General features: G+C 41.0%; 1 protein-coding gene and 2 long non-coding RNA genes across 3 annotated transcripts; 1 reads left to right on the top strand and 2 right to left on the bottom strand.

Annotated features, from left to right (window-relative positions):
- Nucleotides 1-94,465: 94,465 nt before the first annotated feature.
- Nucleotides 94,466-122,501, bottom strand: LOC142759688 (uncharacterized). Its single transcript, XR_012883178.1, has 3 exons — nucleotides 122,370-122,501; nucleotides 121,929-122,076; nucleotides 94,466-94,664 (listed from the first exon to the last, which is right to left on the bottom strand). It is a non-coding gene; the product is annotated as an uncharacterized LOC142759688 (long non-coding RNA).
- On the top strand, nucleotides 116,975-226,166 carry CNR1 (cannabinoid receptor 1). Its single transcript, XM_075862137.1, has 3 exons — nucleotides 116,975-118,009; nucleotides 170,349-170,428; nucleotides 223,006-226,166. The coding sequence occupies exon 3, from the start codon at nucleotides 223,064-223,066 to the stop codon at nucleotides 224,450-224,452; it is 1,389 nt and encodes a 462-aa protein (XP_075718252.1). The 5' UTR covers nucleotides 116,975-118,009; nucleotides 170,349-170,428; nucleotides 223,006-223,063; the 3' UTR covers nucleotides 224,453-226,166.
- Nucleotides 221,301-235,216, bottom strand: LOC142759687 (uncharacterized). Its single transcript, XR_012883177.1, has 5 exons — nucleotides 235,096-235,216; nucleotides 233,640-233,798; nucleotides 223,473-223,667; nucleotides 222,982-223,215; nucleotides 221,301-221,841 (listed from the first exon to the last, which is right to left on the bottom strand). It is a non-coding gene; the product is annotated as an uncharacterized LOC142759687 (long non-coding RNA).
- Between the last annotated feature and the right edge of the window lie 53,142 nt (nucleotides 235,217-288,358).

Here is a 288,358-nt window from a genome sequence, read left to right as displayed (position 1 = left end):
TCCAGTGGAACCTGCAAAACAAAAATTAGCAGTATGAAAAATAAAAATAAAGATGGCTGCCCCCACAGAAGTACAAACATATGAATAAATAGTTACTTTAGGCAACATATTAAAATAATTTGAAAAATAGGCTCATAAAGTAAAACATATCGAAGTACACACAGAAGTACAAACATATGAATACATAGTTACTTTAGGCAACATATTAAAATAATTAGAAAAAATAGGCCCATAAAGTAAAACGTATCGAATAAAAAAAAAATGAACAAATTATAACAACTTTCCTTTAAAGGGAACATTTCACCTGCCCATACATGTGCAGCTGAGTGCAGCATGTAATGGGAAGGGCTGCACAAACTTTGGGGCACTTTAAAAAAATGTCCTAGCCTCCTTTGTTATTTAGATATCAGTACCGTAATATTTGGTCCCCGATATTTAAACTACCCCTTGAACTGTCAATGGGGCGGTAATGGGCAAGGGGAGTGTAACATCGCTGTGGCACTGTCCAATCAGCTACAAAAACAGTGTCACAGCAAGAGCTGGAGAGAGGAGAGAGGGTGCAAGTATACAGGATACAATGCAGCTGTATCTCAAAAAGTAAAAATAATTTTTAATAAAAAGTAATTAGAAAGTTGCACCAATCACAATGAAACACCCCCACTTGCAGCATAATAACTACTGAGGGCGCTATGGGGGGGATTATACTGCAAGGGGGTAATGACTGACTGCTGTGGGGGGAAGCTATACTGCGCTCAGCTTCCTGCTCCTTCTAATATAAGTGATGGGGGGGGGGGAGGGGTTGTCTGAGCATCTTACTGACAGCCGAGGGCTCTATGTGATCGTGAATGTTGGGGGATCTTTTCGAGCACATCATAATAGGGCATGAAAACGCCTCTATCTGAGGGTAAGCAGTTTGTAGCGCCGGCCAGTATTTACGAATGATTTGTTGTAGTTTAGGAACTATGAGATGATATGTGTGGACAAATGGTAACCTGGCTTGGATAGATTTATTAGGTATAGTGTTGTCCCTTCTCATTGTAAAAGTCTTCTCAAGTTCTTGTGTCAAAAGTGTTATTGGATAACCTCTCTGCTGAAATTTCTTAGACATTTGTTGCAGCCTAACCCTTTTGGTATCATCGTTGGACACAATCCTAGAGATTCGCGTGGATTGTGATTTTGGTAATGAACATTTAGTGTTAGTGGCGTGACTGCTGTTCAGAAAAGAGATGGAAAATTTGTAGGGGAGGGCAATAAGCCACAGGCCAAATGGTAGGGTGATATGGCATTGACCAGTAACAGAAGAACCAAATTTTATTATTTGATACTGAGCCTTAGGCCTCATGCCCACTTCAGTTTTTTCCTTCAGGGTGTGATCCTTTTTTGTCACTGATAGCACCCTGAACCAATTCATTTCAATGGGCCCATGCACACTTCTGTTATTTTGACTGATCCGTTGTTCCATTCTGACAAAAGTAGAGCATGTCCTACTTTGGTCAGTGATTCCGTGACCGTGGGGCCCATAGAAGTCGACGGGTCCATCAAAAAAACAGACGGCACATGGAAGGCTTCCGTGTGCCCTCATTTTTGACGGATCCATTGCCCTAGCAACGGCAGGGCATGCCAAAGTTCAGAGACTGGGAAATGTGACAAGTTCAAATAAAGTTAAATACCTTCCGTTTTCTTAATGGAAACACGGAAGCGAAACGGAAGCACAACGTCCGTTTAAAACGGAAACACGGAACGGACACTGAGTACACACGGAAACCACATGGATACCAAAACGGACCCACGGATCTGTCAAAAACGGCAGAGAAAACGGTGAAGAAAGTGTGCATGGGGCCTTACTGCACTTTTAGATATCTGTTTTTTTTTTTCAAGGGAATTGAAGGAATTCAGAAATTTGTGCTCTCCCAATACCTCCAGAATTCTATGTCTTCAGTTTGCATCTCGAGATTATTCCTTTGCTAACTTTTTATCTATTGTATGGCTTGTGATCTTCATCCTTCTTTCTCTTAAGGAGGAACTCTACCTACAATTTTAAAATTTCCATATGTATTCAAAACATCACTAAAAAATGTGTTATATTTTTAACTTACAGTTAAGATATTGGTATTTTTCAACTAGGAGTGCTAAAATATTGGTTGTCCAAAAGCTGGGATCCTACTAAATGCTGGAAACTAAACTAAATCTTAAGAAAAACCTTAGTCCTCATTTAGTAGTTTCACTAGTTTTCTTTTCGTCTCCGTAGCAAATAGTCCGACACTAAAGGGCCTTGTGCCAAAAATTAACTCCTATTAGAAGAGTTAGAAAAATCACCGCTATTAGAAAAGTTGGAACCACGTTTTCCTCTACTTCTTCCTTTGATATTTCCATTGGGGTATCGAGGTCTACCCTGATTCCCCCCTCTGTTATTGACACGATGAGTATTATCGCTGTCATAGTCAGAGGAGGACATTCAGTGTCTAGGTCATGATAACCTTGATCTTTTCTATTAAATTCAAAAATTCTACCCTCTTTGAAGTCTATCAAGTCTCTACGATATTGAAAATGCTTTCTCTCTTTAACATGGGCTGTGAATTTTTCCACAGCCTGCTGCAACACCAATTCCTTTCTCTCAAAGTCAACATGGCTCTCAAACTTTTTAACCATTTCTATGTTATCTCTGAGTGACTGTGCATTGCTGGCAACCAGAATCTTTTCTTCCTCCAATAGAATATTCATAAATCTCAAAGAGGATGCAATTGATTCCTTCTCCCATTTCGCCAGCAATGCTGTAGTTTTAACCCTTGCAGCAGGTTGTAGGCTAATCCTCAAACCTCTAGGCACTATATTGTTTTTCAAATATGTCTCCAATGTTTGTTCCTCCCACCAAGAACGTATATGATCTTTATAAACACGTGTAAGCTTACGGAATGCAGGTGTAATACTCTTTATTTGTATTATTTATACATCTTACTGGCTTATATATAGTTTTGTTTTTATTTTTTCGCTGTTCGAATCAATTGTCTCTTTATGACCTCTCATCGATATCACTACAAATTGCTTCTCCTATACATACGCCATTATTAGGAATTATAGCCGCTTGGTGCTGTTAGCAGAAAAGCTCTAGTAGACACAGGGCGGAAAGACAATACTGCACAAAAAACTGATGTGCTAATCTGCCCTGTTTCAGTACATATGCCTCTGAAGAAATGTTCTATACAAAATAAGGACTTGGAAATGCGTTAGGCATTCAATCTTTGTTTAGTGTGAATGCACACTCTTATTACCAAGTGGACAATATTTATTAGATGTGAATGCACACTACTACTATAGGTGTTACACTGCTACCGAGGAGTGTGAATGCACACTACCAGAATGTGCGGATGCTCATCTCAGCGACAAAGTACTCTGTGTTGTAGATATTGCTGACTAGTGTGAATGCACACTTAATATATTATATTTGTCTAGTGTGAATGCACACTTAATATATTATATTTGTCTAGTGTGAATGCACACTTAATATATTATATTCGTCTAGTGTGAATGCACACTTAATATATTATATTCGTCTAGTGTGAATGCACACTTAATATATTATATTCGTCTAGTGTGAATGCACACTTTTGTTTAAATATACAGTCCCTTGTAAGTGTGAATGCAAAATACTGCTTGAGGTGCTGCACTGTTTGTTATGGGTGTTAATGCACAAGAAATTTAGGTGGCTCATTTCAGTGTCAATGCACACTGTGTCGCAGGGTCTGCGTTTTTATGCGTTCACACACACGTTGCTGCTAGGTATCAGATCTTTACTCGGTGTGAATGCACACTTTGCTATTTAACCCCTTAAGGACGCAGCCTAGTTTGGGCCTTAAGGCTCAGAGCCCATTTTTGAAATCTGACATATTTCACTTTATGTGGTAATAACGTCGGAATGCTTAAACCTACCCAAGCGATTCTGAGATTGTTTTCTCGTGACACATTGGGCTTCATGTTCGTGGTAAAATTTGGTCGATATATTCAGTGTTTATTGGTGAAAAATTGCAAAATGTAGAGAAAATTTTGAAAAAAAAGCATTTTTCAGAATTTAAATGTATCTGCTTGTATAACAGACGGTTATACCACCCAAAATAGTTACTAGTTCACATTTCCCATATGTCTACTTTAGATTGGCATTATTTTTTTGAACATTTATTTTATTTTTCTTGGACGTTACAAGGCTTAGAACATAAACAGCAATTTCTCATATTTTTAAGAAAATTTCAAAAGCCTTTTTTTTAAGGTACATGTTCAGTTCTGAAGTGGCTTTGAGGGGCCTATGTATTAGAAACCCTGATAAAACACCCCATTTTAAAAACTAGACCCCTCAAAGTATTCAAAACAGCATTAAGAAAGTTTTTTTAACCCTTCAGGCATTTCACAAGCATTGAAGCAAAGTGGAGGTGAAATTTGCAAATTTCATTTTTCTTGCTGAATTTCAATTTTATTAAAAAAAAATTCTGTAACACAGAACGTTTTACCAGAGAAAAACTACTAAATATGTTTTGTCCAGATTCTGCAGTTTTTATAAATGTCCCACATGTGGCTCTACTGTGCTCGTGGACTAAAACACAAGCCCCAGAAGCAAAGAAGCACCTAGTGCATTTTGAGGCCTCTTTTTTATTAGAATATATTTTAGGCAGCATGCCAGGTTTGAAGAGGTGTTGACACTGGCGTAGCTATAGGGGTCGCAGCGGTCGCAATTGCCCACGGCCCCCCACACCACATCAATAAAAAGTTACTATAGTAACTCGGGCCGCAGGCCCCTGTTACTATAGTAACATACTTTACTTACCTTCCTGGTTCCGGATCGCAGCGGAGGTCCTGACGTCAAGCGCTGTGCGCAGCGCATGACGTCACAGAGCTATGCGCCGCGCACAGCATCGAGACGACAGAACTCCCGCCGCGGCCGAAGAGGAAGGTAAGCTTAGCCCTGACTGGCGGCGTCCGACTCCCGGGACCCGCCAATCAGCTGTTTTGAAGGGGCCGCAGCACTCGTACGAGAGCTGCTCCCCTTCATTCCTGTCACTACATTCCGGTCACACTGTGAATCCGTGTCGGCGATTCACAGTGTGGGCGAGTAGTGAAATGAAGGGGAAGCAGCTCTCATACGAGTGCTGCGGCCCCTTCAAAACAGCTGATTTGCGGGTCCCGAGAGACACATCAGCTATTGATGGCCTATCCTGAGGATAGGCCATCAATGTTTAGGGACTGTACAACCCCTAAGCCTACGATGTAGCAGGCTTAGGGGGCCCATGAGACAGGATCACAGATTGTGTGATCCTGTCTGCTGGGCCCTGTATCTAAGCCAATCACATGGTAGGCTTAGATACATGGCCCATGCGTGATCCTGTCTGCTGGGCCCTGTATCTAAGCCAATCACATGGTAGGCTTAGATACATGGCCCATGTGTGATCCTGTCTGCTGGTCCCTGTATCTAAGCCAATCACATGGTAGGCTTAGATACATGGCCCATGCGTGATCCTGTCTGCTGGGCCCTGTCTCTAAGCCAATCACATGGTAGGCTTAGATACATGGCCCATTTGTGATCCTGTCTGATGGGCCCTGTATATAAGCCAATCACATGGTAGGCTTAGATACATGGCCCATGTGTGATCCTGTCTGATGGGCCCTGTATCTAAGCCAATCATATGGTAGGCTTAGATACATGGCCCATGTGTGATCCTGTCTGATGGGCCCTGTATATAAGCCAATCACATGGTAGGCTTAGATACATCGCCCATGTGTGATCCTGTCTGCTGGTCCCTGTATCTAAGCCAATCACATGGTAGGCTTAGATACATGGCCCATGCGTGATCCTTTCTGCTGGGCCCTGTATCTAAGCCAATCACATGGTAGGCTTAGATACATGGCCCATGTGTGATCCTGTCTCATGGGCCCTGTATATAAGCCAATCACATGGTAGGCTTAGATACATGGCCCATGTGTGATCCTGTCTGATGGGCCCTGTATCTAAGCCAATCACATGGTAGGCTTAGATACATGGCCCATGTGTGATCCTGTCTGATGGGCCCTGTATATAAGCCTACCACACTGTAGGTTTAGATACAGGGCCCCAGCACACAGTAATCTTATACTGTATAAGATTACTGTCTGCTGGACCCTGTATCTAAGCCTACGTTGTGGTAGGCTTAGATACAGGGTCCCACAGACAGTATCACACATGGGCCCTGTATCTAAGCCTAACACACGTGTTACTAATCACTTTTTGTGTGTTTTCTTACAGGTTCGGTCGTTGGACTACGTCGGATTCCAGGACTACTTCGATGACAGCTTTTTTTTTATTATCAATAAAATGGTTAATGAGGGCTGTGTGTTTTTTTTTTTATTTCAATAAAATATTTTTTCTATGTCTTTGTGTTTTTTTTTAAACTATATTACTACCGCCTTAGTAATGGCCGCCGGCTGATTGACAGCATCCATTGCTAAGGCGGGGCTTAGTGTTAGCCGATGCAGAGGCTAACACTAACCCCCTTTATTACCCCGGTACCCACCGCCACCAGGGGTGCTGGGAAGAGCCGGGTACGATCCAGTACCTGACCATCTGTAGTGATGGTCGGCCACTGGGGTGGCCGCAGGCTGGTATTATCAGGAGGGGAAAGGCCAAAAACAGTGGCCCTTCCTACCCTGGTGATGCTAGGCTGCTGCTTTATTGTTTCTGGCTGGTTATGAAAAATGGGGGGAACCCCCACGTCATTTAAAAAAATAAAAAATAATTGGAAAGAACGATGTGGGCCCCCCCCCCCAATTTTCATAACCAGCCAGATACAACACAGCAGCAGCAGGCAGCATTACAAGGGTGGGAAGGGCCACTGTTTTTGGCCTTCCCCAGCCTAATACTACCAGCCTGCGGCCACCCCGGTGCCTGCCCGTCACTACAGATGGTCGGGTACTGGTTCGTACCCGGCTCTTCCCAGTACTCCTGGTGGCGGTGGGTACCGGGGTAATAATGGGGGTTAGTGTAGCCTCTGCACCGGCTAACATTAAGCCTCGCCTTAGCAATGGAGGTTGTCAATCAGCCAGCGGCCATTACTAAGGCGGTGATAATAAAGTTCAAAAAGATACAAGCACATAGAAAAAATATTTTATTGAAATAAAAAAACACAACCCTCATTAACCATTTTATTGAGAATAAAAAAAAACGCCGTTATTGAAGTCCTCGAATCCGAAGTCCAACAACCGAACCTGTAAAAAAACACAAACACACAAAAATAATCAGTAACACATAAAGAAGCAAAATTATTATTCTTACCTATCCTGGGTCCAGCGCTGGAGACGCAATGTCAGCGAGCTGGGCCCTGTATCTAATCCAATCATGTGTGATCCTGTCTGCTGAGCTGTGTATCTAATCCAATCATGTGTGATACTGTCTGCTGGGCCCTGTATCTAATCCTATCATGTGTGGCACTGTCTGCTGAGCCACTGTATCTAATCCTATCATGTGTGTTACTGTCTACTGGGCCACTGTATCTAATCCTATCATGTGTGATACTGTCTGCTGGGCCACTGTATCTAATCCTATCATGTGTGATACTGTCTGCTTTGCCACTGTATCTAATCCTATCATGTGTGATACTGTCTGCTGAGCCACTGTATCTAATCCTATCATGTGTGATACTGCCTTCTGAGCCACTGTATCTAATCCTATCATGTGTGATACTGTCTGCTGAGCCCTATATCTAATCCTATCATGTGTGATACTGTCTGCTGGGCCACTGTATCTAATCCTATCATGTGTGATACTGTCTGCTGAGCCACTGTGTCTAATCCTATCATGTGTGATACTGTCTGCTGAGCCACTGTATCTAATCCTATCCATAGTTTATAGGGTCGTAGTGCTATAGATATGCTATGCTGTCTCATATACACACTTTTTTTTGGGCGGACACATATGTATTGGGGCTATTTCCCTGACATTTTAAGCCCTGAGGGTATGTTCACACGGCAGCGTCTGTTACGGCTGAAATTATGGTGCTGTTTTCAGGAGAAAACAGCACCGTAATTTCAGCCCGTAATGGCATGTGCAGGCGTCTTTCGCTGCGTACATTACGGACGTAATTGGAGCTGTTTTTCTATGGAGTCCGTGGAAAACGGCTCCATTTACGTCTGAAGAAGTGACAGGTACTTCTTTGACGCGGGCGTCTTTTTTACGCGCCGCCTTTTGACAGTGGCGCGGAAAAAAAAATGACCGTCGGCACAGAACATCGTAAGACCCATTCAAATGAATGGGCAGATGTTTGCCAACGCTTTTGAGCCGCATTTTCGGACGTAATTCAATGCTAAACCGCCCGAATTACGTCCGTAAATAGTGTGTGTGAACTCAGCCTTAGTGACGCCCCCGGCTGCTAGTGCTGCATTGTTGGGTCACTTAGGAGACCCAGCGATGCAGCTGAAAGCTGCGGACCGTCGGCCATGAGAAGATTGCGGGGGGGGGCCCAGTAAGAATTTTTGCATCGGGGCCCATGAGCCTTTAGCTACGCCCCTGGGTGTTGAGGTGCCAAAACAGTAGCAATCCCCGAATATTGACCCCATTTTGGAAACTACACCCCTCAAGGAATTCATTTTTGGTTGTTGTTACCATTTTGACCGCACAGTTTTTTCACAGCACCTATTTGAATTGGGCTGTGAAATTAAAAAAATGACATTTTTTCCAATAAGATGTCATTTGTGATCAAAATTTCAGATTTTCACAGGGAACAAAATACCCATTTTGTTGCCCAATTTGTCCTTAGTGCGGCAATACCCCATTTGTGGTGATAAACTGCCGTTTGGGCCCATGGGAGGGCTCAGAATGAAAGGAGCGCTATGTGTTTGTTGGAGTCCAGATTTTGCTGGATTGGTTTTCGGGTGCCATGTCGCATTTGCAGAGCCCCAGAGGTATCAAAGCAATGGAAACCCACTAGAAGTGACCCCATTTTGGAAACTACACCCCTCAAGGAATTCAAATATGGTTGTTGTTACAATTTTTACCGCACAGTTTTTTCACAGCACCTATTTGAATTGGGCTGTGAAATGAAAAAATTTCATTTTTTTCCAATAAGATGTCATTTTTTATCAAAATTTCTTATTTTCACAGGGAACAAAATACCCCATTTTGTTGCCCAATTTCTCCTGAGTGCAGCAATACCCCATTTGTGGCGATAAACTGCCGTTTGGGCCCATGGGAGGCCTCAGAAGTGAAGGAGCGCTGTGTGTTCTTTACAGTGCAGATTTTGCTGGTTTGGTTTTCGGGTGCCATGTCGCATTTGCAGAGCCCCAGAGGTATCAAAGCAATGGAAACCCACCAGAAGTGACCCCATTTTGGAAACTAAACCCCTCATGGAATTCATTTATGGGTAATGTGACCATTTAGACACCATAGTTTCTTCACAGAACTTATTTGAATTGGGCTGGGAATTTAATTTTTTTTTATTTTTTCCACTAATATGTCGTTTTAGCTCAAAAATTCTTATTTTCACAAGAAATAAAATACTACATTTTGTTGCCCAATTTGTCCTGAGTGCGGCAATACCCCATTTGTGGTGATAAACTGCCGTTTGGGCCCATGGGAGGGCTCAGAAGGAAAGGAGCGCTATTTGTTCTTTGGAGTCCAGATTTTGCTGGATTGGTTTTCGAGTGCCATGTCGCATTTGCAGAGCCCCAGAGGTATCAAAGCAATGAAAACCCACCAGAAGTGACCCCATTTTGGAAACTACACCCCTCAAGGAATTCATTTATGGGTGTTGTGACCATTTTGACCACATAGTTTTTTCACAGAACTTATTTGAATTGGGCTGGGAATTAAAACAAAATTAATTTTTTCCAATAATATGTAGTTTTGGCTGAAAATTTCTTATTTTCACAAGAAATAAAATACCTCATTCTGTTGCGCAATTTGTCCTGAGTGCAGCAATACCCCATTTGTGGTGATAAACTGCCGTTTGGGCCCATGGGAGGGCTCAGAAGGAAAGGACCACCATTTGGCCTACTGGGGATTTTCTGGTGCGAAGTCATGTATGCAGAAGCCCCTGAGGTACCAGTACAGTTGAAACCCGCAAGAAGTGACCCCGTTTTAACAGGTTCCCGACCGCTGGCCGTAAATATACGGCCAGCGGTCAGGGTCTCTAAAGTCCGCCGTATAGACTATTTACGGCGGCACTTCAGAGACTGTGCACGCGCGATCGCGTGCACACAGCTCTGTGCCCTGGCTGTTGCTAACAGCCATGGGCACTGGGCAGAATGTCAGGGGTCAATCTTTTGGCCCCTGAACATGTGATCGCTGTGACAACCAATCACAGCGATCACATGCATTTCTGCATAGAAAACAGTGTGCACGCGATCGCGTGCACACAGCTCTGTGCCCACGCTGTTACCAACAGCTCTAGGCACTGGGCAGAGTATCAGGGACCAATCTGATGGTCCCTGAACATGTGGTCGCTGTGAAAACCTATCACAGCGACCACATTTGTTTTATTTTGACTTTTCTGGCAGTAAATCTCCTGCCTCTTTTCTTCTCCTCAAACATTGTTTCAGTTTGAGGAGAAGAAGAGACTCGGGAGAATTGCTGCCAGAAGATTACAGTGAAAAAAAATACAGTTACACTCTAAAACCTATCTATCTATCCATCTATCTTTTTTTCTATATATCTACCTTTCTATCTTTTATTCTATTAGAATAGGCAGGTAGGGAGTATATAATTATATATATATCCACATATATATAATATATATAGCAATAGCGGTTTATTTTTTTGTTAGCGGTAGTGTAGATATATATAGCAGTTAGTTTGTGTGTTTTATATATAAAAAAAAAAAAAAAAAAAAAAAATTTGTTTAGTTAGTGTTAGTTACGTTATGGCGAGGAAGTTGTTTAGCTCCGAGGAGGCATACGCCATGCTGTGGTCTGAGTCGGAGACTGCATCAGAGATGGCATCCGAGATGGAACCTGTTTTAGGTAGTGACGATGACAGCGTCACTTCAGGTTCATCTTCAGGGGACGTTGTCCCTGATGCAGTTGAAACTGCAGAACTTGAAAGCGCAGGGCCAAGTAGCGCTGTAGCACGGGACAGCCTGGTCCCTTCAGTCCAGGCTCTTGTATGGGCACCTGCCCCATCTTTTGGGCCTAGAATCCACGGATTTACTGCCACTCCTGGCATAACCGTGGACAATACAAATTTTGTCCAAATGGATTACTTACATTTATTTATAACGGACGACATCCTAAATCAGATTGTCCATGAAACAAATTTATATGCCACTCAATATATAAGGCAGAAACCTTCATCCACCCATGCCAGAGATTGGACGCCCACCAATTTGCTGGAATTAAAAAATTTTTGGGGGCTCACCCTAAATATGGGTATTGTCAAAAAGCCCTCCATTAGGTCTTACTGGTCAACAAGACCCGCCCAAGCCACCCCAGTATATTCTGCAGTAATGCCCAGGTCTCGTTATGAGACAATAATGAGGTTCCTCCACTTCAATGACAACGCACAGGCCCCCCCAAGTACCGATGCAAACCGGGATCGGTTGTTCAAAATAAGACCGCTAATAAATTCCCTGAATAATTTATTTCTGCAACTCTACACCCCTGAGCAGAATGTAAGTGTGGACGAATCCCTCCTCAACTTTCATGGCAGACTTAGCTTTCGCCAATATCTACCTTCAAAAAGGGCAAGATATGGCGTTAAGCTCTACAAATTGTGTGAAAGCGGGTCAGGATATACCACCGCCTTCAGAATTTATGAAGGGCGGGACCGCACAATAAATGTTCCTGGATGCCCCCCTGATCTTTCCACCAGCAGTAAGATCGTGTGGGAGATAATGCAGCCTCTGCTTCACAAGGGGTACCACCTGTACTGTGATAATTTTTATTCCAGTGTGCCCCTGTTTAGGCATTTGCATGCTGCAAGGACTGGGGCATGTGGTACCATGCGCAAAAACAGAATTGGTTTTCCACAGCAATTAGTGGGGAAGCGCATGGTAAAGGGGGACTCCTGTGCTTATGCATCTGAGGAATTGCTGGCGGTCAAGTTCAGGGATCGCAAAGATGTGTATGTGCTAAGCACGATTCATACCGCAGGAACAGTGGCAGTGAGGGAAAGGGGGGCAACATCGGACAAGCACAAACCAGTGAGCGTGTCCGAATATAACAAGTACATGGGGGGGGTGGATTTAAGCGACCAGGTTTTACAGCCCTATTTAGTAAAACGCAAAACTAAAACCTGGTACAAAAAAGTGGCCATTTATTTGTTACAGGTGGCCATCCACAACTCATTTGTGCTCTACAAAAAAAACAGAGGCAGAGACACATACCTGGATTTCCAGGAATAAATTATTGAAGGCCTCATTTTTGATGTTCAGGACACCCGAGAATGCCCCCAGTCTGAGGATGTCACGCGACTGACTGAAAGACACTTCATCAGTCGGATTCCCCCAACACCAACCAGAAGCAACCCTCAGAAAAAGTGCCGCGTCTGCAGAAAAGACGGGCACCGCAAAGATTCCCGATATTTCTGTCCCTCATAACCAGGCCTGTGCATTGAGCCATGTTTTAAAAAATAACACACTGTTCGGAATTATTAGATTTTAGTTAATTCGTTGAAAATATATTTGCCCTACATTACGTTTTTATTTTTCCCCTGATTTTACTCCAAGGGTGAGGGAGGGAATGGGTGGGTGGGGGGTGGATGTCATGTTTGCATATTCTCTAAAGTTCATCTGCTGGAGAGCTCCATTTGCATAAACCTGCAATTTCTTATTTTAGAAAACCCCAAAAAATAAATTCCCATTATACCCCTAGATGAACATTTTGGGATTTCTGCTTCAAGAGCAGATATTTTGGAAGTGTTATAGAAACTCTGTTGAGTTTTGTAAAACCAGCTTTGAAAAAAAGCGATTTGTGAAATAAGCTTCTTCTATCGTCCGCCCTCCTACTTCTCTATGTGATAAATAAGACACACATATTTGGTATCCCCATGCTCAGGAGAAGTGGCAGAATGTGAAAGGAGATGAATTTTGGCCGTGGTCTATGCCGTGTGTGAAAAATGCTGGTATAAACTGACGCATTTGCTAAAAAATTGCTAATTTTATTTTGATCCATCTTATTCAAGAAACTTTCAGAAGAAAACTGGACTGTCTAAAAATATGATAAACCCCTTGAAGAAAACCTTGTGGGGTCTACTTGCGTGAATGAAGTAATTTATGGGGTGATTCTAATCTTTCAGCAGTATTAGGCCCCCCCCCCAGAAAACAGTATGCAGCTATAAAATCAAGTGCAGAATTCCTGGACCGAAAAGGCCAAAAAGCCTCCTTTTATGCCAAGCCCTGGCACATGCCCGTGAATAAAGCACACATATTTGGTATCCCCATGCACAGGAGAAGTGGAAGAATGTGAAATGCGATGAATTTTGTCCGTGGTCCATTTTGTGTGTGAAAAAGCTAGCATAAACTGACGCATTTGTTAAAAAAAAAGGTAATTTTATTTTGTTCCATCTTATTCAAGAAACTTTCAGAAGAAAACTGGACTGTCTAAAAATATGATAAACCCCTTGAAGGAAACCTTGTGGGGTCTACTTGTGTGAATGAAGTCATTTATGGGGTAATTCTAATGTTTCAGCAGCATTACGCCCCCCAGAAAACAGTATGCTGCTATAAAATCAAATTCTAAATTCCTGGACCGAAAAGGCCGAAAAGCCTCCTTTTATGCCAAGCCCTGGCACATGCCCGCACAGTGAATAAGGCACACATATTTGGTATCCCCATGCACGGGAGAAGTGAAAGAATGTGAAAGGAGATGAATTTTGTCCGTGGTCTATGCCGTATGTGAAAAATACTAGCCTAAACTGACGCATTTGCTAAAAAATAGCTGATTTTTTTTTGTTCCATCTTATTCAAGAAACTTTCAGAAGAAAACTGGACTTGCTAAAAATATGATAAACCCCTTGAAGGAAACCTTGTGGGGTCTACTTGTGTGAATGAAGTAATTTATGGGGTGTTTCTAATGTTTCAGCAGCATTACGCCCCCCAGAAAACAGTATGCGGCTATAAAATCAAATTCAAAATTCCTGGACCGAAAAGGCCGAAAAGCCTCCTTTTATGCCAAGCCCTGGCACATGCCCGCACAGTGAATAAGGCACACATATTTGGTATCCCCATGCATGGGAGAAGTGGAAGAATGTGAAAGGAGATGAATTTTGTCCGTGGTCTATACCGTGTGTGAAAAATGCTAGCATAAACTGGCGCAATTGCTAAATTCTTGCATTTTTTTCCAATTTTGCTCACTTTAGAGAAAAAAATAAAAATGATATATACTGACAAATGCCACTAAAATAAAGCCCTATCTGTCCTTTAAAAAGAGTGTAAAATTCAAAGATGAACTTTATTCACCTGCTGAGTTATAGTCATCTAAAGAAGCGCATAGCAAAATTGTGAAATTTGCTCTGGTCATTTAGCTGTAAAACAGCCTAGTCCTTAACCGGTTAAAAACTACACCCTTAAAGAGGCTCTGTCACCAGATTTTGCAGCCCCTATCTGCTATTGCAGCAGATAGGCGCTGCAATGTAGATTACAGTAACATTTCTATTTTTAAAAAACGAGCATTTTTGGCCAAGTTATGACCATTTTTGTAGTTATGCAAATGAGGCTTGCAAAAGTCCAAGTGGGTGTGTTTAAAAGTAAAAGTCCAAGTGGGCGTGTATTATGTGCGTACATCGGGGCGTTTTTAATACTTTTACTAGCTGGACACTCTGACGAAAAGTATCATCCACTTCTCTTCAGAACGCCCAGCTTCTGGCAGTGCAGATCTGTGACGTCACTCACAGGTCCTGCATCATGTCGGACACATCAGCACCAGAGGCTTCAGTTGATTCTGCAGCAGCATCGGCGTTAGCAGGTAAGTCGATGTAGCTACTTACCTGCAAACGCCGATGCTGCTGCAGAATCATCTGTAGCCTCTGGTGCCGATGTGTCCCCGCTCGTCTGACACGATGCAGGACCTGTGAGTGACGACACAGCGTGATCTCTCGAGAACACGCTGTGTCTGCACTGCCAGAAGCTGGGCGTTCTGAAGAGAAGTGGATGATACTTCTCGTCAGAGCGCCCAGCTAGTAAAAGTATTAAAAACGCCCCGATGTACGCACATAATACACGCCCACTTGGACTTTTACTTTTAAACACACCCACTTGGACTTTTGCAAGCCTCATTTGCATAACTACAAAAATGGTCATAACTTGGCCAAAAATGCTCGTTTTTAAAAAATAAAAACGTTACTGTAATCTACATTGCAGCGCCTATCTGCTGCAATAGCAGACAGGGGCTGCAAAATCTGGTGACAGAGCCTCTTTAAGGCATTCATCTAGAGGTATAGTGAGCATTTTGACCGGAGACATACACCCCATAAACTGTAATGTGGGTTCTCACGGGTATGGCAATACCCTCAATGTGGCTGTTAACAGCTGCCTGGGCACACAGCAGGGCTCAGAAGGGAAAGATAAGGGGGGATAAGCTGTGCGGAGTACATCAGGGTAAGTAAAATTGGGGTAAATTATAAACCAAGGGTTGTATGATAAATTTTAAAACACTTTCATACAGAGCTCTGGTTTTTCGGGACACGTGTCACATTGATATATTGTGTCCTCCCTTATCCCCCTCTTATTGCAGACTTTGCACCTCTTTTGACTTTTTCCCTTCTTGCCAGTTTGGGGAACTTCTCCCGGAAAGTTTTGCCCTTGTATGATGCGTGTGGCCTCGCTTCCAGAAGTACTGGGTGCCCCCCCCCTTCCTGGTCCCTAAAGATTAGGTTCTTGATAACCACCTCTTGAAATTCCAGGAAAGTTCCCCTCTGGCCTGTACATCGACGTAGCACGTACACATTGTACAATGCCATCTGTATGATGTGCACGGCCAGCTTCTTATACCACACCGCATGGCGCTGTAGGGCTTCAGGACTTGATCTGACAAGTCCACCCCTCCCATGTACCTATTGTAGTCCAGGATGCAGTCTGGTTTGGGGGTCTCTGTACTGGTACCTCGTACAGGTACATGGGTACTGGTGTGACAGCTCTCTTGTCTTGTACTTGACACACAATATGTTGCTGCTAGATTGTGCCCTGCTCTCACCCCTTCTTGTTTGCCCTGCAGAGACTTAGGGAGGCCTCTCAGGTTTCTTCTAGCAGTGTCGCATGCCACAGGACTGGAAGCGAGGCAGTTGAAGAGTGGGACGCTGGTATAAAAATTATCCAGGTAGAGGTGGTAACCCTGGTCCAGCAGTGGGTGCACCAAATCCCAAACAATTTTTGCATTAACTCCCAGTAAGGGGGGGGGGCATTATGGGGGTTGAATACTGGTGTCCTTCCCTTTATATATCCTAAATTTGTAGGTATACCCTGATATACTCTCGCACAGCTTATACATCTTCACACCATACCTTGCCTTCTTACCCGGCAGGTACTGGCGGAATTTAACCCTCCCTTTAAAATCTACCACGGACTCATCAATAGAAATACACTTCTCGGGGGTGAATGCTTGGGAAAACCGGGCACTGAAACGGTCTAATAGGGGTCTCCGTTTATACAAACGGTCAAAGCTGGGGTCATCTCGGGGTGGGCACGGCTCATTATCAGTATAATGTAAAAAGCAATGTATTGCCTAATTTATTTATTTTTTTAGGTTCTAGTTCAGTTCTGAAGTTGCTTTGAGGGGCCCATATATTAGAAACCCCTATGAAACACCCCATTTTAGAAACTAGACCCCTCAAAGTATTCACAACAGCATTTAGAAAGTTTATGAACCCTTTAGGTGTTTCACAGGAATTTAGAGCAAAGTAGAGGTGAAATGTACATATTTTAATTTTTGTCAGAAAATCCTCTTTTTACCATTTTTTTTATAACACAAAAGGTTTTAGCAGAGAAACGCAACTTAATACTTATTGCCCAGATTCTGCAGTTTTGAGAAATATCCCACATGTGGCCCTAGTGCGGTAATGGGCTGAAGCACCGGCCTCCGAAGCAAAGGAGCACCTAGTGGATTTTGAGGCCTCCTTTTTGATAGGCACCATGTCCGGTTTGAAGAGGTCTTGTGGTGCCAAAACAGTGGAAAACTCCCAAAAGTGACCCCATTTAGGAAACTAGACACCTTGAGGAATCCATTGTAGTTTTCTTGGGGTGCATGCGGCTTTTTGATCAGTTTTTATTCTATTTTTAAGTGGCGTGGTGACTAAAAAACAGCAATTCTACTATTATTTTTTTTACAGCGTGCATCGTGCGCTATAAATTACATATTTAATTTATTCTGCGGGGCGATACAATTACGGAGATACCAGATGTTATAGTTTTTTTTATGTCTTATGGCGTTTGCACAATAAAATACGTTTTGTAAAAAAGTATTCACTTTTTTGTGTTATCATATTCTAAGAGCCATAACGTTTTTATTTTTCCATCAAGAAAGCCATGCGAGGACTTATTTTTTGCGTAACGAACTGCAGTTTCGATCAGTATTTTTAGGTACAGGCAACTTTTTGATCTCTTTTTATTCCATTTTTTGGGAGGTGAAGTGACCAAACAATTGTGATTCTGGTACGGTTTATTATTATTTTCTTTTACGGCGTTCACCACGCGGGATAAATAATGAAATAATTTTGTAGATCAGGCCGTTACGGACGCGGCGATACCAATTATGTATAGTTTATTTGTTTGCTTATATATTTTAATTAATAATAAAGGACTGATAAGGGAAAAGGGGGGATTTTTACTTTTATTACTTTTAAAACTTTTATCTTCTTATTTTTACACATCTTTTTTTAACTTTTTTGTAACTTTATTACTTTGTCCCACTAGGGGACATGAGGGCAGGAGGCCCTGATCGCTAATCTAATACACTGCACTACATACGTAGTGAAGTGTATTAGAGCTGTCAGCTACTCACTGACAGCAAGCATAGTGGGTCCTGACTTCGTCAGGACCCACTAGGCTTCCGTCGATGGCAGAGCCGGACGCCATTGTTTGGTGTCCGGTTGCCATAGTCACCATCGCCAGCCGATATCGCGTAGCAGGCTGGCGATTGCAGCTTAACCCCTAAAAAGCCGTGATCACTATTGAACACGGCTTTTCAGGGGTTAATCAACGGGGATACAGCGATCGGTCCCCGCTGTAGGAGCTGCAGCAGCTGCTGTACGAAATAGCAGCTGTCACAGCTCCTGTATGTGTCGGGAGGACGGCCTTAATGGCCGTTACTCCCGCGACGTACTATTCCGTCGCTGAGTGCGAACGTATTGGTTAGCTCGGCGGAATAGTACGTCGCTGAGCGCGAAGAGGTTAAACCATACACAAAAGAACTAGAGCATGTAGCCAAAAGTATATAAGAATATGAAAATTGCATTACACAAATAAGACAGACAATATATTAAAAAACATATAAGGACAAGACTCTAGAAAAGTTTATGGAGCGAAACATGGAAATTGCTGGATAACATGTAAAAATAGGCTGGATTAGATAACTGAAGCATCTATTCCAAACCCAAAAGGGTTCCATACTGATTATCTCTAATCCCTGTAAACATAGTCGACTAGTAGAAGGGGGAACAAGAGAAAGTGTCAGTGCATGCAAATAACGCTTAGAAGATAGCCTTACCCATAGCAGCAAAAAGATTCTATAGATCGATGTTCGCTCTACCACAGAAACCTCCACTTTGCTATTTAGTCCAGGTAGGGACAGAATTTATATGTTTTAACTGGATATTTGGAGTAGCTCTATAATTATTTAAATCAATATATTGGCACCCTTATCTAGTCTTAACTATCGGGTTAGCCTGGTATCTATAGAAATTATTGGCTTGAGTAGCCCATTTTGAAGATTTAAAAAAAATACAAATATTTTTTATTCGTTGTCCAGGCGATACCTTCTATTTTGAGTTACGTGAACACAAAAATTTCAAAAACTATATTTCTTTATCCTTAGGATAGACTAGGAATGTTTGTTAATTGGGGGCCAACTTTGGGGGCCTCTGTCGATAATCATAACTATGGGGCCGTGTGTTATGAATGGGACGAGCTGTAATACCAAACAAGACTGCCAGACAGGAATGCCATGTCCCATCATGGTTGTTCAGCAGGGACCCATCAATTATGTCCCAGAGAACCCCTAAACTTTTATATAAAAAAGTTTCATAAAGATCCACCTTAAACAGCAGGCAGTAATATTGAGATAGACATTGTTACATGTGTAGATCTTTTGTATGTCATTATTATTATTACCAGTTTGTTTTGTACTGCCACTGCAGATCCTTTGTTGCTATCAATGTATCCAAGTGCTCTTCATCATCAACTCTAAGCTAACTTGCAGCACTATTGGAAAATTATATCACTATAGATGAGTGAACCTTTAAAAATTGTATTCTCAGTTTATTCTTGAAAATGTGGATCACTCTGATTTGCTGCAAATCTCAAACCTGAAGATTTGTATCACCTCTACCTATCTCTTTAGCTAGTCTATATCTAAATTGTTTGATTGTTTAGTTTCTGTCATGACTGAGACTCGTTGTCTACTAAGATGTTTCTTAAAAAAACAATGAGATGCTAAAAAGCATCCATATTCTTGAAGATGATTTTGATTTACTATAGTAATGAAGCTTAAAGGGATTTTCCCACAAGCACATGTATCCCCTATCAAGAGATAGGGGATACATGTGTGATCGCTGGGGGTCCAATTTATGTGAAAATTTACCCATACATGTGGATACATCTGCCATTGACTATGATTAGCTTAAAAAAAAAAAAAAAAAAAAACATATTTCTTATCCCCTTCCCGACATCCGACGTATATATATGGCGCTGTCAGGCAGGGCTTCCCGCAAAGGGCAGTATAATTAAGTTGCGGTGAGGAGCTGAGCCCACACCATCACCGCCGGGTGCCAGCTGTATGCTACAGCTGGCACCCTGATGTAATGAACAGGACCAGAGTTAGCCTCCGATCCGGCCGATTAACCCCTCAGATGCTGCGTTCAATAGAGATCGCAGCATGTGAGGGGTTTTTAGCGTGATCGCTCGGTTGCCGATGGCTGCAATGGCAATCAGAGGCCTAATACAGGCCTCCCATTCTGCCAGCAATGGAAGCCTCCTATGCCCCGATCAGCAAGATGGCGCCGACTCAGCTTCCGGCTCAGAAGCTGAGCTGGCGTCATCAGCAGTGTGTCTCTGCGGTATGTTACAGCTGACACCCCGCTAAAATGGCAGGAACCGGAGCTAGCTTCGATTCCTGCCATTAACCCCTTAGATGCAGCGATCAAAAGTGATCGCTGCAACTTAGTGGTTTGTAGCAAACCGGCAGCCGTGCCATGTGATGGCAAGGCTGCCGACTGCTACTATGTTATGGCAGCCGATTAGGCCCCGCCTGGAGGCGGAGCCTGATTGTCTTGCTGTCAGTGAGCAACTGACAGTTCTAATAGTCTGCACTACATAGGTAGTGCAATGTATTAGAACATCAATTAAACAGTTGGACCTTCAAGTCCCCTAGTGGGACTAAAGAAAAGCGTCAAATAAGTGTCAAAAAAAGTAAAAATAAAAGCTGTAAAAAATAAAATAAAAGTTTCAAATAATAAAATAAAACACAATCGCCCTTTTTCTCTTATCAAGTAATTTATTATTGGAAAAAAGAAATAAAACCATACGTATTTGGTATCACTGCATCAGTAATGACTTGAACGATAAAAACATTACGTTATTTGTCCCGCGCAGTGAACACCGTAAAAAAAAAAAACTCTTCCAAAAATTGAAATAAAAAGTGATCAAAAAGTCGCATGTATCCAAAAATGTTACCTATAGCTTGTCTCGCAAAAAACAAGCCCTCACACAGCTCCGTCGACGAAAAATGTAAAAACTTATGACTCACAACTTGGCGACAGAAAAAAATACATTTTTTTTGCAAAAGTAATTTTATTGTGCAAAAAGTTGTAAAACATAAAAAAGTGCTATAAATTTGCTATCGCCGGAATCGTACTGACCTGCAGAATAACGTTAACATGTAATTTATGACGCGTGGTGAACTCTATATAAAAAAAACTAAAAAGTATTGCTGTTTTTTGGTCACCTTGACTCGCAAAAAAAGGATAAAAAGTGATCAAAAATTTGCATTTACCCCAAAATGGTACCAATAATAACTACAGCTCGTCCTGCAAAAATAACAGCCCTTATGCCACTACGTCTATGAAATAATAAAATAAGTTATGGCTCCAATAAGTCAGGAAAGTAAATATGCAGATGTGCGGGCCTGAGGGTACTATTTCTTCTGTTTCAAGAGGCGATTTATCAAGGCACTAAAATTAGGGAACCCGGATGGGGAGGGCCCAAACATATCTACTGGAAGTGAGGGTGCCCGTATTATACCAGGACAACAATTCCCCAAACTGCAAAGGTGTAGAGTGTGTACCAAAAGGGGATGAGAAATGACACCATTTATCAGTGCGACACTGGCATGTGCATAAGGGATTGCTTCACAGTGTAACACACATCTATGGATTATTTTTCCCCATTATTATACCATCTGACTGTGCCCCTGATGTACTCTGCCCGGTTTACATATGTCCTCACATTATAAACTAAAATACCAGTAAAATTCCAAACAAAACTACTACCAAGCAAAATCCGCGTTCCAAAAGCCAAATGGTGCTCCCTCCCTTCTGAGCCCTACAGTGTGCGCAAACAGCAGTTTACTTCCACATATATGGCATCGCCAAACCAGGGAGAACCCTTTTAACAATTTTTGGGGGGTGTGTCCCCAGTGGCACAAGCTGAGCACAACATATTTGCCACTGAAATGGCATATTTGGTAAAAATTGCTATTTTTACTTTGCACCATCCGCAGCGCAATGATTTATGGAAAAGGCCTGTGGGTGAAAATGCTCACTACACTTCTTAATAAATGCCTTGAGGGGTACAGTTTCCAAAATGGGGTCACTTCTCAGGGGTTTATTTTATTATTTCACATCAGAGCCTCTGCAATTGTGAACCAATTCTTTGTAAGTCGCCAAATTAGGCCTCAATTTTGCATGGTATTCTTTCTCTCCTGAGCCCTGTTGATCGTCCAGGCAAAAGATTAGGGTGTTTCTAAAACCGGGAAACACAGCATAATAATTAGAAAGTTGTCTTTTCATGGTGGCACAAGCTGGGCACCACATATTGGTATACTTATGGAAAAATTCCCATTTTCACTCTGCAATATCTAGTGCACACTAATTTCTGGAAAACACCTGCGGGGTTAACATGCTCACTACACCCCTAGATGAATACCTTGAGGAGTGTAATTTCCAAAATGGGGTCACTTGTGGGGGGTTTCCACTGTTTTGTTCCTACAGGGGTTTTGCAAATGCGACATAGCACCCAGAAACCATTCCAGCAAAATCTGCCCTCGAAATGCCAAATCGCGCTTCTTACCCTCTGAGCCCTACTGTGCGCTCAAACAGTCGTTGAGCTAATGTTTTGTCTTATTGGGGAAATTTTTATTGTTTATTTTCACTGCTCAATTCTAATAAAATCTATGAAACACCTGTGGGGTCAAAATGTTCACATGGGGCCAAGAAACCAATCCAGCAAAATCTGTGCTCCAAAAGCCAAATGTTGCTCCTTCCCTCCTAAGCATTGCCATGTGCCCAAACAGCAGTTTATGACCAGATATGTGGTATTTCCGTACTCTGGAGAATTTGCTTTACAAATGTTGGGGGGCTTTTTCTTCTTTATTTCTTGTGGAAATAGTTTTTTTTTTTTTTAGCTAAAATGACATCTTATTGGATAAATGTAAAAGAATAATATTTTCACGTTCAAATTCTAATAAAATATCTGAAATACCTGTGGGTTCAAAATGCTCACTAAACCCCTAGATGAATTCCTTGTGGGGTGTACTTTCCAAAACTGGGTGTTTTTTGGGTGGTTTCCTTTGTTTTGGCATCAGAAGACCTCTTCAAACCTTTTTATCTAATAAAAAGAAGGCCCCAAAATCCACTAGGTGCTCCTTTGCTTCTGAGGCCAGTGTTTCAGTCCATTTGCACACAAGGGCCACATGTGGGATATTTCTAAAAACTGCAGAATCTGGGCAATAAATATTGAGTTGCGTTTCTCTGGTAAAACCTTATGTGATACAGAAAAAAAAATGAATTAAAAATGAATTTCTGCAAAATTGCTTTAATTCTTGTGAACCGCCTAAAATGTTAAGAAACTTTCTAAATGCTGTTTTGAATACTTTGAGGGGTGCCGTTTTTAAAATGGGGTGACTTATTGGGGGTTTCTAATATATAGGCCCCTCAAACCACTTCAGAACTGAACTGGTCCATGAAAAAATTGCCTTTTGAAATTTTCTTGAAAATGTGAGAAATTGCTGCTAAAGTTCTAAGCCTTGTTACGTCCCAGAAAAATAAAAGGACGTTTAAAAAATGATGCAAAGATAAAGTAGACATGTGGGAAATGTTAACTAGTAACTATTTTGTGTGGTATTACTATCAATTTGTATTAACTATAAAAATATATTTTATGCTAAATAATGACTTTTTTTGTGGACATTTCATTATTAATTTTGTTTGTTGCATTTTTTTTTTATCCCATGAAGGGATAACTTTTTAACAACTTTAATTTATACTTATAATGTATAAGCATACTCCTGCTAGTAGGGCAATACATAGTGTCCTAACATCAGGCTCACAGAACACATAGTCGTCGGTCCTTTCTTAATCTCCAGGGCTGACTGTAGGGGGTTCCACCAGTCTCTGTTTGCATCATCGTAAGTGTCCCCTTTGATCATGCCGTGGTCACAGACTGCGGCGATCAAAGGGTTAAATCGCTGGGATCGGATTTGCCTCCGATCCCAGTAACGGCTCCTGCTTAGAAGATGAGTGCACACTGAAGCGATCGTAAGCCTTTTCTACAGCGACGCCAAAATACCAAAAGACTATAGACCTGCACCGTCCACCATCAAAAAACAGCGGTCTGTCGGTAAGGGGTTTCAAAATTTCCAGAAGCAATATGAAACAATAATATAATAACAGTGCAATATGTAGAAGGTTCACAACATATAGAAAGATACACATACAGTGTTTTTTTTTTAATATTGTACTCACTGAGCAAAATGTCATCCATCCACACTGAATAACAAAGCCTTTCACACTGATTCTTTGATGCACGTGTGATTCTACCTTCTGGCTTGATAGCCTGAAAGCACATTTCAGGGACTTTGATCTGAGTTGCAGTCTCCAGTAGAGAGAAATGAATGTTATCACTGCTCTTAGTCAAACAATTTTAGTATTTTAGTGGCATTGTGAGAAATAATGCCATTTTACCAAGCAGAAAAAAACCAGACATTTGTTTTGCAACTCTTTTATATATTAAGGAAAGTGAGATTTCTTTTGTCTTGCAAGTATGGTTACAATTATTGATGTCTCAGGAATCACTGTGCGTTTCTGACAGGATATGTAGTAACATTAAGACCAACAGAATCAATCTTGATGATACGGTCTATGTCTTTACCGATAATAAAACTGCAGAGACATCTTGTTCTACAGGAGCTCAATGAGTCATCATCAGAAGTGTAGGGCCAGATTGAAATTCTTTACCCATGTTCTTTCCTCTTTCTACGAACTGTGACAGTTTTATGTTGTATATAGAGAACACGAGTAATTGATTAAATACAACAATGTGATGTAAATGTCATGTACCCACTGTACTGGAGTCATACGAATAGAGCCTATACACATAACTCTAGACTACGGAGCTGTTGGCTCGCTGTGTGCCCCTTAATGGTGTCTCAGCACAATATTATGGGGGTATACTCCCCTAGAAGTAATGTCTCTTGTTCAGAATAGTTCCATCATATGAAATCAGAGGCACACAGAAGTACAGTCAGGCCACTTACATTTTAATGGGTGCCATTTTACTGCTCTGAGAAACTCATAAATTGTACGGAGCTGTAATAGGGTTGAGTGCATGATTTCTTCTAGCATTTATAATATATATGTAATAGACTGAAAATGGTAGACAAACAGGCGACTAAGAATGGTTAAATCATAAGACACTAATGAAAATTTCACAAAAAATAAAATAAAAATGTTATTATAGTAATCAGCTATTTGTATGACAACTTTTTCAGGCCTGGAAATGGGGTCAGTTGCATGTTATACAGTGCAACTTGTAAAAACACTATTTCACTTGTTTGTACTGTATTTTGTAAATGTTCTAATGTGTTTCCCCAGTTTTGTGCTATGTAAAGAGTTATGGAAGTTGATGGCACTATATAAAAAAAAAATAATAATATGAATAATTAATATTTATCTAACCGTACAGTTGGCGTTATACTCTTAAATGGGCTGTTGAGTTTTTATTTCTTTATTTCGTTTTATACAGTTTTCTAATATGCATGTATTAGAAATTCTGCTCACATACCTTTCTTATAATGCATGAGGCACCTGTCGCAGTTGAATGGTACAGCCCACGGATTAGTCCTGAGTAATGCATCCACAGGCCACCTGAATATGACTATGGTTTCGTTCACATCTGCGTCAGGGCTCCGTTCCAATGTTCCTTCTGAGCTTTCCGTCAGAACGGAGCCCTGACTGACACAAACGGAAACTATAGGTTTCCGTTTCCATCACCATTGATTTCAATGGTGACGAATCCAGTGCCAATGGTTTTCGTTTGTCTCCGTTGTGCAAGGGTTCCGTAGTTTTGGCGGAATCAGGGGTGGGATCCGGCCGGTTCACCCCGGTTCTCCCGAACCGGTTGTTAAAATTACAACCGGTTTTTCAGAACCGGGTGAAGCGGGAAGCCCAAACTGGTCTACTGCACTCAAGTACCCACGTCCTTAGGGAACAGTAACTACAGGGGACAATACATAGGTAACAGTAACTACAGGGGACAATACATAGGTAACAGTAACTACAGGGGACTATATAGGGAACAGTAACTACAAGGGACTATATAAGGAACAGTAACTACAGGGGACTATATAGGGAACAGTAACTACAAGGGACTATATAGGGAACAGTAACTACAGGGGAGTATATAGGGAACAGTAACTACAGGGGACTATATAGGGAACTAACTAAAGAGGACTGTAGGGAACAGTAAAAACTGGGGACTATATAGGGAACAGTAACTACAGGGGACTATAAAGGAAAGAGTAACTACAGGGGACAATAGGGAACTAACGACAGGGGACTATATAGGGAAGACTAACTACAGGGGACTATATAGGGGTGAAAAAAAGAAAAAAAGAAAAAGTTTCAGAAATATAACTAAGCACTCTTGGGCTCAATAAAAGTAAATAATTATTTTATTTTTTGAATCCAGATAATACCGGAAAAGATAAATTTATACATACACCAAAATACAATTTAAAAAGAGAATTCTCCTGGCCAGGAAAAGGAACGTACGAATAATCTTCAAAACATTGGTAATATTACCTGATGGTTATATAGTATAGTATATGTGTACCACACAATTATACAAAAAGATTTCCAAATGGAGAGCCGCTGGACTGTGTTCACATCTGCGGTTTCCAAACATTTGTATAATTTGTATCACATATTGCTAAAGGACCTGTTTGGAGTAGCTGTAAATAATATAAGAGTTTTCCAAATGGAAAACCGCTGAACTGTGTTCACACCTGCGTTTTCCAAGCATATATATAATATATATCATAATATTACCATAGGACCTGTTTGAGGTAGCTGTTAATAATATAACATACAATAAACCTTCAAAGGCGTAAGTGATATTGCCAGATGGATATATAGCATGATGTATATGTATTAAACGATTTTACAACAAGATTTCCAAATCTAAAACCGCTGGACTGTGTTCACACCTGCGGTCTCCAAACATACATGTAATTTGTATCACAATATTACCCAAAAAAAAAAGACTACTATAGGTAGCTGTAGATAATTGTAATTTGTATAACCATATTACCAGAGGACCTATTTGGGGTAACTGTTAATAATATAACATACAATAAACCTTCAAAAGGTAAATAATTTTGTCAGATGGATATATAGCATGAATTACATCATGCTATATATCCATCTGACAAAATTATTTACCTTTTGAAGGTTTATTGTATGTTATATTATTAACAGTTACCCCAAATAGGTCCTCTGGTAATATGGTTATACAAATTACAATTATCTACAGCTACCTATAGTAGTCTTTTTTTTTTGGGTAATATTGTGATACAAATTACATGTATGTTTGGAGACCGCAGGTGTGAACACAGTCCAGCGGTTTTAGATTTGGAAATCTTGTTGTAAAATCGTTTAATACATATACATCATGCTATATATCCATCTGGCAATATCACTTACGCCTTTGAAGGTTTATTGTATGTTATATTATTAACAGCTACCTCAAACAGGTCCTATGGTAATATTATGATATATATTATATATATGCTTGGAAAACGCAGGTGTGAACACAGTTCAGCGGTTTTCCATTTGGAAAACTCTTATATTATTTACAGCTACTCCAAACAGGTCCTTTAGCAATATGTGATACAAATTATACAAATGTTTGGAAACCGCAGATGTGAACACAGTCCAGCGGCTCTCCATTTGGAAATCTTTTTGTATAATTGTGTGGTACACATATACTATACTATATAACCATCAGGTAATATTACCAATGTTTTGAAGATTATTCGTACGTTCCTTTTCCTGGCCAGGAGAATTCTCTTTTTAAATTGTATTTTGGTGTATGTATAAATTTATCTTTTCCGGTATTATCTGGATTCAAAAAATAAAATAATTATTTACTTTTATTGAGCCCAAGAGTGCTTAGTTATATTTCTGAAACTTTTTCTTTTTTTCTTTTTTTCATTAACTTATATCAGGAATGGCACCGTGCTATATTATATTGCATTTTTGGGTTCTTTAGGTATGGTTTGTAATAACCACATCTGTTTTTCTTTAAGACTATATAGGGGTCCTTATCTACAGGGAACGCCTCGGGGGGCCCTTATCTACAGGGAACGCCACAGGAGGCTCTACCTACAGGGAATGCCACAGGGGGCCCTAACTACAGGGAGCGCGACATGGGGCTATATCTACGGGGACCTCCACAGGGGGCTCTATCTACAGGGAATGCCACAAGGGGCCCTATCTACAGGGGGCACTATACAGGGAATGCTACATGGGGCACTATAAGGAAACGCTACAGTGAATGCCACATGGGGCTGTATCTACAGGGAACGCTACAGCGGGCCCTGTCTGCAGGGAACGGTACAGGGGGCACTATCTACAGGGAACGCTACTAACTACAGGAGGCTCTACTGGGGGCACTACTTACAGAGGGCTCTATGGGGAGAACTATCTATACAGGGCTCTAGTAGAAGCACTAGCTACAGGGGGCACTGTGTGTGGTGCATTACTTTACAGTGTTTGACAATTTTATTCAGGGACAAAGTGCATGGTACTATTATATTCAGGGGCACAGTGTATGGTACTATTATATTCAGGGGCACAATGTATGGTACTATTATATTCAGGGGCACAGTGTATGGTAATATTATATGCAGGGGCACAGTGTATGGTACTATTATATTCAGGGGCACAGTGTATGGTACTATTATATTCAGGGGCACAGTGTATGGTACTATTATATTCAGGGGCACAGTGTGTAGCGCTATTATATTCGGGGACACAGTGTATGGTTCTATTATATTTGGGGGCATAGAGTGTGGTACCATAAGAATTTGCTCTTCATTTATAGGTGCAGAAATGTTGGAAAAAGTAGGTTCCGAAGACATCTGAGCAGCAAATTGACCCATTACCGCAGGAATGGGTCATGGCCAGGACGCATTATGGAGTTCTGGACTAGATAGAAAAGTAAAGAGAACGACTAGAATCTGAGAAGTCGTCACCGGTGAGTCACTAAATGTAAATGTTTATTCTCCCTGTGACTGCTCAGTACCGTAGTTACTGTATGATCTGCAGCCAAATGATGTGTGTACCGTTCTTTTTTGTGAAACAGCAACTCCCAGCATATCCTTACCATTGTTCTGGCTATACTGGGAGCTGTAGTTTTATGTCGTACAAACTTATATGGCAGGGGTTAAACTAAATTTGCAAATTATCTCTGTCCTGAGCTGTATTTGTAATGGTGCTGTATATATGTACTGAGCTTTGTTCTGATGCTGTATATATGTACTGAGCTTGATTCTGGTATTGTATATATGTACTGTGCTTTGTTCTGGTGCTGTATATATATATATATATATATATATATATATGTACCGAGCTTTGTTCTGGTGCTGTATATATATGTACTGAGTTTTGTTCTGGTGCTGTATATATGTACTGAGCTTTGTTCTGGGGCTGTATGTATGTACGGAGCTTGGTTCTGGTGCTGTATATATATGTACCGAACTTGGTTCTGGAGTTATATTCATCATAACAACCAATACATATATACAGCACCAAATAGAAGCTCAGAACATATATACAACTCCAGAACCAAGCTCCGTGTATAAATACAGCACCAAAACCAAGCTCAGTACATATATACAGCACCACAACACAGCTTAGTACATATATACAGCACCAGAACAAAGCGCAGTACATATATACAGCACCACAACAAAGCTTAGTACATATATACAGCACCAGAACAAAGCTCAATACATATATACAACACCAGAACCAAGCTCAGAACATATATACAACTCCAGAACCAAGCTAAGTACATAAATACAGCCCCAGAACCAAGCTCAGTACATATATACAGCACCAGAACAAAGCTCAGTACATATATACAGCACCAGAACAAAGCTCAGTACATATATACAGCACCAGAACAAAGATCAGTACATATATATTAGAACAACCAAGCTCAAAACCTATATATATGTACTGAGCTTTGTTCTGGTGCTGTATATATGTACTGAGCTTTGTTGTGGTGCTGTGTATATGTACTGAGCTTGTTTCTGGTGCTGTATATAAGTTCCTAGCTTTGTTCTGATCCAGTATATATGTACTGAGCTTTGTTCTGGTGCTGTATATATGTACTGCACTTGGTTCTGGTGTTGTATATATGTACTAAGCTTGTTCTGGTGCTGTATATTTGTACTGAGCTTTGTTCTGGTGCTGTATATAAGTTCATAGCTTTGTTCTGGTCCTGTATATATGTACTGACCTTGGTTTTGGTGTTGTATTTATGTACTGAGTTTTGTTCTGGTGCAGTATATATGTACTGAGCTTTCTCCTGGCACCATATCTGTGCATTAGCTGCCAGATCCGTCGTGGCTTACTGTGCACACCGCACTGTCCTCCACTTTTCTCATGTGCACAGCCAAACTAAATTGGCTGAGCACGCTTAGGATATTGAATGTGCGCATATAGGTCTATACATAATGGATGAGTTTAATATAATATGTGGGTAGGTCTGTATGCTTATGTAATTATATACATAGTGTGGCAATCCACACTAAAACATTCTGGACAGGGAAATCCTTTATTTAGAGTCCACTTTAATGTAGGGGGTATTTGGAATATCTTAATTGTTTTATTTTACTATTAGAACCATTTTCAATGGCGCGATACACCACAAAACGCTGTGAACCCCTCCCCCCCGCGGCGCATATGTCTTTGTCCACAAAACAGGGAACCTGTTGTTAAAAATTTGAATCCCACCCCTGGGCGGAATGAATAGCACAGTCGACTGCACAATGTATTGGGTCAACATGGTCTATGTGAATAGGACTAATGTTGGAATAAAGATAAACAATTGCTTCACTGTGCATGTATTTACTGTCTCTAGGTGATTTATAAACTAACTGCCTGTCTCTAGGGGATGTTGTCATGTTGTTAATAAAGTTAAATACAATAAAAACACACAACACATAGAGGAGACAGCGAGAAGAATGTAAGAGCTCCTCCTCACAGACACTGAAAGACATGATGAGATGTTGTATGTAGAAAAACTTTATAACTTCTGCTCCTCAATAATCTATTAATTACCTATTTTATACCTCGACAGTTTTACCTGAATGCCAGGGGTCACATGATATGGGTCACATGACTGTCCATTCAGTTATCCTATGGGTGCTTTTTTTATGGACAAATCTGTGGGCTATACCATTTTTTCATTTTTAGACAGAGACAACTGCACTGATATAAGAAAGGTATCTGATCAGAATTTCTAATAGATGTATATTAGAAATCTGTATGATTTCCTATTCTACAAATAAATTTATAAAAAAAATAAAAAGTGGACAACCCCCTTTAACATCAATGGCTTGTCTGTGTAATGCAGGAGAGGTCCTCCAGAGTGAGAGACACTCTTTAAATGCGCTCTCCACTCTGGCCAAGGGATAAGGATTCTGAACTGCACACAACCTTTGTAAGTGGTCTTTCTTTATAGGAACAAGTTGTTACTCCTCTGTAAATTTAGTTATGCATTTTAATATAATTCTAGGGGGAAAAAATTCTAAAGAAGACTTTGAATTGTATCCCAATAAAGAGTAATTTGTAGTTATAATACATCATTCGATTCCATTCACAATGCATACACTTATCTATCTCAATGATTAATTTTAGATTAGCTTGGGAAAACAAATCTATTTATATGCAGTAATATTCTAATAAACCATCAGTTGAAAGACCAGATCCAGGTGAATCCTGTTTTATTAGATTTTCTGGATTAGTTGACTTTCATTACTCACTTTGATAATCAATTATTTTGCGTTCTGAGTCCCAGAGAAATAAATGTGATCCATCGACTGATCCATCATGATTGTTTTTTTAAGCAAAACATACACAAGTATGAACCCAGCCTAACAAGCTTATATCTCATAATGGCAACTCTTAGTTCTGTACTGTGTTTGCTTCTCAACATCATGATCTCAGGTTTCTAATGCAAATTATTATAATTTCTACTGTCATCACATAAGGGTATGTTCACACACTTACTAAGAAACGTCTGAAAATACGGAGCTGTTTTCAAGGGAAAACAGCTCCTGATTTTCAGCCAATTTTTAAGCAACCTCACATTTTTCGCTGCGTTTTTTTATGGCCGTTTTTGGAGCTGTTTTTATATAGAGTCAATGAAAAACGGGTCCAAAAACGTCTCAAGAAGTGACATGCACTTTTTTTTTACGGGGCCTGTTTTTACGTGCCGTTTTTTCAAAATGGCCACGTAAAAGAGGCCCTGTCGGAACAGGACGCCGTTTTTCCCATTGAAATCCATGAGCAGATGTTTGGAGGCGTTCTGCTTCCGAAATAAGCCGTGTGAGCATTCCCTTATAGTGTTTATCCTACAGTTATCAAAAATATAAAATTTCACAATCTGCTTAGCTTTACAACTCAGTACTGTTACTGTGCCCCCAGTTGCAGGGAATCTCCTGCTGCTTGTTGTCAATGCTTTGTGATGATGTGTCATCCATCCCTGCATTATATCACATGGCTATGGAATATGATGATCCTGTAGGAACCTATTCTTAGGCCCCATGCACACGACCGTGCCCGCAATCACAGCCCGCGCTTGCAGGCACGGCCGGCCGCTGACTGACAGCTGCATTTTCGGGCCGTGCTCCCATACAAAGTATGGGAGCACGGCCCGCAAAATGCGAAAGAACGGACATATTCCATAATTCCTGGAACATTTCCACGGCACTGACACCCTTCCGTAGTGCTACGGAAAGGTGTCAGTGTTCAATGAAAGTGAATGGCTGCGTTTTTGCGGACCGCAATTGCGGTCCGCAAAAACAGAGGTTTTTTGCTGTCGTGTGCATGGGGCCTCAGGGTTCAGAAGTGCACTTTTTTGGGTTTCCACAATATAACATTAGTTAGGGATCTATATATCTATATATTTAGTTCTAAGCACAAAGAAAAGTAAGAATGCAAAAACCTCCATATCAAATTGGAGATATACGAAGGTACAGTTGGGGATCCTAGATTTAATGAGTGATGTTTTATAGCTCTGTGCAACTTGGAACGCATAAGGAGCCCTCTTATGGTCTTGTGCATATAAAATGAGTATTTAAAATAAGTATTTCAATTAATTGTGTATACATTTTCAAAGAGAGACATGTTTTCTCCTCTGGGGAGCATTACTTCAACCCTTTCAGGACTGAGCTATTTTGGCCTTCAGGACCAGCCCCATTTTTGCATATCTGACATGTGTCAATTTATGTGGTAATAACTTCAGAATACTTTTGCCTATCCGATTGGTTAGGAGATTGTTTTCTCATGACATATTGAACTTTATGCGAGTGGAAAATTTGGTCAATAAATTCATTGCTTATTTGTGAAAAACACCAAAATTTTAAGAAAATTTGCAAAAATTATGATTTTTCTCATTTTAAATGTATCTGCTTGTAAAACAGATAGTAATACCTCACAAAATAGTTACTATTTCCCATTTCCCATATGTCTACTTTATATTTGCATAGTTTTTTGAACATTATTTAATTTTTCTAGGACGTTACAAGGCTTAGAACTTTAGCAGCAATTTCTCACATTTTCAAGAAAATTTCAAAAGGCTATTTTTCAAGGACCAGTTCAGTCCTGAAGTGGCTTTGAGGACCTTATGTACTAGATGGACCCCATAAATCACCCCATATTAAAAACTGCACCCCTCAAAGTATTCAAAACAGCATTCAGAAAGCTTAGGCATTTCACAGGAATTAAAGCAAAGTAGAGGGGAAATGTACAAATTATTTTTTTTTTGCTGAAATTCATTTGTAATACATTTTCTTCTGTAACACAGAAGGTTTTACCAGAGAAACGCAACTCAATATTTATTTCCCAGATTCTGCAGTTTTTAGAAATATCCCACATGTGGCCCTAGTGTGCTAATGGACTGAAGCACCGGCCTCCAAAGCAAAGGAGCACCTAGTGGATTTTGGAGCCTCCTTTTTTTAGAATATATTTTAGGCACCATGTCAGGTTTGAAGAGGTCTTGTGGTGCCAAAACAGTGGAAATCCCCCGAAAGTGACACGGTTTTGGAAACTACACACATCAAGGAATTTATCTAGGGGTATAGTTAGCATCTTGAACCCACAGTTATTTTGCTATATTTATTGGAGTCTGTCTGTGAAAGTGAAAATTTACTTTTTCTCTGAAAAAATATAAAAAAAATATATATTTGCAAGGAATAAAGAATAAAAATCACCCCAAAACTTGTAAAACTACTCCCCCCCCCGATTATGGCAATACCCCATATGTGGTACTAAACTGCTGTTTGGACCCACATCAGAGCTCAGAAGGGAAGGAGCGCCATTTGGATTTTGGAGCGCAGATTTTGCTGGAATAGTTTTCATTGCCATGTCGCGTTTGCAACACCCTGGAGGGACCAAAACAGTGGAAACCCTACCAAAAGTGACCCCATTTTGGGGAATATACCACTCAAGGAATTTTTCTAGGGGTATAGTTAGCATTTTGACACCACCGGTTTTTTTTTGCTGAATTTAGTGGAATTAGACCGTGAAAATGAAAATCTACTTTTTTCTGAAAAAACATGGAAATGTTTAATTTTTACAATGAATAAAGGAGAAAAAGCACCCCAAAATGTATAAAGCAATTTGTTCTTATTTCAGAAATACGCCATATGTGGTAATAAACTGCTGTTTGGACCCACCGCAGGACTCAGAAGGGAAGGAACAATATTTGGCTTTTGGAGCTCAAATTTAGCTGGAATAGTTTTGGGGTGTCATGTTGCATTTGCAAAGCCCCTGAGGTACCAAAACGGTGGAGTACACCCCAAAACTGAGCCCATTTGGGAAACTACATCCCTTAAGGAATCTATCTAGGTGTATAGTGAGCATTTAGACCCCACAGGTCTTTTGCAGAATTTGTAGAATTAGGCTTTGAAAATGAATATCAACAAGGTTAAAGGAGGAAAAAGTACCCCAACATTTGTAAAGAAATTTCTCCCAATTACGGCCATACCCCACGTGGTCATAAATGCTTTTTCAGTAGAAATTAATTAACCCTTTCAGGACTGATCCATTTTTTGCTTTTACATTTTAGTTTTTCCCTCCCCGCATTCCAAGAGCCATAACTTTTTTTATTTTTCAATCAGTAGAGTGGTGTGAGGGCTTATTTTTTGCAGGAGGAGTTGTAGTTTCTAGTGACACCATTTAAAGTACCATTTAATGTATGGGGAAACGGAAAATAAAATTCTTTGCAGGCTGAAATTGGAAAAAGCTGTGATTCCTCCATTGTTCTTTGGGTTTCGTTTTTACGGCTTTCACAGCGCGGTAAAAACAACAACTTACATTTTTTTGAGACTTAATACGATTACGGTGATACCAAATTTATACAGTTTTTTTTTATATTTTACTACTTTTACAAAGTAAAAACTGTTTGTCAAAAAAACAAAACATTTTGTTTCACCACATTCCGGGAGGCATCAGTTTTTTTATTTTTTGGTCGATTGAGCGGTATGAGTGCTTATTTTTTGCGGGATGAGCTGTAGTTTTTATTGGTACCATTTTTTTTACATACAACTTTTTGATCACTTTTTATGATTTTTTTTTAAAAGCTAAGGTGACCAAAAAACAGCGATTTTGGTGTTTTAAATTCTTTATTTTTTACGGCGTTCCCAGTGCGAGTTAAATAATGGTATATTGTAATAGTTCGGACTTTTACGGATGCAGCGATACAAATTTTGTTTATTTTTTTATTTCTCACATTACTTTAGAGGAGACATGGGAAAGGGAGATTTTTTGGACTTTGAATATATTATCTATTTTTGTCACTAATAACTTTTTTTTCCTTTTTTTTTTTTCACATTTTATTAATCCCCCTAGGGGACTGGAATGATCATTAGATAGCTGGTACAAATACACTGTAATACTAATGTATTGCAGTATAATGTCATTTTTACAGGCTCCTGTAACAGTGCGATCGCTGTTCCTGTCCGTTAGTCCCAGGTGTCAGCTGTAATACACAGCTGACAACGGCAGAATATGGAGCGGGCGCAGTGCATGAGCCCACTCTATATATAACCCCCCACACCATGACATGCTATTAAGTTGTGGTGCGTGAAGGCGTTAATGCGCAGCAGATGGTGCAACGTGAAAATTAAACTTTTCCACTGATATGCCATTTTAATGCACAATATGTTGTGCCCAGTTTGTGCTACTGAAGACAAATACCTCATACAATGTTGAGCGGCTTCTCCCGGATATAAAATATCATATATGTGGATGTAAGCTGGTGTTTGGGCACGCTGTGGGGCTCAGAAGGGAGGGAGCGCCATTTGGCTTTTGGAGCGCAGATATTGCTTGGTAACTGTTCTGTTTGGGGTTTTGCTGGTATTTCAGTTTATAATGTGGGGGTATATGTAAGCTGGGCAGAGTAAATCAGGGCATAATAAGAGGGTATAATCATGCGGTAAATAAATAACATAAATATGTGGCCAGTGTTTCACTGATAAATGGTGCCCGATATTATCCGCTTTTGAACACTCTGCACAATATCTGTTGCTATATTCTGAGAGCCATAACTTTTTAATTTTTTTTCCACCGGAGATGTGTGAGGGCTTATTTGTTGCGGAACAATTTGTAGTTTTCATTGGTACCTTTTTAGGGTACATGTGATTTTTTTTATCACTTGTTACTAGATTTTTTTGGCAAGCAAAGTGACAAAAAAACATAAATTCTGACAATGTTTTTTGTCTTTTTTTTTTTTACAGTGTTCACCGTGTGCTATAAATTAGATTTTACTTTATTCTGCAGGTCAATACGATTACGGCGATACCATATGTATATCATTTTTTTATGTTTTGTGGTGTTTGCACAATAAAATCACTTTGATAAAATCATTTATTTTTTGTCACCATATCCTGAGAGCCATAACTTTTTTATTTTTCAGTCAAAAAAGCTGTGTAACGGCTTGTTTTTTGCGGGACAGGTTTTAGTTTTTATTGGTACTATTTTGGGGTACATGCGACTTTTTAATCACTTTTTATTCTATATTTTTGGAGGGATGATGACCAAAAAAATAGTGATTCTAACATGGTTTTTCAATTATTTTTTTTGCGGTGTTCACCGTGCAGGAAAAATAATACTATAGTTTTATAGTTTGGGTCGTTACGAACGCGGTGATACCAAATATGTGTACTTTTTTTTAACCCCTTCCCTCTTTAGCCACTTTTGACCTTCCTGACCGAGCCTCATTTTTCAAATCTGACATGTGTCACTTTATGTGGTAATAACTCCGGAATGCTTTCACCTATACAAGCCATTCTGAGATCGTTTTCTCGTGACACATTGGACTTTAAGTTACTGGCAAAATTTGCTCGATATATTCAGTATTTAATTGTGAAAAACACCAAAATTTAGCGAAAAATTGCAAAAATTAGCATTTTTCTCAATTTAAATGTATCTGCTCTTAAGACAGGCAGTTATAACACACAAAATTGTTGCTAATTAACATCCCCCATATATCTACTTTAGATTGGCATTGTTTTTTGAACATCCTTTTATTTTTCTATGACATCACAAGGCTTAGAACATTAGCAGCAATTTCTCACATTTTCAAGAAAATTTCAAAAGGCCATTTTTACAGGGGCCAGTTCAGTTGTGAAGTGGCTTTGAGGGCCTTATATATTAGAAACCCCCAAAAAGTCACCCCATTTTAAAAACTTCACCCCTCAAAGTATTCAAAACAGCATTTAGAAAATGTCTTAACCCTTTACACATTTCACAAGAATTAAAGCAAAGTAGAGGTGAAATTGACAAATTTCATATTTTTTTGCAGAAATAAATTTTTAATACAATTTTTTTTAAAACACAGAAGGTTTTACCAGAGAAATGCAACTCAATATTTGTTGCCCAGTTTCTGCAGTTTTAGGAAATATCCCACATGTGGCCGTAGCGTGCTACTGGACTGAAGCACCGGCCTCAGAAGCAAAGGAACACCTAGTGGATTTTGGGGCCTTATTTTTGTTAGAATAAATTTTAGGCACCATGTCAGGTTTGAAGGGCTCTTGCGGTGCCAAAACAGTCAAAATCCCCCAAAAGTGACCCCATCTGGGAAACTACACACCTCAAGGAAATTATCTAGGGGTACAGTGAGCATTTTTACCGCACAGGTTTTTTACAGAAATTATTGGAATTAGGCCGTGAAAATTAAAATCTACATTTTTTCAAAGAAAATGTAGGTTTAGCGATTTTTTTTCTCATTTCCACAAGGACTAAAGGAAAAAAAGCACTGTAAAATTTGTAAAGCAATTTCTCCCGAGTAAAACAATACCCCACATGTGGTAATAAACGGTTGTTTGGAGACACGGCAGGGCTTAGAAGGGAAAGAGCGCTATTTGTCTTTTGGAGCTCAAATTTAGCAGGAATGGTTTGCGGAGGCCTTGTCACATTTACAAAGCCCCTGAGAGGACAAAACAGTGGAAACCCCCCACAAGTGACCCCATTTCGGAAACTACACCCATTGAGGAAATTATCTAGGGGTATAGTGAGTGTTTTGACCCCACAGGTTTTTTGCATAAATTATTGGAATTAGGCCCTGAAAATGACAATCTAAATTTTTTCAAAGAAAATGTAGGTTTAGCTAATTTTTTCTCATTTCCACAAAGACTGAAGGAGAAAAAACACCATAAAATTTGTAAAGCAATTTCTCCCGAGTAAAACAATACCCCACATGTGGTAATAAACGGCTGTTTGGAAACACGGCGAGGCTGAGAAGGGAAAGAGCGCTATTTGGCTTTTGGAGATCACATGAGCATTTTGACCCCGCAGATGTTTCATAGAATTTATTAGAATTGGGCAGTGAAAATAAAAACAATCCTTTTTCTTCAATAAGACGTAGCTTTAGCTAAAAAAATTTCATTTTCGCAACAAATAAAGGAAAAAAAAGAACCCACCATCTGTAAAGCAATTTCTCCCGAGTACGGCAATACCCCATATGTGGTCATAAACTGCTGTTTGGGCACACGGCAGGGCTCAGAAGGGAAGGACCGCTATTTGGAGTGCAGATGTTGCTGGATTGGTTTCTGGGCGCCTGTGGACCCAAAACAGTGGAAACCCCCCAGAAGTGACCCAATTTTGGAAACTACACCTCTCAATGCATTTACCTAGGGGTGTAGTGAGCATGTTAACCCTGCAGGTGTTTTGTAGAAATTAGTGTGAACTCGATGTTGCAGAGTGAAAATGGGATTTTTTCCACAGATATGTGGACAATATGTGGTGCCCAGCTTGTGCCACCATAACAAGACAGCTCTCTAATTATTATGCTGGCTTTCCTGGTTTTAGAAACACCCTACATGTGGCCCTAATCTCTTGCCTGGACAGTCGACCAGGCTCAGGAGTGAAAGCGTACCATGTAAAATTGAGGCCTAATTTGGCGATTTACAAAGTATTAGTTCACAACTGCAGAGGCTCAGATGTGAAATAATAAAAATAAACCCCTGAGAAGTGACCCCATTTGGAAACTGCACCCCTCAAGGCATTTATTAAGAGGTGTAGTGAGCATTTTCACCCCACAGGTCTTTTCCATAAATGAATGTGCTATGGATGGTGCAAATTAAAAAATTCTATTTTTCCCTAGCTATGCCATTCAGTGGCAAATATGTAGTGCCCAGCTTATGCCACTGGAGACACACACCCCAAAAATTGCTAAAAGGGTTCTCCCGGGTATGACGGTGCCATATATGTGGAAGGAAACTGCTGTTTGGGGACGCTGTAGGGTTCAGATGGGAGGAAATGCCATTTGGCTTTTGGAGCGTGGATTTTGCTTGGTAGTAGTTTTGTTTGGAGTCTTACTGGTGTTTCTGTTTATAATGTAGGGCATATGTAAGCCGGGCGGAGTATATAAGGGGCATAGTCAGGTGGTATAATAATGGGGTAAAAAAAAACAATAAAATTATCCATAGATGTGTGTTACGCTGTGACACAATCCTTTCTGCCCAGGCCGGTGTCGCACTGATATATGGCGTCCTTTATTATCCCCCTTTTGATCCACACTCCGCGCCTTTGAAGTTTGGGGAATTTTACTGGGAAGTGTTGTCCTGGTATAATACGGGCACCGTCGCTTCCAGCGGATATGTTTGGACCCTCCCTTTCCTGGTTTCCCGTATTTTAGGTCCTTGATAAATCGCCTCTTCAAACAGAAGAAATGTTCCCCTCGGGCACAACTGCATATTTTTTTATTTCCTGACTTATTGGAGCCATAACTAATTTTATTTTTCATAGACGTAGCGGTATGAGGGCTGGTTTGTTGCGGGACGAGCTGTAGTTATTATTGGTACCATTTTGGGGTACATGCAACTTTTTGATCACAGCGTTCACCATGCGTTATAAATTACATTTTAACTTTATTCTGCGGGTCAGTAAGATTCCGGCGATACCTAATTTATAGCACTTTATGTTTTACAACTTTTTGCACAATAAAATTAATAAAATTAATAAAAATAATGTATTTTTTCTGTCGCCAAGTTGTGAGAACCATAACTTTTTAATTTTTTTGTCGACGGAGGTGTATGAGGGCTTGTTTTTTGCGGGACGAGCTATAGTTTTTATAGGTACCATTTTTGGATACGTGCGACTTTTTGATCACTTTTTATTCTAATATTTGTAGGGCAAAGTGACCAAAAAACAGAAACTCTGGTAAAGTTTTTTAAGTTTTTTTTTTACGCTGTTCACCGCGTGCAATAAATAATATAATATTTTGATACCTCAGGTCGTTACGGTCGTGGCGATACCAAATACATATGGTTTATTATTATTTTTCAATCCCTTTCGATTGCTGCATCGAAGGGGTTAATGGCAGGTATCGGAGCTAGCTCCAGTTCCTGCCGTTACAGGTGGATGTCAGCTGTACAGTACAGCTGACTTCCACCGCTGATGACGCCGGATCAGCTCCTGACCCGGCGCCATATTGCCTGTAGCTACTGAAGCCGATCAGGCTCCGCCGCCGGGCGAATCTTGACCGGCTTCGGTGCTAGGCAGACCGGGAGGCCAGTATTAGGCCTCCGGTTGCCATTGCAGCCACCGGAACCCCGGCAATTTCATTGCTCGGGTTCCGATGAGCTGCAAACACCTTAAGTGCAGCGACCGCATTTGAGCGCTACACTTAAGGGGTTAATGGCGGGGATCTAAGCTAATTTCGGTCCCCGCCGTTACAGCCAGATGTCAGCTGTAAGATACAGCTGAGATCCGGTGATGATGGCACCGGCTCAGCTTCTGAGACGGTCCCAAACATTCGGCGTATGGGTACGGCAAAATGCGGGAAGTCAATGCTTTCCATGACGTACCCATACGGCAAATGTCGGGAAGGGGTTAACATTTTCATTTTTTTCCTATAATAAAAGACTTATCATAGGAAAAAAAGCATTTTTTGTTTTTGTAACTTATAACTTGTTTTTACACTTTTATAAAACATTTTTATTCCTTTTTTTTTTTTTTACTTTTTACTTGAAGACATACAGCACTGATCGCTGCTATAATACATTATAATACCTAGGTAGTGTAACGTATTATAGACTATCAGTGTGACCCTGAGAGTCACACTGACAGGAAGCCTATGAGGACCGGCCTCCAGCTGGTACTTATAGGCTGCCGTACATGGCAGACCCGGAGGCTATTGTATGGCCTCCCGTTTTGCCATGCAACCGACTCCAGCACCCGCAATCGGTCCCCGGGAAAGTTTGTTGTAGCAAATACTTTCCAGTTTGTTACAGTAACAAACTTTCCAGTTCGTTGCTACAATAAACATTCCCAGCGATCACATGATCGGGACCTGAACCAATTAGGTCCCGATCATGTCTCCGGTACCAGAGGCACGATCCGGGTGTCAGCGCTACCCACCGTGAATTCACGTTGGCGCTGCACAGAGCCCAGCAAGTGCCGACGTGAATTTACTGTGGGCGGTCGGAAAGCGGTTAAATCTTCCACTCAGCTTTATTCAGAGTTTGCAGGATGAAAATGGATGAAACAGTTATCAGAGTAACATACCATATCTCGGAATAACTGAGAAATCATACTAAGGCCCCATTACACAAGACCATAGTTTTCATCCATAATTACGGAATCCGTAATTACGGAGGAAATTGCAGACCCATTCATTTCTATTGGCCACAGACACCTTTCCGTATATTTCCGAATGTGTGTCCGGGACGTAGAAATGATCCGCAAATTATAGAACATGTCCTATGCTGGTCCACAATTGTGGCACAGACTCGTCCATAGAAATCTATGGACGCTTCTGCATGTGTGGATGGCCATGAATGTGTATCTGCAGCCATCCGATTTGTATTTTCGGACAGCAAAAATTACGGTTGTGTGCATGAGGCCTTAGATCTACCACAAGAAAATTATAAATAAATTACATTTTATTTGATTTATGTTATACTGAAATAAACCATTATTTATCCAAAGATAATAGTCAAGTAAAAAACTAAAGCAATTTTAATAAAGAAATAAAGCTATAAAATCCTGTACAATATGTTCTCATTATAAATGCAGTTTAATGCCAACATATTGTAAGTAAAACGAGTCATCCACACAATCCCTTTATAACTCATTCTCTAGTTTCTCATACAGAAATAGTGTCAAAAAGGAATACAAAAATATCATGCTTAGTCTATAAATAAGTTAGGTATTACTAGGGAAACTAAAAATATCAGAGCTGGAAACCAGGAATAGTTGATGCCTGACACTGGGCGTCATCAAACTGCCGTCATACTACAGTTCACATTTGAAAGTGTTGGTTTTTAGCCTTATGACTAATTCTGTGCTAAATTAGGATACTCAAATGTTAAGATATAAAAAAACAGAAATTTGAACACATTACATTGAGTATAATTTTTGGACTAATGATACGTAGCCATTATTTTTATTTATTGTATCCATCTATATTAACAAATACTATAATATCTTTATCAATCTATCTTAAATCTCGATTTCTAGCAATTATAATGTATGTTGACTTTCTGAAAATTGTTATACAAATTTTCCTGTATTTCTTTTATTGTATCCATAAAAGATGAAACATGAGAATGTTTATGAACATTACATAAAATAAACATGGCTTACAGATATATTGAATTACATAAACTGTAGAACCAATAATACTACTACTACTACTACTACTACTACTACTACTACTAATAATAATAACAACAACAATCATGGCTATACTATTCACAGTAATGATATTATTTCTTATGCATAAATTAAAGTACCTCTTTAACCAAATAAAACTTACAGTACACGTACATGTGAAAATGTCACATAACAGACCACATCCAATCTTCGAGTTAGCAATGTAAACTCCTTCTCTTCGGGTTTCCATGTATTTTAGCGGTTGGAGTAATTAGCTAGAAAACAACTATAACAATATGGTAAAGTATGTGATTTTTAATTTATACAGTATTTGAATAGTCCCCCCATGAGAAATATTTTTTAAACCAATTTTGAATGATTGACTGGAAATATGAAATTATTTGATGTCGTTTTCCCATTCACCTTATCCAAGAGTAGAGATTTCTGCAAAACTGGTGGAGACAAACATATATGGGGCACTATTATGTATAAACCTGGGTGGAACCACATTCACTGTTTATGCCATGGCCACCTTTACTTCTGGCAGCCACCTCTGCTGTTGTGTGGTTCACTCCATCTCATTTGTCACTATCCTAGAAGATCATGATTTTCTATAATTACATTTCCTAAATAATCAGTTATTATATTTATAGAAAGTAATTGTATAAAACTGATCAACTGAGTAACATAATGAAGCGACTTAAACCAGATCCATTTAATTGGTTCTATATTGTTTGAGCTATATGGAATTATGTACAAAATATAGCTGTTTTTTAGTGTGCAGTATGCTGTCAGTATATACACTTGCTGGGAAAACAACATATAGTTACATCATATCCTTGGGCATTATTAATCCTGACAGTACTTTCACGTACTGCAATTCCAAAACCTATGACAGCATGACAGCACTACTTGAGGAAATGTAGATTGCACAATAACAATGTTTTCTTCCTACGGGCGGAATTGCTGTTGAATTGCGCTGCGGACAGCCCTTCTATACATTTTTAGGAAACTTAGTTGAGACGTTGCAGAAAATAACTGTGCGGAAATCAGGCTGCGGTGCAGAATTTTCCCTCCGCAGCATGCTCATTCCATTGCGGAGAAGCGGAATTTCACTGCAGATTTCAGCCTTTGCAATGCAAAAACTGAAATCTGTGGCAAATCCGCTGTGATATCTGCAACGTCTGAATTACCTGTCAAATATGCAAATGTTGCTGCAGATTCATTGCGTAATTGCCCCAAATCTGCACCAACATTTGCAGTGGAAAAATTCTGCCACGTCTTAACATGGCCTAAATATCCAGTAGGTAAAAAAGAAATGTACAGTACAGTATATATATATATATATATATATATATATATATATATATACACACACAAGGTGGGCCATTTATATGGATACACCTAAATAAAATGAATGGGAATGGTTGGTGATATTAACTTCCTGTTTTTGGCACATTAGTATATGGGAGGGGGGAAACTTTTCAAGCTGGGTGTTGAACATGGCGGCCATTTTGAAGTTGGTCATTTTGTATCCAACTTTAGTTTTTTCAATGGGAAGAGGGTCATGTGACACATCAAACTTATCGAGAATTTCACAAGAAAAACAATGGTGTGCTTGGTTTTAACGTTACTTTATTCTTTCATTAGTTATTTACAAGCTTCTCTTTGTTTACAGCCATTGACATGTCGCAGAGGTTAAGACATGAGGAGCGGATAGAAATTGTGTTGATATCTGGTGAACGCAGTACCCGGGTCATTGCAGCAGATTTCAATGCAAGACACCCTATGAGACCACCCATCTCCCATGCTACAGTTTGCAAACTGCTTGCCAAGTTTCGTGAAACTGGTTCAGTGTTGGATTTGCCCAAATGTGGACGCATGAAAACTTCACTAATGAAGACACATCAGTGGCTGTCCTAGCTTCATTCAGCAAGAGCCCACAACGTAGCACTCGCCGGATGTCACTGGAGAGTGGCATCAGTCGAACATCCCTTCGGCGGATATTAGCTACTCACAAATGGCACCCTTACAAACTCCAGCTGCTGCAGCATCTCAACGAGGATGACCCAGATCGGCGCACTGAATTTGCAGAATGGGCAAAACAAAAATTGGAACAGGACCCTCAGTTTACACAGAACATTTTGTTCAGTGATGAGGCAAACTTTTATGTGAATGGTGAATTTAACAAACAAAAGCACCGCTATTGGTCTGACACTAACCCACATTGGATAGATCCCTCCAAGACTGTTGGAACACAAAAATTGATGGTATGGTTTGGTATATGGGGTACAAAGATAGTGGGGCCATTCTTCATCAATGGAAACCTACGGATACTGGAAGCCTGTGCTAGCATTTATTCTGCGGTGTTGCTATCAGTGTGTGAAGAGTGGGAGAAGAGGGTTGCATTGACAATCCAACACAATGGGCAGCACTTTGAACACATTTTATAAGTGGTCAGAAACTTGTAAATAACTCATGAAAGAATAAAGTAACATTAAAACCAAGCACACCATTGTTTTTCTTGTGAAATTCTCGATAAGTTTGATGTGTCACATGACCCTCTTCCCATTGAAAAAACTAAAGTTGGATACAAAATGGCCGACTTCAAAATGGCCGTCATGGTCAACACCCAGCTTGAAAAGTTTCCCCCCTCCCATATACTAATGTGCCACAAACAGGAAGTTAATATCACCAACCATTCCCATTTTATTTAGGTGTATCCATATAAATGGCCCACCCTGTATATATATAATTTTAATTTTTTTGTAAACTGCCATTTTTCTGCTATTTATTGCTAAAGCAGGCTATATAGGGTGGAGAGCTAGCAATCACACTCGGGTCCTTGTGCCTGAGGGACCCAAAGACACCTCTGCCACATAGGGAAATGCTAATTGTTTTAAATGGTATATGGTAGGTTGTTAGAGATTTTGCATTGTGGCCCATGAGCTTCAAGTTACACCGTTTGTGGTAAAGTACTGTTGTATTAATAATCCTTCCATCACCAAGTACTCCTGTATGCTCAGGGATTGGATCTAAAACCGACTTGCCATGCAGGTCTAGTTCACTGTGTACCAAACACTTTTTCTTTTAAATGAGCCAAGTTGTTTTCCCATGTGTTTAGATTGTCACTTTAGAATACGGAAATTAACTACTACAAGTAGCTCATCTCCTAAGGAACAGGATTGCCTATAATAATAGAACAGGAAAGTGTGAATAGACAAGCAATTGTTTTGCAACATTCTTGTAAAAAAAACATTTGGTCCTGGAGATGTGCAAGATTTAGTATGTTCCTGACTATTAGTAGCCTGGGAATGGTTTTAAGAGCTGGTTTTATGTATATTGATATTGCTAAATATATTTTTAAAGAATATGTATTAAAAATTACATTTGCTTGCCCATGATACATTTTACAAAGTGAACAGTAATAAACATGAAATAATAATATTCAGTAATATATGTTTAAATTGGAATAAAATGTACAGTTCCAATTAATATACAGATGTAACAGTGCTAATCTTGATTCTGGTAACTTGCTGCAGCGTGATATCACACAACAAAAGCCATTGAAAAGCCATTAAATAAGTCAAGTTACAATTTGTGACCACTGTGTATTTAATGCCAAAGATGAGGGTAAAGATCAAGGTCAAGATATCTACATCTGTATAGTTAAATGATTACTGCTTAACACATTAAGGAGGATCTGTCACCAGTTTATCAATTCCCTATCTCCAACCTAATTTGATAGGCGCTTTGCTGCTGATAACTACAGTGTGATTTGTTTTAAAAAAACGTTTATTATTTGCAACATAATGAGCCTTTATTAGACAACTGGAAGGTAACAGCTGCGATTCTCCTGAGGTGGAGCTACCTCACAGCCTCTGACGCTGTCCTATCAGCATGAAGCTGCTTCACACAGTGTGAGAGACCAAGGCTGGAGGGAAGTGGGATCACTTCAAACAGCCTGTTAAAGAGTCTTTAAACCCCTTGTCGACATTTGACGAAGGGTTACGTCATAGCCGGCAAGGGGAAGTATGGAGCAGCCCGCTCCACACTAAGTGGGTGTTGACTGTATGTTACAATGGACGGGATAGGAGATAACGCAGATCCCATTTATTTAACCCCTTAGATGGTGCGGTCAATAGCGACTATGGCATCTAAGATGTTATAAAGAGGGAGGCTTGTCAATGGTTTTCATGGCAGTCTGGGGGCCTAATAAAAACTCCCAGGTCTGCCGTCTCTCTAAAAAACAAAATATACTGCAATACATCAGTATTGCAGTATATTGTACAAGTAATCCAACAATTGCTAGTTTAAGTCCCTAAGGTGGAACTCAGCAAATGACTTGCATGCTTTATCTCTGTCCTTTACTTTATGTCTAGAATCAGGGCCAAACAAATAAGTGTTTTATAAAATTGGGAAGTCATGAGATTTTGGGGTAAATTCTCCCATTCTGGCCCCTTCCCGCCCCAGACATTTTTTGGATTTTTATTCTAGTTTTTTCCTTCCCACCTTCCAAAAGCCATAACCTTTTTATTCTTTCGTCGATATAGCCGTATCAGGGCTTCATTTTTGCAGGACAAGTTTTTCATAGCACCATTTATTGTACCATATAATGTACTATGAATCAGGAAACCAAATCTTTGTGGGGTGGAATGGGGAAAAAAAATAGATTCGTCCATTGTTTCTTTGGTTTCAGTTTTACGTCGCTCACCGTACAATAAAAATGAAATGTTAACTTTCGTTTGCGGGTCAATACGATTATGGCAAAACCAAATTTATATAGTGTTTTTTAAAATTCTACTACTTTTACAAGAAAAACATAATTGTTAATAAAATATATTTTGTGTCGCCACATTCTGAGAACCATATTGTAATAAGCCCTTATTGCCCCAGAAATAGACCCGGCAGGCCTGAACATCAGGAATCCCAATAAAACTTCTGAGAACTAAGTCATTCTCCCACACTAATGTTACATGGAAGGGGAGCTGAGCGAATTTCACTACTTCCAAATAGTCTGCTATTGCCCATCTTTGAGAGAACAATTTAGATGAAGGGGTCCTGCCTGCGAGACCTAGCCCACTTGTGTGTACAGCAGGTTACTCTATTTTCCCCTTTCTGAGGATATAGAGAAGGGGACAACTATCTCACAGTGTCAGAATACACTGTCTGAGCAAACTCCTTTCTGTGGTGACCAGTAGGGTCCCGTGTAATGCTCAACCAAACCACCTTCTTATGTACAGGGGTATTATGCAGCCTGCCAAAGACTCCTTCCACAGCCTTTACTTTACATCAAACAAGGTGTAATAGATTTGGTCACAGATACATCCTCATTGTCACTGACAGACCCGATGCTAGTCCAGAGCGCTATGTTCCAGAGTCGCTCTTCTTTTTGTTATTATTATCATTCCCTCATCTGTGGAGGATTTAGAAAAAGATGTGTACCCAAAGGAGAATTCTCTACTGTTCTGTGTGCCCCCCCCCCTCGAAACTAATGCTGCTAGTAATCCATTGCCTCTGGAAAAATTCTGAGAGAAGCCTTTGCGTTCTCACAAGAACTTCCCTCAAGTGATCACGCTAGCCTCCGCGGGTCTCACGATCACTTTCTTCTGATGGCAAAGAAAGGCTGCCACGAGCACCTTTCAGCTGTGCTGGATGGCATCCTCCCTGAAGAAGAAATAAAGTTAATAATGCCATGTCTGTTCCCACTACAGTGCTCTTCATTAGTTTATCTGCAAGGTTAAATGGAAGTATTTCTGAGTTGATGCACAGCGCTATTGACTACATGTTACCTTTACTCTCATTACAGACAAAAAAGGATGTTCACTAAAGAAAGTGTTTTTTTTCCGTCAGTGCATAATGTTCCCTGCTGCTCAGCTGAGGCTGTGAGGAGTGGGGCTTAATGAAGCAAGGTGAGGAGGTGAACCTGGTTAATGAGGGCTAGCATCTGTATTGAGAGATTACTTAGATATTGTAGAAATATTGAATGAGCACATTGTTTCCGAAGGTCAAATGAGCCACTCTCTGGATACCATTGCCAATGCTTTCTTTATGTTGTTCTAGCAATTATATTTTATCTGTTCTTTGTCATAAAAATACATTTACTATACAACAAAATGGTAATCTCTGAATTAAATATACATTTATCCTACATTTAAATAAATGTACTATATTTGCATTACACCTTCAATCGAACATACCATTATCAACAAGGTATATGGCAGATACAGTTTCCATAGATATCAATGTTTCTGACAGCAAGAAAGGTATCAATGTCAGTTCCTACTAAAAATATTTGTTCTCAGGCTTAGCATTTAACTTTATAATTAAAGTAATGTTTTTTGTTATCTGGCAAGCATATGAAATGTTTTATATTAGTTCATTGCTAACATTGTTTAATTGTAATATTTAGGATACTTTTACTGATCCAATGTAACGATTGTTGTTGATCCATAATATTGAAAAATAAATGAAAGGTTTGATCCAGTCAAAAGTGAAATAAACTGATTCCCATCCTACAACTCTTTATTCTCCCATGGTTTCAGTGGTCAGACCTACCACCACCAATGATTTCAAGCAATTGGGACATAATTTATTGACAAATGGAGAGCAGAAACACAATAATTTAAGTTGTTCTTTATATAATTTCCAATGACATTTCATACTCACATTCCTTCTTTCACTTATTTGGTCGTGTTTTAGTTTTACTTTTAGGGTCTGTATATTTTTTTTTATTTTCACAATTTTTATTCTTCCAAAAAGACCTTTATGAAAAAAAAAATGCAAGAATCACATAAATGTACATTTTATTCCCCTACATACCCTCCCCCCTTCCCAAGCCTGATACAGCAGTATACTTCAACATGCTCAAACATCAGCTACAAATGTGTCCATTTTATTTGAAGAGGCTAAATTTAATTTTTCAATTATGCCCAAATGAGTCAACCATTGTGGCTCAGTTTGCATTTTGTAAGAGATACAAAATTGAAAAACTGTCTTCCTTGCCTTTAATAATTACCTATATTTATCCAATACAAGGTTACTGCTTTCACTATCGGTGGAAGTATAACCAAGGTTACAAACCTGTATAGCAAATAGCATTTCTGTATTATAGACTTCTTTAATCTTCTAAATAAGGCAAGACCAGTAACCTCTTAATTTTGGTAATTCCAAAGTAGATGAATCAATGTTCCAAGTTTGATATTTAGGACACAGAGACGAAACGTTATGTTCAAATTTAGCCAGTACCGTTGGAGAAAGTATAGCTCGATATAGCAGAACTAGATTTGAGAATCTATAATAATCTATTGGAGATGAAAAGTAGGACATCCTCAATATCCTTAACAATTCATCATCCAAAATGGGACCACATTCACCTTTCCGATTTTTTTTCAGTTCTAGATTTTCCATCATTACCTAATTTAATACGATAATTATACAAATTGGAAATGCCCCTTCTCTGAATTTTTAACGTTTATTTTAAAATTATTAAATTATTGAAATATTGTTTTTTCTTTTAAATTGTGTTTAAATATTGCTGGTCTCTATTGCAAATATTTATAAAAAGATAAATTTTTAAGATTAAATTCTAATTTAAGTTGTTTGAAAGATTTAAAAGATTTTGCAATATACAATTGAGATGATAATAATATGATACCTTTGGACTGACGTTCATCAAAATCAGTGAGTTTTGAATATTACACCGTATCGGTGAGTAAGTACTTCAGGAAAAGTTGTCATGCATTTTCTTAAATAGATTCCAAATATATCTGATCAAAGATAGAGATGGACATAAATTGTCTCTTAGGCTGGGTTCCCACACATCATAAATGCTGCAGAATGTCCGCAAAAGAATTCTGTGCGGAAATTCCGCAGCATTTACAGTAGCAGCAAAGTGAATGAGATTTAGCAAATCTCAACCACACACTGTAGAAAAAAAAAGCAGAAAATTGGTGCGGAAAGTGTTTTTGTGGTGCGACTTTCAATTTTGCAGCATGTAAATTTATGCTATGGGTTCTGTGTGGAGATGCTGCATGTTTGGCTTATAGACTTGAATGGGGAGCATAAATTCTGCAACAGATGAGTTTTTTTGCGGTTTGTACAGCATTTACACAGTGGAAACGCAGTACAAACCGCTGGAAATCATAAACGCTTGCTATATTCAATGTTTTACACTAAATCCGCAGGTAAAACTGATGCGGAAAAAACGTTCATCAACTGGCATAAAAAATGGACTGGATCCTGGGCCTTATTACAGTCCTAACCTCTCAAATAATTCAATTGAGTAGCGATCAAATATTTTTTGGGGATGTGAACTCCAGAGCCATTCCTACTTTTTTCTCTGTGTAGGTTCTTAAGACTAATTCTAGGTTTCTTATCTCTCCATATGCTATCGCAATTTAAAAGTTATCAGAAATATATTATCGTTGTGGTAGGAGAACTATTTTAATTAATGTTGAGTAATCTTTTGATGCATACATTCCTAAATATTGAAAACTATTTTGACAAGTAGTAAAATAATTAACTGTAGGAGAAGGGTCCAATGTTAAAAAACAAGACATCACCTGAATTCTTGAAAAGGAGTTGTAATGGGTTAATGCTTTACTAGTACGTGTTAAAGAGTTATTAGTTTCACCAAGAAAAATTGGTCGCAACGTGAAAAAAAGTGCAGTTAAAGGTCCTCCTATTATGTCGGGCATTGGGAGTATCTCCCAGAATGCCAGTGTATATGTCGATAGAATACTCAGACCCTTCGTTGTGGCACTTCCATCGTATGTGAGAGATACGATGGAGGTGCTGAGAAAATTGGAGGGCATTAGAGTTGAAACCAACGTGCACCTTGCGAGTTTGGATGTGGAAGCGCTCTACAGCTCCATCCCGCATACCTTGGGTTGTCAAGAGGTGGAATATTTTCTCCAGGACAGATGTATCCAATTTCATGCTCATTACCAACTGATATGGAAATTACTGAAATTTGTGCTGGAACACAATTTTTTTCTCTTGGAACGCAAGATTTTCCATCAGCTCAGAGGAGTGGCCATGGGTAGCCCGTGTGCTCCCACCTATGCCAATCTCTATCTGGGCTGGTGGGAGAAAGAAATTGTGTTCAGTGACGCTATGGAGAAATACACGTTCCACATTGAGCTACGGCTTAGATTTATTGATGACGTGCTGGTCTTGTGGTCTGGAACAATAACTGCATTTAATGAGTTTGTTACAATCCTAAACGTCAACAATGTGGGTTTATTTTTCACGTCAGAAATTCGGGAGAAGAATATTACCTTTCTTTATGTTAGGATTGAGAAAACAGACTTGGGGTACATATGGACTGAAATGTTCAGAAAAGAGACTGCAACCAATAACCTTCTGAGTTGGGATAGTTGGCATCCTGTCCCTCTCAAAACTGGCATACCCAAGGGGCAGTACATTAGGGCTAGACGCAATTGTACCACAATTTCCGATTTTAAGATCTCGGCGAGCAGAGTGAGGAATAGGTTCGAACGGAGAGGATACCCTAGTCATGTACTGAGGACAGCATATCAACATACGTTGGGTGCTAATAGGGATTCCCTGTTGAACCCTAAAACACACACTGCACAAGATGATACTATGAGAGTGATATGGACTTATGATGCTGCCCATCGGGATGTCAGAAGGATTCTCTCTCTTTATTGGGATATCCTTAAATCCGATCCTGATGTAGGGAACCTGGTTGGTGACAGACCGCTTATTACTTTCAAACGGGGTCGTAATATCAAGGACAGATTGGTGCATAGTCATCTTGAGACGAAAAACAGTACTTGGTTATCATCAAACCTGAAAGGCACTTTCAGATGTGGGAGATGCAAAGCATGCAGTTCCATTTTGAACATCCAAACCTTTAAGAGTTCAACCACAGGTGTAGTGTTTGACACTAGATCTTTTATCAACTGTTTAACAAAGGGAGTTGTTTATCTGATAACCTGTACCTGTGACATACAGTATGTTGGTAAAACCAGAAGAGAGTTCAGACGGAGGATCCGAGATCACATTTGTGACATAAATAGAAAGGAAGATACATCAGTCTCCAGACATGTGTGGGAATGTCATTCGGGTGATCCCAGGGTCCTTAAGTTTCAGAGGATGGAACACATTGAGCCACCAGTACGAGGGGGTGACTGGGACAAGAGAATTTTACAGAAGGAAGCACAGTGGATTTTTAGGATGAAAACGAGGACTTAATGAGCATCTATCCTTTCTTCCGTTTCTGTAGTCCCGCATACACATCCTAATGGAATTGCATTGATCTATTTTATCATGTGTTTTTGTATCTGGTACTGGCTCCATTTTACCTGCACCTGAATATAATGTTTATTCAATGACATGCAATATAGTCTCATGTATTCTGTTTGCTCCACCACTATCACCTTGAGTGATTCTATATCCTAACAAGAATATTTTGACATTCCCTAGCATCCTAATATATTTCCTTTTGGGTATGTGTGACATGGATATACCTAGGATGTAGTCATACCTTGAGTATCTTTTATTGTTCTTGCCCATTTATTTATGCATTCCCTCTTGAAAGTGATAGGCTGTGGGGAACCTATTATGGATACCGGGTAGTGTTTTCTCCTACAGGTTCCAAGTGAGTTCCCTTGTCTTTGCACGAGCTTTAATTAAACCTCTGTCACATTTTGACACTTACTTTATTGCTGCAGCGATGTACATACGAGATCGCCTGAAATTCCCCTAGCAACTAGTGATGCGTTCTGCATCTTTGTGATTGGCTGTGATGTAATTAGGAGGTCGGTTTACTGGCGGTGGCCGTCTGTTCGGCGTTGTGACACACCGATTGGTTCCGGCCGTCCATCACGCCTTTGAAGGAGGTGGGGTTAGCCGTATAAGGCACTCGAGTTTCTCCGGCGCGCGCTAGACCAGTTATCAGTGTCTCAGTGCACGCCGGAGAATACAAAATGAACAGCAGAAAATGTGCTGTTCGGCAGTTTGTTAATAATAAGCCACTTTAACCCCTGAGGATGCTGCCCTGTAGATACAGGGTTGCAGAAACGTGTTGGGTCGTTGATTTACTGTGGTAACCAGACCACATCTACATTTGCTTAGGTCCCCTGTGCATGTCCAGAGTGTAGCACATCTCTGTGCATACAGGACATTCTAAGGAGGCTTGTTTATTTTTGTATCGCTATGGCAAGTGGTTGAGGAGTATTATCACTACCCCTGTCGTATGTCATACCTATTTAAAGGTTTTCAATATCACCTGTTTCCTGACACTCTATCAGGGACCGTGGATCTGTTTGCCAACGCATACACTCAGTACTTTTGGCATTTAGTGCCCTATTTTTAATATTATACGAATAAAACCATTTTTAACGTTTTTCTAGGCAGGACTATATATTTATTAATCAACGCTTACTACTTACACTGATCTTTTGGAATTTAACAACGGATCAACTGTCAATTTTTCATGGCTGTTTTGCATCAATGTATCTCAAAATTTGAATCCATTTCCCAGCCGTCTGACCGTTTTAACCACCATTTGTCATCCATTTTTCATAGATGTTAAAAAAATATATGAATTTTATTCATTAGGGTATTTTTTGTCCCAGCCACCTGAAAACATCAGTGTAGATAGTGACGCAATACCACTGTAGATAGTGCCACATTGCCCACTGTAGATAGTTCCAGTGCCCACATCGATAGTGCCCACGGTAAATAGGGCCACAGTTCCCACTGTAGATAGTGCCCACATAGAGCCACACACAGTGCCCATGAATATTGCGCCACAGTGTCCCCTGTAGGTAGTGCCCATATAATTCCACACTGCCCATGCAGATCGTGCCACACCCCCTGTACATAGCACCCCCTGTAGATAGCATCACACCCCCTGTAGATAGCAACATTCCCCCTGTAGATAGCGCCACTCCCTGCAGATAGCAGCACCCCCTGCAGATAGTGCCACCCCCCTGTAGATAACCTCAACCCCCCTGTAGATAGCGCCACCCCCTGTAGATGGCAACATCCCCCGCTGTAGATAGCACCAACCCCTTGCAGATAGTGCCACCTCGCCTGCAGATAGCACCACCCCCTGCAGGTAGAGCCACTTTCCCTGTAGATAGTACCCCCTATTGCTCCCTGTAGGAGCAGAATCCCTCTGGCCGGGGATTTCGCTCTTTGAGGGAACCCATGATGTTTCTGTCCATATATGGACAGTGACGTCAGGGGCTAATTCTAAAAAGCGAAATTCCTGGCCAGAGCGTTGGCAGCTCTCTGGCCGGGGATTCTGCTCCAGGAGTAGCCCCTGACAACACTGTCCATATATGGAGAGTGACGCCTGGGGCTTCTGCAGTAGCAGAATCCCCGTCCAGAGAGTCAGCCAGAGGGATTCCGCTCCTACAAGGAGCAATAGTGGTCCAAATGGACAGTGATATCAGGGGCTCTCTCTAGAAGCAGAATCCCCGGCCAGAGCTATCTGACACCGGGGGTTCTGCTCCTAGAGTGAGTTTACATGGCTCTATCCTGAGTGGTAGGGGAGTACGATTGCTATCTGCAGGGTTGAAGGCGCTATCTGCAGGGGGGCGCTATCTACAGCGGGGATGAAGAGACGTTTGGTGCTCCCTTTAGGAGGGGAATCCCCGGCCAGAGCACTGTCCAGGGATTCCGCTCTTAGAGGGAGATTAGGTGGCACTATCTACAGGGGGTTTTCCCGTTATCTACAGTAGGGGGGTGCATTCTGGGGCTCTCAAAGCCCTGGCAGACATAAGAGTGCAGCGCTGCTCCAACTGAAGCAGCACTGCACTCATTAAACCCCGTTCCAGGCTGCCAATGTTTATATACGTGACAACTGCACGGGACATTGGCAGTTGGAACGTATATAGCCGTATGACAGACGTGAAGGGGTCAAAGAAGATGAAGGCAGAGGGACCCTTATATAAAAGGCGAATCCAGTTAATAAAAGCAGTGCCAAAACCCTATTCTTCCAGACTAGCAAATATAAAGTCTTTTGTATCTGACTTCAACAGCGCAATCGGTTTATAAGAGTCCACTGCCATCGCATCTTTCCCTGGTTTAAGAATTAGAGTTAGAATAGATTCAGACACTGATCTAGGTAACTCCTGCAAATCAAATGCAGAATTAAACACTGATAATAACTGAAGCAACAGTGTACTATTATATTTATCAAGATTTCAATAGGAATATTATCAGGTCCTGTTGCTTTATTCTTAGCAGAAGATGATATAGCTATCTCATCTTCTTTCATAGTAATGGGGAGGTCCAAGCAGAATTTACTATGAGCAGAATTTTTTTTAACCCCAGTCCTTTTAAATATCGATAGATATCTTCAGCAGAATACTTTGATCTAGAACTATAAAGAGTTTCATAATAAGATCTAAAAACCAAAATAATTGTAGTATTAACAGAGACTACCTATCTTTATCATACACAAAGGAAACATATGAGCGAGGATGGTTTTAACTAATTTTATATGACAGCCAACGGCCAATTTTTCCCCCTTGTAAGAGGGCCCCTGCAGATTATATAAAATGCTTCTTTTTTTTCCAAATCCATTACAGTGTTTTTTAAGTAATTTTGCAGATTCTACCCATAGATTCAAACTAGTTTGAGAGTCTTTATATTTAGTGTTTTTTTCTGTTATTCTTTCAAAATGTCTTGTTCTCCCAGGTTGTGACCACCACTGAAATTAATAATGATTGAAAGTAACCTTATGAGGAAGCGTGTGCACTGCGAGCTCCCAGGATGCCGAGTGCTGTTTTGCGTGTTTTTATCTCATGTGGATTGTGTATTTATTCACGTAGACTCAGGAGGCACAGGAGTGAGACTATGTGATTTAAATAGAGAGGAGACGGTATGGAATAGAGGGCAGTGTAATCTCAAAGTATACTTGTAAGCAGGTTTGGCAAAGTAATTTTTTTACAGTTTTGAAAAATGGATGACCTTATTGTGACTTCCTATCCTTAATTTATGTCGAATAAACAAGTGAAATACTGCACAAAGAAGATGGACGGTTATGAGCAATAGCAGAGTATAGTATTTGGGCACCTATTAGTTTTAGACTTTATTGAATTTCTACAATCTAGCCTTTTATTTAAATTGCATATCAATTTATTTGATGTATTTGTGTAGCTAATATATTTCAGCATTACTTTTTATTCATAAATTTTGGAGTCTCATTTTTATTTACATATACTTTGAATTGTTGGTTAAACAGCTTGTATACCAACTAACCCAGCATTTTATTTGGTTGGTGTTTGCTTTTTGGAGTTTATATGGTCATATGCGGACTTCATTTTGATTCACATACCCATTCTGCAAGTCGTTATTTTGATTGACCACTGCTTAATTAACTTCTTGTATTGTTGTTGATATAATTTTATATGTTAATTTCTGCAGTCCTTCATCCGAATTGTATACCATTTCTTTCCATTCTGTTCATGTATCATTTTACAGACTTTCCTTATTCAATTACCAACTTCCTTCATAGCATTATTTAATTTAAATAACTGTTTATCAAATGTTCATTCAGTTACAGACCAGTGTCCACAATCATTTATTTGACTCATTAATTTGTGTCTTCGAGTCACATCATTTTCTCCAATTCCTTGTTCACTATAATTTCCCTAGACTTTCCTTTAAAGGCTATGTAAACCTTTGAAAGGCATTTTTTTTTTTAAATAAAAAGTTCAACCAGTGTGATTGGTGCAACTTTAGAATTAGTTATTATTAAAAATTATTTTAACTATTTGAGTTACAGCTGCTATGTATTTTCTATACAGAGCAGCTGTATCGTTTTGCTAAGACCTGAATCTGTCAGCCCCGTGGACTTGACAGGTTCAGTGTCAGCGGGTCGTCCATGTCTCTGACACTTCACAACTTAGATGTGATAGCTTGCAGGTATATCCTGCGTGTCAGAGACATGCAGGACCCGCTGTCACTAAACCTGACGGGAACAGGATTTAGTGCACGATACAGCTGTTCTGTGTAAAGAATACAGAGCAGCTGTATCTCAAAAAGTAATAAATAATTATAAAGTTGCATTAATCACACTGATTGACCTTTTTATTAAGAAAAATGCCTTTCAAATGTTTACACAGCCTTAAATTGTCACCCCAAATTCACAGAACTTTTTAGTTTGGTTATCCAATGTCCCTCATTTTCCTTTTTTTGTCTTTTTGTCATCTCTACTATTTGGGTCTGTATCTCACATGTTCTTAATTTTTGTAGAAATGTATCCATTCTGTTAAGTTCTAGTATTCTAACCCAAAGGCACATTGAAATAAACAGCAATCAGTCTGTCTTTTAGTTTAAGTCGATTCCTCAGGCTGGACACATGCCCCTCAATCAGTGGCAATATGCAAAAAGACAGCACTGTACATTCCGCAGAGAAGGCTGTGTTAACAAGGGGCCAGTGGTTTACAGATGAAGGCATCGGCGTTGATTTTCTACTTTTCTTCACATTAGTGAAAATACATATAAAGTGGCCAATCCCTTTAACGCCAAGTCAGCAGTTTTGCCATGATTCGTGCACTGCAAGCCCTGAAAGTTTCAGATGAGTTTATCTCTAATCCTAACTCCTAAGCTCTACCAGAACATTGCTGTGCTGTGATCTTTGGAGAAGTGATGATGTGAATAGCAGAGTTTTCTTATTAGTAGTTTGATAACAATGATTCCATATTGATAGAAGTAAATGTGTAAAAGTCTTGTCCAACGGCTAGCTTATGTGTTGCAGCAGTCACAGTTACTACCGGGCACCAAAGCTTAGGGGTCGTAGGCTCCCCTGCTACATGAAGCCCCACAGTCACAGGGGGAGGGGGGCTGGTCAAGGTCTTAGTGCTAGCATCAGGAAGTGTCTATTGGTGCTTTCAAGGTCCTGATGCTAAGCAGTGTCAGGAACTTGTGTGCAGCAGTGGCTGCGGCTGGTAGTGAAGAGAAGCCAAGAGCTCAGTAAGCTGAGAAGTAGGTATACAGAGAGGTTGGGTTTGGGTCAAATTTTTTTTGTCTGAACTGCGGTCTGAGCGGTCTGAAATTATTTATTGGTCTGGATCTCGGTTTGAAAATAATTTAGGGTTCTGGTCTGGGCTTTTAGGTGTTTGATCTGGGGTCCAAAATAAATTTATGGGTCTGGAATCTGAAATTAACTTAAGGGTCTGTTTTGGGGTCTGAAACTAATGTAGGGGTCTGATATGGAGTCTAAATTTAAAGAGGCTCTGTGACTACATTATAAGTGCCCTATCTCCTACATAATCGCTGTAATGTAGGTAACAGCAGTGGTTTTTATTTAGAAAACCTATCTATTTACATCAAGTTATGAGCGATTTTAGCTTTATGCTAATGACTTTCTTAATGCCCAAGTGGGCGTGTTTTTACTTTTAACCAAGTGAGCGTTGTGGAGAGAAGTGTATGACGCTGACCAATCAGCGTCATACACTTCTCTCCATTCATGTAATCAGCACATAGTGGTCCTGCTGGGTTCACTATGTGCTGTCACATACACCCACATTAACATTACTGAAGTTTCTTGACAGTGAATAGACATCACCTCGGCCTGGACGGGATGTCTATTCACAATCCCGACACTTCGGTAACATTTGTGTGGGACTTACAGCACAGCACATCGAGATCACTCTGTGCTATCATTTACAATGCAGGATCACTATGTGCTGATTACATGAATGGAGAGAAGTGTATAACTCTGATTGGTAAAAACACGCCCAGTTGGGCATTAAGAAAGTCATTAGCATAAAGCTATAATCGCTCATAACTTAGATAGATCGTTTTTCTAAATAAAAAACACTGCTGTTACCTACATTACAGCGCCAATCTCATTATGTAAGAGATAGGGCACTTATAATGTGGTGACAGAGCCTCTTTAATTTAGGGGTCTGGTCTGGGGGCTGAATTCATTTTGGGGTCTGATTTGGGGACTGAATATATTTTGGGTTCTGGTCTGGGTTTTAATGCCCCCATGTCCCCATCCAGAATTTTCTACTTATGTAGCTGATGTGACTTGGGGGAGGGGCTCATTCAAAAGTTTGCTAGAGGGCTCAGCACTTTCTAGTTATGCCCCTAGTCTTGTCTATAATATATGGTATAAGGCTGTTCTGATTATCCTAATCATGTAATTCCCAGTACTAACAATGAACTTTTCTGTTGGGTTCTTGTATGTGTCACTACCAAGTTGAATTACTAATTGGTAAATAAACAGGTTTTAATCATATAAACATCTAGAAATACATGCTCTGCAACATTCATTCAACAGTGAGTTCTATAGGTATATTCACACAGCCATATTTCTTTAGGGCCTGTGCATGCCAGCAGTCAAAAAATAGGACATGTCCTATTTTTGGCCATTTTCACGGCCAGACGGCTCCCATAGAAGTCAACGAATTCGTTTTTACCAGCTGTTTTTCAGGAATCAATCCTTGTAACGACCGGTAAAAACTGATACTTGCCGGGGAAACCCCGGACAGCACTGCCACATATGGACAGTGAAGTTAGGGCTTTCAACTCTGGAGTCCCCGGTCAGAGAAATGCAAGATCTTTGGCCTGTCTTGGGAAAGCCCTTGACGTCACAATCCATATATGGACGTGGTATCAGGGGCTTCCTCTGACCCCCCTGTAGATAGCACCAACCTCCCCAATAGATAGCACCCCCTGCTTGTAGATAGCAATCCCACCTCCACAAAAGAGCACCATTGTAGCGCCCTGTAGGACCGGAATCTCTGGCAGCCAGACCCCGCTTTGCCCGGGGATTCCGCTCCTGCAGTAGCCTCCGGCATCACTATCCATATATGATCTCAAAGGGGAGAGAAAAGACATGGACCGCACATCCACTGTATACAATGATCAATTGCGGCTAGGCAAAATATATAAATATGAACGAGAGGTTCTTTGTAACATTTTGATCAAATTGTATGCAAGCCCACTTGCCACTTCACGGCGACCTCTGAAAGTGGGTCCCTACTCTAACGGTTGCAGCACCGCATGGCGGCTACCGCCACCGCAGCGTCGCTCCTGCAGAGGGAGCAACCCAGGGGCCCAAAAGCACCCATGCCTTCAGACCATGCCAAGCCTCCTTGGCTCTGGGCCACGTCCCCCCACAAGTGCAGCACTACAGCAACAGACACCTCCACAACATGTGAACAGATGGAATGAGCTCACCTTGCCATGCGCCCCCAGTGGCCGACTGAGAGTACAAGCAGGAGCAGGAACACTTATGAGGTCATTCCTAAATTAAAATCAGCTGGGCCAAAAGTGTGGAGTGCTGGTACCAAGTGAAACAAAACAACAGAGGGGATAGACTCTGTATAATATCAAAGGGGAGAGAAAAGACATGGACCGCACATCCACTGTATACAATGATCAATTGCGGCTAGGCAAAATATATAAATATGAACGAGAGGTTCTTTGTAACATTTTGATCAAATTGTATGCAAGCCCACTTGCCACTTCACGGCGACCTCTGAAAGTGGGTCCCTACTCTAACGGTTGCAGCACCGCATGGCGGCTACCGCCACCGCAGCGTCGCTCCTGCAGAGGGAGCAACCCAGGGGCCCAAAAGCACCCATGCCTTCAGACCATGCCAAGCCTCCTTGGCTCTGGGCCACGTCCCCCCACAAGTGCAGCACTACAGCAACAGACACCACCACACAGCACCACAACATGTGAACAGATGGAATGAGCTCACCTTGCCATGCGCCCCCAGTGGCCGACTGAGAGTACAAGCAGAAGCAGGAACACTTATGAGGTCATTCCTAAATTAAAATCAGCTGGGCCAAAAGTGTGGAGTGCTGGTACCAAGTGAAACAAAACAACAGAGGGGATAGACTCTGTATAATATCAAAGGGGAGAGAAAAGACATGGACCGCACATCCACTGTATACAATGATCAATTGCGGCTAGGCAAAATATATAAATATGAACGAGAGGTTCTTTGTAACATTTTGATCAAATTGTATGCAAGCCCACTTGCCACTTCACGGCGACCTCTGAAAGTGGGTCCCTACTCTAACGGTTGCAGCACCGCATGGCGGCTACCGCCACCGCAGCGTCGCTCCTGCAGAGGGAGCAACCCAGGGGCCCAAAAGCACCCATGCCTTCAGACCATGCCAAGCCTCCTTGGCTCTGGGCCACGTCCCCCCACAAGTGCAGCACTACAGCAACAGACACCACCACACAGCACCACAACATGTGAACAGATGGAATGAGCTCACCTTGCCATGCGCCCCCAGTGGCCGACTGAGAGTACAAGCAGGAGCAGGAACACTTATGAGGTCACAGAGTCTATCCCCTCTGTTGTTTTGTTTTACTTGGTACCAGCACTCCACACTTTTGGCCCAGCTGATTTTAATTTAGGAATGACCTCATAAGTGTTCCTGCTCCTGCTTGTACTCTCAGTCGGCCACTGGGGGCACATGGCAAGGTGAGCTCATTCCATCTGTTCACATGTTGTGGTGCTGTGTGGTGGTGTCTGTTGCTGTAGTGCTGCACTTGTGGGGGGACGTGGCCCAGAGCCAAGGAGGCTTGGCACGGTCTGAAGGCATGGGTGCTTTTGGGCCCCTGGGTTGCTCCCTCTGCAGGAGCGGCGCTGCGGTGGCGGTAGCCGCCATGCGGTGCTGCAACCGCTAGAGTAGGGACCCACTTTCAGAGGTCGCCGTGAAGTGGCAAGTGGGCTTGCATACAATTTGATCAAAATGTTACAAAGAACCTCTCGTTCATATTTATATATTTTGCCTAGCCGCAAGTGATCATTGTATACAGTGGATGTGCGGTCCATGTCTTTTCTCTCCCCTTAGATATGATACAGAGTCTATCCCCTCTGTTGTTTTGTTTTACTTGGTACCAGCACTCCACACTTTTGGCCCAGCTGATTTTAATTTAGGAATGACCTCATAAGTGTTCCTGCTCCTGCTTGTACTCTCAGTCGGCCACTGGGGGCACATGGCAAGGTGAGCTCATTCCATCTGTTCACATGTTGTGGTGCTGTGTGGTGGTGTCTGTTGCTGTAGTGCTGCACTTGTGGGGGGACGTGGCCCAGAGCCAAGGAGGCTTGGCACGGTCTGAAGGCATGGGTGCTTTTGGGCCCCTGGGTTGCTCCCTCTGCAGGAGCGGCGCTGCGGTGGCGGTAGCCGCCATGCGGTGCTGCAACCGCTAGAGTAGGGACCCACTTTCAGAGGTCGCCGTGAAGTGGCAAGTAGGCTTGCATACAATTTGATCAAAATGTTACAAAGAACCTCTCGTTCATATTTATATATTTTGCCTAGCCGCAAGTGATCATTGTATACAGTGGATGTGCGGTCCATGTCTTTTCTCTCCCCTTAGATATGATACAGAGTCTATCCCCTCTGTTGTTTTGTTTTACTTGGTACCAGCACTCCACACTTTTGGCCCAGCTGATTTTAATTTAGGAATGACCTCATAAGTGTTCCTGCTCCTGCTTGTACTCTCAGTCGGCCACTGGGGGCACATGGCAAGGTGAGCTCATTCCATCTGTTCACATGTTGTGGTGCTGTGTGGTGGTGTCTGTTGCTGTAGTGCTGCACTTGTGGGGGGACGTGGCCCAGAGCCAAGGAGGCTTGGCACGGTCTGAAGGCATGGGTGCTTTTGGGCCCCTGGGTTGCTCCCTCTGCAGGAGCGGCGCTGCGGTGGCGGTAGCCGCCATGCGGTGCTGCAACCGCTAGAGTAGGGACCCACTTTCAGAGGTCGCCGTGAAGTGGCAAGTGGGCTTGCATACAATTTGATCAAAATGTTACAAAGAACCTCTCGTTCATATTTATATATTTTGCCTAGCCGCAAGTGATCATTGTATACAGTGGATGTGCGGTCCATGTCTTTTCTCTCCCCTTAGATACTATCCATATATGGACTGTAACATTAAGAGGTTACTCCTCAAGCGGAATCCCCGGCCAGAGCGCTGCCGACGGTAGGGGATTCCGCTCTTAGAGGAAGCCTCTGACGTCCATGTCCATATAAGGACACAGACGTCAGGTACTCCGTCAATAAGCGGAATCCCCTGCCAGAGCGCTGCTGACGGCAGAGGATTCTGCTCTTAGAGGAAGCCTCTGACGTCACTGTCCATATATGGATAGAGAAGTCAGGTGCTCCGTCAATGAGCGGACACCCCGGAGGGATTCTGCTCCTACAGGGAGTTACGGTGGCGATATCTACAGGTGGGGTGCTATCTACAAGTGGGGGTGCTATCTACAGGGGGCTGCTATCTACATGGGGTGGCACTATCTACATGGGACACTGGCACTATCTACATGGGCATTGTGGCACTATGTGGGCTCTGACACTTTATATGTGGGCACTTTGTCACTTTATTTGTGAGCACTGTGGTACTATGTGGGCACTGTGGCACTATCTATAGTGGGCACTGTGGCACTATGTGGGCACTGGCACTTCATATGTGGGAACTATTACACTTCACTGTGGCACTATCTACAGTGGGTACTCTCTGTGGGCACTGTGGCACTATCTACAGTGGGCACTGTGGCACTATCTATAGTGGGCACTGTGGCACTATGTGGGCACTAGCCCTATGTGGGTATTATCTACAGTGGGCACTGTGGCACTATCTACAGGGACGCTGTGGCACTAACTACATGGGCATTGTGGTGGTTTCAGGGGGTTGGGACAAAAAAAAACCCTTTACAAATGAAAGCCATCCTTTTGGCAGATGGATGAAAAACGTCCATTAAAAACAGACAGACAGACAGGAAATGGAGGAAAACTTGGAGACACCCTGATGCAAAATGGCTATGAAAAACTGTCGTGTGAATGTAGCCTTAGCTTTACACAAATGGTCATAATATTATTACTCAAATCCTATGCCACAATTCATCAACAGGATGTGCAAACCTTTTGATAAATCTGACACATAAGACTTTGGGTAAAGACTGGTGCACCTCTAGTTTGGTGCACAAATAATAGTTTATCTCACAATATCTTCTCCAATTCTAGTTCACAGTTATAAAGTTTTGATACAATCTGGGTCCCTCTAAGGCTTTTATAGTTTAAAATTAGCATATACTTTTATATCAACGTATAGGTATGGAGTAACTTGTGCATTAAACAATTTGATTCTACTGGTAACGTGTTTGTGCCTTTTATTGAGGTCAAGTATATATTTCTTCAGGTCATATATCAAGTAATTACAGTGAAGAGATTCCTTTTGCAAGACATCAATCGTAGCCTTTAATATCATTATACAATATTTTAGCAACTTAGTGATGCTCATCATTCCCATATCATGTGACTTTACAGTTCTGCTCAGCAACACATAAATATCAAATGGAAATATTAGACACTGAAAGGCCATGCACCACTGGAGCCGTAGTTCCAGGGGGAATACCCCTGTGGCAGATGTGAGCATGTTGTTCACCCGGAAGCTCGCATTTGAGATCTGGAAGAGCAAAATACAACACTGAGGGCGAAAGAAAATCTTGAGCGGAGCATTTAATGGGGTAGACCAGGATGGTGAAGACATGGGTTAGCAGGATCAGGCAAGTAGCTGGGTTAATGTAGTTAGGGACAGTAGAAAGGGGTCCAAGAAAAGGAAGGCCAATCTTGTTTCTGTTTTTTGAAGCAAAATTGCCAGGTTGGGTGATGATGCGAGGGTGTCGGTCTCAGAAATGGCAGCCCTAGTGGATACTGATCTCCCCAATAGCCGTGAGAACAGCCCAGCTAGTAGTCGGCGGGATGGAAATGCAGGTAGAGCAAGACAATTAGTAGTTGTACGGTATTCTATAATCAGGAAAACAGATATAATAATTTGTCGCCAAGACCGCCTCAACCCAGTGGCCGCGGGCCCCTTCCTGGTTCCAGAGCGCAGCGTAGGTCCTGACATCACAACACTATGCACCGTATGGATAGAGTCAGGACAGAACTTCCGCCGCGGCTGAAGAGGAGGGTAAGATTAATATCCCTGTCTGCTGAAGCTGATTGGCGGGGTCTGACTCCTGGTAGCCGGCCAATCAGCTGTTTTGAAGGGGCCACAGCACTCGTACGAGAGCTGCTTCCCCTTCATTCCGGTCACTTGCTCACACTGTGAATCCGTGTCGGCGATTTACAGTGTGAGCGAGTAAGGGAAATGAAGGGGAAGCAGCTCTCCTACGAGTGCTGCGGCCCCCTTCAAAACAGCTGATTGGCCGGCTCCCGGGAGTCGGACCCCGACACATCAGCTATTGATGGCCTATCCTGATGTTTAGGGACTGAACAACCCCTTTAAGCCTATGATGTAGCAGGCTTAGAGGGCCCATGAGACAGGATCACAGATTGTGTGATGCTGTCTGCTGGGCCCTGTATCTAAGGCAATCACATGGTAGGCTTAGATACATGACCCATATGTGATCCTGTCTGATGGGCCCCATATATAAGCCTACCACACAGTACGTTTATATGCTGGGCCCCAGCACACAGTAATCTTATACTGCATAAGATTACTGTCTGCTGGACCCTGTATCTAAGCCTACCTTGTGGTAGGCTTAGATACAGGGTCCCACAGACAGTATCACACATGGGCCCTGTATCTAAGCCTAACACATGTGTTACTATTCGTTTTTTGTGTGTTTTCTTACAGGTTCGGTCGTTGGACTACGTCGGATTCCAGGACTACTTCGATGACGGCTTTTTTTATTATCAATAAAATGGTTAATGAGGGTTGTGTTTTTTTTTCTTTTATTTCAATTAAATATTTTCTCTATGTCTTTGTGTTTTTTTGAAACTACATTACTACTTAGTAATGGCCGCCGGCTGATTGACAGCATACATTGCTAAGGCGGGGCTTAGTGTTAGCCGGTGCAGAGGCTAACACTAACCCCCATTATTACCCTGGTACCCACCGCCACCATGGTTGCTGGGAAGAGCCGGCTACGATCCAGTACCTGACCATCTGTAGTGATGGTCGGCTACCAGGGCGGCCGCAGGCTGTTATCATCAGGCAGGGACAGGCCAGAAACAGTGGCCTTTCCCACCCTGGTAATGCTAGGCTGCTGCTTTATTGTAACTGGCTGGTTATGAAAAATGGGGGGGACCCCACATCGTTTAAAAAAATAAAAATAAAATATAATTGGAAAGAACGATGTGGGCCCCCCCCAATTTTCATAACCAGCCAGATACAACACAGCAGCAGCAGGCAGCATTACCAGGGTGGGAAGGGTCACTGTTTTTGGCCTAATACTACCAGCCTGTGGCCACCCCGGTTCCTGGCCGTCACTACAGATGGTCGGGTAATGGTTCGTACCCGCCCTTCCCAGTACCCGGTGGGGGTTAGTATTAGCCTCTGCACCTGCTAACATTAAGCCCCGCATAAGTAATGGAGGTTGTCAATCAGCCACCGTCCATTACTATGGCGGTAATAATAAAGTTTCAAAAAAATACAGAAAAAATATTTTATTGAAATAAAAAAACACAACACCCATTAACCATTTTATTGAGAATAAAAAAACGCTGTCATTGAAGTAGTCCTCGAATCCGAAGTAGTCCAACAACCGAACTTGTAAAAAAACACAAACACACAAAAATAATTTGTAACACATAAAGAAGCAAAATTATTATTCTTACCTTTCCTGGGTCCAGCGCTGGAGCTGCAATGTCAGCGAGCTGGTCCCTATATCTAATCCAATCATGTGTGATACTGTCTGCTGAGCTACTGTATCTAATCCCATCATGTGTGATACTGTCTGCTGGGCCCTATCTCTAATCCTATCATGTGTAATACTGACTGTTGAGTCATGGTATCTAATCCTATAATGTGTGATACTATCTGCTGAGCTGTGTATCTAATCCTATAATGTGTGATACTGTCTGCTGAGCTGTGTATCTAATCCTATCATGTGTGATACCAGAGGCGTAGCTAGGTTCTCCTGCACCCGGGGCAAATATTCAGATTGGCGCCCCCCCCAACTTATTTCCCGACATCTCCTTCCCCCTCGCCTTGTTTGCTTTCTCTACCAATCAATGAGGTGTAATTTTTTTTTTTGCTATTTTTTTAATGTAACTCGAGCATAAAAGCATTTCTACATTTACAAGCAATATAGTTATATAATGTAATTAACATAAAAATAAATTAAAAGACAATAAATTAAAGAGGCCACACACAGCTCCCTGTAGATAGCGCCACACACATCCCCCCTTGTAGATAGCCCACACACAGTCCCTCTTGTAGATAGTGCCACATACAGCCCGCTTCCCCCCTTGTAGACAGTGGCACACTCCCCCCCTTGTAGATATTGCCACACACAGCCCGCTGCCCCTTTGTAAATAGCGCCACACTCCCCCCTTATAAATAGTGCCACATCCCCCCCCCTTTTAAATAGCGCCACACTCCCCCCTTGTACTTAGCACCACACTGTAAATAGAGCGGTGAGTGGTAGCCTACCGCTTCCACTCTCCGCTCTGACTGGTGTGACTTACCGGAGGAGCCGAGGAGGTCATGCGGCGCAGGCAGCAGTCGAGTTCCTTCTGACTAGGGCTGGTGACAGCCAGGGCCGGCCTTAGCTTGGATGGCGCCCTGTGCGGGACTCTCTATTGCTGCCCCCTAAACAAACCAAAAATTAACCACATATATGGACACGCTGGAACATATATACTGTACATACATACATAAAGACAGATATTTGACATACAGGCAAATATACATACACACATTCAGGTAAATATATAGACGTACAGACACATATACGGGTACAGATAATGTAGTAGATGTAAGAGACAAACACATGCAGAGACACAGACACAGACACAGACACACACACACTCACACACACACACACACTAACATATACACATACAAACACAGAGGAACATACTGTATACACACTACAAACACATATACACACAGACACTCACCATGTCTCCTTGCTGACAGTATTACAAGTTTCTTTCAGGACGGGCTGTGGGCGGAGCTTCCTCCTCTGCTTCTTGGCTGTTATTTACTCCGTGTGGGTAACAGCAGAGACAGAGTAGAGGCAGAGCCCAGTGGAGCCCCCTACATGCTGGGAGGGTGCAGCACGGGAGTGGACCAGTCCAGTCCCCTAACCTGAGTCATCTGTCCTCATGTCACTGACGTGAGGTCAGGTGACAGGTAAGGTGACTGGACTGGTCCACTCCCTGGCTGTCACAGACCCCAGTCAGAACGCCGCTGCGTGATTTCCTGACTCTTCCTAAAGCTGCTGCAGGTGTCCGATATACAGGGCGCCTATCAGCAGCGATCAGTTGCTCTGCGGCCCTCCCCTTCTCTACCACCTAGTTGCGCCCGGGGCACATGCCCCCTCTGCCCCCCTAGCTACGCCCCTGATGATACTGTCTGTTGGGCCTTATATCTAATCCTATCATGTGTGAAACTGTCTGCTGAACTGTGTATCTAATCCCATCGTGTGTGATACTGTCTGCTGGGCCACTGTATCTAATCCTATCATGTGTGATACTGTCTGCTGGGCCACTGTATCTAATCCTAGTATGTGTGATACTGTCTGCTGAGCCAATGTGTCTAATCCTATCCATAGTTGATAGGGTCATAGTGCTATAGATATGCTGTCTCCTATACACACATAAAAAAAAAATTCAATGGACACATATATATTGGGGCTATTTCCCCTGACATTTTAAGTCCTTAGTGACACCCCTGGCTGCTAGTGCTGCATTGTTGGGTCACTTAGGAGACCCAGCGATGCAGCTGAAAGCTGCGGACCATGGGCCATGAGAAGTTTGCGGGGGGCCCAATAAGAACTTTTGCATCGGGGCCCATGAGCCTTTAGCTACGCCCCTGCCTCAACCGAATGGTTTGCTGTCTCCCTGGTGCTAGGGTTCGGCATGTGGTGGAACGGGTGAATAAATTACTGAGAGAGGCTGGTGATAATCCAGCTGTCGTGGTCCATGTGGGTACCAATGACAGATCACATGGTAGGTGGAGGAGCCTTAAGAATATTTTTAAACAACTAGGGATGTCACGATACTAGAATTTGGACTTCGATACCGATACTTCGTTTAGTATTGTGATTTCTATACCATTTCGATACTTTGCCAACAGTAATAAAAAAACAAAAACTTCTTCCATTTTCTGATGTGAGGCGCGTGGTGTGATGATGAATTTAACCTCCACGTGCCTCACATAATACTAATAAACCCCATCATGTTTCTCAATCATAATGGGTTAATGGATAAGGTACATGATGGGGTTAATTACAATTAATGTGAGGCACGTGGAGGTTAAATTCATCACACCTTGTGCCCCACAATAAGTGATAGAAAGCAGTAAATGATGCAAAAAAAATTGTCGTGCAGGTTATTACGGCTGCGCCAATACCAAATATGCGAATATTTCATGTATTGAGACTTATTTTAATGTTTATTGTAAAAAAGGCGTATGTTTATTTTTGTATTTATTTAACATTACTTTAAAAGGAAATATGGTAGGACAGCCCTGGGGTCCTTCAATGGACCCTGGGCTGTCTGCCCATATATGGTATGTCCCTCAATCGCGTCACAGGAATTCCCTGTGACGCGATCCAAGGGGCATCCCCCTTCTCATTTTCCCCTGAATGCTGCAGTCAGCTTTGATCACAGCATTAACGGGAATAGCGGTGGAGATGAGAGGTTTCTCTGATCTCCGCCAGTGGGGCTGCGGCTGTGTAATACAGTCATTGCCCCGCTCCTGACAGAAAGTGCGTGCGTGGTCAGCATGAGGTGATGCGGCCGGCGCTGCACTAATGAGCGTCGGGGCAGGCACTGAGGACAGAACATGGGGGTGTTTTGCACAGCGCCCGCCATGTTCTGTTTTTAGTGCCACTGGTCATTAGTGCAGCACCGGCCGCATTGCATCATCCTGATGGCGCGCACTTATCAGGACTCAGGAGCGGGGCAATGACTGCATTACACAGCCGCAGCCCCGCTCTCATACATTTATGTATTACAATACTGAGCTAAGTATCGAAATACATGAAATAACGGTATCAAACCGTTTGGGGATGCACAGTATCGAAACAGTATCAAAGTTTTGATGCATCGTGCATCCCTATAAACAACTAGACTACAAGCTGAAGGGAAGGTCCTCCAAGGTAGTATTTTCTGGAATACTGTCTGTGCCATGCGCATCACACGAAAGACAGCGGAAGCTCAGGGAGTTAAATGCATGGCTTAAGTCTTGGTGTAGGGGAGAAGGCTTTGGGTTCTTAGAGCACTGGGCTATGGAAGGGGGTCTGCTGTGCTGGGGAAAGAATTTTAGCTGGGGTGGTGGAGTATTTAAACTAGGGCTGAGGAGGGAGGTTAATGTAGAAAATAAAGGGGTAGTTAGGTTAGAGAGGGGTCAGACTATATTGGTGGGGAGAGAAATAGACTTTGGGGAGAGGACTAGGCAACAGCATAAGAAGATCATTTTGTTACAAATCAACATTGAAAATAAAAATGCCCAAATAATGTGAAATAATCACATTTCTGATACCAAGCGTGACAAACTGAAATGCAAGTTAAAGTGTATGTTCACAAATGCCAGAAGTCTAGCAAGCAAAATGGGGGAGCTTGAGGCCCTTGTACTGGAGGAACATATAGATATAGCTTTTGTTTCTGAAACATGGCTAGACTCTACACACGATTGATCAAGCTTCTTTAAACTTTCAGAATTACAGGGCTAATAGGAGTGGCTTGGACTATGTCTGTACGTGAGAAGTGATATGAAGGAGATTATGAAATAGACAATAACCGGTGAAGATTGTGAGGAGGTTGAAACCTTGTGGGTGGAATTACAAAGGGAGGTAAACACAGGAAAAAATATTTTTGGTTTAATCTATAGACCCCCCAATATAACTGAGGAGATGGAAGGTCAGCTACATAAACAGATGGATCGGGCTGCACAGGCTGGTAGTGTAGTGATAATGGGAGATTTTAACGAGGATAGGATAAAACTATGATCCAGTGCTGATAGTTTTAAAAGGAAACAATGGTCCAATTTTATTCCAAAAAAAGTTGAAAATTCCAAAGTAAGGGAGGTAATTTGAAACATATCCTGCTAGATAGGGAGGCCTTTTGGAGTCATGGTCTTAAAACCAGGCATCCACTGGTACTCAATCTCAGAAAAGAACTGATGTTCCACTACTGATTCAGCCTACTCAGAATCTTAGAACCAATTACCTCTTTATATGCCCACCAAATAGGGAACAAGACAATACCGGGGTAGAATTTGTGGTACGAACATGGGTACCAATTTATTATACTTATATTTATTATTTTTATCAAGAAAAGTAGTTTCATATCAATAGTTAACTGCACTCTGTGGATTGTTGTAAGCAAAACAATACAGGTATTATACAGAAAGAAAGTGTATGTTCTGAAATTCATAACATTGTATGTGGGCATTCTTTTTCCGGCCAAACACATGTTTAATGTATTTTAATGATTTTATTAGTCTTTCCATATTGCCCCTCTTTTCCTCGCCATATGATCGCTGTAAATTTTACATCCAGTCGCAAAAAATATTTATGCATGCAACAATATTGACATAATGTTTCTAACATGAGCCGTTGCTTAATACAAAAGCACGGCAGTATAGTTATAGTTTTTGCTATATTCTAGCATTGTTTATATCCCACATACACTGGGGCGTAACTAGGAAAGACTGGGCCCCATAGCAAACTCTTGACTGGGGCCCCCCCCGGTGCCACAAGCAGTCCCCTTATAAATAGTGCCCCCTGTAGAATGTGCCATACAGCACCCTGTAGACAGTGCTATATAGCCCCGCCTATAGACAGTGTCACACCCCATTTGTAGATAGCACCCCACCTCCCCCTTGTAGATAGTGCCATGCAGCCCCCTGTAGATATCGCCATAAAGCCCCCACTGTATATAGCGCTATACAGCTCCCACTGCATATAGTGCCACACAGCCCCCTCCCTTGTATATAGTGCCACACAGCACCGGCTTAGTATATAGTGCAGCACAGCCCCCCTTAGTAGATAGTTCCGCACACAGACCCCTGTAGATTGCGCCACACTCAGCCCCCCGTAGATAGAGCCACAGCCCTCCCCCTTGTAAATAGTGCCATACATTTCCCCTATGTGCATAGTGCCACACATCCCCCCTTGTGTATAGTGCCACACAGCTCCTCCTTGTGTATAATGCCAAACAGCTCCCCCTTGTGTATAGTGCCACACAGCTCCCCCTTGTGTATAGTGCCATAAGGTAATGGCGCATCCGAGAAAGTTGTATCAGCCAGGGGGATGTCAATCAAACATGGAAAGGTGGGTTTGGAGGCAGGACTATGTGATTCTTCAGGATAGCGGCACCGCCCCATGATCCTCTAATGAGTAATTAGCATATAGCGTGCACCGTTTTAAAAGTGGATTTTAAAGATTTTGCTGCATCTGAAAAAAACATACAAGGGAATGTTTGTAAATATTGTCAGGTCATGAATCACCGCATGGTGGCGGTTCAAGGGGTTAAAACTACCTGACAGATTCCCATTAAACATACAATGAATTGAGAACAATTCAATCTGTCCTGCAATTTTGTTATTAGAAATATATTCTATACAATTACAGCTCCAGAACCAAGCTCTGACATATATACAGTACCACAACCAAGCTCAGTACATAAATACAGCACTAGAACCAAGCTCTGACATATATACAGCACTAGAACCAAGCTCAGTACATATATATAGCACTAGAACCAAGCCCATACACATATACAGCACCAGAACAAACCTCAGTACATAAATACAGCACCAGAACCAACCTCAGTACATAAATACAGCACTAGAACCAAGCTCAGTACATAAATACAGCACCAAAACCAATCTCATACATATATACCGCACCAGAACAAAGCTCAGTACTTACATACATCATCAGAACCAAGATCAGTACATATATACAACACCAGAACAAATACAGCTCAATTTAGTGCAACCCCTGCCGTATAGGTTTGTACAGTGTAAAACTACAGCTCCCAGCATGGCCCAAACAATGGTAAGGATATGCTGTGAGATGCTGTTTCACAAAAAAAAAAAATCAAACCACAATCATCTCACTGCAGATCATACAGTGACTACAGTGCTGATTTGAGGAAGAATAATAATTTACATTAAGTGACTCACCGGTGACGTCTCAGATTCTGTTCTTTTCTTCTCCCTCCGGTCCAGACATCTATGATGGATTTCTACCGGCCATAACGCTTTTCTGCAGTTTTCCGCTCAGATGCCTTCAGCTTCTCACTTTTAAAACATTTCTGCACCTATAAACGAAGTTAAAATTCTCAATACCTCTAATTATAATAGCGCCATACACTGTATCCCTGATTATTATAGTACCATACACTGTCACACACACACCGTGCCCCTGTAGATAGTGTTCCCATAGCCCCCTGTAGATAGTGACCCACATAGAGCCTCTGTAGATGGTGCCCTACATAGAAGCCCCTGTAGATAGTGTCCCACATACAGCCCTCTGTATATAGTGCCTACATATGGACTCCAGAGCTGCAAGGCAATAGTGCTAACCACTGAGCCACCGTGCTGCCCTACATATAGCTTTCTCTATAGATAGTGCTCCACGTATAGCCCACCTCTGTAGATAGACTCACATATAGCTCCCCCTGTATATAGTGTCCCACATATAGCCCACCCCTGTAGACAGTGCCCTACATATAGCCCCCCTGTAGCTAGTGCCCCACAGGTAACCCACCCCTGAATATAGTGTCCCACATATAGCCGACCCCTATAAAAAGTGCCCTAAAAATAGCTGCCCTATAGATAGTGCTCTACATATAGCCCACCCCTGTATAGTGTCTCACATATAGCTCCCCCTGAATATAGTGTCCCACATATATACGACCCCCCCTGTAGATAGTGCCCCACATCCCCACATATAGACCCCCCGGTATATAGTGGCCCACATATAGATGACCCCCCTGTCGATAGAGCCTCCACTATAGATAATGCCAGTCACAGTTTTATTAGAAAAAAACAAAAAAAAACTTTACATACTCACATGATCCCGTTCCCGCGCAGTCCGATGGCAATGCAGACCTGCTCCCTACTGAGCAGGACTGCTGGGGCTGAACGACGCGTCCAGGGCCGCCATCAGGGGGGTACTGGGGGTACTGCAGTGAGGGGCCCGGGCATAAATTTTAAAAAAAGGGGCCGCTGGAACTAATATACTCACGGCAGTGTGGCTCTTACGATTTCATTTCGATGAAAGGAACAGGTCCCATCACGAAGCAGGGGCCCGTTCATTACATCAGAATAAAACCGTAAGGGCCCGCTGGAGAGTGAGATGTGCCCGCCCCTCCTCCTCCACAACAGCGTGACAGTGTGTGGGGAGGAGACATCACAGCAGCGGGAGTTATGAGCTCAGCCTCAGAGGATACGTCCAGCAGCAGCAGTCGTCGCCTTCAGTGAGTACTAATATCTGTGTCCGGCTGCTGCTGCCCGGAGCCTCCTGAAAAAATCTCCTCCTGCCCCCATATAAAGTAAATATCTTCCCAACGTCTGTATTATGTTCAGTGGCGGATTAAGTAGACCATGGGCCCTGGGCTGTTACCCAAACTTGGGCCCCCCTTCCTCACCGCCGCCCTGCCACGCCGTAACTATTTTTAACACTACCTTTTTGGGCAAGCATTAACAGTGTTACGATTTCCCTTGTCACAGCGCGGTGTCCCTACATACTGACAGTATCACACTGTGCAGGGACGCAACCTCCTGGACTGCAGAAAGACTTTTTGTGAAATACAAGGATTTCCTATAATAAACATGTCAGGAAAGGTGACAGATTCTCTATAAATCTAGTGACTCACAGGTGACGACGTCTCAGATTCTAGTAGTTTTTTTCCTCTTTTCTTCTCCATCCGGTCCAGCGCTCATGACGACTTCTCCCGGCCATGACTCATTTCTGCAGAATTTGCCACTCAGACGTCTCCTCACTTTTCCAACATTTCCACACCTATAAACGAAAATAAAGTTATCATGGTGCCACATAACGTACCCCTAAATATAATAGCACCAAACACTGCTCGCCTGAATATAATACCACACACTGTAAAACACCACATACACACAGCCCCCTGCACATAGTGCCACACACAGCCCCTGTAGATATTACACACCCCCATAGATATCGCCATACACAGGCCCCTCTATATATCACACATCCCCCTCGTAGAGAGCATTACACACAGCCCCATATAGATAGTGCCATACAGCCCCCCTGTAGAGAGCGCCACACAGCCCTCCCCCTCTTGTAAATAGCACCAAAAAGCCCCCCCTATAAAGAGCGCCACACACATACCACTGTGGATAGCACTACACAGCCCCCCTTGTATATAGTGCCACACAGCGCTCCCCCTTGTATATAGTGCCACACAGCGCTCCCCCTTGTATATAGTGCCTCACAGCGCTCCCCCTTATATATAGTGCCACACAGCGCTCCCCCTTGTATATAGTGCCACACAGCGCTCCCCCTTGTATATAGTGCCTCACAGCGCTCCCCCTTGTATATAGTGCCTCACAGCGCTCCCCCTTGTATATAGTGCCTCACAGCGCTCCCCTTGTATATAGTACCTCACAGCGCTCACTCTTGTATATAGTGCCTCACAGCGCTCCCCCTTGTATATAGTGCCTCACAGCGCTCCCCCTTGTATATAGTGCCTCACAGCGCTCCCCCTTGTATATAGTACCTCACAGCGCTCACTCTTGTATATAGTGCCTCACAGCGCTCCCCCTTGTATATAGTGCCTCACAGCGCTCCCCCTTGTATATAGTGCCACAAGGTTATGTACACATTTAAAAACTTTATATTATAATTATATATATATATATATATATATATATATATATATATATATATATATATAGTATGTGTGTGTATCAGTGTGATTGATTGATTTGATTAAAAAATATTTTAACTTTTTGAGATACAGCTGCTTTGTATCCTGTATCCGTCAGGTCAGCAGGACTGACAGGATCAGTGACACGCAGGATCCACCTCAAATCTATCACATTTAAGATTATAATTTAGCGCAGGGCCCATTTCACTGATCCCGTCAGTCCTGCTGACCTGACGGATACAGGATACAAAGCAGCTATATCTCAAAAAGTGAAAATATTTTTTAATAAAACGTAATTACAAAGTTGCCCCAAACACACATTTTTATTAAAAAAAAATAAAACCGACGTGATTTTTGCGACGTTTTTTCCGTAGACAATGCAGGTTTCTTTTTTTTAGCGTTTTTATACACACCTTTTTTGCTATTTTAGAATTTTTATTCATAAAGTTTGAAAATAATAGTAAAAAAATAAGCTTTTTTACGTTTCAGCTATTTTTTTTTGGTAATAACATAGTTTTACCCTAAAATAGACCTTTTATTTGTAATCGTCATTGTCTACCGTAAATTTTAATATATTACATGTCTATATTTGGGTAATTGGGTCAGCGCTAGCGTTACAACAATCATTGGCGGGGGGGAACGTTTTTTTTGGGGTGGGTATTTTATGTGTATTTATTATTTAATTTTTTTTTGCACTTTACTATTTTTTATTACTATGATCTGTTCCTCAAAGGTCAAAAAAGACCTTTGGGGAACTGTTTATATTTTTTTTCTTTGTTTTACACCATGTTTTTCCACTGTAACTGGAGCTGCACAGCAGCCCCAGTTACAGGGGAAATCAGCCCTCTCACAGTGACGATTGTCACTAATAGGGCTGTGCTGGGTCTAGTAAGACCCAGCAACAGTCTGCCACTAACGGCACCCGGCGATCATGTGACCAGTCACATGATCACCGGGAGGAATAAAGACAGCGCCGCTGCTGCTGTCTCTATTCCTTTACACAGCGTTCATTGAGCGCTATGTAAAAGAGATAGGGAGAAGAAAGAAGCAGCGAAAGCTGCTCCTATCTTCTCCTCAGGGTCCCCGGCAGTCACTGACAGCCGGAGACCCGACATTCAGCTGCCCGATCGCGCGGGCAGCAAGTTAAAACCCGAGCCGTAGAAAGTCTATGGCTCGGGTTTTAAGGACCCGCCCCTGACCGCTGGCGGTAAAAATACAGCCAGCGGTCGGGAACCAGTTGGGCAGGAGGATAAGCCTGTACTGACCTCAGCGCTGGTGACCGCCCGCCCGGCTCTTCTCTTGCTGCTTTGGAGTAACAGAACAGCCGTCCGTCGCTGTTCTGTTACTCAATGGCGGCGGCCCGCACTTGTCAGGGAGGCGTGTCCTACCCCTTACCCGGCCAATTCCCTGTTCCTCCTCATCTTCGGCAGTTAGCAGCGCTAGCGCGCTGAATAGATTTAGGAGATGATGTGCGGTTCGGGCTGCCATGGGCCCCCTGGGAGCTTCGGGCCCCGGGCGACCGCCCGAAACGCCTATATGATAATCCGCCACTGATTATGTTAACACTGCAGCATAGGATTGTATCAGCTCTACGGCTCTTATCTCCCGTCCTGTGTAACATGTGACAATAAACCTGTCTTCTCCCTCTGTTTACACAGGACAGGAGAAAAGAGCCGTGGTGGAGCTGAGTGATACAATCCTATGCTGCAGTGTAAACTAATACAGACGTGGGGAAGATTTTTGCTTTCTATGGGGAGGGGGTAGAGTTAGATGATAATGGGGGCAAGGAGATGATAATGGGGGCAGGGAGATGATAATGGGGGCAGGGAGATGATAATGGGGGCAGGGAGATGATAATGGAGGCAGGGAGATGATAATGGGGGCAGGGAGATGATGATAATGGGGGCAGGGAGATGATAATGGGGCAGGGAGATGATAATGGGGCAGGGAGATGGCATTGGGTAAGGAGGGAAATGATGCTAGAGTGGGAAGGAGATAATAATGGAGGGAGGATGGCACTTGAGTAGGGATGCACGATGCATCAAAACTTCGATACTGTTTCGATACCGTGCACCCCCAAACGGTTCGATGCCGTTATTTCATGTATTTCGATACTAAGCTGTGCGGCCGCACAGCTCAATATTGTAATACATGAATGTATGAGAGTGGGGCTGCGGCTGTGTAATACAGTCACGGCCCTGCTCCGGAGTCCTGACATGTGCGCGCCGCCAGGATTATGTGATGCGGGCGGTGCTGCACTAATGAGCGACGGCACTGAAAACAGAACATGGCGGGCGCACTACAAAACACCCCCACATGTTCTGTCTTCAGTGCCTGAACCGCCGCTCATTAGTGCAGCGCCGCCCGCATAACCTCGTGCTGACCGCGTGCGGGGCGGGGCAATGGTTGTATTACACAGCCTATAAAGACAGAGATCAGAGAAACCGCTCATCTCCGCCGCTATTCCCCTGAATGCTGCGATCAAAGCGGACTGCAGCATTCAGGGTAAAATGAGAAGGGAGGATGCCCCTTGGATCACGTCACAGGAATCCCTGTGACGCGATTGAGGGACATACCATATATGGGCAGACAGCCCAGGGTCCAATGAAGGACCACAGGGCTGTCTTACCATATTTCCTGTTAGGGCATACTCAGGTCTGTCCTAACAACTGCCTGTGTACTATCCGAATATAGATATATACCAGTACATTAAAGTTTAAAAAAATAAAGTAAAAACATAAAGTAATGTTAAATAAAATAAAAATACACATACACCTTTTTTACAAAACACATTAAAATAAGTCTCAATACATAAAATATACACATTCAGTATTGGCGCGGCCGTAATAACCTGCACAACAATTTTTTTGCGGCATTTATGATTTGTACGCTGTAAAAAAATAAAATAAAAACTTCTTTCACTTAATAATGTGGGGCACGAGGTGTGATGAATTTAACCTCCATGTGCCTCACATTAATAGTAATTAACCCCATCATGTACCTTACACATTAACCCATTATAATTGAGGAACATGATGGGGTTAATTACTATTAATGTGAGGCACATGGAGGTTAAATTTACCATCACACCTCGCGCCTCACATAAGAAGTGGAAGAACTGTTTTGTTTTTTTATTACTGTTGGCAAAGTATCGCTTTGTTATCGAAATCGCAATACTACACAAAGCATCGGTACCGAAGTCCAAATTCTGGTATCGCGACATCCCTCCACTGGAGGAGGCATTATACAATGGGGGGGGGGGTAATAATTGGGTGAAAAGTTATGATATCTGAAGGGAGGGGAGAAATTATACATGGGGAGGGGTAGAGGAAGGAGAGAGTATACCTGGGTAGGGGGAGAAAGCTTATACCGGAGGCATAGTTAGCAACAGTCCTGAATTTGCAGGGACTGTCCTTAATCTACAGAGTCAGTACCGGCAAATTACTGTCCCAGACGTGTCTCAGCCACTGCCATATTCAATTGTATCTGCGTCCACAGGATGCGGATACAATTGAATACTATGGCAGAGCAGGAAAGTATCAGCTTCCTGCTCTGCCATTCACCCATCCAGGAGCGGAATCCCCGGCCAGAGAGTTGCCGACACTCTGGCCGGGGATTCCTCTCCTAGAGGTAGCCCCTGAGGTCACTGTCCATATATGGACAGTGAGGTCAGGGTCTCCTCCTGGACTGGAATCCCCTGTAGAGAGTGCCACACACTCCCCTGTAGTTAGTGCCGAACATACCCCCTGTAGATAGCACCACACACACACTCCCCTGTAGATAGTGCCACACACTGCCCCCTGTAGATAGCACCACACAATCCCATGTAGATAGCGCCACACAATCCCATGTAGATAGCGCCACACCCACCCTGTAGATAGCGCCACACACCCCCCCTGTAGATAGCGCCACACCCACCCCTGCAGATAGCGCCACACACAGCCCCCTGTAGATAGCGCCACACACAGCCCTGTACATAGCGCCACACACACCCGCCTGTACATAGCGCCACACACACCCCAGTACATAGTGCCACACACACCCCTGTAGATAGTGCCACACACCCCCCTGTAGATAGTGCCACACACCTCCCCTGTAGATAGCGCCACACACAGACCCCTGTAGATAGCGCCACACACAGACCCCTGTAGATAATGCCACACACAGCCCCCTGTAGATAGCGCCACACACAGCCCCCTGTAGATACCACCACACACAACCCCTGTAAATATCGCTCCACACCCCATGTAGATAGCGCCACACACACCCCCTGTAGATAGCGCCACACACACCCCCCTGTAGATAGTGCCCCACACTCCCCCTGTAGATAGTGCCACACACACCCCCCTGTAGATAGTGCCACACACACCCCCCTGTAGATAGCGCCACACACACCCCCCTGTAGATAGTGCCACACACACCCCCCTGTAGATAGTGCCACACCCCCCCTGTATATAGTGCCACACACCCCCCCTCTAGATAGTGCCGCACACAATCCCCTGTAAATGGCTCCACACACAGCCCCCCTGTAAATAGCTCCACACACTGCCCCCTGTAGATAGCGCCACACACACTCCCCTGTAGATAAAAGTCTAAATGCTAAACTCTGGCCACAGGTAGGGGTCTGGTGGAAAGGTGTCTGAATTACCTAACAGGTCTCGTCTAGGATCTGAATTTTTTTCTGGTTTGGTGTCTGAATTAATTTTGTTGTGTGGTTTTTACACAGATAACGCGTGTGCAGCGTGTGAAGAGAATGCAAAAGCATCATCCAGGCATGCCCGTGGCGGTGGGAGATCTTAGGGACTACATTTTGGTGAGTGACTCTGCTATGTATAGCGATTCAAAATGAAGAAAAACGGGACCAACGGCGCTGCTTGAATAGATATTACACAACCATTGTGGTAGGTAAAGTAGATAAAGGACTTTATTGTTTAAACAAGGCTACGCGTTTCGACGCCGGACTGACGTCTTCCTCAGGCCAATGCAGACTGTGCGGTTCCTGCCTCATTTATACATCAGGGCGAGGAAAAAAGACCGCCAGAAGAAACAGGTCAAAGGTCACATAAACAACGGATACAAAACGATATAGTAAATTTTAAAAAACACAAATGTATAGTGATTCAGTATAAGAAGAACAGAAGAAAAATGAGTTTGGAGGATGTTTTATGTGTTAGAAATATATATACACACAGTGCTGGTGTCAGAATCATCTGACAGGTCAATACGGAATTCCACTCAAGAATCTCGTGTGTTCAAAATGTTAAATTCTGTGTATACGTCTGACTGTATGCACAAACAGTCACATAATTATTTATAGGTATAGACTTTTTCGGATTTTGGGAGATGTTAACATAGAAACAATATCGACCACAGGAGTGTTGCGTCAAAGCGTCCTTGGTTACTGAAGAACAGAAATACTACGGAGGCCGTGAGGGGCCAAACAGGCTTTAAATGGACCGCACATTGACACGCATAGGAACGCGGTCCTCAAAGGTAAGGAGTCAAGAGGAGACAAAAGCTCCGGAGGTGGTGAGTGACACAATATCGTAACGAAAAAACATTTGAAAGGTTATAAATTGATAAAAACCCATATTATAGGTAGATAATATAGATAAAAACCTATTATCTGAAAGATATGTATATCTCTGGTTTATAAATTTCATATCAAAAAAATAATAAAAATAAAGGCATTTTTTTGAGAATTATAAAGTCGGATTATAAGAGCCTATTTTTTTATTTATATCCGTAGAAGTTGAGTTAAATATCAGTAAATATACATTTATAAAAGAACTAAAAACATGAATAAGGTACACTTTTTATATAAAAGACCTTATATTATCAGAGGAACCTCATATCTGTAAGCGGGGTCAGGGATTATAGCACATTAATGTAGGTGAATATGAATATCATAATTGATATTTTCACCACAACAACAGGGGTTATATAGCTGAGGGTGCTTATTTTATTTGTGGTTTTATTTTCTATTTGTTGGTTTTCATTTTCATTTTTATTCTAAAAGGGACTCCGTAAGGTCGTTTAGACCATTTGGATGTAGAGTTTCTAATTTGTAAATCCAAAAGTTCTCCCTCTGCTTAAGCCTGATGAATCTATATGGTAGGTCCGCTGGTATCTGTTCGATTGGAGTGACCTTAATGTCCGAAAAATTACATTTATGTTTGAACATACAGTGGCGGGACACACTTTGTTTTAAAAATCCCTTAGTGACATTGAACCTATGTTTGTTGATTCGATTTCTCAAAGTTTGTGTGGTCCGACCCACATATTGGAGTTTACAAGTGCATTGAAGTAAATAAATAACATATGAGCTCCCACAGTTTAAAAATTCCTTTATCATAAATTTTTCCCCCGTTATTGTAGAATGATATTCCTTGCATTTATTTACAATGTTATTACAGCATAGGCATCTATTTTGGCCGCATCGAAATGAGCCTTTCAAATCTATTAGTAGGCTGTGGTTGGTTGTTTTCATCTTGCGCAATTTACTGGGGGCTACTAGATTTTTTATGGTTTTCGCCCTTCTATATGTAATATTAGGTTTAGCTGGTTTTAGGGGTTTTAAAAAAGGGTCATTAGTCAGAATATGCCAATGTTTTCTAAAGATGGTAGCGATGGTATTGCTTCCTTTATTAAATGATGTTATAAAGTTAGTTTTAAATTTTTCACAACCTGATTTAATATTAATGTTTGGAGGTTTTTCTTGGATACAGTCATTTTGTGTCAGGCTCCTGGCTTTTGACTCTGCACCTTTAATAAGACTTTTTGGAAATCCTTTCTCTAAAAATCTCTGGTTTAAAATCCCACATTCTTGGTCAAAGGCTAAATCATCTGAGCAATTTTTCCTGATTCTTCGGTATTGGCCGAATGGGATATTTCTAAGCCATGGGGGATAGTGTGCGCTTTTGAAATCGAGATAGCTATTTACGTTAACCGTTTTAAAATGAGTCCTGGTTGAAAAAAGGCCATTATTCTTTCCGATCGTTAGATCTAAGAAATCAATATTTGAATCCGAAAAATTGTGAGTGAAGGTAAGGCCAAAAGTATTATTATTTAAAAGCTTTATAAAATCACTAGCAGAATCAGAGCCGCCCTTCCATATAAAAAACAAGTCATCGATAAAACGTCTATAAAACAAGATTTTATCTCTAAAAATATGTTCACTGAGTATGCGGGCTTCCTCAAAGGCCCCCATATATAAGTTAGCATATGAGGGGGCAAAACGTGTCCCCATTGCACATCCCTTTAATTGTTTATAAAATTTTCCATCTGAGCTAAAAACGTTGTGGGTTAAAATAAAATCTACACATTCCATAATAAAGTTGATCTGTGTGTTTGGATACCGTAGGTCTGTTGCAAGGTAATCTAAAGTGGCTTGTGCACCCTGAATGTGTGGAATATTGGTGTATAATGATGATACGTCCGCTGTGAGAAAACTGATATTAGATATGTCACAGGTTGACTGTAGTTGGAGAAGATCCCTTATGAGATGTGTCGAATCGTTAAGAAAAGAAGGTAATTTGGAAACTAGAGGTTGGAGATGAATGTCTACAAAGTGTGATAGGTTGCTTGTCAGAGAGCCTATTCCTGAAATTATTGGTCGGCCTGGTGGATTGAGAAGAGTTTTGTGAATTTTGGGAAGATGATACATGAATGGAATGGTTGGAAACGGGACGGTCAGGAACATTTTCTCTTTTTTACATATTAGGTTTTCAATGAATGCGGTCTCTATCAATTAGAAACTCTACATCCAAATGGTCTAAACGACCTTACGGAGTCCCTTTTAGAATAAAAATGAAAATGAAAACCAACAAATAGAAAATAAAACCACAAATAAAATAAGCACCCTCAGCTATATAACCCCTGTCGTTGTGGTGAAAATATCAATTATGATATTCATATTCACCTACATTAATGTGCTATAATCCCTGACCCCGCTTACAGATATGAGGTTCCTCTGATAATATAAGGTCTTTTATATAAAAAGTGTACCTTATTCATATTTTTAGTTCTTTTATAAATGTATATTTACTGATATTTAACTCAACTTCTACGGATATAAATAAAAAAATAGGCTCTTATAATCCGGCTTTATAATTCTCAAAAAAATGCCTTTATTTTTATTATTTTTTTGATATGAAATTTATAAACCAGAGATATACATATCTTTTAGATAATAGGTTTTTATCTATATTATCTACCTATAATATGGGTTTTTATCAATTTATAACCTTTCAAATGTTTTTTCGTTACGATATTGTGTCACTCACCACCTCCGGAGCTTTTGTCTCCTCTTGACTCCTTACCTTTGAGGACCGCGTTCCTATGCGTGTCAATGTGCGGTCCATTTAAAGCCTGTTTGGCCCCTCACGGCCTCCGTAGTATTTCTGTTCTTCAGTAACCAAGGACGCTTTGACGCAACACTCCTGTGGTCGATATTGTTTCTATGTTAACATCTCCCAAAATCCGAAAAAGTCTATACCTATAAATAATTATGTGACTGTTTGTGCATACAGTCAGACGTATACACAGAATTTAACATTTTGAACACACGAGATTCTTGAGTGGAATTCCGTATTGACCTGTCAGATGATTCTGACACCAGCACTGTGTGTATATATATTTCTAACACACAAAACATCCTCCAAACTCATTTTTCTTCTGTTCTTCTTATACTGAATCACTATACATTTGTGTTTTTTAAAATTTACTATATCGTTTTGTATCCGTTGTTTATGTGACCTTTGACCTGTTTCTTCTGGCAGTCTTTTTTCCTCGCCCTGATGTATAAATGAGGCAGGAACCGCACAGTCTGCATTGGCCTGAGGAAGACGTCAGTCCGGCGTCGAAACGCGTAGCCTTGTTTAAACAATAAAGTCCTTTATCTACTTTACCTACCACAATGGTTGTGTAATATCTATTCAAGCAGCGCCGTTGGTCCCGTTTTTCTTCATTTTGAATCGCACTACAGATCGACAGCAAACCTCGTTTGACTGTGATGTGGACCTGGCTGCAGCTTACCAAGCCTTTCTGACACCTATTGGTGTCCACCACCCGAGGTGAGCAGAATTGTCGCATCTATCCTCCTTTTATCATCCTATAAGATCCTCATTTGTCCCTCTGTGGCGCCGTGTCTCCTTTTTTCTAATTTATTTAGCATTTCTGCTGTGTATAGGGCTTCAGTGCAATGATTTTTGTTTATATTGCCCTCCTCCTACACCCACACACACACACACACACACTCACTTTCCCTTTTTGCCCCCCACATAGCCGCTGTCTCTTGTCTCTTCCCTGTCACTCCACAGAGCCCCTGTGAGGTTGCGTCTCCCCCCTGGCTACCACTGCTACCTTCAGTTCTCCCAGCCCTGGCACTTAGTCTCTCCCCTTTGCCCTCCGACACCCACCTCCTGTGTCTGCGCTGCTCCTCCAAAGAGTTTTCTTTTTAATGTGCCCTACCTCCCGCCCCTTTACATTTCACCCCCCCTCCTAATAACGAGGGGGGCGGGGGCCCAGACTCATTGGCAGTACGGGGCCCAGAAATTCCTGATGGCAGCCCTGGACGCGTCGTTCAACGACGCTGATTGGTGGGGCATAATGAATTGCCCCGTCAATCAGCACCTTTCAAGCACGGAAGTGGCGCGATGAGAGGGCCTGTGCCGTCCAGCCCATACTTGTTGGAGGCTCGGCGGCACGGGCCCCGTAGTAGCGGCACTACCACTGTAGCAGCCATAACGGTTGCTAGCGGCACCACCAGGCATATGAGGGGGCGTGTGGGCAGGCGGCATGGTCCCCCTCAAACTGTGGGCCCTGTAGCAGCCGCTACGGCTGCTACCGTGGTAGTTACGCCACTGCACATACATATTATTGTGGTGTACATGTCCTCCGTGACTTTTGGTGTAATACATATGTTAGAAAGTTGCAATGCGTTCCACAACATGTCTTACTAAGTTGCACTGCGTTTCACCCGTATTAACCGTAATATAAGCTTCAGGATGCCACTACTTAATTTATGATATGCCATGAGTAAGGACACGAGCGTTGTCCGAAACGCGTAGGCACAACTACTATTGCAACCACCCCTGTTTACTATGGAATTTTAAACTTTTTGGGAATAAAACTATCAGCGCTAGGTTATAGTTTTTTTCCTATCCTCTGCAATTGCTGCCGTGTGCCGTCACGAGGATCCGAGCGCCGTCTGGACTAAAGATGCATCATTGGTGAGCTGGAGGATTCCTCCCATCTTTTTGGAAGATGTAACCCCTTCAGGACTGAGCCATTTTTTGATTTTCGTTTTTTCACTCCCCGCATTTCAAGAGCCATAACTTTTTTATTTTTCCGTCAAAAGAGTGGTGTGAGGGCTTATTTTTTGCGGGAGGAGTTTTAATTTCTATTGATAGCATTTAAAGTACCATATAATGTACTGGGAAAGGGAAAAAAATTATTCGCTAGCTGAAATTGGAAAAAAACTGTGATTCCTCAATAGTTTTTTGGGTTTTGTTATTTGGGTTTTCACTATGTGGCAAAAACAACAACTTAGCGTTATTTTGTGGCTCAATACAATTACGGTGATATAAAATTTATATAGTTTGTTTTATATTTTACTACTTTAAAAGATAAAAAAACGTATTGTTAAAAAAAAATAGTTTCTTGTCGCCATATTCTGAGAGCCATAACTTTTTAAATTTTTTTTATCGATTGAGCGGTGTGATGGCTTCTTTTTTGCAGGACGAGCTGCAGTTTTTATCGCTACCATTTTTTGATAGGTACAACTTTTTGATCACTTGTTATTACATTTTTTTTAGAGCTAAGTTGACCAAAAAGTTATTTTGGCTGTTTACATTTTTTATGGTGTTCAAATCACTATATTGTAATAGTTCAGACTTTTACAGACGCAGCGATACCAATTTTGCTTAATTATTTTATTTTTTACTTTACTTTAGAGGAAAAATGGGAAAAGTTTTTTGTTTTTTTTAGCTTTTAATATTTTTTTTTTCACTACTAAAAATGTCATTTCACTTTCACTTCAGTTTATTAGTCCCCCTAGGGGACTTGAACCAGCGATCATTGGATTGCTGGTACAATACACTGCAAAACTAATGTATTGCAGTATATTGTCATTTTTACAGTTAAGCCCTGCCACAGTCAGGGCTTAACAGAGGCATAGTGAAGGCAGTCCTGGGGGCCTTCATTAGGCCCTTGGGCTGCCATGATAACCATTGTCAACCCCCTATATCATTTCGGGGGGCGGTGAGCTGTCGGAGGGGCCCGTCCACCTCTTTTTAATGCCTCAGATGCTGCAGTTGTGATTGACCACAGCATTTGAGGGATTAAACAGCCAGGAACAAAGCAATCACTGTTTCTGGCTGCTAGTTCCTGGTGTCAGCTGTAAAACACAGACTCCCGCAGTGTGAGCGTGCTCCATACATCACCCCCGCACCCAGACATGCCATTACATCTGGGTGTGCGAAGGAGTTAATTACCCAGATATTAATTGGTGTTATGGTTCGGCTACAACTGCCAAGGAGAGACAATTCCTCAACCTGATGCAGAAAAAATTTATGGGCCAGTTTGTGGAAGACCCGACTAGAGGTGAAGCTCTGTTGGATCTGGTCATTTCTAATAATGCAGAGCTTGTTGGGAATGTCACTGTTCATGAAAACCTCGGTAACAGTGATGACAATATAGTTACATTTTACCTATACTGTAAAAAACAAGCACAGGCTGGGAGGGCAAAAACAATTAATTTTAAGAAGGCCAATTTCCCCAGGATGAGCGCTGCATTTCAGGATATAGACTGGGAAGAACTAATGTCAAATAATGGTACAAATGATAAATGGGAGATCTTAAAATCCACTTTGTATGATTATAGTGCAGAATTTATTTATAAACGACTAGAATTAAACCCCACATGGGTCACACCTTCTGCAAAAAGGGCAATATATGAGAAAAAAGGGTATTTGAAAAATACAAATCTAAGGGTAAAGCTCTAGCCTTTATAAATTACAAAGAGCTTAATAAAATTTTCAAAAAGTAATAAAATCATCAAAAATACAAAATGAAAGACAGATGGCCAAGGATAGTAAAACAAATTCCCAAAAAACCTTCAAATATATAAAGGCAATACAGCCAAGGTCTGAACCCTAAATAGTGGTAATGGGGAGTTTGTCACAGGGGATCGAGAGAAGGCAGAGTTACTAAATGGGTTCTTTAGCTCTGTATATATAACAGAAGAAAGAGCAGCTGATGTAGCTAGTGCCAGTGCTGTTAATACATCAAATAACCAGATGAGTTACACCCTAGAGTTCTTAAAGAACTTAGTTCGGTTATTTCTGTCCCCATCTTCATAATATTCAGATTTTCTCTAGTGACTGGTACAGTGCCAAGGGACTGGCGCACAGCAAATGTGGTGCCTATTTTCAAAAAGGGCTCTATGTCTTCCCCGGGTAATTATAGAGCAGTAAGCTTAACATCCATTGTGGGAAAATGTTTGAGGGGCTATTGAGGGACTATATACAGGAGTATTTGACAATAAATAGTATTATAAGTGACAGCCAGCACGATTTTACTAAGGACAGAAGTTGTCATACCAACCTGATTTGTTTTTATGAAGAGGTGAGCAGAAGCCTAGACAGAGGGGCCGCTGTGGATATAGTGTCTTTGGACTTTGCAAAGGCATTTGACACTGTCCCTCATAGACGTCTAATGGGTAAATTAAGGACTATAGGTTTAGATTGTATAGTTTGTAATAGGATTGAGAATTGGCTCAAGGACCGTATCCAGAGAGTTGTGGTCAATGATTCCTACTCTGAATGGTCACTGGTTATAAGTGGTGTACCCCAGGGATCCGTGCTGGGACCACTATTATTCAACTTATTTATTAATGACATAGAGGATGGGATTAATAGCACTATTTCTATATTTCAAGATGACACCAAGCTATGTAGAATTGTTCAGTCTATGGAAGATGTTTGTGAATTGCAAGTGGATTTAAACAAACTGAGTGTTTGGGCGTCCACTTGGCAAATTAAGTTTAATGTAGATAAATGTAAAAGTTATGCACCTGGGTACGAACAACCTGCATGCATCATATGTCCTAGGGGGAGCTACACTGGGGGAGTCACTTGTTGAGAAGGATCTAGGTGTACTTGTAAATCATAAACTAAATAATAGCATGCGATGTCAATCAGCTGCTTCAAAGGCCAGCAAGATATTGTCGTGTATTAAAAGAGGCATGCACTCACGGGACAGGGATGTAATATTACCACTTTGCAAAGCATTAGTAAGGCCTCATCTAGAATATGCAGTTCAGTTCTGGGCTCCAGTTCATAGAAAGGATGCCCTGGAGTTTCGAAAAATACAAAGAAGAGCAAATAAACTAAAAAGGGGCATAGAGAATCTAAGTTATGAGGAAAGATTAAAAAAATGAAGCCTATTTAGCCTTGAAAAAGAGAGGACTAATAGGGGGACATGATTAACTTATCTAAATATATGAATGGCCCATACAAGATATAGTGAAAAGCTGTTCCATCTACAACCCCCTCAAAAGACAAGGGGGCACTCCCTCGGTCTGGAGAAAAAAAGATTCAAGCAAGAGGCGACAAGACTTCTTTAGGCCCTGTTCACACAGTTTTTTTTTACGCAGAAACTGCGTCAGAAGCCGCGCCAAAAAGCAGCCGAAAATGCCTCCCATTGATTTCAATGGGAGGCGGAGGCGTTTTTTTACCGCGAGCGGAAAAACCGTCTCACGGTAAAATGAAGCGTCATGCCCTATCTTCGGGCGTTTACGCCTCTGACCTCCCATTGACATCAATGGAAGGCAGAGAAAGCGTATTTCGCTGCATTTTTTGCCCGTAGCACTCAATGGGCGCGAGCGCAAAACCCCGTGAAATACGCGGCAAACCGCGTGCAGGCAGGTCAAAATCTGCCTCAAAATCCCAAACGGAATTTTGAGGCAGAATTTTCCTCCTGCAAAAAACTGTGAACAGGGCCTTACTGTGAGAACTGTGAATCTATGGAATAGTCACCGCAGGAGCTGGTCACAGGAGGGACAGTAGATGGCTTTAAAAAAGGCTTAGATAATTTCCTGGAACAAAAAAATATCAGCTCCTATGTGATAGTGTTGAATTTTTCTTTCATCCCTTCCTTTTTTCCTATCCCTTGGTTCAACTTGATGCACATGTGTCTTTTTTCAACCTTACTAAATACTATGTAACTATGTAAAGCCATGTTAAAATCCATTAAATTAGCTTGTTGGATGCTTTCCTGGAAATGACATGTTCTATGGAATACACAGAGAGAAAAAATTTACTTAACCCCTTCCCGAAATTTGACGTATCCATACGCCAAAGTCAGGTAGGGGAAGTATGGAACGGTCTCACGGAGTGAACCCGCTCCATACGATGTTACAGCCGACACTTCAGAGTAACGAAGTAACGATCCCGCTCGTTTAACTCGTTAAATGCTGCGGTCAAAGCGACCACAGCATTTAAATAGTTAGAAAGAGGGAGGGTGACCCCCTCTAACAGCTCATCGCGCCCCCCACAACTCAATCGTGGGGGGCGATGGTTGCTATGGCTTGCCTGGGGGGCCTAATGAAGGCTCCCAGGTCCGCCATCTTTGTGCACCTGCGGCAGGGCTTAATAGTTGCCTGTCAGAATCACGATATACTGCAATACATTAGTATTGCAGTATATCATGCGAGCGATCTAACGATTGCTGGTTGAAGTCCCCTAGGGGGACTAATAAAAAAAGTAAAAATGAGTTAAATAAAGTTTTTTGTTTGTGTAAAAAAAAAAATTTAAATTAAAAGTCAAAAAAACCCCCCTTCTCCCATTTTCCCCCTAGAGCATAGTAAAAAAATAAAAAAATAAATAAATATTGGTATCGCCGCATGCGTAAAAGTCTGAACTATTACAATATATCATTATTTAACCAGCACGGTGAACGCCGTAATATAAAAAAAATTGTAAACGTCAGAATCTCTACTTTTTGGTCACCTAATCTCCCACAAAAAATGAAATAAAAAGTGATCAAACTATCGCATGTACACCAAAATGGTATTATTAAAAACTACAGCTTATCCTGCAAAAAAATAAGCCCTCATATCACTTAATAAACTGAAAAATAAAAAAGTTATGGCTCTCGGAATTTGGCGACACAAAATAAATTTTACTAAAATATAGAAAAAACAATATATATTTGGTATCGCCGTAATCGTATTGACCCACAGAATAAAGTTAACATGTTGTTTTAATTGCACAGTGAATTCCGTAAAAACGGCGTGCAAAAAACAATGGATGGCTCGCTGTTTTTTTCATTTTCTACCCCACAAAAATTTTTTTTCTGGTTTCCTAGTACATTATATGGCAAAATAAATGGTGCTACGAAAAACTACAACTCGTCGCTCAAAAATCAAGGCCTCATAGGACTATATCGACGGAAAAATAAGGACGTTATGGCTTTTGGAAGGTGGGGAGGAAAAAACTAAAATGAAAACCTGAAAAATGGCAGCGGCGGGAAGGGGTTAAAGTTGGTGAAAGCAGCAAAAAAGGTTTTAAAGATATATTACAAAGAGGTTAGATTTTACATATGATCAACTATAGATTAACTATATAGTCAATGAGTTAAGATTATTTTAACTTGATCCACTCAAAAAAGATTCACAACCATAGTAATATTTACAGAGTTGCTTAATGAAAATCCCTATAAAAAAAGACAATTGTCTTAATTTTGAAGGAAAAAATTATTCCTGACTCCAATTACATTTCTGGATCTCAGCAATTTAATACAGATAGTCTCTAATATTATATATTTCCTGAAAGACATCCAGACTCCATTTTTAATGTATTCAATGAATTAAACAGTACAACATCCTCTGTCACGACAGTCTCACTGCTCTTACAGTAGTGAATGCCCTTTACCATGGCTTCAGGCCTAGGTACTGTATGAAACGATCATTATGCAGATCTCTGAATTGGCTTTTGATATATTTGTCAATTAGATGTCTTGTCATCCTGCACTGAAATTATTATACACATGTACATATATAACATACAAACAGACAGACAATTAGACAGATAGCCAGACACGTATGGAAACAACAAAATATAATCTACTGAATTGTTTCCTCTCTCTTTTTTTTTTTTTACTCAGTTCCAAAGTGATTTACGTATGAGAATATCCAGAGAATGGTCTGGCTACATGAATTAAATCTGTGATTCTTAATGATTAAATCATGAAATTGAAAGCAAGCAGGAGGATAAAAGGAATTTATTCAGCAATGGAAACTGCAGAAGACAGGATGAACATGGCAAAAGAGATGTCAAATTAAAATTCAGGTAAAATAAAATTATTGGTTATATGTGTTAGGTTGGACGAAAACCAGCACTCAGTAGTGATTGATGAGACATAAAAAGAGTTCTATCTGGGAAGCAATCTTACACTAGAGATTTGTATTATTACCCAAACCGTACATCTGTATTCTGCTGTATTGGAAATGCATTCTTTCTCAGTAGGTAACATTACTTGCCAAAAACATTTACAACTCTTGAACTAAGAAAGTTATTCAAGGAATATTGTGCCTGTGCAATGACAGTTTAAAATTTAACTTGTACCCTGGAGAATTTTACATCTGTGGTTACAACGACAGTTTTTATATTGTAATATAATATGCATTTTCTATTGCTTATGCTAAATTTGTTTAATAAAACTCTTTTTTTAACCACTTACCAGACTGTCTCATGCAGTAATACCACACTAACTTGCTTCAATAACTGTTAAGGCCTCCTGCTACATCACCACCTACTGTCATAAACTAGTTCAAAACCATACATATACATATTTTTAACTGATTTCCATCAGTTAAAGTGTTAATATAAAAAAGAAAGCATCTGAAGCGTGTGTAGATAGAGGCCCAAACTCAGGCAACTTCCCAGGAACCACAGCATTAGCAAATTTAAGACTCTTGGCAGGTAGTTCACAGACTGGAGGCACAACAGGTTTCTCTAGTACTGGTCAGCATGTGTGCAACTATGCATGGGTATTTTATGGCCGTAACTCTATGTAGGTTGGAAACCCTGCTGAGGGCTGTCCCATGCATCTGTAATGTCCCGCCCCCCCCCCCCACACCAAAAATAAAGGTGTGTGTTTGCATCAAGTGAGCAAAAAAATAATGAAAGCATGCATACATTTTGAAGATGAACTGGAGTTAAACGATCAACTTGAGGCTACATATCTACTACTGAAAAAGGTGTTCCATATCAGTAAGTCTATTCAAAAATTTATTCCATAGTAAACTATATTAAAATTGAAATAAAATTGCATGTTAAATACTTCTTTATTAAAGAAGTAATTCTTGAATTCTTTTTAATTTGCTTCTATGGAAAACTGTGTTTTTAATGCTGGTCTTTTTCCCATTAAATTCACAGCAAGACCATAAAAAAGCACGGCTAAAAAGCATGATGTCGTTCTAAATAAAATTAGACATGACCTAAAAGCCACACAGATTCAAACACAATAAGTCAACGGTACATCCTAAAATTATTTTGTGTATATTTAATTGAAATGTAGCTGGCACGTTGATCTGCTGATCATCATTGGTCCGGCTTTTAAAACCCTGTCAATCAGCTGGAATTTCGGGGGGAAGTTGCGGCCATTCATCCATTTCCACTGCAGCTTCTTCCTTGACAAGGTCTGCAGACACTTAGACTCCCATGTGAGGTTTTGACAATACTAGTATTGTTAACATTCACATCAATTGTAGAGCTGTTACAATAAACTTGTAAATAGATAAAAATGAAAATAGGTACACATGCAAAAATATCACAATACAGTGTAAGAAATATGTAACATTACATTTCAATCACATTATTCCTATCAATGGGTCCTCAGGGATACAAAGCGGCTAACATTATCAGGGTTTGCTTGTTGGATCCTGTGTACTTCCCATCTTAGAAGTTTGTTCCACCTTTTGAGACATCGTTCATGTACCCTCCTGGCATGTGGTATAAAAAGTGGCGCACTAATATTTTTGTATTTATAATATGCCGCAAGTACACTTCACACAATGGTCTGAATGGCTTGTTATAAAACCTCAGACCAATATTACAGAGAAGCCAAAATAAAAAGTTTCTTCAATCATCAAGAACTTGCGGAATGGACAAGAACCATATTTATAATTTCCCTGAGGAAAAAAACCTATCTAGCCCTATTAATTGGAGATTATTAAGGCACTAACAACCACCTCATCCCTAAGATATCTGCAAAGTCAAAATGACATGATTGGCTTCCTTCAAGCTATCTTTTGTAGATAAGGATCTGGTTTAATTATGTGCCAAATTCAGAGAACCACTTCGGAGTTGCTTTAGCTATAATATTGTGTTTAACTCTATTTACAAGAACCTACTGTATAATTGTGACAAATTACCAACCTTCTATAATAAAGATTTGAATTAGATATTTCCTTATATAATTATAAAAAAAGTTCAAAATTCCATGTGATGCACTTAGGAGTGTCATCATATTTATGCAAAAAGTCCATAAACCATGTTATTCATCCATACTTCACAGCGGAAAGACCGGAATAACCAATGCTTATAAGCAAAGTGGAATAACAATGGGTATAGAACTACTCCAGACAACTAGAAATGTTTACTTCATACATTGTGGCACCATGCAGTCTTGTTGGAGACGGAGTTGAGCTTCAACACAGGAGAAGTTTGGCAGCAGGCAGAGACAATGAATGACTGATAATATTATAGAACTGGCCCAAGCTAACCTGGCATGTTGAGTCTAAGGAATCCCGATCCTTTAACCCCCGCAAGGAGGTATGGAGTTTCCAAGGTCGCGGTCTCATATCCGGGTTGGTAAAAAGCAGTAAATATGAGTTTAAAGCAGGAAAGGTCAGGTTAATGCCAGAAGCTTGTACATAGAAATGTTAGATCAAGGGATTCAAGACAAAATCCCTGACAGAGGGAAGCAAAGGGAATAACATAAATTTTTTTAGGAAACACCCCATCATGACTGATAATCAAGCATTGCCAAACTGGAACAATTCCCCTTTTAAGGTTCAGGATAAGAGATGTGACGCGCCTCACTGGATGCCGATTCTGCCACTGGGTCCGTGCAGCACAAGCAAAGGAGAGCCGTGGCGTTCCATTGTCCTGCTAGCGCCACGCATGTCGACTTCGAACAGGCTGATATGCCGAACAGAAAGAACTCCGCTGGCTAGTGGTTTTCAACTAATGGCAACCGTAAGAAAAGTGTTTCTCTAGGATGTCCTGTCTTCTTTTTGAGTCTTCAGTTTTTTCAGGGGCATGGTGATAATTCCTGTAATTGTATCTAACCACCTTGTTGATGGTTGTCCTCTTCCACTTTTCCCTCTAACTATTCCAAGCATAATTGTCTTTTCTAGTGAAGTTGGTCTTCTCACGATATGTACAAAATAAGGCATCTTCAGTCTAGACATTGGTCTTTGAAAGGGAATCTGTCAGCAGTTTTGCGGCCTTAAAACTGCTGACAGCGGTATGTAGGGTGTGTGGGGAGGGCATTGTAACGATATATTTTGTCTTGGTTATGCAAGTTTTCTAATGTTGAATCATTGATATTTACATAGTATAAATAATGCCCATGAGTTAAGCTATGTTATAGTGATTTTGTAAACAATTTATTACAAATAACTATTAATGATAATGTAATGTCATTTTTCTTAACCAAAACTCTATCATGCCCATCATTTGCATGCTAGAGTAATAGGGGTATTTACAGTGGCAGATTAAAAGGAACCTGTGACCAACATTTCACCTATTAAACCAGCAATACCTGGTTGTAGTGGGTGAAAAATCATTTCTATATAACTTATAATTGTCTTCTTAGTTGGCTCTGTAGCTTTAGTATTCAGTTTTTTATTGTTCCCACACCGAATGCTAATGAGCATAAAATAGTCATATCTTCGTTTGAAAAGAGTCATATCTTCATTTGAAAAGAGTCATATCTTCATTCCTCAAGTCTTTCTGAGTTAATCCCGCATCTTTACGTTTGATTGGCAGCTCCACGCCTTCCCTCAGCACACAAAATTCTGCGCTTGTGCATTGATGTCCTCTTCTGTTTTGATAGCAGTGGCCAGTGAGGGATAGGTAAAGCTCAATAGGTGAAATGCTGGTGACAGGTTCCCTTTAAGTAGACCATAGGTCCTGGGCTGTTACCCAAACTTGGACCCCCCTTATCCAGCACCACCCTGCCGAGCCGTGTCTATCGTTAACACTACCTATTTGTACAAACATTAACAAAAGGGTGTTACGATTCCCCTTGTCAAAGAGCTGTGTCCCTACATACTGACAGCCTCCAACCATCGCTGACAGTTTCACACTGTGCAGAGTCACATCCTCCTGACAAGGGGAATGGTAACACCCATTTGTCTATTAGTCCTGGACTACACAACGACTATTTGTGAAATGCATATAATAAACATGTCTGGAGAGGTGACAGATTCTTTATAAATCCAGTGACTCATAGGTGACGTCTTCTCACATTCTAGTAGTTTTTCTTCCTCTTTTCTTCTCCATACATTTTTGCAGAATTTGCCACTCAGATGTCTTTGGCTCCTCACTTTTCCAACAGTTCCACACCTATAAACGAAAGATAAAATTCCCATGGTGCCACACAATTTGCCCCTAAATATAATAGCACCATACACTGTGCCTCTGAATATAATAGTACCATACACTGCGCCCCTGAATATAATTGTGTCAAACACTGTAAAGTAAAGCACCACACACACAGTGCCCCCTATATATAGAGCCATTCACAATGCCCATGTAGATAGCGCCACACCCCTGTAGATAGTGCCACACAACTCCCTGTAGATAGCGCCACACAGCCCCCTCTAGATAGTGCCACACACTCCCCTCTGTAGATAGAGCCACATCCCCCCTAGATAGTTCCACACACACCCACTGTAGATAGCGCGACACACACCCCTGTAGACAGTGCCATACACAGCTCCCTGTAGATAGCGCCACACGATCACTGCAGATTCTGTCACACAGCCCCCCTTGTAGAAAGCGCCACACACAGCCCCCTGTAGATAGCGCCACACAGCCCACTGTAGGGAGCGCCACACAGCCCCCCTGTAGATAGCGCTACAGAGCCACCTGTTGAAAGTGCCACACACCGCTCCCTGTAGATAGCTCCACACACCCCCTGTTGATAGCGCCACATGCCCCCTGTAGATACTGCCACACAGCCCCTTGTAGATAGCACCTCACACAGCCCCCCTTGTAAAAAGCGCCACATACAGCCGCCTGTAGATAGCGCCACACACCCTACCTGTAGAAAGTGTGATGAAGAGATGAGTAAAAGGTGCAGTATCATATGCGGTAACGGTGCAAGGCTTGGAAGAAAAAGAACGGGTTCTCTATGGTATTTTGCAAAGGTACTTTTTATTATAACGTCAACGCGTTTCTGGACCGAATTGGTCCCTTTGTCAGGTCTGTAACATGTTCCCTCAACATTTTTTTCACAATTGTGCGTACTGGTAGAAATTGTCACTTCACCCCTGTAGATAGCATCACACACAGCCCTTTAGATAGTGCCACTTGCTTCCCCCCTATAGATAACGCCATACAGCCCCCCTGTAGTACCACACAGCCTCCCATGTAAATAGAGCCACACAGCCCCCTCTGTAGATAGTGGCCCACACCCCCTGTAAATAGTGCCACACACACCCCTGTAGATAACGTCACACAGCCCACCTGTAGATAGCACCACACAATCCCTGTAGATAGCACCACCTTCCTGTAAAAAGTGCCAATCACCTTGTAGATAGTGGCATACAGCTCCCTGTAAATAGCGCCACATTTACCTGTCCCCGTTCCAGCGCCAACCTCTTCTTCAACGATGCAGTGATGTCAATTGTATACAACGGAGTCCAGGGCTTACACAAAGCAGTTTTGTTGCATTTTTTTTCTGCATTTCGTGGCAAAAACATAACAAAACTGCGATGTGGTTTTATTCAATGGGCGGCGGGGAGACCTGGGCAACGGGCGGCCACCCTAAACGGAATCATGGGGATCTGCCTCAGGGTATTTGGTAAAGCAAAGAGATCAGCAAGAACTTCTGATCTAGACACATGTTCCCTCTCCCCTGATTCACTGGCCCATTGGAATAAAAAAAATAATACTTTTCAGGTGTTTATAAAGTGGATTAAGAGAGAAATATTTAGAGCAATTGATTTTTCATCATTAAAGATGAGACTCAATACATGTTTATTTTTATTTGATAAGGAAAGGAGTCCTATGATCTTAAAAAAATATATATTATTTATTCTGTACTGGTCAGCAAGTATTACATTTTCTCTTTTCTTTGAGGTTTCTATTTTTGGATATTACTCAACTACTTGGATTCTTACTAACTTAGATCAATATAATGGATATGAAAAATAAATCACATAGGAACAATATGTGACCAGAAATAATGTATTCAGACAAGTTAAAGAGGCTCTGTCACCAGATGATCAAATCCCTATCTCCTATTGCATGTGATCGGCGCTGCAATGTAGATAACAGTAAAGTTTTTTAGTTTTTTTTTAAAAACGATCATTTTTGGCCAAGTTATGAGCAATTTTATATTTATGCAAATGAGCCTTTCTAATGGACAACTGGGCGTGTTTACTCTTATTTCCAAGTGGGCGTGTATTGTGTTTGTAACATCTGGGCGTGTTTACTTGTTTTACTAGCTGGGCTAGTTGTGAATAGAATGAATAGTTGTTACTAGCTGTGAATAGAAGTGTATGATGCTGACGAATCAGCATCATTCACTTCTCATCGTTACCACCCAGCTTCTGACAGTGCACAGACACACAGCGTAATCTCACGAGATCACGCTGTGACGTGACTTCCTCCCACAGGAACTTCATCGCGTCATCGAACTTCATCATAGTAATGTAGTATTATTATAGTAATGTAGTATTGTTGTAGTAATGTAGTGTTATTATAGTAATGTAGTATTATTGTTATATTAATTTAGTTTTACTATAGTAATGTAGTGTTATTTAGTAATGTAGTATTATTATAGTAATGTAGTATTGCTGTAGTAATGTAGTGTTATTATAGTAATGTAGTAATGTTATAGTAATGTAGTATTTTTATAGTAATGTAGTATTATTATAGTAATGTAGTATTGTTATAGTAGTTCAAATAACTAATTGATTGACACTAATTTTGTATTGTATCAAATTTGAATATAATGCAGCCCGTCAACTTAAATTTTTTTCTATGTGCCCATTTACCCGGCCGAGTTTGAGACCCCTGTTCTAAACAGAATTTATTTCTGTACATTTTGGTGTGAGAACTTTTATGGCCCAAGAAAAAACATTAAGGGTATGTGCACACGACCAATTTTCAGGCGTAATGGAGGCGTTTTACGCCTTGAATTACGGCTGAAAAGACGGCTCCAATACATCGGCAAACATCTGCCCATTGCTTGCAATGGGTCTTATAATGTTCTGTGCAGACAAGCTGTCTTTTTATGAGTCGCTGTCAAAAGACGGCGCGTAAAATTACGGCCGTGTCAAAGAAGTGCAGGACACTTTTGGGGCGTAATTGGAGCCGTTTTTCATTGACTCCAATGAAGAAAACCTCCAATTACATCCGTAAAAGATGACATGAAAAACGCGTGCACTTGTAAAAACATCTGAAATTCAGGAGCTGTATTCTCCTGAAAACAGCTCCGTAATTTCAGACGTACTTGGCGTTGTCGTGTGCACATACCCTTAAGGGTTTGTGCCAAGATTAAATGTTATCCCCTAACCACAGGATAGGTGATAACATGCTGATCGTGGGGGTCCAAACGCTGGAACCCCCACCGATAACATGGGTCCGATCCTCCGAATGGAGCGGTGCCCTGCGGCTCCAATAATTCTCTATGGCACTGCCGGAGATAGCCGGGCGCTGTACTCAGCTGTCTCTGGCAGTCCCATAGACAGTGAATGGGGCAGCAGTGCACATGCTCGAACGCCGCTACATTCAGAGGACAGGTCCCACATAGCCATATCTCCATGCGGCCGAAGACCTGCTCAACTGATGTGGTCAATGGTTGCACGATTTTTCCGGATTTTACTGGCAAAAAAATTCTGCTATTGACCAGAGCAAGCGAGCAGAACTTCGGCCGCATGTAGACGGCGCTATATGGGACGTGCTCTAAGATCGCGTTCCCACGTAGCGTAAACGCTGCGTAATTTCTGCAACCGAATTGTGCGCAGAAATTCTGCAGCATTTACAGTAGCAGCAAAGCAGATGAGATTTAGAAAATTTCATGCCCATGCTGTGGGAAAAAAACGCAGCATAAACGTTAATAAATTGTCAATTTGTGCTGCATTGTCAGGATGCAAAACCCGCAAGAGAAAGCCAAGTGTTGCGTCTTTTGAGGGGTAATCGCATCGATTACGTCGCAAAAAAGGAACTCCAGGAAAAATACAAAACACACTTACCCAGAACGCTCTTTTTCTTCCTGCAGTCTGGCGTCCTAGGATGACATTTCATCCCATGTGACCGCTGCAGCCAATTACAGGGTGCAGCGTCGCATGGACTGCGACATCATCGTTGGAGGCTGGAGCGTATGTCAAAGGAGGGAGAAGGTAAGTATGAGGGTTTTCTTTACGCAGCGTAAATTCCGTTTAGAGAAACGCACCACTGTGTGGGGGCAGTTTTTCTAGCGGAATATAAAGTGGATTCCAGGTCGCATACGCTGCACAGTTTTTACACAGCGTATCTGACCTGCGGGATGCCGTCCTAAGGGTACCCACACATGTAGCGGATTTGTTGCGGATTTCACCCCTTTTACATTAAAAAGAGTGAAATTGGCAGTGAACATCCGAAAAGAATGAGCAAATCCGCAGCATGCTCTATTTTATGCGCAGAAAATTTTCAGCAGCATATGGAGGAAATTTTTCAAATCTCATCTCCTTGCCTGCAACAGTCTATCACTGCGGATTTTCCCCCTACAAATACAGAAGGAAAACACGTAACAAATTTGCTACATGTGCAGGGGACCTTACTGCTTCTGAGGTAATATTTTCCTGTCCATATATACAGCAAGTGTCATGATGGGATTATATAAGGTGAAGATGTCATTGAATAAAGTATGTAACTCATCACTAAAACACGTCTAAACATACATTAGTATTTCTTCAGATCAGCGCCGAATTGGCATCCCTTCCACTGGGTTTCCATTGTGATGTGACGGCAAAAATAGCACAGTTTGCAGCATTATTCTTGCCATCAAGCAAAATCAGATACATGATGGAACATTACAAATGTGAATACAGTTTAAGGGTATGTTCACACGGCCTATTTTCAGACGTAATTCTGGAGTTTTACGCCTTGAATTACGCCTGAAAAGACGGCTCCATTACGTTTGCAAACATCTTCCCATTGCTTGCAATGGGTCTTACGATGTTCTGTTCAGACGAGGTGTAATTTTACGCGTCGCTGCCAAAAGACGGCCCGTAAAAAGACGCCTGCGTCTAAGAAGTGCATGTCACTTCTTTGGACGTTTTTGGAGCCGATTTTCATTGACTCCATTGAAATACAGCTCCAATTATGTCCGTAAAAGACGCCACGAAAAACTCAAGTACATGCAAAAACGTCTGAAATTCAGGAGCTGTTTTCGCCTGAAAACAGCTCCGTAATTTCAGACGTATTTTGTTAAGACGTGTTAACATACCCTAAGGCTCTTCTCACACTGGTTTCATAATGTGTTTACGGGATATATGACAGATCTTTTATATTGGACCTGTCAGGATTTTTTTTTAACATATCGAGTAATGCAGCATTCTACACTGCACAAAAACCTGATGTCAAAGAGCTAATACACATGTGAACAGAGCTAAAGACTCTGTTCACGCTTACGCTTGTTCTTTTTTATCAGAGAAACCTGTTGGACCCATCATACATTTTTTTTAAACGGCGTTGTAAAAAAATGCCCTGCCTGAACGAATGCCCGTTATTCCCGATTAATTCAATGGGCAGATGATTTTAGGTGTTTAGCTACTGTTTTTTCTGGCATATTTCAAGGAGTTTATGGTGTATATATATGTCTCGGGGCTTGATCTTGTGCCCCTGATCTTTTAAGACCCTAGCAACGCCCCTGGGTAGCAGTCACCCCCGACTTCGGAGCCTAAAAGGGCCCAAAGGTCCATCTGCCACTTAAGAAGACACTAGTATTATGAATGACACACACACACTTACGTTCAGTCTTTAAGGATTGGAGAGAGATACATTAGATACATGAAGTTGAAAGACTTGGAAAGATAATAGAACAAGAATAATTATTACCACAAAACTATACCCATGGCGAATAACTAATACATAACTGATACATAACGTATTATATTATTTATAATCAAATTCTGTTTTAGTCTGTACAAAGACAAACTACTGGCAAAGAAAATACTGCAGCAGAATTATTATTACTGTTTAAGGCCCCATGCACATGACCGTAAAACATCTCCGTAATTGCGTACCGTAATACGGTCCGCAATTACGGACCCATTTAGTTCTATTGGCCGCGGACACCTTTCCGTATCACCACGGTTAGGTGTCCGTGCCGTAGAACTGTGTCGGGAATTATGGAGCATGTCCTATTTTTCGTATTTTACGGGCCGTGCTCCCATACTTTGTATACTTTGTATGGGAGAACGACCCGAAAATGTGGGCTGCGGCCCGCGGCCGTCGGTCGCCGGCCTTGCCCGCAATCGCGAGCCATGATTACTGGCACGGCCGTGTGCATGAGGCCTTTTATTTCATTCACAAACACTTTTTGTTATCAATCCAAAGATTTGTTTTGACGTTTTTTCATACAGTAGGCCGTAAAAATCATCCAACATATGCTGTAAGCATATGGCCTGAATATATGCAGCTGTATGCCACACAATTGCATACTTCTGCAATTCACTCCAATTGTAATTAAAGGTATTTTATTTGGTATTACTTTTTTGCGGGATGCCTTTGTGTTGGAATGTGTAGTTGTCTAAGATTTTCAACATAGTTGAAAAAAATGATATACTTATGCATACCACCCAGATGTCTGCCGAAATGACACTCTTGGCATACGTCTAGTCCATAGAAGTCTATTGATCGCAGCATTTCCCAGAGTATATACACACACCGAATATTCACTGGGGACAGAGCAATGTCGATAGATCCAAATGACTGTGAAAAAGGTGATGTGCTCTTTAGCGTGAAACAGTATCTGATTTGCCAAATGAACCTGGACATAAATTCCTTAACTCCATATATTTTTGTTACCTAATTATTCATAAGCCCCAAAGGGAAAGCTGTGAAATATTTGTAACATCCCCAGCTCCCCGCATTATACTTACATCCTGGTCCATGATGCTCCTCTTCTTCCTGAACAGCGTATGGTGACTCCTTTCGCCGTCGGCGCTCTATTCTGGGCCCTAGAATAGACCCAGGGTATTTAAGTTCCTCCCTTTTCATGTTCCTTGCCAGAGCAATTTAGTTCAACCTTGTGTTCCTTGAATTCTTTTGATTGTTTATTGGATTTCCGTGTTTGACCTCAGCCTGTACTTTTAACCAACCTTGCCTGCCGCCTGCCCTAAACTCTTGCTTGGTGACCCGTGACGAACCTCTGCCGCCTGCCCTGACCTTCTGCCATACCAGACCACGCTAACTTGCACTACACCTGTTAGGTTGACCGTCACCAAGGGAGACTACTCTGGGGATAGTAACCTGGGGTTCTCCTGCAGGGTGGTCCAAATCCCTGTATAGGGATTAAGAGGTGAAAACCAGGGGTTCCCTTAGACTCCGCTCCCCGGTTTAGCCCCACGTAAAATCCCTTGGTGACAAGGTGGGTTCACACCGCCCTTTGCTGGCCCCGTAAAAGAGTATCCCAATATTGTAATGTTAGATAAAGTTATATTCTTTGTGTGGATGTCAATATTAAAATACATTCTTGCATGAATCATAAAAATAACCAGATGAAGATATTCCATTTGATAACAATAGGGTATTAGAAAATGCTGTTTGTATTTAAGAAATCTGTTGAAATCATTGTCCCTCAAGTATTGAAACGGTACACAAAAAACAGTGCTTAAATAAAATAGAAAAGAAAGGATGATGAAGCTAATAATAAGATAAATTCCTATTAAATGTAACGTGGAAATGTGAACCCTCAAACTCTATAACCAACTGTGCTGTATTTGTACATCCTTTCCCGTCGCAGTCATTTTTTGGATTTTTGTTTTCATTTTGTCCTCCCCACATTCCAGAAGCCATAACTTTTTTATTTTTCCGTCGATAAAACCATATGAGGGCTTATTTTTTGCAGGACGAGTTGTAGTTTTTCACGGCAGCATTTATTGTACCATATAATGTATTGGGAAACTGTTAAAAAAATAATTCGTGGGGTGGAATAGGAAAAAAACTGTGATTCCTCAATCTTTTGAGTGGTTTAATTTTTACAGCTTTCACCATACGGTAAAAATGGCATTTTAAATTTATTCTACCGGTCAATACAATCACGGCGATACCAAATTGATATAGCTTTTTTTATGTTTTACTACTTTTACAAGGTAGAAACAAATTTTTGTGTTTTGTCGCCATATTCTGAGAGACATAACTTTTTTATTTTTCCATCGATTGAGCGGTATTAGGGCTTATATTTTGTAGGGTGAGCTGTACTTTCTTCTATTGGTACCATTTCCAGCTACATGAGACTTTCTTATAACTTTTTATTTAATTTTTTGTGGGATATGAAGTGACCAAAAAACAGCGATTCTGAAGTTTTAATTTTCTATTTTTTACAACGTTCACCGTGCGGGTTAAATAATGCTATATTGTAATAGTTGGACTTTTACGGACGTGGTGATACCAATTTTTTTCTGTTTGTTTTTTACATTACTTTAGAGGAAAAATTGAAAATTTTTTATTTTTTGTACTTTTAATATATATAGTTTTTTTTACACTACTAAAAACTTTATTAAACTTTTTTTTACACAGTTTATTAGTCCCCCTAGGGGACTTGAACCAGCGATCATTAGGTCGCTGGTACAATACACTGCGACTGTATTGCAGTATATTGTCATATTTACAGGCTCTTAATAACAGGAGATGAAGAAAGGCAGTCCTGAGGCCCTTCATTAGGCCTCTGGGCTGCCATAACAACCATAACCCCCCCTGTGATTGTGTTGCAGGGGGCCGTTGAGCTGTCGGGGTTGCGTCCCTTCTTTCTAACATCTTAAATGCTGCGATCGTGATTGATTGCAGCATTTAAGGAGTTAAATGGTCAGGAACAGCACGATCGCTTTTCCCGGCCGTTAGTGCCGGGTGTCAGCTGTAATACACAGCTGACACCGCCAGCGTATGGAGCAGGCTCAGCGGGTGAGCCCACTCCATGCATCCACCCCCCGCACAGCAGCTGTATCTCAAAAAGTAAAAATAAAAACTATTTATAAAGTTGCACCAATCACACTGATTGACCTTTTTATAAAAAAAAAAAATTCCATTCAAAGGAATATATAGCCTTTAAGTAAACAGATAATCTTTACTAAAGGAAATAGATTACCTTTGATTAATAGATTTGCTGTTGGTGTGATTGGGAGGCAGGAATGAGTAGACAGATTCATTACTTTCCTGAACTAAACTATATATTGACTTTAGTGGCATATATAGTAATTATGGTAATTATAGATGATATGACTGCTTCTACATTTAACTAGAGCAGACTCTAGGAAGAAAATAACCAGTTTGTGCTGACTGCAAGATTATAAACCAACATGTATCAAACCTAGGCGTAAACCTAACAACACAAAATATATTTTTTATTTCTGTGGATCTCCGAAGTTACACGATACAAAATAAAGAATGTTCAAAAAGGCCTAAACTGAGAGGAGTTCTTCATGTTTTAGTGAATAAATATTAATAGATGTCATGGACATTAAAAAAATAATTAAAACTGTTTCACTATGGAGATAACCCTACTCCTACCTTTTCTCTGTGTGAATCTTCTAGACCACGCACACACACACACACACACACACACACACACACACACACACACACACACACACACACACACACACACACACACAGTGCCACAGCAAACTTTCCAGATGAATGCCCAGACAGCTTAATATAGCCATTAATGTGTTCCCAGACCTAATGATATCAATAATGACCCTGAATTTTTGCAGCCTGTAGTACTCCCAGTAGACTGTCTCTATACATCAGATAAATACTGCTTACACACGGAATTGCCTCAAAAGTAGGCCAATAAACTTGTTTGTAAAATAATCAGATGCTGTAGCAGTGCCCACAGATTAGTTACAGTCACTCATTCAACATGCCAGCTTACCACCCCTATAATACAACACATGTCTCCTCCACAGTACTGCACTGCTCTCTACTCAAAATATTTGCCACATGTAACCCTAACCGCTATACCAACCCACCAGTAATTGTGTAACATAGCAGGGTTGCCATCCATCCGTAAATTTACAGACAGTCCGCAAAAAATGGGTGTTTTTTTCTGCTGTCCGCTAGTAGCGTCCGGCAAAAAAAAGCACCGTTCGGGACTTTTCTTTAGCCAGAAGAGGACCTTCGTCACATGACCACCTCGGCTCCTCGGTGAGTCACGTTAGGCAGAGTGGAGAGTGGTAGCGGTAGGCTACCACTACCGCTCTCCACTCTGTTTGCTGTGTGGAGCTATTTACAAGGGGGACCTGTGCAGCGCTATTTACAAGAGGGGGCTGTGTGGAGCTATCTACAAGGGGGGCAGTGTGGAGCTGTTTACAAGGGGGGCAGTGTGGAGCTGTTTACAAGGGGGGGCAGTGTGGAGCTATCTACAAGGGGGCAGTGTGGAGCTGTTTTCAAGGGGGCAGTGTGGAGCTATATACCAGGGGGGCAGTGTGGAGCTATATACAAGAGGGGCAATGTGGGACTATTCACAAGGGGGGGGATGTGTGGCGCGATCTACAAGGGGGGTTTGTGTGGCGCTATCTAAAATGTGGTGCTGTGTATGGCGCTATGTACAGGGGGCACAGTTACTGATGGGGCACTTTTATTGGGTCGAGCACTAAGGAATCATTATTAAAGTCTGGGACACTGTGGATTATGAGTTTGTTTAGAGGATGAGGTATAGGTGTTGAGGCTTCTAGAAAAGCCTCAAATTCTGCAGAGACAAGTAGTGGCTGGAATAAGTCGTCACAGTGGTCTGGGCCGGATGGAGAAAAAAAGTGAAAGTGAACGACTAATCAGAGAAAACATCACCTAAGTTAGCAGGGGAAAGCTACAGGCGAGGCTGTGATTGGTGAGTCACTCCTAGAACACTGCATAGTGCACAGGCAATGATTTTGTAATGTGTTCATCAAAATTTTGGTCTGTCCGTGATTTTTAGCTCAGTTGTCCAGAAATTTCTGAAGTGGAGGTTGGCAACCCTAATACATAGATATGAAGGAGAGTAGTTTGCCAAATATGATTTAATGGGAACCACTAAATTTTTTTTGGGCAGTGAGTTCCCTTGTCTGCAAGACCCCTGTACAGCTGCACAATTCGCACATATGGTATGTCCACCCCTAGGTGCCTCACAAGTGCACCATACAAAGGCACAAAGAGGGGTACATATAATAAGACTGCACCAGTTTTAATTAAAAAAAACATGCTAGAATAAGATGCAACAAATTTATTAAAAGGCACACGCCTCATAAAAAAAAATAATCTTCGGCTATCTGTGCAACACTGAATGAAATTTACGCAGGATGGCATAGATTTCTGCTCTAATTTACATCAATCTCTGGTGTCAACTACTGTATAGTAAATGCGTGAGGCCGCAGATCACCATGCCCAATTTCCGCTAAGGGGAAATGGACTAAAGGTCACATTTTTTTGGGCCGTTTTTTAACATTTCTACACCAAAAATTTTTTGTATGAACATTGTTAACTTTGTCTACAGCTCCACAATACAGACCTACACACACACACACACACACACACATACACACACACACACACACACACACACACACACACACCATTGTGTGCGTTAGGCCAAAACCTTTAATACTGTAGCTTCTCAGAGCACTAATGAAATTTATATTGAAATTCTGTCATTTACACATAACATACTAAGTCTGTTGCTAAAACCTGGTTAAAAAAAAGTACAACACAATCATGAACTAAATATTGAATATGGCTCATTGTCAAAAAGAAAAACTATACACGTACAAGAGGACTCAGTCTATATTGTAGCATTGAAAGGATGCCTGATCTCTAGTATTGTAATCAAAGAGGTAGAAAACTACACAGAACAGAACCTGGCAGATTAAAAAGTATCTGTGTTGTGTACCAAAGTCAGACCAAAGCAAAGGATATGTGATTTCTCAAAAAAACTTGGCAGCAATTTCAACTCCTGCACATCAAAGTACAACCTTACATCACTCAGAGAGCAAAAGCACTGGTTCACAGAGAATACACATGTACCTAAATCAGCTTTTTTTTTTAAAATAAATATATATATATATATATATATATATATACATATATATAGCAAATATAAAAAAAAATGGCGACAGCACCCTGCAACACTAATGCCACCTAAACCACTAAATATAAATAGATATGCACTAAAGCTAAATCTACCTACAAATAGGGAGGTTCTTAGTGCACATTTTGATCAAAAAGTGTTAGCCCACCTGCCACGACAAGGCGACCTCTGTAAGGTGGGAACCTACGCTGCACATACACCCAGAACTGGGACTAAGCCTACATATATACCTGGGGATGGTAGGATCCAGCATTGAACTGATTAAAATCACCCTGTGCAGAGTGGGAGGAGTGCAAGAACAACAAGTGGAGGCAGTCACTAACCCCACATATATGGATCCCATAAACACAACAAAAATTGAACAGCACATTCCAACTAAATGATACAAAATGTATGCAGGTGCAAGAACACCTATGACTGCAGATATACAGCAAATATAAAAAAAATGGCGACAGCACCCTGCAACACTAATGCCACCTAAACCACTAAATATAAATAGATATGCACTAAAGCTAAATCTACCTACAAATAGGGAGGTTCTCAGTGCACATTTTGATCAAAAAGTGTTAGCCCACCTGCCACGACAAGGCGACCTCTGTAAGGTGGGAACCTACGATGCACATACACCCAGAACTGGGACTAAGCCTACATATATACCTGGGGATGGTAGGATCCAGCATTGAACTGATTAAAATCACCCAGGGCAGAGTGGGAGGAGTGCAAGAACAACAAGTGGAGGCACTCACTAACCCCACATATATGGATACCATAAACACAACAAAAATTGAACAATGTATATATATATATATATATATATATATAGTCCAAGGGTAGATGAACACAGCACTCCAATGGTTCAAAAAGATCAAGCCATGTGCTCGTTACCTGGGGGTGAATCAATTCCCCAACATCCAAATAGAGAAAAACATAGAGCGCAGTAACGGCACCAGGACTTCAAGGTGGATGAAAGCAAAAGTTGATTTATTCACCTCAACACAGCAACGTTTCGGTTCAACAGGAACCTTTCTCAAGCCATGAGGCTTGAGAAAGGTTCCTGTTGAACCGAAACGTTGCTGTGTTGAGGTGAATAAATCCACTTTTGCTTTCATCTACCTTGAAGTCCTGGTGCCGTTACTGCGCTCTATGTTTTTTTCTCTCTCTCTCTATATATATATATATATATATATATATATATATATATATATATATAGAATAGTCTGCCTTCTTGAGCTGGCACAGCACATTAACTGCTGCCTAGTTATTAGGAGGCACCTAAAAGGCTGCTTCACTATATCATTAGTATAAAATGACTATGTATGTAAACCTTTGAAAGTGATATTTTTTTTAAATAAAAATGTCAGTGTGTTTGGTGCAACTTTCAAATTAGTTTTGAGTAAAAATTATTTTAACTTTTTTTTAGATACAGCTGCTTTGTATACTGTATACAGGGCAGCTGTATCTTTAGCTAAGACCTAAATTCGTCAGTCCCACATACCTGCCTGGTTCAGTGTCAGCGGGTCCTGTGTGTCTCTGACACACAGAATCCACCTGTAATCTATCAAATCTAAGTTATGAACTTAGATGTGATGGATAACAGGTGGATATGTCAGGGACACACAGGACCCGCTGACAATGAACCCGTCAGTCCCGCAGACCTGATGGGTACAGGATTCAGCGAACTATACAGCTGCTCTGCTTACAGTTAGCCAACCGAACAATAACCCCAAATATACCAGTGGTCCTAGTGACTGATAGATCAAACCAAAGGAGAAAAAACGGTCACGACCATATAATTAAAAAAAAAAAAAAAATCCTTTATTGAAGTCAATTAGACACATGCAAACAGGCAACATTAGACATGATAAAATAGCATAACCCTCGCAGGATAAAAGATGGAATCAGAACATTCACGCAGCGGATCAACCAGATAGTAATCCGGTCAGACGATCCCCCAAAATGCTAAAGTGCATGGATGGTAAATTTTTAAACAGGTAATAGGAATGACATTTTTGCACAGATTGGTATATAGACTTAAATAGATGTAAATACAATCAAGCAATCACGTTTGAGCAGCAATATACCTACACCTGCAAAGTACGGAAATAGCCAGGAGATCAAGACCGGGGGTCCGCTGCTGAATCTGAATGCCAAGAGTGAAAGAGGTAAGGTGTGCCATCTCAAACGATCAGCTTGGATGTCATGAATCAGAGGGGGATAATTCAAATCATAAAGGGTAGTTAGGTTCCCTGACCCACCTTGATACCCAAGTAGGTTATATTCGATTTCGCAATCTCAACATCTAAGGTGGCTAGGGACCGCCTAAATTTTGAATCCGGCGTCCCCAAATCCAATAACTGACATTTTGACGTGTTAACTTTGTAACCTGAATAGCTCCCAAAGTCATTCAATGCCTAGAAAATACGCGGAACATCCTGTAGGGGATTTGAGAGAAATAAAAGTATGTCATCTTCAAATAACCTCCATCTTCCCTACCATTATACCCTTATACAAGTTGGATGACGCCAAGTAGCGCGCCAGAGGCTCCAAAGACAGATTGAACAATAGAGGCGACAGCGAAGTCCCTGCCTAGTACCTTTGCACAAACGGAATGGTTAAGATAAAAAACCTGGGGTGGAAATTCTAGCCTTAGGGGCCTTGTGAATGTGGTGTAATAAAGCCCTGAAAGCCCCAGTTATTTCCATCCTATCCAAGACAGCATCCAACCAGTTCCATCGGACATTGTCAAAAGCTTTCTCCGCATCTAGTAAAAGTAATGCTGGATGTTCCTTAGGAAATGGACTATGCTGTACCCTATCTAACACTGCAAGAACCGTCCTACTATTAGTGACCGCCGACCTACCTTTAATAAAGCCTACTTGTTCCGGGGCCTATCCGCAATAATTTTAGAAAGGAGCTTGGCATCTACGTTGATAAGCGAAATGGGCCTATACGACCCTGGCAATAGGGGGTCCTTTCCAGGTTTAAACAATAATTTCACATAAGACGTGTCTGCTGATGGTGGTAATCCCTCCTCTCCCAAAGCATTGTTAAATAAAGAGACCAAAGTCTCAGTCACCTGTTCCCTCATTGCTTTAAAAAATTCTCCAGTCAAACCATCTGGTCCAGGCTCTTTCCCATTTTTTAAGTTCCTAATAGCCCCATCTACCTCCTCCTTAGTAACCCTGGCGTTTAGGAATTGTAACTGTTCCGTGGAGATGACCGGTAAGGTGACCTTGTCTAACAGTGTGTCATCTAACGGAGGGGAAGATTCATCTGAGTATAGTTCCTCATAAAAATTAGCCAGAACAGCATTAATACGAGAAGGATCGCATGTATCCCGCCCGTTATGAGCTCGCAATTACGCTATGTGTTGTGTTGGACGTTTTCCTCGAGCCACAGTTGCCAATAACTTTCCCGCCTTATTATCAAACCTGTGTAAAATAGCTTAAAAATCACGGTTATGCGACATTTCTTTCTGAGAAGCCCACTCGTCAAAGGATTGTTTAGCCTGAATCCAAGCCTGTCTAGCCCCTAATGTAGAATGTGTCAGGTATGCTGTATAAGCTGTCCTCAATGTAGCACTAGAGGAATTACATTTTTGCGTTATTTCCCGTTTTTTGCTCACGGAGTATGCAAGTATCCTCCCCCTCAGCACAGCCCTGACCGTATCCAAGAAAAGTGAGGGGTCATCCCTGTGTCCTGAATTCGTTGAGGTGTATTCCAACCACCATCCCCACAACAGTCTTACAAAAGTGTCATCAGATGCTAAATGGGCTGGGAATTACCAAATAAAATCTGACCCTCTGGGATAGGTTTCCTGAAAAGTTGACCGTACCGGGGCGTGATCTGAGATCACTAGATCTCCTATATCAGCGGTCCCAAACATCGGTTGTAATGCTGGAGACATTAAAAAACAGTCTATCCTGGACCAAGACTGTTGAGCGTGGGAGTAATGAGTAAATTCAGGGTTGGACATATTTTACTGAAAGTGCTGATTAATACTTGAAGATTAGTAAATAGATCTAGTAACTTCATGCTTTTCCTATCTTCCCTTATGCCAGTTAACATGATACCCTTTGTGTCCAATAATCAGTTTGATGATTTAGACTTTTTCTCTCTGACTCTAACTTAGGCAACCTCCTTAAGGGTCAAACCTCTCCTACCTTAGCCGAACTAAAATCTTAAAATATAGGTACTAAATGGTCTTCATTGCAATATTCTAATTTTACTAAAACTTGTATAGTTTTCTTGGCTTCTTTCCACACATATCGGGCTCTAACATGGAGTAAAGCTCTTCTGTGTTTTTCTATCCAGCCTATCCTCCTGATTTCTAGACTTCATGACAAATGACTAAAAAACAATGTGCCTAGTAAACCTTATTTTCATTCCTCCTGGGGGAAAGACCTCTGTGCTACATTCTTTCCTCCTAAAGTTAAGAAAATATTTTGATACACATACGTTTTTTTCTACAGTATGTGCATAAGATCTCAAGAAAACTCATTCAAACTGGTAACCACGGGGTATCGCTCACCTGATATAATAGCTAAAATGTTCCCAGACTCGCCTAATATTTTCTGGAGATGTGGTCATTGCCCAGGTTCTCTCTTCTACATTCGGTGGGACTTTGCCAAATTTTCCCCCTTTTCAAAACCAGTGGAAACCCACAAAAATAATATGTTCTACCACAATATCCCTAACACCTAAAATAGTCTTATTGAACCTACCTTCTAAAAAGTGTAATCCATCTAAACACCATCTGCCTAACCTGATGATAATGGCTGCAAAATAGCGAGGAATCAATGGATATCCCAATATGGTTGGTAAACTTGGTAAATTGTCCTGCTGGGAATCTTTCTCGCATGAGAAATTTGTTGACCTGTGGACAATATGAGTTACCGGAAAAAAACCATTTTCCATGAGCTCACCTTTCTCCCACAAAAAGTTTCTGCAGCTTTCATTTCTGGATATAAACCATGTCTATATTTACATTGAATGTAATAGCTTTTCCACTTTGAGTTTCCCTTTAAAATAATTTACAAGATGGTAATATATAGTCACGTATAATTTATTACTCGTTATTTTTTTAATTGTTTTTTACTGCATTGCTTGTTAAATGTTGTGTTTCTTTTTCTTGCTGCAAATCTGAGACTGATTTATCATGGGACTCTGCTCATTGCACTGAATGATTATATTGTCAGCCTTATTACATGTTTGCAAAATATTTAATAAAATACATTTGACAAACAAAACTGAACTAAATTAGATGTGTATAAGCTGAGTTGCCCTATGATGTTAACGTTGCTTCAGAATTAACGTTACTGACCAGAGACATTTAGGATGATTGGATCTATGATCAGTGAAGTGTATTGTTGCTCTGAATCTGTATCCTGTAGTTATATTAACGTTTCATGCAGAGGTCTCAGCTGCTACCCCACGTTATATATACACTACTGGCCATAGATCTTTTTTTAGTAAATTAGTTTTATAAATTATTACCAATTATTTAATTTCCTGGGTATATACATAATACACATACGGTAGCTTATTTCTATGTATTTCTACAGTAGCTTCTTTCTATGTCGGAATCTCAGATGGGTTGTGTAGAAGGTTTTGTCAAATACATTTAGGATATTTTAACGCTATAGATAAATATACTATTGCAACTTTTACAAAGTCATCTGAAAAATTTAAAGTAACACTTTAGACCCTGAGCTATTTATATAGAAAAAGTAGTACCTTTTATTGGCTAGCTAAAATAGATTATGATATCAGGCAAGTTTGTAGAACTGGCCAGGTTTCTGCATCAGGTTGCATGTAATACAGCTACTTATACCAGAGTGGTACATAAACCAAATTGGAAACATAGATCAAAGAAAGCCTCAGGTAATTCTAGCAAGGTGTGCCCTCTGTCAGTAATATGCTGAACTGCACTGACAGACTGCAGACATTTTATAAAAACCTAACAGTGAAGGGCAATTGTGTGACACTTCTAGTTGTGGAGTGTAATATGAATGTTACATTAAAGAGGCTCTGTCACCACATTATATGTGCCCTATCTCCTACATAAGGAGATCGGCGCTATAATGTAGGTGACAGCAGTGCTTATTATTTAGAAAAACTATCTATTTTGACCACTTAATGAGCAATTTTTAGCTTTATGCTAATTAGTTTCTTAATGCCCAAGTGGCCGTGTTTTTACTTTAGACCAAGTGGGTAGTTGTACAGAGGAGTGTATGACGCTGACCAATCAGCATCATACACTTCTCTCCATTCATTTACACTGCACTAGCGATATAGCTATATCGTTTTGTGCAGCTACATATACACACTATAACATTACTGCAGTGTCCTGATAATGAATATACATTACCTCCAACCAGAACGTGATGTGTATTCAGAATCCTGACACGTCTGAATCTTTTCTGTGAGATTTTCAGCAAGGCAAATGTAATCTCGTTTACATTGTAATCTCGCGAGATTACGTTTGCCTTGCTGGAATCTCACAGAAAAGATTCAGAAGTGGTCAGGATTCTGAACACACATCACGTCCTGGTTGGAGGTAATGTATATTCATTATCAGGACACTGCAGTAATGTTATAGTGTGTATGTAGCTGCACATAACGATATAGCTATATCGCTAGTGCGGTGTAAATGAATGGAGAGAAGTGTATGACACTGATTGGTCACTGATTGGTCAGCGTCATACACTCCTCTGTACAACGCCCACTTAGTTTAAAGTAAAACACGCCCACTTGGGCATTAAGAACGAATTAGCACAAAGCTAAAAATCGCTCATAAAGTGGTAAAAATAGATCGTTTTTCAAAATAAAAAGCATTACTGTCACCTACATTACAGCACCCATCTCCTTATGTAGGAGATAGGGCACTTATAATGTGGTGACAGAGCCTCTTTAAGGGTCCTTAATGTAGAAATTGGTAAAGAGTACTAGAGATGTTCATATTGTAGAACAGTTTATATCTCTAGCCTAACTGTATTTCAGGTCTTCTTCTGGGAGACTAGGGTTGATCATCTTGAAGTATCAACCCTAAAAAAGGATGTTAGGATCACTGGATACAGAGGTAAATCTCCCTTAATTCTAAATGATATATAGATTGCAAACACTGTTGTAACAAATAGACCTGTGTTATTCAAGCCTACTGTGGCTCCAAAAACAAGTTTCTAATACTCAGTACATTCAGTACATTTACTATGCACAGGAATGTATTTATAAGAAAAAGCACACAAAGAACATTCACTATGTAACAATTAGGTACAGCCTTGAAAAAAATATACACAATACTTCTGCTTAGAACATATCCACTTTTATATAAGGTAGGTTGGTGTTTGTTCCACAAAGCACTGGCTGATATGTTGAGCTTTAAAAGGTGTGTGATATAGCAGCTGACATTGCTGTGCAGATATGCGTATAGTCAATGCCTGAAAAGTTCCATTGACCCATGTGTGGGGAGAATGGGGGAGGGGAGGCTGTATATTGACTATTCACTCTAGGATGCACTTGGAGATCTTTGTCAATGATGAGTGGGAGTGATAGCAATACATTAAGATCAGTGCACAGAAGGATGTATATTCACATCTGTGGGGTATGTGAGAATATCCTATGTTATTTATACAGGGTTTACAGGTTACTATGTAACAAATGAATGCTTCATTTTACTGCTAGGAGTCTATGTGATCATCAGTCCTCATCATTGGCTTGTAGCTCATGTAAATAGAACAGTGTAATCCTGCATTAGAAAGGACTTGACAACTTGGAAATGTGGTAGCTGATTATTGGAGGCTGCATTGGGATGGGTGTGTTACTGTTGTGTACTGTGTATGTGACTGTAGAGAGTCCTTTCCTGCCATTCTTCATCCATCTTCCAGAGTAGTTGGTATTGCAGTCTGTGCTAGTGATTGTGCCGGTGCCAGGACTAAAACAGATTAACACGTGATGAAGAGCAGCTTGATAAATGGGACCTGAGAGCACTGGGACCAAAAGGAAAACACAAAGCAGACAAGCTGCAAGTGAAGGAGAGAGCAGAGCAAAGAGAAGCAGATCAGCTGCAAGCAGACAACAGGCAAGCAGGAGGCAGGCAGCAGGACTAGTGTAAGTGACACAGGCGACTTTCTGATTTCTCTATGACAGAACATGAATGCCAGTGACAATCTCACATCTCAGTGTTTGTGACTTGGACTGAACGGGCTTACAGCAAGATTTCCAGCTCAGATACATGAAGTGGATAACGACGCCTCATCTCTTCACCATAGCTGTGGGCATCTATTGCCTTCACCCATTGAGGTGGCAGTGTTTATGCGTGCCAGGCTATAACTAGGACTAATCTCTTAACCATCAAGTCACTTTGTTCTCTCTGTGCCCGGGGCACTGTACTGTGGCACTTGCTTCCAGTGCTCCCTCTTGGGGGCAGCAGTTCAGCACCACAGCAGAGGACAGCAGAAAGCATAGTCCGGTCTACAAGTTCATCAGAGCCCTGCCGTATACAGAGCTGGAGCCAAGGAGCATTATACATGGAGAGAGGCTTCAGACAGTGACATGTGAACAGGGGTAAGAGCTGCCATGTTCATGTATTCATCCTGCCATCCATGTACCACAGCTATATCCATGTACCACAGCTATATCCATGTACCACAGCTATATCCATGTACTGCTGCTCTGGGAATGGTTTATTTGCAATTGTTGTTTGTCATTTATAAAAGATTTTACAGATTAGAAACTTTTATCCTAGAAATATTTACATTAAAATTCTAATCAGCTCGATGTAAAAAGAAAACAACCACAACGCCACCAGCAGCAGAGAAAAATGAAAATTAGTCCATTAATATTAGATAAAAGAGATATTCCACATTCCTACTATCTGGGAATGATTTCTTTCCATGTGTCTCCTCCTTTACTTAACTGGATATCTATACATCAATATAACTAGATAGATAGATAGATAGATAGATAGATAGATAGATAGATAGATAGATAGATAGATAGATAGATAGATAGATAGATAGATAGATAGATAGATAGATAGATAGATAGATAGATAGATAGATGATAGATAGATAGAGATAAACAGTTAAGAAAAGAAAGAGGCAATGACATAGATATAAATGTACTATATAAAATATTATATATACACACACACACACACACACACACACACACACATATTTTCATATTTTAAAGAAATGGTGTCATCTTAGATCACAAGCTGTTATGTAATACATTATTGGATAATATTTTTTTTATCAAAAACAAGATAAAAAGAGAATTTATGACATTGTGTTTAATATATTTTGTAGTTACTAACCTAGAATGTTGTGTAGGGAATATATGATTTTAAATAGATGTGAGCTTAATTTACAGAAAAGACAGTCCAGGTTATCCAAGATATCATGCATTATTAAATGACACGTCAAGAGTCAAGGACAACACAGCAGAGAGAATTGCAGACACCTGAGCACAAATTTCATTTGATTTCAATTGTCATTGTTAGTGTCATATGCGGATTTCAGAGGAGAAGGCAAACATTTCTGTTAAGGTTCCAATTTACTATGATATGTTCAATATCTAATATGCATAGAGTACAATGAGCAACTCAGTGCAGTCCTATCACACATGCTCAAGAGTTTGGCATGTTTTAATGCTGCCAGATGGAAATATTGTAGATTTAGCTGATGTCTGGAGTGGGCATCTGTTGGTAACTGGTGAATGGGAGGTTTCAGAAAGGAGTCTTGCTTCCACTGTGAAGTCTGGAGAGTTCATCCTATTCACACCTCTATTGACTGAGAATTGACATAAATGTTTTGATCAAGGTTGTAGGGCTGGGTGCTAGCAGGGCTGAGGTTCAGTACCATGTATAAGAAAATCAAACTACAAGGACAATTTGAGAATTTATATTTTCAAAAATGTATCAGTATTTATGTTTATACTGGAACCTTGACTCTTTGCACTCTCGATAATAGCCACACGCTATAGCGTTATGTATAGAGCATACAACTATACTGACCTGGATATATATATATATGCTGGATTATCTGAACTATGGTGTTTAAGATGATATGTGACATTTAATAACTGTGCAACCCTTACTACAAATCAGTTCACAGTGAAGTTTGGGTTTGAAATACTGAAGATAAACATATCGATTCAATGTTTCTTATGTAGAGCAGAACCTCTCTTGATCCTTCTGTTACATGTAGTATGTATATTGAATTTATATTGGAAATGTTACACAATTAAGTTTTCTTTTTGTGCAACATCAACATTATTGATCCAAATAGCACACAGACATCGATTTTATACAACATGGATTTTTTTTTTCCATGACATATACAATTAATTTTACATGATACATATTGGTCTTTCTGGTTGACTGGGTTTAACATGTGATTCATATGCTCTGTGGGTGTACACACTTCCCTCAGAAAAAACTGGCATAAGCCCTTGCTTTATCATAGTCAACAACTGTTTGGAGAATAAATTATTATGTTATAGTGATACCATGGAATCACTCATGATAATGTTATAGACATACTATGGAATCACTCATGGTAATCTTATAGTCATACCATGGCATCACTAATGATAATGTTATAGTAATGCCATGGAATTACGTATGATAATCTTCAAGTGATGCCATGGAATCACTCATAAAAATCTTATAGTCATACCATGGCAGCACGAATAATAATGTTATAATGATAACCATTGGAATTACTCATGATAATGTTATAGTCATACCATGGAATCACTCATGAAAATGTTATACATGATGCCATGGAATCACGCATGATAATCTTATACAATGGAATCACTAATGATAATATTATAGTAATATAATGGAATCACCCAGGATAATGTTATAGTGATGATATTGTATTTTATGTTTTAGGACATTTCATTTCAGCTGTTGAGGCTGAAATCTCACACATGATACATACTCACTGAATATAGTTCTTAATGTATAGGGTAGCTAGAACAGTACGGGCCATTCATTGCAGTACTGACTTCCAGTTGAATACTATAAAGATAGACTGAATTATTTACACACTATCACCACCTCGCTTATATTTCTCAGCATATGGTGCTCTGTACTATGTAAAATATAAGTTTTATCCCTTTAGTTCCAGTGTTGTTGCTGTTGTTTATACAAAAACTTAGCTTTTAGTATCTTATAGAGAGATTTGTTGGTCATCATTTCGGAGGGTAGGTTTTTGTTGTTTGTTTCTGGTAATGTGATGATTAGTGTTTTACATAAGGAATAGTACTGCTGCTGTGATCTAGTGGAACATATATCAGCAAAGATATAACTTCTACTTTAATACAAATGTTACATTTTTGGAAGGGGAAGGGGACTGTTTATTTGCATCATGCTTCCCTTGCTTAACTTGATTACATGGTTCACTGTTTTACTGATTTTTCAAATCCTATTTTCGCCATATAAGCCATAGAGCCACAGTCAGAGGTGTATACATATAATCTACAACTATTCATCTGCCCACAGAATTATATTTAAAAAAAATGGCTTTTTCTTAGGTGGTATTCTCTTCGTGTATTTTTTCCAAAGTTGCCTAACCATTACCCATGCAACAAAACTAGTTACTGTAGTTCCCATATCAATGTTGATGTAAATATAGGGATTAGCCACATTATTTCAATGCCAGATAATACAAATATTAATGTCTCTAACAAAGTATGTTTGACATGTGAGCCCCCATCAATTGCTCACAGTAGTTCGTACAATGTCTTATGTAGAAGATGTACTGAGTGTTTGTACCTCTTTCTATTCAATTTTATTATAAAGAGCTCATATGTTTTTCTCCTGACAATGTTCATGGTACATTCCATTATCTCCCAGTAAACAATCAATAGATTGTCTCATCTAGATACTGGTGATAGTTGGAATAGCTACTATGCTGTAGGCTTCCCATCAAAGTATATAAGCCGGTGAATATTTGATGGGCACAAACTGACCAGTCATTCAAATTGGAAATATAATATAAAAAATATATAGCATAAAGAACACTTATCACATTTTTACTTTGACCAGTTTTCCATATACAGCTGATTGAATGATGGAAAGCACAGTATCTAAAGTAGCAAAACTGCCACGGTTTTAGAGGTAGACACTCTGAAGGTGCTTAATCGACTTCAATAAAATCTATAAACACTATCCAACAGTTACTGATGTATATATATATATATATATATATATATATGTATATATATATATATATATATATATATATATATATATATATATATATACATGTATATATATATATATATATATATATTTATATATATATATATATATATATATATATATGCATTTCTATAACAGTATCCTGCAACATAATAATGGTAGAAAGGCAGAATAAACATTTTACTTTGCTTTTCTGAGTTAATGCCTAAAGAGAAGTGAACAAATACAAATGCAGTAGAGCTTAATTTGTCTATTAACTGTTAATACCTGGAATAACTCCCTGGGGTTAGATAATGTGTTAGGTTTACCACCAGTTCTGTATAAAGCCAAAGACAGCACATAGTGATATTTCATTGTACAAAATGACAAACTCTTCTCTGCTACAGCTGTTTACATTCTAGATTTGCTTGTAATCCTAAATACAGTAAAGGCAATACTAGATCATCATCAGCAGAAAATAATCCATGAGGTTTTGGTGCAATTCTTATTATTCTTTATTGATATAGCGCCGGCACATTCTATAGTGTGTTCAAAATGGAGAATACAAAAGTTCAATCAGGGAATAAAAAGTACTTATAGAATGACAGAAATTGTGGACAATATTTTCTTAGACAAAGTGAAACAAGGTGAGAGGACGTCGCTCATTAGTACCTCAATCTAAGTACCAGTGTATCTAAGTAGGAGAATCTCTCTATATAGAGTACGTACCTTGTTAAATGTATTGTTTTTCCTTTACTTTTGGGGTGTTACTGTGTATTAATGCAGATATGGTATAGTAAACATCTTTCTATTTTACCAGTCATAACGTGCTAATTTATTGAAACATTTCTTGATCACTATAATTTTACATACTGTTTTGGAACTGTCATAAGAAGAAGAAGAAGCAGTAATAGTCCCTGTGGATTGTGACATAACAATGCCACAGGGAAGAATATAAAGCTATTATCTTGCAGTTAAAAGGAATAGAATAATGAGTATGACATGCATTTTTAATTATCAATATTTTTTGTTTATATTGACCAATTGTGTTCTCTTGTTTGTTTGTTGCGCTACTGTATGAGGATGTGTTGATGGTGCAAGTACTAAGCCAATCGAAGTGTAATGTTAAACACAAGACCTGATATGACAAATGTCATTTTGTGAAATGTCTTGATTGAAAGAAATATGATTTATTTTTTCTTATTTTTATGTAAAGCGTAAAATGAGCATTACAGCAGTACATAAAAGATACAGGCAGTTCGATAATAGATAGATATATAGATAGATAAAAAAAGGGGGAAAAAACAACAGCATAGCAAAAAAAAAAAAGAGAGTGCACACCAGTAGACCTTGGCAAAGTTTCCAAAAATCAAAGGCAGTACTCCAGATTCACATAAAATAAAGTGGGTCCTTTATTCACCCATAATGTGCGACATTTCAGCTCACCCAATGGAGTCTTTCTCAAGCATTGAATAGGTATACAGGATGGGAATATAGACCCTCAGCAATTCATTAACAATAATTACACACAATTAGTGAAAAAAGCATACAAAATGACATAATGCAATGACATACTGTAGAATATGTATTAATATCAGTGCATATTACATTATATAATTACAAAAAATCATAAATATTGCACAAACATGATTAATTCATATTGTACAAAAATAAGTATAAAGTGCATAGTGCTATAATTATCCATAATAGTGTCTCAGGTGTAACAGAACAATTACCGACTTATCAGCATTAATATCTGGATAGCAACATAGCTGCATTCGAAACGACTTCCTGCAGCGCAAACTGCGCATGTCAGGAAGTATAATGGCAATATCCAAAAAATGAGAATATGCAGCGTCCACATCACTGGGAACAAAGCAAAACCCATGTGTGCCCACAATAAAATAGTGTTTCATGGAATAATTTTACTAAAGGGAAACATGCCATCTTCATATTCCCTAGCTGCAAGGCTAGCACACAACCTATGCAAAGTATAATAGTCCTATTATGTAGTAATAACCATATAATAGAGCAAGAAGCATATAGTTATTATTTCAATATTAATTAAATATATTTTATATGTGGCTTACTAATAATACATTATATAAATGGTCATTTATGAAATATCAATATGGACAATAGACCACATGTTTAGGGAAAGAGGAATTATGCTGGCGTTAAAGGGGTTCTGAAGAAGTTTTATATTGATGGCTTAGGATAGGTCATCAATATCAGATTGGTGGGGGTCCGACTCCCGGCACCCCCATTGATTAGCTTACTGAAGGGGCCGCGGTGACGAATGCAGCAGCCTCATTAAAGTTTACCAGGCACAGCGCTATACACATCTGTAGCGGCTGTGCTTGGGTTGGCAGTTCTGGTGCCATTCAAGTGAATGAGACCGGGCTGAAGAGAACTGCGAGACCGGGCTTTAGAGAACTGAAATCCCAAGCACGGCCGCTATGGAAGCGTAATGTCCTGTGTCTTGTAAACTGAAGAGGCCCTGGTCTTTTAGGTCAGCTGATCGTTGGGTGTGCATGGAGTAAGCCCCCAACCAATCTGATATTGATGACCTATCCTAAGTTGAGGTATTTTTTGTGGACTCAATAAATAACATCAATATTTAATAATTTTATAACAGGACCATAATTTTGTGGATATTTTGTACACATTCCCAATACTGGACCCAGATCTATTCTGCAAAGGACATTGCCTGTAACATTTTGGCATAATTAGCTCCAGACTGCTGTTGACATGGTGTTGGGTTGTCATATACAAACCTCCACATGTCTACTGGCACAATCACTGATGACTTTGAGTGTCCAACGTATATTTGGATACTGGAACATACAATGACTGACGGTTTACAAGAATATTGACCTAATGTGGTCTAGCATGGTTTAAATTCTGCATTATTCCTAAAAACATGTTCCCTAAACATGTGGTTCATTGTGCATATTGATGGTTTGTAAGTGACCTTTTACATACTGTATTATTATTGAGCCACCTATAAAATTTATTTAATTCATATTTAAATCATCTGGTTATTACTATATAATAGGACTATTATACTTTCCATAAGCTGTGTGATCAGAATAAGAAGATGGCATGTTTGCTCTTTAGTAAGATGGTTTACGTTCAACACAATTTAATTGTGGACATGTGCGGGTTGCCCTTTGTTCCAAGAGATGTGGACGCCCCGTGTACTCTTTTTTTTGTATATCGGCATTATATATCCTGACATTCCAGTTTGCGCTGCAGGAAGCCATTGCTAATGCAGCTATGTTGCTATCCAGGTATTTATGCTGATAAGTCGGTAATTTTTCTGTTATACATAAGACACTATTAAGGATAATTATAGCACTATGCACTTTATATTTAATTTTGTAATATCAATATTATATGCAAGTTTGTGCAATATTTATGATTTTTTTTGTAATTATATAATGTAATATACACTGATATTAATATATGTGCTGCATTATGTCCTTTTGTATGTTGTTTTCACAGATTGAAATTGTTAATGAATTGCTGAGAGTCTATAAACCCAACCTGTACACTTATTCAATTCTTGAGAAATATTCCATTGAGTGAGCTGAAATGTTGCACATTTTGGGTAAATAAAGGACCCATTTTATTTCATGGAAATCTGGAGTACTGCTCATAGATAGATAGATAGATAGATAGATAGATAGATAGATAGATAGATAGATAGATAGATAGATAGATAGATAGATAGATAGATAGATAGATAGATAGATAGATAGATAGATAGATAGATATGAGATAGATAGATAGATAGATAGATAGATAGATAGATAGATAGATAGATAGATAGATAGATAGATAGATAGATAGATAGATAGATAGATAGATAGATAGAATAAACTACATATCCCACTGTAGGTGTTATCTGCATGTTTAGGAGTCATAGTAATAAAAACACCCAGAGCTCACACGCAGGAAACATGGGATTATGTATCTGTTCAATAATTACAGAGCTTTGCATCGAGGGAGCGAGCACCATATACTCTCTGTGTACGTTTGCATGTACGGTTTATAGCACAGACAATGTGTTACACTTGACCCCCGGGGCAAAAAACCTGAAATCATTGTAAAACAATATAAACAGTCATTTGAGTCCACTGTAAAGAGAAAGATAAAATAAGGCCTGATATTTAAGCATCATTTTATTTAATGACGTACATAATAAGCAAAATAGAAATATCAATAATATTCAGTGATGCAGTTAGACACCAATGCATTTATCTATGGCTAGCATGGCTCTTTCCTGACTAATGCTCACGTTGAAGCTGTGCTCTTTGCTAAAGACAATAGTGATTTATAGGGGACATGTTCTCTATGTTCTGTGGTTTTATAAGTGGCATGTGCTCTCAGTTATCTGTTGCCTTACATACCAATCTGCCATTTAATCGAGCCATTAGCATTGCATATTATTATCCATCATGGCTCTTATCACATTGTTGCCATTATCACAAACTGCATTACACTTTTTCCATTTTATGACTATTGCTAATATTTCCAGTCTCCTTATGTGGTAATCTGCAAAACATCCGTAATTATATTAAGTCTGATTATAATGAACAATACAAAATGATAGTCGACAATTTTTTTCCCGGAAACATTTTACCATTAAAGATATGAGCTAATAACTGAATATCAGAATACTGGGTAATTTTCATAGTTATATATGCAACACCTTTAATAGTTCACTAGAGTTTGAGATATTTCCAATGGTACAGTAATGTTTAAGAATATACTATGAGAATACGAAAAGTCGTGGCAGTAAGTTTAGCAGTGTAATATAGTAAAATGTATCTATCTATCTATCTATCTATCTATCTATCTATCTATCTATCTATCTATCTATCTATCTATCTATCTATCTATCTATCTATCTATCTATCTATCTATCTATCTATCTATCTATCTATCTATCTATCTATCTATCTACCTATCTACCTATCTACCTAGTTAAGCAAAGTTGGTCCCCCCTTGCAGTTACAACAGCTTCCGCCCTTCTGGAAAGGCTTTCCAACAAGATTCACAATCTCCATTTAAGTTAATCTCAAAGGTGTTGGATGAGGTTGAGGTCAGGGCTGTGTGCAGGCCAGTCATTTTCTTCCACACCAAACTCACCCAACCATGCCTTTATGGACCTTGCTTTGCTGGGGTCTGGGGCAGAGTCATGCTGGAACATCAGAAGGGCTGTACCCCAAACTGTTCCCACAAAGTTGGAAGCATTGTCCAAAATGTCTTGGCATGCTTAAGAATTAAGATTTCCCTTCACTAGAACTAAGCAGCCTAGGCCAGCCCCTGAAAAACATATCTCTCCTCCACCAAACTTTGCAGTTGGCACAATGCAGTCAGGCCGGTAACGTTCTCCTGGCATTCGCCAAACCCAGACTCATCCATCAGACTGTCAGATAGAGAAGGGTGATTCGTCACCCCACAGAACACGTTTCCACTGCTCCAGAGTTCAGTGCCAGCGTGCTTTACACCACTCCATTCAACGCTTGGCATTGTGCTTGGTGATTTAAGGCTTGCATGCAGCTGCTTGGCCATGGAAACCCATGCCATGGAAGTCCTTGGGCACAGTTTTTGAGCTGATGTTAATGCCAGAGAAGGTTTTCAAATCTGCAGCTATTGAGTCAGCAGAGCGTTGGCAACTTTTACGCACTATGCGTCTCAACACTCGGCAACCCCGCTCTGTAGATTAATGTGGTCTGCCACTTTGTGGTTGATTTGCAGTGGTTCCTTAACCCATTTCACTTTGTCATAATATATCTCACAGGGGATTGTGCAATATCTCGGAGGGAAGAAGTTTCACGACTGACTTGTTACAACAGTAACATCCTATTAGAGTAACACACTCTAATTCAGTGAGCTCTATAGAACGATTCTGCCACAAATCTTAGTAAAGGCAGACTGCATGGCTAGGTGCTGGATTTTATACACCTGTGGCAAAGGGACTGAATGAAACACCTGATTTAAATTATTAATAGGCATGTTCCAATACTTTTGTTCATATAGTTTATAGTGTAGTATATATATATATATATATATATATATATATATATATATATATTGTAACGCCCATGTCCACGGACCATCGGGATTACTCACCCCCCGATAGCCGCAGCCATGGATCTGTGAGCGCTGGGTCGCATCTCCTCCTCAGAAGACGCCAGCGCTCACTTCAGCTTCGTTCTGCGGTGTCCCGTAGGGCGAGCTGGCCGCTCGTGCTTTAAACCGCCAGTGCACGCACTTGAAGAAAATCTGTAATTAGCCCATATTCACCCTGGACTATAAGAAGGGCCCTGCCATTTCCTTCATTGCCTGAGCATTGTTATGTTTACCCGTGTTCGTTTTTGCAAATGGTCCCTCAGTGTTTTCCAGTTCCCAGTGTTCCCGTACCTGCTACCTTTATCCTGTATCCCATGCTACCGTGTTTCTGTGCCTTAGAGAGTTGGAGTAGTGTTGTATCACCGATCACGTCTGCTGTGTTACACTACGCCTGGTTTCTGCAGCCAAGGTCCCATCCGAGCCTAACCATCACTACTGTCTGAGCTACCACAGGTACCCTTACTCGAACTATAGACATTGACTTGGTGCTCTGTTTGGTCAGCTGCTATCCCACTCTGGCAGTACGACCCAGTGGATCCACATACCCACAGATCATGACATATACATCACATTCAAGGGGGCGGCACTGTGCATCGGATTCCAGATACAATATTAGGGTGCTCCACTCACCAGGTTGACCTCCAAACTCTGACTTTTACAAAATTCAGCACAAGAAGAGCGGAACTCCAACTGGCTTAGTATATATATATATATATATATATATATATATATATATATAGTAGCAGAGTTACCTGACTTCGCATGGGCCTATTTGTTTGTTGTTTATGTGTGTGGTTAACTTCGTTCCTACTCATATGAAGCCAACATATCCAATAAAGTCAGAGTCTGGTCTGAAAGGGGTTCAATTTATGAGAGTGCCGAAATCCAGTATAGGTGTAGTGTGGGCACAGGCCGTTGTCTGGATTGTTATGGAAACCCGGTGTAAAATAAAAATGACTGGGTTGTTATGGGAACCTGGTGTCAGTGCGGCTAAGAATAAAGAATATGCGAGCTTCTATTGGCTAATACGGGTCATCTGATGTGAAATGGAGGAGGACCTTAGATGAAGAAGCCAGTGGTGCCATATTTGCTTTTGTATTGCAATTTTATGTGAATATGTCGAGAATGGCAGGCCATAGAGAGCAGAAACCTGGTGTAAAGCCTTCAAAAGCGCCTGCTTTACTTATGTGCCTAATTTGGTGCAGATTGGTCCAGTCATTTGGCCATGCATAAAGAACATATATATATATATATATATATATATATATATATATATAGATATAGATATAGAAAGGTAGAAGAAAAAAGCAGCACTTTGTATTTGTATATGTTGGTGCTATGCGATCCCGACCTCGATCCAACGTTCCTATAGATATATGTAAAAATGCTTGTCTCTGAAACATGGAAAAATAAAGCACATCTTTGTTTGACATCAACTTTTGAAGTGCTGCGGTCATTTCTACATATATATATATATATATATATATATATATATATATATACATATACAGTGAAGGAAATAAGTATTTGATCCTTTGCTGATTTTGTAAGTTTTCCCACTGTCAAAGACATGAACAGTCTAGAATTTTTAGGCTAGGTTAATTTTACCAGTGAGAGATAGATTATATAAAAAAAAACAAAACTGAAAATCACATTGTCAAAATTATATATATTTATTTTCATTGTGTACAGAGAAATAAGTATTTGATCCCTTTGGCAAACAAGACTTAATACTTGGTGGCAAAACCCTTGTTGGCAAGCACAACAGTCAGACGTTTTTTGTAGTTGATGATGAGGTTTGCACTCCATGACCTTAATGTGCTTCTTTTTGAGCCACTCCTTTGTTGCCTTGGCTGTATGTTTCGGGTCATTGTCGTGCTGGAAGACCCAGCCACGAGCCATTTTTAATGTCCTAGTGGAGGGAAGAAGGTTGTCACTCAGGATTTGACGGTACATGGCTCCATCCATTCTCCCATTGATGCGGTGAAGTAGTCCAGTGCCCTTAGCAGAGAAACACCCCCAAAACATAATGTTTCCACTTCCATGCTTGACAGTGGGGACGGTGTTCTTTGGGTCATAGGCAGCATTTCTCTTCCTTCAAACACGGCGAGTTGAGTTAATACCAAAGAGCTAAATTTTAGTCTCATCTGACCACAGCACCTTCTCCCAATCACTCTCAGAGTCATCCAGATGTTCATTTGCAAACTTCAGACGGGCCTGTACATGTGCCTTCTTGAGCAGGGGGACCTTGCGGGCACTGCAGGATTTTAATCCATTACGGCGTAATGTGTTACCAATGGTTTTCTTGGTGACTGTGGTCCCAGCTGCCTTGAGATCTTTAACAAGATCCCCCGTGTAGTTTTCGGCTGAGCTCTCACCTTCCTCAAGATCAAGGATACCCCACGAGGTGAGATTTTGCATGGAGCCCCAGATCGATGTCGATTGACAGTCATTTTGTATGTCTTCCATTTTCTTACTATTGCACCAACAGTTGTCTCCTTCTCACCCAGCGTCTTACTTATGGTTTTGTAGCCCATTCCAGCCTTGTGCAGGTCTATGATCTTGTCCCTGACATTCTTAGAAAGCTCTTTGGTCTTGCCCATGTTGTAGAGGTTAGAGTCAGACTGATTAATTGAGTCTGTGGACAGGAGTCTTTTATACAGGTGACCATATAAGACAGCTGTCTTTAATGCAGGCACCAAGTTGATTTGGAGCGTGTAACTGGTCTGAAGGAGGCTGAACTCTTAATGGTTGGTAGGGGATCAAATACTTATTTCTCTGTGCACAATGCAAATAAATATATATAATTTTGACTATGTGATTTTCTTTATTTTTTTTTATATAATCTATCTCTCACTGGTAAAATTAACCTAGCCTAAAAATTCTAGACTGTTCATGACTTTGACAGTGGGCAAACTTACAAAATCAGCAAGGAATCAAATACTTATTTCCTTCACTGTATATGTATATATATATTTATACATAAAAAAATTATGTATATATATATATATATATATATATATATATATATATATATATATGGAAAAAATCGAGCAAAGAAGCAGCACTCAATAGCAAAAAATGAAATTTATTCACCCAACACAGCAACGTTTCACTTCCTCCATGGAAGCATTTTCAAGCAATTAGTGAAAAGCACACACAGGTATATATAGGGAGCACAAAGCTCAATTAACAAATCATCTAAATAGCAGCAATTATACACTTCATATTGAAAAAAATACCCCGTGTAACAGTGTAACAAAATATTATATATATGTGTACAAGAGTCAAACATTGACAAATGGTATGAAGAACTTTAAAATTCCGAGTGTCATACGTGCCTATAAAATAGTGTAATGCATTAATTGCATATTGATTAATAATCACATTATAATACACAATAGCTGGCACTCACCAATCTGGAGAAACAAGGACATCCTGAACAGAACATGTGTGGAATTAAAATTTCCGGCGTTACAAACACCGAACTGCACATGCCCCAACTCTATCTGTCCATTGGGTAAGGCTATCACATGTGATCTGACTCGCCGTGACGATGCACAGCGACGCAACAGCTGACATGATTACATCACTAGCAGAGGCCCATCAAATCGCACAGTCGTGTTAGGGTCAATGCAACATAATACGCCATGTTTGTTAAGGGCAAATATGCCAGAACTACAGTTTACAGGGTGGAGATACCACTAAAATACCTCTAATGAAGTCGTGAATAACACATTCCGCTAGTCAAGAAGGAGTGTATGAAAACTGTGTATAAGATGCACAGTGGTAGGTTTTGCTCAATTGGAATACCTTATGTCCCAAGAGACAAGAGAACGCCCGCTCGCATAGCGTGCAGAACTCAAGTCCCACGAAGAAATACTCAACCAATGCGATGATCTATCATCAACACAGAGGCGCGTAGTATTACTCCTATTAAGGGATCTCTGGAAAATGAGCAAAAACCTGTACCTTCGAATCAGAACTCCCCCGTTGCGGAGCTATCATTCACGGCTCAAAACGTGTATATATATATAAAAAGAGTCAATAAGCAACCCAAATGATACTGAACAAACATAGATGGCAGATGTCGTGGAGCTGTGCAAAATCAACAACATTATTGCAGTTCACATAGATAAAGAAAAATCTAAATAAAAATTTAAATGAAATTTTTTTATTCAATAACACTCTCCTATGACAGAAAAAAAGAGGCCACATGTGTACAGAATTCCTTGTTCCAGTTGGCAAGTGTCTTCCAATATCAATATCGAGACTTCAATCTATAAAAAAGAAGAAAGAAGAGGTATATTAAAAATTACAGTATAATAGCTTTCCTATTCCTATACATCAGACAATATCTAGAGTAGTGAAGAGATCATGAACAGATATCATTAGGCAAAGGAATCCCCAAGGAACGCCGCAGAGGCCAAATCTAAAGGCTGTACATGAAGAGAATGACCTCTCAAAACCATCTGGACCACAATGTCCTAGATGTAATAAATGTATGTTTGTTTCTATATATATATATATATGCTTTATATTCTGGGGAATTCAAACTATTAATTCGATTTTGCCCTCACACCTCTTCTCTTGCTATTACTCATTTATCACAACAACACTTGGCAAACAGACTGACTACTGCTATAAAATAGAGTTAAAAAACAAATGTTCTTACCCTATTTTGATTGCGGTTTGGAAATAACAATATACGGTACTGTGTGTATGCATAAACTGCCAAATTGTGTTTACGTTTTAAAAATATATTATTATGTTTATTTTCCAGTCCGTGATGTGAAGAGATTCACCTCAGGGTCCACTGAGTCCAAATTCTATTTGTCTTTTGCTTATAAATGGCATGCCCTACCACGTAATCATAACTGTTTTCTGCCAGACTGTGCCCCCTACAGAAGGCATAGGAACATTATTATGGGAGCAACATACACAAGTTTGACTGCTTTGTGAAGGGTTGGGGAAGATGGAGGAGAGTGCAGGAAAGTGTTTGTTTTTTAATACAGAACTGATGACGAAAGATAGCTCTCCAAAGCCTGTAGAATAGCTGGCTATAGATACAACTGTCTCGACTTACAGATGAAATAGCAACTTGGTGCAAAAACTGCTGCTCTCTTACTACTGCTACTGCCACTCTAGAATTTTATGTAAGAGGAACATTCATGAGCCCATGTAAGTGTTATTTTTTACATCGAGGCACTTTTTAAGCCGGCAGACTGTGACTTGTATTGAAATTAATGAAATTCAATCAAACGGGAGGAGTCTACATTGCTTGCTCCCACTATGCATGTGGGATTTTAAAGTCTTTTTGCACCTTTAAAATCTTTTTTTTTTTTCATAAAAATGTCTATCAGTGTGATTGGTGCAACTTTCTAACTACTTTTTATTAAAAATTATTTTTACTTTTTGAGATACAGCTGCTTTGTATTCAGAGAATCTGTATCGTGCGCTAAGACCTGAATCCGCAGGACTGATGGGTTCAGTGAAAGAGGGTTGCAGGATCCACCTGTAATCGATCATATCTAAGTAATGAACTTAGATGTGATCGATAGCAGCTTGATCCTGCGTGTCAGAGACATGCAGGACCCGCTGACACTGAACCCGTCAGTTCTGCTGACCTGACAGATACAGGTTTCAGCCTAGATACAGCTGCTCTGTACACTGGATTCAAAGCAACAGTATCTCATAAAGTTAAAATAGTTTTTAATTAAATGTATTTTGAAAGTTGCACAAATCATACTGATAGACATTTTTATTTAATATATATATATATATATATATATATATATATATATTTATATATATATATATATATATATATATATATATATATATATATATATATATTTATTTTCTTTTAAAAGGTGTACCTAGCCTTTAAGTTGATGTTCCTCCTCAATGAAGTATGTACTGATCCAAGTAAGCAGAGGATAGAGGATATAACTGTTTGTGTATATTTAGGTTCAGGTTGAATGACTTAGTGACAGAAGATAGTTAGTTCTCCATACCTTCCGAAATGATTAGGGTTACAACTTCCTCTAACAGCAAAGAAAAGGAACAGTGAGTTTCATAATTTAAGCAGGGATGTGCTTGCAATATAATTCCCACAATTTATATAAAATGCTACACAAACAGGACAGAAAATAACAAATTACATGAACACGTATACTAGTATGTATTCAACACGTCTCTGAACACCACCTTTCTGTGCGAGCATTGATAAATGGGTGTTACGATTCCCCTTGTCAAAGGTCTGTGTCCCTTCATACTTACAGTCTCCAAACATCACTGACAGTATCACACTATGTAGGGACACATCCTCTTGACAATGGGAATGGTAATACATAACTTGTCTATAAGTCCTGTGTACACAAAGACTTTATGTGGACTACAAAGATTTCCTACAACCGACATGACAAGAGAGGGGACAGCTCCTCTATAAATCCAGTGTCTTACAAGTGATGTCTTCTTTGATGGGAGTCATTCTTTTCTTCTCTATCTGACACAGACCATTATGGTGACTTCTCCTGATGAGACATCTTTGCCACTCGCTTCTGAAGCCATTTCCAGCCTCTATAAAAATACAAAAATACAGGCACCAAGGCCCAGGCCCATACATTAAAGGTATTGTCCAGGCACGGACCGGTTTTTCATACTGATGACCTATTCATGTGCCCCTTTTACTCAGACTAATAAATTCAGACCGTAGACCAGATCCTAGAATAGATACAGACCCTAGATCTTCTAAACTATTGCGGCCCCCAGACCAGAATACTAAACAAATACAGACCCCTGAACAAGCAGACCTCGGACCAGACCCTTAAATGCCGACCCCAGACCTGACCCTCTAAACTAATAATGACTTCCTAAACTAATTCAGACCTAAGACTACTAATAAAAAAGACCCCTAAACTAATACAGACCCCAGACCAGGCCCCATAAATACAGACCCCAGACCCTTTAAACTAATACAGACCCCAGACCAGACCCCCTAAATACAGTCCCGAGACTGGCCGCCCTAAATACAGACCCCAAACCCTTTAAACTAATGCTGACCCCAGACCAGGCACCCTAAATACAGACCCAGACCCCTTAACCCCTTCCTGACATTTGTCGTATGGATACGTCATGGAAAACCAGTGCTCCCCGCAAATAGCCGTATCAATACGACAATCAGATGGCATGGGCTCAGAAGCTGAGCCCGTGCCATCATCCCCAGGTGTCAGCTGTATGTTACACGTATACTAGTATGTATACTAGTATGTATGTTACAGCTGACACCCTGCTGTAATGGAGGGGACCGAAGTTAGCTCCAAACCCTGCCATTAACCCCTTAAATGCAGCGGTCAAAAGGTGTTTACAGCTAATCGCCAACCCAGTGACGAGATCGCAGGGGTGAGGATGGCTGGAAAGGCAAAAGGAGGCCTAACACTGGCCTCCTGGTCTGCCTAGTATGGAAGCTTCCTAGGCCCAGCCTATACGGTGCCCAAACAGCAGTTTACTTCCACATACATGGCATGGCCATACCCGGGAGAACCCTTTTAACAATTTTTAGAATGCCTTGAGAGGTGTCATTTCCAAAATGGGGTCACTTCTCAGGGGTTTTTATTATTATTTCGCATCAAACCTCTGCAATTGTGAACCAATACGTATTAAGTTGCCAAATTAGGCCTCAATTTCACATGGTACTCTTTTACTCCTGAAACCTGTCGAATGTCCAGGCCAGAGATTAGGGCCACATGTAGGGTGTTTCTAAAACCGGGAAACACAACAAAATAATTAGATAGCTGTCTTTTCATGTTGACACAAGCTGTGCACCACATATTGCAGAGGCGTGGCTAGGTTCTCCATCACTCGGGGCAAAGATTCAGTTTGGCGCCCCCCCAACCTCTTTCCCGACATCTCCTTCGCCCTGGCCATGTTTGTTTTCTCCACCAATGAATGACGTGTCATTTCCTTTCGTACATTTTTTTTAATGTAACAAGAGCATAAAAACATTTGTACATTTTACAAGCAATATAGTTCTATACACAACACCAGAACCAAGCTCATTACATATATACAGCCCCAGAACAAAGCTCATTACATATATACAGCACCAGAACAAAACTCAGTACATAAATACAGCATCAGAACAAAGCTCAGTACATAAATACAGCTCCAGTACCAAGCACTGTACATATATACAGCACCAGAACAAAGCTCATTACATATATATGAGAGGAAGGGCTAAAGATGGGGAATAGCGATGTAACAAAAACAAAAAAAGTTTTTTTATTATTATTAAAAAAGATGCTTCTGCATACTTAATATGGTGTTCCACATACATGGCATCGCCATACCCGGGAGAACCCTTTTAACAATTTTTAGAATGCCTTGAGAGGTGTCATTTCCAAAATGGGGTCACTTCTCAGGGGTTTTTATTATTATTTCGTATCAAACCTCTGCAATTGTGAACCAATATGTATTAAAGAGGCTCTGTCACCAGATTTTGCAACCCCTATCTGCTATTGCAGCAGATCGGCGCTGCAATGTAGATTACAGTAACGTTTTTATTTTTAAAAAACGAGCATTTTTGGCCAAGTTATGACCATTTTCGTATTTATGCAAATGAGGCTTGCAAAAGTACAACTGGGCGTGTTGAAAAGTAAAAGTACAACTGGGCGTGTATTATGTGCGTACATCGGGGCGTGTTTACTACTTTTACTAGCTGGGCGTTCTGATGAGAAGTGTCATCCACTTCTCTTCACAACGCCCAGCTTCTGGCAGTGCAGCACTGTGACGTCACTCACAGGTCCTGCATCGTGTCGGCACCAGAGGCTACAGATGATTCTGCAGCAGCATCGGCGTTTGCAGGTAAGTCGATGTAGCTACTTACCTGCAAATGCTGATGCTGCTGCAGAATCAAGTGTAGCCTCTGGTGCCGACACGATGCAGGACCTGTGAGTGACGTCACAGTGCTGCACTGCCAGAAGCTGGGCGTTGTGAAGAGAAGTGGATGACACTTCTATACACAACGCCCAGCTAGTAATAGTAGTAAACACGCCCCGATATACGCACGTAATACACGCCCAGTTGTACTTTTACTTTTTAACACGCCCAGTTGTACTTTTGCAAGCCTCATTTGCATAAATACGAAAATGGTCATAACTTGGCCAAAAATGCTCGTTTTTTAAAAATAAAAACGTTACTGTAATCTACATTGCAGCGCCTATCTGCTGCAATAGCAGATAGGGGTTGCAAAATCTGGTGACAGAGCCTCTTTAAGTTGCCAAATTAGGCCTCAATTTCACATGGTACTCTTTTACTCCTGAAACCTGTCGAATGTCCAGGCCAGAGATTAGGGCCACATGTAGGGTGTTTCTAAAACCGGGAAACACAACAAAATAATTAGATAGCTGTCTTTTCATGTTGACACAAGCTGTGCACCACATATTGCAGAGGCGTGGCTAGGTTCTCCATCACTGGGGGCAAAGATTCAGTTTGGCGCCCCCCCCCAACCTCTTTCCCGACATCTCCTTCGCCCTGGCCATGTTTGTTTTCTCCACCAATCAATGACGTGTCATTTCCTTTTGTACATTTTTTTTTATGTAACAAGAGCATAAAAACATTTGTACATTTTACAAGCAATATAGTTCTATACACAACACCAGAACCAAGCTCATTACATATATACAGCCCCAGAACAAAGCTCATTACATATATACAGCACCAGAACAAAACTCAGTACATAAATACAGCATCAGAACAAAGCTCAGTACATAAATACAGCTCCAGTACCAAGCTCTGTACATATATACAGCACCAGAACAAAGCTCATTACATATATATGAGGGGAAGGGCTAAATATGGGGAATAGCGATGAACAAAAAAATATGCTATTAAAAAAGATGCTTCTGCATACTTAATATGGTGTTAAAATATAACAGTTATTCAGTGTGTAAGTTGTTAGCTCGGCTGTGCTCAGTATATTGTACCAGCGGGAAACAGGGTGCATCTTTTTTAATAATAATAATAAAAGTTTTTGGGGTTTTGTTACATCACTATTCCTCATCTTTATCCCTTCCCCTCATATATAGACTTGATTTTGGTGGTGTACACCTGATGTAACAACACTAGTGCATCCCTGTGGATACTTTTTCATACATTACATATATACAGCACCAGAACCCAGCTCATTACATATATACAGTACCAGAACAAAGCTCAGTACATAAATACAGCTCCAGAACCAAGTGCAGTACATAAATACAGCCCCAGAACCAAGCTCAGTACATATATATAGAACCTGAACCAAGGCCAGTACATATATACAACACCAGCACAAATACAGCTCAATTTAGTGCAACCCCTGCCGTATAGGTTTGCACTAAATTGTTTCGAGCTCCCAGCAATGGTAAGGATATGATGGGAGTTGCTGTTTCACAAAAAAAAAATCATATCATAATCATACCACCCATCATCTTGCTGCAGATCATACAGTAACTACAGTACTGATTAGAGGCAGAAAAAACATTTACATTAAGTGACTCACCGGTGACGTCTCAGATTTGAGTTCTTTTCCTCCATCCGGTCCAGACCTCTATGATGACTTCTCCCGGTCACAGCCCATTTCTGCAGTTTGCCGCTCAGATGTCTTCAGCTTCTCACTTTTCAAACATTTCTATACCTATATACAAAGATAAAGTTGTCATTATACCACACACTACGCCCCTAAATATAATAGCACCATACACTGCACCTCTAATTATAATAACACCATACACTTTGTCCCACACACACACACACGGTGCCCCCTGTAGATAGTGCCTGCCATAGAGCCCCCTGTAGACAGTGTCCCCCATAGAGCCCCCTGTAGATAGTGCCCCACAATAGCCCACCGCTGTATATAGTGTTCCACATATAGCTCCCCCTATAGTGCTACACAGATAGCCCACCCCTGTGTATAGCCCCCCTGTAGATATAGCCCACCCCTGTATATACTGCTCCACAAATAGCCCACTCCTGTATATAGTGCTCCACGGATAGGGCACCCCTGTATATAGCCCCCTGTAGATATAGCCCACCCCTGTATATAGTGCTCCACATATAGCCCACCCCTGTATATATTGCACCACATATAGCCCACCCCAGTATATAGCCCCCCGTAGATAGAGCCCCCCATAGAAAAAGCCCCCTGTAGATAAAGCCCCCGTAGTTAAAGCCCCCCCTGTAGATAAAGCCATCCCCCCGTAGATAAAGCCACCCCCCGTAGATAATGCCACACACTTTTTTATTAGTATAAAAAGACAAACTATACAAACTCACCTTAATCCCGTTCCAGCGCCGTCTGGCGGCAATGGATACCTGCTCTCTTCTGCGCAGGCCTCCTGGGGTTGAGCGACGCAAGCAGCGCGATGACGTGATTGCGCCGCTTGCATCTATGAAAGGCGCTGACTGGCAGGGCAGAATGACTTTCCCTGTCAACCAGCGCCTTTCAACGTCGCAAGCGGCGCAAAGTATTGCGCCTCTTCACTCGTTGAAAGGCGCTGAATGGCCGGGCACGGAACGTACCCAGCCATTCATTGCTTCTAATTGTACCTGTGTCCTATAGACACAGGTACAATTACAGTGCAGGAGGGGGTGGCGGCGACTGGTTTCAGTGGCACCGCCGACCCCTCAGAGAGGCAGCAGGCCACCGTCATGGACGGTGCGGCCCTGGCACCCCCTTTAAGTTGCGCCCGGTGCACATGCCCCGCCTGCCCCCTCTAGCTATGCCCCTGCATATTGGCATATCTATGGAAAAATTTCCATTTTTACTCTGCAACATCAGAAAAAACCTGCGGGGTTAACATGCTCACTACACCCCTGGGTGAATACATTGAGGGGTGCAGTTTCCAAACTGATATCACTTCTGGGGGATTCCACTGTTCTGGTCCCACAGGGGCTTTGCAAATGTGACATGGTGCCCAGAAACCAATCCAGCAAAATCTGCGCTCTAAAAGCCAAATGGTGCGCCTTCTCTTCTAAGCTCTGCCATGTGCTCAAACAGCAGTTTATGACCACATATGGGGTATTTAGGTACTCTGGAGAAGTTGCCATACAAATGCTGGAGGGCTTTTTCTTCTTTATTCCTTGTGTATTTTTTTAATTTTTTTTATCTAAGACGACATCTTATTGGGAAAAATTCTAATAAAATCTATGAAACATGTGTGGGGTCAAAATGCTCAATACACCACCTAAATAAATTCATTGAGGGGTGTAGTTTCCAAAATCGGGTCTTTTTTGGGGTGTTTCCTTTGTTTTGGTATTCCAAGACCTCTTCAAACCTGGCATGGTGCCTAAAATATAATCTAATAAAAAGAAGGCCCCAAAATTCATTAGGTGCTCCTTTGCTTCTGAGGCCGGTGTTTCAGTCCATTACCACACTAGGGCCACATGTGTGAAATTTCTAAAAACTGCAGAATCTGGGCAATAAATATTGAGTTGTGTGTCTTTGGTATAACCTTCTGTGTTACAGAAAAAATGGATTAAAAATGAATTCTGCAAAAAAAGAAAAAGCAATTTGTAAATTTCACCTCTACTTTGCTTTAATTCTTGTGAAAGTCCTAAGGATAGGTGATAGTATTCAAAAGTTATTACCACATAATGTGGGACAGGAAGGTCAAAAATGGCTGCAGCGGGTAGGGGTTAAACTAATACAGATCCCAGACCAGACCCCCTAAATTCAGACTCCAAACCAGACCCCCTAAATACAGACACCAGACCCCTTAAACTAATCCATCTCTCTTAAACTTACATAGCAGCTCAGTCATCTCTATGGAGTCTTGCTGCTGTACTAGGACCTGCGGTCAGGTCACCTGCTGGTCTCTAAACTAAACAGTAACAAGAATTGCAAACATAAGGTCAGATTAAGGACCCTAGTGGTCTGAAACGCATAAGCGTGGTCCCGGGATTTTTGTTTTATCCCTGTTTTTAAAATGACCTAAATAAAAATCGAATTTTTTACACATTCGAGTGCTGGATCTGCCTTTTCTACACATCATTTTTGTTTCTATAGCCTGCTGTCGACACAGGATTAAGCTCAGGAGGATCTAAGAGCACCTACAGCTTTTGGATTTTTTATGCCTACATTGGTATCAATCAAGCTTCACAAAAACGCATTGGAAAAACGCAATCTAATATGGTGGTTATGAGGTGAGCAAAACTTTTGGTAAAACGTTTTTTCACTTTTCACTTTATAAGGTCAGATTACCTTATGTCTGCAGGTCCATATGCAGGATACACACAATGCAGTTCTGTGACGGTTTTTGCCATGATTCACGTCAATACTGCAATGTACTTTGGACGGCCATGGTCCCCTGGGAGCCTAGGACCCCCAGATGATTGAAAATGATGTGGCCAGGAGAGAACCCAAATTTATCTCGACAAGAGAATTGACTAGATATTGCCAAAAATAGCCAGTACCTCCATAAAATTGCCAAGCAGAATGACAAAATGATATTTTCCGCCATAGAAATAATACTCATAATAACAGACTCATTAGTGTACCAGACACCATGCCCCCATGCCAGTGCCAGATAGTTTCTATTGCCATCTCATACCACAGTGCCCCCAGAACAGATCCAGCTACAGATCTGTAATATAGTGTTACGACAGCGCCCCATAGAGTACCCCATGGCCAGACACAAAGCCCTAATATAGTGTCACTCACAGTGATTTGTCTTTAGTGGCACTGCAGTTCACTTCTGCACTAGAGAAGTGGAGTATAATACTATCCCACTGTATCCATGACACTTATTATTAATTAAAGGGAGTATTTTACCCCATACCCTCCTTTCTTTGATATATATCTAGTCCACTTAACAACTGGAGAGGCATTTCTATCATGTGTTTATGGAGACTTGGCAGAACAACTTTAAATTGTGGACTGAGACTGGGATCTCCTAGTCTATGCTGTACAAATAGTACACCACTACTATAGTAATTATAATAGCCGAAAAAATGTAAAAAGTCTATAATAGCCACATAATTTCTGAAGCTGAAGTGAAACTAGAAAATTATATCATAATTTGTTATGGGTGTAAAAGAATAAATAGACCTGGATGCATTTGTATGGTCAGTAAGTAGGTTTCAGTGCAGATATAATAAATATAACAATATTCAGCATTGAATTGATTGAAAAAAATAAAAGACCAGTTTGTAACCATAATCTCAAAGAATTTATAGTCTTGGAGTAATAGTAGCATCCCAAATATAAATAGAAGGAAACAGCCCAAAAAATCTCAGTCTGGAGATTTTTTTTTTAATGAGGAATAGAGAAAATATGTCAGAAGAATAGAGTTGTTTTTTTTAAGAGATCAGGAGAAAATTAATGGAATCTATTATGGAGTATGTTTTCTAGTAAGTTTATGCAATGAGATAAAAGTGGGGATCCTGCACTGATTCTCATAGAACCAAGGAGGAGTAAGAGAATAAAACAAAACAACAAAGAATGTTTAAGAGAAAGGGAGTATTTATTAGAGAAAGATCCAGGAGAATAGATAGTGAGTATTGACCTTTAGACTTATAAGTGAAGAGTATTACATGCTTTGTAAGAGCTGTTTTAGTACAACTTGAGCTATAAAAGCTAATTTAAAGGGGTTCTCCAGTGAGAAAAAATTGATGACTTATCCTACCGCTTCTCCCATTGACTTGAATAGGAGAAGACTTTAACCCCTTCACAACAGCCATACGGATAAATACGTTCCAACTGCCGATGCCTCGTGCAGTAGTCATGTATATAAACATTGGCAGACTGGAACAGGGTTTAATGAGTGCAGTGCTGCTTCAGTATGAGCAGCGATGCACTCTCATGTCTGCCAGAGCTTTAAGAGCCCCAGAATACACCCCCTACTGTAGATAGCATCACACACAACCCCTGCAAAACCCCCTGTAGAAAGTGCCACCTAAGCTCCCTCTAGGAGCGGAATCCCCAGCCACCACTCTGGCTGCAGGTTCCCCTCCTAGAGGGAGTCCCCGACGTCTCAACATCCCCGCTGTAAATAGTGCCACCCCCCCATGTAAATAGCACCCCTCCCTGCTGTAGATAGCATCAAACCCCCCTTCCTCCTGTAGATAGCGCCACCTAAACTCCCACTAGTAGCCGGTGTCAGATCGCTCTGTGCCAGGGAGTCCGCTTCAAGAGAGAGCCCCTGACGTCACTGTCCACCATCAGGGGCTCTCTCTAGGAGCGGAATCCCCGGCCAACACTCTGACCAGGGATTTCGCTTCTAGAGAAACCCCTGGCGTCACTATCCATATATGAACAGTGACGTCGGGGCTCTCACAGCTACAACCTCCCTCTTACTTAGTGGCTGCATGACATACAGAATCTGTTGACTGCAGCATACCCATGGAAATCTTATGTTGTCTTTTTTTTTCTTTATAAAATATTTACAAGACTTAACCAATGCTGAACAAGGAGATTTAAGCAGGAATCAAGAGAAGGTTCTTTGTGGTCACGAGCAGTACACGGCTGGTGCTCTTTGGCTGCCCTTCAGATGCTGTTGTATGCTTCTAACTTTCTGGAAGCCCAGATGTTCTGAGGGATTTGAAGATAGAGGCATCGAAATAAACATACATTAAAGAAGCCGACATTCTGACTGGGGATTTCGCTACTGGAGAAGCCCCCTGGTGTCACTATCCATATATGGACAGTGACATCAGGGGATACTCCTGGAACGGAATCCCTAGCCACAGCGCTGCCGACGCTCAGGCAGGGGATTCCGCTTTTAGAGTTAGCCCCTGATGTCACTGTCCATATATGGACAGAGACATCTGGGGCACCTTCTAGGAGCGGAATTCCCGGCCAGAGGAATTCTGCTCCTCCAGGGAGCTACAGTGGAGCTATCTACAGGAAGGGTGTGCCATTTATAGGGGGGTGACACTATCTACAGGGGAAGTGGCGCTATCTGCAGGGGGGTGACACTATCTGCAGGGAGGGTGGTGCTATCTGCCGAGGTGGTGACGCTATATTCAGGGGTGATGTTGCTATCTACAGGGGGTGGCACTATCTACAGGGGGGATGGTGCTATCTGCAGGGGGCTACACTATCTACAGGGGGTGTGGCACTATCTACATGGACACTGTGGCATTATATGGGCGCTATATACATGGGCACTGTGTGTGGAACTATGTGGGCACTATCTATAGTGGGAACTGTGGCACTATGTGGGCATCTTGACACTATATACAGTGGGCACTATCTACGTGAGCACTGGCACTATTTACAGTGAGCAATAAGGCACTATCTACAGTGGTATTGCGTCACTATCTACATGGGCACTGTGGTGTTTTCAGGTGGCTGGGACAAAAAAAAACCCTAACGTATAAAATGTATAAATTTTTTTAACGTCCAAGAAAAAAGGATGGCAAATGGCAGTGAAAAATGGTCAGATGGCCGGAAAATGGATTCAAATTTTGAGACACATTGATGCAAAGCAGCCATGAAAAACTGACAGTTGATCCATTCTTAACTGCCCTTTTTTCACATCGTGGTAATATAGCCTTATAGCCCTCTTCACTCTCCACTCACAGCGATCCAGTGTGACAGAGAAAGAAGATGACTAAGTGTTACAGAACTGTACATTTTATATATATATATATATATATATATATATATATATATATATATATATATATATATATATGTATATATATACATATATATATATATACATGAAATATAGATAAATATATATATAAAATATACAAAAAAGTGGATTTTTCACATTTTTTGTGATTTGTCTGCTCATAATAAAAATTAAAAACATGGAATTCATTAAACTAATCTAGAAAATGAAAGCCTCATATGTCTTGTAAAAAAAAAGTAAAAATAGTTGTGATATTCAAAACGGTTCCAAAGATATTATTGTTTAAAGACGTGCATATCAGAAATGGAAAATTTTACCTTGACACAGGGGCATCAATGACCCTTGGTCATGAAAGGGTTAATATTGTAAACTGCCACTACAAGTGTGTCAGCGTTTCACAGTACGCAGCAATAACAGGAATAAATGGGAAGCACCGCTCGTATTGGCGAGAGTCGGACCACCACCGATCAGATATTGATGGCTTATTCTGAGGATAGGCCATCATTTTTTTTTCTCACTGGAGAACCCTTTAAATTGGTTCATCCAATAGCTTAAAGCATACCTAGCTTTTCTGGTGACTTTTAAGAATAAGCTGTCATATGTGTGTACATGAGAAAAAAAAATACTATTCCTGACCATTACATGACTTGCATTATTTTTTTTTTAGCAGTTTTCTCCTCTGCAGGCTCTATCTCTAATTCACAGTTGTCTCTCAGGTAGGCAGAAACTAACTGCTATCATGTCTATACACTACACACATAGAGAAAAGGAGAATCCTGCTGTCTTATCTCTATCTATCTATCATATATATATATATATATATATATATATATATATATATATATATGTACATGCAACAGCATGGAGGACATTATACAGCAGTAATGAGCCGTGTAATTGAGAATCCAGCATTATGGTAAGATATAAGTATTTCCAAGAAGCTGCAGCACATCTGTGGTGTATATCTTTCTCACTCCCCTCTCCATGGACTTCTAAGGGCAGCATGTCAGTCTCTCTCTCCCTGCTCCCTCCTCCACCACCCCTCTCCATAGACTTGTATGGGCCAGCGTGTCTGTGTCCTTTTCTTCTCCTGCTCCCTCCTGCTGCTCCCCCTCCCCTCTCCATAGACTTGTATGGTCAGGCTGTAAGAGACACACCCCCACTTCCTTTAGTTTGTCTCTTCTGCTCTATAAGTAGAGACAAATTTTGCTTGACAACTGGGGTGGACAGCAGATTACAGGAAGGGGGACACCTAATTTAAGTAACTTCTCATAGAATTTTCACTGAACAACATTATGAGATTTCCATTAAAGCGAATGTGTTGGCCATTTCTGTAGTTCAGACAACAGCTCATCAAAGCATTAGTTAAAATTCTTTAGGCAAATTATAATAGATGAAATTTCACATGTATGTACAGCATTAAATTTTTTCATACCCCAGCATCCTTATATCGTATTCACTTTCTTAGCTAATATACCTCTGTGCCCAAAGATGAATTGGACACACACTGACATAGACATATTACATAAAATTGTGGTCTTCGTTATTTGCAGAAGTTCCCTATACAGAACAGGAAAGTTTGAAGGGAAACAAAAGATCTTATGATTGATTTAAATCTCATTGCAATTTAGTATTGTGCTTCTCACCATTTATCACCAATATAGTAATCCAATTCCCTCATAGAATACAGCTACAACCTTCCTCTTAGTGGATGCATGAAATACAGAATCTGTAGACTACAGCATACACATGGCAGTCTTATGTCGTCTTTTTTCTTCTTTATAAAATATTTACAAGACTAAACCAATACTGAACAAGGAGATTTAAGCAGAAAGCAAGACAAGGTTCTTTGTGGTCACGAGCAGTACACGGCTGGTGCTCTTTGGCTGCCCTTCAGATGCTGTTTTATGCTTCTGCCTTTCTGGAAGCCCAGATGTTCTGAGGGATTTGAAAATAGAGGCATCGCAATAAAGAGAGTTTTGCGGCAAATTAACTCTTTCCTATCAGGTCACATTAAATATCAACAAATAAAACTTACAGATCCTAAAGCTTTTTCCTTAGTTTTTTTTAATGTTAATATGTGAAATGGATGGGCGTGCATTATATTTAGGCAACAAGTAAGCTAAGCTTATATACAAGATGACATTATTTTGGCAAGCTTAAATAAGCTATGTGCAGACTGAGCTTTCAAACTATGAACTTATTCACTTTTGTCTTTTAGTATATAATCCTGTTTACGAATATCTTTAATTTTATTTTGTTTATATTGCAAACACATATTAAAGCCTGTATTAAAAGGTTTACCAGATTTCAACAACACCTTTTAAAATTGTGAATGCCTTAGAGACGAGCTGATCTGGGGACTCCTAGAGCTGGAACTCCCCATTGTCCACCATTATCACTGGAAGAATTGCAATATAAAAACTCTGAATTACGATTTACATAACACTTATCAAAATCAATAGGTGTCAACTGATCGAGTGACCATCGGCAAGACTAGAGATCTAGCGGCCTGGGCTTTAGTTAATAGAAAATAACCAATTTGGGGAGCCCCAGACAAAGTAGCAAAGTCATCTGGTTTTTGTCAAATAATTTTATAATTAATAAAACACGATTCATTTTGGGAAAGATTATATTTTTATACATTGTGTTCTATATTAATGGATTATATAACTATTGCAAATAGCCAATGCTAGTTTATAGCAAGAAACAGAACCCGGTCAGGTTTTATTATTGTCTATGGTTCTGTAAGTGAGTACATGTCACCCTCCAAGTGACTGCACACCTTCTATGTGCGTTTTGTACCTGTATTTTATTATATAAAAAAAACGTAGACTAAATATTTCTCACATAATATGAGCCAAGCTTTCATGAGATCACAAAAATGTCATATTCAAAATGTGTGCTTTTAGCTGTGAAGGAGAACACTAACTGTGAATTTACTGCCTGAGTAATCTTAGTAATAATGCATAAGCATAATGCAACATATCCAATTAGATTTTTTTTATTTTTTTTTAGAAAAGCTTAATACTGATACAGCTAATACCCGAAAAAGACAAATAGTAATGTCAAAAAATATTATGACTAATCATAGAGACAGATCATTTGCTAAATATATTTAACAAGTGCAGTTTCCCTAGAAATCTGGTTAGGGGTTCACCAGAAGACTGCAACAACAAATGTTGTCGCTTTTAAAATAGGCATGGGAAAGTTTAGGTGTTTTTCTGGAAACTCCTACAAATTAACTTTAACATGGTAAATAGTTTGGGAATTACGGTACTAAGGAACCAAAATAAACTGGTTATAGAGCCCTAATAAAATAAATTATTTTATAAACAAGTGATTTTATTGTGCAAACGCTGCAAAACATAAAAAAAAGTATACACATAAGGTATCGCCGTAATCGTATCGACCCACAGAATAAAGTAAAACTGTAATTTTTAGAGCATAATGAATGACGTAAGATGTAAAGACTTTAAAATGCCAACATCACTGTTTTTTGGTCACCTTAGCTCTAAATAAAATGTAATAAAAAGTGATCAAAAAGTTGTATGTACCAAAAAATGATACCAATAAAACCTACAGCTCGTCCCGCCAATAATAAGCCCTCACAGCGCTCAATCGACCAAAAAATAAAAAAGTTATGTCTCTCAGAATGTGTTGGTACAAAACATTATTATTTTTAACAAATAGGTTTTTCATTGTAAAAAGTAGTAAAATATAAAAAAAACTATATACATTTGGTATCATCGTAAACGTATTGACCCGCAAAATAAAGTTACGTTGTCGTTTTTACCGTACGGTGAAAGAGGTAAAAACAAAACCCAAAAAACTATGGAGGAATCACAGTTTTTTTCCAATTTCACCCCGAAAATAATTTTATGGTGTCAATAGAAATTACAACTCTTTCCGCAAATAATAAGCCCTCAAACCGCTCTACTCATGGAAAAATAAAAAAGTTATGGCGTTTGGAAGGCGGGGAGTGAAAAACTAAAAAGGAAAAGCAAAAAAGGATCAGTCCTGCAAAGGTTAATTAAGTTCTATTTGAAAAAAACCAAAAAACTATTATTACCACATGTGGGGTATTGTCACACTCAGGAGAGATTGCGTTACAAATTTAGGGCGACTTTTTCTCCTTTATCCATTGTGAAAATAAATTAAAAAAAAACATTTTAGTGGACAAAAATGTTTATATTAATTTTCATGGCCTTATTCTACAAAATTCTGCAAAAAACCTGTGTGGTATAAATGCTCACTATACCTCTAGAAAAATTCCTTGAGGGGTGTAGTTTCCAAAATGGGGTCACTTTTGGGGGGTTTCCACTGTTTTGGTCCCTCCACGGCGTTGCAAAAACGACAAAGCACCGAAAACCTATCCAGCAAAATCTGCGCTCCAAAATCCAAATGGCGCTCCTTCCCTTCTGAGTGCTGCCGTGGGTCCAAACTACAGTTTATTACCACATATGGGGTAATTCCGTAATCGGGAGAAGATGCTTTACAAATGTTGGGGTGCATTTTCTTCTTTATTCCTTGTAAATATTACAAATGTCTATGTTTTTTCGGAAAAAAAGTAGATTTTCATTTTCACAGACTAACTCCAATAAATATAGCAAAATACCTGTGGGGTCAAAATGCTAACTATACCCCTAGATAAATTCCTTGAGGGGTGTAGTTCCAAAATGGGGTGACTTTTGGGGAGTTTCCACTGTTTTGGCACCACAAGACCTCTTCAAACTTGATATGGTGCCTAAAATATAATCTAAAAAAAAGCAGACCCCAAAATCCACTAGGTGCTCCTTTGCTTCTGAGGCCTGTGTTTCGGTCCATTAGTGCACTAGGGCCACATGTGGGATATTTCTAAAAACTGCAGAACCTGGGCAATAAATATTGATTACGTTTCTCTGGTAAAACCTTTTGTGTTACAGAAAAAAATGTATTACAAATGAATTCTGGCAAAAAAAAGAAAATGAAATTTGTAAATGTCACCTCTACTTTGCTTTAATTCCTGTGACATGATTAAAGGGTTAAGAAACTTTCTGAATGTTGTTTTGAATATTTTGAGGGGTGCAGTTTTTTAAAATGGGGTGGTTTATTGGGAGATTCTAATAAATAAGGCCCTCAAAACCACTTCAGAACTAAACTGGTACCTGCAAAAATAGCCTTTTGAAATTTTCTTAAAAATGTGAGAAATTGCTGCTAAAGTTCTAAGCCTTGTAACGTCCTAAAAAAATAAAAGGACATTCAAAAAACGATGCAAATATAGAGTAGACTTATGGGAAATGGTAACTAGTGACTATTTTGTGTGGTATTACTATCTGTTTTACAAGCAGATACATTAACATTTTGAAAAATGCTAATTTTTTCACTAATAAATATTGAATTTATCGACCAAATTTTTCCACAATCATAAAGTACAATATGTCACGAGAAAACGATCTCAGAATCACTAGGATAGATAAAAGTATTCCCAAGTTATTACCACATAAAGTAACACATGTCAGATTTGAAAAAATCGGCTGTGCCACAAGGCCAAAACAGGCTGCGTCCTGAAGGAGTTAATAAATGTGTTGTTTTACTGAGCAGATTTATCCAAACTGGCCAAACAAACTGTTTGTTGCCCATAACAACCAATCACAGCACAGCTTTCATTTTGCCAGAGCAGTTTAAATAAAGGAAAGCTATACTCTGATTGGTTGGTAGGGGCATGACAACATCAGATAGAGACAGGCAGCAATGTAATACAAATACATGATGATAGAAATGCTGAGCTTCAGCGTTTGTGTGATCGTCATAATGTAATGACACCACAACAAATTGACGCTGAATCTCAGCGCATGCGTAATGTGAATATTGAAGAGTCACAAAGCTTGACCCTTGAAAAAAGGGCATGTCTCAGCAATCGAAAGGCACAAAGACACCTTAGAAAGAGACAACAAGAATGGCCAGAAGAGACTATTCAAAGGCGTCAAAACTGCAATAATAGAGATGTTAGAGCGCTTCAAACTAGACAAAATGCTACACGCTATAAGACCTCAAATAACAAACATGATGAAAATGCTGTTGCAAGACTTTCATGCAGCACTCGTAACCAAATTTGTGAATTTTTTAATGCTTAACACTTTCCAGGAGAAAGACCTTCTGATATAAAGTTTTCTAAATGTTGCTCGAAAGGAGTAGTAAAATTAGACTGCAATCGCATTTCCACATTAATTGAACAACTTATGAAATATCAGCATGGGCATTCTAAAAACGTTATTGATAACATACGTCAATCAGTAAAAGGGTATTGAGTAGGGGGGTATGTCACTATCTGGAGGTCAGTGTGTGGATATAGTCAGAATATTATTGACATGGGGGAGCAAAAAAACCATAAAACCGTTAATAAGAAAAAAACTATGGAGCAATACGCGGAAGGGGTCTACGTCTCCTGCCTTGAGAGAATTACCTTTCTGCAAATGCATTTTGTATTCTAATGTTTCATGACCAACAAGAGTTTTTTTAGAGCCCCTTGTATTTTTTGCACAATGGGCATACAGGGGGTAGAGTAGGGACACACATGGGACAGTGATGGCATACAGGCAACAGAGTAGTAGCATACCTAAGGAACAGTGATGGCATACCCAGGGGACAGAGTGGTGGCATACAGGAGACAGTGATGGCATACCCAGGGGACAGAGTGGTGGCAGAGTGATGGATTATTAGGTGGCAGACTTTTCTAGAGACGGTTGTATTTTTTCACACAACAGGCTTTACTGCTAGTTATAGAATATAAAACAATAGTTATTACATTTTTCTAAACTGAGGTCAATGGCTGCCAGGGTGGAGGTGGTCTTTTCTGTAATTGGGATACTCCAATAGCCTACTCAATGTCAGCATCAACACTGGCACTGGCTGTAATGTCAGCTCACGATTCATCCCTGCACTGATCTCAAATGAAGGCAAATAAATATATGGGAGATGAGAGGTTGTATTTTTTTTTCAAGCAACAGATTTTATTGCTAATTACAGAATATAAAACAAAAGTTATTACATTTTTTGAAACTGAGGTCGAAGGCAAATAAAGATATGGGAGAGGAACAAAAAACATTATGTTATTAGTCCATGATACATAGCTAACTTGTTTTTTTTCATCAGATACAGGCAATACAGTTTGTCAGCAAGTAAATCAAAATTATGGAGGGAGAAATAGGTAAACAACCATTGGGTGCCAGGCACTGTGATAAAAAAAAACCTCTGAACACTAGGGTTTGTTATTCCAAACCACTGAGCATTAAGGGATACAACACTCCTAGACAGAAGGAAACACACCTCCCATGTTACACAAGAAATAATTAAATGCCAGGGATTAGGGCACAAAACCACCTGGCACCGCACCAATCCCTAACACTTTATCTGAGCTCCCATTATATAGGGGTACTTACTATATGAATGTCTGGTGTAAAGAGTACAGCACACAGGACATGCATAAATAAGGCATTGTTCACTATTGAGTCCTAGTTTTCATTTATAACCCATTGACTAATAGTGGTGTCCGTCGTTTAGACGAGAAATTCACGCCATTTTTCTTATCCTACCGAAGAATTATATTAAAGTTTAGCTGGAAAGCCTTCAGAATTGCAAATTCTCTGGATTATTTTTTTTCCCACTGGAATGAGGACAAGCTAAGCAATGGCGGATCATAATAGGGCATTTTGGGCGGCCGCCCGGGGCCCGAGGCTCCCGGGGAGCTCTGGCCGCCAAAAGTACAATGTAGTTTTGTTGTGTTATTGCCGTGATTTTGCCGCGAATCGTGGCAAAAAACGTGACGAAACGGCATTGTATATGTCCTGCAAAAGGACCTTTAGACATGAGGTCACATGACCTCATCTCTGAAGTTCTTACTACTGTTTAGAGACCTGCTGTCATGTATCCCAGGTCCATGAGCAGCAGCAAGAGTCCACAGAGAAGACTGAGGTGAGCTGCTATGTAAGTATAAGGGGATGGATTTGTTTAAGGGGTCTGTATTTAGGGGTCTGGTGTGGGGACTGTATTTAGGGGGTCTGGTTTGGGGACTGTATTTAAGGGGGTCTGGTCTGTATTTAGGAAGTTTGGTGTCTGTATTAGTTTAAAGGGAAGGTGTCATGAAATTTTTTTTTCATATGTTATTGCTTTTAGTATGTCATCAAAATAAATTTTATTCATTTGTGTTTTTGTGTTGTACTTTTTTCTTTCTTTTACTTCTCTATGGAGGCTGCCATAACGACACATACAGAGATGGAATACGGCACATACATCACCATAGAGAATACGAACGGGAGCCGTTCCATTCACTATAGCATACGCCGTCTGTGAGGGAACGGCGCATGCACCGCTCTCACACAGTCCAAAAGGAAGGTCTTCGGCAGAGCGACATCCGGCGCCATTTTCATGTGGACCGGAAGCCGCGGCCGGACAGTAAGACAACTACTTCCGGTCGCTGCTTCTGTCCATATGTTCAGAAGCAAGGACTAGGAGCGGAGGCAACGGCAGCGACAGCGACAGCGGTGGTGGCAGGAGCAGGTAAGTTATGTTTGTGTATGTGATGTGTGTGTATGTTCATGTTATACCGTGTGATTACCACTGTATCTAAACCTCCTACACTGTGTGCTGCCATTTTTTGAGCGAATGCACAGTGTAGGAGGTTTGAACATTCAACCCCCTCCTTTCTCCTGGCACTAGCCAGGATAAAGGAGGGGGGATTGTTTGAGGACACTTGAGCGAGTGCGTCTTCTCCAATTTTGCAGCATAAAGCAATGAGGTTGCTTTACCACATGCGAATGCTGCAATTTTGGGAATTGCTCCCTCTAGTGACCAGCACATGGAAATGTTATAAATTAGAATCTAATTTATAATATTTCCTGACTTGTGAAAAAATGTAAAAAATTAGGACAATGTGTAATCATTTATATACTAACAGTTTAACTAAAAAAAATATATTTTTTGTCTAGCGACACATTCCCTTTAAAGGGTCTGGGGTCTGTATTTAGGGTGTCTGAGTTCGGTATCAGTTTAATGGGTTTAGGGTCTGTATATTTTTGGGTCTGTGTTAGTTTAAGGGGTCTGGGGTCTGTATTTAGGGGGTCTGTATTAGTTTGACGTCTGTATTAGTTTATGGGGTCTATTTAGGGGGCCTGTTCTAGGGTCTGTATTAGTTTAGGGGTCTTTATTTAGGGGTCTGTATTTAGGGATCTGGTCTGGGGTCTGTATTAGAATAGGGGGTCTGGTCTGTGGTCTGTATTACTTAAGGGAGTCAGGTCTGGGGTCATTATTACTGTAGGGAGTCAGGTCTGTGGTCTGTATTTAGGGGGTCTGTATTAGTTTGAGGTCTGGGGACTGTATTTAGGGGTCCTGTATTTACGGGTCTGGGGGTCTGTATTAGTTTATGGGGTCTGTATTTAGGGGGCCTGGTTTAAGGTCTGTTTTAGTTTAAGGTTCTTTATTTAGGGGTCTGTATTAGTTTAGGGGGTCTGGTCTGGGGTCTGTATTAAGGGAGTCAGGTTTGGCGTCATTATTAGTGTAGAGAGTCAGGTCTAGGGTCTGTATTTAGGGGTCCTGTCTGAGGTCTGTATTTATTTAGGGTGCTTGTTCTGCGGTCTGTATTTGTTTAGGGGGGTCTGGACTGCAATAGTTTAGAAGGTCTTGGTCTGCATGTATTCTATGATCTAGTCTGGGGTCCATATTTATTAGTCTGAGTAAAAGAGGTTGTCTGGGCACATCGATAGGTCATCAGTATAAAAAACGGTCTGTACCCGGACAACCCCTTTAATGTATGGTTCTGGGCCTTGGTGTCTAAATTTGTGTGTTTCTATAAAGGCTGGAAATGGCTGCAGAAGTTATGGGCAAAGATGTCTCAACAGGAGAAGTCACCATAACGGTCTGCGTCAGATGGAGAAGAAAAGAAAATGACTCCCATCAGAGAATGCCTCACCTGTGAGACCTATAGGGGATCTGTCCCCTCTCCTGACATGTCTGTTGTAGGAAATCCTTGTATTCTACATATCTTTGTCTACCCAGGACTAATAGACAAATGCGTGTTACCATTCCCATTGTCAAGAGGAAGTGTCCCTACACAGTGTGATACTGTCAGCGATGGTTGGAGATTGTCAGTATGTAGGGACACAGCCCTTTGACAATGGGAATCGTAACACCCATTTGTCAATGCTCACACAAAAAGGTTGTGTTCACTATAGACACGGCAGAGCGGCGGTGGATAAGGGGGGCCCAAGTTTGGGAAACAGCCCAGGCCCTATGGTCTACTTAATCCGCCACTGAAGATAAGTAATGTAATCTATTTACTAAGGTACTCAACTTTTTGTTTTGATTCATTTTGTTACACCAAAAAAGAAAGTACACTTTTATCACTCCATGATTCACTGAAACTAAAATAAAGCTGCAACACGACAGTAGCATTACTAACCCATATTTTTCAGATGTGCTGAGCATAGTTCTAAGATTATCCTAAGTTGAGTTGTGAAAACAGAAAAGGCTTAGAAATTGGTTTTCTCCAAAGTAAAAAAAAAAGTTACAAATTATAAAATCATAAATTGTAATCCATGCCTTCCATTTACAAGATTTGTAATGATGTAATGTGTTAACTTGGGAGAAGAGCTTATCTTCTTATCTTGAAAGGAAATTCAACAGAGTTATAACTAAATTGCTTTCCTCTAAATGTGTGTTTGAGCATTAGTATAATATGAAAAGAGCTATGTACAGTATAATTGGTGAGGAGCAATAGCTGCATTGAGCTCTGTTTCTTCCTTCCTCTCCCCCGCCCTGTTTGAAGCCAAATGAAATTCCATCTACAGTATTGATCATGCGGAACAACAGTCTTTTAAATTCTAAGCATATTCAGCATTGTGGGTATGTGCATGGTGTAAATCACACAGAGATTTCTCCTTTTCTAAATATTTCTGGTATCAGCAGAAACTATTGTTCCACCAAGGTTTCAATTTGGTCAAAAAAAGTGGAGGTGAAACTTCTTAAAATTCTGCTCCAATATATATTCTTAATAGTCACAAATAAATGAATAAGCATAATAATGAATAAGCATCCTGGACAGATTCCTATAGATACTTGTACTTTACATAATGCATCAAATGTGACCAGAGATATTCGGAAGGTTGTACATACACACTCTTTGTGCCGCTGGTTGGTACCTTTTGTACGGTGCATATTACGGATATTCTCCACTAGGAGCAAGACTACCTTGACTTTTTGACAGTGGATGACGCCAGTTTTTTCCTGTCAAATTCATACAGAATCTGATAGCAAAAAAACCTCAGTATGCCTCTGTATACAATTGGAAGCATACAGAGGTACAGTATGGCCCTATAGACTTCTATAAGCACTGTTTTATGGCTCAGTACGAGCCGGAGCTGTAAAACAACAGCGTGCATGAATCCTTAATGTGGGATAATAAATCATTCAGTTCACTATATACATGTACAGCATATGCTGTTTACCGGAGGATTGCTAGCAGTCTGGATAAGTCCCGGAATAAATAAACATTCTGTACTCTATTCTTTTTATCACAGATACAAGCCATTTTCCATCTTATTGTCTAATAGCTTGTGGTTTATTATGGCTGTCATTGTCAATAATGAGCGTGGGGTCTTTTGAATTTGATTCCTTCTCATGTAATATCTTAAGGGATTCAAGAAAAGTGGAAAATCAATCTTGACTTTCATTCTCTTCACAAATGTGGACTAATTTGATCTGTTTTTATTTCACATTTTACCACTTATTCTTTGAATCATCAGTGTAATTTATCTGGAAGGGAAAGAGAATGTCAGTGATGAAAACATGTAGTGCACAAGTGAACTATGAACACAAGTGAAAGATCTACCACATGATACGGTCACAGGGCTCGTAGATATTAGAGACTGTCACAGGGCCAACAGAGGATGGCATGGACCACCTGTGCTGGCAATGGATTTGGCATAGGGCTAAACTGGGGAGCTGGGTCTAAGGGGGGATTCACACGAGCGTGTATTCGGTCCGTGCGGGCCGCGTGGTTTAACGCGGCACGCATGGACCAATACAAGTCTATGGGGCAGTACAGACAGTCCGTGCTTTTTGCGCAGCGTTTGTCTGCTGCGCAAAAAGCGCGACAGGTTCAATAACTCTGCGTATTTCGCGCATCACGCACCCATTGAAGTCAATGGGTGCGTGAAAATCACGCGCACCACACGGAAGCACTTCCGTGGGACGAGCGTGATTCGCGCAACAGCAGTGAAAAGGATGAATGAAAACAGAAAAGCACCACGTGCTTTTCTGTTTCCGAACATCCAAACGGAGTGTCTTTGCGATGAGCGAAGCCGGACAAGCGAACCGAACTTCACCGGGTTCGGCCGAACTCGTTTTGGCTGAACCCGGCAAAAAAATGATCGGTACGCGACGTCAGGAGATAGTCACTGTCCATGGTGCTGAAAGAGTTAAACTGTTTCAGCACCATGGACCGTGACTTCCGATCCAAATATACATGAACCTGTAGAAAAAAAAACGAAGTTCTGACTTACCGCTAACTCCCGGCTTCTTCCTCCAGTCTGACCTCCCGGGATGACAATTAAGTCCAAGTGACAGCTCCAGCCAATCACAGGCCAAGCACAGGCTGCAGCGGTCACATGGACTGGCGCGTCATCCAGGGAGGTGGGGCCCGGTGTCAAGAGAGGCGCGTCACCAAGGACGCGTCACCAAGGCAACGACCGGGAAGTTCTCGGTAAGTACGAACTTTTTCTTTTTTTTCTACAGGTTTTGCGATATTGTGTTCGGCATTCACTGTCGAGGGTGCTGAAAGAGTTAGCCAGAGAAACTGAAGGAGAGCGGCGGCAGAGGGAGTCAGTGCGCCGGACAGCCAGGGGGAACGGCGCTGCAATGGCTCGGATACGGTAGGAACGGTAGGAACTAGGCAGGAACAGGGGGTGACAGCTGGACCCACTGCCATGATATATACAATGTTATATGGTAGCATGTCATGGCAAAGAAATATGGCAGAACCTAAATACAGTGTCAGAAACAGGTGAAAAGTTCCAACTATTTTAGTACAAGTATAATACATCTTTCCCACACATAGAACATTATGTATCAAAACTGCCCACAGCAATCATTTTTTTTCAACGTAGATAGAAAATACAAGCTGCTATGGGTAACAAGATTACATTTGCTCTCACACACAAGCTCCAGATTGAAAATAACCCAGTACGAGCCCAGCCTAAGGGTATGTTCACACGTGACAGATTTATTGTAGAAATTTCTGCGACTGTCCCATTCATTTGAATACGGTTTGAAAAAAAAACATGCACATTCTTCAGAAATAACACCATTCAGATGTGTGGAATAGATTTGCAGTTGCAAAGATTTGTGGCAACCAATCCATGTGTGAACATTACACCTTTAGGCTACTTTCACACAGGGCGGATACGCTGCGTAAAAGAACACAGCGTATCCGCCCTGGGTGCCGCAGGGAATTACTGACGAAAAACCGCGCCAAATTGTGGTGCTGTTTTTCAGCCAGAACGTCTGCTCAGGAAAACTGCACATAGTTACATAGTTAGTACGGTTGAAAAAAGACAAATGTCCATCGAGTTCAACCAAGGGACGGGAAAAGGGAAGGGAAACATTTCTACACAGCGGAGCTAATATTTTTTTGTTCTAGGAAATGATCTAAGTCTTTTTTAAAGCCATCTACTGTGCCTGCTGTGACCAGCTCCTGCGGTAGGCTATTCCATAAATTCACCGTTCTCACAGTAAAGAAGGCTTGTCGCCTCTGCAGGTTGCACCTTTTTTTCTCCAGACAGAGGGAGTGCCCCTTGTTTTTTGAGGGGGTTTTACATGGAACAGGATTTCGTCATATTTTTTGTATGTGCCATTCATATATTTATATAAGTTAATCATGTCCCCCTTAGTCGTCTTTTTTCAAGGCTAAATAGGTTTAGTTCTTTTAATCTTTCCTCATAACTTTGATTCTCCATGCCCCTTATTAGCTTCGTTGCTCTTCTTTGTATTTTTTCCAACTCCAGGGCATCCTTTCTATGAACTGGAGCCCAGAACTGAACTGCATATTCTAAATGAGGCCTCACTAATGCTTTGTAAAGTGGTAATATTATATCCCTGTCCCGCGAGTCCATGCCTCTTTTAATACACGACAATATCCTGCTGGCCTTTGAAGCAGCTGATTGACACTGCATGCTGTTATTTAGTTTATGATCTACAAGTACACCCAGATCCTTCTCAACAAGTGACTCTCCCAGTATAGCTCTCCCTAGGACATATGATGCATGCAGGTTGTCGGTACCCAGATGCATAACTTTACATTTATCTACATTAACTTCATTTGCCAACTGGATTCCCGAAAAGTTAGTTTGTTTAAATCCGCTTGCAATTCACGAACATCTTCCATAGACTGAACTATATTACATAACTTGGTGTCATCTGCAAAAATAGAAATAGTGCTATTAATCCCATCCTCTATATCATTAATAAATAGGTTGAATAATAGTGGTCCCAGCACTGAACCCTGGGGTACACCACTTATTACCGGGGACCATTCAGAGTAGGAATCATTGATCATAACTCTCTGGATACGTCTTTGAGCCAATTCTCAATCCAATTACAAACTCTACTTTCTAAACCTATAGACCTTAATTTACCCATTAGACATTTATGAGTGACAGTGTCAAATGCCTTTGCAAAGTCCAAAAACACTATATCCACAGCGGCCCCTCTGTCTAGGCTTCTGCTCACCTCTTCATGAAAACAAATCAGATTGGTTTGACAACTTCTGTCCTTAGTAAAACCATGCTGGCTGTCACTTATAATGCATGAAAAAAAAAAGTTTCATACTTACGTAGTCATGGCGAGGCGTCCCTCTGACATCCTGCAGGCCAGCCTCCTGGGATGACGTTTCATACCATGTGACCACTTTGATGAAGAAGCACAGAATTCTGGGTAAGTCTAAGATTTATTTTTTTCTGAGTTGCGGCTTTTTCGCCGCAAAAAATCACAACATCTGCTATTTGTTGCGGGTTTTAACTTCCCATTGAATTCAACAGGGAAAATCTGGTAAAAAAAAATGAAATTGCACAAATACAATTGACATGCTGTGGATTAAAAAAAACACACCACAGGTCAATTTCTGAGCTTTTTTTCCGCTCATCATTTACGCAGTGTGCGAATGAGAATTGTTCAAATTCCATCCACTTCGCTGCTACTGCATTAGGGGGGATTCACACGAGCGTGTATTCGGTCCGTGCGGGCCGCGTGGTTTTCACGCGGCACGCATGGACCAATACAAGTCTATGGGGCAGTACAGACAGTCCGTGCTTTTTGCGCAGCGTTTGTCTGCTGCGCAAAAAGCGCGACAGGTTCAATAACTCTGCGTATTTCACGCATCACGCACCCATTGAAGTCAATGGGTGCGTGAAAATCACGCGCACCACACGGAAGCACTTCCGTGGGACGAGCGTGATTCGCGCAACAGCAGTGAAAAGGATGAATGAAAACCGAAAAGCACCACGTGCTTTTCTGTTTCCGAACATCCAAACGGAGTGTCTTTGCGATGAGCGAAGCCGGACAAGCGTACCGAACTTCACCGGGTTCGGCCAAACTCGTTTTGGCCGATCCCGGCAAAAAAATTATCGGTACGCGACGTCAGGAGATAGTCACTGTCCATGGTGCTGAAAGAGTTAAACTGTTTCAGCACCATGGACAGTGACTTGCGATCCCAAAATACATTAACCTGTAAAAAAAAACGAAGTTCTAACTTACCGATAACTCCTGTCTCCTTCCTGCAGTCCGACCTCCCGGGATGACACTTCAGTTCAAGTGACAGCTCCAGCCAATCACAGGCCAAGCACAGGCTGCAGCCAATCACAGGCTGCAGCGGTCACTTGGACTGCTGCGTCATCCAGGGAGGTGGGGCCCGATGTCAAGAGAGGCGCGTCACCAAGGACGCGTCACCAAGGACGCGTCACCAAGGCAACGGCCGGGAAGTTCTCGGTAAGTAGGAACTTTATTTTTTTTTTTTACAGGTTTTTCGCTGTTGTGTTCGGCATTCACTGTCGAGGGTGCTGAAAGATTTAGCTCTTTCAGCACCTTGGACAGTGACGGGCGTTGACAAGCCTCATCTCTATGATGCCGGCTGCGCGAAAATCACGCAGCCGCGCATCAGACACGCATGACACACGCAGCTGTCAAATGGTTTTTGCGCTCGCAAAACGCTGCGTTGTTTGCGCGCGCAAAAACGCAACGTTCGTGTGAATCTGGCCTTATGCTGCGGATTATCCGCAATGAGATCCGTTGCAGAAAATATGCAGTATTTACGCTACATGTGAACTTACCCTTATAGGAAAGACTAGACATATTTGATGATGAAATACCATAAATAGCCATTAAGTAAAACTTAGGGCTCATTCACACGAACGTGAATGCCGTCCGTGTGACGGCTGTTAAAACAACGGCCGTCACATGGACCAATGCATTTCAATGGAGCCGTTCACACGACCGTTGTTTCAACGGAGCGTGTGAACACTCCATTGAAAAATAGGACATGTCTATGGGGGACATCTGTAGTCTGTGGGGGATCCGTGACATCGTGGTCTGCACGGGCCCACCTCGGACGTGGAAAACTTCAGTTTTTCACATCCGAGGTGGGCTACGTTTGTGTGAATGTAGCCTTAGAAGTTGCTGAACATGAATGAATCTGGAAATTTTGAAGTATAATACAAGAGCGGATACAGGAAGCAGTGGACCCCTGTGCAAGAAAATAATGCGCGCTTTTTTACACGGTCGTTTTGAAAAAGAAAAAAGAAGTACATGTCATTTCTTGAGCCGTTTTTCATTAGCGGAAAACAGCTCCAAAAACGGCAGTAATAAAAAACACTGTGAAAAACGCGAGTTTGCTTAAAAAAATGGCTGAAAAGCAGGGGCTGTTTTCCCTTGAAAATAGCTCCGTATTTTCAGAAGTTTTTTGCTAAGCGTGTGAACATACCCTCACAAGCACAACATTTACATTCTGCTGCTAGACCTGGCCAGTATCATTCATCTCTCTTTTATTTACTGAAACAATTGTATTTTATTGTAGTGTTATCTTGGGTCTGCTAACTGCAGATGCCAGACCTTGTTTTATCTTTATCATATTTACAATCTCTTTTAGAAAGCTTTAAATAAATTATAGCCCTGTCAAAGCAATTCCACCAGATTCTACCTCTAAGGACCTGTTCAGATCAGCATTAGGTTCCATTGATAGGTTCCGTCAGACCTTTCTGTCAGGGGAAAGGCAAACGGAAACCATCGCTTTCTGTTAGCATGACCAGTGATTTCAATGGTAATGCTTCCGTTGCTAATTGTTTCTGTTTGTCTCTGTTCCTTAAAGTATCCGTTTTTTTTGCCGGAAACAGTAGTGCAGTCGATTGTGCTATTGATTCTGTGAAAAAAACAGATACCTTACGGAACGGAGACATTAGCAACAGAAGCGGTACCATTGAAATCAATGGTAATGCTAACGGAAAGCTATGGTTTCCGTTTGCCTTTCCGTAGATGGGTTCCCCTGACAGAAAGGTCTGACAGAACCTAACGCTGATGTGAACACACCGTAATTGGCATGAAGGGGCATATAGAAATTTTGAATGCATACACAAAATGTTGTTTGGTATAATATATACACAAGTACAAAATTATTTATTAGAAGCTTGCACATTTGTAGGTCAGGAAGGTGGCTGCTGTGTGTGGAAAGTGTATTAGACCCAGTTAACACTTGCCATTTTAACGAAGTAACCAAAACTAGGAATGGACTCAAAAAGAGGAGAATCTTGCAGTTTTCAGCAAATGCTTCTCCATGTAGGCTACACTCCTCAGTGTCGTAATTACAGTCATATGGGCCCCTGGTCAAATTTTTGCACCTGCCCCCCCTTTCCCCGACTTACTGCTTAGATGCATGGGCTCAAGTGGCGCTACGAGTCTCAAAGAGAACCTAGCTATAAGACAATTTTTATGTATGACAATATACTGTACCTCTGAATTATACAGTCATAAAGTTACCACATAATATCACTATCCACTATACAAGGAACAAATATTAACATACTGTAACTAAACAAAACCCAGTATACCAAGGCCAATATTACCAATGATACCTCTATACAAGGGACAAACAATACTGCCTTATCATGACCACATATTACTACCACATAGTGACTGTATAATACCACTATACTGTTACTGAATAATACCTCCATACCATGGACACATAGTACCACCACGTAGTGACTGAATAATACTACCATATTTTTTACTGGCAGATTGCCCTACTTCTATGTGTGAGATATGTCACTCTGTAAATTATATGTCATCTTGGGGCCATTTTCTTTAATTTTGCATTGTTTGCATATTTTCTTTGTATTGTGTAAAAATGAATAAAAATACATTTTGAAAATACTACCATATTTTTACTACATAATACCGCTACACCGTGACCACATATTACCACTAACTAGTGACTGAATAATACCACCATACTGTTAATGAATAATATTCTACACTATTAGTACTGCATAGTAACTGAATGATACCATCATACTGAATAATACCCCCACATACTACCACCACACAGTGACTGAATAATACCACCTTAGCCCTTATTCACACGACAGGGTTTCCCGGCCGGGTGGTGGACGTTCAGAAATCGGCCGTCACCCGGCTGCATTAGGAACAATAGACCCCTAATGGTGCTATTCACACGACCGATTTTTTTGACGGCCCGGGAAACCTGTCCGTCAAAAAATGGGACATGCCCTATTTTCAGCCGTTTACCCGGCCGCCTGGCTCCCATAGAAGTTTATGGGGCCGGGTAATACACGGCCATCACCGGAATGTGTCCCGAGTGATGGCCATGTATTCCGTCGCTCGCGCTCTCTCTCCTCCTCCTCACAGTGCAGAGTGCATATGAGGAGGAGGAGGGTCTTTTTACGCTCCCTATAGAAGTCGGAATCTCCAATCCCCGGCCGGGGATTGGGGATTCCCCTACAGGAGAAGTGAGTGACTACGTTGTCCATATATGAACACAGCGACGTCACTCAATTCTGAAGCAAAATCCCCGACACCTTGGCCGGCGATTCCGCTACAGGAGAAGTGAGTGACTACGCTGTCCATATATGGACACAGCGACGTCACTCACTTCTGAAGCAGAATCCCCGACACCTTGGCCGGGGATTCCGCTACAGGAGAAGTGAGTGACTACGCTGTCCATATATGGACACAGCGACGTCACTCACTTCTGAAGCGGAATCCCCGACACCTTGGCTGGGGATTCCGCTACAGGAGAAGTGGGTGACTACGCTGTCCCTATATGGACACAGCGACGTCACTCACTTCTGAAGCGGAATCCCCGACCCCGTGGCCGGGAATTCCGCTACAGGAGAAGTGAGTGACTACACAGTCCATATATGGACACAGTGACGTCACTCATTTCAGAAGCGGAATCTCCGACCCTATGGCCGGGGATTCCTCTCCAGGAGAAGTCAGTGACTAAACTGTCCATATATGGACATTGAAGTCAGTGACTTCTCCTGGAAGGGGGGGATGGGTGCAACCTACAGGGGGCTGTGTGACATTACCTACAGGGGGCAGGGTGGCATTACCTACAGGGGGCTGGGTGACATTACCTACAGGGGGCAGGGTGGTATTACCTGCAGGGGGCAGGGTGGCATTGCCAACAGGGGGCTGGGTGGAATTACCAACAGAGGGCTGTGTGGCATTACCTACAGGGGACTGGGTGGCATTACCTACAGGGGGCAGGGTGGCATTGCCAACAGGGGACAGGGTGGCATTAGCAACAGAGGGCTGTATGGCATTACCTACAGGGGACTGGGTGACATTACCTACAGGGGGCATGGTGGCATTACCTACAGGGGCAGGGTGGCATTGCCAACAGGGGGCTGGGTGGCATTACCAACAGAGGGCTGTGTAGCATTACCTACAGGGGACTGGGTGACATTACCTACAGGGGGCAGGGTGGCATTACCTACAGGGGGCAGGGTGGCATTGCCAACAGGGGGCTGGGTGGAATTACCAACAGGGGGCTGTGTGGCATTACCTACAGGGGGCTGTGTGGCATTACCTACAGGGGACTTGGTGGCATTACCTACAGGGGACTTGGTGGCATTACCTACAGGGGACTTGGTGGCATTATATACAGGGAGCTGGGTGGCATTACCTACAAGGGGCAGGGTGGCATTACCTACAGGGGGCAGGGTGGCATTTCCTGCAGGTGCTGGGTGGCATTACCTGCAGGGGGCTGGGTAGCATTACCTGCAGGGGGCTGGGTGGTATTACCTGCAGGGGGCTGGGTGGCATTACCTGCAGGGGGCTGGGTGGCATTACCAACAGGGGGCTGGGTGGCATTACCTACAGGGTGCTGTGTGGCATTATCTACAGAGGGCTGTGTGTGGCAACAAATTTAAATGAAATTAATCAGATTTTAAAACGGACAGGGAAAAAAAACGGCTGCAAAACGGGTCAAAATCGGGCGTTAAAAACAGGCAACACGGCTCGGAAAGGAATCGGAACGGATGCAAAACGGATGCAAACCGGCCGGGAAAAACGGCCCAAAACGGCCGATTTCATCGGCCGACACTCGGACCCTGTCGTGTGAATGAAGCGTTACTGTTACTGAAAAATACCTCCATACAATGCTTTTAAGCATTCTTTTCCAGGTGGATTTTTCTACGCACAACAAAAGGCAATAAAAATTCATTGAAAAAGTCGAGTTAAAGTTTCTTACAACTGTGTATTTAATGCGTTAAGATTCAAGATAAAGATGGCTACAACTTTATTACTACCACATAGTGACTGAATAATGCCACCATACTGTTACTGAATATTACAGCCACACCATGACCACATATTACTACTCGATAGTAACTGAATAATACCACCATACAGTTACTGAATAATACCGCCACACTATGACCACATATTACCACCACATAGTGAGTAAATAATGCCATCATACTGTTACTGAATAATACAGCCACACCATGACTAGGGTTGTCACGATACCAGAATTTGGACTTCGATACCGATACTTCGTGTAGTATTCCGATTTTGATACCAAAACGATACTTTGCTAACAGTAATAAAAAAAAAATAAGTTCTTCCATTCTATTAATGTGGGGCACATGGTGGTTAAATTCATCACATCTCGTGCCTCACAATAAGTGAAAGAAAGCAGTTTTTATTTTATTTTTTTACAGCGTACACATCATAAATCACGCTAAAAAATTGTTGTGTAGGTTATTACGGCCGCGCCAATACCGAATGTGTATATTTTATGTATTGAGACTTATTTTAATGTTTATTGTAAAAAAGGTGTATGTGTATATTTTTTTTATTTAACATCAATTTATGTTTTTACTTTATTTTTATACTTTAATATAGACCCTGGGCTGTCTGCCAATATTTGGTATGTCCCTCAATCGCATCACAGGGATTTCCTGTGAAGCGAGCCAAGGGGCATCTCCCTTCTCATTTTCCCCTTGAATGCTGTGACAGCTTTGATCATAGCATTCAGGGGAATAACTGCGGAGATGAGAGATTTCTCTCATCTCCACCGTTAGATTGGGGCTGCGGCTGTGTAATACAGCCATTGCCCCGCTCCTGACAATAAGTGCGCACGCGGTCAGCATGAGGTGATGCGGCTGGCGCTGCACTAATGAGCGGGGGCGCAGGCAATGAAGACAGAACATGGGGGTGCTTTGCAGTGTGTCCGCCATGTTCTGTCTTCAGTGCCGCCGCTCATTAGTGCAGCGCCGGACGCATCACATCATGCTGACTGTGCGCACTTGTCAGGACTCAGGAGTGGTGGAATGGCTGTATTACACATGTATTACACAGCCGCAGCCCGCTCTAACAACATTCATGTGTTACAATGCTAAGCTGTGTGACCGCACAGCTTAGTATCGAAATACATGAAATAACGGTATCGAACCATTTAAGGGTGCACAGTATCAAAACAGTATCGATGTTTCGATGCATCGTACATCCCTAACCGTGACCACTTATTACCACTACATAGTGACTGAATAATAATAATATACTGTTACTGAAAAAAAAAATCACAAATACCAATATTACCACCATACAATGACTATATAATACAAGATACCGTTCTACACAGGAGCTTTACAGACCATGTAAGTGAATACAGTACAGTTACATCCAGTTCATCCAGGCCAGACCACCATGACGACTTCTTGCAGCCAAAACTTGTCTCTGCAGAATTTCAGCACCCTCCCCAGCTATTACCAAATAGTACTAGTACCCTCTTTAGGCCCCACACTGTAGCAGTGCTCCTCTTAATGCCCAATTCAGTAATAGTGCACCCAAACAGTAATAGTGCCACCACACAGTGTCTTCCTTTGTGCCCCCCACACAGCAGTAGTCGTCTTTTGTCCCCCTATATAGTAGTTCTTTATTTGTGTCCCATGTTGGTAGTTAGGTGCTTCCCTATAGCAGCTAGGTGCCCCATATAGTAGTTAAGCCCCATACAGTAGATAGGTGACCCCATATAGTAGATAGGCCCCTGTATAGTAGTTATGTGCCCCCATATAGTAGTTAGGCCCCCATACAGTAGATAGGTGACCCCATATAGTAGTTAGGCCCCATATAGTAGTAAGGCTTCCCCATAGAGTAGTTAGGCTCCTCATATATTAGTAGGGTCCCTCATATATTAGATAGGTGCCCCATATAGTAAATAGGCACGCCTCATCCATTAATAGTACCCCCTTTTGCACCAATAATGTTTAAAAATATTAATAAACTCACCTAGCCCTGATGAGCTACTGCGTCTTCTACCTGTGGTGCAATGCAGTGAAGTCATCACCCTGCCTGAGCCAGGATGTCAGACTGTGGCTTACCAGAGTTAGTGGTGGGGCAGGGAGCCAATGGCTCTCTGCTCAGCCATAGTAAGAGGCACTCATCTGGGGCTGGCAGGCCCTCTTAAAGATTCAGGCCCGGTTGCAATCGCAGCCCTGACAACTGTGATTATTACACCCCTTGCACTACCTTTGGCTTAAAACTTTAGAAGCAACTGCATTAACAGTCTTACTAGACTCTCTTAACAATTGTAATCAATTACTATTATATACACATAAAAAAGTTAAACACATTAAGTTTCTCTAAGGCTAAATTCACAGCACCCTCCTCATGTATATGCTGACATGCCCAAAGATTTTAATGAACAAATGCATACTGTGGGGTATATTGTTTTGGTATGACATCTATGGCAGATGTATGCAATGTATAGGTATAGAGAAGAATACATCAACAGTATCTATACTCTTAGTGAAGCGGTTTCAACTGGTCCCGCCTAACATAAAAACCAAACGCGGTGTGAATTTAGTATTAGTTGTCTTAGCTGTCTTTCTCAATCATTTAAAATCAAGCCTTCTTGAACTAAGCCCACTCCCACTGTTTTTTAATTTGTCTATTTTGTTCGAGATCGTTTCAAAAGAGACAGTAAACCCTATTTCACTCATTTCACTCAGTCTCTCACTACCACTTTATGTTTGGAGCCTCCGTCGGCAGTTCTGTCACATTTGACAGAAAGAATAGCACAGCATGCAAACCTTGACGGAACCCCAACCCAAAGTTAATGGGATCTGTAAGGCACCGTTGGGATCAGTCATACAAATCAAAAAAATCCAGCAGAGTGTCACGTCTTTCATTATGAAGCCATGACGCAGATGTGAACAGAGTATAAATCTTTTAGTCACAAGTACTCCTGAATATAACCTTTATGGCTTATTGCCAGTCAATTAACATGTGAGAGATGTTAATGGTTGTTGGATAGTTTTCATTCCTTCTGCTTCATTGGGATAAGTGGCCATCGGTCTTTCCATTTTTTTTTTGTTTTATTTGTGTAATGACAACTGCTATGAAATATGTGGAGTCAAATATACAATGTAATGAGCACAATATCAATAACAGCTCTTAACTCCTCTGTATATGTTTGCCTAATTTTGCTTTTCTGAAGATAGTGACAGAGAAAATTGTTTGCATTTAGGATATTGACTGAAGGGTTGGTCACCAGTGATCTTTGCATGTATGTCAAGGACATGAAAGAGCATATAGTATGTACTGCACGTTAACCGTTTCGACTCCGTAGCAGTTTTTACACTTTTTACATTTAAAAAAAATACCTAAATTATAAAATAAAATAATCATACTATATCCCCTTACTTACATATTTTAAGAAAGTAAACTCCAGGCACATTGTGAAATTGTGACCCAGAACTTTACACTCATGGGTGCCTTCAAACAATTTTGCATCAAAGGGTAACATTGTGCAAAAAATGCATAAAATTTATGTTTATAGCTAAATATCTGACACACACAACACCTCCTAAAAAATGGTTCAGTATTTGCAGAGTTCATACATGTCACATATGCCTATGTCTACATGCAAATATCTTCACATATTCACCAGAACAGAAGATACCAAAAATATCCATGATTGTGATTTGAGTAAAACATCCAAGTCATGCCTCATCTTTTCACCCCTTTAGTTGAAAAAAAAATAAACACCAGCCTAAATATGACAATCTGAAATCACATGTCGTCTCTGTTTGATAATAGGGGTGATAACATGAAGAAAAGTACACGTATCACCCCCTGGGGTCACTGAATGGCTGTACAGGGCCAGAGACAAATTTAATAGGCAGCGATCTTTCTTTTTGCTCTCACTTGTTTATTTCTCAACAGTTCTGGTAGGTGCTTTGTAAGGATAAGGCCACAAGGAACGGCCCTGACATGGTCGCAATGTGGCCAACAACCGCTCCGGCACCATGTTCAGTACGACTGGCAAATAGGCTGTTAGTGGCCGCACATTAATGCGGGTAAACTGTCCCTTTATCTGCAAAATCGTGCGGCCATGAATTAATACACTCTTATGGCACGATTTTGCAAGTTACAACAAGTTACCCCCTATTCATTCTCTATGGCAGCGCCGGAAAAAGCCGAACACTGCACTCGGCTACCTCCGGCGCTCCCATAAAGAATGAATGGAGCAGCAGTGCACATGAGCATGTAACCGGAATACCCCATAGCAAAGTATTTGGCAGCCGCGCCTACATAGGGCCAGCGCGGTTGTTGACCGCGTTGTGACCGTGTCAGGGCCGCTCCGTGTGGCCTTACCCTAATAAGTGATACGATTTAGGGTCATGGAGATGAGAGTTAGGGTGGGTCCACTCAGTACAGTTATCTTTGGCAAATCCAAAAAAAGCATGCTTGATCTGCTACTAGATGTTGTAAGACAATGGGTGAGATTTATTAAAACTGGTGCAAAGGAAAAGTGGAGCAGTTGTCCATAGCAACCAATCAGCATCCAGTCCTCATTTTTAAGATGCCCTTTTTTAACTGAAAGCTGCAACTTGATTGGTTGCCATGGGCAACTGTTCAATTTTTACTTTACATGAGTTTTGAAAAATATCCATTATAGTTCCTTCCCATAAAGAGATACAATTTCTGTATTGTTTGGGCCTGTTCAAATCAGCGACAGGCTTCTGTTCATGTATTCTATTTGACCTTTCAGTCAGAGGAACCGATGAACGGAAAGCCAAACGGAAACCATGGCTTCTGATTGCATTACCATTCATTTCAATATTAATGCTTCCGTTGCAATTGCTCTCCGTTTGTTTCCTTTCCGAAAGCTCGAACGGAACCGATGAACGGAACCTGACACTGATGTGAACATTGCCTTACAAAGTTGTTGTACTGGTGTGAAAATAACAATGTATCGTAGTCTATTTACCATGACAATTGTTTGTACAGTAGATGAGAATATGTTTTGTTAGTTCTGTGACAGTTTTTCTATAGTTGCATTACATATTCTATATCATATTGTAAACATTTTAATTGTGTTTTCTCCTAGATTGAAATTTACATATCACATACATCTGGATAATCTTGGAAACAAATCAGTCAAGATGGGAGTTCCCTTCTGATATTAAGGTGATGTGTAACTAGCATTTCTATTCCTATGATTACGATCATTTTTATTATGACATTTTGTACCTAATTCCTCCTATAAAGAGATTTTTTTTTCACCAGAAGTTGATAAATGATATTAATAATCTAGATATCTATCTATAGTTATGGCACAGTGGTTAGATCTAGCTAGCTATGAAAGTGTTGGTGGATATTTTCTGAAACGACACAAATAAATTATGAAATAGCTTTAACAGCGATTCCTTTATCTAGTGTCCCTTAGCCGATGGAGAATTATGTTAATACACATGAACAGCGCAAGGCTACTGTAAATTTCAAATACTCCAACAATGTTCTGCAAATCTGTCAGATGATTAAAGACTGCTGGTATTGGCAATATACACAACACAATATAACACAGGTAAATGTGTCATATGCCTCTAATTCTTTATAACATGCCTTGTTTAGCAGAGGATAATTGCAACTCATGGAGTTTACATTTTTAAAATAAAATGTGTTAAAATTGAAAGAAAAAAATTATTTACTTAACTTTCAAATCCCCTGCTACTCCCGCTTCAAAGGTTCTCTGGTGCCCTGCAAGTCTCTGTTTAGATCACTGCAACAATGACATATCATCTCAACATGGGACCATAACAGCCAATCACTGACTGCAGCAGTGACATGTCAATGACATCATTGCTGTGACCAGTTGGACAACTAATCATCGCAGTAAAAAAAGCAGTGGGGGACCAGGGAATCATCAATGGGGACTCTTGAAAGGTAAGTAGGTATTTATTTTCAACTTTAACACAGATGCCGTTTATTTAAAATTTCACAGACTTTCCTTCCACAATTACCATTAATGGTTTATAAAATGATGTACAGAAATCAAACAAATAAAACCATCGGAAATGCCATGGATAAAAGTACGCATAAAGAGATTGTCTGGGATTAAAAAAAGAGGTCTGCTTTTTTTTTTCCAGAAATAGCGCCACTCTTGTCCATGGGCTATGTTTGGTTTTGCAGCTAATCCTCATTCAAGTGAATGGTGCTGAGCTGCAATACCAGACACAGAATATGGCACTGTTTTTTCAAAATTAAACAGACCTCTTGTACTAATCTTATACAACCTCTTTAACGTGAAAGTTTTTTTTTAGTTTACAGAAAATGCAGCCATTAATATTCAGTAATTGTCTGTTCAAGGAGCAGTTTGTTTGCTGCTTTTCTAATTAAAGATATCAGGAATAATGTAAAGCCCAATATAGTCAGATTATGTGCCAGCAGGATAAAATACAATTATTGGTGTTCTGTCTATTGAACATTAGTTGCACTGCTGATGTTTTAAGCCCCAGGGGCAGTTAAAGTCAGGATGGTAAGATTTGTGGAACTAAATATTACTCTACATAGAAATTTCCACACCCGTGATTTTTTCCAACATACTAGTAGCATACTTAACAACAACTTGAAATGTAATTACACTCCATCGTAGTTAAAGAACCTTATTTATAGTCAGACTGTAAAATAATGCAACTCGAATGCATCATACATGAAAACTTCAGGCATAAATGAAGGATAAAAGCCTATAGATTTTATAATCAATAAAAAACGAATTTAGTTATACATGTTTTCAATGGTCCCCTCTGAATGCTTATGTACCATATCAGTGCGTAGTCTTGATATTGGAAGATCAGAGGTTTGTGCTCCAGACTTCTCTGCCCTTAAGAAATTCACCTTTGAAAATATTCTAACAAGTCATTAAGACATATCAGAATTTGTCGTTGGTGGGGATTTATGCGCTGGAACGCTAACATCTTCGCATTGCTAAGTGTATTGTTGGATTTTTTTCATTGAAGACAAAAGAACTGTAATGCACATCCACAGTCTCACTGTTTTGAATTAAAAAGACCTTCATCAGACTTGGAGATTTTAAGAAATCTGAGAACAAATAACAAATGGGCATGCCGCACCAAGGGGACACCTACTTAATGACATTATAGGGGGTCCCAGTGCATGGCCAGAGCACTGATGACATGTCCTAACATGACTTCATCATGTGTTAGAGGCTGATCGAAGGTGAACCTTTACTTTAATTTGTGGGACAGAAACGTAGCTAATTGACAGCTACATTCTGTTAACCATGTTAGCTGTCATGGGGCTAACCACCCAAAGGGAGCCTCTCAGGTCTCCAAGGCAGGAGAGAGCCCTCATTCTCCTTTCCCAACCCTTTCACCCAGCAGACGTTTCTGGTTAATTACATTTATACAAGTAAAGTATGAATGCTATGCATTGATAACGCGTCTGTGTTTCAGTTCTGCTCTGTCTTCCGTTAGGTCTTATTCAGACGAATGTTGTTAAAACTGTCCGAGTTCAGTCTGTGAAAAACTGAAAGTTTAGCATCAGTTTGCATACATTTTTTCTGCTATTGCCTTCCGTTTGTCAGATTTTTTCAGCATCAGGGTGCTATCTGTTTTTCAAGTCCGTTAAAAAACCCCACAAAAAAACCCAGAGGATATCCTTAATTTCCCCCAGCTACTGAAAACACCCACAGGATGTTCACATAACTGCAGAACCACCATTTTCTATGGCTTATAGTATAGAGAGCATTGTGAGATTTTTTTTAGTTCGTATTTTTTACTTCTGACATATTCCATACCACACTGCTCTGGCACTACTTCCTGGTTTCACTTCTCAAGTGTCTTCAGGCAAGCATCCATAAAAATGGAATAGAAAGGATGGCATCTGTGTGGCCTTCTGTTTTCCATTTAGACCCATTGTCTCTATGGGCTATTCCTGCGTAAAAAAATGGATGATCCGTAAAAAAAACCCTGATGTCAGAATTGGTCCATTAACTATAATGGGTCAGTGTTCAGTCCGGTTGCTCTCCATTCGGACGTGAAATTATTTCGCCTGAATGAGTTTTTAAAGAATTAAGGCGGTTATAGATTTAAGGGAATAGAAAAAAGAGTGTGCTTTTTTCCAGAAAGAGAGCGACTCTTGTCAAAAAGCTATGTCTGGTATTGCAGCTCAGACCCATTTACTTGATTGGGGATGAGCTACAAAACGAGACACAGCTTATGGTGCTTTATTTTTAAAAAAATGTTTTTTAATGAGAGAGATAGGTACATAGAAAAATAGTCTTTGTTCATTGCATTTCATCGTTGAAGGTTTTAATACCTGTAATAGCTGTTATGGAAAGAATTTCAATATTTTTAAACTTCAAAATAAAAAAATTCTTAATTTTGGATATTTATAATGTTATTATGTTATAATATGGCCATGCACTCTAAATGGGCTCATTCTTGAATCCAGTGTTTTGTGTACAGTGAATATTGATCTGGTATAAATCAGGCTATTTTATAGTCTATGAACATGTTGGAAAAACAAGGTATTCTGGGTAGTGTAGTTCTCTGGTATCATCTCAAGGTAGAAATACCTGTTTCTCCCTTATATTTAGGTTTCAATAGAAATCAATATAGTGTCAGACTGTGTAGGGACACACCCATCAGCTGGTAAAAGCCAGTTGTAAATGAATTCATAAGTTTCTAGGAGTAATAACAGAGGAACAGCACAACACAGAGTTCTAGGAAAAGATGCTCTAGCATTTTTATATTATGGGGAATACAGGTATATTATAAAACAGGCATATCAGGAGAGATGACCGCTCCTCTTTAAATACTTTTATTTTAAAGAAAGACAACAGTGAATACATTTCACTTTCCCTTTACAAGAGATACATCGGAAAGAATTAAACATTTAGTTGTTTTGCCATACAAATGGTTATCCTACTTTTATGTTTTGCACTTTCTTTATACATTAGCTATCGTCGTAATTGGTGAGGTTGATACTTGTCTATTTTTTTGTCCTTTTTATAGAAGGAATTTGATGAATCATCAGAAACATTTCAGAATAATATTTAAATAAATCTTATTTTAAGACACCAGTGGAAAATACAGATGTTTGTCACTAACTGGAGTGTATGTCAAGAAGTCTATATCCCTATTCCCTTTTTTTTTAAGTTATCATTATTCACTCTTTAGGCTCTTGCACATGACTGAGTTCCGTTCGGGCCGTTTTTCACGGCATTCAAGTGGCACCCGATTGTTTTTATGGACCATTCACTTCAGTGGGTGAATCGGGCTTGTGAAAACTGACCCGGTTCTCCGATCCATGGAAAGATAAAACATGCCCTATCTTTCCACAGATCATGGACGGGACTCAGGAGGCCTTGTATGCAAGAGCCCTTACACTTTATGCAGCCCCTTCACTCTGCTACTGACTGGCAGGGGTTCCGAGAGATTTACCCCACGGATCAAATATTGATGGCTAATCCTAAGCATAGGTTATCAATATTTAAGTCCTGTAAAACTCATTAAAGGGATACCATAGACCATGTTGTAATCTTGTCTGAAGTAGTGAGTTTTCAAGGTTGTGTTTGATGGCTCAAAATGTGACATATGGCATTTAATTGGGACTTTACAATTTCTCAGTTATATTTTCTCTACATGTTTGTACTGCACATTTTTCCAGTATCCAAGTCAGCATTAAAAGTTTATGGAAATGCCAATCTGTGCCTTTGGACATTACTAGACAAGATTTCATGGCCATCTGAAAAACTGTATCAAAATGTTTCATGAAAATATATGGACCTCAGAAAATAATCCAAATGAATTGGTTCAAGAAATTGAACCCTTTACAATTCTTGCATACATTTTACCTGGAGTGTTCCAACAGTGAATATCTTTGCCAAAAAAAGTATATGAAACTAATATTATCAGTTCAGACAGTTATTCTCAAACTTATTATCATGGAGGAGACCCTGCCAATGTTTTTACTCCAGCACAATCCCTACGTCCATCCCTCAATGAAGCAATCCCTCAAAGAAGCTTGGTGCAAGGGAGGGTAAAGCATCTTATAGTTCTTATCTAGCACTATATTCTGCATGAGATGTGTTGACTGTTTTGCTAAGCATGCTCGAGCAGGTTGAAATCCGTTTGACATCCCTAAAAAGTGACAGATCTACCTGCTGCTGTGTTTTGTGGAACATGGGCTTCAAAAAGCCTGCATTAGACACTAGTCAGGGGCATTGATCAAAGGGGTGACAATCAGTTTCCAGTTTGAGTGCTCTAATCCTGAGTCTTTTCTATCAAAATCTCCTCTTTATGAATTCATGCTTTGCTTTTCTTTCAGAAGACATGAGAGTCCCAGATAAATATCTGCTGATGCTAATTCAACTGGATAAGGTTACAAAATGATTCTTAAGGCTTTGGGCTTCGCCAATTCACTGCCAGGGAGATAGTGAAAAAAAATGGAGAGAATTAAAGACAGTTTTCTACTGTTTGTTAAAAGAAATATTTTTCTACTGGAGATAGATAAAAGATCTATTTTTCAATCTTGAAAACACAATCTTGAATGTGTGCCCATAGCTTCCAATTCAACAGAAAGGGTGATTTTAATTTTTAATTTTCTTACTGAAAAATATACATTTGCCTGGTTTTCCTTTTGCTGCAAGGATATAGTATAGGCATAAAACAGAACATAGGTGAAAGGATCAGATTTAATGTAAGAGACACAGTCAAGCAACTTCCTACACTAAAAGAAAATTATGGGGCTTTACACGTATCCTTTCCTGAAGTAACATTACTAAATTCACTCGACATAGTGTTTATGGGAAAAAACAAAAACAAAACTTTTGTTCTTTTGTTGTGTACGATTTCATTAGAGTCCACAAAGCTTTCTGGGCAAAAGAACTGCTTGATTTTATACATCTTAGAAGTTCCATTGATTCCTTTATTGTTGTACAAGCACATTTCATATGCATCTATAAAACAATGTAATAAAAACAGTAAATGTACAAATAGTACACATAAAGTCAAATCAATTATACTGTACTCAAAATCCTATGACCCATTTAATATGTAAGGCTACCTCTTTGTAGTTATACGCACAAGCCTCATTTTGTTTATATACATATATATATATATATATATATATATATATATATATATATATAGTACTGTGCAAAAGTTTTAGGCAGTTGTGGAAAGATGCTGCAAAGTAAAAATGCTTTCAAAAATAGTATTGTTAATAGTTTTTTTTATCAATATACAAAATACAAAGTGAATAATCAGAATTTAAATATCAATTACATAAATATTTGGTGTAACCACCCTTTTCCTTCAAAACAGCATAATTTATTCAGGGAGGTTGTTCCAAACATCTTGGAGAACTAACCACAGATTTTCTGTGGATGTAGGATTCCTCAAATCCTTCTGTCTTTTCACATAATCCCAGACAGACTCGATAATGTTGAGCTCAGGACTCTATGGGGCCATATCATCACTTCCAGGGCTCCTTGTTCTTCTTTACACTAAAGATAGTTCTTAATGACATTGGCTGTATGTTTGGGGTTGTTGTCCTGCTGCAGAATAAATTTGGAGCCAATTAGATGCCTCCCTTAGGGCATGACCACACGTGGCGGAATTTCACTGAAATTCCGCTGCGGACACTCCGCAGCGTTAATCCGCAGCGGAGCCGTTTGTCCATTGACTTACACTTTAATTTAGCAGTGTTCGTTTAGACGAGGCTGAAAATTCCGCTGCGGAGCATAGGCTGCGGAGCGGAATTTGGTGTCCGCAGCATGCTCTGTCTGTTGCAGAGCAGTGGCGGACTGGTTGCGGACTCATGGCGGAATTTCTCCATTGACTTCAATGGAGAGTCAAAATTCCGCAATGAAGTCCGCAGATCTTATGTGTGCTGCGGAGCGTATTGTTTTTACTACCATGACATTTCTTCATTCTGGCTGGACCTATGTATTTCTAGGTCTACAGCCAGACTGAGGAAGTCAATGGGGCTCCCGTAATGACGGGAGCGTTGCTAGGAGACGTCTGTAAATAGTCACTGTCCAGGGTGCTGAAAGAGTTACGCGATCGGCAGTAACTGTTTCTGCACCCGGGACAGTGACTACCGATCTCAATATACATGTATCTGTAAAAAAAAATATAAGTTCATACTTACCGAGAACTCCCTGCGTCTGTCTCCAGTCCGGCCTCCCAGGATGACGTTTCAGTCTAAGTGACGGCTGCAGCCAATCACAGGCCAAGCACAGGCTGCAGCGGTCACATGGACTGGAGCGTCATCCAGGGAGGTCGGGCTGGATGCCGAAAGAGGGACGCGTCACCAAGACAACGGGCGGTAAGTATGAATTTCTTTGACTTTCACTAGGGAAAGTGCTGTCCCTTCTCTCTATCCTGCACTGAATAGGGAGAAGGGAAGCACTTTTCCTGCAGTCCGCAGCGGCCAGTCCGCATCAATTTTCTGCACATTTTGTGCAGATCCGCAGCAGAATCTGCAACGCAGATTCTGTGCGGCATTGATGCGGACAGTTGCGGAGGAAATCCGCCACGTGTGGTCATGCCCTAATGGTATTTTATGATGGATAAGTATCTGCCTATATTTCTTAGCATTGAGGACACCAATAATCCTGACCAAATCGCCAACTCCATTTGCTGAAAAGCTGCCCCAAACTTGCACCGAACCTCCAGCATGCTTCACTGGTGCCTGCAAACACTTATTATTGCACAGCAAAAACGGAAGAATAGGATCCAGCGCTGTTTCATTAAAAGGAATGATATTCCAACTTTATTTCAGACAAAAAGTAAAATCCACTAGGAGTAAGGGCGGTTGCTTCAGCAGTAAGCCTAAGCGTTTCAGACAGATCACCTGTCCTTAGTCATGGCACAACCCTTACTCCTAGTGGATTTTACTTTTTGTCTGAAATAAAGTTGGAATATCATTCCTTTTAGTGAAACAGCGCTGGATCCTATTCTTCCGTTTTTGCTGTCTTTGTACCGTGTGCTGCCACGTGGATCTGTGCGCAGTCCAAGTCTGGATATACATATCGGTGAGCGGGAGGAATCCTCCCATATTTACTTATTATTGCACCGCTCCCCAGCCCTTCGGCGAACAAACTGCCTTCTGATTGACTCATCACTCCAGAGCAACTGCTGCCATTTTTCTGTACCCCAATTCCTATATCCTGTGCATAGTTGAGTCACCTTGCCTTGTTTCCGTGTCAAAGGTATGGCTTCTTGGCTGCAATTCTTCCATGATGACCACTACTGGCCACTCCTCCGAACAGTAGATGGGGGTACCTGGGTCCCACTGGTTTCTGTCAGTTCTGAGCTGATGGCACTGCTGGACATCTTCCGATTTCGAATGGAAGTAAGCATGATGTGTCTCTGATCTGCTGCAAGTTTCCTTGGCCGTCTGCATCTACAGTCCTCAACGTTGTAACTGTTAGTTGTAACTAACTTTTTTTTTTGTTGCTGTGCTTAGTCTTGCTATCGTGGACCTGTAACATGAAATTATTGTAAAGGATCTGCCTGACACAGCTTCTGTGTCGACGCCCGTGATTACTCACTCTGCACCTGCTCCTAAGTCTGGTCGAGTGACCCCTTCTTCCACCAATCAGTCGGGGAGGCTGAGGAGTGGGAGAGCCTATCGCAGCCTGGCCAGACGGAGCTAGCTCCCGCCCTCTGTCTATTTATACCTTAATTTCCAGCTCCTCCTTTGCCTGTGATTCTTTCAGTCTGTTTCCTGGTTCTGCTGCTGCTTACTACTTGTCTTCTGCTTCATATTGACCCTGGCTTGACTGACTATTCTCCTGCTCTGTGTTTGGTACCTCGTCCACTCCTGGTTTAACTCGGCTTGTTCACTATTCTTGTTGCTCACGGGGTTTCCGTGGGCAACAGCCCCATTTCCCTTAGCTTCTGTGTACCCTTGTCTGTTTGTCTGTCGTGCACTTAGTGAGCGTAGGGACCGTCGCCCAGTTGTACGCCGTCGCTTAGGACGGGCCGTTGCAAGTAGGCAGGGACTGAGTGGCGGGTAGATTAGGGCTCACTTGTCTGTCTCCCTACCCCGCCATTACATAATCACAGGCCCATATACCTTTTCTACCCTGGTCCCTGTCACAACTATGGACCCCCTTGAGACCCTCGCTCAGCAAATGCAGGGCCTCTCCCTACAGGTCCAAGCCTTGGCTCAGAGCGGCAACCAGCAAGATGCTACCCGGTAGTGCCCCCCACCTCACCCCTTGAACCCCACCTCAAGTTGCCTGACCGGTTCTCAGGGGACCGGAAGACTTTTTTCTCCTTTCGGGAGAGTTGTAGGCTCTATTTCCGTCTAAAGCCCCACTCCTCAGGTTCCGAGAGCCAGCGAGTGGGTATAATTATGTCCCGGCTCCAGGACGGGCCCCAAGAATGGGCCTTCTCCTTGGCTCCCGACGCCCCTGAACTTTCCTCTGTTGATCATTTCTTTTCTGCTCTCAGGCTCATATATGACGAGACTGACAAGACTGCCTTTGCCGAGAGTCAGCTGGTGACCTTACGTCAGAGACCCGTTGAGGAGTACTGTTCGGACTTTAGGAAGTGGTGTGTAGCTTCCCTGTGGAATGACCCTGCCTTGAGGTGCCAGTTTAGATTGGGTCTGTCGAGCGCCCTGAAGGACCTGTTAGTTAGCTACCCCTCTTCTGACTCTCTAGATCAGGTTATGGTTTTAGCGGTACGACTTGACCGACGTCTCAGGGAACGACGACTGGAACGTTTTTGTGCCTTCTCCTCTGGCTCCCCCATGATGGCTCCCGAAGTTCCGTTGCTTCGTTCTTCCACGGAAAACTCGGATGAACCAATGCAACTCGGGGCCTCCGTGTCTCCCCAACAACGTAGAGACTTCTGCAGGAAGAATGGTCTCTGCTTCTACTGTGGGGAGGACAAGCATCAAGTGAACAACTGTCCTAGGCGTAAGAATAAGCAGCCGGAAGAACTTCCGCGCCTAAGTGATCATCAGGGAGGTATTTCCCGTAAATATGAAACCTAATAAGATCTTGCTTCCCTTTCAGGTCTCTTTTGGTGGTAGGTCTGCTACTGGCAGTGCCTTTGTGGATTCAGGGTCTTCTGCTAATATTATGTCTGTGGAATTTGCTATGTCTCTAGCTATGCCATTGATTGATTTGTCTAAACCTGTTCCGGTAGTGGGTATCGACTCCACTCCTCTTGCTAATGGTTATTTTACGCAGCATACCCCTGTTTTTGAACTCCTTGTTGGCTCCATGCATTTGGAGCAGTACTCTGTACTGGTTATGCAGGGATTATCGTCCGATTTGGTTTTAGGCCTTCCCTGGTTGCAGTTGCATAATCCCACGTTTAACTGGAATACTGGGGATCTTACCAAATGGGGTAATGAATGCATGACGTCATGTTTTTCTGTTAATTTTATTTCTCTCCCTGAGGAGGTGAACACTCTACCTGAGTTTATTCAGGACTTCGCTGATGTTTTTTCTAAAAAGGCCTCTGAAGCGTTACCTCCTCATAGAGAATACGATTGCGCAATCGATTTGGTACCAGGAGCTAAGCTCCCTAAGGGTAGGATATTTAATCTTTCTTGTCCCGAACGTGAAGCCATGAGAGAGTATATCCAGGAATGCCTGGCCAAGGGTTACATTCGCCCCTCTACTTCGCCGGTAGGTGCTGGCTTCTTCTTCGTAGGGAAGAAGGATGGTGGTCTTAGGCCGTGTATTGATTACCGAAACTTGAATAAGGTCACTGTAAGGAACCAGTATCCCCTTCCTTTGATTCCTGATCTCTTCAATCAGGTTCAGGGGGCCCAATGGTTCTCTAAGTTTGATCTACGGGGGGCTTATAACCTTATCCGCATCAAAGAGGGGGATGAGTGGAAGACTGCGTTTAACACGCCCGAAGGTCATTTCGAATACCTCGTCATGCCCTTTGGGTTGTGTAATGCTCCCGCGGTCTTCCAGAATTTCATAAATGAGATTTTAAGAGACTACCTGGGGGTATTTCTTGTATTGTACCTTGATGACATCCTAGTGTTTTCCAAGGACTGGTCCTCCCACATTGAGCATGTCAGGAAGGTGCTCCAGGCCCTTTGGGAAAACAAGCTGTTTGCTAAAACCGAAAAATGTGTGTTTGGGGTGCAGGAGATACCATTTTTGTGTCAAATCCTCACTCCTCATGAATTCCGCATGGACCCTGCCAAGGTTCAGGCTGTGGCGGAATGGGTCCAACCTGCCTCCCTGAAGGCATTACAGTGTTTCCTGGGGTATGCTAATTTTTACAGGAGATTTATTGCTAACTTCTCGGTCATCGCTAAGCCTCTTACGGATCTCACTCGCAAAGGTGCTGATCTCCTCCATTGGCCTCCAGAGGCGGTCCAGGCTTTTGAGATCCTTAAGAAGTGCTTTATCTTGGCCCCAGTGCTGATTCAGCCTAACCAAATGGAGCCATTTATCGTGGAGGTTGATGCGTCCGAGGTGGGAGTGGGTGCTGTCTTGTCCCAGGGTACCAGGTCCCTCACCCATCTCCATCCCTGTGCCTACTTCTCCAGGAAGTTCTCACCCACTGAGAGTAACTACGACATTGGCAACCGCAAACTCTTAGCCATTAAATGGTCATTTGAAGAGTTGCGCCACTTCCTGGAGGGGGCTAGGCACCAGGTTACGGTCCTTACCGACCACAAGAATCTGATTTTCCTAGAATCTGCCCAGAGGCTACACCCGAGACAAGCTCGATGGGCGTTATTTTTTACTAGATTCAACTTTTTGGTCACCTATAGGGCTGGGTCTAAAAATATTAAGGCTGATGCACTGTCGCGTAGCTTCATGGCCAGCCCTCCTTCGGAGGAAGATCTTGCTTGTGTTTTGCCCCCAGGTATAATCATTTCCTCTGTTGATTCTGTCTTAGTCTCCAAAATTGCGGCTGATCAAGGTTCAGCTCCCGGGAACCTTCCTGAGAACAAGCTGTTTGTTCCCCTGCAATTCCGGCTAAGGGTACTCAGGGAAAATAATGAATCCGCACTATCTGGCCATCTAGGCATCCTGGGTACCAAGCACCTCATTGCCAGAGACTATTGGTGGCCTGTGTTGCTTAAAGACGTTAAGGCCTACGTCGCCGCTTCTGAAATTTGTGCTAGGTCCAAGACTCCCAGGTCCCGACCAGCGGGTTTACTATGTTCTTTGCCCATTCCCCAGAGACCTTGGACCCATATCTCCATGGATTTTATTACCGATCTGCCTCCATCTCAAGGCAAGTCGGTGGTATGGGTGGTAGTGGACCGCTTCAGTAAGATGTGCCACTTTGTGCCCCTCAAGAAGCTACCCAATGCTAAGACGTTGGCTACCTTGTTTATCAAACACATCCTGCGTCTCCATGGGGTTCCTGTCAATATTGTTTCTGACAGAGGGGTACAATTTGTTTCATTGTTTTGGAGAGCCTTCTGTAAAAAGTTGGAGATTGATCTATCCTTCTGCTCGGACTTCCATCCTGAAACTAATGGCCAAGCTGAGAGGACTAATCAGTCTCTAGAACAATATTTAAGGTGTTTTATCTCTGACTGTCAATATGATTGGGTCTCCTTCATTTCCCTCGCTGAATTTTCCCTTAATAACCGGGTCAGTAACTCGTCAGGGGTCTCCCCCTTTTTCTGTAATTTTGGGTTCAATCCACGGTTCTCCTCCATTTCACCTGGTGGTTCCAACAATCCTGAGGTAGATGTCGTTCATCGGGAACTGTGCACAGTCTGGGCCCAGGTTCAGAAGAACCTAGAGGTGTCCCAGAGCATACAAAAGACCCAGGCAGATAGAAGACGTTCTGCTAACCGCTTGTTTGCGGTCGGGGATCTGGTGTGGCTGTCTTCAAGAAATTTGCGCCTTAAAGTCCCGTCCAAAAAATTTGCTCCCAGGTATATAGGGCCGTACAAGGTCATTGAAGTCCTTAACCCTGTCTCCTTCCGACTGGAGTTACCCCCGTCTTTTCGAATACACGATGTGTTTCATGCCTCCCTCCTGAAACGCTGCTCCCCGTCCTTGGCTCCCTCGAGGAAACCTCCGGTCCCTGTTCTCACCCCTGAAGGGGTAGAATTCGAGGTGGCCAAGATTGTGGACAGCAGGATGGTCCAAGGCTCTCTCCAGTACCTGGTCCATTGGAGAGGATACGGGCCTGAGGAGAGGACTTGGGTACCCGCCCGGGATGTTCACACTGCAGTATTGCTCAGGAGGTTCCATCTTCGGTTCCCCTATAAGCCAGGTCCACCTAGAAAGGGTCCAATGGCCCCTCATAAAAGGGGGGTACTGTAAAGATCTGCCTGACACAGCTTCTGTGTCGACGCCCGTTGTTACTCACTCTGCACCTGCTCCTAAGTCTGGTCGAGTGACCCCTTCTTCCACCAATCAGTCGGGGAGGCTGAGGAGTGGGAGAGCCTATTACAGCCTGGCCAGACGGAGCTAGCTCCCGCCCTCTGTCTATTTATACCTTCACTTCCTGCTCCTCCTTTGCCTGTGATTCTTTCAGTCTGTTTCCTAACTCTGCTGATGCTGCTTACTACTTGTCTTCTGCTTCATATTGACCCTGGCTTGACTGACTATTCTCCTGCTCTGCGTTTGGTACCTCGTCCACTCCTGGTTTGACTCGGCTCGTTCACTATTCTCCTGCTCTGCGTTTTGTACCTCGTCCACTCCTGGTTTGACTCGGCTCGTTCACTATTCTTGTTGCTCACGGGGTTGCCGTGGGCAACAGCCCCATTTCCCTTAGCTTTTGTGTACCCTTGTCTGTTTGTCTGTCGTGCACTTAGTGAGTGTAGGGACTGTCGCCCAGTTGTACGCCGTCGCTTAGGACGGGCCGTTGCAAGTAGGCAGGGACTGAGTGGCGGGTAGATTAGGGCTCACCTGTCTGTCTCCCTACCCCGCCATTACAATTATCTTCCCCAACCTCATCACCCAGTGTTAAACCTCTTACACAGCTGTTTTTGTAAGGCTGGGTTTACACGACCTATTTTCAGATGTAATGGAGGCGTTTTACGCCTCGAATTACGTCTGAAAAAACGGCTCCAAAACGTCGGCAAACATCTGGCCATTACTTTCAATGGGCTTTACGATGTACTGTGCCGACGACCTGTCATTTTACGCGTCGCTGTCAAAAGACGGCGCGTAAAATTACAGCCTCGTCAAAAGAAGTGCAGGACACTTCTTGATACGTAATTGGAGCCATTTTTCATTGACTCCAATGAAGAACAGCTCCAAATTACGTCCGTAAAAGACGCCCCGCAAAACGCGAGTACATGCAGTTACGTCTGAAATTCAGGAGCTGTTTTCTCCTGAAAACAGATCCGTAATTCCAGACATAATTGCAGTTATTGTGTGCACATACCCTTACAGTTAATGACTGTTTTTCAACCTACATATGAAAATGATAATCATTATCACCTGTTTGGTATAATTGGTTTATCATACACCTGACTATAATCCTACAAAATCCATGACTTTGTGCAAATGTACCTAGAATAATTGATGCTGTTTCGAAGGCAAATGATGGTCACACTAAATATTGATTTGATTTAGATTTATCTTCTGTTCATTCACTTTGTATTTTGTTAATTGATGAAAAAAACATTAACACTTCTATTTTTGAAAGCATTTTTGCTTTGCAGCATTTTTACACAACTGCCTAAAACTCTTGCACAGTACTGTATATATATATATATATATATATATATATATATGTATGTGTGTGTGTGTGTGTGTGTGTGTGTGTATGTGTGTGTGTGTATGTGTGTGTGTGTATGTGTGTGTGTGTAACTTGTAGGATAAAGCAGGTTTAATAGATTTTTCTGCAGTTCTCTTACAATTTATTTACTATTGTGATACGAAAATGCTATCCGTGTGAATAAGCAACATTTATCATTACCACAATTACTATTTTTGCATTACCCATAAACTAACATTGATAACTACTAAGCTCAGTACTAGTTGTCTGAATATTTATGAATATAACTCTCTTCAGTGACAGCTGTGGCTCGTTCTTTAGCTTTAAATTTTTTGGTGGTGGGTAGCACAGCAGGCTCCGTATTTGGCACAGCCCCTGAGGGCCTTGCGATGGATATGACCCTTCAGTACCCCATTTAAACTACTAGGTGGTTATTGGCTGCTACATAGCAACTAATCAGGAGAATCAGAGGAGAGAAGCTAGGGGAATCAGGAATGAGCTGATGGGGAGAGGTAAGAGTTTTTACTGGGATAAAATGTAATTTTTGAGATCTGAAGATGATGGAATTTTTGGTATCTTTCATCACACATGTTTTTGTCATTCGCTGCAGGCATAGAAATGCGAGAAACAAATGCAAAAAGTGTGGGATATAATTTCTTATACATAGTTCTAGTTGTGTATACATTTAGCAGAGGAAAGATTCATGGTATTATATATTGAGGAAATTAAATTTGTCTCAAAAGTACTTCAAATGGTTTGATTATATTTTAGTAACAGGAAACTCTAATCACAGGAATTTGGATATAACCTGGCTGACATAATGAGACACCCAGTTGAGAAAATAATGACAGCAGCATGCAACCAGAGAACGTTATGCCTCAACTGATGGAGACTAAAAATACATTTCTAAATTAGAAATTACTACTACTAATAATAATAACTAATATGAATGGTAACAGTATACATATATATGACAATAACTTATCACTACAGAATTGCCAGTATGTTACCAAGCTCTGGTTTTCATGTCTGGAGCACTGTTTCATGGTGTACTGATTCAGAGCTTTACAATATAGTGCACTAAATTGATCTCCAGTAATTACCTTCATTATCGGCAGGCATTGAATTACCTACATGTGGATCCTGCGGATTACACAACGCTGTTCCATCACTGTAAGGTTAGATTACATTCCATTTATTTAAATAACAAGCACTAAAATGAAAACACAAGAAAATGAGCCAACACAACTGGATTAGCTGCTGATCCTCCCCAAATCTGAAGAAAACATATAGTTTCTACGATGCCTTATGGTGTCATATGGTGGCCAAAACAGCATCCATCATAAAATATCTGTACCAGTGTCATATAAAGAGAACTGCAGCAAACAAATACATGCCTGTCATGTTGTTTTTAGTGCAATTGTGTTGGTCATTTTAAAGAAATGGTTCTAAAAGTATTCTTAGTCCAGTTCTATAGACCTCATACATGTTACATGTGCATTTCAAAAAAGAAATTGCATAGAGAATTTAGTGATTTAAATGCAGAATTCTCTAAAATAGTCGTAATAAAATGGCTTTAAAAATCATATTCTGCCTTTACCCTCACAGCCAACATTTGACTTCTGCATTTTAAAAAAATGTACAGAAAAAATAGCTCAACAAGGCTTTGTGTGATCTAGGCTTAAAGGGGGTTTCCACAACCGGACAACTTATCACCTATCCACAGGAATAAGCTGTCATATATGTGTACATGAGGAATAACACTATTTCTGGCCGTTATATGACTTATATTCTGCATTATTTAGCCCCTCTAAATAAACTATCACTTTTATCATCATTACGCTGACAAAGTTGTCAGTTTCTGAGAATATAATTAAAAAGTGTCTACCAATATGGATGCATTTTGGTTGTTGTTCTAACCTTGGCTATGACTAGTTTTATAAGACTATTTTTGGAGGGAAATCCTCTTTAATTAAATTGGTTACATTGTCAAAAAACCTCTCAGACTGTTAGGCCGGATTCAGACTACTGTAGTATACGTCCATGTGACAACCATTAAAACAACGGCCATCACACGGACGCATGTATTTCAATGGGGCTGTTCACACAGCCGTTGTGAAGGGTCCGTTGAAAAATAGATCATGTCCTATGTTCTTCAGTTTTCAGGGATCCCTCGATAGACTGAATTCTATGAGGGATCCATTAAAAAGGGGACCTGCACGGGGGCAACTCAGAAGTGAAAAACTGCAGTTTTTCACGTCTGAGTTTGCACTCATTCGTGTGAATCTGACCTTACATTGGTCCGCTATTGTCTAACCAACAACAAGGTCATTTTATTAAAGAAAAAAAATTGGCACGGAAAAATAGGGTACCTCCAGATACAAACTATTTAGCTTCTTGAAAAATCATCTTTTTCACCAATTGAGAGAAGAATACATATGGTCTTATTTTATTACACCCACCAAGCTTCCTTTACAACTATAATCAGAAATCCACTGTAATCATAAATGCAGATATGATCTTTTAGTGCTTGGCTTGTTCTTAGGGTTGAAACGTTGCATGTCCGTGATTTGATGAATTAAAGAAAACTAATTCTTTTCAATTTTGAGTGCTGTAGTCTCTTTTCTCTATTTGGATCAAAGACCCATCATGAGTAAAAAACGACAGATAACTTTTAATATTCAATAAATCAAACATCACATCTTGTGGCGGAAAGTTTTATAATGTCACTGCTCTTACAGTAAGGAAACCATGTCTATGATGATGTAGAAAATGTATTTCCTCTAGAAGTAGTGGATGTCCCCTTGTTATAGTTACAGGACTGAGTAGACAGATCTTTGTGCTGATCTATGATGTAGTCATACATAGTGATAAGATCACCTCAAAGCCATCTTTTCCCCAACTATATAACTCCACATATAGAATAATATAAATAAACAATAATAGTAATAAAAACACATAAAACAGGAAAAAGGAGAATTTAAACAATAGTTATGGCATATAACTAGGCTATGCCATAACTTAATAAGTGTAGGAGTCTGAACACTAGGACCCTCGGATCCATAGAAGGATAAGACTGATGCTTCAATGACATTTACTATGAGCAACGCTGTTCCTGACCTGGTTCCTAAAGTGCAGAACATCCCTATTCAAGTGATTGAGGCTGTCTTGAAGAATATGGAGAATGTGCGGAATGGTGCTGAGAATGGTGCTGTGTAGGGAAAACAATCCAAAGTGACCGCTGCATTTTACTAGCACTGTTTATGAGGTTATGACATTTCCTAGCCATAGGCTATAACCTAAAAACCTATTTAACCAGTTAGTGACCGCCAATACGGCTTTTCTCGGCGGCCACTAATGGGCTTTATTCTGATGCATAAGCCTTTACACGTCGCTGCATCAGAATAAATAAACAGAGCAGGGAGCCGTAAAATCTCCCTGCTCTCATCAGCTACCAGATATAGCGGAGGGCTGGGGGCGGCCCTGCTCGAACGGGTGAGATCGATATCAGTATCAATCTCACCCGTTTAACTCCTCAGATGCGGTGCTCAATAGCGAGCGCCGCATCTGAGTGGTTTTGGAGAGAGGGAGGGGGCTCCCTCTCCTCAAACCGGAACCCGGCGATAAGATCGCCAGGTGTCGGTGTCTTCTATGGCAGACGGGGACGGGCCTAATAAAGGTAGTGTAATAATAGTGGATGTAATAGTGTATGCCTGCTAGGTCATGCCAGAGGCATGGCCTAGCAGATGCCTGTCCGTTTTACACGGACAGGCACTAATTCACTGCAATACAAAAGTATTGCAGTGTATTATAAATGCAATCAGAGGATCGCATAGTGAAGTCCCCTAGTGGGTCTAGTAAAAAAGTTAAAAAAAAGTTAAAGAAAGTTAACAAAAAAAAGTTTAAAAAAAATGAAAAACCCACTTTTTCCTCTTAAAAAAAATTACACATATTTGGTATCGACGCGTGCGTAACGACCCCCACTATAAAGTTATTACATTATTTAACCCGCACGGTGGACGCCGTAAAACATAAAATAAAAAAACAATGCAAAAATTGCTCTTATCTGTGACTCCCTCCTTGAAAAAAGTGATCAAAAATTTGCATCTACTCCAAAATGGTACCATTAAAAACTAAAATAAAGCCCCATACAACTGCATTGACGGAAAAATTAAAAAGTTATGGCCCTTCAAATATGGAGACACAAAAACAAATTTAAAAAGTGTTTTTACTCTGTAAAAGTAGTAAAACATACCAAATCTATATACATTTGGTATCGTTGCAATTGTAACAACCCGCTGAATAAAGATATTGTGTTATTTATACCACACGGTAAACGGCGTAAATTTAGGACACAAATATGTACCCCAAAATGGTGCTATTAAAAAATACAGCTTCTTCCTAAAAAAAACAAGACCTTATACAGCTATGTCAACGCAAAAATAAAAAAGTTAAAGCTCTTTGAATGAGACGATGGAGAAACTTAAAAAATTGCTTGGTCATTAAGGCCTAAAATAGGCTGGTCACTAAGGTGTTAACTAGCCAAATGGTTAACATGGTGAAGAAAATGCTTTATATACAGTACAAACCAGTTGAGTCTAGAGGAAGTGTGAGGCCAGCAAAGAAAATAGCTGCTAGCAAATAATTTTTTCTACTTTTCTAGCTGCACGATTTTAAAAATATAGAAGCGAAGACCTTTGTGTGTCTCATTATTATTAGTGTTATCCAGTCAGTTTCAACCCCTGATGATCCTATGAATAGCATTTCTATACAGTACATTGTTTCTTCAGGCCGTGTTCATGACTTCTGGGATTGTGTCCATCTATCTTCTTTCTTGTCATCCCATTCCTCTTTTCCCTTCAAAACTTCAAACCTTAATAGCACATCTGATATTTCTCCTCTGCAATGCATAACAACGAGCTGAACCACAAGGGAGGGATAGGATTATGCAGACTATTCATAGCCCGGAGCTGGCATCTTCCTGTTATTGTGTTTTGCTACCTCTCTCATTTCAGAGTCCTGTGCTTTTATAAGGGTTTCAAATGGCATATGCATAATCATAATCCTTCATTGCCAAGTTAAATATTTAAACGACACTTACTACCTGCACAGTTGTCAATGTTTTGGTTAGACTGAATTCACACACAGCGTTTTGCTGCACTTTTCGTGGCATCTTCTCTGGCATTTTTTTAGGCGAGGATTACACGGCTTATTTTCAGCTGTTTTTCGGGCTGTAAACGCCCCGATAAACGGCTGAAGATACGGAAGCTGAATGCCTCCAAACATCTGTCCTTTGATTTCAATGGGAAAAACCGGGTTTCATTCCGGCGGGGCTGTTTATGGCACGTAACCACCCCCCCCCCCCCGTAAAAAGAAGTGCATGTCACTTCTTGAGCCATTTTTGGAGCCGTTTTTGATTGGGACAATAGAAAAATAGCTCCATAAAACAGCCATAGAATATCACATCAAAAAATGCTCCGTATTTTACAGCCGTATTTTGCTTAGGGCATGACCACACGTGGCGGATTTCCTCCGCAACTGTCCGCATCAATGCCGCACAGAATCTGCGTTGCAGATTCTGCTGCGGATCTGCACAAAATGTGCAGTACATTGATGCGGACTAGCTGCTGCGGACTGCGGGGAAAGTACTTCCCTTCTCCCTATCAGTGCAGGATAGAGAGAAGGGACAGCACTTTCCCTAGTGAAAGTAACCGAATTTCATACTTACCGGCCGTTGTCTTGGTGACGCGTCCCTCTTTCGGCATCCAGCCCGACCTCCCTGGATGACGCGCCAGTCCATGTGACCGCTGCAGCCTGTGCTTGGCCTGTGATTGGCTGCAGCCGTCACTTAGACTGAAACGTCATCCTGGGAGGCCGGACTGGAGACAGACGCAGGGAGTTCTCGGTAAGTATGAACTTATATTTTTTTTTAACAGATACATGTATATTGAGATCGGTAGTCACTGTCCCGGGTGCAGAAACAGTTACTGCCGATCGCTTAACTCTTTCAGCACCCTGGACAGTGACTATTTACAGACGTCTCCTAGCAACGCTCCCGTCATTACGGGAGCCCCATTGACTTCCTCAGTCTGGCTGTAGACCTAGAAATACATAGGTCCAGCCAGAATGAAGAAATGTCATGGTAGTAAAACCAATACGCTCCGCAGCACACATAAGATCTGCGGACTTCATTGCGGAATTTTGACTCTCCATTGAAGTCAATGGAGAAATTCCGCCATGAGTCCGCCACTGCTCCGCAACAGACAGAGCATGCTGCGGACACCAAATTCCGCTCCGCAGCCTATGCTCCGCAGCGGAATTTTCAGCCTCGTCTAAACGAACACTGCTAAATTAAAGTGTAAGTCAATGGACAAACGGCTCCGCTGCGGATTAACGCTGCGGAGTGTCCGCAGCGGAATTTAAGTGAAATTCCGCCACGTGTGAACCCAGCCTAAGCGTGCGAATATACCCTAACGCATTCAGTTTCAATGCAGTTTTTTTTTCCGTTTATTGCTTAGTTTTTGTTAGCCAAACACAGGAAAGGGTCCTCTATGAGTTTTTTCTTCATACACTCCATCCTTTTGCATATTCTTCTAAAAAAAACTGAGCAATAAACTGTGTGTGTGTATATATATATATATATATATGTGTGTGTGTGTATGTATGTGTGTGCGCGCGCGTGTGTGTGTGTGTGTGTGTGTGTGTGTGTATGTGTGCAAGATTCTAGTCTTACAGCGTTTTTGTTTTTTTAAAGTAAAAAAAATCCTGCAGCAAGATGTTATTTTAAAGTCGGCTACACTCAAAACGTTTTGTTTTGTGGCGTTTTTGGGTTTAGTAGTGTTTTTTTTTCTAAATGCAGCATGCTCTGTGTATTGTGTTTATTTCTGGAGTTATCCTCATAGGCTTCTCTTAAGGACTTGAAAAACGTCAGAGAAACACATGTCCAAAATTAATAAAAAAGCCATAAAAAGCATGTTACTTTTAAAAAAAACGCTGCTGTTTATATGCAGTTTAAAATGCCAGACAAAAACATTGTGAAAGAGGCCTTAGGCCTCCTTCATACAAAACTGTTTTCTAGCAAGTCAGACTGCATCAAAAAACACACCCAAAAACGCTAGCGTTAATAAAATATAACGTGCTGTTTTAATGGCGTTTTTAGTGACTTTTTTGGTAGCGTTTTTTTTTTAAAAGTTGATACTTTCCCTTTAAAGAAAGAGGCAACAGCTTTCTTTTCTGCATTCTGTCTACTACTGCAACTGAAAAATTCCCCCCAAAAAATAAATCTTAGGGGAGATACAGACGGACGTTGCGTTTTTGCGCGCGCAAACAACGCAGCGTTTTGCGCGCGCAAAAAACATTTGACAGCTGCGTGTGTCATCCGTGTATGATGCGCGGCTGCGTGATTTTCACGCAGCCGCCATCATAGAGATGAGGCTAGTCGACGCCCGTCACTGTCCAAGGTGCTGAAAGAGCTAACTCTTTCAGCACCCTCGACAGTGAATGCCAAACACAATATCGAAAAACCTGTTGGAAAAAAAAGAAAGTTCGTACTCACCGAGAACTTCCCGGCCGTTGCCTTGGTGACGCGTCCTTGGTGACGCGTCCTTGGTGACGCGCCTCTCGACATCGGGCCCCACCTCCCTGGATGACGCGCCAGTCCATGTGACCGCTGCAGCCTGTGCTTGGCCTGTGATTGGCTGGAGCTGTCACTTGGACTGAACTGTCATCCCGGGAGGTCAGACTGGAGGAAGACGCAGGGAGTTAGCGGTAAGTCAGAACTTCGTTTTTTTTTCTACAGGTTCATGTATATTGGGATCGGAAGTCACTGTCCATGGTGCTGAAAAAGTTTAACTCTTTCAGCACCATGGACAGTGACTATCTCCTGACGTCGCGTACCGATAATTTTTTTGCCGGGTTCGGCCAAAACGAGTTCGGCCGAACCCGGTGAAGTTCGGTTCGCTTGTCCGGCTTCGCTCATCGCAAAGACACTCCATTTGGATGTTCGGAAACAGAAAAGCACGTGGTGCTTTTCTGTTTACATTCATCCTTTTGACAGCTGGTGCGCTGTTTCAGTCGGTTCGCACGGAAGTGCTTCCGAGCAACATGCGTGGTTTTCACGCACCCATTGACTTCAATGGGTGCGTGATGCGCGAAATACGCAGAGTTATTGAACCTGTCGCGCAGCAGACAAACGCTGCGCAAAAAGCACGGACTGTCTGTACTGCCCCATAGACTTGTATTGGTCCATGCGTGCCGCGTGAAAACCACGCGGCCCGCACGGACCGAATACACGCTCGTGTGAATCCCCCCTTAGTGGAGCATTTTTATCCATTCAGGGTGTAAAGACGATTAAACACAGAAGATTAGTATCGTCCGGAATGCGGCAATCAATCATATTTACGAACAATCCGACCATCAATTGAAGACTTGCAAAGATATGCATCTTTTGCATAGAGAAAAACAATAAAGGGAATATGTCTTCCGAAAAATAACATATTGTTTAAATCCAGTTTTTATTTAATTTTTCATGTCATTATCTATATTATAAAAATAATCCTGAAATTTGCAGTTTTCAAACTGGCCACTGCACCTAAAGTGGCAGATTAGGGAGATAGTTTAAAAATAAATAAATAAATAAATATATATATATATATATATATACGCTCATCAACATTGAAATTGCAACATCAAGAAGTGCAACCTGCAAGGTTATTCAGTTTGAGGAGGTAGCAGGTGTTTCTAAGATCTGCAAATTGTCAAATTTTCAATCACCTAGCTCCAATCTGTGGCATGTGTGAGGGACATAAAAGGCAGATTGAAAGCAAAGTTTTTAGTGACATGAAACCTCATAAATCAGAACAAGTGGTGTGGGATGATTGTGCGATGTCTCATGTTCATTGACTTGCCAGTAATCTCAAACTGAGAGGGACAGAATTCTTGAACTGAGAGACCTTGGTTTATCACTCTGGCAGATTGCCACGTGACTAGGCCGAGATTTCAGCACTTCTCAACGTTGCATGTCCCGGAGGTTGGGAAAACAACAACAAACAGGAATGCAAGAGGCAAGAGTTGCGCGGAGGTGAACCTCTGCATAGACAGATCATCTGATTGGAAGGGCATGTAGTGATCCATTCTATACTGCAAGTGAAATTGGACGGCACATCCCAAGCCTAGGGCGGCAACCAGTGTTGACACAACCCATCAGAAAGCGTAGGCACGACATTGGGCTACGAGCCAGACGTCCAGCTACAGGTGTTCCATTGACCACACACCACCTCAAAGGCTATCATGGTGCACAGTAAGACGGCAATGGAGGCTGGAATGGAGGTCTATCCTCTTCAGTGATGAGTCCCACTTTTGTCTCGGATGCAATGATAGCCGGAGATTGGTCTGGAGACCACGTGGGCAATGCCATGAAGAGGCCTTCATAAGGGAACGTCACGCCGGTGATACTCCCAGGATTATGGTGTGGAGTGGAATGATCTACGGTAGCCAGACCCCTCTAGACTTCATTTCAGGTACACTAACAGCTCGGCATTACATTGATTTGATCATAGAACCAGTGGTACAGTAATTTCTCCAAAGTGTCCCAAAAGCCGTTTTTCAACAGGACCGCATTTTGCTCGTGCTACTGTGAGAAGCCTGCATGGCCCAAACGTACTACCATGACCTGCAGCGTCTCTCTGGACTTGTCTCCCATCGAGCACATCTGGGACGTCTTTGGTCGGCAATTGCAAAGGGAGCTGCCAGCAGCCAATCTTGATGATTTGCGTACCCAAGTGCATTCAGCGTGGCATAAAATTCCTCAGACAACCATTAACCCCCTCCCGACATCCGCCGTATATATACGGCGCACGCCGGGTGGGGGAATATGGAGCGGGCTGAGTCCGCTCCATAGAGCGAGTGTGTCGGCTGTGTGTTACAGCCGACACTTCCGGGTTACGAGCGGGATCGCGCTTTAGCGTGCCCCCGCTTGTTTAACCCGTTAAATGCCGCGTTCAATAGAGATCGCGGCATTTAAATTACTAAAAACAGGGGGCGACCCCCTGTAATGTCTCAACGGCCCCCCCGCAGCGAGATCGGGGGGAGCCGTTGGTTCACACGGCTGCCTGGGGGTCTGACGAAGTCCCCCAGCTCCGCCATCTTGGTACTCCTATGAAGCTCTGCCTCCGGCAGGGCTTCATAGGAGACTGTCAAAATCATGATATACTGCAATACATTAGTATAAAGGGCTGCGGCGTGAAAGGGTTAATAACCTCATTGATAGCATGCCAAGGTGGGTGAGTGCGTGCATTTCTGCGTGTGATGCTCATACTCGATACTGAATAAGTCAAGATGTTTGGGATATTTTGTTTCCATTTTTTTTATAATTTGAACATCATTAAAATGTCTATCGATCCTGTGATTTCCACAATTCCAAAACTTTCCCTTCTTGGTGTTGCAATTTCAATGTTGGGGAGTGTATATGAATCAGCAGAGTGGGCTTGCGCAAAGTGGCAGATCATGTGACAAGTCCGATCATGTTATACACTTATAGTTTTGGCCAACAACGTCCGAAAAAAATCCAACCTGACGGATCACACTTTTGGCAGACAGTAGTCTGCCATCGGCCATAGTGAATGGTCGTTTGAATATCATTTTCAAATGATGGTTAGTCATATTGATTTTAAAAACTATTGAGAATGAGATCACCTGCAATATAAAACATTCTAATGCTTTCGGCCTAATGCACATGCCCATATTCAGGATCTGTATCACATAGATCCTGAATGCCGCTCCCATAGAATTCAGAGAGCTCATACTGAATCTCTGTAGTAATTTTTGAGAAACAAACATGATATGCCCCAACACATGCCATATTACGGAGGTATTCAAAGAGACACCACATGATAGCAAATTATAGCACACATGACTTGTGTACATGGCATTGCAGGGTGCATGAGACCTTAGCCTGGATGCTTGACAGGGTACAAATAAAATAATAAAATAAAGAGACACTCCAGCAATTATTTTTTCATAATTGCCTCCATTAGTACAGTACACCCGGTAAAAGGATGGGCCGACCATTCTCTTACCGGGTGCTTTGTTTTAGAAATATCCCGACTGCAATGCAGTCGCGTGACTTCACTGTGACTGGCCGATTCATACAGCGTTTGTTATGTGGACCGGAGGTCTCTGTTACTATACATTCCTATGAGACGCTCAATATGAGGCTCATAGGAATGTATAGTAACAGAATATTCCGGTCGACACAGCAGACGCTGTATGAATCGGCCGGTCACAGTGCGGTCACGTGACCGCTCTGTGGCTGGGATATTTCTAAAACAAAGTGCCCGGTAAAAGAATGGCCTACCCATCCTTTTACCGGGTGTACTGCACTATCGGAGGCAATAATAATAATACAAAAAAAAAAAATCGCTGGAGTGTTTCTTTAACAGGAAGACAATTCATCTCTGTACTCTATTCACAATTTTTTTTGTTCACAATTTTTCCACTTCTAATCCTATTTGCAAAATTGTAATATTCAGGATGATCATTGATGTGTTTAAGTACTGTAGGGTGTGAAAACTTTGTGAAGTGTTTTGTGTGATTGACAACACTCCCACCCATCAGTGTTCTTCACCCTGGTCAATGATGTTCAATGGTTTAGCATATAGTGGTCCAGTGATTTGGTCCTTTAGTCCTGTCTAAGGGAAATTTAGTAGTTCCTGATCTTCTTTCTTTTCACATCTTTCCTGGAACTTGTAGCTAATCCGCAACTTTTCCATGTGGAATCTGCAGCAATAATGAACATGCTGTAGAACTTTTTCGCAGCGCGTTAAGGCTGGGTTCACACGACCTATTTTCAGCCGTAAACGAGGCGTTTTACGCCTTGAATTACGCCTGAAAACACGGCTCAAATACGTCGGCAAACATCTGCCCATTCATTTCAATGGGTTTGCCGACGTACTATGCTGACGACCTGTAATTTTACGCGTCGCTGTCAAAAAACGGCGCATAAAATAACAGTGTCGTCAAAGAAGTGCAGGACACTTCTTGGGACGTAATTTGAGCCGTTTTTCATTAACTTCAATGAAGAACAGCTCCAAATTACGGCCGTAATTGACGCCTCGCAAAACGCGAGTACGAGCAATTACGTCTGAAATGCAGGAGCTGTTTTCTCCTGAAAACAGCTCCGTAATTTCAGCCGTAATTGTCGATATCGAGTGCACATATCCTTATTATTCCGCACTGATTTTTGTGGAGAATGTGAATGGTGTTGCAAAACCACATTGACTTGCATAGGATGTGGAATGTTACCGTATTTAGTGAGGATTTAGGCGTGGATCCGCGCCTAAATCTACATCAAATCCTGAACATGTGAACATGGCCGTAAAGGCTACGTAAACCTTTGAACAATTTAAAAAAATAAAATAAAACAATGTATCATGGTGTTTCATTGTTTCTTATTTTTTAAACATTTTACTTTTTGAGAGATAGTTTCTATATATCCTGGATACATAGAAGCTGTATCTTGCGCTGAAACCCAAATCCGTCAGGTCAGTGGGACTGACAGCTTCTGGATCCTGTGTCTCAGAGTCATGCTGGTCCCGCTGACCTGACGAATTCAGCTTTCAGCACAAGTTACAACTTCTATGTATGCAGGATACATAGAAGCTTTATCTTAAAAAGTAAAAACATTTTTTTAATAGAAACCAATTAAAAAGTTGCATTGAACACCATGATGAATTGTTTTATTTAAGAAAAAAAAAAGTGTACAAACGTTTACATAGTCTTTAAACTTAAAGGGGTTTTCTGGGGACACAAATTTTTTGACTAATACTCTATGTAAATATTGAATAAAGTTCCTAATATGCATTCTGCACTAAATCTGAATGCATTTGTTCCTTTTCACCCTACCTCTGCCCGGCCGGAAGTTCTGCTTTTCGCCTGTGTCTTTTTGTCTTTCGACACAGGCTCGTGCATGAGCGTTAGTATGCATAAGCAAAGAATGAACAGGGCGGGCATTGAGGAGGCTGTGGACCAATAGGATGCCTCAAACCCGGGTATACGTCAGAAGTGATTCATTTAGCCATGTGCTATTGTGAATATCAACCAGTGCTGCTAAAATGTTTACATTTTATGGTCTTATAAAATTTAGAAACTTGCTTTTACATTTTCACCCAATTTATAGCAATTGTAAACCGCAGTAAAGTAATTCAAAGCATACATCACACTATGACTTCAAATACATAGCTGACAGACCAATATTCCTAGCCTGTATGCCTTCTACGTATAGAGTGCGTGATACATGGAATACATCAGAAGGAAAAAACAAAGGCTTGTTAGATTATTGAAGCAGTGTGTTGGGCTTACATGTGATATGCTTACACTGAAAATACAAGAACCTCCCTCAAAGGATTTTTCAAATCTGCTATGAAAGCTGTAAAATCCTTACAGCCCTCCTGGGGATACTTGCCCTTTTATAAGATTCATAAGTCTTGCCAGGGTGATTTTTATGATTAAACCCAGCTTGGAGGTATTAAAGCCATTTGATGCAAATAGAAGTGTTTTGGCTTTAGAATAACATGCATCATACCAAATTATTGCCATTTTAATGCTGAAATTGTACAAGTGTGTAAACAGGTGCTTTTTAATGGTTCTCATTTTCAAAGTGTTGTTTGTAGCGTTTAATGCCGTTTTTGTCAAGGGTGGGGGTATTGGGGAAGGCAGTATATGGGTGTGCAGTGGCTATTGAATATCTTTATTCTGTGATGTCACTACTAACCTGTTAACATAAATATACTTTAAGCCCATAAACACTAGCCCCATTCTTAGCCGTTTTAAGGGCTTGTCCACATGTAACGGAATTGCTGCGTATTTTCCATCCAGAATTGCGGACAGAAAATATGCAGCATAATACAGTAGCAGCAAATTGGGTGTGATTTAATAAATGTCATCCACACACTGCAAAAAAATTTGGTCCAGAAATTCCCCTGTGGTGCGTCATTTTATTTTCGCAGCATGTCAATTATTGCTGCGGAAAGTGGACTGATTTCCTGCATTTTTTTCCCCATAGAGATCATTGAGGAACAACAATTCTGCAGCAAACTGCAATGTACTGTGTAATTTGCAGCGGAAATGCTGCAGAATTTCTTACAGGAGGTGGAAATTACATCACAGGAAGAATAAATATCACCATCACACAGCCTTTGAAAAAACGCACCAAAAAACCTCACCAAAACAACTTCACTATTTTCCGCAGTGAAGTTCAGTTCACACGTTGCATAAATACTGTGGATTTTCCACAACGGAATTTGTTGCGGAAAATCCACAGCAAATACAGTAGCAGCAAAGTGGAAGAGATAAAACAAATCTCATCCACGTGCTGCGTAACTACTGAGCGAAAAAAATGCTCCGAAATTAACCTGCGGTGCGGAATTTTATTCCGCAGCATGTCAATTGTATTTGCATAAACGCTGCTTATTTGTTGCAGGTTTTTCCCATTGAATTCAATGGGGAAGTAAAACCCGCAACAAATAGCAGTTGTTGCGTTTCTTGTGGCGGGTTCACAGTGATCCCGCTGCAAATAATGCAACTCAGAAAAAAAAAATCACATGCTAACCCAGAGGTCTGTGTTCCTCCCTCCAACGCAGCCTCCTGGGATGACGCTTCATCCCATGTGACCGCCGCTGCAGCCAATCACAGTTTGGTGCGCTTTTTCACCCGGAATTCCCTGCGGTGCACAGGGCGGATACGCTGCGTGCTCTTACGCAGCGTATCCGCCCCATGTGAACACAGCCTAAAAATAAAAATGTGCACCTAATTCTGCTGTAAAAAATGCATGAAATGGTGTGGATTTTCTGCAGAAAATCTGTTACATGTGGACAAGCCCTGAGAGAGAAAGAGAGATGTGGAACACTTTGCAGGCTCCGTTGTTTTGCTTCCTGTAAGCAATACACATTATTGGACTATTCTGTATTAGAATTGATAGAGAGATTCTGCTCTGTATGTACACTTTTGAAGCCATTGTTTTTTTAAATAAATAAATATTTTATTTAATTTATTAATAACTTTTAAATTCTGTCAGGTCAGCTTCACTTATGGTTCCGGTGAAAGCTGGTCCTGTGTGTCTCTGACATTCAGGATCCGGCTAATAACAATCACATCTAAGTTCATGAACTTAGATGTGATCGTTAGTGAATCCATTATTTGTAGCACTCAATAGCATTTGATTGACCCCAACCAGGATACAGAGGTTGTAAGAGAAAATTCTTAAAGTGTACTTGTCATTTCAGATGACTTTCAGAATCAGCCGTTGTGTCTTTAAATGACAAATAGCACTATTTCTGACCACTATATGACTTGTATATGGCCTTTTTAACCAGTTTTCCTGCTCTGCAGGTTCCATTTCTAATTGTTAGTTGTCTCTGAACTCAGCTCCAGAAGGGTCAAGTGCTAGCTGCTTTGATATCTCACATACACAGCACATATAGAAAAGAGAAGATCCTGCTCCCCTATCTCTCCCCCGCACATACATAGAAGCAGCAGCATGGAGGACATTATAGAGAAGTAATGAGCTCTGTCATTGTGAATCCAGCATTAGAGTGATACAGTAGAACACTTACTAGAAGCAGCAGTAAAAGCATCTGTGTGTTTGCCTGTCTCTATCTCCAGCTGTTTCCTCCACCTTCTAATTCCCCCTCCCCTCTCTATAGACTTCTATGGGCAACAGCTGTAAACTAATCTCTCAGCTCAAAATCCATCTTTATCTTGCCCTCTTACAAGATGGATTTTAGTTTTAAATTGAGAGCGAATGATCACTGCATGAGAAAGGGGGAGGAGGAGAGGAATCTGATAAGTGGAGGAAAAAGGGATTTTTCTGTTATAAGAAATATTACAAAGCATCTTATCACCGCTTGTACTATTGATTTCTGGGGAAAATAAAACAACAGTTACTCTTTAAACTAAATGCTTTTTTTGTAAAGTGAGCAATCCAGAAAGTAGACAGTTTAGCCAGTGGTTTACATAGAGGATCAAAATGTACCCATTTGGTGCTAGATTTTGCCACAGTGGACAGAAGGGCCTCCCCAACCCTACCCAACCTTTTCATGACCCTTGGGCCAATTCCTCACTCCTTTGTTTTCTTACAATGAGTTCTGAGGAGAGGACTCCTTCATATCACCTTATAGCATAGGGGATGGGACCTAGCAGGTCCTAGTCTCCTCTCTCCAAGGCCTCACAGAATTTGCATGTACTGACTGCATTATATGTACGCCATTGAGTTCAATGGTTAATATATTGAAGACCTTACACTTAAAACTAACATTTCTTAGTAAATTAAATTTCTGTATTTCCAAGTTGGCCTTTTAGAGGAAATATTGCGTATAGTAAAACCATAATTCATAATCTGGTATCTATGGCATTTGCCAGCAGGGCCAGCTTTAGATAAACAGTACATAGACAAAAGTATTGGGACACGCCACTTAATAATTAAATTTAGGTTTTTTATTAAGTCCCATTGCAACAGATGTATAAAATCAAGCACCTAGTCATGCAATCTACCTTTACAAACATTTGTGAAAGATTGGGTAGTTCTAATTATCTCACTGAGTTTGAGCGTGGTACTGTAATAGGATGCCACCTTTGCAACAAATCAGTTCATGAAATTTCCTCCCTCCTAGATAATCAACGATCAACTGTGAGTGGTATTATTGCAAAGTGAAAGCGTTTAGGAACCACAGCAACTCAGCCAGGAAGTAGCAGACCACGTAACGTTAAAAGCAGCGTCACCGAGTGCTAAAGGGGATAGTACATAAATGTCGTCAACGCTCTTTTAACTCAATAAGTTAGAGTTCCAAACCTCTGGCATTAACATGCACAAAAACGGTGTCCCGGGAGCTTCATGTCGTGGGTTTCCATGGCCGTGCAGCTGCATGCAAGCCATACATCACCAAGCACAATGCTAAGACTCGGATAGAATGGTGTAATGCACGCCACCACTAGACTCTAGAGCTGTGGAAACATGTTCTGTGGAGAGACGACTCACGCTTCACTATTTTGCAGCCTGATAGACAAATTTAGGCTTGGCAAATGCCAGGAGAACGTAACCTGCCTGACTGCATTGTGCCAAGGTTTTATTTTCAGGGGTTGGCCTAGGCCCCCTAGTTCCAGTGAAGGGAAATCTTAATGCTTCACCATACCAAGACATTTTGGACTATTGTATGCTCCTAACTTTGTGGCAACAGTTTGGGGAAGGATCTTTTCTGTTCAAGCATGACTGTGCCCCAGTGCGCAAAGCAAAGTCCATAAAGGCATGGTTAGGTTAGTTTATTATGTTTTGGCACCTCAAGGCCTCTGCAAACCTATACCGGTGCCTGGAAAACATTCTAACAAAAAGGAGGCTATAAAATCCACAATGTTTCTTCAATTCTGAGGCCTGTGTTGCGGTCAAGTAACACACTGGGGCCACATATGGGATATTTCTAAAAGCTGCAGAATCTGGGTAATAAATATTGAGTTGTGTTGAATATTTAATATCTGAAAAAAAACAAAAAACTACATTTTTACGATTTAACCTTCATTTTCATTGCTGTGAAACACCTAAAGGATTAAAAAAAAATCAAAATGCTGCTTTGAATACTTTGTGGGGTGCTGTTTTTAAAATGGGCTAAATTATAGGGGGTTTCTAACATATAGACCCTTCAAAGCCTCTTCAGAACTGAATTTGTCCCTAAAAAGATTTGGTAACGTTCTTGAAAATGTGAAAAATTGCTGCTAAAGTTAAAATTAAAAGACGCTCAAAAAATGATGCCAACATAAAGTAGACATAAGGTACCTGCTAATTAGTAACTATTTTGTTTTTTACAAGCAGATCAATTAAAATTAAAAAAAAATGCTAAAATTTGGGAATTTTTCTTTACAAATAAGTACTGAATGTATCAACCAAATTTTACCACTAACATACAATATGTCACGAGAAAACAAACTCAAAATCACTTGGATAAGTAAAAGCATTCCAACATTATTACCACATAAAGTGACACGTCAGATATGAAAAATAAGACTCTGTCAGGAAGGTCAAAAGCGGCTGCAGCGGCAGGACGTTAAGAGTGAAATTTCAGTTATTGATAATTTACTCAATATTTTCTATAGCTACTGAATACAATACACATTCTGACCTTATATCTATCCACAAAAGCTAATTTGTAAGGGGCTTTTTTATATGACATCACAATGTAACATGTTGAATGCTTTCAAAATACAAGGGAGAAAGATTTAGCTGGGCAAAAATATAATAATACAAGTAGATGAAAGCAAATATGTTATATTAATGCTTGCCACTGTATGGTTTATCATACTGTTGATCCAGGCTGTTCTCATGCTCTCAACCCAATTTAAAGGCACCTTTTAAATGTCCAGTCACCCTTTCCATTAACCTTTAAAGAGGCTCTGTCACCAGATTCTCAAATCCCTATCTCCTATTGCATGTGATCGGCGCTGCAATGTAGATAACAGTAAAGTTATTTTTTTTTTTAAAACGTTCATTTTTGGCCAAGTTATGAGCTATTTTATATATATATATGCAAATGAGCTTTGAAATGGACAACTGGGCGTTTTTTTTTCGTTATGTCCAACTGGGCGTGAATTGTGTTTTTAACTGGGCGTGTTTATGTGTATGACGCTGACCAATCAGTGACCAGTCCGCGTCATACACTCCTGAACATCTGCACGCTCCTCTCCTGAAATATTCTGTGCTGCTTTGAACTCTGCTCTTACCATTACGTAGCTCTCAGTCTGTTACCTCTCCTCCACTCCTGTCCTCAATAACACCTTCACATGATTGGCAAGATCCTGGCAAGATCCTACTGCACGGCTGACAGCCGTCAGCTGTATAGCTAACAGCACGGTTGTGTTGGAAGCGCGCCCTGTTGTGTCTCACATAGCAGCTGGGTGTGTTCCCCTCATCTAGCTGCTACGTTCTATCCTGACCGTTCTACTGCTTGTCTGTATGTTCATTACCCTGCACATAAACCAATCACGTTCTCCGAATATCCACAGCGCAACCAATCTGAAAGTTTACAGTGCTTTGGAATAAGTGACTGGGGCAGAAGAGGATGGAGGCGCAGCCTTAAAAAGTGGATCGAGCGGGTTCCCCAGCAACATTTAAAAAAAAACAGGATCCTGACCTGTCCACAGAGTTTAAGGTAGCACAGAGTATTTCAGGAGCCGCGTTCTGCTCCCGTAGGTAAACGGGGTAGCAGCACTGCGAAGACCGCACTGAGAATTCACCGGCGGTCAGGATAGAACGTAGCAGCTAGATGAGGGGAACACACCCAGCTGCTAAGTGAGACACAGCAGGGCGCGCTTCCAACACAACCGTGCTGTTAGCTATACAGCTGACGGCTGTCAGCCGTGCAGTAGGATCTTGTGCGGGGTGGTGACTTGCCAATCATGTGAAGGTGTTATTGAGGACAGGAGTGGAGGAGAGGTAACAGACTGAGAGCTACGTAATGGTAAGAGCAGAGTTCACAGCAGCACAGAATATTTCAGGAGAGGAGCGTGCAGATGTTGAGGAGTGTATGACGCTGACTGGTCACGGATTGGTCAGCGTCATACACATAAACACGCCCAGTTAAAAACACAATACACGCCCAGTTGGACATAACGAAAAAAAAAACGCCCAGTTGTCCATTTCAAAGCTCATTTGCATAAATATAAAATAGCTCATAACTTGGCCAAAAATGAACGTTTTTTTTAAAAAAAAACGTTACCGTTATCTACATTGCAGCGCCGATCACATGCAATAGGAGATAGGGGTTTGAGAATCTGGTGACAGAGCCTCTTTAAGTGAATGTCCACCATTTAATACCATGTCATTTTTAGATACAACATTCTGTGCTCTTTATGGCCAAATCCCATACATATATTTAAATGATACAATTCTGGCTGCATGCAGCTGTCTCTGGACTTGGCAGCTTACTGTATACTGTTATTTTTTAATTAAGTTCAATGTATAAACAATATTCAGTAAGCTCTTAAACTCCACCTACTGGCAACTTTAGGTAGCCAGAATCTTAACTTTTAACTCTGTGTTTAATGGGTTGTCCGACGAGAATATAATGGCTAGGGCTTAGATCTTGGTATCAATTTAAATCCCAGAATCTTAGCTTTTAATTTATACCAGCATTTTAGCTTGGTTCCATATCTGGGGTACAGGACTTGTTCAAAGTTGGGGAGCAGCATGCAAAATTTACTTTCTGGTTTTGTCACTATAAGGGAGGGGGAAGCTGCAAGTGATTGCAGGAAAATGATCACAGCCTGTTACTGTTATATCTCCCTTGTACAGCCTCCAGTGACCCCATGTGATACAGTGATCTTCATGCTTTCACCCCTATTACCAATAAAAGAGGATATGTGCTCCCTGATTGTCACATTTAGGGGTATTTTGTTTAGATAAGCAGTTGCACATCTAATCATCCCTGCACCTTATCAAACTATTTGTCAACTCAGATGTTTACCGGCATCTGGATCACTAATATTTTTCATTTCTTCACTTATGTCTATGTCTACATGCACATATCTTCACGTATAAACCATAAGTAGCCAGTGGGTGCTCTACTTTAATTAGACTTTTATTCACAAACATGAATTTTTATGCATTTTTAAAAATAAATGTTATGCTTTAATGCAAAATTGCATGAAGGTATCCACGAGTTTAGTGTGTAATGAAATTTTACAATGTGCTGGGTGTCTACATCCAGAAAATATATGGGCATGGGGGTATAATATGCTGTTTTAAAATTTAAATAAATTTTGTTTATGGGACAAATTTAAATATTTTCCTGGAAGCGGAAGGGTTAAAGAAACACTAAACCTTGGAATTAATTTTAAAAGAGAACAGAAAAAAAATCTGCCCACAGTGTTTGTGAAAATGCAAGATTTTCTACATGCTTTTAAAGTCTTGCAGGTGTCAAGGGACATTGCTAAATCAAGGGGTCGTTGCTTAGTGTTTCTGTCTCCAATTGTAGACACTGTAGTGGTGGAAGGCTCCTTCTTCCAGTGTATATATATATATATATATATATATATATATATATATATATATACATTATATATACAGTAGTGTGCAAAAGTTTTATGCAGTTGTGCAAAAATGCTGCAAAGTAAGAATTCTTTAAAAAGCAGTGTTAATAGTTTTTAGTTAATAGTTTAAAAAGGTTCTGTCGCCAGTTTATAACTTCACTATATCCTACCTAATCTAATAGGCACTTTGATGTAGATAACTGTTGATTTTTCTGGTTGTTTTTTTTAAAAACTTTTACTATTGACCAAGTTATGAACATTTTTTGATGTATGCAAATTTTGTCAAGGTGAGGTTGTGGAAAATAATTTCATGTCACAGGTCCACCTTGGGAAAACTGAGCACAATAACAAGACCCAAGGTAGTTATCAGCTAGGTCTCTCCCAGGCAAAGATTTCAAAGAATTTGAGGAAGCCTCCATTCACAGAAAATCTGTGGTTAGTTCTCCAAGATGTTTGGAACAACCTCCCCTATCCTTTTTTTGTTTTCTTTTAACAAGAAGTTGGGTGCAAACGTGTAAAAATTTTTTACAAGGCACAGATGTCAAATACTGCTAGGTAATAGGCAACACCACATTGACATAAGGTACATGTCACCAGCTTGTCTCTTTTAACAGTACGATTCCATCCAAATATTTTCCCCCAACAATCATATAATGTATCTGTATGATGTAAAAAATAAGTCAATATACCAGCATATTTGGTGATGAGAATTTCCGTACACGGTATAATTTCTATAGTAAAGTAACAGCCAATAAATATAAATAAGTAAAACACAGGTCATATTTACTATAAAGGCAATCTATGTATATGCCGAAGGTGATTTGGTTTAGTAAGAACATGTAAAATCAACAAGATCAACATTTTTGTGGGGGTGTCATTTAGTGTGTCATGAACATGTGTACAGGAGATACTCCACATTTATTGCAAATTGTCTTAAAATGTAATGTACCGACTGGTCAGGGCACCGGAAACCAATAATTACATTTACACATAAGAAATATAACTACAATAAAGTCACTAAAAATAATATCTTCTGTTTTAAAACTTTTAATATGTATATAAATATATAAATCCACACCCTCATAAGCAAAGTAAGGCCCATCCTCTCAACTTATAATGTAATGTGTTTCTTAAAATTTTCATTACCTGTTAAAGCAATGCATTTAGCAGTCATTTCATTTTACATTGATATGTAACTCTTGATTCTCTAATGTTATGCTTTAAAATAGCTTACTATGATAGCAACAATGCCTAGTTTCATGAAGGGTCATGTGTATATTTCTTTGCAAAATAGTAATATTAATTTCTTCAAAAAATTACTGTGTATGCACATGTGAACTACAGTCATGCTTCAGCAATGTGACAGATTTACTAATACTAAGTTTTGGACACCATAAACTTGGACAAGGCAGTCAGAAAATGTGCCAAATTGATCAAACTAGTGATTACTGAATAATAAATTACGCGCTTCTAGCTAGACACTTTTCTTTTCCTTATGCAACCTATTAGCTTAGTTTGTTCCAGTTTTTGCGCTAAAATTTTGGCATGTTTTCGGCGCCATGTCCCTTTCTGCTAGACCACGCCCCCTTTCCCACTAAGCTTGTTGAAAAAAATTGTCTAAAACAGTTAATAAATGTGTTACACATCATGTAATCGAGAATTCTGGCTCAATTTGAGCCAAAATTCTGGTGAATTTCGATTAGCAAACCTGCCCCATTGTTTACACATATAATTTATAAAAAATACCCAACTACTACTTTTTCGACTGTATAATGGAATTTAAATTAAATTACAGAAATACAGTACAAGTTTTTTTTGTCTAATCCTGTAAGATAAATCTTGCATTGATGAGGGCTAACAATACGGAAACAGCAACTGTATATGCAAGATAAAATAATTCTCCCTGTACTCAAGGGCTTCTGCAGACAGCAAATCCATGTGAACAGAACTTAGAGTCCCTTTAGCTTTGTATTACGGACTCATAGACACTCTGTGTTCCGCCTTTTGGTGCCTTTGTGTGTTTTCTCTACTAGAAGCAATGCTTCACAATAAAATTCCTCCTTTACCCAACCATATCGAGGTGCTACCATCTACAAGCTACATGATTCAGTAAGTGACTCTGATGAGCCTTGGTTATCATATCCCTACTCTGTATACATGTATGTCTCCCTTTGTTTGTCAAATTGTATAGCCGGCATGTCCCTGTTGGTTGGTCCCGTAATGATGTAAGTGATTGCAAGGGTGTATTATAGTGAGGTTCTTCAGTATGGCTGCTCTTTTCAGGGGAAGCACTCTGCCTTATTCATAGGGTATGAGAATATCAGAGGATAGAGGCTTATGTCCCATCTGCCGCTCTCTTTAGTATACTATATAATTACAACTCTATTCAGTGGTTATTTGTTTATGATGCCTCCCTGAGTATATATTAAAGGTTAAAAGTTTTAAAAATCGTCTATACATTGATCAGCTATAACATTAATGCCACTTGCCTAATATTGTGTAGGTCCCCCTCATGCAACACAATATTGACCCGTCGAGGCCTGGACTCCACAAGACCTCTGAAGGTGTCCTGTGGGATCTTGCACCAAGATGTTAGCAGCAGATCCTTTATGTTGGGAGTTTGGGCCTCCATTTAGCTAACTTGTTTTTCCAGCACATCCTACAGATGCTCGATTAGATTGAGGTCTGGAGAATGTGGAGGCCAAGTCAATGACTTGTACACTTTGTCATGTTCCTCAAACTATGACTAAACAATTTTCACAGTGTAGCAGATAGCATCATCTTTTTGAAAGAGGCCATTTCGATTAGAGAATACCGTTGGAGGGTTGTACTTGGTGTGCCATGGAGGGGTGTACTTGGTCTACAACAAAGTTTATGTAGATGGTATCTACCACATTAAAAAAACAATGGGTGAGTATGATGGACAAGTATCTGGTCTCATAAGAAATTAAGAAATTAAATTGAGTAATCCACCAGATCTGTAAATTAAGTTGTATTAGTAGGGGCAGGATGGCAGGACTGACATCAAAGAAAATATAAATTCAACGTTATAAGCTAATGCATAGAAAGAACCTACAACACAGTGGTTGTGAGGTAAATGCCTAAGACCAGTAGTCATGCATACCCAACACACCCGACGCGTGTTTTGCTTAGAAAAGCTATGTCTGGTGTGGCTTTTAACCATTATGAATGTTTTTAATGCATATCGATAAAGTTTATATGTCTTTTATCGTATTTGGGCCTAGCACTCATATCTTTATAGGTGTACTAATAGATTTAGGTCTGTTGTTTTAGACCCAGGTCTAACTAACTATTCCTTTGTTAGGACCATTGCTTTGCATCGGTGTTATTGTAGGTGGTAAAAATAACATCTACATGAATGCCAGAACTTAAGGTCAACAGAACATTGCCCAAAGCATCAAGTGGACAGGGGTCAGCATGGGCACTCTGACCGGTCTGCGGCTACACAGCCCCAAACGTAGCAAGTTGCGATGCACTGTGTGTCATAGCCAGTCGTAACTTATTCAGGGATTTGTGCTACAGTAGCTATTCCGTGGGATCAGCCCAGATGGGTTAGTGTTTGTTCCCCAGGCACATTAATGAGCTTTGGGCGCCCATGACCCTATTGCAAGTTTACTGGTAGCCCTTTATTGACCATTTTAGGTAGTTACTAACCACTGCAAACAGAAGGAGATGCCACGAGATCTTCCGTTTTGGAGATGCTCTCATCTGGCCACGTCGTCGAGCAATCACAATTTGGCACTTGTTGAAGTCGCTCAGATCCTTACGCTTGCCCATTTTTCGGGCTTCCAACACATTGACTTCAGAAACTGACTGATCACTAATATATCCCACCCCTTGACAAGCGATACTTTAACTAGATCATCAATGTTATTCACTTCACCTGTCAGTGTTTTTTAATGTTATGGTCGAATGGTGTATTTCCCATAAATAATTCTTACAACATTGCATTGCACATAACTGTATTTGTATTTTATATCATTTTACATTATGTAATCATGTGATTAGGTATATCAGATAATCCATAGGACACCACCTCTATGTGAAATATAAGGCACACGTCCATAACATATTTGACCCACATGCCCAGTTGTTACATTTTGAAAATACATCTTGTTAGTTGGTTTAATGGCATACAAAAGAGTTGCTTGTGTTGGAACAGGATTTGTCGAGAGGCACTCTCAGAATTTCTGTGTTGTTTCTTAGTACAGTAAAAAATAGTGTGGAACTGTGTTAGCCAGAGACAATATGAAATGTTAAATACTTTTGTGTCAAAAAAGACAAAAGTATAATAGGTATGATACCTTTATTGGCTAACCATAAAAGTTCTATATTCAAGCTTTCAGAGCACATATTCTAAGTCATTCATTTTTTAACTTGCCTGAAGAAGGAGCCTGTGTCCTCTGAAAGCTTGCATATATAACTTTTGTGGTTAGCCAATAAAGGCATCATACCTATTATACTTTTGTCTTTTTTGACACAAAAGTATTTAACATTTCATATTGTGTTATCTCTTGTAATTCTTGGAATATACAGTAGTTACATAGTTGCATAGTTAGTACGGTTGAAAAAAGACACGTCCATCAAGTTCAACCAAGGGATGGGAAAAGGGAAGGGGAAAATTTCTACACATAGGAGCTAATATTTTTTTGTTGTAGGAAATTATCTAAGCCTATTTAAAGCCATCTACTGTCCCTGCTGTGACCAGCTCCTGCGGTGACTATTCCATAGATTCACAATTCTCACAGTAAAGAAGGCTTGTCGCCTCTGCAGGTTGAACCTTTTTTTCTCCAGACGGAGGGAGTGCCCCATTGTTTTTTGAGGGGGTTTTACATGGAACAGGATTTCACCATATTTTTTGTATGTGCGATTAATATATTTATATAAATTAATCATGTTCCCCTTTAGGCCTCATGCACATGACCGTAGCCATGTGGATGGCCGTGGTTTTCGGGTCGGCCAGCCACGGAGTGTCAGCCGCTAGCCGCCCGAAAATCATGCACTGTGCACATGGCCACGGCCATTATTTTCAATGAGCCCAGACCGTAGAACACTGCCGTAAGGCTTGCCTATTCTTTCTGTGGTCCGGGCTCCGGGGCCATGCACGTGTGCACTGCCCCATAGAAATGAATGGGGCCGCAATTCTCCCTTGGATTTTCGGGGGAATTGCGGCTGCAAAAGCATGTTTGTGTGCATGGGGCCTTAGTCATATTTTTTCAAGGCTAAATAGGTTTAATTATTTTAATCTTTCTTCATAACTTAGATTCTCCATGCCCCTTATTAGCTTTGTTGCTCTTCTTTGTATTTTTTCCAACTCAAGGGCATCCTTTCTATGAACTGGATCCCACTGCTGTCCTCAATAACACCTTCACATGATTGGCAAGTCACCACCCCGCACAAGAACCGCATGCTCATCTCCTGAAATACTCTGTGCTGCTGTGAACTATGCTCTTACCATTACGTGATGACTTGCCAATCATGTGAAGGTGTTAATGAGGACAGGAGTGGAGGAGAGGTAACAGACTGAGAGCTATGTAATAGTAAGAGCAGAGTTCACAGCAGCACTGAATCTGCACGCTCATCTCCTGAAATACTCTGTGCTGCCTTAAACTCTGTGGACAGGTCAGGATCCTGTTTCTTTTAAATGCTGCACTGTAGCGCAGCCTTATATAGTGGATCGAGCGGGTTCCCTAGCAGCATTTAGAAGAAACAGGATCCTGACCTGTCCACAGAGTTTAAGGCAGCACAGAGTATTTCAGGAGATGAGCACGGCCGGCAACTGGCAGCCGGTCGTTTTTCCGAGCCGTGCTCCCATTATAAAGTATAGGAGCACGGCCCGTAAAATAAAAAAAATAGAACATGTTCTATCTTTTTAACGGCACGGGCACCTTCCCGTGAGAAAACGGGAAGGTACCCGTGGCTAACAGAAGTCTAAGGGCCCGCTATTTCGGGTCGTAATTACGACCCGTAATAACGGGTGTTTTTAGGGTCGTGTGCATGAGGCCCCGTAATGATGGGTGGCTACATGTATGCACCCGTCATTACGGCAGCGTTGCTAGGCGACGTCAGTAAATAGTCACTGTCCAGGGTGCTGAAAGAGTTAACTGATCGTCAGTAACTGTTTCAGCACCCTGGACAGTGAATTCCGATCAGAATATAGAGTAACCTGTAAAAAAAAAAGACGTTCATACTTACCGAGAACTTTCTGCTTCCTCCAGTCCGGTCTCCTGGCCGTTGCCTTGGTGATGCGTCCCTCTCGACATCCAGGCCGACATTCCTGGATGACGATACAGCCCATGTGACCGCTGCAGCCAATCACAGGCTGCCGCGGCCTCTGCAGCCAATCACAGGCTGCAGAGGCCTCTGCAGCCAATCACAGGCTGCCGCGTCAGAAAAGAAGGTCGGACTGGAGGAAGAAGAGGGACTCGTCACCAAGACAACGACCGGGTACGTATGAAATGCTTTTTATTTTATTTTTAATCAGCAGCCTCTTTTCTCTATCAGTGATTGATAGAGACAAGTGGCTGCCGATTTGTATAATATTTTTGACCGGGTTCGGTCAAAACGGGTTCGGCCGAACCCGGTGAAGTTCGGATTCGCTGCGAACCGAACTTTTCCCGATGTTCGGACCGAAACCGGGTTCGGTTGTCCCGGTTCGCTCATCTCTAATTACTACATAGCTTGGTGTCATCTGCAAATATAGAAATAGTGCTATTAATCCCATCCTCTATATCATTAATAAGTAAATTGAATATTAGTGGTCCTAGCACGGAACCCTGGGATACACCACTAATAACCGGTGACCATTCAGAGTAGGAATCATTGACCACAACTCTCTGGATATGGTAATTATAATGCAAGGAGGGAGGAAGGAAAGGTGAGGGGGAATGGGCAAGGGGATAAGGAGTACACATAGGATAACCACTGGTAAATAGGCACTCGGCTCAGAGTTTTTATAAAAATATCAAAATTTATTAACAATTAATAAGCACAACATAACATGACATACAATAAACAAAAATGGACACCACAGACCCGGCCAGGTCACTAATTAGTAGCTCACATAAATCATCTGTACTATTCATAGAGAATAATATTGCAAAACTTGGAGCATAAAATTAGAAAAAGAGGGAAAATACATGTATGCAGCTATATTGTGCAGCAATAGGTTGTACTTGCCCCACACCCACAGTTGATATAAATTCCTAATTGCCATGTGGAATATATTGACCGATTGACTGCATGGTCTACACACTACTCTTTACTTAACGGGTCTATCTCTAGTTCAGCACATTCATATATTAGATTTTCTCATTTTATGCTACAATTTTTGCAATATTATTCTCTATGAATAGTAGAGATGATTTATGTGAGCTACTAATTAGTGACCCGGCTAGGTCTGTGGTGTCCAATTTTGTTTATTGTATGTCACGTTATGTTGTTCTTATTTTGTCACTTTAATACAGGATCACACTTAGTGCTATTTCCTGTTATACTTTAATTAATTGTTAATAAATTTTGATATTTTTATAAAACGCTGAGCCGAGTGCCTATTTACCAGAGGTTATCCTATGTGTACTCCTTATCCCCTTGCCCATTCCCCCTCTCCTTTCCTTCCTCCCTCCTTGCATTATAATTACTATTATTCACTGGTTGGCACCGTATGATTTGTACTGAGCTCTAGCATTTGATATGATCTGATCTCATATTTACTTTATTTCTGGATATGGTCCTTGAGCCAATTCTCAATCCAATTACAAACTATACTTTCTAAACCTATAGTCCTTAATAGGAGGGAGTTTTATCAATTTTAAAATTCACATCTTTTTTCATGTCAAATATATCTAATCAAAGCTTGTATATTAACCTAAAGTAACTTTATATGCAAAACTTAAAAAGTTCTATACTATATATGAAAATGTTTGTAAAAATGGGGGAAAAAAAAATGTGTCTTGTGCTCAAACTTCCTGATATATACTATGTTAAAATTCAAACACAGAGAGCTGAATATATATTGATGCTCCGTCCCATTAGGAGCAATCTGTATGGTCAAGCCCGCCTGACTACTGACTGCACTCTGTTATTTTAACCCATCTTACAAAAAGTCTCTATATCATAGAACCTTTTTAATTTCAACACTCTTGGTGAGAGTCAACAAGTGTGGCTGGATAAATCTCCATGGGCAGCAAGGTAACAGTATTGTGAACAGCATTTAGAAATGAATATGTAAATGTTACAGGCTTTCAACATTATTGGAGATGTCCAAACTGTTATTCTGGACAGGAATATTATCCTCTATGTTCAGTAGCAGACTTTCTGTCCATTGCGTAATCCCACTGGGGGATACTGCAGACAGCCATTCCCAGTCTCTGGCGGATAGTATAGCACAGTAAAATAAATGCGTAGGAAATATATTTGACATTGTTAATATTATCATTTTACACCCCTGTCTTCCAAAGTACTGTAAAAAGATAGAATTGCATACAAAGAATTGAATTTACTAAAAAAAATTAATCAAAATAAATTACAGAAATTACAAAAAAATGCACTCTACTTTTTTAACCCACCCTTTAAGAATTTTTTTATGTGTAACCTGGTTCTGCAAGACATAATAGGATCAACATTCATGAATATCGGTTGCACTCTCTATATTGTGGTTGATTTCTGTGCTGACCAGGAGCGGACTGGCCTATCAGAGTGCCAGAGGATCCGAAAAGACCAGTAGAAGACAAGCACTTTTGGAGCAGACGTTGGTGCCAATCACTTGCCACTAGGGAGTGGGTTATGTGTTGATTCACAAATAACCTGTTTCATCATATTTTATCCTGCATGTGCAATTATTATAACCAACTTTAAGATGCAATTAAAAGTGGATGTATAAATGTTCTGTATTTGTAATATTTCTTTATATAGAATATTTCTTCAGCTTCACACTGAGCTAGCACTGTGCGTGAAGCAGCCTCACGCTGATAGGACAGCGTCACAGCCTGTTAGGTAGCTCCACCTCAGGGGCATTGCTGTCGTTGATGCCCTATTGGCTAGTAAGCGATTAATCACCATATTTGGCACCAAAACAACCGGGGACCATATCTCGGGAACAGGGGGAGCGTAGAAATAAAATGGAAGCACGGCTGGAGTCCAGGAGATAGCAGTAGTAAGGTGAGACTGCTGGTTCACTTTCTATGACCTAGTGACAGGTTCTCTTTAAAACCCCAATTAGCAACAATAATTTGAAGTTAAGAGTTTAATGGTCTCTTACATTGTTTTAAGAAAATACTGGATCACTCCCCTTTACAACATTGCTTCAGTTCATTGATGTTTGAGGGCTTTTATTTATTCACAACCCTCATAAAGGGGTTGTCTCATGACAGACATTTATTGCATATCCACAGAATATGCCACAAATGTCTGATAGATACAGGTCCTAACTCTGGGACCTGGACCATCTTCCGAACAGGGATCCCCCTACCCTGTTCAGCCTGGTAAGGTGGCTGCTGGCCACTGCATCGAGGCAGAGAAGGACATGGACCCGGAAACAACCGAGCCTGCTGAGCTACACTGTTCTTGCAACTCCTACAGAAGTGAATGGGAGTAACAGAAACAGCATAGCACAGTGAGCTACATTGTTTCTGTAACTCCTATTTACTTTTAAGACAGTTACGCAAGTAGCGTTGCTCACTGGGCTTAGCTATTTCCGCAATCCCGTCCTGCCCTGATTCTTCGCCTTAATTTGCGGTGGCTAGCGGCCACCTCACCTGGTGGGACAGGGTTGGGGAACCCCCATTCAGAAGATAGGTGCGCGTCCCAATGGTGGGATCCACATATATCAGACATTTATGGCATATCATGTGGATATGCCATAAATGTCTTTCATTAGACAACCCCTTTAAGATCTCACCACAGCATCTCAATGGTTTTGGGGTCTGCACATTGACTTGGCCATTTCAACACCATGATTTTTTAGCCATTCAGTTGTTGATTTTCTGGTGTGCTTGAAATCATTGTCCTGTTGCATGACCCAAATTTAGCCAAGCTTGAGGCACTCCGGCCAAAACTAAACTTTCCCATGGGCTCCATTATGGTATTCCATTTGCTAGTCTCTCTCCTGTCATTTTTCTTGCTGCCTCTATCTTTATATATCAGACTGGGATGGTTGCTTAGCAGCAGTGTGAATCAGGCTTGGTGACACGCTTTCTGTACTTGAGTCTATGGAGAGCTATGTGTCACCAATCACAGACTTCAGCAGTTCGTGTACCACACTAGTTTTGCACAGGTGGGGGGACTTCTATCACCTGCTACCGCTGATACTTAGACAGGTTCCTGTCACACAGATATAATGAGGAAGAATATAGTGCATGCTCCCTGCCTACTTGCACGGCCCGTCCTAGGCGACGGCGTACAACTGGGCGACGGTCCCTACACTCAATATGTGCACGACAGACAAACAGACAAGGGTACACAGAAGCTAAGGGAAATGGGCAGTTGCCCACGGCAACACCATGAGCAACAGGAGTAGTGAACGAGCAGAGTCAAACCAGGAGTGTACGAGGTACCAAACGCAGAGCAGGAGCGTAGTCAGTAAAGCCAGGGTCAAAATGAAGCAAGGTCAATAGTAATAGCAGGAGCAGCAGAGCCAGGAAACAATCACAGGCAAATGACAAGCAGGAAATGAAGGTATAAATAGACCGAGGGCGGGACCTAGAACCGTCTGGCCAGGCTGTGATAGGTTCTCCCACTCCTCAGCTTACCAGCCTGAGTGGTAGCAGATCGAGTCACTCTATCAGACCTAGGAGCAGATGCAGACTGATTAACCACGGGCGTCGACACAGAAGCTGTGTCTGGCAGATCCTTTACAGTATACTTATGGTTTCTCAGCTTATTTAGGAGAATATAGAGAGAATTACAATCACAGTCTCCCCCAGCATTCAGAAATAGTATTGTCTTTAGCTGGTCATGTGATGTTGTGCTGAAGCATCATGGGATAGATAGCAAAGCAGAGCGGAAGAGAAAGCTGGGAAATCTAAGAATCAAGATGGATGATTTTTTTTAAGGCAGAGACAAGGCAACAGTTCAATAACTGAGTCCAACATACATAAAGAAGTGTAGAGTGTGGTATACAGTCAGGTGGGGAATGCAGAAATGGAAAGTTGTTTCCACTGGAAGTCTTTAATCTGCTGGAAAGATGTCCTCACATTTGTCTAACAAAATATTCAAGTGTAAAGTGTTTATCTTTGTCTCAATAACTGCAAGTTTACTAGGTCCTCTGGCTGCAAAACAAGCCCAAATTATCACACCACCATGCTTGACTGTTAATATGAGTTTTTTGTGGTGATACACTGTATTTGGTTTGCAGTATACATGGCACTGTGCACCAAACACTGTGGTGTCATAAGTCCAAGTTTCACAACTCTTGTATTTTTTTCAGATGTAATTTTTCTAACTTAAGTCGTGCTTCTATATTCTTTTTGGAGAGAAGGGGCTTTTTCCGAGCCACTCTTCAATGAAAGCCATACTTGTTCAGTCTTTTTCTAATTGTGCTGGCATGAACATAAGCATTTAATGTGCTTACAGCAGCCTTGGGCTTTACTTTATAGCTCTGAGCATTAAACGGTCTGACATTGGGCTGCATTTGCTGGGACATCCAGTCCTGGGACGATTAGAAACTGTCTTGAAGGTTCTCCATTTGTAAACAATTTGTCTTACTGTATAATGGTGAATTTCAAATTGTTTGGAGATGGTCTTATAGCCCTTCTTAGATTTGTGAGCAGCAACTATTACTCCTTTGAGGTCACGGATGATATCCTTTCTTCTTGGCATGATGTAGACAAACACCTGATGGCTCCAGAACACCAAACTAAAGTTCTTCTTTAGCTAATCACACTTCCCGATGATTGAATAATTATTTTTGCGCATTTGATTATTAACACCCGGCTACTAATTACTCTCTTAATAATTGTGGAAGTAGGAAGGGTGTACTTATTTTTTCCCACCTTGTTTCTGAATGTTAGTTTATGTTTTGGAAAAAATAAACTACTTATTTAAATCTGTTGTGTTTGTTTGTTGCCACCAGAAGTTATTTGTCTGTTTATAGAACTTGGTGATATTTAGGCCCTGATAAAAAAATATAAAATGGAAGAAGGGTGAATGTCTTTCTTTTTCCCATGACTGTATATAGCAACGATTTCATTGGTACATCTTTAATTGTAGAAAACTAAGAGTGAAAATGTAATTTAGACTAAGTTCACACTTCTGTTGTCTCCCATTTAGGTCTCTTCTGTCAGTGGAAGAGATGACCAAAAATCCAAACGAATAGCATAACTTCCATTTAAATTACCATTGATTTCAATGGTAATTCTTTTGTTTCAGTTGGATTATGTTTGTCTTCGTTCCCTAGGTTTCCGGGTTTTTTTCACGAAAGCTAAAGTGCTGCAGACTGCACTTTTGCCTCCGTGAAAAAAACGGAAACCTAGCAAACGGAGGCAAACATAATCGAAATGAAAAAAAAAATTACCATTGAAATCAATGGTGATTGAAACAGAAGCGGCCTAAACGGGAGACAACAGTAGTGTGAACTTAGCCTCAGATGTTAAAGAAATGTCTAGATTTAGAGCACAATTCCTAGCAGTGAATCATTAAGACAATAACTGTGTCTCCCTCTGTGTTAGCTGCTTGAGATAGAAATTAAAATGCGGTTTTGCTGCAAAACAATATTTGATGAATGGTTTGTGGGCTAATGGGACAGACAAAGACGGCATAAAAATGTATGAATATTTCAGTAGTAGAGACTTTGGATCTCTTAAATAATTACTGAGTTTTACTGTGTGGTACCTATGGTTTTGTGTTTATAATGTACAGTAAGAATACTTATTTTCTGCTGGAGAATAGAGCATGTGGATAAATTGTAGATAGCATATACCTGCAGATTATGTACATCTCACTGATAGAAACATGATGGAGAACAATGAAGAACAAGCATGGTAAAACTCTGAAATAACACTATGAAGAACATTGAAGCAAAGCATTGTAGAAATCTGATGCAAACTCCAGGGAGGCACACTTACATTCTCAGCAGTCTACCTAAGCAAATCACATTTCATAGCATTTGTAAAAGCCATACTGAATATTAAATAGAAAGACATAGTTTATGGATCTTAAAAGACACAATATATTGAACTTTTCAGGCTGAATGTAATTTTAGGTATATTGCACACTAACTTATCTTGCAGATGGTCCAGAATATCACTAGCATCCCTATAACTAACCAAGCAGGTTTTACTCTGACGGACCCAGCCTGTCCATGTACTACCTGGGCGGCCATTCATTTGAATGTCCAGCATGTAATACTAAATTTCTCCTGCAGCGACTGGTTAACATTATTACGGAGGTCCACAGTTAAGGATCAGTCCTTCTATTACAACATAAATACTATGTACCGTACAGCACTTGTGTTACTTTGCTGAGAGACAGACTGTAGCCTAGCACCTATTTTAATGTGTGTCCGCCATAGTATAACAATAATTGTTTTAATTTACTGAACGGTCAAAATTAAGGGTAGGCAAATAGATCATGCCATGCATTCCACACTGTTGACATACTGGTTTACATATCAATGGTTTTAAAATAAATTTACGTGTAGCATACTACAATAGACAACGGTTATTTGGAGAAATGAGAGATAAAGATAAGATTTTATTTACTTACCTATAGTTTTAGGCAAATGTCAGAGACCACCCTTACCTTTATTTGATTTCCTGTCCAAACAGCTCTAAGGTAAAAGTTGTTTTTTTCTTCAGCATCAGAAAGATAAAGAGAAAATAAATGTAACAGAAAATGATTTCCCATGTCCACCTTTAGCCCTTATTTGTTTCTTCCATTCTTATCAGAACATTTGCATTCAGAGTCCTATCCATTCTTCATTGAGCACTAACGTTTTTCTTCTTCAATTTTTTGTAGTATTGTTCTTGGGGTCTTAATCTTGCTGTAGGATCCCCAAACTTGCACTGATTGTTCCCCATGTTTGATTGTTGCAAACATGGTTCAGATACTTTTGAAGCTTCAGTGACTAGAGATGAGCAAATTTCCCAAAATTAGTTTGGGGTTTGATTTGGTGGAATCTGGTGTCTGATTCGATTCAGTCCGAATAAATGCTTCGCAAATCGCAAAAGGCCCCAATTGCCCTGAAAACTCAGGTTTTACTCTCTGATGTCTTCTAGGACTGTATCCAACCCCTTTCAAGCTTGTTAATGCCAAGCTAGCAGTAATAATGTGAAAGTGACAGCAATATATATGAGTAGAGGGAGGGATAATCACGGTGCATATTACAAAGGCTGCCAGCAAGGCATTATGAAGAGGGCCATCCGAGGCCATGTGATCCATTTTATAATCTGTAAAATGAGTGCTGGCGGCTGCCATTTTACCGTGGTTTGTGCGCCGCAAACACCAAAAGTGTCCAAATTCACAGAATCTTGAAGCTTTGGGAAAATTCAGACTGAATTTAATTAGTGTAGAATCAATTTGCTCATCTTTATCGGTGACATATAATCTATCTTATGTTTCTTCCTAATATTTAGACTGATCCATCCATAAAACCTTATTCTTCATCTCAGATGTCCAGTTTTGCTGTTCTAGTGTAAATTTCTTCAGCTGCACATCTTGTCAGGCCCACAGCTTTGAATTTTTAAATGGGAGAATGGACCTGTAGACTCTTTCATACCCAAAGATTTAAGTATTGTTTATCTGATTGTGTCAGTTTTGATAGTCTACCTGGAATTTCAGTGTTGAAAGAAAAACCAACAACAAAAAAATCATTATCTCTATATCCTTTAATAATCTTTGGAACTTCAGTTTTGGAAACTGAACAACTCTCTCAAAAATAAATTCTTTAGCCATTTTAGGTGAATGTGCAAAAGAAAGTTACACCTTTTTTTTTTTTAACCTTTTTTTATGGATAACACAGCTGTAACTTGTTGATTCTAACATTGGAAAGAGTAATGGATTAAAGTGGCAGTAAGGCGCACAAAAATAATGTGGAAAGTTGCATCAAGTTAAATATAGAGGATATCGAGTGGTGCAGGAGATTTACATCTATGACTTGAAGGGCTTAAGTTATAGCAGAACATGTAAAAACTTGTATCTTTAACCCATTTTCACCCTATGCTCTAATACTGTAGATCTCTAAAAAAGGGACACTGAACCTGAGTTGACATGAAAATATTAACATTTTCTAAAATAAATGTAAAAACTTAAGTCAGGTTTTTTTTATTTTATTCAGTGACATTAGAAATAGTGACAACCACTCATCCACTTTTACAATTATTTTTGGTCATAAAAAGAAAAGTTGGATTGTCTTGTAGAAAAAAGTTTGTAGGTCTCACAAATGCCTTATCAAATTTTTAAGTAGTTCATAATAGGAATATAATGTTTTTGAATTTGGTTGTGACAGGAAAAATAACAAAAAAAAATGGATCTAGATTCAGATGACTATCCAGCAGTGATGTATATGTCTATAAGCACAACAGAGGGTAATTCAAAATGAAATTGAATGTTCTATGGAGCATTGGATAGCCAAAGTGGACCAAATATTTTGATTTAAGGAAATTTTTCATTGGAAGAATACCTCTAGGGATGCTTTCTGGGAAACTTGGCTACCGTGGAAGATTTTCAGAAATTTGACCTGGCTTGCTACACTGTAACCATTACCTAGATGGAGGTCTGCATCTTTGACATTTACCACTCATGTTGTCTTCATTGCTTTGTACATGTACATTGTTCTTTCTTTTTCTTTATTTGACGAATATCCTTTCAATAAAAAATTTTAAAATAAAAAAAAAAATGATATAGAATGGAAATAGCGTAGTCTGCAGCACTATTGCTTATGCAAAAAAATAAAAATAAAGGAAACCTAGCGAAACGGAGGCAAACGAAATACTGAAACAAAAAAAAAATACCATTGAAATCAATGGTGATGCAAACGGAAGCAATACTTTGCATTTATTTGCTCCTCTGACGGACCAGATGAACGGAAATCCTAAACGGGAGCCAGCACTGATATGAACAGGCCCTAAGGGGTTTTATCATTGATAGCATGCCATCACTTTCCAAACTGTGGTCGTCCAGCTGCCAGAAAGTCATGAAGTTCTGCTTCCACACAACACAGATTGACTGGCAGCTTTTCCTGTATGAGCATGTATAAAGAGAGAGCTGCCAATCACTCTGGGTGCGCAGCAGAAGAAAGACTCACAGGCTTTCTTTATGTGTCCTGGCAGCATTTAAACAGCATTTACAGGCAAATACTGTATCAATCATAGAAAACTATATATCTTTGAGCTCAGTGCCTCTCCTTTCATCCAATGCTGCCCACAGTTAGGGTATCATAGACCTTACAAATCATTTTAATCAAGACTGAAGTAAATTCTATTTGTAAAAAAAAATTACACAAAAAGGACAAAATGTCTACACTATTTCTGTAGAAAGAGGGGAAGAAAGCAGATCTTGTTGTGGCGCTGCTATACTTCGAAATAGATAAAACCGTGAAATGAATAGTCACGTAATGAAAGGATAATTTATTGGTAACAGTGGCAATGCGTTTCAATGCAGAACTAGCATCTTCCTCAGGCCATCAAAACAGACATTATACACCCTCTTAAATACTTAAATGCAATGAAAGATACCGCCAAAAAAACGGAGGTCAAAGGGTAATCATGACGTCATTAACGGGAAAAGCGGAAGTCATTTACAAAGTTTGAAACAAAGAACACAAAGCATTCGAAAAATATGTACATTAATTAATTAAATAAGACATAAAAAATATGCACTAAAAGCAGTAAATGTTAACATTTTAAAATTAATTGACAAAATCAAAGGTACTTAGTCTAAAACTACTTGTTCACTTTTTGTTCTTGTCTCTACACTATTTCTGTGACTACTATATTTGCTTACCTTGTGTTTTGTTGTTTACTACAGGTGGTGATCAGCCACTTCGTTCTTTCCTCTGGAAGAATTTTAACTTAAGTCCGAGGTAATGAAGTCTATCTTGGATGGCCTGGCGGACACTACGTTCAGAACAATTACCACTGACCTTCTATATATGGGACCAAATGAAGTTCAGTATGAAGACACAAAGGCTGATATTTCAAAACTGGGTTATTTCCCACAGAAAATGGCTTTATCCTCCTTTCAAGAAAAAATAATTGATGGTCAAATTACTCAACATCTGGATCCATTTAATGGAACTGATTATTTCAACAAGACAATTACTTCTCTTAAAGATCGTGATGACAATGTACAGTGTGGGAAGAACTTTATGGACATGGAATGCTTTATGATTCTTAACCCAAGTCAACAGCTAGTTATTGCTGCTCTTTCCATAACCCTCGGCACATTTACTGTCCTGGAGAACATGCTTGTGCTGTGTGTCATCTTGTACTCACGTAGTCTGAGATGCAGACCCTCCTATCATTTTATTGGCAGCTTGGCAGTGGCTGATCTTCTAGGCAGTGTCATTTTTGTCTACAGTTTTGTTGATTTTCATGTTTTTCATCGGATAGACACTCCTAATGTTTTTCTTTTCAAACTAGGGGGTGTCACTGCTTCATTTACAGCTTCAGTTGGAAGTCTGTTCCTAACTGCAATAGACAGGTACATCTCAATACATAGGCCATTATCCTATAAAAGAATAGTCACGAGGACAAAAGCTGTCATTGCATTCTGTATGATGTGGACCATAGCTATAGTCATAGCTGTTCTTCCTCTGTTTGGATGGAATTGCAAATTGCTAAAATCTGTATGCTCAGATATTTTCCCCCTTATTGATGAAACATACCTAATGTTTTGGATTGGGGTAACCAGTGTTCTCTTGTTATTTATAGTGTATGCATATATGTATATATTATGGAAAGCGCACCACCATGCTGTGAGAATGCTGCAACGTGGCACTCAAAAAAGCATCATAGTTCACACATCAGAAGATGGCAAGGTGCACATTACCAGGCCGGACCAGACTCGTATGGATATTAGGTTAGCCAAGACACTCGTCCTTATATTAGTGGTTTTAATCATTTGTTGGGGTCCTCTTCTTGCTATTATGGTTTATGATGTTTTTGGGAAGATGAACAAGACCGTAAAGACAGTGTTTGCCTTCTGCAGCATGCTTTGCTTGCTTAATTCAACTGTGAATCCCATCATCTATGCCCTTCGAAGCAAAGACTTGAGAAATGCATTTTGTAGCATGTTCCCCTCATGTGAAGGGACTGCACAGCCACTTGATAACAGCTTGGAGTCAGACTATCAGAATAGACATGCTAATAACAGTAATGTCCATAGAGCAGCTGAAAGCTGCATTAAAAGCACCGTTAAGATTGCCAAAGTGACCATGTCTGTGTCCACAGATACATCTGCAGAAGCAGTATAAGTCAGTCATATTGATAGGAGACAAACTAGGGAACAGCTTGCCCCCTTTAACACTGGTAAATTGTAGTGAAAGATAAACAGTAGTATATCTTCTATCCACAGTAAGTATACACAATGGGAATTAGATGATACAACATCAATGCCCTTTACCATTCATTATATTACTCTCCTTTGTTTAGAAAAGAAGAGCACTAATTTTATTATACAAAAATATTTTTTAATTATATAGTTTCATTTATTTTGAAAACAAAAAATGAATTTAACAATTCAGATATAGATTTACATTTTTTAAAGCATTGTTTGTAGTCTTTGAATATCTATGTTGTCCGCCTGGACCTTTACTTATGTATTGTACTTGTCTAAAGAGAAAGAAAACAATAGTGGAACTCTTTTTAATACCTCACATCACTTACCACGAATATTTTAAAGAATTAGAGGTAATCTTCTAGTTTGATTATCGCAAAAACTGGATGTGTATTACTTTACTTGCACAATACATGGGAACCTCGGTATGCACTTAGGTATATTATGGAGAATGGAATACAATTTGACATTCAGTGCTGAACATTAGGATAACGCACTTTATTTAAAGATGAGTGGGCCTATAACTTATTTACAGTTGAGAAACTTCCCATTGACAACACAAAATCTAGGCTTGACTTAGAACATTTTATGTCTATTTGGGAGGAAATAGATGGCTCCTGCAGGCAAAGACAATGAAGGCCGATCAGTTTGTGCAAAGAAACACAGTGTACAATGGTATTGTTGTGAATTTAATGTACTTTTCTTAGAAATAGGTTAGCATCAGTAATATAAAGTACTGATATCCCATATGTTCTACATGTACAGGATATCTCATGTAATCTATTAAAAATGACAACCTTTTAGTAGGTTTATTCTAATGTCACAACTAAGTGTGTTTTGTAATGTATAAGTCTGTGTAATGTGCATGTCTGTTTGTAAATAATGAAATAGGTCAACATATTAAAAATTGACCGCTACTATGACTAAGTATAACTTATAGCTCTTGTTGCACTATTTGCACATGAATTCAGTTTCTAAAATTGAGTTCTAATAAGGTATGAAAATGACTGAGAATTAAATTGTAATTCCCCTGTATAAATTATTGAGACCTCTAAACAACATTAAAATAATAATCCCCTGAATAAAAGGTAAGACATGTAAGGTTTTCACACTTACATAATAATGTGAGTGCAACCTACTGTAGATACCATCAGTTCATTATAAATCCCAACTTTGCAAAGAATGTTGGAAAATTTTAGCATTAAAACTTTCATCCTGAAAAATATTTTCCATTGGTAATATATGAGTCTTATTTTCCTTTTGAAATAGTTGAGTATTTAACTGCACTTTAATATAACAATATCCCATTTTTTTTATACAAACGCTAGATCAAAATGCTTATTTTTATAACTTTGTATAAATAAAATACGTCTTACACTTGCAATCTCCCCCTAAGTGCAGAAAATCACAGCCTTCCATTCATCAATATTCAGTCACATTTGATTGCTTATTTGGGATTTCTAGACTTTTTTAATGTTCAGTCTGGAAATAAACTCTAAGTTAATATGATTACAGTATACATTAATTTATACACTATATACCATGTACATTTAAAGAAGCACTGCAGTCAAAACTTAAACAATTCTTTATGTCTAGTGTAGGCCATAGTCAGGTTTCTTTCCAAGGTGTGCAGTCTGGAAAAGAAACAGTTAAAACCACATACTAATTAGGATCAACTGGCCCAATTAACAGCTCTTCTTGTCAGCAGGGTTTGCGATGGTTAACTCTATAATTTCTAGAGCACAAAGCTAGGAGGGAACAGTTGCCAGAGGGGTGGTGAATGACACAAGGATTCAAAGAGAGAGTCCCTCTATCAAAGAGAGAGGCCCTGCACTAGTCATAACACAATGTATCATTTGTACCTGGAGTGTTCCTTTACCATGAATGGCTTCTTCTCCCTCAGCAATTTATTATGTATGAGAGCTGCCAGACTTTCACCCAACCAATGTTAATGGGGAAAATAGTAATTGCACAGGTTGGATTTTCAGGTACAGCCATGCTGTTTCCTATTACTTATTTTGCTCTGAGAGTGTTTTTGCAGTACCCCCGTCTAACTTCTGTAAAGAGCTACATTTTTAAAGAGGCACTGCCTGTCATTGTTGTTGTCCAAAACATATTTGTGGCTAACAAACATTTAAAAATAGTATGAACAAATGACTCACAAAGAAATTTTTTTTAACTTTATTTCTGCATGATGTCATGAGACTAAGAAGGTGCCACCGCGCCCTACAGAACTGGGTATGGACTATTAACAACAATGCCACTATTTAGCCCCTGATTTATACTGTAGGGGAAGTCAAGATAAGTCATGAAGAAAAGTATGGTAAAAGTAGTCAGCAGTGCCATTCTTGCCATCATACCTATCATAACCTCGATGGAAACCTGACAGACGCCATTATAAGTCAGTGAATCCATTCACAAATGGATCAGTCATAGCTGTTATGGCTCTGTTATGAGCGGAAGCCATAACGCTAGTGTCTACAATGTTCAGAGTGGTGACCATATTTTCAAAATACTACTTTGCCTAATATTTATATATAAATATATATATATATATATATATACATATGTGCAACAGATATGGCGGTTCAGTTATTTTTGATGTTCTGCTCATAGGATGGAGCAGAGAAAGAGAAATAACAAGCCAAGTGTGTACACAACCTTACACACTCAAGGCTGAAAAACCCAGTATCGTAACGTTCATGTGCTAAAAGTATTCCAAAGATTGTAAATATTAGAATAAAAAGTCCACAAACAATGCAATTTCATGGAATCTTCATGCTTATTCAGATTTACATTTACAGAGTTATGCAATCTCTCTACTGAGGACGATCTTTTAATTAATTTCTTATACTTGAATTTCTATCGTATGCATTTTACTCTGAAGAAAATTGAAGCAGGATAAGTTTTATAGCTTCAACGAAGTGCATATGCAATTTTTTTTTATCATACATGCCCTTTGAAACTAACTAATGAAAGGATAATGTGCCATAAATAATTTTACTGTATTAGTTATAGTCATATTGGATAGTTTTCGAGTGTATATAGTTTAACAAAATAGTTAGTAATTAAATTACGACCGTATCATTTTGATCTGCATAGATGTATATCCAATTCTTCTATTTAAAACCAAAATGGATTTGTTATTTATTTAATATAATATTTTGAACAAATTTTCTGTAGAACGGCCCCTTTATTTGCTAAATAAAACAGCTTGGTATCAACTTAATTATTTATCTTTAACTTTCTCAAGAACATGACCATCATTTTTACTGCTAGTATGAAAATAAATCATAAGTATTAATTGACTTACTGTTTTCTAAAAATAAAAACAGATTATCTTAAGCCCCTTTTTCACAGGCCAATGATCGGGCGAGCGAGTGTTCATACGAACATAATGTTCCTGATAATTAACCTATGTACACAGTGTAGCGATTAGCTGACTAATGAGCAAATGTTCATTCATCGGCTGATCGCATCTTTTATGTGGCCAAAAAATGGTCGCTAGTCGGCAACACATCTCCCAGTGTAAACAGGGAATATGCTGCCTACAAGATGCAAATGTATGGGGATGAATGATCGTATTAACAATTGTTCGTCCCTAAACATTAGGATCATTGCTCCATATAAATGGAGCTAACGCAATTCGATCAACGTGCTGTATTGATGATTGAAGCTCGTTTACTCTCAAAGGCTTAAAAGTGTTGTAGACTAATTAGAAACTGGCTTAACTAATGAAGGCAAATATTGTGCTTGGGGTGTATCCACACGTTGCAGACATATTGCGTTTTTTGTGCAATTTTCATAGCAAAAGTGCTGCATCGTGTGATTATTTATTTTTTTAAATTGCATAAAAAAAAACAATATGACTGCAACATGTGAAAACACCCTTACAGTATGAAATATTTTTTGGGTCAAAACCTTCATTATCAAATGTGGCTCTGAGAGATGAGGGTAAAAAAGGTGGCAGATATTGTGGTTCATCCACATCTGTGCCAGCAACTCTGAGAATATAACTGCTCACAAAAAATTATTGGAGGCAGTTCTGTCCTCGCTAAGATTCCATTCCATTCTTCATCCTCAACCCCAGTCTGTGAAGAACACTTTCAGTGGCATAATGTTGATAAGTTATACCCCATAGTATGAGCACTGTATTTAGACTGTTTAAGCCAAATTTAAATAGTATCTGAATGATCTACCATTCCTTTCCTGGATTACCAATATGGCAATACAGGTAATACTGTTATTAAGGGTACAGGGAAATTAATCTAAACATGTCCTATGTCTGTCAGCTCTCACCTACTGCCTACCTATGACGTTAACAGTCCCTTTTATAAGTAATAATATGTCAAAACTGACCAATTTATTTAACTACTGAAACAACATGAGCTCTAGGTCCTGGTTGTACCTTCCCCAGAGGCCACCAAATATGTGGTATGGGACTAACAGGGTGCACAATGATTATATTATTCCTTTTCCAAACCCAGCAGGGGCCCAAAGATCACAGGATTATTTGAGTTTTACCAACTTTCCCACACCTAACGTACAGCAAACATCAAGAACCATCAATAGTCAATTTGAAACGTTGAAAAAAAAAATACATGATAAAGTAAAATTTAAGCAATGAGACTAAGTCTCACCTTTTGGTCCCAAATTCCTATGTCTAACGGCACATTAAAAGAACCATATATATATATATATATATATATATATATATATATATATATATATATATATATATATATATAAAGAACTATATGCACCTTTAATTCCTGCACCCAAGACGATTGGTCATCAATTCTGAGCTTACACCTACAGGGGCTCTACTGGAGACAACCTGTTCCCCACAAATGTAATAATCTGAAATGTTGTCTCTGGATAAACCATATTCATGTGCTTCTTTTCTTTGCACATAGAGCTCATTAAAAAATATTCATTGAAATCTAAAGGGCTCCCTAATGAATACTTTCAATGGGAAACTCTGCCTGTAGTGCGGCGCTAAATGAAAATCCTCTGATAATGAGATAACTTTTTCTATGTTCTTATAACTTGATCTCAATACATGTTTTTTAAATTACCTACACATTTATTATTATTGCTTATAATTATTATTTGCTCTTTTATTAAAACATTTGACCTACCCTGTATCTCTGCGGAATAAGAAACAGTAATGTGCGCATTAAATCACAGTCTGTTTACATTTAGTCTTTAGAGAACTGCAAGAACAATTGTACCTAAAACGTCTAGACCCTTTCTCACCATGACATCACAGCAGATTTATTTTACACCACTACTTAAATGAACATAACAATATTATAAAAAGTACATTATGAATGTTGCTCCCCATATGTTGAAATATTGGGTTGCATCAGATATATGCATATCAAAAAATCAAGTTTAGTAAAGATGTAAATTACTACAGTGCACCGTTTATCATTAGCAATTTTATATTACAGTAAAAACAATACCCTATAAAATAAAAAATACAACATAATGCCCATAAGAACATTGATGATGGTATATATAATCGTCCACTAGCTTTAAAGCAAATTGATAGAATAAAGGAATAGAACTGTTTTTGAAACTGTCTTCTTGTACATGCAACAAAACTTTTATAGGTTGTTTTATATAACTAAGATTTAAAGAAATTATGGGACAATGGGGCTGTCTGGCACTTTTCCTAGTGCTTGATCATGTGACAAATTGTATTGTGTGAAATATATTGACGTGTTCATTATTCATTTCCATGCCAAACCATTTTGGGGCTAAGCTAGTGTTATGCTAAGAAACCAGCTACAGTACCTAATTCACAGTTGTAGTGTTCTGTGTGGACTCTGTATGGTATTTATAAGAGTCATTTTTTTCCATTACTGTTTTAGTTTTAAATACTAAGCCTTATGCAACATTCTTCACTCCTTAGTTTTTACAGTTTTTAGTATTATTTCAGTGTTGAGTTGGTATGTTTGACGTGACATTTTACAATAGTGTACTTACTTTTAATTAAATGACTCAAATTAGCCAACAATTAAATATAAATCAATTAATCCCTAAAGAAAGCTATATACATGTAATGTAAAAGTTTAACTATCTTGATTCTGGACCCAAAAGGCCATAAATTCATATCTTATAGCCTAGCAAAAGCCAATACCATGGTTTTATATGGCTGTAAGTCTTAGGGTTTCATCTTCGAAAAAAAGAAAATCTTTATAACCGAATCTAAATTGGTAATTAATAGTGTAATACAATTTTGATCAGTTTTATCATAGGTAAAAAATGCTTTTAGCTTTCCTGGTTTTAAACGTAATTACACGATATGTAGCATTTTCATTTGAAGCAGTCACCCAATACACCCCAAGACTAGATGATAGAATGTAAAACATATTTTTACAAGCAACTTCCTTCTGAAAGATATACTGCAAAAACACTAAGTATTATCTTATGTACTACTGTACAGTTCATTCATTTTTAGATGTGTGACAATCACTGAACTATTTATAGAAGGCCATGGAGATATTTTTCCAATACCAGATAAAAGCCCAAAATGCTTGGCTCGGGTCTGTTTATTGTTGAACATAAACATCATAAAAGTACATGGACTGACCACATTTTATTTCAAACCAATAAAAAGGCACATGGAAATCCTCTTGAGTGTGTAACCGAACCAGTATCAGCAAAAGATTTAGGAATTATGAAATGTGTGTTGCTATCATCTGCTAAAAAATAGCAGCAAACTCAGTGACACTAATGCCACAATTGACAAATCACATGCGCGAAGTCTACACGTTGAATATTAAAGTTAGATAATATTATTTAAATCCATCTAGAATATTATTTGATACTAGACAATTTCTATTTAGGAACTAAGATTGAGAAGTCCGTTAATATAAAGATGATTATTGCTTACAAACATGTGATGTCCTTTAGAACATGCCATACTTTTTGTCTGTCTGCCAAACTTGTCTTTTTCTTGCAACATTTCTGAGGGACAAGCTAAATAGAACCTTACGGATAGCCATTAAACATAATCATTATACTTATTAGTGGTTTTTAGCATGCAACTTGCTAAATCTAAGTGGGAGAACTGTAGTAGAAGAATATATTTGGCGTTTAGTGAGAATAAGTACACCTTTCTAATACATCTCACTATACCCATACATCATTATAATTTCTTCTTACCTGTTTGTGAAGTGCAATAGTTGCTGTCCTGTCTACTCAAGTGTTGTCCATACAAAGTGATCATACAATGTATAAATATATATTTGAAAAATAAAAAGAATTGTATATTTGTATCATACAGAGATTATCTTGTTGTTGCAATTGCTGTAAATGTTTTCTTACACCGGCCTTTTGATAAACTTGTTGGGACGGTTTAAGGTGGACAGACAAGTCATCTGCTCTTACAAGACTGAATGTATGTAAATATGATAAACATATGTTGACTGATCAAGACGATCAAGAAGCACATTACAAACAAAATCTCCAGTTTTGGGTTGGAATCAATAAGCATTGTTGCAGTCTTCGGAATTGTTGTAACCTGTAGGCCTGCTAAAATGCTCTTAAAATAAAGCCTGTTTTTCAGTTAATAGAAATAGACATTATAATAGCCCAACTTCTATTTTCACAGCTACAGTAAGTACATTAAGTGGGGTTCATTGAGGGTGAAGAAGCCATATCAGTTCTCGGTCTTGAGTCCTATTCATTACCACAAAGGCAGGACCATGCTGCGATGGCTTGCTTCACTCTTCATATTTATGGAGATTATTCAATATTGTCTGTGATTCAAACATTAAACTTCCTTTGAGAAGAATATTGTGTAATTTGATGTTTGTTCAGCTGGTAACACCCTGTATAACTGCTACAATATATTTTTGTTGAGTAAACCTGTTTCAAACAATGTACATGAGTACTAGTATAAATGTCTTAAAGTATTTTCACTCTCTGTAGGAAAGTGTATTTCTGTACTAATTCCAATGTAAAACTGCCATTCCATATTTTATTTATACTCTACTGTAATTAAACTTATTTCAAGAAACATGATTGGTGTGTCAGATTTTATAATTGCATTGATTCTCTCAAACTAGTCCACCACTTGAGTAAAAAATGTTTCATTATTTAACATGGAAACGCAAGATATACTATGAAAATTAAGGATGATGCATGCGAATGCTGTTTTTTTTCTACTTTATCACTACTACATTTTATATGCAGCATTTGCCTGTTATACATTTACACACATTTAAATTATATATATGTACAAGTAAATGGAACATTTTATTTTTTAAATGCCAAAGTGAAAGGGGTTTTCCCATCAGAGACATTTATGACATATCCAGAGGATACGTCATAAATGTCAGATAGATATAGGTCCCACCTCTGGGACCCGCACCTATCTCTAGAACATGGCCCCCTAAACCCCGTTCTACCTCTCTGTGTGGTGGCTGAAGCGTGTGATTTACGATCATGAATTATTGAAACAGCGTAGCTCGCTTCGCTACGCTGTTTCCGTAAGTCCCATAGAACTGAATGGTAGTTACGGAAACAGTAGTTCACATGCTACACTGCTTCCGTAACTACCATTCACTACTATGGGAGTTACGGAAACAGCGTGTATTCAGACCAGACAAATGGAACGAAGTTTGGTCAGTCATATTATTGATAAGCTATGAGCTGTTTTCAAGAAAATTGGTGATCAGTATTACCATATGAGAACAAGATGAAATAAAGTTGTACTATAAAATATAAAAGATATTCAGGAAAACAGCAGCACAGCCACAAAATATTCTTCAGTGTGAAAGGACAACTCCCCAAACATGGGTTGTGCACGCAGCAAAGAATCCCAGGTCCAAGGGAGACAATCCATATGCAATCGAATACACTTCTTTGGATTATCTTGAGTGCTGCAGTTCCTTTCTTCGATTGAAGAAAATATAAAGGGTTATGCTTATTCTTAAAATATTGAAGAACAATTATTTTATTAACATACCCATTTTTTTGTGAATTCTCTCCAAGAAGCAGATTTAGTGAAGACCACAGAAACAAGAACAGTTCTAAACACATCTTATCCCTTTGTGAGCCATACTTAACACGCAGACACAAAAACCTACCTGAACCAACACATAAACACACTTGGTCATTGCAGGCCAATGCAGTGAAGAGTTCAGAGAATTATACATTCGGGAAATCAAACACCCTTTCAGTTTGAGCATAGATGAATATTGGGGGCCCATCTCTACAGGTTTCCTTTGAGGACATCAATGTGTACACTGTGGACAAAGAAGATGATCTATGTTAAACTGGAATTGCTATCCTTAACATTAGGAAGTCTTCACCTAATATTGAGAAACAACGCATACTTAACATTTTTACTACAGTGCATTAATAACAATTCCCACCTTAGCGTCTTGGTGACTATATTATGCTACTTAGAGTTGGCTACTCATTTTTCATACCTTTAATTTATGTAATGTGGAAAGCCTACACCTTCCATACTAGGGTTATGTCACCATGATGATAATATAAGTTACTTAAACATCCACAAAGGTAAAAATGCTAAAGAAATGTTCCTACCACACATCTGAACTGAGGATGCCACTTGAATGAGAGGTTAAACATCCTCAAAAGTTTTAAAGCACAGACGGTTAATTTTGATTTACTACTTCTATATCTTTGTGTATTATTAAAGGGTTTGTTTCATCAGGATTACTGTATCTGACTTCAGAATAGCATTGATGATACTGAAGTTGGCCCGGCTTCAAAAATCACCAGCGATCAGCTGGTATTAATGGGTAAAGATCTGCCTTGCTGTACTTACACCTTCAATAAGCATGTCAAATGTAGTACCACATGGCAGCCATATCAGCTCTCTGCTTTGGCTTATAGAGGTGGGTCCTAAATGGAGAACCACCCTCTATAATGTCCATATGTGCAGTTATGAGACAACTCAATTAAAGAACAGTTTCAGGAGCCTGTGATGCACAGCATAGTAAATGTTTTTGTTCTTTGAGAATGCTCATTTTTCTGGCAGTGAACAGTTCAGAGTAAAGTGTAAACCTCAAAAGAAATGGCAATGTTCTGTGGGGACAATGACCTATGTCCCAAAAATATTATTTTACTATTGGTCACTCTCTATGTTTTTTATGATCAACTCATTGCTACATTCCTTGTTTCAGCAAGCTGATTTTGTAGTGTCACATCTTGCTTGACAAATCTTGCAAAACTTCTTATATAGCACCATCTGCATTTCAGTCTGCCTGAAACATTGTGCTACAAACTTGAGATTGTGATTGAGAACTGGCATTAACAAGTCAGAAACACCTACACTAAATCTGCATGTGGGGAGAGGGAGCGAAAAGAAAAGAATTGTGAAATAAACCACATTTAGTAGGGATATAAAATCAAATTTTTAGTGGCATAGCTTCGGGTCCCGTTAAGATTACTCAAAGTCAGTGTGGGACAGGAAATCTAAATCTGAGATCACTGTGTCATCATAAATTAAAAATAGTCTCACACATTCTTTAAACGCAAATGGAAAACAACAGTAGCAGATGAATCATTCTATACCTCCAAAAAAACTCTCATTCACAACTTTGCACTTATAACTGAGCTGTTAATATCTGCAGAAACTTTTTTGGTGTTGCTAGAAAGCATTCTTTATACTTTACCACACATACTATCTATCCGGGATTAAGAAAAAAAAATATAAACTACAAAGGTTAAAACAGCAACAATCTAAAAAAAACAACAATAGATTGACATATAACATATTTATCCAAACTGTCACAACCGATCCAGGGGTGGACAATGTTGCCGATTATTTGTAGGAAAAAATGACATTATTTTTTTTACAATAAATATACCTAAACAGAAAAATTCCTTAAAGAGGCTCTGTCACCAGATTTTGCAACCCCTATCTGCTATTGCAGCAGATAGGCGCTGCAATGTAGATTACAGTAACGTTTTTATTTTTAAAAAACGAGCATTTTTGGCCAAGTTATGACCATTTTCAAATTTATGCAAATGAGGCTTGCAAAAGTACAACTGGGCGTGTTGAAAAGTAAAAGTACAACTGGGCGTGTATTATGTGCGTACATCGGGGCGTGTTTACTACTTTTACTAGCTGGGCGTTGTGTATAGAAGTATCATCCACTTCCCTTCACAACGCCCAGCTTCTGGCAGTGCAGACACAGCCGTGTTCTCCAGAGATCACGCTGTGACGTCACTCACAGGTCCTGCATCGTGTCAGACGAGCGAGGACACATCGGCACCAGAGGCTACAGATGATTCTGCAGCAGCATCGGCGTTTGCAGGTAAGTCGATGTAGCTACTTACCTGCAAATGCTGATGCTGCTGCAGAATCAACTGTAGCCTCTGGTGCCGACACGATGCAGGACCTGTGAGTGACGTCACAGATCTGCACTGCCAGAAGCTGGGCGTTCTGAAGAGAAGTGGATGATACTTCTCATCAGAACGCCCAGCTAGTAAAAGTAGTAAACACGCCCCGATGTACGCACATAATACACGCCCACTTGGACTTTTACTTTTAAACACGCCCAGTTGTACTTTTGCAAGCCTCATTTGCATAAATACGAAAATGGTCATAACTTGGCCAAAAATGCTCGTTTTTTAAAAATAAAAACTTTACTGTAATCTACATTGCAGCGCCTATCTGCTGCAATAGCAGATAGGGGTTGCAAAATCTGGTGACAGAGCCTCTTTAAACTCATTTATTTCTAAATAAAAATTCCTAAAAAATATTATAACAGTAAAAAAAGAGACATAATTAAATTGAATGCCTTAAAAAAATAACATAGATATGACATTATAACATTTATTATAAGTGCTCTTTAACGGTACCTGTCATTTCATAAAACTTATGAAATGTCATAAAGACATAGAAGTTTTTGTTGGTGGGGGTTCAGGTGCTGAGACACCCACTCATTGCTGGAACAAAATTGTACAAGCGCTTTGCTGAGAGATGTGCCCCTTTAGCTTTCACTGGCATTTGTTGGGTTTTCTTGGTGAGCCTATACTTTATATGTACTATCTACAGTCTATATACTGCTCTCCAAGTAAAGCAAACAAATGCCAATGGGTACCAAAGAGGTACAACTTGTTTGTTCTCATCCCAGCAATCTTTCTGGACCTCAGCACATTGACCACCAGAAACTTTTGAAATGTCTATCTGATATTTCAGACATTTTATGAGACAACAGTTACTCTTTAAAGAGCACCTGTCCCTGTATTTTTATTTATAACTTATGTTATAATATGTCATGGCATAGATGCTCTATCAATTTTTTCTTTATTGCATACTGTACATGATCCAAGCTTTTTATATCATATATACAATATCTAGAGTATCCTAAGTAAAAGGAAGGTGCAACAAGTACAGAGATATCTTTTTATAGCTGGGCCTTCAATCATGACAAGAAGGCATCTACTACAACTAGAGTGAAGAAAAATTCTATATCATCATAGGCAGGGATTCTTTACTGTAAGAGCAATGAGACTATGGAACATTCTGCCACAAGATGTTATGATGACTGATTCATTGAACAAGTTCAAGAGGGTCCTGGAGGTTTTTCTTGAAGGATATAATATTAAAAATTATACAGTATGTACTAGATTACTGGAGATGGATCCAGGGATTAATTCTGATTGCCATATTTGGAGTCAAGAATGTATCCCCCCCCCCTAATATTAGGCAATTGACAACTACCTCATAGGGGTTTTTTGTTTCCCCCCCTATCTGAATCAGCACTGTAGAATTATAGGTTGCACCTCTTTCATCCTTATCAACTATGGTCAATCATCATGATTTCTAAAATCTATTGGTAAGATGCTATCTAGATGCCTAACACAGATTACATTGGTTTGGTACAGAATATGGTTTTTGCTTACTGTATGAGAACTTTAAAATAATATGTCAGGGAAGGAAAAATACAGACATTTACAATTTTAACAGAAATATATAGTCTACATGCTTAAAAGGGACCAGTCAGCTCCCCTGACATGTCTGTTTTAGTAAACATTTTATTTTCCATAAAATAACATTTCTGGAACAACTTTTCCTAGAACTCTGCATTATGTCAATTCTCTGTTGTTCCTCCTAGAAATTTATGAATAAACTGACAACTACCATTCCCTTTGTCAAATGGGCATATCCCTACACAGTCAGGGAACTTTAGCACTGATTGGACAGAGTCAGACTGTGTAGGGACACCCCCCAACTGGTAAAATCTAGTTTTCAATTTATTCAGAAATTTGTAGGAGAAATAGCAGAGGAACAGCACAACACAAAGTTTTTTATTGGTTTTAATACAAACACTTACAAAAACATACAGAGAAAACATGTCCCCATAATAAAAGGAACATGACAAATAGGGCGCAGCCCAAACAGAAGGGTAAACATCACAACACATGAAGAGCACACACTACAACAGCCATCTGAGCATCATAACAGGAAGGAGTATTACTGAAAAGGAAGTGGTGAGAAAAACAAAACAGGGTGCGATAAGTCATCTTCCTGTACAACCTGAAACGCTATGGCCACAGCATGTGAGCACTATCACAGGAAGCAAATAACCCCTCAAAAAAGACACAAGAAAGAAAGGGAAAAACAAAATAGGAGACAAACAAGGCAGGGAAGAGACCAGGGTAGATCGTGGTGAGCTTGGACTCCAGCTCCGGATAATCATGGATACATAAAAGTAAGAAAAGGCAGCCATGCACTTAATAAATACCTGAGTGAACCGAGCAAACCAGCAATCCCCTCCACACTCGCATGCAGTCCCCTCACAGACGAAATCTCGTGGAGAGGGATGGACACTCGGCCTCAAGCCGTTACAGTGCGGTAGGTGAGAGAGGAGAGAAACTGAAGCCATGGAGACCACGTATCTGTATATCGTGCATAGGCAGCCGGGGATTGAGCCAGGAGGTGTTCCATACTTTGTATCAAGGCAACCTCCTGAAACTACTTATCCAAGAGTGGAGGAGCTGCCGCCTTCCATTTGCGGGGGTATAACCGATTTGGCAGCTTGAAGGAGGTGCCTAATTAGGGAGCGCTTGTAGATTGGTAGTGGCATAGGGAACATAAATAAAAGGGCCGCCTCGGGGGAGCTAGGAACCGAGACCCCCGAGACCTCCAATATGATTTTAAGAATCGCCTCCCAAAAATTCCATAGGGAGGGGCAACTCCACCAAATATGAGACATGGATCCCCCCGCCGCCCCACAGCACCAACATGTGTCAGGTACAGATGGGTACCATTTATGTAGGGCAGAAGGGACCCGATACCACCTAGATATTAATTTTGTAGCTGGTTTCCTGGTCCCGTATGGCAATCGAGGCTTTCTGGGACAGGTGAAAAGATCGCCACAACTGTGCGTCAGTAAATGTCATGTTTAATTCAGCCTCCCAAGCCTTGCAGAAGGATGGGAGGTGAGGAGATCACTGGATTAGGAGTAACTTATAGAGTGTGGAGATGGCATGTGCAGGGGGCCGAGTGGAAACACACAAACTTTCAAAGTCAGTAAGTGGGCGATGAAGGTGAGCCTGGCGTTTAGTAGCACTATAAATGTTTTAACTGAGAGTATTGAAATATGTGACGCGCTGAGGGCGTTTCAGCTGGCAGAATTTAAACTTTATAGGGAATACAAGTATTTACAAAAACAGACATGTCAGGAGAACTAACAAGTCCTCATTAACCCCTTCCTTCTTTGGCCACTTTTGACCTTCCTGACAGAGCCTCATTTTTCAAATCTGACATGTTTCATTTTATGTGGTAATAACTCCGGAATGCTTTTACCTATCCAAGCGATTCTGAGATTATTTTCTCGTGACACATTGGACTTTATGTTACTGCCAAAATTTGCCCGATACATTCAGTATTTAATTGTGAAAAACACCAAAATTTTGCGAAAAATTGCAAAAATTAGCATTTTTCTCAATTTAAATGTATCTGCTTGTAAGACAGGCAGTTATACCACACAAAAATGTTGCTAACTAACATCCCCCATATGTCTACTTTAGATTGGCATCATTTTTTGTAACATCATTTTATTTTTCTAGGACGTCACAAGGCTTAGAACTTTAGCAGCAATTTCTCACATTTTCAAGAAAATTTCAAAATGCTATTTTTACAGGGGCCAGTTCAGTTGTGAAGTGGCTTTGAGGTCCTTAGATATTAGAAACCCCCAATAAGTCACCCCATTTTAAAAACTGCACCCCTCAAAGTATTCAAAACAGCATTTAGAAAGTTTCTTAACCCTTTAGACATTGCGCAGGAATTAAGGCAAAGTAGAGGTGAAATTTACAAAGTTCATTATTTTTTTCCAGAAATTCATTTTGAATCCATTTTTTTTTGTACCACAGAAGGTTTTACCAGAGAAATGCAACTCAATATTTATTGCCCAGGTTCTGCAGTTTTAGGAAATATCCCACATGTGGCTTTAGTGTGCTACTGGACTGAAGCACCGGCCTCAGAAGCAAAGGAGCACCTGGTGGATTTTGGGCCTCCTTTTTATTAGAATATATTTTAGGCACCATGTCAGCTTTGAACAGGTCTTGTGTAACTAAAACAGTGGAAACCCCCCAAAAGTGACCCCATTTGGGAAACTACACCCCTCGAGGAATTTATTTAGGGGTGTAGCAAAAATTTTGACCGGCCAGTTTTTTTGCAAAAATTTTTGTAACTATGCCATGAAAATGAAAATCTACATTTTTTCAAATTACATGTAGGTTTAGCAAATTTTTTTTCATTTCCAAAAGAACTAAAGTAGAAAAAGCACAACAACATTTGTAGAGCAATTTCTCCCGAGTAAAACAATACCCCACATGTGGTAATAAACGGTTGTTTGGACACACGGCAGGGCTTAGAATGGAAAGAGCGCCATTTGGCTCTTGGAGCTAAAATTTAGCAGGAATGGTTTGCGGAGGCCATGTCACATTTGCAAAGCCCCTGAGGTGACAAAACAGTGGAAACCCCCAACAAGTGACCCCATTTTGGAAACTATACCCCGTGAGGAAATTATCTATGGGTATAGTGAGCATTTTGACCCCACAGGTGTTTTGCAGAAATTTTTGGAAGTAGGCTGTGAAAATGAAAATCGACATTTTTTCAAATAAAATGTAGGTTAAGCTAATTTTTTTTCATCTCCACACGGACTAAAGGAGAAAAAGCACCATAAAATTTGTAAATAAATCTCTCCCGAGTAAAACAATACCCCACATGTGGTAATAAACGGTTGTTTGGACATACGGCAGGGCTTAGAATGGAAAGAGCGCCATTTGGCTCTTGGAGCTCAAATTTAGCAGGACTGGTTTGCGGAGGCCATGTCGCATTTACGAAGCCCCTGAGGGGACAAAACAGTGAAAACCCCCAACAAGTGACCCCATTTTAGAAACTATACCCCTTGAGGAAATTATCTACGGGTATAGTGAGCATTTTGACCCCACAGGTTTCTTGCAGAAATTTTTGGAAGTAGGCTGTGAAAATGAAAATCTACATTTTTTCAAATAAAATGTAGGTTTAGCTAATTTTTTTTCATTTCCACAAGGACTAAAGGAGAAAAAGCACCATAAAATTTGTAAATAAATTTCTCCCAAGTAAAACAGTATGCCACATGTGGTAATAAACGGTTGTTTGGACACATAGCAGGGCTTAGAAGGGAAAGAGCGCCATTTGGCTTTTGGAACTCAAATTTAGCAGGAATGGTTTGCGGAGGCCATGTCACATTTGCAAAGCCCCTGAGGGGACAAAACAGTGGAAACCCCCAACAAGTGACCCCATTTTGGAAACTACACCCCATGAGGAAATTATCTAGGGGTACAGTGAGCAGTTTGACCCCACAGGTGTTTTACAGAACTTATTGGAAGTAGGCCGTAAAAATGAAAATGTACATTTTTTCAAAGAAAATGTAGGTTTAGGTATTTTTTTTTTCATTTCCACAAGGACTGAAGGAGAAAAAGCACCATAAAATTTGTAAAGCAACTTCTCCCGAGTAAAACAATACCCCACATGTGGTCACAAACATCTGTTTGGACACATGGTAGGGCTCAGAATGGAACTAGAACCATTTGGATTTTGGAATGGTTTCTGGGCGCCATGTCACATTTGCTGAGCCCCTGTAGTACTAATACAGTGGAAACACCCCAAAAGTGACTCCATTTGGGAAACTGCACCCCCTGAGGAATTATCTAGGGGTATAGTGAAAATTTTGATCCCAAAGGTTTTTTGCTGAATTAATTAGAATTAAGCCATGAAAATGAAAAATATTTTTTTTTTCCAACAAGATGTAGTTTTAGATCAACATTTTTCATTTTTACAAGGAATAGAGAAGAAAAAGCACCCCAACATTTGTAAAGTAATTTCTCCCGAGTACGGTAACACCCCATATGTGGTTATAATCAGCTGTTTACGTATATGGGAGCATTCAGAAGAAAAGGAGCGGTATTTATCTTTTGGAGCGTAGATTTGGCTAGAATGGTTTGCGGACGCCATGTTGCATTTGCAAAACCACTGATGTACCAAACAAAAGTGACCCCGTTTTAGAAACGACACCCCTAAAGGCATTTATCAAGAGGTGTAGTGAGAATTTAGACTCCACAGGTGTTTTGCAGAAATTAATACGCAGTGGATGGTGCAAAGTGAAAATTGCAATTTCTCCACTGATCTGTCTATTCACCGCACAATATGTTGTGCCCCTAGAGAATCTTACCCCATAAATTGTTAAGCGGGTTCTCCCGGGTATGGTAATGCCTTACTTGTGGCCATAAATTGCTGTTTGGGCACACTGTAGGGCTAAGAAGGGAAAGACCGCCATTTTGAGCATGGATTTCTGTTTGGGGTTTTTACAGGTATTTCAGTTTATAATGTGGGGGCATATGTAATCTGTGCGGAGTACATCAGGGTATATGTAATCTGTGCTGAGTACATCAGGGCATAATAAGAGGGTATAATAATGGGGTAAATAATACAATTATCTATAGATGTGTGTTACACTGTGAAGCGATCCGTTATGCACAGGCCGGTGTCACACTGATAAACGGTTTTCTTTCTTATCCCCCTTTTGTAACGCTCTGCATCTTTTGTGGACTTTTTCTCCTTCGTAGTTTGGGAAATTTTGCTGGGAAAGTGTTGCGCTGGTATAATACGGGCACCCTCGCTTCCAGCAGATGTGCTATGTCCCTTCCATTTCCTAGTTCCTAAATACTAGGGCCCTGAAACTGAAGGAATGTGCCCCTCCGGCCTGCGCATTGAGATGTTTTTCATCACCGCATTACTAGTGCCATAACTTTTTTGTTTTTCAGTTGATTGAGCGGTGTGCGGGCTTGTTTTTTGCGAGACGGGCTGTAGATTTTATTGGTACCATTTTAGAACACATACAACTTTTTGATCACTTTTTATTTAAAAAACAAGCAATTCTGGAATAGTTTTTTATTGGTTTCTTTTTCGGCAACCACAGTGCCCCCTAAATTACATGTTAGCTTTATTCTGCGGGTCGATACGATTACGGCGATACCAAATTTTTATAGTTTTTTTTATGTATTGCGGCTTTTGCACAATAAAATCACTTTTTTTATAAAATCATTTGTTTTCTGTGTCGCCATATTCTAAGACCCATAACTTTTTTATTTTTGCGTGCACAAAACGGTGTCAGGGATTATTTTTTGCGGGACGGATTGCCGTTTTTATTAGTACTATTTTGGAGTAAATGTGACTTTTTGATCACTTTTTATAGCATTTTTTGGAAGGAGATGTGACCTAAAAACAAAGATTCTGGTGTTGTTTTTCATGTTTTTTTTTTACGCCGTTCACCGTGCGGGATAAATTACATAATTATTTTGTAGCTTGGGTCGTTACGTACGCGGCGATACCAATTATGTATAGGTTTTTTTATGTATTGCGGCTTTTGCACAATAAAATCACTTTTTTTATAAAATCATTTGTTTTCTGTCGCCATATTCTAAGACCCATAACTTTTTTATTTTTGTGTGCACAAAGCGGTGTCAGGGATTATTTTTTGCGGGACGGATTGTCGTTTTTATTAGTACTATTTTGGAGTAAATGTGACTTTTTGATCACTTTTTATAGCATTTTTTGGAAGGAGATGTGACCTAAAAACAAAGATTCTGGCGTGTTTTGTTTTTTACGCCGTTCTCCGTGCGGGATAATTTACCTAATAATTTTGTAGTTTGGGTCGCTACGGACGCGGCGATACCAATTATGTATAGTTTTTTTAATTTTTACGGTTTTTCCCATCATAAAAGACTTACTATGGGAAAAAAGTCAGTTTAGCTTTATTTTTATTTGAAATTTGTGTGTTTTTATTGTTTTACCACATTTTTATTAACTTTTTAAACTTTTTTGACTTGTCCCACTAGGGGACATGAGGGCCTGATGCCCCGATCGCTACTCTAATACACTGCACTACATACGTAGTGCAGTGTATTAGCGCTGTCAGTTATTCACTGACAGCTAGCCTATGAGGACACGCCGCAGGCGGGTCCTCATCGGCTCCCGTACAAGGCAGACTCGGACGCAATTTTCTTGCGTCTGATTGCCACAGAAACCCAGCGATTGTGTCACTGGGTTGCCGGTCGGGTGAAAACCTATCAGATGCTGCGCTCTATTGAGCGCATCATCTGAGGGGTTAATCTGCCGGATCGGAGAATAGCTCCGAACCCGGCAGTTACAGGAGGGTGCTAGCTGTATAATACAGCTGTCACCCCGCGGTGATGGTGCCGGCTCTGCTTCTGAGCCCGCACCATCACTGCGCCGTACCTATACCGCGCTTTGCGGGAACACCTTCCCGGCAGCGCCGTATATATACAGCAGATGTTGGGAAGGGGTTAAAGAGAATCTATCAACACAAAAAAGCCTCTTGAATTAATGTAATGAGTGAATAGCTTAAAACACACAGATTCCGAATGTGTCATTTTAATCTTTGGACTCACTTTCATTCACCCCACAGTAAGCCAGCAAAGTGCCCGTACGCTCTGTGCTAATGAAGCATCTAGGAATCTGTTGTACTCAGGGCCGCCACCAGGGTAGTACAGGTGGTATACCCGTCAGGGGCCCAGGCTAAACAGGGTCCCGCCGCGACCGCTGGAGGTGTAGCTACTGTATAAGATTACTGTCTGCTGGGCCCTGTATCTAGGCCTATGACACAGTAGGCTTAGATAAAGGGCCCCAGCAGACAGTAAGCTTATACTGTATAAGATTACTGACTACTGGGGCCCTGTATCTAAGCCTACCATGTGGTACGCTTAGATAGAGGGCCCATCAGACAGGATCACACATGGTGTGATCCTGTCTGCTGGACCCTGCATCTACGCCTACCTTGTGGTAGGCTTAGATACAGGGTATATCAGACAGTATCACACATGGGCCCTGTATCTAAGCCTACCACATGTGTTACTAATGGGGTTTTTATTGTGTTTTTTTACGGGTTCAGTGGTTGTACACCACATTTTTCATAACCAGCCAGATACAACAAAGCAGCAGCAGGCTAGCATTACCAGGGTGGCAACGGCCAAGGTTTCTAGCCTCTCACAGTCTAATAATACCTGCCTGTGGCCACCCCAGTGCCCGACCATCACTACAGATGGTCGGGTACTGGATCATGCCCGGCTCTTCCCGAACCCCTGGTGGCGGTCGGTACCGGCTAACACTAAGTCACCCACCTTAGTAATGGACGTGGCCATAACTAAGTCAGTAGTAATAAAGACATAAAAAAATAAATTTTATTGAAATAAAAAAAAACACACACCCTCGTTATCCATTTTATTGAAAACCAAAAAAGCCGTCACCAAAGTAGTCTGCGAATCCGACGTAGTCCAACAACCAAACCCGTAAAAAAACACAAACACAATAAAAACCCCATTATTAACACATGTGGTAGGCATAGATACAGGGCCCATGTGTGCAGTGGCGGATTAAGTAGACGATGGGCCCTGGGCTGTTATCCAAACTCGTGCACCCCTTGCGCACCGCCGCCCTGCAACTTTTTTTAACACTACCTTTTTGGGCAAGCATTAACAAATGGGTATTACGGATTCCAATTGTCACAGGGCTGTGTCCCTACATACTGACAGTATCACACTGTGCAGGGACACATCCTCCTGACAAGGGGAATTGTCTATCAGTCCTGGACTGCAGAAAGACTTTTTGTGAAATACAAGGATTTCCTATAATAAACATGTCAGGAGAGGTGACAGATTCTCTATAAATCTAGTGACTCACATGTGACGACGTCTCAGATTCTAGTAGTTTTTTTTCTCTTTTCTTCTCCATCCGGTCCAGAGCACATGACGACTTCTCCCGGCCATGACTGATTTCTGCAGAATTTGCCACTCAGATGTCTTCGATTCCTCACTTTTCCAACATTTCCACACCTATAAATGAAAATAAAGTTATCATGGTGCCACATACTGTATCCCTAAATATAATAGCACCAAGCACTGCGCGCCTGAATATAATAATACCACACACTGTAAAACACCACATACACACAGCCCCCTGTACATAGTGCCACACACAGCCCCCTGTACATAGTGCCACACACAGCCCCCTGTAGATATTACAACCCCCCATAGATAGCGCCACACATAGTCCCCTGTACATAGTGCCACGCACAGACCCTGTAGATATTACACACCCCCATAGATAGTGCCACACACAGCCCCCTGTACATAGTGCCACACACAGCCCCTGTGGATACTACACACCCCCATAGATAGCGCCACACACAGCCCCCTGTAGATATCACACATCCCCCCGTAGAGAGCGTTACACACAGCCCCCTATAGATACAAATGAATATCCCTCCAAACGGAAATCTTTAGCAAAGTTTCCATCACCATTGAGATCAATGGTGATGCAAACAGAAGCTAAGGTTTCCATTTGCCTTTCCGTTGAGGGGTTAACCAGACTGAACCCCTCAATGGAAGGGCAGCGGTGATGTTAAGAGGACTCATGTGCATGTGTGATACTGTTTGTTGGACCCTGTATCTAAACCTAAGGTAGGCTTAGATAGAGGGTCCAGCAGACAGTATTCTTATGCAGTATAAGCTGGGGCCCTGTATCTAAGCCTAACAGATGGTAGGCTTTAAAGGTTGTCCACTCCCTAAACATTGATGGCCTATCTTCAGTATAGGCCATCAATAGCTGATGGGTTGGAGTCAGACACCTGGGACCCCCGCCAATCAGCTGTTTTGAAGGGGTTGCAGCCGCTCGTACGAGTGCTGCTTCCCCTTCATTTCCCTCACTTGCTCACACTGTGAATCGCTGACACGACCGTGTCGGCGATTCAGTGTGAGAAAGTGACCGGAATGAAGGGGAAGTAGCGCTCGTGCAACCCCTTCAAAACAGCTGATTGGCAGGAGACCCGGGTGTCAGACCCCAACCCATCAGCTTCAGCAAGACACTAGAATTAAACTTACCTCCTCTTCGGCCGCAGGTTCTCACTCCATCAAGTGTCGTGACGTTATGCGCTGCGCGCTGTGTGACATCAGAACCTCTGATGCGCTCCAGGAAGAGGAGGGGTAAGTACTGTCAGTTACAATAGTAAGAGGGGCCCGTGTAGTTTATTACATAGGCCGCAGTTACTATAGTAACTTTTCATTGATGTGTGAATGTGGCTGCCGTTAGCACCGGGGCCCCCTCTGGTGCTAGCGATGCCCCACCGGGCATGAGCGGGCTGTGCGATCATGTGTGGTTCGGCCGGTCATGGGCCCCCCGGAGCCTTGGGCCTCGGGTGGCCGCCCTAATGATAATCCGCCACTGCATGTGTGATACTGTCTGATATACCCTGTATCTAAGACTACCACAAGGTAGGCGTAGATGCAGGGTCCAGCAGACAGGATCACACCATGTGTGATCCTGTCTGATGGGCCCTCTATCTAAGCGTACCACATGGTAGGCTTAGATACAGGGCCCCAGCAGTCAGTAATCTTTTACAGTATAAGCTTACTGTCTGCAGAGGCCCTGTATCTAAGCCTACTGTGTCGTAGGCTTAGATACAGAGCCCGTCAGACAGGATCACACATGAGCCATGCATTTAAGCCCACCATGTGGTAGGCTTAGATACAGGGCTTATCAGACAGGATCACACATGGGCCATGTATATAAGCCCACCATGTGGTAGGCTTAGCTACAGGGCCCATCAGACAGGATCAAACATGGGCCATGTATGTAAGCCGACGATGTGGTAGGCTTAGATACAGGGGTCATCAGACAGGATCGCACATGGGCCATGTATATAAGCCCACCATGTGGTAGACTTAGATACAGGGCCCATCAGACAGGATAACACATAGGCCATGAATCTAAGCTGACGATGTGGTAGGCTTAGATACAGGGACCCAGCATCTTATACAGTATAAGCTTACTGTCTTCTGGGGCCCTGTATCTAAGCCTACTATGTTGTAGGCGTAGATACAGGGCTCATCAGACAGGATAACATGGGCCATGTATCTAAGCCCACCATGTGGTAGGCGTAGATACAGGGCCCATCAGACAGGATCACACATGGGCCATGTATCTAAGCCCACCATGTGGTAGGCTTAGCTACAGGGCCCATTAAACAAGATCACACATGGACCACGTATCTACGCCTACCATGCGGTAGGCCTAGATACAGGGGCCAGCGGACAGTAATCTTATACAGTAGCTACACCTCCAGCGGTCGTGGTGGGACCCTGTTTAGCCTGGGCCCCTGACGGGTATACCACCTGTACTACCCTGGTGGCAGCCCTGAGTACAACAGATTCCTAGATGCTTCATTAGCACAGACAATACGGGAAATTTGCTGGCTTACTCTGGGGTGAATGCAAGTGAGTCCGAAGATAAAAATGACTTATTAGGAATCTGTGTCTTTTAAGTTATTCGGTAGTTAATACAGTAGTTCAGGGTATTTTTCCGTGATAAAAGATGCCCCTTAAAAGCGTATTATGTATATACAACTAAATATCTACAACTATTAGAATTTAGACATCTAGTTTATGCATTTATTATAACAGTTTGTGCTGATATTTAATAAGTAGTCATTGGTAGCGTAGCTCGGAAACCTGTGTTAAGTGATCTTGTTAAGAATTCAGTTGATATTGGCAACACAAAATATCTCTTTACTAATATTAGAATTGGCTGATGATGTTTGTGTAAAGAGGAATGGATGGAATTGATATGAGACATGTTGACTACTTTATTATTAATAAGGACTCAGGATGTAGTTAATGTCCTTGACCCTCTACTGACCTAATCTAATGTTGGATATATGATGCAAAAAACAAACAAACCCAAAAAACAGATTGTAATGGCTATTTGATAACAGCCTTTCCTAGAAGGGTAAGTAACGAACATAAACAGTAACTGACTTTCCATTTTCAAATCTGTGAAATACATCTTTTGCTTTTAACTTTATTATTACATTTACAACACCAAAATAGCTAAGAAAGTAATGTAACATAGGGGTGAGAATACCATATGTGCATCCTGGTCCCAGTGGGTAATGTGACCCTTTATTACCTTAAAAGCAGCTTCTTGTTATTTATAATGTTGCATGTAAGGAACTCACTTGATGATTGCAATAGTTCACAATTACTGGTAGATTGTTAGAGAGGCATAAAAAGGTGCTCTATGATAAGCTATTGGTGAGCAAGGTACCCATATATTGTTCTCGCACGTATGCCCTCTGCTGTCTATGTCCACCCTTGTTGTAAGATGTGCGTCAGCAACATATACTGTGACTTATATGCTGTAGCATATGCAGGGGCATAACTAGGGAAGACTGGGCCCCTCAGCAAACTCTTAACTGGGGCTCCCCTTAGGTGCCACACGCAGCCTCCCTTATAGACAGTGACCCCTGTAGATTGTGCCATACAGCCCCCCTGTAGACAGTGCTATACAGCCCTGCCTGTAGACAGTGTCAAACCCCACTTGTAGATAGCGCCCCGCACCTCCCCCTTGTAGATAGTGCCATACAGCCCCCCTGTAGAAATCGCCATAAGGACCCACCTGTATATAGCACCATACAGCTCCCCCTGTATATAGTGCCACACAGCCCCCCTCCCTTGTATATAGTGCCACTCAGCCCCCCCTTAGTAGATAGTGCCACACACAGACCCCTGTAGATTGTGACACACACAGCCCCTGTAAATAGAGCCACAACTCTCCCCCTTGTAAATAGTGCCATACAGCCCCCCTAGTAGTGCCACATAGCCCCTTGTATATAGTGCCACACAGCCCCCCCCCTTAGTAGATAGTGCCACACACAGACCTCTGTAGATGCACCACACACAGCCCCCTGTAGAAAGAGCCACAACTGCCCCCTTGTGTATAGTGCGACACAGCCCCCCCTTGTATATAGTGCCACACAGAGCCTCCCAAGAAAATTGTATCAGACAGGGGGATGTTAACCAAACATGGAAAGGTGGGTTTGGAAGCAGGACTATGTGAATCTTCAGGATAGTGGCACCGCCCCATGACCCTTTAATGAGTAATTAGCATATAGTGTGTGCCGGTTTAAAAGTTGATTTTATAGATTTTGCTGCATCTGAAAAAAACATACATTTGGAAATATTGTCAGGTCATGTATTACCGCATGGTGGCGGTTCAAGGAGTGAAAACTACCAGAGAGGTTTCCATTAAATATACAATGAATTGAAAACACTTCTATCTGCCCTGCAATTTTGTTATTATAAATATATCCTCTATAATTACAGCACCAGAACCAAGCTCATACATATATAGAGTACCAGAACCAAGCTCAGTACATAAATACAGTACTAAAACCAAGCTTAGTACATAAATACAGCACTAGAACCAAGCTCTGACATATGTACAGTACCACAAGCAAGCTCAGTACATAAATACAGCACTAGAACGAAGCTCTGACATACACTACCGTTGAAAAGTTTAGGGTCACTTAGAAATTTCCTTATTTTTGCAAGAAAAGCACAGTTTTTTTTTCAATGAAGATAACATTAAATTAATCAGAAATACACTCTATACATTGTTAATGTGCTAAATGACTATTCTAGCTGCAAACGTCTGGTTTTTAATGCAATATCTACATAGGTGTATAGAGGCCCATTTCCAGCAACCATCACTCCAGGGTTCTAATGGTACATTGTGTTTGCTAACTGTGTTAGAAGGCTAATGAATGATTAGAAAACACTTGAAAACCCTTGTGCAATTATGTTAGCACCGCTGTAAACAGTTTTGCTGTATAGAGGAGCTATAAAACTGACCTTCCTTTGAGCTAGTTGAAAATCTGGAGCATTACATTTGTGGGTTCGATTAAACTCTCAAAATGGCTAGAAAAAGAGAGCTTTCATGTGAAACTCGACAGTCTATTCTTGTTCTTAGAAATGAAGGCTATTCCATGCGAGAAATTGCCAAGAAACTGAAGATTTCTTACAATGGTGTGTACTACTCCCTTCAGAGGACAGCACAAACAGGCTCTAACCAGAGTAGAAAGAGAAGTGGGAGGCCCCGCTGCACAACTGAGCAGCAAGACATTAAAGTCTCTAGTTTGAGAAATAGACGCCTCACAGGTCCTCAACTGGCAGCTTAATTAAATAGTACCCGCAAAACACCAGTGTCAACGTCTACAGTGAAGAGGCGACTCCGGGATGCTGGCCTTCAGGGCAGAGTGGCAAAGAAAAAGCCATATCTGAGACTGGCTAATAAGAGGAAAATATTAATATGGGCAAAAGCACACAGACATTGGAAAGCGGAAGATTGGAAAAAAGTGTTATGGACAGACGAATCGAAGTTTGAGGTGTTTGGATCACACAGAAAAACATTTGTGAGACACAGAACAACTGAAAAGATGCTGGAAGAGTGCCTGACGCCATCTGTCAAGCATGGTGGAGGTAATGTGATGGTCTGGGGTTGCTTTGGTGCTGGTAAAGTGGGAGATTTGTACAAGGTAAAAGGGATTTTGAATAAGGAAGGCTATCACTCCATTTTGCAACGCCATGCCATACCCTGTGGACAGCGCTTGATTGGAGCGAATTTCATCCAACAACAGGACAATGACCCAAAGCACACCTTCAAATTATGCAAGAACTATTTAGGGAAGAAGCAGGCAGCTGGTATTCTATCTGTAATGGCCAGCGCAGTCACCAGATCTCAACCCCATAGAGCTGTTGTGGGAGCAGCTTGACCGTATGGTACGCAAGAAGTGCCCATCAAGACAATCCAACTTGTGGGAGGGGCTTCTGGAAGCATGGGGTGAAATTTCTCCCGATTACCTCAGCAAATTAACAGCTAGAATGCCAAAGGTCTGCAATGCTGTAATTGCTGCAAATGGAGCATTCTTTGACGAAAGCAAAGTTTGAAGGAGAATATTATTATTTCAAATAAAAATCATTATTTCTAACCTTGTCAATGTCTTGACTATATTTTCTAGTCATTTTGCAACTCATTTGATAAATATAAGTGTGAGTTTTCATGGAAAACACAAAATTGTCTGGGTGACCCCAAACGTTTGAACGGTAGTGTATATTCAGTACCACAACCAAGCTCAGTACATAAATACAGCACTAGAACCAAACTCTGACATATATACAGTACCACAACAAAGCTCAGTACGTAAATAGAGCACTAGAACGAAGCTCTGAGATATATACACTTACCACAACAAAGTTCAGAACATAAATACAGCACTAGAACCAAGCATAAACATATATACGGCACGAGAGCCAAGCTCAATACATATATACAATACCAGAACCAACCTCAGTACATAAATACTGCACTAGAACCAAGCTCTGACATATATACAGCACCAGAATCAACCTCAGTACATAAATACAGCACTAGATCCAAGCTCAGTACATATATACAATACCAGAGCCAAGGTCAGTACATATATACAATACCAGAACGAAGCTCAGTACATAAAAACAGCCACAGAACCAAGTTCAGTACATAAATACAGCACCAGAACCAAGCTCAGTACATACATACATCCCCAGAGCCAAGCTAAGTACATATAAACAGCACCAGAACAAAGCTCAGTACATAAATACAGCACCAGAACGAAGCTCAATACATAAATACAGCCCCAGAACCAAGCTCAGTACATATATACAGTATGTGAACCAAGCTCATACATATATACAGCACTAGAACAAAGCCCAGTATATATACACATCAGAACTAAGATCAGTACATATATACAGCACCAGAACAAAGCTCAGTACATATAGACAACACCAGAAGAAATACAGCTCAATTTAGTGCAACCCCTGCCGTATGGGTTTGTACAGCGTAAAACTACAGCTCCCAGCATGGCCCGAACAATGGTAGGGATATGCTGGGAGATGCTATTTCACAAAAAACTAAAATCATACCACCCATCATTTCGCTGCAGATCATACAGTGTCTACAGTACTGATTAGAGGCAGAATAAACATTTACATTAAGTGACTCACTGGAAACGTCTCAGATTCTAGTTCTTTTTCTTCTCCCTCCGGTCCAGACATCTATGAAGGATTTCTCCCGGCCATGACCCATTTCTGCAGTTTTCCACTCAGATGTCTTCAGCTTCTCACTTTTAAAACATTTCTGCACCTGTAAATGAAGATAAAATTCTAAACATATAATAGCGCCATACACTGCACCTCTAACTATAATAGCGCCATCCACTGTGTCCCTGATTATAATAGTACCAAACACTGTGTCCCACACACACCGTGCCCCCTTTAGATAGTGCCCCCATAGCCCCTGTAGATAATGACCCTATAGAGCCTCTGTAGATAGTGCCCTATATAGAAGCCCCTGTAGATAGTGCCCCACATATAGCCCTCTGTAGATAGTGCCCACATATGGACTCCAGAGCTGCAAGGCAATAGTGCTAACCCTACATATAGCTTCCCCTATAGATAGTGCTCCACATATAGCCCACCTCTGTAGATAGTGCCTCACATATAGCCCCCCCTGTAGACAGTGCCCTACATTTAGCCCCACAGTAGATAGTGTCCCACAGGTAACCCACCCCTGTATATAGTGTCCCACATATAGCCCACCTCTGTAGATAGTGCCCTACAAATAGCTCCCCTATAGATCGTGCTCCACATATAGCCCACCTCTGTAGATAGTGCCTCACGTATAGCTCCCCCTGTATATAGTGTCCAACATATAACCCACCCCTGTAGATAGTGTCCTACAAATAGATCCCCCTATAGATAGTGCTTCACATATAGCCCACCCCTGTATATAGTGTCCCATATGTAGCCCACCCCTGTAGATAGCGTCCTACATATAGCTCCCCCTGCATATAGTGCCCCACATCCCCACATATAGACCCCCCCCAGTAGATAGAGCCCCTACTGTAGATAATGCCACTCACAGTTTTAGTAGAAAAAAAACTTTATATACATGATCCCGTTCCTGCACTGTCCAGTGACAATGCAGATCTGCTCTCTTCTGAGCAGGTCTGCTGGAGCTGAACAACGCAAGCGGCGCGTCATTGAAATGCATTGATTGACAGGGCAGAATGTCTTGCCCCGTCAATCAGCGCCTTTCAACCACGGAAGCGGCGCGATGAAGCCATTGCGCCGCTAGCATCGTTAAAAGGTGCTAATTGGGGGGGAAGTCATTTTGCTCCGCCAATCAGCGTCATTGCAAGGCGCTGAATGCCAGGTACTCTGCACTAATGCATGTATTTGTACCTGCGTTCTCTAGACACAGGTACATTTACTGCAAGAGGGGTTGGCTGTCACTAGCACCGGGGCCCCTTCTGGTGTTAGCAACACCACTGGGCATGAGAGGGCCCGTGCCGCCCGGGCCATAAATGTTAGAGGCTCGCCAGCACGGGCCCCGTAGTAGCGTTGCTACCACTGTAGCAGCAATAATAACTACTAGTGGCGCAAGCGGGCATATGGGGGGGACGACGTGTCGGCCCGTAGCAGTCTCTACGGCTGCTACAGCTGTAGTTAAGCCACTGAGCGTATGCTATAGACATACTGGTAATACATGTAGCGTTAATAATATTAATTATAATAATAATAATTTTTATTTATATAGCGCCAACATATTCTGCAGCACTTTACAGTTCAGCGGGTACATTGTACAGACAATATCAGACATTATATATTGACAAAACTAACTTATAATTCAAACAAGAGGAGTGAGGACCCTGCTCGCAAGAGCTTACAATCTATGAGGAAAAAAGGGAGACACAAAGTGTAAAAAATGTGTAAGTACAATGGTCCAGGCATCTTATATACATTTGGGAACGGACACATAAAGCTGCATGAGCTGGTCACCAGCCAGTCTATGTATGACAAACATGAAGTGTATTAGGGTGCAAGGAGTGTGGGGGATAATGCTGAATGAAGAGGCTTCATGACTAATGTAAAGGGGGGCCAGGGAAAGGAGTTAGATTAGGAAATGTTATAGGCCTATCTAAAAAGATGTGTTTCCAGGGCACGTCTAAAACTGTGGAAGTTGGAAATTAATCTGATTGTCTGGGGTAGCGCATTCCAGAGGACAGGTGCAGCACGAGAAAAATCTTGGACGGGAGTGGGAGGCTTGGATTATGGCAGATGTTAATCTGAGGTCGTTGGCAGAACGTTAGAGCGCGAGTAGGGTGGTAGACAGAGATGAGGGAGGAGATGTAAGGAGGTGCAGCACTATGGAGAGCTTTGTGGGTGCGAGTAAATTTGAATTTAATTCTGAAGAGTATGGGTAACCAGTGCAGTGACTGGCAGAGGGTAGGGGCGTTGGTGTAGCGGTTGGTCAGAAAGATGAGCCTGGCTGCTGAATTAAGGATAGATTGGAGAGGGGAGAGTTTAGTGAATGAAAGACCGATTAGTAATGAGTTACAGTATTCAAGACGAGAGTGAATTAGAGCGACAATTAGAGATTTGGCTGTTTCCACAGTAAGAAAAGGGCGGATTCTGGAGATGTTTTTAAGGTGAAAGTGACAGGAGCGTGAAAGTGATTGAATGTGTGAAGTAAAGGAGAGATCTGAGTCAAAAATAACCCGAAGTCAGCAGGCGTGCTGCCTAGGAAAATTGGTAGTGCCACACACTGAGATGGAGACATCAGGTTAAGGTAGGTTAGTAGATGGTGGGAATACAAGGAGCACAGTTTTAGAAAGATTCAGTTCAGATAGAGAGAGGACATGATGTTAGAGACAGCGGACAGACAATTACTGGTGTTTTGTATATAGTTGGCTGTCATCAGCGTAGAGGTGGTACTGGAAGCCAAATCTGCTGATGGTTTGTCCTATAGGGGCTGTGTAAAGAGAAAACAGAAGCGGACATAGGACTGATCCCTGGGGAAGAGTTCTCACATCCTGCACAGTAATTTTTTTAATTTGGTGACATGTATTCTATAGCATTATGAATTGTTTGCCTCTTCTTGTTATATTAGCAGTTGATTATGAAGTTATTTAAATCTGGTATTGACTAATGAAGTAGTACCTCTTTTAGTAGCATTTGATTTGCGATTTTGATTCTATTTTGCCCTTTGTCGCCTACGGGGCCCGTGGCATGAGGGGGCCCAAGGCTATGGCTGCTACAGCGGTAGCAACACCACATTCAATAGTATCTGCGTCCTTAGGTCGCAGATACTATTGAACACTATATTTCTCAACCGTATTCAGCCCCAAGCGTATTTTGTCTCGCTGTCAACTGTATCTGTGTCCTCTGCTCCCAGCTTCAGAATTAACGCTGTGCTCGGGGAAGCTCTTGACATCACTGTCCATATATGGACAGTGACATCAGTGGCTATTCCTTGAGCGAAATTCCCTTTGACGATGATCTGGCTGGGGATTCTGCTCCTTGCGGAAACCCCTGGTGTCACTGTCCATATATGGACATTGACGTCAGGGGCTCCTCCTGGAGTGGAATCCCCGGCCAGGGGTAAGCAACAGGGATTCCGCTCAAAGTGTGGCCAATGACGTCACTGTCCGTATATGGACAGTGACATCAGGGCATCCCTCTAGGAGTGGAATTCCCGACCTATGCTCTGGCTGGGGATTCCGCTGCTAGAGGGAGTCCCCATGGTGTTATCTACAGAGGGATGGCGCTATCTACATTAACACTGTGGCGCTATATAGGGGCAATATCTACAGGGGACACTGTGGTGCTATCTACATGGGCAGTATCTATATGGCACTGTCACTATCTACAAGGGCACTGGCACTAAGGGCAGCTAAAGGGGCATTATACTGTATAAGGGCAGCTAGGGGGCATTATACTGTATGAAGCAGCTATGGGGCATTATGCTGCATGGGGTAGCTATGGGGCATTATGTTGTATGGAGAAATTTGTTTGGGCATTATACTGCATGGGGGCATCTGTATGGGCATTATCCTGCATGGGAGAATCTGTGTGGGTATTATACTGTACTGGGACATCTGTGTGGGCATTATACTTTATGGGTGCATCTATGGGGCAGTATACTGTATGGTGGCAGCTATGGGGGCATTATACTGTATAGTGGCAGTTATGGGGTTCATTATACTGTATAGTGGCAGTTATGGGAGGCATTATCCTTTGTGGGGGCAGCTATTTGGTATTATAATGTGTGGGAGTAACTATGGGAACATGATACTGTGTGGGATGAACGGGGGTGGATAGGCGGGGATTGGGTGGGATTAGAGGCGTGGCTTAAAAGGGAAAAAATGCCATGGAATCGGTTGTCCCTCTTTGTGATACTTGAAAGTTGGGAGGTATGCACGGTGACTGTGGCAGAGCAGGAAGGTATCTGCCATTTACTAGGCGACAACCTACAGGCCATGTTCGGCCTGCAACCTATCAAGCACAGGATCTGGATCCCTGCGCAGGCTGGCGTCATGACGTCACTGGATCGTGCCGGCCTATGCAAGGATCCCGTCAGCATTGAGGATGCTTTGGAGAAGCTCCGTTCATTACAGGACCGGAGCCTAGGTGAATATATTTTTTTGTTTTCTTTGTTTGGGGGGCACTATCTTCACAGGGGAGGTGGGGGTGCTTTCTACAAGGGGACTGTATGCTATGGGGCCCAGTCTTTCCTAGTTACAGCCCTGGCAAAGAGTGTTTTTTTTTCCTCACGGATTATGAATCCCATGTGTGTCCATGAGAAAAGAATCATGCCATGCAACTTTACATGCTGTATTACGGGATAGTCTCACCTAGGATTATAATATAAACCCAATTAGCTTTGGCTTATCTGGACACTAACTTTCCAAATGACTTATTCTAAGTATATATATATATTAGGTACAGTGTTAGATTAGAATAAGTCGTTTGGAAAGTTAGTATCCAAGTAAGCCAAAGCTAATTGGGTTTATATTATAAAAATTCCCGTTCGGACACTCGACCAGTGTCCCAATAACCAATATCCTCCAAAATACGAGACAGCACTCCGGTGTTTGTGAAAAATAGTATCACTTTAATGCGACGTTTCAGCCCTGCTCCATGGGGCCTTTCTCAAGCAGAGAAAGGCCCCATGGAGCAGGGCTGAAACGTCGCATTAAAGTGATCCTATTTTTCACAAACACAGGAGTGCTGTCTCGTATTTTGGAGGATATATATATATATATATATATATATATATATATATATAATTATATATATATATATATATATATATATATATATATATAAACTTTGTCATTTACTGACTGTTCAAATTTAGTTGTTTTATCAATGCAAATTCTGTGTGAAGTTGCTGACATTAGATGTCTCCCTTCCTGTAATCTGCTGTCCTCCCCCTGTTGTCAAGCAAAATCCATTTCTACTTAAGGAGCCAAGGAGAAGAACTGCATGAAGTGGCAGGGGGGTCTCTTCACAGCCTGACAATAGAAGTCTATGGAGAGGGGAGGGGGAGCTGGAGGAGGGAGCAGTAGCAGAGTGATTCAGACACAGACATGCTGCCCATACAAGTTTATAAAGAGGGGAGGGTAACCAGGAGGAGGGAGTAGAGAGAGACACACAGATGCTGTCCATATAATTCTATGGAGAGGGGATGGGGAGAAGGAGGGAGCAGAGAGAAACATGTACACTTTCCATAGAAGTCTAAAGGGAGGGGAGGGGGAGCAGGAGGAGGGAGCAGCAGCAGAAAAAAGAGGAGACACAGAGATGCTGAAAATACAAGTCTATGGAGAGGGGAGGAGGAGCAGGAGGAGGGAGCAGAGAGAGACACACACACACAGACACCACCCATAGAGGTCTATGGAGGGGGCAGGAGAAGAAAGCAGAGAGAACAACTCACAGAAATAGACAAGCTACCCATAAAAGTCTATGGGGAGGAGAAGTGAGCAGGGAGAAAGTCAGATGCTGCAGTCAATAGAAGTCTATAGAGAGGGGCAGGAGAGCAGGAGGAGGGAGTAGAAAGAAAAAGACCCAGAAACAGACACGCTAGCCATAGAAATCTATGGAGAGGGTATGAGAAGCAGGGAGAAGGAGGGAGAGAAACGCTGCCCACAGAAGCCTATGGAGAGGGAAGGGTGAGCAGGAGGAGGTAGCAGAGAGAGACACAGACACGCCAACCATAGAAGTTTTTGGAAAGGGAAGGGGGAGGAGGGAGTAGGAACAGACAGAGAAAAAAGAGACACTGATGCTGCTGCCCATAAAAGTCTATTGAGGGGGGAGAACAAGGAAGGAGGAGAGAAAGACCAGACAGTTAAGAGTTATATCTCATCCCAGTGCTGGATTCTCAGGTACACTGCTCAGTACTGCTGTATGATGTCCTCCATGCGGTTTCTGCTTCTGAAGATATGCCACAGAGAAATAGTGGACCAGGATATTCTCTTCTCTATGTGTGCAAGGTATAAAATATATTATAGCAGTTAGGCTCCACCTGCTAGCACAGGGATAATTAAGAATTCAAGATAGAACATGCAGAGGGGAAAACTGCTAAAAAAAAATGCAGAATACAAGTCATATAATGGCAAGAAATAGTGTTATTCCTCATGTACACACATATGACAACTTATTTTGAAAAGGTACGCTATAAGAGCAAACAAATTTCTCTCTGTGGCCTCCACCTACACATTGAAATAAAGGCTTGTAGAACTAGGCTTTTAAATTTAAAACATATTTTAAAACATGACATCTGCAACATTCACAAACCCAGTTGTGCTTTAGCAGTAAACCGTCTGAATAGCAAAAGATAGGTTCACTTGGGGTAAACTAAATATGAAGTACAAAATATTATGTCTTATAAGTTAGATAGCTTGCTTATTTATTCTCACTGTGACAGAGTTGTAAATGACAAGTTTGAAGGACATATTTAAGTATAAACACTTCAGTTATTCCATGTATATTATTTAGCTCAGTAATAGAATGTGTTTGATATATTAAATAGCGGCTTTGCTTGCATCCTACTGTAGATAAGTGTTTCAGAAGTGAAGAAATAAATAAGTGGATGGATTTTGTCAATGTTATGAGAAAGAAATCTACAGCATGTAGATATGGATTGTATGAGTTGAGAAAATGGGATGGATGAACAAATTATACCACCTAAATGTAAGGAACAGAATAAAGCATCAATTTTATGGATTAAGATTTGAAATGAATTTATTACAAATTATTTAGCATATTAATATGAATATTTTACATATGTTAATCTTATTGAAGTCAAGCTTAAATGAAAATTAGCTTTTTGCTATTTGCTTAAGTGTAAATATTAAAGTGAATAACGTATTGCCTTCTCCTCAATCACCATAAAACCTAATGCATTTATAGCCGTGTTCTTCACAACAGAAAATAATTACAAATGTCTACCAAGTTTAAAAGGAAGGGCCATTTTTTCCATTGGGAATTTGTGGACAGATATGTTGCTTCTGGGCACCCCCTCCTCTTCTCAACTGGCCATTGTATGTGTGTGATATCACTTTACAAATTTGAGTCAATTTATGACATTGACAATGTTAGGGTATATTTTCATGTTTTTACGGAAATCCTGTTAAGAAAAATGGGCATAACTTAGATGTGATCGATAACAGCTGGATCCTGCATGTCAGAGACACGCAGGACCCGCTGTCACGAAAGCCGTCAGTCCCGCTGACCTGACGGATTCGGGTTTCAGCGTAACATAAAGCTTCTAAGTATCCAGGTTATAATCCATAGAATTATATAAACCAATTACAAAGTTAAACTAAACACTATAATACATTGTTTTAGTAAAAATGCAAAGGTTTACATAGGAAGCATTCTGTGCAGGTTGAAAACGACAGCTTCCAGAGGTACAGACATATAACTGAGATTATAAAAATCGAATTTCCATTTTGCAATTAAAAAACATAATAATACACATTTCGTTTGGGACTTCACTAGAGGGAATTCCAGGTTGCTACCTCAAGAGTAATCTCCATTAGCATTGGCTGACCTATACAGAGCTGGAGACATATTCAGACAGGCTAAAGTCAGGGCAGGAAAAGTACTTTTGTAATGGTAAACAGGAAGGGTGTCAGGACAGGTGGCAGAAAAGAAATTTAGTAAAATACAAGCCGGGTTAATAACAGGATATCCAAGTCAAAGAACACCTTTGAACAAAACAGGAATCAAAAGAACCTATTGCTCAGGCAAGGAGAGGAGGGGAAAGGGCCCATAAGAACCCTGCGACACTAAAATAGACTGAAGTCCGTGGCAATCGGCTTGCATTGGCCCTTTAATGCTGGGAGCTGGAGCATGTGTGTGGCAGAGGAGAATGACATCAGAAGGTAAGTGTGGTGTTGTAATCAAAATTGTAAAATCCTTACAACAAAGCATATATATCATCACACTAGAAACAGCCTAGAAATAAAGACAAACAGTGTTGTGGGATTCCCACAATAGAATACATCTCATAAATGAAAATATCACAATAGTTCACAGTCAAAGAATAAATATGTATGCTATAGTGACATCATTACAATAAAACACAAACTTGAAATAAAGACAAGCACGAGTGCAACATCATCACAATGAAAAAATTCGAGAAATAAAGACAAACCCTATTGTGAAATCATTACAATAAAACACTAATAGAAATAAAGATGAACAGTATTGTGACATCATCATGCTCAACTACAGCTAAAGAATAAAGTCCTTCCATTTTGTGACATCATCACAATAAATCAAAGCCTAGGAATACAGACACACTCTATTATGACATCATCTTAATTGGGTATAGCCTAGAAATGTATACGAACAAATTTGTGACATTATCACATTAGAACAAAGACTAGTAATATCAAGAAACACTATTGAGACATCATGTCAATAGAACACATCTTATAAATGAGGACTCGGGCTACCGTGACATAATCACAATAGTACACATCCAAATAATAGTTCTAAACACTAGAGTGACATCATCACAGCAAACCATATCTTGGGAGTAAAGATAATTCTATTGTGACATCATCACAACAAACCACAGTCCAGGAATAACGGCAAGTCCTATTGTGATATCATCACAAAAACATATTCTATGAGTAAACACAAACTATAATGACGTCATCACAATAGAACACAGAGTAGGAATACATACAATAAAAAATGTGACATAACAATAAAGCACACTTTATAAATTAAGACACTTTCTATTGTGATTGATAATGGAAACTTGTGTTTATCTGTATTTTGACCCTCTTATATTTTCCTAGCTTATTACCTTTATTTCTTATATGGTGTGCTTACTTTGTATTATTTACTACATACACACTCTAGTCTTTCACACACCACAGATTAAATATGTAAAAGAAAACACTTTCTATTTATAAAGACAAATACAATTGTGACATCATCAGAATAAAACACAGCTTATATAGGAAGAGTCCGGCTATTGTAACATCAACTCCATACTAAATGCAACCCCAGTTTGGTTAGTGTATAAGGCTTTTCCTTTCAATCCTGGTGATTATTTACATCAAAATGAAATGGAGTGCCAAATACTAAATTATGTTCACTAACATATAACATCCAGCAACTGTGGTTAAATGTGTTAGCTGTATATTAAAGTTATTTTTTTTTAATTTGATGTTTTCTTTAGAAATGTTGAAATATGAGCATACATATTAATTTATCTGCATGTCTAATTTCCACTACCCCCAAAGACTTATATTCTCCATTAAAATGTTATGTGGAAAATAGAATGAAATCATGGCAGCCCTCCAGTAATTCTGGAGATGTTCTCACTATACATTCCTCAATAATTATCAGAAAATAAGAGGCAGCTTGTGGTTTTCTTAACTGTTTTTATGTGAACAGCCAGAGGAGGTATAGACATCTGCTGTTGTTGTTTCATCATATCAGATAATTAGTGAAAAGAGGAAACGCTCAAAGTTGTATTACCTTTGACTCCAACACTTGTTTTATCCAGTTGTAGTTACTTTAGGAGTAATCTGCCCAACACCGAAGAGTTGCTGATGCTGCAGCAAATCTTTCTGCAAATAGCTCACAATCAGGGACTTTAGATGAGGAACACACATTGTCATTTTTTTTATGTTTAGGTTGCAAGTAATATTATGTAAAGAGAACATAACAGTGTTTTTACTTACAGAACAAGTTTATAATTAGCATAGGTGCAGGGTTTTTCCCCTAAGACTCAACCTTTGTCACCCAAAATGAGCATCAATGCTGGTTTCATATAATCATTTTATGGTCGCTGCACCCATAACCCCCTTTAGTCCTCCTGAGCCAAACTTAGATCACCATAGAACTCTATGGAGACCCAAGTACAGCTTAGCAGACCCACGAGGGGTCTGGATGCAATATTCACTTTAAACTGCTATTGCACGACAGCCATGTGAAACCTGCGTTAGAGTTGTTTGGACACTTTACTTTAGGATAAATCTGACATAGAGAGTGCAATAGAAATCTTTAGATTTTTTAAATATGTTCATTTGTATAAAGCTTCATTAATCTATCATTATAAATACAAACTCCCCTGATTTGAATGCATTTGAAACATAAGGTCAAAGGGCATATCTAGGGTGCAAGAAATAGACTGGAACTGTCCATAATGTACAGAGAGAAATATGTGAGCTGTAGAGGATGTACACAGGATGGCATCGACAGAAAAGAGGGAGTGGACATCTAAAAAAATCGAATCTACAGCCAGCACTCTCTGTCCATGAGCAGGAATAAATATCTGCCTTGTAATGGAATAATACCACTTGGTCCTCCAACTTTCTGACAAGCTGCAAGCAGAGCGACAGTACATGCCGTGATAAGCATCAGACTTTTTGCCATAAATATTAAACTATGAAGTATTTTCTGCACCTAGTGATCAGTAAATGGATTGCACTTACCTTGTGGCCAATCACAGTAATTGATGCCCTGCCCTATATTAGCCCAAAGCCTTGTACTGTACTTCTTGTGCCTGATTATTCTGATTGTGAGTGATACAGCTTTCCTGTGATTATCTAACACTCTTCACTTTAACTCTAGACACTATAACTCTTCTTTATGTCTGACTACTGTTAATATCTCTACTTGTGTACCGAACTCTGCATTACGTCTGACCACGGATGATCTTTCTACTTATGTGCCGAACCCTGCATTACATCTGACTTTAATCCAACCTTTTGGATTCCAGATATGAGAACCAGCATCGCTAAACTCTCTTCTACTCATAGCATAGCCTTGCTCAATGCTAAAAAATGAAAAAAATTGTCAAATCATAGGCAAAAACATATGCTGCCTTACACAAGGGTCCCGTCTCAGTGTCTCATTTATTGCAAGCTTAGCATGGCTGAAGGTTTATGGCACTAAAGGGGCACTATTATTGAATAGGGGCGCTAAGGGGCACTATTACTGAATTGGGGCCACTAAGGGGCACTATTACTGACTAGGGGTATTAAGGCAGCATTATTAACCCCTACCCGCATGAGCCAGTAACTATACGTCATCGCGGGAGGTTATTTCCCGCACGAGGACGTATGCTTACTGAGTTGTTTTCCGGTGCACACTGTCGGCGACAGTGTGCACCGGTAACCGGGAGGTCAGCTGTCACCGACAGCTGACACTCCACTCTTGCCAGCCAGCGGTCCTTTGCCGCTGATTTAGGCAAATTAACCCCTTAGATTCGCCGCATTTTAGGGGTTTTCAGCATATTGGCAGACCAGGTCTAAAATTGCGGGCTTTGCCGATAGTTAGCATGGCAAATGGAAGCCAAACAATGGCCTCCGTGTCTGCCATGGATGGAAGCCCATCAGGACCAACCTCTGGCTGGCCCTGATAGGCTTCCTGCCAGAGTGACAGGAAGTCACTGTGTCGTTCCTGATGCACACTGTCAGCGACAAGGGAACCGGCAGGTCAGCTGTCCCCGACAGCTGACACTCCAGTGTTGCCGATCAGCGGCTCATCGCCACTGATTTAGTCAATTAACCCGTTAAATGCGGCGCTCGATTTTGATCGCCGAATTTAGGGGGTTTGGAGCACATCAGCAGCCCCCTTGCAATAGTGGGGGTTGCTGATGCTTGTGATGGCATCCAGAGGCCAGACCACGGCCTCTGGGTTTGCCATGTACGGAAGCCTATGAGGACCAACCTCTGGCTGGTCCTCGTAGACTTACTGTCAGAGTGACTGTGACGTCACACTGACAATTGGAATACATTACACTACCTAGCAGCGATCAGAGCCGCAGGTAAAAATAACTAAAGTGCAAAAAGTTAAAAAAAAAAAGTTAAAAAAGTTAATAAAAATGTTTTATAAAAGTGTCAAATAAAAGTTGTTTTTTTCCTATAATAAGTCATTTATTATAGGAAAAAATTAAAACGTTAAAAAAAGTACACATATTTGGTATCACCACGTTTGTAACGACCCAATCTATGAAATTATAATGTTATTTTTCCCACACGGTGAACGCCGCAAACAAAATAAACTAAAAACTATGCCGTCATCACTATTTTTTGGTCACCACTCCTCCCAAGATATAGAATAAAAAGTGATCAAAAAGTCGCATTTACTCCAAAATAGTACCAATAAAAACTACAACCCGTCCTGCAAAAAACAAGAACTCCCACAGCTTTTTTGACTAAAAAATAAAAAAGTTACGGCTCTCAGAATATGGTGTCTCAAAAAATAAATAATTTTATAGAAACGTAATTTTATTGTGCAAACGCTGCAAAACATAAAAAAACTATATACATATGGTATCGCCGTAATCATACCGACCAGCAGAATAACGTAAAATGTAATTTATTGCGCACGGTGAACGCTGTAAGAAATTAAGAATTTAAAACGCCAAAATCGCAGTTTTTTTGGTCACATTAGCTCTAAAAAAAGATGTCATAAAAAGTAATCAAGAAGTTGTATGTACCATAAAATGATACAAATAAAAGCTAAAGCTCGTCTCGCTAAAAATAAGCCCTCACAGCGCTCAATCGCCTAAAAAATAAAAAAATAATGGCTCTCAGAATGTGATGATAAATAGTCTTTTCTTTGTAAAAGTAGTAAAATATAAAAAAACCTATGTCAATTTGGTATCACCGTAATCGTATTGAGACGCAGAATAAAACTAAAGTTGTCGTTTATACCGCACGGTGAAAGACGTAAAAACAAAACCCAAAAAACTATGGAGGAATCACAGTTTTTTCAATTTCAGAGGAAAGTCTACATGGTCCTGTAGAGATTTTTGTGGTCTTCACACTATTACCAGTTTCTGTACAATATTAGAGGTTCAATGGCTGATATTTCAGACGTGGACTTTCAGAAGAGGCTTGACTTATATATTGGGAACTGCCCTTCCCACATTAAGTGCTGCAGACATATTTAATCTGGAAGATCTCTTTTCTGAACAAGAAGTGATTAATGTATTTAAATCCATGCTGGGAGGTAAAAGTCCTGGTCCAAACAGGTTCACAGCTCAGTTCTAAAAGACCTTTGCCCCGCAGCTCCTGTCCGTTATGACAAAAGTATATAAGTACTATTTCTGATGTAACTCCCTTTGCCCCGCAAACATTAATGGCCACGATCACAGTTATCCCTTAACCCGAAAAAGATGCAACACTATGCTCATATTACTGTCCAATTTTCTTAACTAATGTGAATGTAAAGTCCTTTTCCAAAACTTTAGCCAACTGAATTGCCCCTCTTTTCCCTAAAGGGATTAACATGGATTTGTGCAGATAAGAGAGGTGAGGAACAATACTAACAAAACGCTCTTGCTTATTTCTAATGTGCGGAAACATGCTATACCGGCTTGCCTGGTCACAGTTGATGCAGAAAAGACTTTTGACAGGGTCCACTGGAAGTTCTTGATTGGCTCTGCATCAACTCGGACTCGATCTCTCCCTAATGGGGAAGAATTTTCCTTGGATCACGGCCCTACTTCAAGAGTAGGGAAAACTTTTCTGCACCTTAAACGATTGCCAATCCACCAGGCAAGGCTACCCTGTTGCCCCTCCTGTATGTATTTGCAATGGAACATCTAGCGGTAGACTTGCAGAATTGACCTGATGTTTCGGTAGTGGGGATCGGACACAGACACCATAAACTGGCGTTATACACTGATTATTTATTATTATTATATATTACCAATCCAAGGGTGTTGTTTTTTGACCTCATCAATGAATTTGAGCACTTTGGCTAGGTGAGCAACTTCAAAGTGAATAACTATAAATCTAAAGCCTTGAACCTTACTCTACCCGGGGAAGACTTGGAAAACCTCAATATGGTATTCCCTTTTAAATGGCATATGAAAGTAATTAAATTTCTAGGCATTAGAATTTGTAAGATTTGTCAGAATTGTATACCCTTAATTACCTACCATGGTTACAGCATAGGATTTAAGACCTAAAGAAACATTAACTCTAAAGCTACGGTGTGGCCTACCTGATTTTGCCTTTTACCATCAAGCTGCTTTGCTGATTCGTGTTGTTGAATAGTACTATTATGATGGCTCAAATACACAATGGATATTAGCAGGGCCGGCCGAATAGATGGCGCCCCGTTCAAAATTATATTTCGGCGCCCCCACCCCATCATAAAAAATGACCCATAAAAAAGTATAATTCCCACCCACAATATAATGCCCTATATAGTGCCCCACACAGTATAATGCCCCTTTAGTGCTGGCCATAGAGTATAATGCCCCCATACATTACAATGCCCCCATAGCTGCCCCATACAGTATAATAATAATATTTAATAACATAATATATTATAACCCCTTCAAGGACACAGTATTTTGTCCTCTAATTGTGCCCACACAGTAGTATGCTCCCTAAGTGCCACACACAGTATATTGCCCCCTGTAGTGCCCCTACATAGTGTAACGTCTTAGTCGCCTCCACTTAGTGGCCTCCACACAGTATAATGCCCCTCCCCCGGCTGCCACACACAGCCAGCCCCCCCTTGTAGATAGTGTTCCGACGCTGTGACCGGGGAATCCACTCCAGCAGAAGCCCCTGACGTCTCTGTCCAATTATGGACAGGGACGTCAAGGGCTTCTCCTAGAGCCGAATCACCGGTCACCGTGTCGGCAACGCTGTGGATGGGGATTCCGCCTCAGGAGTTGCCCCTGATGTTGCCCCCCTGACAGAGACATCAAGCTCTCCGTCCAGGAGCGGAATACCACAGGGGGATTCCGCTCCTTCATGGAGCTACAGTGGCGCTAGTAGATAATAGAGCTGGGAGATACCTCCCTGCTCTGCTATAGTGTTCAATAGTATCTACTTAAGAACACAGATACTATTGAATGTGGCATTGCTACTGCTGTAGCAGCCTCATCAGCTGCTTGCGGCGCCACTGACCATGGAGTGGCCCTCAAGCCCGATTTCGCCGCTAGCAGACGCTATGGCTGCTACAGCGGTAGCGACGCCACTGAGAGAAGGAGTGCCAGGGCGGAAACGCAGTTGCTAAGTCGCCGGGCCCGGGTGCTTCTGATACACAAGCAGGGGAAGGGAGCCAGCGCAATGGCAATGGCACACGTCGCACAACCCTAAGGCCGGCCCTGGGTATCAGTGGAGAGTTCTCTGACCTCACTAGCCTTAAGATACAATGGATCCTATCAAGCAACAGACCTGCACATGCTTACCACACTTTATTGACTAAACACATACCTCCTGCGGTGGGTGTAGAATCTTTTCTAGTACTGAATGCTATAGATAGGGTTAGGTTACATTAGGTGATGGCTGGTCAAACACATCTCCCTAAATTCATAGCCGTGCAGAAGACCTGTCCGGAAAGAACGATTTCATGGCTATAGTATGCACAATTACAAGACTTTCCCAAATTCCACCTCTCTCCGGGAGTGAGAAATACAACTCTTACAGAGTTGAAATCGATTATGCTACAATATATTCCACTGCCCCAAGCCACACAAGCTCTTTTTTTTTATGGCATACTCTTAAAAATACCAAACTGGGTGCTTTAGATTTTGCTAAGAGCTTGGGAGAGGAAGCTACACATCAGCTTGTACAGGGGCATATGTAGGGGGGGGGCAGGCGGGGCATGTGCCTCGGGCACAACTTAGAGAGGGCCGCCAGGGCTGCACCGTCCATGATGGCGGTCTACTGCCTCCCTGAGGGCTCGGCGGCGCCACTGAAACGAGCCACCGTCACCCCCTCCTGCACTATAATTGTACCTGTGTCTATAGGACACAGGTACAATTAGAAGCAATGAATGGCCGGGTACGTTCCGTGCCCGGCCATTCAGTATCTTTCTACGCCGCTTGCGTCGTTGAAAGTCGCTGATTGACAGGGAAAGTCATTCTGACCTGCCAATCAGCGCCTTTCATAGAGGCAAGTGGCGCAATTACGTCATTGTGCTGCTTACATCATTAAACCCCACACCTGCGGAGAAGAGAGCAGGTCTCCATTGCCGCCAGATGACACGGGAATGGGATTAAGGTGAGTTTGTATAGTTTTTTTTTTATCCTAATAAAAAAGTGTGTGGCTTTATCTACAGGGGGGCTTTATCTACGGGGGGCTTTATCTATGGGGGGGTGGCTTTATCTACGGGGGGCTTTATCTATGGAGAGGCTTTATCTACGGGGGTGGCTTTATTTACAGGGGGGCTATATACTGGGGTGGACTATAAGTGGAGCACTATATACAGGGGTGGGCTATATGTGGAGCTCTATATATGGGGGTGGGCTATATCTACAGGGGGCTATATACAGGGATGGGCTATCTGTGGAGCACTATAGGGGAAGCTATATGTGGGACACTATATACAGGGGTGGGCTCTATGGGGGCACTATCTACAGGGGGCTCTATGGGGGCGCTATCTACAGGGGGCACGGTGTGTGTGTGTGTGTGGGACACAGTGTATGGTGCTATTATAATTAGAGGTTCAGTGTATGGCACTATTATATTTAGGGGCGTAGTGTGTGGTATGAGAACTTTATCTTTGTTTATAAGTGTAGAAATGTTTGAAAAGTGAGAAGCTGAAGACATCTGAGTGGCAAACTGCAGACATGGGCTGTGACCGGGAGAAGTCACCATAGAGGTCTGGACCGGATAGAGAAAAATAACTAGAATCTGAGACGTCACCGGTGAGTCACTTAATGTAAATGTTTATTCTGCCTCTAATCAGTACTGTAGTCACTGAATGATCTGCAGTGAGATGATGGGTGGTATGATTATGATATGATGTTTTTTTTTTGTGAAACAGCAACTCCCAGCATATTCTTACCATTGTTCGGGCCATGCTGGGAGCTAGAAACAATTTAGTGCAAACCTATGCAGCAGGGGTTGCACTAAATTGAGCTGTATTTGTGATGGTGTTGTATATATGTACTAAGCTTGGTTCTGGTACTTTATATATATGTACTGAGCTTGGTTCTGCGGCTGTATTTATGTACTGAGCTTTGTTCTGGTGCTGCATATATGTAATGATCTTGGTTCTGGAGCTGTATTTATGTACTGAGCTTGGTTCTGTCACTGTATATATGTAACAAACTGGGTTCTGGTGCTGTATATATGTACTGAGCTTTGTTCTGGTGCTGTTTATATGAACTGAGCTTGGTTCTTGTGCTGTATATATGTAATGATCTTGGTTCTGCAGCTGAACTTATGTGCTGAGCTTTGTTCTGGCACTGTATATATGTACTGAGCTTTGTTCTGGTACTGTATATCTGTAATGAACTGTGTTCTGGTGCTGTATATATGTAATGAGCTTTGTTCTGATGCTGTATATGTAATGAGCTGGGTTCTGGTGCTGTATGTATATAATGAGCTTTGTTCTGATGCTGTATATATGTACAGAGCTTAGTTCTGATGCTGTATAAATGTACTGAGCTTTGTTCTGGTGTTGTATATATGTAATGAGCTTTGTTCTGGTGCTGTGTATATGTAATGAACTTGGTTCTGGTGTTGTGTATAGAACTATATTGCTTGTAAAATGTACAAATGTTTTTATGCTCTAGTTACATAAAAAAAATTGTGGAAAAGAAATGACACGTCATTGATTGGTAGAGAAAAGAAACATGGCGAGGGGAAAGGAGATGTCGGGAAAGAGGTTGGGGGGGGGCTCCAAACCGAATCTTTGCCCCGGATGCTGGAGAACCTAGCTACGCCTCTGGCTTGTATGTAGCGGATTGGCAGAAAGTATTTACCTTAAAACATAAAATAAATGCCAAGCCCAAGAAAAAAATTTAGATGGTACAGGTGCCCGATCTTGACACATAAAAGGCATGCCATGCCTAGGAAAAACTGCAAATGTTTCTGAATTATGCTGGCATTGCAACACGGGGACTGGAGCGATGCTGCACATTTGCTGGAAGTGTTCTGCGCTGTGTCCATTTTGGCAAATGGTAATGGATATATTTCACCAGGTCTCGAGCTCTTGCACCACACCCATTCCCCAAATTGCTCTTTTGTCTCTGATACCTGGTGCAGTATATATAGTTAAGAAAGGGATTTTAAGATTTACAGCTGCACACACAGTAATCCATCAATGGAAATCTATGGAAGTCCCAACTATTAGAGAATGGGTGACTGAAATGGATTACATGAAAACATTTATGACTCAAAGACATGGATCAATCAGCTCAAGTTTTGGTTGCATGGTCCCACTGGACATCATTTAAATCCTATCTGTGCTTGCATTTTTTTTGTTAGAGAGAAGTTTTAAATCTGAAAATGGGGCATACTAGTGGTAGAAACACACTTTTTTGAGGAGGACACCGTCCTCTGCCTATCTTCTTTTTTTCTTTCTTTCTTTCTTTCTTTCTTTCTTTCTTTCTTTCTTTCTTTCTTTCTTTCTTTCTTTCTTTCTTTCTTTCTTTCTTCCTTCCTTTTCTTCTATATTTTCTCTTGTTTTTCCCCTCTTTCCTCTTGTTTGATGAAACACTAAGACAGTGGAGAGTGCCGATTGCATTAAGGATTAATCCATTTATAACTACACTTAACATACTTTGAACCTATAGAGGGGGACGACCTTGCTTGCTCCAGAGTTTATTGTTTCTCCACAGTAATTTTGCTAGTAAACATGTTTATATTGTTCATATTTCTTGTTTGATATACTTGCACTGACATTTGTGTGATCTGCTGTGATTTTGTTTTCTACTTTCAGATACCAAAACCTAATGAAGATAAGTTTATGAAAAATGTTGTGAGGGGGCGTTTGATCTGCAGAACATAATTCTGCAGCTGGTTACTGTCTGGCAAAGGGACATTTTTTTTAAACCATGTAATGAATACATGTAATGGCCGCGGTCGTGGACCGCAGCCTCCCCTTACCTGCTGGCATCCGCAGACCTCCTTCCTGTGGCCGACATCTCCTTCCCCAGAGACCTCAGTGCATCCGGCCGCTCTGTCCTGCAATGTCTGTGAGGGGAGCAGGCGCGCTGGTTCCCGGCCTTAAAGAGCAATGTAATGTAATTAATTATATCCCAGACCACCCTGGACTATAAAAAGGGCCCTGCCCTTTTACTCCTTGCCTGTACATTGTTGTAGTTTTCCCATGTTCGTATTGCAAATGGTCCCTTAGTGTTATCCTGCTCCCAGTTTTTCACCTGCCCTGTATCCTGTATCCTGTATCCCGTGCTTTGTTTGGTTCCTGAGCCTGTCTAGTGTTGGAGTCGTGTTGTGCCGCCTTCTGTTAGACACCACGCCATCCCTGGTATCAATCGCCCCCCCTGACGCAACCTGCCACATCTAGCCCCATACATGTCAAAGCCTCTGCCACTATCTGGACTATCTCGGGTACCCTTGTGTTACGAACTTCTGTATAGACTTTTGCATAGACTGTGACTTGGCCAGCTTCCTCTCTGCTATGGCGGAGCGGCCTAATGGGTCCACATACACCAAGATCGTGACAGTACGCTCAGGCCATGGAACCCGCTGGCCAATCCAAGACTGTAGTTCAGGTGATACAAACAGATATGAATGACCTACGTGTATGCCAGGATCAACTCCTCGTGGCTGTAAACTCCATCATCTCCTGACTGGATCAACCTCCTGCTCCTCTTCCAGATGCTGCTGCCGTTCCACTGCCCGTCATTCCTCCTGCCTGTTCCGGATCCACAGTTTTGATGTCTCTTCCTCCCCGCTATGACAGTGACCCTAGAGCCTTTAGAGATTTCCTCAATCAATGTATCATTCATTTTAGGAAACAAGCTCATCTGTAATGATAGGGGTAGGGAAACGGACAAGTGAGCCCTAATCTACCCGCCACTCTGCCCCTGCCTACTTGCAACGACCCGCCCTAGGCGACGGGGTACAATTGGGCGGCGGTCCCTACGCTCAGTAAGTGCACGAGACAAAACATACAAGGGAATATAAAGCAAAGGGAAAGGGGCAGTTGCCCACAGCAACACCGTGAGCAACAGAGTGGTGAACGAGCCAAGTCAAACCAGGAGAGCACGAGGTACCAAACGCAGAGCAGAAGAGTAGTCAGAAAGCCAGGGTCAGAATGGAGCAGGATCAAATAGTTAGGAGCTGTAGCTGGGCCAGGAAACCACACGGAAAGAATCACAAGCAAGGAGGAAAAGGAAAGGCAGGTATAAATAGACAGAGGGCGGGAGCTAGCTGAGTCTGGCCAGGCTGCAATAGGCTCTCCCACTCCTAAGCCTGCCAGCCTGAGTGGTGGAAGCTGGAGTCAGTCTCAGAGAGATAGACTCAGGTGAAGACTGATTACCTGAGTAAGTTAACCCCGAAGCTGTGCCTGGCAGATCCTTTACAGTACCCCCCCTTTTATGAGGGGCCACCGGACCCTTTCTAAGCGGACCTGGTTTACTGGGGAAACGAAGGTGGAACTTCCTGACCAATACCCCAGCGTGAACATCCCGGGCGGGTACCCAAGTCCTCTCCTCAGGCCCGTATCCTCTCCAATGGACCAGGTACTGGAGGGAGCCTTGGACCATCTTGCTGTCCACAATCTTGGCCACCTCGAATTCCACCCCCTCAGGGGTGAGAACGGGAACAGGAGGTTTCCTCGAGGGAGCCAAGGACGGAGAGCAGCGTTTAAGGAGGGAGGCATGAAACACGTCGTGTATACGAAAAGATGGGGGTAACTCCAGCCGGAAGGAGACAGGATTGAGGACTTCAATGACCTTATACGGCCTAATAAACCGGGGAGCAAACTTCTTGGACGGGACCTTAAGACGCAAGTTCCTAGATGATAACCACACCAGATCCCCGACCATAAACAAGGGGTTAGCAGAACGTTTTCTATCAGCCTGAGTTTTTTGTACGCTCTGGGACGCCTCTAGGTTCTTCTGAACCTGGGCCCAGACTGTGCACAGTTCCCGATGAACGACCTCTACCTCGGGATTGTTGGAACTACCAGGTGAAACGGAGGAGAACCGTGGATTAAACCCAAAATTACAGAAAAAGGTAGAGACCCCTGACGAGTTACTGACCCGGTTATTAAGGGAAAATTCAGCGAGGGGAATGAATGAGACCCAATCATATTGACAGTCAGAGATAAAACACCTTAAATATTGTTCTAGGGATTGATTAGTCCTCTCAGTTTGGCCATTGGTTTCAGGATGGAAAGCAGAGGAGAAGGACAGATCAATCTCCAACTTCTTACAGAAGGCTCTCCAAAACAAAGAAACAAATTGTACCCCTCTGTCCGAAACAATATTGACAGGGACCCCATGGAGACGCAGGATGTGTTTGACAAACAAGGTAGCTAACGTCTTGGCGTTGGGTAGTTTCTTGAGGGGCACAAAGTGGCACATCTTACTGAAGCGGTCTACTACCACCCACACCACCGACTTGCCTTGGGATGGAGGCAAATCGGTGATAAAATCCATGGAGATATGTGTCCAAGGTCTCTGGGGAATGGGCAACGAACGTAGTAAGCCCGCTGGTCGGGACCTGGGAGTCTTGGACCTAGCACAAACCTCACAAGCGGCGACGTAGGCCTTAACGTCTTTAGGCAAGCCAGGCCACCAATAGTTTCTGGCAATGAGGTGTTTGGTACCCAGGATGCCTGGATGACCAGATAGTGCGAGTCATGATTTTCCCTAAGTACCCTTAGCCGGTATTGCAGGGGAACAAACAGCTTGTCCTCAGGAAAGTTCCCGGGGGCTGAACCTTGATCAGCTGCAATTTCAGAGACTAAATCAGAATCAATAGAACAAATGATTATACCGGGAGGCAAAATACAAGCAGGATCTTCCTCCGAAGGAGGGCTGGCCATGAAGCTACGCGACAGTGCATCGGCCTTAATATTTTTAGACCCAGCCCTATAGGTAACCAAAAAGTTGAATCTGGTAAAAAATAGCGCCCATCGAGCTTGTCTCGGGTTTAGCCTCCGGGCAGATTCTAGGAAAACCAGATTCCTGTGGTCGGTAAGGACAGTTACCTGGAGCCTAGCCCCCTCCAGGAAGTGGCGCCACTCTTCAAATGCCCATTTAATGGCTAAGAGTTCGCGGTTGCCAATATCATAGTTACTCTCAGTGGGCGAAAACTTCCTGGAGAAGTAGGCACAGGGGCGGAGATGGGTGAGGGACCTGGTACCCTGGGACAAGACAGCCCCCACTCCCACCTCGGATGCATCAACTTCTACGATAAATGGCTCCATTTGGTTGGGCTGAACCAGCACCGGGGCCGAGATAAAGCACTTTTTAAGGACCTCAAAAGCCTGGACAGCCTCTGGAGACCAGTGGAGGAGATCAGCACCTTTGCGAGTGAGGTCTGTAAGAGGCTTAGCGATGACCGAGAAGTTAGCAATGAATCTCCTGTAATAATTAGCGAACCCCAAAAAACACTGTAACGCCTTCAGGGAGGCAGGTTGGACCCATTCTGCCACAGCCTGAACCTTGGCGGGGTCCATGCGGAATTCATGAGGAGTGAGGATTTGACCCAAAAATGGTATCTCCTGTACCCCAAACACACATTTTTTGGTTTTTGCAAACAGTTTGTTTTCCCGAAGGACCAGGAGCACCTTCCTGACATGCTCAATGTGGGAGGGCCAGTCCTTGGAAAACACCAGTATGTCATCAAGGTACACTACAAGAAATATCCCCAGGTAATCTCTCAAAATCTCATTTATGAAATTCTCGAAAACCGCCGGCGCATTACACAACCCAAAGGGCATGACGAGGTATTCAAAATGACCTTCGGGCGTGTTAAACGCAGTCTTCCACTCATCCCCCTCTTTGATGCGGATAAGGTTATACGCCCCCCGTAGATCAAACTTAGAGAACCATTGGGCCCCCTGAACCTGATTAAAGAGATCAGGAATCAAAGGAAGGGGATACTGGTTCCTTACAGTGACCTTATTCAGGTTACGGTAGTCAATGCATGGCCTAAGACCACCATCCTTCTTCCCTACGAAGAAGAAGCCAGCACCTACCGGAGAAGTAGAGGGGCGAATGTAACCCTTGGCCAGGTATTCCTGGATATACTCTCTCATGGCTTCACGTTCGGGACAAGAAAGATTAAATATCCTACACTTAGGAAGCTTAGCTCCTGGTACCAATTCGATAGCGCAATCGTATTCTCTATGAGGAGGTAACACTTCGGAGGCCTCCTAAGAGAAAACACCAGCGAAGTCCCGAACAAAATCAGGTAGCGTGTTCACCTCCTCAGGGGGAGAAATAGAATTAACAGAAAAACATGACGTCAAACATTCATTACCCCATTTGGTAAGCTCCCCAGTAATCCAGTCAAACGTGGGATTATGCAACTGCAACCAGGGAAGGCCTAAAACCAAATCGGACGATAATCCCTGCATCAACAGTACAGAGCACTGCTCCAAATGCATGGAGCCAACAAGGAGTTCAAAAACAGGGGTATGCTGTGTAAAATAACCATTAGCAAGAGGAGTGGAGTGGATACCCACTACCGGGACAGGTTTAGGCAAATCAATCAAAGGCATAGCAAATTCCACAGACATTATTTTAGCAGAGGACCCTGAATCCACGAAGGCGCTGCCGGTAGCAGACCTACCACCAAAAGAGACCTGAAAGGGAAGCAAGATCTATTATGTTTCATATTTACGGGAAATACCTGTGCGCCCAAGTGACCTCCCCGATGATCACATAGGCGCGGAAGTTCTCCGGCTGCATTCTTACGCTTAGGACAGTTGTTCACTTGATGCTTGTCATCCCCACAGTAGAAGCAGAGACCATTCTTCCTGCGGAAATCTCTACGTTGTTAAGGGGACACGAAGGCCCCGAGTTGCATAGGTATCTCTGAGTCTTCCGGGGAAGAACGAAGCAACGGAACCTCGGGAGGCATCATGGGGGAGTCGGAGGAGAAAACACATAAATGTTCGCGTTGTCGTTCCCTGAGACGTCAGTCAAGTCGTACCGCTAAAGCCATAACCTGGTCTAGGGAGTCAGAAGAGGGATAGCTAACTAGCTGGTCTTTCAGGGCATTCGACAGACCCAACCTAAACTGGCACCTTAAGGCAGGGTCATTCCACCGAGAAGCTACGCACCACTTCCTAAAGTCAGAACAATACTCCTCAACAGGTCTCTTACCCTGACGTAAGGTCACCAGCTGACTCTCGGCAAAGGCAGTCTTGTCAGTCTCGTCATAAATGAGTCCGAGAGCAGAAAAGATCAACGGAGGAAAGTTCAGGGGCGTCAGGAGCCAAGGAGAAGGCCCATTCTTGGGGCCCGTCCTTGAGCCGGGACATAATTATACCCACTCGCTGGCTCTCAGAACCTGAGGAGTGGGGCTTTAAGCGAAAGTAAAGCCTGCAACTCTCCCGAAAGGAGAGAAAAGCCCTCTGATCCCCTGAGAACCAGTCGGGCAACTTGAGGTGGGGTTCAGGAGTTGAGGTGAGGGGAACCACCAAGGTAGCCTCAGGCTGGTTGACCTTCTGAGCCAGGGCCTGGACCTGTAGGGAGAGACCCTGCATTTGCTGAGCCAGGGTCTCAAGGGGGTCCATAGTAGTGTCAGGGACCAGGGTAGACTAGGTATATGGGCTTGTGATTATGTAATGATAGGGGTAGGGAAACGGACAAGTGAGCACTAATCTACCCGCCACTCTGTCCCTGCCTACTTGCAACGACCCGCCCTAGGCGACGGGGTACAATTGGGCGGCGGTCCCTACGCTCAGTAAGTGCACGAGACAAAACATACAAGGGAATATAAAGCAAAGGGAAAGGGGCAGTTGCCCACGGCAACACCGTGAGCAACAGAGTGGTGAACGAGCCAAGTCAAACCAGGAGAGCACGAGGTACCAAACGCAGAGCAGAAGAGTAGTCAGAAAGCCAGGGTCAGAATGGAGCAGGATCAAATAGTTAGGAGCTGTAGCTGGGCCAGGAAACCACACGGAAAGAATCACAAGCAAGGAGGAAAAGGAAAGTCAGGTATAAATAGACAGAGGGCGGGAGCTAGCTGAGTCTGGCCAGGCTGCGATAGGCTCTCCCACTCCTAAGCCTGCCAGCCTGAGTGGTGGAAGCTGGAGTCAGTCTCAGAGAGATAGACTCAGGTGAAGACTGATTACCTGAGGAAGTTAACCCCGAAGCTGTGCCTGGCAGATCCTTTACATCATCTCTTCCCCTCTGATGAGGCCAAGGTACCGTTCATCATTTCCCTGCTCACTGGCATGGGCGAATCCCATCTTGGAGCGACAAGGACCTGAATTCTCGGACCTAGCTCTATTCCTACAGACGTTCCATACTGTGTTCAAGGAGCCGGGTCAAACATCCTCTGCAGCGGCCACTCTGCTAACCCTCAAGCAAGGAGGGTCCACAGTAGGAAAGTATGCTATCTCCTTCCATACCATGGCAGCAGAGTTGGCTTGGAACAATGAGGCATTGGTGGTGACCTTTTGGCAGGGTCTGTCCTTGCACATCAAGGACGAGCTTGCAGTCCGCTATCTTCTTTCTACCCTGGGTGCTCTTATCCTGTTGGCTACCCGGGGTCGACATGAGAATCCAGGAACGTGCGCAGGAGGTTTGGCAGGAGAGATGTTTCCACAGACTGGCACCCTCGTTCAAGAGACCACTATTGCCTCCTTCTGTTGTCCTACCTGAGGAACCTATGCAGGTAGACAGAATCAAACTTTCCGAGCAGGAGAAACAGCGCAGACACTCTTCAGTTCTGTGTCTGTATTGCGGCCTTAAAGGCCATTTTGTGCGCCAATGTTCACAAAAACCGGGAAACTCCAGCACCTAGAGTTGGTTGGAGAGACAACCCTAGGTGGGACGACGCCAAGCATCAAAGCCTCCCCCAAGTTATCAATTCCTGTGACCTTGCTCTCTGGTGAGACATCACACTCCTCAGACTATCTGGACTACATCTACCTACATCTACCTACAGTTCTTCTGGAGAGACCCCTGGCGGTTGCCTCTGGGAATGGACTACCTTTGCCTGATCCTGTCGTATTCGTCACTAAACCACTGACACTGCAAATCGGAGTTCTTCACTCAGAACAGATTACATTGCTCGTTCTACCTAATGCCATCAACCCTGTCCTGCTGGGCCTGTCTTGGCTTCGCCTACATGCTCCAGTTCTCGACTGGAGTTATGGAGAGGTCCTCCAATAGGGGCCCAAATTACTTGCCCGCTGCCTGACACAGGTTCGCCCAGTTTTGTCTCCACTGCCACAGTCACTCTCCAATCTACCGTCACTAGTTTTGTGGACGTCTTCAGTAAGAAGGAGGCAGAGTCTCTTCCTCCCCATCGCATCTACAATTGCCCTGTTGAATTACTTCCTGACGCATCGCCACCTCACGGTTGTGTTTATTCTCTCTCCCTGCCAGAGACCTTAGCCATGTCCGCCTAGGTTAAGGAGAACCTCGAGAGTGAGGGAACATATGGGAGTTATCCTCTCCGGCAGGAGCCGAATTCTTCTTCGTGAAGAAAAAGGGCGGATCTCTTCGTCCATGTATTGACTATTGGGGCCTGAACCAAATTACGGTTAAGAATAAGTATCCCCTACCGCTTATCTCAAAACTTTTTGATAGAATTCGTGGGGCCAAGGTGTTCTCAAAGCTGAATCTATGCGGAGCTTATAACTTGATCAGTATCCACAAAGGTGATGGGTGGAAAACCGCATTTAACACTCGAGACGGCTATTACGAATACCTCGGGATGCCCTTTGGACTATGTAATACTCCAGCTGTGTTCCAGGTGTTTGTAAATGACATTTTCCGAGACCAGCTGTATGTCTGTGGGGTGGTCTCTGGACGACTTCTTGATTTACTCACCTGATTTGATGACACATCGGAAGCATTCACCAAGTTCTATCGCAGTTAAGGGGGAATCGCCTATATGCTAAATTCGAGAGATGTGTACTCGAGAGGAACTCTCTGCCCTTACTGGGCTACATCGTATCTGACCGTGGTCTCAAGATGTATCCAGAGAAGGTGTGATCCGTCTTAGAATGGCCACGACCACATGGTCTTCGTTCCATACAACGATTCTGGGATTTACAAATTTCTATCGGCAATTCATCCCGAACTTCTCATCTCTGACTGCTCCAATCTCGGCTCTCACTAAAAAGGGGGTGAACGCCAAGATTTGGCCTCCGGAGGCAGAATCAGCATTTACTGATCTCAAGAGCGCTTTTACCTCAGCATCTGTTCTCCATCACCCTGATGCTTCTCTGCAGTTCTTTATGGAGGTGGACGCTTCTTCCGTAGGTGCGGGAGCACTACTAGGCCAAAAGAACTCCAAAGGCAAGACGGTGGCTTGTGGCATCTTCTCAAAATTATTCTCGCCAGCAAAACGCAACTATTCCATGAGAGATCGGGAATTGCTGGCCGTGAAGCTCGCCTTAGAGTAGTGGAGACACTTGTTGGAGGGTGCTATCCATCATATTATCATCTATACAGACACAAGAACCTCACAAACCTACAGTCGGCTCAACGGTTAAATCCACGCCAAGCCAGATGGTCGTTGTTCTTCACCCCGATTTCAGTTTTTGCTTCACTTCCGTCTTACAGACAAGAATGTGAGGGCTGAAGCCCTGTCTCGCTCCTTCCAAACCAATCACTCTGAGGAGACGCCTTAACCCCTAGGTGCACCACGACGCAACTGTACGTCCTGGTGGCCAGTGTCTTAGCGCACGGTTACGTACGGTTACCGCGCAGTTCCCGGTGCACACCGTCGGCGATTGTGTACACCGGGAACCGGGAGGCCAGCTGACACTCCACTGTATGCCGATCAGCGGCTTATTTCCGCTGATTTCGGCAATTAACCCCTTAATTGCGGTGATCGATTCCAATCACCACATTTTAGCGGTTTCTAGCACATCGGCAGACCTCACAAATAAAATCGTGAGGTTTGCAGATGGCTAGCATAGTAATGGCCTCCGTGTCTGCCATGTACGGAAGCCTATCAAGACCAGCCTCCTGATAGACTTCCTGTCAGAGTGACAGGACGCCACTCTCGTTCGCAGTGCACACTATCGGTGATAGTGTCTGTGTGTATTGGGAACCGGGACGTCAGCTGTCCCTGACAGCTGATACTCCACTGTTGCCGATCAGCGGCTCATTGCCACTGATTTCGGCAATTAACCCGTTAAATGCGGAGCTCGATTGCGATCTCCACATGCAGGGGGTTTGTAGCACATCAGCAGCCCCCATGCAATTGTGGGGGCTGCTGATGCTTGTGATGGCACCCGGGATCTGCCATGTATGCAAGCCTATGAGGCCCAGCCTCTGGCTGGTCCTCGTAGACTAACTGTCAGAGTGATTGTGACGTTACACTGACAGTTGGAATTCATTACACTACCTAGGTAGTGTAATGTATTCTAACAGCGATCAGAGCTGCAGGTAAAAAAAGAAAGTGTAAAAAGTAAAGAAAAAAGTAAAAAAAAGTTAATAAAAATGTTTTACAAAAGTGTAAAAAGAAAATATTTTTTTTCCATATAATAAGTCTCTTATTATAGGAAAAAAATGAAAACGTTAAAAAACAGTACACATATTTGGTATCACCGCGTTCGTAATGACCCAATCTATGAAACTATAATGTTATTTTTACCGCATGGTGAACGTCTCAAAAAAAAACAAACTAAAAACAATGCCAGAATCACTATTTTTTGGTCACCACCCTTACGAAAATATAGAATAAAAAGTGATCAAAAAGTCGCATGTACCCGAAAATAGTACCACTAAAAACTACAATCCGTCCCGCAAAAAACAAGCCCTTACACAGCTTTTTTGACTGAAAAATAAAAAAGTTACGGCTCTCAGAATATGGTGACACAAAAAAGAAATTATTTTATAAAGAAGTGATTTTATTGTGCAAACGCTGCAAGACATAAAAAAAACTATATATATATGGTATCGCTGTAATTGTACCGACCCGCAGAAGAAAATAAAATTGTAATTTATAGCGCATTATGAACGCCGTAAGAAATAAAGAATTTAAAATGCCAAAATCACTGTTTTTTGGTCACCAAAGCTCTAAATAAAATGTAATAAAAAGTGATCAAAAAATTGTATGTACCAAAAAATGGTACCATTAAAAACTACAGCTCGTCCTGCCAAAAATAAGCCCTCACACCGCTCAATTCATGGACAAATAAAAAAGTTATGGCGTTTGGAATGCGTGGAGTGAAAAACTAAAATGGAAAAGCAAAAGAGGATCAGTCCTGCAAAGGTTAATTAATTTCCATTAAAAAAATAAATTATACTATACCCCTAGAAAAATTCCTTGAGGGGTGTAGTTTCCCAAATGGGGTCACTTTTGAGGTGTTTCCACTGTTTTGTTCCCTTTAGGGCGTTGCAATCGCGACATGGCACTAAAAACCAATCCAGCAAAATCTGTGCTCCAAAATCCAAATGGCGCTCCCTCCCTTCTGAGCCCTGCTGTGTGTCCAAACATCAGTTTATTACCACATATGGGGTATTTCAGTAATAAGGAGAAGATGCTTTACAAATGTTGACGTGCATTTTCTTCTTTTTTCCTTGTAAATATTACAAATGTCTATGTTTTTTCAGAAAAAAAGTCGATTTTCATTTTCACAGACTCACTCCGATAAATATAGCAAAATACCTGTGGGGTGAAAGTGCTAACTATACCCCTAGTTAAATTCCTTGAGGGGTCTAGTTTCCAAAATGGGGTAAGTTTTGGGGAGTTTCCACTGTTTTGGCACCACAAGACCTCTTCAAACCCGACATGGTGCCTAAAATATAATCTAAAAATAAGCAGGCCCCAAAATACTGTAGGTGCTCTTTTACTTCTAAGGCCAGTGTTTCAGTCCATTAGGGCACTAGGGCCACATGTGGGATATTCCTAAAAACTGCAAGACCTGGGCAATAAATATTGAATTGCTTTTCTCTGGTAAAACCTTCTGTGTTACAGAATTTTTTTTATTACAATGAATTTCGCCCAAAAAATTTGTAAATTTCCCCTCTAATTTGCTTTATTTCCTGTGAAGCGCCTAAAAGGTTAAGAAACTTTCTGAATACTGTTTTGAATACTTTGAGGAGTGCAGTTTTTAAATTGGGGTGATTTATTGGGGTATTCTAAAATATAAGGCCCTTAAAATCACTTCAGAACTAAACTGGTACCTGTAAAAATAGCCTTTTGAAATTTTCTTGAAAATGTGAGAAATTGCTGCTAAAGTTCTAAGCCTTGTAACATCCTAGAAAAATAAAAGGATGTTCAAAAAATAATGCAAATATAAAGTACACATATGGGAAATGGTAACTAGTGACTATTTTGTGTGGTATTACTATCTGTTTTACAAGCAGATACATTTAAATATAGGAAAATGCAAATTTTTGCAAATTTTCTCAAATTTTTTATGTTTTTCACAAATAAATATTAAATTTATTGACCAAATTTTTCCACTTTCATAAAGTACAATATGTCATGAGAAAACAAGCACAGAATCGCTTGGATAGGTAAAAGCACTCCCGAGTTATTACCACATAAAGTGACAGATGTCAGATTTGAAAAAATCGGCTGTGCCACAAGGCCAAAACAGGCTGCGTCATGAAGGGGTTAATACATCATAGATCCTCCTAGGATTATTGCTGCTAACCCTCTGCAAATTAGTGACATTCCTCCTGGAAATAATTTTGTCCATCTTGCTGACAGGGGGAGAATTCTCCGCTGGGGACACAACTCTAAACTAGCTGGGCACTCTGGTGTCCGTTAAACACTAGACTTGATAGCTCGTCACTATTGGTGGCCCACTCTGCCTGGAGATGTTGCGGACTATGTCTCCTCATGTATGAACTGTGCCTCGAACACATCTACCCGCTCCAAACCTGCTGACCTGCTACTACCCCTGCCTGTTCCTGAAGCCCCTTGACAGCATATCGCTATGAACTTTATCACTGACCTTCCTCCTTCAGCTGGATGTACTACGATCTGGATAGTAGTGGATAGTTTCTCTAAAATTTAACATTTTATTCCACTGACTGGCCTTCCGTCTGCTCCTAGACTGGCAAATCTGTTTATTTTGCACATCTTCCAGCTACACAGACTTCCTCTGCATATTGTCTCGGACCGGGGTGTACAGTTTACATCCAAGTTCTGGAGAGCTCTGTGTAACCTGTTAGTTGTAAAACTGGACTTCCCTTCTGCCTTTTACCCACAGTCCAATGTTCAAGTGGAGAGGACCAATCAAATTTTGGAGAACTATCTCTGTCATTTCGTTTCTGCCCAACACAACAATTGGGTGCAACTTCTGCCTTGGGCGGAATTCTCGTACAACAATCACACAAGTGATCTAGGAAATCAACAGAGGCAGAACACGTGTACTGCCCAGAGTGCAAAAGTTTGTGGAAAGCAGAAAAATAGTGCCCAGCAATAGAGCGTCCTGCACAGGGTGCCATCCAACCTAAGGCCAGCCTTGGTCAGACTCATAGTTTAAGAAGCACTGCAGCCATTTCTGGACAGCGCTGAGAAGAACGGCGGATCCACGGCACAACTGGAGAGTACCAGGTTTAAAAAGCGGCTTGCAAGTCGACCGACACTATTGATTGGTATTCCTTTGATATAGAGAATCCATGCCGACGCCGCAATACACGCTCTGAGGAAGTCACGTAAGTGACGAAATGCGTCAACGTTCGGAAATCCATGGTCTGGTCTGGAGGTAACTGAAACACATGCCCTGTAAGAAATTTGGGCATAGCCGGAACATTGGGCGATACACTGGAGGAGGTGTGTACTTTAACTTGGAGTCAACTCTGCAGCCACACGAGATGAATGCGGACGACACCACGCTAATGGTGTAGGAACGATACATTCTGACAGCCGTACGTACTAAGTACCTACCAAAGTTCATTACCGCATCACTGCAGGATACTACTTTTGTCTGGGAGACTTTAACAGACAAACACAGAGTGGGTGTGTCTGCCCTGGCATTATTTCATTCCCGGCTTTGGGAAGGAATCGCACTGATATGTGGCTCCTATTCGCTGGAGGAATGATATAGTTGCCTCCACTGACAGAAACCCTTTGTCGCCTGCTATGCACACAACTTATCGATAAGTATATTCTTTTATACATGTATCTTATAGGCTGATTCCCTGTATGTTATATTATGCAGTCTACAACTAAGTCTGATTGATTGTTATGTACTTGTATAAGTCCCTATGTCCATGTACAGTATTTGCTTTGTGACTACTCACCATTTAAAGCCAGTACTCCATCTCCAGCTCATGGTATTATACTCAGCCCTTTTCCGTTAGTGGTATTATATTTTTGATAAATGTATCACTTCATGATTCCGATCCTACTTGCATATAATTATTATTTTGCTTTATTCAATATAAATATTGATACACCAGGCCAAAACTGTTTAACATATGGTCTTTTTGAGTAAGATTATTTCTCAAATCTAGTGAGTCATGTTACCCATTACCCGGACGGGCTTGTGATGTCTGTTTGTTTGTTTTTTATTTCGTACAAGATTGCATATTTTTAGCCTTTATAATTAATCAATAAACTCTGTAAAAAAAACTTTTTTTTTAGCAAACTGAGCCGAGTGCCTTTCTATACCAGGATTTGTTCTTCTTCCTCTTTTTTTGGTTAATATTACTCTTGGTTGGCACCGTACAACTGTACTGAGCTCTGTAGCTGTTGAGAACCCTTGCATTTTTTTTATATAAATCACACAAGTGAGTCTACTGCCTCGTCTCCTTTCTACATTGTGTACAGTCAGCATCCTCGAGTTCCTCTTCCTGTGCCACTCATGACTCAAGTACAAGCAGCAAATTCTACATTTGGGACTTTTATTCACATCTGGCAGCAAACTAAGTCAGCGCAACTCCAGGCAGTGGACCGCATGGAAAATGCCGATAAAAGAAGAAAAATTCCTCCTCAGTTCTCTGCTGGAGTCAAGGTCTGGCTTTCCTCAAGGAACATGCGTTTGATGGTGCCCTCATACAAATTTGCCCCCAGGTTCCTCTGACCCTTTGAGGTCATACAACAGATAAATTCTGTCTCCTATAAACTCCAGCTACCTTCTACCCTCAGAATCCCCAACTCCTTTCATGTGTCCCTCCTGAAACCTCTGGTCCTGAACCGCTACAGTAAAACTCCTAGTCCTGCATTTGCTGCCAGCGGTTCATCTGATGTGTTTGAGGTGAGGGAGATCATGGACTGCAAGAGGGTAGGAGGATGCACTTTCTATTTGGTGGACTGGAGAGGGTTTGATCCTGATGAGAAGTCCTTGGAACCAGAGGAGAACCTTAATGTCCCTGCCCTCGTTAAAAAATTCCTCTCTAGCTCTGGATTCAAGAAGAGGGGGCGTAAGGGTCGGTACTGTAATGGCCGCGGTCATGGACCGCAGCCTCTCCTTACTTGCTGGCATCCGCAGACCTCCTTCCTGTGACCGACGTCTCCTTCCCCAGAGATGTCAGTGCATCTGGCCGCTCTGTCCTGCATTCACTGCCATGCCAACTGCCATTCACTACTATGGGTCTTACGGAAACATCCTGAGGATATGTCATAAATGCCCTTCATGGGAAAACCCCTTTAAGTGCAAATTCGGACCTTGTAAGTTTAACCCTTCATAAGTATGACCATGCTAGCTACTGAAGACTTTGGTTTGATATAAAATTAGACGCAACAGCTTTTGTGTGATTAAAATAATTCTATGCATGACTTAATTGACATTCTTAAACTTTTATTTAACTATCAGGCAATTTCCAACATTTTAATTAAAAAAAAATTATCCTCAATAAACAGAAGCAGAATTACTCTGACACTAATCATAAATAATAGGACCTACTTCCCCTTGAATGTGAACTAAAACATGCTTACCAAGGAAATTTCCAGTAAGCTAGAGGCATTCATCAGACAAATTATGCACTTCGAGAAGACACATGGCAGTCCATATCGAGAAGTGACATAGTCCATTACATCAAAGGATCATGGGACAAGGACCATTTTCTGGGTTTTGGGCATGTCTGTGATCTTGGTTGGTGGAGGTAAATACTCAGTTGTTATCAGATTCTGATGTGCATTGACATTTACAGCATGGGAAATGTTGGATAGTGAAAGAAAACTGTTTCAGTTCGAAATATGTCACAAATTACACCATGCTGAGGAAATTGAAGAGCTCTATTTCCCTGTTAACCTAATGTGCCATGACATTTGCTGTAAAAATGTTGAAAAATGAAACATATCAGCATCAATTGAAAATAGGCTGTAGATTAGATTGTTATCAGGTTGCGGGTTCTGTCAAAGTCAGAAATATTTCACCATTAAACAACATATATGGAATCATTGTTGGATTTTTGTTCTTCCAAACAATTTGTATTGTTTTAAAAAAAAAAAAGAAAAAAAAAACCTCTAGGAAAAAACAATGCCTTTGCTGGTAATAGATTATAAAGAAAAAATACAAAATGTTACAAATATTATTTTATTAAATTTGCTCAAAGAATCCACAAGATTGTACTGGGTTAGAAAAAAAGATCTGTATTTTTTTTTTTTATTTAATGTTCATCTGTATCTGTTTATGTTGCCGAATCGCTGGTTTTGTGTTGCGGGTTTTCCCCCATTGAATTCAATAGGGAGGTAAAACCCACAACAAATACCAGATGTTGTAAATTTTTGTGGCAGAAAAGCTGCGATTCCGCCACAAATATCGCAACTCAATAAATAAAATAAAAAAATTATATATATTTATATAGAATATAAAATTCTTACCCAGATCTCTATGCTCCTGGGTCCAGCCTGGCCTCCGGGGATGACGTTTCATCCCATGTGACTGCTGAAGCCAATTACAGGGATGAAATGCCTTAGGGCTCTTTGGATCATTGTAATCAATCTCAGACACCTGTGATAATTAGTTTTCCAGGTGTGCCCAATCAAAGGAAAACTACTTAAGAAGGACGTCCCACATTATTAAGCAGGCCACAGGTTTCAAGCAATATGGGAAAGAAAAAGGATCTCTCTGCTGCCGAAAAGCGTGAAATAGTGCAATACCTTGGACAAGGTATGAAAACATTGGATATTTCAAGAAAACTTAAGCGTGATCATCGTACTGTGAAAAGATTTGTGGCTGATTCAGAGCACAGACGGGTTTGTTCAGATAAAGGCATAATAAGGAAGGTTTC

This window comes from Rhinoderma darwinii, chromosome 4 (assembly GCF_050947455.1).
Source record: "Rhinoderma darwinii isolate aRhiDar2 chromosome 4, aRhiDar2.hap1, whole genome shotgun sequence".
NCBI lineage: Eukaryota > Metazoa > Chordata > Amphibia > Anura > Rhinodermatidae > Rhinoderma > Rhinoderma darwinii.
This window is presented reverse-complemented; position numbering and strand designations above follow the sequence as displayed.

What these genes read in the sequence shown, in the direction of transcription:
- CNR1 (XM_075862137.1), top strand. Translation starts at nt 223,064, where the DNA reads ATGAAGTCTATCTTGGATGGCCTGGCGGACACTACGTTCAGAACAATT.